At 39.3% G+C, this 257,598-nt stretch overlaps 4 protein-coding genes, 1 long non-coding RNA gene and 1 pseudogene across 8 annotated transcripts; 3 read left to right on the top strand and 3 right to left on the bottom strand.

The window, feature by feature from the left end:
* The first annotated feature begins 15,144 nt into the window (after positions 1 to 15,144).
* On the top strand, positions 15,145 to 15,346 carry LOC118894775 (annotated as a pseudogene).
* An 8,078-nt stretch (positions 15,347 to 23,424) lies between these two features.
* Positions 23,425 to 69,541, top strand: LIPH (lipase H). Its single transcript, XM_036851119.1, has 10 exons — positions 23,425 to 23,464; positions 38,603 to 38,970; positions 40,203 to 40,305; positions 44,907 to 45,008; positions 46,872 to 46,961; positions 50,123 to 50,290; positions 51,840 to 51,935; positions 53,676 to 53,787; positions 67,307 to 67,480; positions 69,355 to 69,541. The coding sequence occupies exons 1-10, from the start codon at positions 23,446 to 23,448 to the stop codon at positions 69,440 to 69,442; spliced, it is 1,320 nt and encodes a 439-aa protein (XP_036707014.1). The 5' UTR covers positions 23,425 to 23,445; the 3' UTR covers positions 69,443 to 69,541.
* A 4,762-nt stretch (positions 69,542 to 74,303) lies between these two features.
* Positions 74,304 to 77,066, bottom strand: LOC118894239. The gene is made up of 3 exons (XR_005019680.1): positions 76,872 to 77,066; positions 75,920 to 76,170; positions 74,304 to 74,558 (listed from the first exon to the last, which is right to left on the bottom strand). It is a non-coding gene; the product is annotated as an uncharacterized LOC118894239 (long non-coding RNA).
* Positions 76,361 to 83,481, top strand: TMEM41A (transmembrane protein 41A). The gene is given in 7 exon segments (XM_036850221.1): positions 76,361 to 76,579; positions 78,176 to 78,329; positions 80,715 to 80,876; positions 81,250 to 81,388; positions 83,120 to 83,197; positions 83,200 to 83,277; positions 83,280 to 83,481. Coding segments are annotated over 7 exon segments (789 nt in total). The 5' UTR covers positions 76,361 to 76,460; the 3' UTR covers positions 83,339 to 83,481.
* A 2,222-nt stretch (positions 83,482 to 85,703) lies between these two features.
* MAP3K13 (mitogen-activated protein kinase kinase kinase 13) lies at positions 85,704 to 257,096 on the bottom strand. Of its 4 annotated transcripts, XR_005019679.1 has the most exons (16): positions 256,509 to 257,096; positions 254,586 to 254,712; positions 137,411 to 137,970; positions 124,964 to 125,147; positions 120,184 to 120,375; positions 116,359 to 116,517; positions 114,320 to 114,478; positions 113,614 to 113,722; positions 105,097 to 105,206; positions 104,216 to 104,332; positions 103,390 to 103,527; positions 98,483 to 99,269; positions 95,943 to 96,013; positions 92,863 to 93,160; positions 90,821 to 92,016; positions 85,704 to 85,779 (listed from the first exon to the last, which is right to left on the bottom strand). XR_005019679.1 is itself a non-coding variant. In XM_036850216.1 (15 exons), exons 3-15 carry the CDS (start codon positions 137,883 to 137,885, stop codon positions 91,915 to 91,917), a joined length of 2,901 nt encoding a protein of 966 aa, XP_036706111.1. In that variant the 5' UTR covers positions 137,886 to 137,970; positions 254,586 to 254,712; positions 256,509 to 257,096; the 3' UTR covers positions 89,146 to 91,914. The 4 variants fall into 4 exon arrangements, 3 of the variants coding, with proteins under 3 accessions (XP_036706111.1, XP_036706114.1, XP_036706115.1); XM_036850216.1 differs by lacking the exon at positions 85,704 to 85,779 and having other exon boundaries at positions 89,146 to 92,016; XM_036850219.1 differs by lacking the exons at positions 85,704 to 85,779; positions 254,586 to 254,712; positions 256,509 to 257,096 and adding an exon at positions 224,382 to 224,449 and having other exon boundaries at positions 89,146 to 92,016.
* Positions 213,983 to 214,804, bottom strand: LOC118894238 (nucleophosmin-like). The gene is made up of 3 exons (XM_036850222.1): positions 214,759 to 214,804; positions 214,263 to 214,464; positions 213,983 to 214,178 (listed from the first exon to the last, which is right to left on the bottom strand). Exons 1-3 carry the CDS (start codon positions 214,802 to 214,804, stop codon positions 213,983 to 213,985), a joined length of 444 nt encoding a protein of 147 aa, XP_036706117.1.
* Positions 257,097 to 257,598: the final 502 nt, after the last annotated feature.

The following is a 257,598-nucleotide window of genomic DNA, read 5'->3' as shown; positions in this document are numbered from 1 at the left end:
ACTATACTTCAATTAAATTTTTAAAAAGATAATTGGCTGCTCTGATAAAGGTGGGTAGAAAGTGCAGTAGGAGCCAGAGAAAGGAAAACCGTCGGCTAGGGAAGTTAAGGAAAGGGCACAAGTCAAGGAAGGCTTCACAGAAACTTAAGGATGAAAAGCTACCTGTGGCCTACTAGTACCTACTAGTGCCCCCCTGAGCTGGCAGGGAGTGCTGCTAATTACTCTCCCTCTCTTATCTAGAGGTCCTACTTCAGGTTAATTATCAACAACAGAAAAGGACCCACCCTCTTACTAAAGGAAAATCCAGTCCCCTGGCCCAACACTCTTGGGAATCCTCAAATGTTTTCATGCCCCACGAATCCATCCCTGAATGCACTTGATCCTTAGTCTGTGATTCAGTTAAGGTCAGACTTCCAGATTTGCTTGAACTTCAACACAGGCACTCCCCAGTAAGCCTCATCATTTGCTCGATAGACATTCTTCCTAGATTCTTTCTGCAGCAAGCCACCCACTAGAGCCCCAGAAGCAACAGCAACCCACCTGTGGCTACCACCACACTGGCCTGGGGGGATGAGGGCAGGTCCTAGAGGGTAGAAGCAAATCCTAAGTGTGAACATGGGATCCTCCCTCAATTCCCTAAAATATAGCTAACACCTGTCTGTTACAGATAGTTTGGGAATAATAGGAGAATTATTAATATAAAGCTGAGAAGATTCAGAAGTGGCTATTACAAGTACAGCATCTATAGCCCATTGCCTCCCAAAAGGATTCTGGGCCCCTCAAGGTCATCTCTCCACTCTTCTCAACAACTTCTACGTGTCACCAACAGAAGATAATTTCCCTTCCACATTTGCGTCTACCCATTTCAGGCTGGTCTCGCAAGTTAACTTAAAAGGAGATTACCATTCGCATTATTATGCAGGGCAGTTCAGCTGTGTCCCAACTGTCCATTCCACTATAGAAGTCTTTGCTTTTGCCAAACCAAGAAGACCACTCAAGTATTGGAAAGGAATTCTCCAAAACAAAAGAGTGGTCTTCATTAAAACATAAATCAGAAAACTGCAAGCTGCTTTAGTTAGAAGAGCAGCTTCTCCCAGGTTCTGGGCACCAAGATTTAAGAAACATTGGCATCAAGTCTCAGAGCAGACTACTACGACACCACAACACAATTTTTTTTTCTTTTCCGGCCTCATTAAGAGCACCCTCACATACCCAATACTGAAACATAGGTCACCCGCCATGAAAAGTGGGAGGGCTTTGGGATTACAAACCTCAGTCCGAATCTCTGGACCTCATCAGCAAACAATAACTCTGCCAGCCCCTCTGCACACATACATCACCTTTGTGTCCTCCCAGTTCTCTAGTCACCCTCTGAAATGGAGAAGGAAAGGGGATTCAGCCTTACAGTCGCTTCTGCCTGGGTCTCGTCTGCCAGTTGGTGCCTTCGATGTCCTGTCGTCCACAGTAGAGGCGTGGACCACTGCCCATCCACTGACCAAGGAGTGGGATTATCCTTAACCCCAAATCCACTACTGCCGGAGCCATTCCCAGACTCAGGAACTCTTCACTGGAGGCCCAGAGGAGAATCCCAAAATCACATGGAGTAACAAGGATACTGAGATTTCTGCCCTTGGTTTGGATAACTTGCACCCATGTACCACCAGAGGAGCACAACCTCATTGCTTCAGTTTTCACAGGATATCCTAACCGGTTACCCTAATTTTCCAAAAAGAGCTCCTCCTCCTCCTCCTGCGGAGATCCTCTCCTTCAAGCCTTTCCATGGCCCCTCCCCCATCTTCCTCAAAACCTACCTCCCCTCCACAGAACAATGAAGACCCAGCCCTCCAAGCCATTCTTTAGTCTTGCAAATTTTCCCTTGGCCAGCATTCTCGAAGTGTTAAAAGATTTCCTCCCAACTTCGTTTTTGCTGACCCCTGTCAGAAGAGAGATCTGGGCCCTTTGACTGAAGCGGGGTATAAACCCATAGGTGAGGTGTTGTTGGTTTGGGCCTAACGTGCCTAAAATCTAACATAATTCACCACCATGAAAATTAATTTCCTTCTGGGGACCAACTCCTCTGGTACTCAAGAAAAGCGAGCCCTTCTAATAATGTGACTTTGATCTTATTCAGTCTGTCCAACAACTTTGGCCATATTATGCCAAAAGCAAGTACAGCTTTCCGTGTCCTAGATTTTATGACAAAATTTGCTCACATCAACTACAAATGGCTTGGCCTGCCTCAAGTGGAGAAATAATAGCATCAGGCCCTACCTAAGCCTATTTCCTCATCTGCAAAACAGAGTTCACCAAACCCGTCTCTCAGATCTGTGGGCACATCAAATGTGTTGATGTATATGAAAGGGCTACTTCAATGCCCAGCATAGCTAAGTGCTTAATGTTTCTCTTCCCTTTCTTTCCTTCTCATATCTAATAAGTCATTTAACTTGCCAGTTCTGCATCCTATGTTTTCTACAGATCTGCCCGTTCCCCTCTCCAAATGTTACCAAGACTGTTAGCCTTGAGCTCTAATCCTCCCCCTTCAGCTGCAGGGAGGTGTTATCCTAGTCTTACAGGAAACCACCAGAAGAGAAAAACAAGAGCCCACCAAACCAGTTAGAACCAACTATGTCCAAGGTGGTAGAAAACCTGACCTTCAGTAGACCCTCATTATATGCTCACTGTAATACATTTGCATGGTAAATAACACACCTGATAGTTGACAATTGCCACGGAAAGAGCCAGAAGAGCCCATAGAAGGACTGAAAATGGGTGTTGTAAAACGGGTGTTGTCCCAGTTCCTAGCATACCACACCTCTGTTCTCAGATAAGTCATAAATATTCCTCACTCTCTTTTTTTTTTTTGCTGCGCTGCTTGGCATGCGGGATCTTAGTTCCCTGAACAGGGATTGAACCCATGCCCCCCTGCAGTGGAAGCCTGGAGTCTTAAGCACTGGACCTCCAGAGAAGTCCTCCTCCCTCACTTTACTCCGTTCCCTCCTTTTACCTCGACCCTCCTGTATATGTAGTGTCTCAAGCAGGTTGAGAAGTTGATTTTCTTTCTTTTTTTTTTAAAAAAAACATTTTATTTTAGAGTAATTTTAGATTTACAGAAAAGTTACAGAGAATACAGACTTCCCTTATACTCTTCACCCATTTGCTCCTAATACATAACTGTGGTACATTTATAAAAGTAAGACAGTAACACTGGCACATTACTATTTTTTTTTTTTGAATTTTATTTTATTTATTCTTTTATAGAGCAGGTTCTCATTAGTCATCCATTTTATACACATCAGTGTATACATGTCAATCCCAATCTCCCAATTCATCACACCACCAACCCCACCCCCTGTTGCTTTTCCCCCTTGGTGTCCATACATTAGTTCTCTACATCTGTGTCTCAATTTCTGCCCTGCAAACCGGTTCATCTGTACCATTTTTCTAGGTTCCACATATATGTGTTAACATACAATATTTGTTTTTCTCTTTCTGACATACTTCACTCTGCAGGACAGTCTCTAGATCCATCCACGTCTCTACAAATGACCCAATTTTATTCCTTTTTATGGCTGAGTAATATTCCATTGTATATATGTACCACTTCTTCTTTATCCATTTATCTGTCGATGGGCATGGAGGTTACTTCCATGACCTGGCTATTGTAAATAGTGCTGCAATGAACACTGGGGTGCATATGTCTTTTTGAATTATGGTTTTCTCTGGGTATATGCCCAGTAGTGGGATTGCTGGGTCATATGGTAATTCTATTTTTAGTTTTTTAAGGAACCCCCATACTGTTCTTCATAGTGGTTGTATCAATTTACATTCCCACCAACAGTACAAGAGGGTTCCTTTTTCTCCGCACCCTCTCCAGCATTCTTGTTTGTAGATTTTCTGATGATGCCCATTCTAACTGGTGTGAGGTGATACCTCATTGTAGTTTTGATTTGCTTTTCTCTAATAATTAGTGATGTTGGGCAGCTTTCATGTGCTTCTTGGCCATCTGTATGTCTTTTTGGAGAAATGTCTATTTAGTTCTTCTGCCCATTTTTGGATTGGGTTGTTTGTTTTTTTAATATTGAGCTGCATGAGCTGTTATATATTTTGGAGATTAATCCCTTGTCCGTTGATTCGTTTGCAAATATTTTCTCCCATTCAGAGGGTTGTCTTTTCATCTTGTTTCTGGTTTCCTTTGCTGTGCAAAAGCTTTTAAGTTTCATTAGTTTCCATTTCTTTATTTTTGTTTTTATTTCCATTACTCTAGCAGGCAGATCAAAAAAGATCTTACTGTGATTTATGTCAAAGAGTGTTCTTCCTATGTTTTCCTCTAAGAGTTTTATAGTGTCCGGTCTTACATTTAGGTCTCTAATCCATTTTGAGTTTATTTTTGTGTATGGTGTTAGGGAGTGTTCTAATTTCATTCTTTTACATGTAGCTGTCCAGTTTTCCCAGCACCACTTATTGAAGAGACTGTCTTTTCTCCATTGTATATCCTTGCCTACTTTGTCATAGATTAGTTGACCATAGATGAGTGGGCTTATCTCTGGGCTTTCTACCTTGTTCCATTGATATATATTTCTGTTTTTGTGCCATTACCATATTGTCTTGATTACTGTAGCTTTGTAGTATAGTCTGAAGTCAGGGAGTCAGATTCCTCCAGCTCCGTTTTTTTTCCTCAACACTGTTTTGGCTATTCGGGATCTTTTGTGTCTACATACAAATTTTAAGATTTTTTGTTCTAGTTCCATAAAAAATGCCATTGGTAATTTGATAGGGATTGCATTGAAATCTGTAGATTGCTTTGGATAGTATAGTCATTTTCACAATATTGATTCTTCCAATCCAAGAACATGGTATATCTCTCCATTTGTTGGTATCATCTTTAATTTCTTTCATCAGTGTCTTATAGTTTTCTGCATACAGGTCTTTTGTCTCCCTAGGTAGGTTTATTCCTAGGTATTTTATTTGTTTCGTTGCAATGGTAAATGGGAGTGTTTCCTTAATTTCTCTTTCAGATTTTTCATCTTTAGTGTATAGGAATGCAAGAGATTTCTGTGCATTAATTTTGTATCCTGCTACTTTACCAAATTCATTGATTAGCTCTAGTAGTTTTCTGGTAGCATCTTTAGGATTCTCTATGTATAGTACCATGTCATCTGCAAACAGTGACAGTTTCACTTCTTCTTTTCCAATTTGTATTCCTTTTATTTCTTTTTCTTCTCTGATTGCCATGGTGAGGACTTCCAAAACTATGTTGAATAATAGGGATGAGAGTGAATATCCTTGACTTGTTCCTGACCTTAGAGGAAATGCTTTCAGTTTTTCACCATTGAGAATGATGGTTGCTGTGGGTTTGTTGTATATGGCCTTTATTATGTTGAGGTAGGTTCTCTCTATGCCCACTTTCTGGAGAGTTTTTATCATATATGGGTGTTGAATTTTGCCAAAAGCTTTTTCTGCATCTATTGAGATGATCATATATGGTTTTTATTCTTCAATTTGTTAATATGGTGTATCACATTGATTGACTTGCATATATTGAAGAATCCTTGCATCCCTGGGATAAATCCCACTTGATCATGGTGTATGATCCCTTTTTATGTGTTGTTGGATTCTGCTTGCTAGTATTGTGTTGAGGATTTTTGCATCTATATTCATCAGTGATACTGGTCTGTAATTTTCTTTTTTTGTAGTATCTTTGTCTGGTTTTGGTATCAGGGTGATGGTGGCCTCATAGAATGAGTTTGGGAGTGTTCCTTCCTCTGCAATTTTTTGGAAGAGTTTGAGAAGGATGGGTGTTAGCTCTTCTCTAAATGTCTGATAGAATTCACCTGTGAAGCCATCTGGTTCTGGACTTTTGTTTGTTGGAAGATTTTTAATCACAATTTCAATATCATTACTTGTGATTTGTCTGTGCATATTTTCCATTTCTTCCTGGTTCAGTCTTGGAAGGTTATACCTTTCTAAGAATTTGTCCATTTCTTCCAGGTTGTCCATTTTATTGTCATAGAGTTGCTTGTAGTAGTCTCTTAGGATGCTTTGTATTTCTGCAGTGTCCATTGTAACTTCTCCTTTTTTCATTTCTAATTTTATTGATTTGAGTCCTCTCCCTCTTTTTCTTGATGAGTCTGGCTAAAGGTTTATCAATTTTGTTTATCTTCTCAAAGAACCAGCTTTCAGTTTTATTGATCTTTGCTATTGTTTTCATTGTTTCTATTTCACTTATTTCTGCTCTGATCTTTATGATTTCCTTCCTTCTACTAATTTTGGGGTTTTTTGGTTCTTCTTTCTCTAGTTCCTTTAGGTGTAAGGTTAGATTGTTTATTTGAGATTTTTCTTGTTTCTTGAGGTAGGCTTGTATAGGTATAAACTTCCCTCTGAGAACTGCTTTTGCTGCATCCCATAGGTTTTGGATCATCATGTTTTCATTCTCATTTGTCTCTAGGTATTTTTTCATTTCCTCTTTGATTTCCTCAGTAATCTCTTGGTTATTTAGTAACGTATTGTTTAGCCACGATGTGTTTGTGTTTTTTACGTTTTTTTTCCCTGTAATTGATTTCTAATGTCATAGCGTTGTGGTCAGAAAAGATGCTTGATAGGATTTCAATTTTCGTAAATTTACTGAGGCTTGATTTGTGACCCAAGATGTAATCTATCCTGGAGAATGGTCCGTGTGCACTTGAGAAGAAAGTGTAATCTGCTGTTTTCAGATGGAATGTCCTATAAATATCAATTAAATCTATCTGGTCTATTGTGTCATTTAAAGCTTGTGTTCCCTTATTAATTTTCTGTTTGGATGAACTGTCCATTGGTATAAGTGAGGTGTTAAAGTCCCCCACTATTATTGTGTTACTGTCGATTTCCTCTTTTAGAGCTCTTAGCAGTTGCCTTACTTACTGAGGTGTTCCTATGTTGGGTGCATATATATTTATAATTGTTATATCTTCTTCTTGGATTGATCCCTTGATCATTATGTAATGTCCTTCCTTGTCTCTTGTAACATTCTTTATTTTAAAGTCTATTTTATCTGATATGAGTATTGCTATTCCATCTTTCTTTTGATTTCCATTTGCATGGAATACCTTTTCCATCCTCTCACTTTCAGTCTGTATGTGTCCGTAGGTCTGAGGTGGGTCTCTTGTAGACAGCATATATATGGGTCTTGTTTTTGTATCCATTCGGAGAGCCTGTGTCTTTTGGTTGGAGTATTTAATCCATTCACGTTTAAGGTAATTATAGATATGTATGTTCCTATTACAATTTTTTAATTGTTTTGGGGTTTTTTGTAGGTCCTTTTCTTCTCTTGTGTTTCCCACTTAGAGAAGTTCCTTTAGCATTTGCTGTAGAGCTGGTTTGGTGGTGCTGAATTCTCTTAGCTTTTGCTTCTCTGTAAAGCTTTTGATTTCTCCGTCGAATCTGAATGAGATACTTGCTGGGTAGGGTAATCTTGGTTGTAGGGTCTTCCCTTTCATCACTTTAAGTATATCATGCCACTCCCTTCTAGCTTGTAGAGTTTCTGCTGAGAAATCAGCTCTTAACCTTATGGGAGTTCCCTGGTATGTTATTTGTCATTTTTCCCTTGCTGCTTTCAATAATTTTTCTTTGTATTTAATTTTTGCCAATTTGATTACTATGTGTCTCGGCATGTTTCTCCTTTGGTTTATCCTGTATGGGACTCTCTGTGCTTCCTGGACTTGGGTGGCTATTTCCTTTCCCATGTTAAGGAAATTTTCAACTATAATCTCTTCAAATATTTCTCAGGTCCTTTCTCTCTCTCTTCTCCTTCTGGGACCCCTATTATGTGAATGTTGTTGCGTTTAATGTTGTCCCAGAGGTCTCTTAGGCTGTCTTCATTTCTTTTCATTCTTTTTTCTTTATTCTATTCCGCAGCAGTGAATTCCACCATTCTGTCTTCCAGGTCACTTATCCGTCTTTCTGCCAGAGTTATTCTGCAGTTGATTCCTTCTAGTGTATTTTTCATTTCAGTTATTGTATTGTTCATCTCTGTTTGTTTGTTCTTTAATTCTTCTATATCTTTGTTAAACATTTCTTGCATCTTCTCGATCTTTGCCTCCATTCTTTTTCCGAGGTCCTGGATCATCTTCACTATCATTATTCTGAATTCTTTTTCTGGAAGGTTGCCTACCTCCACTTCATTTAGTTGTTTTTCTGGGGTTTTATCTTGTTCCTTCATCTGGTACATAGCCCTCTGCCTTTTCATCTTGTCTATCTCTCTGTGAATGTGGTTTTTGTTCCACAGGCTGCAGGATTGTAGTTCTTCTTGCTTCTGCTGTCTGCTCTCTGGTGGATGAGGCTATCTAAGAGACTTGTGAAAGTTTCCTGATGGGAGGGACTGGTGGTGGTTAGAGCTGGGTGTTGCTCTGGTGGGCAGAGCTCAGTAAAACTTTAATCCGATTGTCTGCTGATGGGTGGACCTGGGTGGGTCCCCTCCCTGTTGGTTGTTTGGCCTGAGGTGACCCAACACTGGAGCCTACCCAGGCTTTTTGGTGGGGCTAATGGAGGACTCTGGGAGGGCTCACACCAAGGAGTACTTCCCAGAACTTTTGCTGCCAGTGTCCTTGTCCTCACGGTGAGACACAACCACACCCCACCTCTTCAGGAGACCCTCCAACACTAGCAGGTCGGTCTGGTTCAGTCTCCCCTGCTGTCACTGCTCCTTCCCCTGGGTCCCGATGCGCACACTACTTTGTGTGTGCCCTCCAAGAGTGGAGTCTCTGTTTCCCCCAGTCCTGTCGTAGTCCTGCAATCAAATCCCACTAGCCTTCAAAGTCTGATTCTCTAGGAATTCCCCCTCCCATTGCGAGACCCCCAAGTTTGGAAGCCTGACATGGGCTCAGAACCTTCAATCCAGTGGGTGGACTTCTGTGGTATGTGTTCTCCAGTTTGTGAGTCACCCACCCAGGAATTATGGGATTTGATTTTATTGTGATTGCGCCACTCCTACCGTCTCATTCTGGCTTCTCCTTTGTCTTTGGCTGTGGGGTATCTTTTTTGGTTAGTTCCAGTGTCTTCCTGTCAGTGGTTGTTCAGCAGTTAGTTGTGATTCCGGTGGTTTTGCAAGGAGAAGTTGATTTTCAAACTAAGTTCCTGCTTCTCCATTCTCTGGCCATTGATTAAAGCCTGTGCTATTTCAGTCTTAACATCCATTTTGTTATTGGCTGTGTAAATCCGAATGGAAAAAGAACCCTCCCTGCTAAGGCAGGGGGCTTTGGCTGGGCTAGGGCCCAAGTGGGGGTGAGGTAGAAGATAGATGGGTCCCTGGGTCGAACAGCTGTGTTTGTCAAGTGGAGTAAAATTAAAGCTTTGTTCTCACCCAGACACTCCAAGGACAAAGGTAGTGGCAGAAGCTGAGCTCTGCTGAAGTGAAGAGATAAGATGACCACTGTTGAGGTCAAAGAAAATTTCCCTGTCTGCACATGTGCAGGAAGGCTCCTTGGGGGTCAGAAAGGGAGGGGGTGCCACCCCACAATAAGTGTGGACATGCACCCACAGACCTCTGTGGTGGGATCCATCTTAGCAAAAAATTTCACACACGTAACTTGGTTCAAGATGGCAGAGTAGAAGGATGTGCGCTCACTCCCTCTTGCGAGAGCACCAGAATCACAACTAACTGCTGAACAATCATCAAGAGGAAGACACTGGAACTCACCAAAAAAGATACCCCACATCCAAAGACAAAGGAGAAGCTGCAATGAGACGGAAGGAGGGGTGCAATCACAATAAAATCAAATCCCATAACCACTGGGTGGTGACTCACAAACTGGAGAACAATTATACCACAGAAGTCCACCCACTGGAGTGAAGGTTGTGAGCCCCACGTTAGGCTTCCCAACCTGGGGATCTGGCAATGGGAGGAGGAATTCCCAGTGAATCAGACTTTGAAGGCTAGCAGGATTTGATTGCATGACTTTGACAGGACTGGGGGAAACTGGAGTCTCCACTCTTGGAGGGCACACACAAAGTAATGTGCACATCAGGACCCAGAAGGAAGTAGGAGTGACCCCATAGGAGACTGAACTAGACGTACCTGCTACTGTTAGAGGGTCTCCTGCAGAGGCGGGGGGTGGCTGTGCCTCACCACAGGGACAAGGACACCGGCAGCAGAAGTTCTGGGAAGTACTCATTGGCGTGAGCCCTCCTGGAGTCTGCCATATAGCCCCACCAAAGAGCCTGTAGCCTCCAGTGCTGAGTTGCCTCAGCCCATACAACCAACAGGGAGGGAACTCAGCCCCAACCATCAGCAGACAAGGGGATTAAAGTTTTACTGAACTCTGCCCACCAGAGCAACACCCAGCTCTACCCACCACCAGTCCCTCCCATCAGGAAGCTTGCACAAGCCTCTTAGATAGCCCCATCCACCAGAGGCCAGTCAGCAGAAGCAGGAAGAATGACAATCCTGCAGCCTGTGGAAGGAAAACCACATTCACAGAAAGACAGACAAAATGAAAAGGCAGAGGGCTATGTACCAGATGAAGGAACAAGATAAAACCACAGAAAAACAATTAAATGAAGTGGAGGTAGGCAACCTTCCAGAAAAAGAATTCAGAATAGTGATAGTGAAGGTGATACAGGACCTTGGAAAAAGAATGGAGGCAAAGATCAAGAAGATGCAAGAGATGTTTAACAAAGTCCTAGAAGAATTAAATAACAAACACCTAGAAGAATTAAAGAACAAACAAACAGAGATGAACAATACAATAATTGAAATGAAAAATACACTAGAAGGAATCAATAGCAGAATAACTGAGGCAGAAGAACAGATAAGTGACCTGGAAGACAGACGGTGGAATTCACTGCTGCAGAACAGAATAAAGAAAAAAGAATGAAAAGAAATGAAGACAGGGCTTCCCTGGTGGCACAGAGGTTAAGAATCCGACTGCCAATGCAGGGGACACGGGTTTGAGCCCTGGTCTGGGAAGATCCCACATGCCGTGGAGCAACTAAGCCCGTGCGCCACAACTACTGAGCCTGCACTCTAGAGCCTGCAAACCACAACTACTGAAGCCCGTGCGCCTAGTGCCCGTGCTCCGCAACAAGAGAAGCCACCACAATGAGAATCCCACACACCGCAACAAAGAGTAGCCCCCGCTCACTCCAACTAGAGAAACCTCGCGTGCAGCAACGAAGACCCAATGCAGCCAAAAATAAATAAATAAAAAATAAATTAAAGTACAGAATCTTTAAAAAAGAAAAAAAAAAAAATGAAGACAGCCTAAGAGACCTCCGGGACAACATTAAAGGCAGCAACATTCGCATTTTGGGGTCCCAGAAGGAGAAGAGAGAGAGAAAGGACCCAAGAAAATATTTGAAGAGATTATAGTCGAAAACTTCCCTAACATGGGAAAGGAAATAGCCACCCAAGTCCAGGAAGCGCAGACAGTCCCAGGCAGGATAAACCAAAGGAGAAACACACCGAGACACATAGTAATCAAATTGACAAAAATTAAAGACAAAGAAAAATTATTAAAAGCAGCAAGGGAAAAGTGACAAATAACATACAAGGGAACTCCCATAAGGTTAACAGCTGATTTCTCAGCAGAAACTCTACAGGCCAGAAGGGAGTGGCACGATATATTTAAAGTGATGAAAGTGAAGAACCTACAACCAAGATTACCCTACCCAGCAAGTATCTCATTCAGATTCGACGGAGAAATCAAAAGCTTTACAGACAAGCAAAAGCTAAGAAAATTCAGCTCTACAACAAATGCTAAAGGAACTTCTCTAAGTGGGAAACAGAAGAGAAGAAAAGGACTTACAAAAACAAACCCAAAACAATTAAGAAAATGGTAATAGGAACATACATATCGATAATTACCTTAAATGTGAATGGATTAAATGCTCCAACCAAAAGATACAGGCTTGCTAAATGGATACAAAAACAAGACCCATATATATGCTGTGTACAAGAGACCGACTTCAGACTTAGGGACACATACAGACTGAAAGTGAGGGGATGGCAAAAGATATTCCATGCAAATGGAAATCAAATGAAAGCTGGAGTAGCAATGCTCATATCAGATAAAATAGACTTTAAAATAAAGAATGTTACAAGAGACAAGGAAGGACACTACATAATGATCAAGGGATCAATCCAAGAAGAAGATATAACAATTATAAATATATATGCACCCAACATAGGAGCACCTCAAAACATAAGGCAACTGCTAACAGCTATAAAAGAGGAAATCAACAGTAACACAATAATAGTGGGGGGCTTTAACACCTCACTTACACCAATGGACAGATCATCCAGACAGAAAATTAATAAGGAAACACAAGCTTTAAATGACACAATAGACCAGATAGATTTAATTGATATTTATAGGACATTCCATCTGAAAACAGCAGATTACACTTTCTTCTCAAGTGCACACGGACCATTCTCCAGGATAGATTACATCTTGGGTCACAAAACAAGCCTCAGTAAATTTAAGAAAATTGAAATCCTATCAAGCATCTTTTCCGACCACAACGCTGTTAGATTAGAAGTAAATTACAGGGAAAAAAAACGTAAAAAACACAAACATGTGGAGGCTGAACAATATGTTACTAAATAACCAAGAGATCAGTGAAGAAATCAAAGAGGAAATGAAAAAATACCTAGAGACAAATGACAACTAAAACACGATGATCCAAAACCTATGGGATGTAGCAAACGCAGTTCTAAGAGGGAAGTTTATAGCTATACAAGCCTACCTCAAGAAACAAGAAAAATCTCAAATAAACAATCTAACCTTACACCTAAAGGAACTAGAGAAAGGAGAACAAACAAAAACCAAAATTAGTAGAAGGAAGGAAATCATAAAGATCAGAGCAGAAATAAGTGAAATAGAAGCAATGAAAACAATAGCAAAGATCAATAAAACTGAAAGCTGGTTCTTTGAGAAGATAAACAAAATTGATAAACCTTTAGCCAGACTCATCAAGAAAAAGAGGGAGAGGACTCAAATCAATAAAATTAGAAATGAAAAAAGGAGAAGTTACAATGGACACTGCAGAAATACAAAGCATCCTAAGAGACTACTACAAGCAACTCTATGACAATAAAATGGACAACCTGGAAGAAATGGACAAATTCTTAGAAAGGTATAACCTTCCAAGACTGAACCAGGAAGAAATGGAAAATATGCACAGACAAATCACAAGTAATGATATTGAAATTGTGATTAAAATCTTCCAACAAACAAAAGTCCAGAACCAGATGGCTTCACAGGTGAATTCTATCAGACATTTAGAGAAGAGCTAACACCCATCCTTCTCAAACTCTTCCAAAAAATTGCAGAGGAAGGAACACTCCCAAACTCATTCTATGAGGCCACCATCACCCTGATACCAAAACCAGACAAAGATACTACAAAAAAAGAAAATTACAGACCAGTATCACTGATGAATATAGATGCAAAAATCCTCAATACAATACTAGCAAGCAGAATCCAACAACACATAAAAAGGGATCATACACCATGATCAAGTGGGATTTATCCCAGGGATGCAAGGATTCTTCAGTATACGCAAATCAATCAATGTGATACACCATATTAACAAATTGAAGAATAAAAACTATATAGGATCATCTCAATAGATGCAGAAAAAGCTTTTGGCAAAATTCAACACCCATATATGATAAAAACTCTCCAGAAAGTGGGCATAGAGAGAACCTACCTCAACATAATAAAGGCCATATACAACAAACCCACAGCAATCATCATTCTCAATGGTGAAAAACTGAAAGCATTTCCTCTAAGGTCAGGAATAAGACAAGGATGTTCACTCTCACCACTATTATTCAACATAGTTTTGGAAGTCCTCGCCATGGCAATCAGTTAAGAAAAAGAAATAAAAGGAATACAAATTGGAAAAGAAGAAGTGAAACTGTCACTGTTTGCAGATGACATGATACTATACATAGAGAATCCTAAAGATGCCACCAGAAAACTACTAGAGCTAATTAATGAATTTGGTAAAGTTGCAGGATACAAAATTAATGCACAGTAATCTCTTGCATTCCTATACACTAATGATGAAAAATCTGAAAGAGAAATTGAGGAAACAATTCCATTTACCCTTGCAACAAAAGAATAAATACCTAGGAATAAACCTTCCTAAGGTGGTAAAAGAACTGTACTCAGAAAACTGGAAGACACTGATGAAAGAAATCAAAGACGACACAGATGGAGAGATATACCATGTTCTTGGATTGGAAGAATCAGTATTGTGAAAATTAATACACTACCCAAAGCAATCTACAGATTCATTGCAATCCTTATCAAATTACCAGTGGCATTTTCTGCAGAACTAGAACACAAAGTCTTAAAATTTGTATGGAGACACAAAAGACCCTGAATAGCCAAAGCAATATATTTTTTGTTTTTTTTAATTTTTTAAAAATTTTTGGCTGCGTTGGGTCTTCATTGCTGTGCGCGGGCTTTCTCTGGTTGTGGCGAGTGGGGGCTACTCTTTGTTGCGGTGTGCGGGCTTCTCATTGTAGTGGCTTCTCTTGTTGCAGAGCACAGGCTCTAGGCACATGGGCCTCAGTAGTTGTGGCATGTAGGCTGAGTAGTTGTGTCACGTGAGCTCTAGAGTACAGGCTCAGTAGCTGTGTTGCACGGGCTTAGTTGCTCCATGGCATGTGTGATCTTCCTGGGTCAGGGTGCGAACCCATGTCCCCTGCATTGGTAGGCAGATTCTTAACCACTGTGCCACCAGGGAAGCCCTGCCAGAGCAATCTTGAGGGAAAAAAACGGAGCTGGAGGAATCAGACTCCCTGACTTCAGACTATACTACAAAGGTACAGTAATCAAGACAATGTGGTACTGGCACAAAAACTGAAATATAGATCAATGGATTAGGATAGAAAACCTAGAGATAAACCCACGCACCTATGGTCAACTAATCTATGACAGAGGAGGCAAGGATATACAATGGAGAAATGACAGTCTCTTTAATAAGTGGTGCTGGGAAAATTGGACAGCTACATGTAAAAGAATGAAATTAGAACACTCCCTAACACCATACACAAAAATAAACTCCAAATGGATGAAGGACCTAAATGTAAGACCGGACACTATAAAACTCTTAGAGGGGACACAGCCGTGAGTCGGAATCTGTTTGCAAGCACAGAGAAGTTTCTCCATGTTACATGGGTACAACAATGGACACCCAGAAGGACGTTCAACGCCCAAAGCAGCAGCCAATGATATATATCTGTGGAGAATGTCACACAGAAAATGAAATAAAATCAAGGAATCCAATCTGATGCACAGAATGTGGATACAGAATAATGCACAAGAAAAGGACTAAAAGATTGGTGGTTTTTGATGCTTGATGAAACACGAAATTCAGAGGAATATCTTCATTTGTGTTTTGATTTGCTGTTAATGTTGTATAGCTTTTGATTAGTGTACTTTATGAATACAACTATACACACATGATTTCATTTTAAAAGCCATATTGTATTTAGGTATCTACTAATACTTTATATAAGGATATTATTTTTTGTTCAGTTACATGGTTTGTAATTTAATTTTATCATATATGTAATCTGACACACAATGAAGGTTAAAAGTGCTTCCCCAAACTACACGTTAATCAAAACCTAGAATCATCTGGGACCCTTGTTAAAAATGAAGTTTGCTAGGGCTCTCTAAAGATCTGATTAAGTAAGTTCCTAGGAAACCACTGTTTTACATCACCAATTGTTTGTAAACTCTCCAGCATCATTTTGTATAGAGTATACCAATGCACTTACTGTCAGTGTGCATATCTCATTTTAAGTTATAATTTTCATTTGTTAACTTGGCATAGGCGTTTCTGTATTTGTATATAATGCTTGACTATTTTTTAAATCTTTGGCAAGGGAAAAGAAACTTTAATGGTTGCTTTCTGTAAGGCAAAGTCAATCCCAAGTAAAGTGGATGAAGCAGACTATTAAGGCAGGTGCAATTTCCCAGGCATAATCATTCATTAAGGTAAAAAACTCTGCTTTCAGGATATTAAAAAAATGAGTTGGTTTACACTGAATTGTTGGATGACTGTTTAAAGCTTTTGCCTTGATCTTAGGGGTATGGATGCTCAGATACTCCATCTGTTCCAGGATTCGATTAGATATATTTCAACTTTGTTAATAGCTTTGTGTGTCTCTCATATTCAAGGTATTAACTGTACCATTTAAAAAAAAAGACTTATTTCTACTATCATCCTCAAATAGCAAGTTCTATAAATTTATTATGTGCTATACAAAGTACTACCATACTCAAGATTTTTAAAGAGTGCTTCCTTGGTCCAGGTTTTCCTGGACCATGGCTTTCATAATCTTGTAATTCTGCCATGTTCCTTCTTGAACTTGCCCTTTCTATACAAAAGAGTCCCAGTAAATATCTCTTTACAACCACAACAACAACAAAAAAAAAACTCTTAGTGGAAAACATAGGAAGAACATTCTTTGACATAAATCACAGCAAGATCTTTTTTGACCCATCTTCTAGAGTAATGGAAATAAAAAACAAAAATAAACCAACGGGACCTAATGAAACTTAAAAGCTTTTGCACAGCAAAGGAAACAGTAAACAAGACGAAAAGACAACCCTCAGAATGGGAGAAAATATTTACAAATGAAGCAATTGACAAAGGATTAATCTCCAAAATATACAAACAGCTCATGCAGCTCAAAATTAAAAAAACAAACAACCCAATCAAAAAATGGGCAGAAGACCTAAATAGACATTTCTCCAAAGCAGACATACAGACGGCCAAGAGACACATGAAAAGCTGCTCAACATCAATAATTATTAGAGAAATGCAAATTAAAACTACAATGAGGTATCACCTCACACTGGTTAGAATGGGCATCATCAGAAAATCTATAAACAAGAAATGCTGGAGACAGTGTGGAGAAAAGGGAACCCTCTTGCCCTGTTGGTGGGAAGGTAAATTGATACAGCCACTATGGAGAACAGTGTGGAGGTTCCCTAAAAAGTAAAAATAGAATCACCATATGACCCAGCAATCCCACTACTGGGCATATACCCAGAGAAAACCATAATTGAAAAAGACACACGCACCCCAGTGTTCACTGCAGCACTATTTACAATAGCCAGGTCATGGAAGCAACCTAAATGCCCATCGACAGACGAATGGATAAAGAAGATGTGGTTCATATATAGAATGGAATATTATTCAGCCATAAAAAGGAACGAAACTGGGTCATTTGTAGAGACATGGATGGACCTAGAGACTGTCATACAGAGTGAAGTAAGTCAGAAAGAGGAAGACAAATATTGTATATTAATGCATATATGCGGAATCTAGAAAAATCGTACAGATGAACCAGTTTGTAAGAAATAGAGACACAGATGTAGAGAAAAAATATATGGACGCCAAGGAGGGAAAGTGGCGGGGTGGGGGTGGTGGTGGGATGAATTGGGAGACTGAGATTGACATATATACACTAATATGTATAAAATGGATAACTAATAAGAACCTGCTATATAAAAAAATAAAATAAAATAAAATTCAAAAAATAAAACATTTCTATACAAAAAAATAATAAATAAATTTTTTTTAAAAGTTGCGCACGCATGTTGGGGAGGGTCCTGGGACCAGTCAGGTGTGAAAAAAGAAACGAGATAATTAGCCAAAGGTAAACAAAGACCCTGACGGACTGTCCTATTTAAATATTAATTTAAATCACTTCATTACTGCACTCTTTGTTCAGGACGCCCATAAGCTTTCTCTCTGGGTATGTATTTCTGCCTAGTTTCTGTCTTAAATAAACAAACTGTTTATGCTCTGTGTGCTCTCCCATACCTTGTACTGTGTCTCTAATAATAAACTTTGTACCTATTTTTACAGTTTTTGCCTCCTTGAAACATTCTTGCTTTCAACTGGGGGAAAGGGCCAGGGCCACTTTCTTTCTAGCCTCTAGTCTAGCGGCTAGGATTCCTGGTTTTCATCCAGGTTACCCAGGTCCAATTCCTGGGCAGGGAACTAAGATCTCTCTTCAGGACTGCTCACTGCTGTCTCTCCGAGATCAATTAGACCAACTCAGTAACACAAACCCATCAAAATCACTGTCATTCAGGGCCTGATCATTTCTCACACCATTGCAATAGCTGCCTCTTCTTCTACCCTGTCCTTCTTCTATGTATTTTCAGGATCTCTCTTTTTCTGTCTTGTTTGTTGTTGTTAAGGAAGGTAAATTTATATTATTGTTGTTTTTAAAAAATTTTTGTCTATTTATTTATTTATTTATTTATTTATTTTTGGCTGCGTTGGGTCTTCGTTGCTGCCCGCAGGCTTTCTCTAGTTTTGGCGAGCGGGGGCTACTCTTCGTCGGCGGTGCGCGAGCTTCTCGTTGCAGTGGCTTCTCTTGTGGAGCATGGGTTCTAGGCGTGCAGGCTTCAGTAGTTGTGGCTCGTGGGCTCTAGAGCGCAGGCTCAGTACTTGTGGCTCACAGGTTTAGTTGCTCCACAGCATGTGGGATCTTCCCGGACCAGGGCCTGAATCCATGTCCCCTGAATTGGCAGGCGGATTCTAAACCACTGTGCCACCAGGGAAGCCCTGTTGTTCGTATTTATTAAGGAAAGTAATTTATAAGTTACATTTCTAGTTTTCTGTTACTGAATCACTAAAAATGGTTTGGTTGACTTTCACCAAATTTGGGAGGTTTGTTTGGAGTAAGTCTGACTTAAAATATGTGGCAACGCTAAAATTTACGTTGGATGGCCCTAGGGAGAACCTCAAAAAGAGACACAGGTATCTCTGGGAGCAGCTGAAACTGAGGTGCAGGCAGAAGAAGAGGAAGCCACCTGGTAAGAAACACTCTCCTAATTTAGACAGCATGAGCCCCTCAAATGGTTCACAATGGTTCCAAATGGATGCCCAAGCCAAAAGTCACAAGGATAGACCTTCCAAATGCCAGGGGTGGACTTTTCCATAGAGTCTTGCACAGACAACTTTGTGTGCATGCTCCAGGGAATAATTGTCCAATGAAGGTGCAGGATTCTCATGACAAATGATTGGGAAGCCAGCTAAATAAAAGTAAAAACCTGACTCTAATATCAGTATTTCAAAACAACAGTTTAAGGTCCAAGTAAATCTAAAAAACATGGTACCAATGGACTTTAAGTATTGAACATTCCCCTGAAATTTTTGTTGATTTTTCTTTTTTAATGAAATTTTAGTAAGTAAAAAGCATTTTGCCTCTGTCTTGCCATTGTGCAAGGCCTTGCTAGAGCAGGTCTCTCTTTGAAATGTTCTGAGCAGCACTCCAAAAACAAGCAGTTACTGAGAGCAGTGGACTTGCACTGATTTTGTTCAATACATTGTTTGTAAGGAAGCCATGCTTTCTAAAACGAAGTAGCTCTACTCAATGAAAAATACTTCTTAGGCCAGAAAAGTAGTATGTAGACATTTTCTTTCTTGTTTTGTAATGAACTACCAAAAAAATTATTCACATAATAATGTTAACAAGTTAGCATAAATATATTATTTATATTTATATTATTTATTACATTTATTATATTTGATTATATATATTTATATTGTTTGTATTATTATGTAATAGTAATACATTAACATATAAATAGGTGAACAAGAAAAAAAATCTAGGTTCCCATTGTCTTGAAGATAAAAAGCCAATATCCTAAGCATGACATAAAGTTCTTCACAACCTGTCTTCAAATTACTTTATCATTTCCTATTCATACACACCGAACTCTCAATCCACACTTCTTTTATGCCTCCAAGTTCATTCCCTCTGCTTGGAATGCCTTGCTTCCTCCTTCTTCACCTCGTAAACTGCTGCCTAGTCTTTGAAACCCAGCTCAAAAGACTCTTCCCGTGTGAAGCTTTTCCAGTGGTTCCTCCCTGGGATTCCTAGCACCTCACTGCTTTCTCCTCAGTTCCCCTATGGAATGTGTACCCAAATCTCTATATTATATTGCATTGTAGTAGTAGTAGCAGCAGCAGCAGCAGTAGTAGTAATAGCAGTAGAAGTAGTAGTAGTGGTAGTAATGTGTCTGTCTCCTTGAGGGAAGGAGCCATCTCCTACTTTTTCCTTATTATATTTTTAATGGAAGCTCAAGAAATGTTCAATAAATGAAGGAATGAAGAAATGAAACTGGGACTTCCCTGCTGGTCCAGCGGTTAAGACTCCGTGCTCTCAATGCAGGGGGCCCGGGTTCGATCCCTGGTCATGGGAACTAGATCCCACATCCACAATGAAATCCTGCATGCTGCAACTAAGACTCAGTGCAGCCCAAATAAATAAGCAAATAAATATATTTTTTTAAATGAAATGAAACAAATACATAGATTTGGAGAAAGTTACCCTGATCTCCTTATAGAATATGACTCAAGGAAACAGACTTATCTTTCCAAACCTGGACCTCAAGTGAGAAATTGCAGGGCCACTGATGCGGATGAAAAGACAAAAGGACATTATAGTGAGTCATATACCAGCTTGGAGCCCTAGACCAGGGCGGGAGGGGACACAGGTCAACTTTTCTGACTGTTGAAGTCAATGAGAGTTATAAAACCACCTCCCCTCAGTTCCATTACATTTCCATACCTGTTTTTCCTTGTCCCTCCATTTGGAAGCTTGCCTGCCTCTTTCTACTCTGCTCTCTGTAGCAAGTGATTTTCTAGGTTAAAAAAAAAAAAAAAAAAAAAAAGCCAGTACATAATACTAAACTTGAATGAGTGAAATTCTAATGTTCTTAGAGTTGTCATTTATCAGGTCATAGTACTGAGAAAACTGACCATTATTCATTCTTATCTAGCTGATGAGAAATGAAGAAATGGTTTTCCATAGATACCTTTGAATAAATGTTATCATTCAAATGGTTAGGAGTTGGCAGATCATTTGGAATTTTTAAAACCTTTTATTTGGAAATAATGATCAGTTCATAAGAAGTTGAAAATAGTACAGGGATGTCCCTTGTACACTCACCCAGTTTCCCACAATTGTAACATCTTATATAAGATGTTACAAAACGAGAAAATCAAACTATCAAAAAACTATCAGAAATTGCACTATCAAAGCCAGAAAATCGACTTTGGTACAATTCATAGACCTTACTTAGATTTTACCACTTTTATATGCACTCATTTGTGTGTGTGTATTGGCGGGGGAGGGGTTCTAAGCAACCTTATCACACGTGTAGATTCCTGTAATCACCATTACAATCAAGGGAAGGAAGTAATCCACCTCTGAAAGACTCCTTGTGCTACCCCTTTATCACCCATTTTCTGTTCAGCCCTTCCTCACTCCTCCCCCAATCCTTTAGAATGTTTTATGTTTTTTTATATTTGATATTTTTCACTACCCAAAAAAGAGGGGATGAGTTCTCTCACTGATTCTTGCGCTGTCCTGAATGCTGGAAGTAGAAGGGAGCACACAGCTAGGAAGTTAGGGGACTTTCTGTGTCCCCAGCAGGACAATCATTAATAGTAACACAAAGAGGCCTCCCAACGGAAATGATTCTTATTCCTATAATTGGCTAGTTTCCAGAAAAATGTACATTGGCTCTGCCTAGATAAACACTTGGCATGGTACTAAAACTGATAGGAATTCAACAAATTTTATCAGGCAAGTACACTGAGCCAACAGGGGCAATGCATTCCATAACATGTTCCTAACAGAATGGGAAACAATTCTCCATTTGTTCCAGAGGGCAGTTGTTTTCAAATTAGTAAAGCTTACTGCAAATGGAAAAAAAAAAAAAACCTAACAGGCCACCTATCTGGTTTTCTTATTTATGTATCCTTAATTTATTTCTCCAAGCAGGAGACAAAATACCAAAACAGAGAAGTGCTGGCTAAAATTATTCACCTGAAACATCACTGCTAAAAGGTCCTCTTCATTCCTACATTCCCACAAAGCTTGTCCACCTAATCCTTCTTAGTACTGTGTAGCTCACCTTCTGAGGGGAGGGAAAGGTGCAGACTGTGTGACCAGTTAGGTAATAACAATAGCTACCAAGCGGTGAGTGCACTTACCCTTGTATAGTAGGCACCAGTGCCAAGACCTTGACTTACAATATCTCATTTAATCCATATAACAGCCTGGTGAGATGTGTAGTTTTATCATCTTCATTCTACAGTGGAGAAAACGAAGAGTTAGAGAACTTCTTGTTTTGGTTAAGGCCACTCAACTAGTGAGTTGAAGACATGGGATTTGAACGCAGGTCAGTGGACCACTGGTAGGGAGTCTTGGCGTTCATTAGGTCTGAGGTGTGACACAGAAATCCATATACGATACTTTTAAAAGTTCCCCCAGTGATTCTGATGTACTGATTACTTGGAGAGCATTGCTAGAATCTACTTCCTACAAGGAATGGGGTGCAGGTGCAGAGAATTATATGAGTATAATTTCTCATATAATTTCTCAAACTTATATGAGAAAACTGATAAACTTATATGAGAGATGCTGTCACTTCATAAACAATACTAAATGACTAGTGAATTTTGCCTATGCTTTGGATGAAAATGTATTCTTAAGTTGTTTCTGTATTTATTCATCTATCTTTCAGCTCTTCGGACCACCATCACAAGCCTGAGTAAGTGTTGCAAGTACTTCTATCAGAGAGAGAATTAAATTACCTTGTAGCTATGGAGCACAAATTTAGTTACTTCCAAATTTGAGGTGGATGGATTCTGGCCTAGTACTCTATTTAAAGCTTTTTCATCTATTTTTCCTTGAAGAAAAAGGAGAAGAAGGAGAAGGAGAAGAAGGGGAGGAGGAAGAAGGGAGGGGAGGGGGAGGGGAGGGGGAGGGGGGGGGGAGGGGGAGGAGGAAGAAGAAGGAAGAAGAAGAACTAAGAGAGAGTGGGAAAAATAAAAATAAAAGATATATAGTACCATTTAAAAGTTGCCTTTAATCTGAAGCATATTTTTACAAATATAGGTATTTGATTAGACTTAAAATGTTCTTAATAAAATCTAAAGACTGCCCTCTGAGAAATAAGTGTGTAAATAAACACAAAAAGTAGTTTTGTATACACAGGTCAACAGAAGACTAACTGGATTTGTTTCATTCACAAAAACAAGAGGAGAAAATATCTCAAATCACACTTGATTTCAACACACCAAGCCAAACGGCTAATAAACCGCCCACAAAGAATGAAACTATTTTGAACTCATCATTCTGCACATACATAATATCAAGATATGCATAAAATCGTGTAAGCAGAAATGTACCTGACCTTTTATTGAAAAGGGGAGGAGTCACATAGCCTGAAAGGGTTGGGACCCGCCTGCGGTCTCTTGGGAACTTCCTGTTGTCACCACACCTTTGGGTTAGTTATTTGAGCTCTCTCTGAGGGGAGAGTCTAAGGCTCTGGGAAGGAAATCATTCTTCTTGTGAATGCGACACACACTGTCTCCAGTTTCCATATGCTGAGATTATACTTCCTCATCAGTTTGATGTGCTTGGTGAGACCAGGTTGGTCATTTATTGAATGGCTTTCTTAATTATTTAAAAAATATTTAGTATAACTGTCATTCTATCATCCCAGTTCCTTCACTGGACTTTTTAAGTTTCACACAGCGATTTTTCAGGAAAGAAGATATGGATTAAATGAAATTTCGAATTCTGAAAAAACTTTATTTTTCTTCAGTAGTAAAAGAAACTATTATTCCTTTGAACTGGCCTGTTCTTCTGATGTACAAAACTTAAATATGCTGAAAAATCTAGTATTTTTTCTTTCATAGTTCATTTTTCTGTGCCTTTCCACTTCTATGAAATAAGATCATTTATTTTCTGAGAATTTTAAATTTTATTTTACTATAATATCTAATACAGAGAGGACAGGTTTTTACAGCTTTAATGCGTCGTGTTTATTTAAATTATTTTTATTTAAAAAACCATGATTTTATATGTGTAAACCTCTTGGAATGGTGCCTGGCATATTGATTACTTAAAATTGTTAATCATAATGGAGAAATAAAAATTAAAACAGTAATGTATACAGCAAGGTAATAAAAATAAAGTGAAATGCTTTTTTTTTTTTTAAAGAATAGCTCAACACTTCTCAGCTTGTTAGGAATCCAGTACTTTTTCACATAGTTTACTGTAATGAAGACTGGTACAATTTTTCTGAAGGGAAGTATGTTATATATTAGGACCCATAAAAATGTTCATGCCCTTTGAAACTAGTAAAACCATTGCTGGGAATTTGTTCTAAAGAAATATCTTGTAAAAGAAAAACAAAGAACCTATATACAAAGAATGATTCTAACTCTGTTATTTATAATAAGTTAAAACTAGATACAGCAGAAATGTTCCTACATACAGGAATGGATAAAGTACAGTGTAACAACTTTTAAAAATATGTAGCCTTTAAAATAATTCTGAAGCTATGCAGAAATGTGCAAACATGTTTATAACATAATGCAAAGTCAAAAAAGCAGAACTCAATTTTGTAGATAAACTAAGATTACAACTATGCAAAAATCATGTGTGTATGCCTGTAAATAAAGTTTAGAAGGGAAATGGAAAATTAATATAGTTGTATTAGGATTTCAGGCTTATAAATAACTTTTTCTTAATTTGTGCTTTTGAAGTTGACTTAATAGTAAGTTAAAATTAAACTAGTGATGATATTTTAAATTGAGAATTCAACGTTTTAAAATTTGTGTGTATTATCACTTAAAAAAAATTTTTTTTTTGGTCGACAGGCATGGGGGATCCCTGGCCCCTGAGGGGACCAGGGATCAAACCCTTGTCCCCTGCAGTGGAAGCACGGAGTCTTAACTACTGGACTGCCAGGGAAGTCCCTAAAATTTTAAAAAATAAAATAAATTTATAGATAGCTTAAGGGGAGTGGGAACTAACCTTCACACAAAAACCTGATGGTAATTTGTGAGTACTTTCTTCCAGTCTCCCATTATATATCTCAGTTTACAAAGCTGGAACTTAATTTTTTGTGACCCGCCTTTTTAAAAAAATGTATTTTTAAATTAATTTTAAAATTGAAGTATAGTTGATTTACAATGATTCAGGTGTACAGCAAAGTGATTCAGTTCATATATATATATTCTTTTTCAGATTCTTTTCCATTGTAGGTTATTACAAGATACTGAATATAGTTCCCTGTGCTATACAATAGGTCCTTGTTTATCTATTTTATATATAGTAGTGTGTATCAGTTAATCTCAAATTCCCAATTTATCCCTCCCCAACCTTTCCCCTGGTAACCATTGACCTGCCTTTTTACTTAATGTTATCTCATCAGTAAAGTCTTGTTTTAAGTCATTCCATAAGACCCACTGCTGCATGATAGAATCTAAGCAGATAGATATACATCACAATAAACTTCCATAGCTAGAAAGAAAAAATATAAAAAACATAATTATAGCTGTAAGCTAAATCCGTACTTTCCGTATCTGCAAACCTTGAACTGAGAACTTTTTGGGGGAGGGTGTTGAATAATATGCAGAAATTATCGATCACAAATACATTGACTTTTTGTTTTTCCCTTCCTTGGCTTGCAGTCCAAAAATTAGGACTTGTAATCCTTGTAATCCCAAGAATACAAGTCACTTACTTTCAGAGATTTTTATTTTGTTGTTCTAACCTTTGTGAAATCATGATAGGAATGTTTGCCATACTCTTACTAGTGTACAAAGCAATGGCTAGCAGACTCTAGTGTGCACTGGAATCATTTGGGGAATTTGCTAAAAATGCAGAGACTATCTCCAGAGATCCAAACTCTGGGTCTGGGGTGAGGTCCTGGAATCTGCATTTCAAACAAACTCACAAGGTTTTTCAGTTTGTAGGTGGTTCAAGGAACACAGGCTGATAAGTATTCTTCTAAATTAAGGCTGCTTGTCATAAGTATTTTATTTATTTATTTATTTTTGGCTGCGTTGGGTCTTCGTTGCTGCCTGCGGGCTTTCTCTAGTTGCAGCAAGCGGGGGCTACTCTTCGTTGCAGTGTGTGGGCTTCTCATTGCGGTGACTTCTCTTGTTGCGGAGCATGGGCTCTAGGCGCGCGGGCTTCAGTAGTTGTGGCACGCGGGCTCAGTAGCTGTGGCTTGTGGGCTCTAGAGCGCAGGCTCAGTAGTTGTGGTGCAGGGGCTTAGTTGCTCTGCGGCTTGAACCGGTGTCCTCTGCAGGCGAATTCTTAACCACTGCGTCACCAGGGTAGTCCCTGTCATAAGTACTTTTAAAAGTTACTCTGCCACTGGTATTTTGTCCTGTGGCAACTTGTGTAAAACTAGGTAGATATTTTCCTAGAGAAAATAGCTTAGTGCCAAAATTAGAGAGAGAATTGTTTCCTCGGATATTGGAAGCTCTCTTCAGGTTGATTTATAACTCTGTGTGTGTGTGTGACTCATCCTTCTCCAACACAGAGGAGACAAAGGTGAGTGAGGGGGTGGAGTGTGAATGTACATATTTATGCACATGATTAAGAGATGAGAGTGAGGAAATCAGGCATCTCATTTGTTTTCTGGGTTATATCCTAAAGAAATACAAGCTGGTGGTTAAAAGCAAAGATGTCCTTCTAACCAAGAGGGCATTTGGCCCGTATGCTTCTTGCCTGTCTCTGCCTTGGGTAAAAGAGAAACAAAGATATTCCAGCAGTTTTGGCTCTGGCCAACTGTGAACCCGTCACAATCTGGCTCAGGATGGATTTTTAGTGCCAAATTCAGTGTGGTTCTCTGCATAAAAAAAACAAACTTTTCAGATTAAAAAAAAAAAATCAATAGAATTTCATTGTAGGGACATGTCACCTCCCCCTTCTCCTTCTCTCTTCAAAGCAGGAGTCCAGCTCATTTTCTAATGTCTCCAAGTCAAAGTTTCTGGGCTAAAGAGATGTTTATTTCTGAGACATTTGGAAGTTCCTGCAGAACAGTGTTTTCAGGCAAGCCTAAGAGTGTGCGCAAACGTGGGTTTCTGGAAAGCTCCTAGCTCCATCAGTTAACACGTGGTGAGCTGTGTGTCCTGGTCACTGACTGGCATCCACCACCCGGCAGGCAAAATACTCAACAGCGTATCCCTTAATCTAGGTCTGAATCTCAGTAAATATTTTCAGGCTGCATCGAGTCAATATACCTGTCTGTGGACCTCTGTTCTAAAGAAGTTATTCATACACATTTGCGTCATGTTTGGAGGTGGGGAGAATGAGAGCTTGAGTCCACCTCGGAGCCCAAAACTTGACATGAAAGAAGTGTAAGTCAGGGCCCTGCCTGTTTTACTTCCTGACTGGATACGAGGCAGCAAGGTGAAATTAGGTGGAATTACACCGCTGTCACTGGGGGTTGGAGATTAGTAGACTAAAGTTCACCAACCATGGGTCTGAGAGAAACTGATACTTTCATTTTTAATAAACTGACTCGGCCATATTGAGAGGTTTTGCTCATTGACTCTCATAGAATCTCAGAACCATCTCTCTTCTCGCGCCACTCACGATTGCATCATTGGTGGCTTATTTCTATCTACAATTCCATCTTCTCTCTTCACAGACACCTCTTTGGATATGAATGAGGAGTTTCCTCTTTCTGCAGGAGTTTTCCCCCAATCAGAGTTGTGGGAGCTGAAATCAGTTCCTCCAAAGGCAGGTAGAAGCTAAAAAGCCAGAACCGAGCATGACTCTGAGATAGCATGGGCAGCTTTATTTAGCTGCAGGGCAGTGTGTCTTGTGAATACAGAGCCAAAGGATCCCTTGGAAGTTTCATCAGAAAGGAAGCAAGGTTGTCAGTGATCAGTCTGAGGGAATCACACTTTTCTATCCAACTGGGACTCATATAAAATAAGTCAATCTAGGGAAACAAATGTCTCCCTGTTTTCTTGGTTGTAGCCTAAAGAAACATAGCTGGTGGATAAAAGCTAGGGATAATCTTTCCAACCAAGAGGGCATTTTGTCTAACCAACCCAATTTTATGTGGTAAAGGTAAAACAAAATAACAGCTATATTAATCCCTAAGTCTGAAGAATAAGAGTGATTTGTTTTGCACAGGAACAGCTACAATCCCTCCCTCACAGCCAACAGACTGACCAGAGTGGGTGGCGGAGGGGCAGGGGTGCTTTATTTATCCTGCAGTGGTAGAAAATGAAGGTCTATCAACCTCAGTTTCCAAGGGGAAAGAAAACAAATTGGAAAACTGGGAGCCTGATTTGATTGCGACAGAAAAAGGGAAACTTCTGCCCAGTCACCTCCAAAAGACTTTTCGTCTTTTTTTTTTTCACTCTTTCCATGAAAGGATGAAATTACAGGAGCCATTTTTAAGAAACAGATTTATTGAGATATAATACACATACCATACAATTCACCCACTTAAAGTGTTTTTTAATATATTCACAGATATGTGCAACTGTCACCAGTCAATTTTAGAACACTTTCATGACCCCAAAAAGGAACCCAGTACCCTTTAACTATTGCACCCCATCTCTCCATCTCCTCCCATCCCATAGCCCTAAGCAACCACTAATCTACTTTCTGTCTCTATAGATTTCCCTATTCTGGACATTTCATATGAATAGAGTCATATAATATGTGGTCTTTTGTGACTGGCATCTTTCACTTATCGTATTGTTTTCAAGACTCATCCTTATTGTAGCATGTGGAACCATGTTTGTTAACTAACAGGTATTTAATAGCAAAAAAACCCTGCTTGATATAAAGGTGGGAAAACACCTATCTGACCAATATTCTAATTACAAGAGTAAAGTATGGTTATTTTCAGGTCTTTTAATTAAAATTTAAGAAAAAGGAGATTTCTTGATATATTAATTTTTTTAGATTAGGGTTGTCTTTGGTTCATAAGAAAGTCCTGGAAATTTGTTTTCTTAAGTAGATGCAAGAGGCATCCTTTCAAATAAGTTAGTTTGCAGATCTTAGAATTTCATTTCTAAAAGGAATGCTAGAGTTAGCTAAATGGCTAAGGAATGAGGAACCAACACCTCATTTTAATATGAGAAAACTTATGACCTAAATAGGTTGTTTGTTTTACCTTGTTAATGACACAGCCAGAAACAAACACAGTTCTTTGTCCAGGGAGAAGCACTGTCACCTGTATACTGGCTAATAAAGCTTCCCTTTTCCAAATCCTTGGTTGGATTAAGGAAACTAAAATATTGTAAGGGGGACTTCCCTGGTGGCACAGCGGTTAAGAATCCGCCTGCCAATGCAGGGAACATGGGTTCGGGTCCTGGTCCAGGAAGATCCCACATGCCGCAGAGCAATTAAGCCCGTGTGCCACAACTACTGAGCCTGTGCTCTAGAGCCCACGAGCCACAACTACTGAAGCCCACGCACCTAGATCCCGTGCTTCGCAACAAGAGAAGCCGCTACAATGAGAAGCCCGTTCACCACAGCACAGAGTAACCCCCTGCTCTCTGCAACTAGAGAAAGCCCGAGTGCAGCAACAAAGACCCAACACAGCCAAAAAAAAAAAAAAAAAAAAAATGATGGAAGGAAGGAATTTATTGAGCACTTATTTTATATCAAATCCCACACTGTGATTTACTTATTTTATTTAGTCTTCATAACAACCCTACAAGATCGATACTACTAACCTAACTTATCATCAACATCATCATCAGTTACTAGCTTTTTGGCATCTATTATGCATCCTGTAATGCTTTAGATACTTCATAGGCATTTTCTCTCATTCTCACATCAGTCCTGACGGCAGGGCTGGGATTACAGTGAGGCAAGTGAGGCACTCACTAGGTGCAAAATTTAAGGATGGAAGGGACACCAAAATAGTCATCAAGGTCAGTCATATTTATGACATTTTAATGCAATACAAATATTTTATTTTTGTGATATTTTAATGCAACATTTAAGTGATATTTTAATATATAAATAATATTTTACTATCATTTAATGTTTAATGCAAACAATAATCTGCATATCATTAATAATGTATATTATAATGCATAGATGATATTTTAATGCAATATTTTTAAAAGATCAAAATCAATGCAAATATATGATGAACAAAATGTCAAAAATTTTAGTAAGATACACTATTGATTGTTTTACAAGTCTGTGTTATTGTACAACAGGAAAAATTATCTCCACTTGGCTGGAATTCCTGAGTCCATGACAACTCACTTCGTTGCTAGGCGGTTTATAAGGGTTGACAATGGTGTATGAACAGATTAAATAATGAAGGTCTATTTTTCACTTGTTTTAAAATATGGGAGGATATTTTGATAAATATATATTTATATAAATATGTATATTTATATGGTGTGGTTTTTCTTTTGCCTTGGGCTCAATATGGCTCTGCAAAGCACTGCCTGACAGATTGTCACTATTATGATCATTTTACACATGCAAAACTGAGACCTAGAGAGGTTGGGTAATTAATTACCAGAGGTCACATAGCTAGTAGGCAATGGAATTGAACCACAAACCTAGGTCTGTCTCCAAAACCCAAGCTCTTTCCAAAATTGTGTTGTGTTTTTGTTTAAGACATTAGACCAGGGTTGGCAAACTTCTTCTGTAGAGAGCCGGATAGTAAATATTTCCAGCTTTGTGGACCAGTGGTCACGGTTAAACTACTCATCTTTGCCTTATAGGAGGAAAACAGCTATAGGCGATACACTAATGAGCATGGCTGGATTTGGCCCGTGGGCAGTCATGCATTGGATTATAAGAAAATATCTCAGGCACAAATATGTTATATCTGAAGATGCTATAGCCAGATTTCCCTGCCATCCTACTTGAATATGTTTCTTTTAATTTAACAGAGGGAAGACAGTAAATGATAATCAGGCCTGCCCTACATAGGGATCTGAATTCATCACGGGATGGCAGACATCACCCATCCAATTGTAATTTTCCAGTTGTCAACAGGAAACAGCATTTCAGAGGGATTGAATTTCAAAGTAGTCTGAAGAAGAAAGGCAGAGTTTCTCCTGTTTCAAATAAACTCTAGAAGAAGAGGTTAAGGTTTAGAAACCAGTTTAACACGTTCTGTAGTTCTTGATTGGGCTGTTAATAATACTAACTCTAAGCAAACTTGACTTTGTAACAAAACAACAAAATAACCAACAAGAGGTTTGCTTTCTGAAGGCATACATAGTAGTTAATCATTTTAGTAATACCAACATAAAGTAAAATGTGAAGAACTATATTTACGAGGGTGAAGCAATTTAACAAATTTGCTACTCACATTATATCTAGTCCTTGCATGTTCTTCAAACTGCCTGAGAATTTCAGGCCCAAAGACAAGACAAGTTCCTGAGCTTGGTGCTGGGGACGCAATACTAGACTAAAAACAATACAGTTCCTGCCCTCAGAGGAGCTTAAACTAACTTGTAACATGGTCCAAAATAAGATAAATGTAATGTTTTCTTTTTAAAATGTTATTAATTCTGAGAGGAAAAGGGTTAATAACCTGAGGCAATTTTAAACAAAGAACATTGGAAGTGGAGTGCGTGACCCATTGTTGTTTGCATATGATTTTCCAGGCCTTGTCACCTGCAGATATATTTTTACATAGTTTCAGTCGTAATGCATGTGCCACTTCATACTTCATTTATTTTATAAACATTACATAATACACTCCTTATAGTATTTATATGGCTCATTCTGAATGGCTGAGTAATGCGTTAACAGATTGATATTCATTTATTCAGGAAACATTTATTGAAGCCAACTCCGAGCCAGGTTCTGTTCTTGGCACTGGGAACATAAGAATGGATAAACAGACAAACAGATCAGTCATCTTGGAGCTTCTGTGCTAGTGGGGGAAGTTATTTCAGAAAAGGAAAGAATGCTTCAAGTTTGTGGTAGGAAAAAGACAAGTAACATTTAAGGGGAAAAGTTCTCTGGAGTGGAATTCAACACAAGAAGGAAGTAGGAACGCATATTTAAAGCCAGGGCATCATTTAGGCCAAGGAATTCATTTACAGATATGAATAAACTTAGGAACTAAATTACCCACTAGCCGCTTTTTTGTTTAATTGAAAAAAAAAGGAAAGAGTCAACTTTAATTATAACTAACCAAACTGCATCCAGGAATGTCTCCAAACAATCGAACAAAAGAAAAACGATAAAATTGTCCTATTGAAGAAACCAAGAGTTTCTACCAGTCCCAGAGCTTCTGAGGGTTAAGCCAAGAGCAGCTCATTCCTGAGGCTGGTTCTGTCCCCCACTCAAGTTCCTCATCCCATGAGCAGAGTTGGGGATGGGTGAAGGACCATCCACTAGTCCGTCTTGAAAAGACAGCAAGAGCCAGTCACCCAGGGGTGAATGGAGAAGGCTAGGAAAAGGACTCACTGTGAGCAATAATCTCATATATTATAGAACTAAAACTACATAGCCAGGGAAATATGATCCCAGAAGATAATTTTTATATACACTTCATCTTTATTCACAGTAGATCATGTTCTGTAAAGGCGCTACAAGCACTGAAGTAGCAGTTACTGAACCATTGCTCTTAGAGGGAATATACGGTTAGGTTCCTGTGAGCCTCTGCTTATGACATTTTAGTTGACTGATCAATACATAATCTTATTTTATGTGTGTTTCTATTTAAAGACACCTTATTTTATATATAGTTTTTTTTAAAATATTTATTTATTTATTTATTTATTCATTTATCTACTTAATTTATTTATTTTGGCTGTTCCAGGTCTTAGTTGCGGCTCATAGGATCTTTGCTGCAGCATGTGGGCCCTTAGTTGTGGCATGCGAACTCTTAGTTGTGGCATGCATGCGGGATCTCATTCCCTGACCAGGGATCAAACCAGGGCCCCCTGCATTGGGAGTGTGGAGTCCTACCCACTGGACCACCAGGGAAGTCCCAATATATATTGTTGATTTGCTAACATTGAACTCATGGCCAGCACTATAACTCATACCTGAACAAAATTATCTCACACTCACATTTTCTCTGTAAGGTACGTCACAGCCTTCATGAGTTTAGAAATGCCAGCCAGCACTTGAGGACTATGTCTGGGGGATTTTAAACAGTGAAATCACCAAGAAAAGGCACAAGAAGCAAAAAACATGGCAGTAAGAGGCCAGGTAAAGGACATTTGCTATGAGAGCTGAAACAAGAAGGCAAAGTGTCGCCGTGTTTGACCTCAGCTGAGAGTGATGTGTGGGGCAACTTAGATTTTTTGCCACTCAGCACCTAGCTGTGAATAACTGCAAAAGCCCCTCAAGTACTGATTTTGGGGGTTATAAATACATCTGGGTTTTATTTTAGTTCTTAGGTAGAGTGTTTATTGCTGTGCTTTATCACAGATATTCTGCATTCTTCTTTTAATGTATTAAATATTATGTAATTTTTTTATTTATTAAAAATAAGAGGGCTTCCCTGGTGGCGCAGTGGTTGAGAATCTGCCTGCCAATGCAGGGGACACGGGTTCGAGCCCTGGTCTGGGAAGATCCCACATACCGCAGAGCAACTGGGCCCGTGAGCCACAATTGCTGAGCCTGCGCATCTGGAGCCTGTGCTCCGCAACAAGAGAGGCCGCGATAATGAGAGGCCCGCGCAATGCGATGAAGAGTGGCCCCCACTTGCCGCAACTAGAGAAAGCCCTCGCACAGAAACGAAGACCAATACAGACATAAATAAATAAATAATAAATAAATTAAAAAAAAAAAAAAAAAAAAAAAAAGAAAGGTTTGGCCCTCAAGGGCTCCCAGTCTGTTGCTGAGGTCTGAGTGGCCATCACACTCCTCTTCCGTCTGGGTTTCAACCAATTGAGAAATTGACCCAGGGCTAAAAGTATCAGCTTTCTTGTTGGCATAGTTGGATTTGAGAAAAGTGCAGGTCAAATCGTTTTCTCCTCCTAATGCAAACCAGAGGTCCCCTGCTGACCTCTCCCCAAGTGGCAGGGTGTATCTGCCGCCAGGGAGGAAGAGGAGGGAGAGAAACCACTGAAGGGAAAAGGAGAGAGGGGGCGGCCCTCCTTCCTGGGGAGTGGAGTGGATGTCCCTTGGATGAGGCACGCCCAAACTACCGGGATGCCGAGCAGGGGTGACAAATTCTTGCTTTGGGGTGTTACCAATAAATTTTAACGAGTAGGTGAATTCACAAGTATGAAATTCACGAATAAAGAGGATTGACTGTATTTTGACAGTGTTTGTGTGAGTGTGTGTGTATGTGTGTGTTCTGAAGAAGAGGTCAAGAAGGATATACAATACAGGAGGCAATACAAGTGCAGTGACTTTCTTATCTTTCTTGGTAGGGAATGAGGAGCTAGAATAGATACAGTGACTAGAACAGAAGCTCTCTGTGATTGATACACTAGGAAATAGAGCCTTAAATTTTATTTTTAAACTAAAAAAGGAATCACCAGATGAACTAAAAGTAATTTTATAACTAATAAAAATCAGGAGGTAGAGGGGAGAAGTATTGAGTGTGCTAAGGCTCTCATCATTTATAACAGAGGGTCATTAGATACTGTCTCGAGTTACTAAAGCAAGGACTGGAGCAGAATAAGGAAAGACAACTGTTCTGACAAAGGTCAGCAGCAGGACACATGGCAGAAGTTAGAAATATGCCCTACAACAGTCTGAAATACAGTTTCCAGGTGCCCAAAACTCCTGGCCAGGAGTTCACGTTGGAGGATAAATAAATCTGAATAAATATTGCTAAGTCTGGAGCAGTTCTGCATGTAGTCTATTTCTGACCTACAGGCTACACATTGAAATCCCATGAAATAGAGATTTAAGTGTTTCATATAAAGTTATAAAGGTCAATCCCAGAAAAAAATTAAAGCAGGCTATAAACATCCCAGTATGAGAAAGAAAATATAAACGGAATAAAACAAAGAAAAGAGAGACAGGGCAATCCACATAGCAAAAGCAATGGCCTTTTCCAGAGCACAATGCTGTTATAAAAATAACTAAGACATTTAAAAATACTTGAAGTCACAGTGGTTCTATCAAATGAAAAATAAAAACCCATTTGTTCTGCCCTTCTTGCCTTTCTGTAACTGTCAATTTTAAGGGCTTCTAGTAAGGACTCAGCAAGCCAAAAAGATTGGTTGAAGCATTCCATAGTCATTAAAGTTGGCAGTTTCTGCTGAAAAATAGCTCTGGCCCCAAACTTCAGGATGCATCTCTGAGCCTTCCAAGTACTCAGACACATGGTTTATGACACATTGACATAATATTGCTCAATTGGCTCAAAATGAACAAACCCTAGTAATTAAGCAGTCCCCTTCTTTGGAAAGGGATCTCTATCTTTTCCAGTATGACCTCATTCATAATTAATTTCTGCCGCATAAATTTCTTGGGCAGGTAGGTAGCAAGCGAAAGATGACTTAATTTCCCCAGGCCACCTGGTGAGTCAGTCACACAACCAGGAACAAAACCCAGTTTTACTGATGTCTAAGACCCAGAGGCTCAGCCCTACCCTGTGACTCTTCCTGTCCAATAAAATGACTAATTGAACAGTCAATTATTTACTCTGGGACTTGCTCTACAAGCACCAGATAAGTTTCAGTCCGTGTTCACCTGGGGCAAGTGATCTACAGGAAGAGAAAAATGAAAGGGGCCAACAGATGGAGAAAATATTTACATAGCTGAATAAGTCCTGGGCATCTAATGCACAGCATGGTGACTATAGTTAACAATACTGTATTGTATATTTGAAATTTGCTAAGGCAGTAGATCTTAAATGTTCTCCTCTCACACACATAGACACACACACACACATGCACACACACAAGTTAACTACGTGAGATGAATGTGTTAACTAACCTTATTGTTGTAATCATTTCTTAATATATATATTAAATTATCACATTGTACACCTTAAATTTACACAATATTATTTGTCAATTATATCTCAATAAAGCTGGGGAAAAAAAGGAAAAAAGACAGTATTTACATTGTGAGCATGTTTTACTGCACAATCTACTGGATAGTACAGAGTAAAAGGAGGAATGTGTGACTTTGGGGCTCAATTTTTAGCCACATCTTTTCTAGGGTGAGGCATTTCAAAGCCTCCTTAATTTCTAACCTTCTATTTGAGCTTCTTTTGCTCATTCTATTTTGGAAGTTCACTCACTCCTAAGTACCAGAGCCTTTGCAAGAAGTTTCAAGTAAAAGTATCCATGAATGGACCCAGGTTGTGAAGGAAAGGTAGAGCCCCCAGGATGAAGGCCACTCTGAGGCTCAGAATAAGGGAGGAGCAATTCCTGGGTGTGCAAGTGCAGATTCACTGAGAATAGGAGCCCAGGGCAAATGGTTCCTAAATTCTTATTGGAAGAAGTCAGAACAGATGTTTCCCAAGGCACTCTTGTCTTTTTTTGGGCCAGTTGCTAGTCAACTGCCTTCCCAGTCTGTTCCCTCTCCTGAAGAATGGTCATGGTTAGGGCCTTGCCCCCTCTCCTGAAAATCCTAAAAGGCCATTTCCAGCTTGGAGCTGGGGATTGTCTGCTGCTCCAGTTCACCTGCTCCTGTTCTCTCTCAATCAAGCAGGATGTGGGGGGGGGGGGGGGTCACAATAATAGTAATAATAATATATAATAATTATTATTATAATTTAAAAAATAGTCCTCCCAATCATCATATTATTGTGTCTGGATACCAATGTCGATCAGAGGTTTACTTTTTTTTTTTTTTTTCATTTATTTTTAGCTGCGTTGGGTCTTCATTGCTGCACGCAGACTGTCTCTAGTTGTGGTGAGCGGAAGCTATTCTTTTTTTTTTTTTTTCGGAAGCTATTCTTTGTTGTGGTGCGCAGGCTTCTCACTGCGGTGGCTTCTCTTGTTGCGGAGCATGGGCTCTAGGCGTGCGGGCTTCCGTGGTTGCAGCGTGCGGGCTCTAGAGCACAGGCTCAGTAGTTGTGGTACATGGGCTTAGTTGCTCCGCGGCATGTGGGATCTTCTTGGACCAGGGCTCGAACCCGTGTCCCTTGCATTGGCAGGCGGATTCTTAACCACTGCACTACCAAGGAAGCCTTAGTCTCCTTTAATGTAGAACATTTCCAGTCTTTCTTTGTCATTTATGACATTGATTTTTTTTTTTTTTTAAGCATACAGGTTCTTTCTTTAAAAAATAGAATATTCCTCATTTTATGTTTGTCTGATTTTTCCTCATGGTTAGATTCCAGCTATGCATTCCCTACTAGAACACTTCACAGGTGAAGCTGTGTCCTTCCCAGTGCATTACAGCTATAGGCACATGATATCCATCTGCTCCTCATTGGTGATGTCAAGTTTGATAACCTTGTCAAGGTATTGTTCACTTTCTCGATCTTACAGTTACTATTTCTTGCCTAATCTCTAATGAGCAATCTGTGGGAGACACTTTATTTTTTTTTTAATATTTATTTATTTATTTATTTAGGTCGTGCTGGGTCTTAGTTGCAGCATGCGGGATCTTTAGTTGTGGCGTGCGGACTTCTTAGTTGCGGTATGCGTGTGGGATCTAGTTCCCTGACAAGGGATCGAACCTGGGCCCCCTGCATTGGGAGCATGGAGTCTTACCCACTGGACCACCAGGGAAGTCCCTGTGGGAGACACTTTAAAACCGTACAAATATCATGCTCCTCCTCAAGATCCACATCCCCACCCCAACCTCAGTTTAGCATCCATTGATGATTCTTGCCTAACCAATCTTTGTTATTATGGTTGCAAAATGATGAATTTCCACTCCAGCATGCATTCCACATTTAACAGTTTGCATTCAGCATTATATTGTAAGAGTCCTCCTCTCTTCTCCATGTTTCTTTATTTATGTATTTATTTGTTATGGAATCATGGATTCCTGGTTTTCAAAGGCCTATCATTCATTACTCTCCTTAATTATTTTGTCCTCAAGTTATCCCAGATCTGGCCAGCAGAAGCCCCTTTAAGCTGGTTCCTATGTCCCTATAACATGTTTTTAAACACTCTCTTACTTTCTGCCATAAAACATTCCCTTACTTTCAGCTCATCTTAAGCTGTTCCCATTACATCCCCAGCCTTTCCATTCTTAGAGCCTAGTCAGCAGGACATATGCTAAAGGTGGTGCTTGAGCAAAGAAGGAGAGAGAGAGCCCAAGAAAGGCCACCATGGTTAACAGTTTCAGATGCTTCTGAAAGGTGCAGGGCAAGGCACATCATGTTCTCTACCACCATCCCAGGTGGGTGCTATAGACAAGGAAAGAGATGCTTGGACCCCACAGATTCTGTTATTGAGTCCTCTACCATGTGCTGGGCACTGTGAGGGATACACAAGATTACAAGGCACCATTTCAAGGAAACTGTGGTCTAGTGGGATAGACACATATGTACAGAAATACCCATAATACATCCCTGAAAATGTCTTCATTGTGCTGTCAGTGTGGCACATAGAGGGGTTTGGGGAGTTCTGGGTTTAAGGACAGACAGTAATTATGGCTGGGAGAGTTGGAGAAGGCTTCGTTGAGGTGACTTTTGGGTTAGACGTTGAAAGAGGGTAGGATTTGGAAAAATGGTTTTCTTAGTGAAAAAGAAGTTACTACTTATGAACTCCGAATCAGGTCTGACTTTGCAACTTCATTCAACTAGATCCAGCCTCTTGCTAGGAGCCGTGAGGTACATAGAAAGAACTCCAAAGAGTGTAGGACAGCACTCTTGCTTGATGCCCAACTAAGGAAAGAACTGTCACAATGCCATCTAATTTTTATTTTCAGACACAGATGAAACATGTCCTTCATTTACCAAACTGAGCTTTCACAGTGCAGTGGTTGGAACGGGACTAAATGTGAAGCTGATGCTCTACACAAGGAGAAACCCGACCTGCGCACAGGCCATCAACTCCACAGTTTTGGGGAACTTGAACGTGACCAAGAAAACCATCTTCACTGTCCATGGATTCAGGCCGACAGGCTCTCCTCCAGTTTGGATGGAGGACTTAGTAGAGGGTTTGCTCTCTGTAGATGACATGAACGTGGTTGTTGTTGATTGGAATCAAGGAGCTACAACTGTAATATACAACCATGCCTCTAGAAAGACCAGAAAAGTAGCAATAGTCTTGAAGGAATTTATCGACCAAATGCTGGTAAGGGAGAATTCTCTTAGATGATTCAGGGCCAAATTGAAACTGGCTCATTATCTGGATATTTAAAGCCAAGAGATAACTACAGTGACCAGAAGGACTATTTTTGCAATGTTTTGCAAATCTGAATAAGCCCCAGGGAAGGTGAAGGGAAGGCCCCGAGGCAAGGCCCATGCATATGGTTGTGCAGATTGTGCACTGCACAGGGCACCTATCTAAGAGAGCACCATTGTCATTGTAGACATTGTAGATTTATATGTCTATTATGATAATTTTCTAGTGAATGACAGCAAAGGGTCCTGAGGAAGGGGCAGCTTTTTCTAACTCACATAAAGGTGTCTAATGGTATGAGAGGTTCTGTCTAGGGGTTTTCCTGGCTTCAATGCTAGAGTTTTCCTCAACTTCTCACTTCTATGCTCTTCCTTTCTTAGAAATGCCAAAAGTTTAGTGACCAGATTATCCAAACCAAAACGGATACACATGGTCTGATGAAACGATTTGTGTGTGAGTATGATTTTTTTTCAGAAGACTTACAAAGATGAAATAAATCTTAAATTAAATTTAATTTAATCTATCTCATGAACTGTCCTTTTTATGAAAAAAAAAAAAGTGACTTGACATCAGACTAGCTTCAGAGAGTCCACACCTGTTGGCCACTGTGGCCAGGGGTGACATAAATTTTACATGAGCTTCCTACTTAAGCCACAGACTTTGGGAAAGTGAATATTAAAATGACTCATGACTGGCTGGCCCAGGACTATGGTTAGTGTGCCCCGCCCCTTTCTTTCCTTCCTTCCCTCTCCATGGTGACTTCATTAACTGAGCCAGCATGGACATAAAGGAGTTCATCAAAATGTTTGGTGTGCCCTTCTCAGTTGGGAAGGTTTTAAGGGATGTCTCAGGCTTGGTTTCTAGCAGAAGCATGAATGGAGACACCATGGCATAAAGGTGAAGGCATAAGTTGTGGAGTTGGACCAGACCAGTTTGAATTCTGCCCTGCCCCCTCCCTGCCTGACCTTGGGCAGATGACTTCAACCCTGGTCTCAGTCCTCCTCAGCTGTATAATCAAAAGAATAGCATTAGTTTGTGTGGGTGTTGTGACATTTCAATAAGAGAATGATATAAGGTGCCCAGAATGTTTCTCCGAAGTCAACAGTTAGGAAATTTCTCCAGATGTTGTCAACTCCTTGGCCCCTCACAATTTATAACGATGGACCTCTTGAAATTCCAGGCAGAAGGAGCGCTTCTCTGGAGACATATACATGATTGGAGTAAGTCTAGGAGCCCACGTAAGCTGGGTTTGTTGGAAAGGTACAATGGCCAGCTGGAAGAATACAGGTAAGGCTTCCTGTGAATGGGCACAGGGTAACCAGACTGCTCAGGGTGTTCCCTGGGGGAGCATGATGCAGGCAATCCTATCCTTGGGTTCAAAGCCAGCTCTTCCAATTACTTAACCTCTCTGAGCAAATTGTCCTCTTGTGCAAAGGGAAGACCATAGTAGTAATGACCTAGCAATATTAATTTATTATTTAATAAAATATGTGCAAAGCAATTTGTAATTTATATGGCCATAGAAAAGATTTGGTGGTGACTTTATTTCTCTTCTGGCTAGAAACAACAGCTACATCCCATGGGGATTTTGCCCCAAGCAGATAGCCTTCTTCCTTTCATTTCATAATCCAAGATAGTTTGAACTATATACCTAATATATCCCCAGGCATAGCTGGAGCCTCATGATAGGAAAATGAGATGGGAATTATGTTGTCTGGAGCCTACTCTGTGAATATCGGCTTTTCAGGCCAAAGCCGAATAAAAACCCTCAGAAACACAGCATGTGAAATTCCAAACAAAGATCCCTTGCTGGGTTCATTTGCCTAGTGTTCTGTAACTTTCCATAGCTACAGATGAAGGGCTGAGGGAGGCTTCTTCTTTCAGAGACTCAAGGCTTCCATACCTTCCCAGAATCGATCCTTACATTGAGATAGCCATTCCAAATCTAGGAAATCTGGAAGGTAGATGTGAACAGAGGGAGGGAGGGGAGAGGTAAATGATTCAAACCAACTGCATTTGGGAGGTAACCTTTCAGAGCCACAGGTCTGAATGTGCTACTTAATTTGACATGTGGCCCTGGGCATGTCCCCACCACCACCCCCTGCCCTAAATCTCTCTCTCTCTCTCACATACACACCCCGCCCCCCACATTGGCTGGTGTCTCTTCTAACCTTGGTACTTGAGGTCACATTCTTTTTCCTGGCTATTTTTTTTTCTCACTTTCACCCCAAAGGCCAAGGTTCCCCTTATCTTATTTACCTGCTTTCCTAGGGAAGCAAAGCTCTTTTTCAATTTTTTAAAATTATTACTATAATGTTTTAGAAAGCAGTATGTCTTTACTTTTTATAAATTCATTTTCCCTTATGGGTACAAAGGACAGATGGCTCAGATGTGCTTGTTTTCCTTGTCTATTGGGAGCTTCTCCTCTGGGAGCTGGGACTTTTCCCAGTGGTGTGTTTAGAAGCTGATCAGCTCTCAAAAAAAAAAAAAAAAAAAAAAGATTTATAGCATTTGTTGATTTCCATGATGTAAATACTCCCACTGTGGCTGATTTCAAGCTACTGACCTGACATCACTGACCACACAGTTTGGGAAGAGATAAGCAAAATCTGCTCTCCAGTGCTGGTGCTGGGGGGCTCTAGCCCACCACTGCCTTATTCTATCTACCCCCTAATTTTGCTCCTCAGCCTCCCAGTGAACCTGTTCCCACGACTACTTTGGATGGGAATGCAATGTAACCTGGCCTCTGACCATGGGGATTCCCTGAGCCAACCTCCCTTCCACCCTGGGCCCACGTGGCCCTGCTCTGTGACCTGGACTCAGCCAACAGTCTGCAGCTCAACTTTCTGTCTCCTCTGATTGACCCATGTTCTCCCAACTCCTCATCCTCTCTGAGCCCCAAGGTCAATCTCACCTGTTACTGAGAGCTATTTCAGGGGTAAAGCATCTCCCTTCTCCACTCACCTTCCACTGCCCTGCCAGAGTGGGATCACTGGATTGAGGGGCGGGAATTTGGCTTGTTACCCAAGGACATAATTCCCTCCCAACTCCCAAGAACTGGGTGATTCTGCTTGTTAATTATCTAGACCAGAAGGCTGCTTCATCTCTTCCATTTCCCTTTTTTTTTCTGCTCTTCCTTCTCCTTTTGCTCTCCAGGCACATCTCCTGGTATTACTTTTCATTAATTTCCTCAACAGAAGATGGCAGAAATGAATGGGTTTAAAAACATTTCAAGTACCTACATCACTTGATAATACATTAAATCTGATTCTTGCAAAAATCACCTTGGGGCGCTGGATACAATGCCAACTTGCTGAATTGGAATCTCTGGGCTTGGGATCCAGGAGTCTGTACTTCCTTTTTTTTTTTTTTTTTGGCCACGCTGTGAGGCATGTGGGATCTTAGTTCCCCAACCAGGGATCAAACCCATGTCCCTTGCAGTGGAAGCGTGGAGTCCTAACCACTGGACCACCAGGGAATTCCCGGTGGTCTGTACTTTTAACCAGAAGATGCAGGTGGTCTGAACACCATACTTTAGGAAATGACCACAAAGCTGTGTTGTCCAATATAGTAGCCACAAGCCACATGTGCCACTGAGCACCTGAAATGTTGTTAATGCAAATCGAGATGTGCTGTAAATGCAAAACACACACTGGAATTTGAAGACTAGGTACAAAAGAAGGGTATTAAAAAATTTCAAATTTTTTATATTGATTACATGTTGAAATAATTTTCTGCTATATTGGGTTAGATAAAATATATCATTAAAGTCAATCCTCCTTGTTTCTTTTTACTTTTTTAAAGTGGTTGCTAGAAATTTTTAAATTATATATGTGGCTCACATTATATTTCTATTGGACGGCACTGCCTTGGAGAGTTAGTTCATGGTGACCTTGGGGATGGGAGTAAGAGGCCCCTGAAAATGCATGCAAAATGTTTGACGTCTGTCCTGGGGAGAGGTCCAGAGCTTTTATCAAATTCTCAAACTGGTTAATCTTGTAATCAAAGCCAGGGATCACTAGCTAGACACTTTTCTGGCTATCACAGAGCAACAAGAAAGAGCTCCATTTTGTCATTTTTGTTTCTATTCTATAATAATTTCAATATTCTGGATTCAGATCCCAGAGTGCTTTGGTAAGTCTTTTGAAGTAGCAATTAATTCTACCTCTATTTTGCAGATAAGGAAACTGAGGTTCAGAGAAGTAAAGTAACCTGCTTAAGATCACACAGCTGGTTAATGCTAGGTTTGGGGTTCCATGTCACATCCATCTGACTCCAATGGTCTCTGCTCACACAAAATATGCAGCTTTTTTAGGGCAGTTTGTGATTTTTGGCTGACAGTATAAGCTGATCATTTGCTATGACTTATCTAAGGAGATCATATGTCCAAGTTTACTGTGACAGTCCTCATTTGTGTCTTCTGTCCTGGCACAATTATTAATAGCAGTCTTATCACTTTCAAAATTGCCCTGGTTTGGATTTTATATGGTAAGCCAATGTATCTGCTGTGGATCTGGAGGTTGCTATAAACTGAGGCTCTTACTGTTCATTTTCTCAGACTGGAAATGATGCTGTTTCATGTGAGGAGGGGGAGGCTTCCCCAGCAAGGTCTTTCCAAGGTTATGAGTTTCTCATTCTGTGCAGAGAATATCCTGTGGACTTGGGTACCTGGGTGTTGATCCACCTCCTCCCCACATCAGTTTCAGTTGGGAGCAGATAGAAGAGGAAGAAAAGCTGGCGGGTGGGGTGGGTGGGGGAGACAGAGGGAGATAAAATTAGGAGGCAGATAAAGACATGCCTCAAGGAAGCAAGGGTGTTGGCCAGGGAGAAATGGAGAGATTGGGGCTAGAACCAGGACTGCTGAGGCAAAGATGCTATCTCTTGGATTTTATACCACCGGGGGATAGGGGATGTCATTTAAAATGACCTTCATAGATTAAAAACTCAGAGACATCCCTTGAAACCTTTGTCACTCCAGGTAAGTTTCTAGTTAGCAAGGTCTTTGGGATCCTCTGGTGTTTCGTTTTTAGTTTGTGGTTACATCATCGTAGGAGCTGCTCTCTTGTTTTTGCAGCTGTTTCATAATAATGGTGAGGAATGTCCAGCTAACATTGACCAAGAGCAAGAAATCAGTTCAGGCATTTATGGGGTGGGTTAATTCTGCAGGAACTGGCACCCACTTAATTTCCCTCTTCCATACCTAGTCTAATACCTGGCCTGACCAGTGAGTCTCACACTTTCCCACTCAGTTTGCCAAACCCAGTTCAATGAAATCAAAAGCTCAACAGAGAGAGGTGGTTGCATTGTGAGGCTGTGGCCCTGGCTAAGACACTTGACCTCCCTTAACCTCAGTTCATTCATCTGTAAAATGGGAATGACAATAGCTACCTTTCGCCTTTGTGATGTGGACCAGGTGAGCTGGTAAATGTGAATAAAAATGGAAACAATAAAGGAGTTTTTTTAATAACAAGAAAGAAAAGTTGAGTGAAGTTTCTGGATTATTTAAAATGAGATAAAGATACGTATAGTGTCTGCTTTTTATATGCACCCTTAGATGCTTTTTTCCTGAGGAACCAGTTTATCCCAGTCCCTGGTCCCCATATGTCTGTGCACTCCCTGCCGTGGAGCCCTGCACAAGGTATAGTACACCTCCAGATGGAGTCTGGATGAGTTCTCAGGGGGCGCTGTGAGGGTAACCACCTTTAGTGTGGGAAAAGGCTATACAGGGCTGTGGAAAGGAGCCTGACACAGCAGGATGGGAATGCGAGTGCTTGTCCACCTGAGGATGCCCCGCAGCCTGTGAGCCATCTCCGTGGGCAGGGATCCAAAGCCCAGCTGCAGGTGACTCATGGCGTGGGGCTGCCAAGCCGACTCTGTTTTCCTTCCAGGTCTGGACCCTGCAGGCCCTTTATTCAATGGGAGACCTCCAGAGGACAGATTAGATCCCGGTGACGCACAGTTCGTTGACGTCATCCATTCTGACATTGATGGTAACATTCCTTGTGGGTCAGTGACCACCCACACCCTCACCCCCAAACTCCTAAAGAGTCTCCCCCTAGGGGGATCGTCATGCAGGGGTGGATCAGGTTCCTCTAGATTCCCTCTTTTCCTACGGGGCAAGTTTCCAAATCCACAAGAATACTGAAGGGAAGCTGCTTTAATGCAGGCACCCAGGATCTCCTGATGGAGTAGAGGTACGTTTCCCATTGTCTCCTATTATTTTTAAAGTGATCATCTTGACCAGTCAAGGACAGGCTGATTTGCACACCATGTGGACAAATGTTTCCATCAGTACAACTGGGTTTGGATGCATGATTCCCTGTTTTTGTTGGTTCTTTGTCATTATTACCTTAAGCTGAAAGATATGTTTAAGTGTTGTGTCTTTCCACACAGAGCATTTCTGAACCACCTATAGGTCTCTAGCTCTCTGTGGATCTTCCTGGCTATTTCTATCTTTCATGGTGTTGATTTCATTTCTGGGATTGGGTACATGGCTTGGGGGTTGGGCTGATGTTACAGATGGGTCTTTATATCCAGATGTCTGGGAGAAGAGCTGGAGTAGGAACTTGGGGGAGAGCTGAGGGGACAGACCAGAGTGGACATTTAATAGTACATCTCCTTTGTGATACAACCACCTGAAACACACTTGACTGCCTATTGTGGGCACTCTGGTGTGGTATTCAGCAATTGTTTGCCTTAGAAGAAGTTTCTCTGTGAAATAGCTGTGTTCTTACTATGCAGTTTGCAAAGTATTACCTTACTTAGGTGCAGTACCTCAATGCTATTTTAATGCTTGATGGCATAGAGTAATTTATTTTTTGTTCTTGAAGAGGGCAAATTTTGAAGGAAAAATATAAGCTTTGCAGTCAAGGCAGAGGTGGACTCAAATCCCAGGTTTGGTTCTTTCTGGTGATATCATGTTTGGTCCATAAGTCCTCCAAGCCCCAGAATCTTCATCTGTAACTTACTTCATCTGAATTTACCAATGGCTACTTTTCAGACATTGTGAAAATTAGAAGAAATCTGTGTAAAACCCCTAGTATCACACCCACAGACACATGTAGTTTCCTGAACATATAATAGCTATTATCATTATTGCAATGATACACTATATATGTGTGTATACATATATATACATACATACATATGTATAATCTTTTTTTTTTTTTTTTTTTTTGGCCACACTACACGGCATGTGGGATCTTAGTTCCCCGACCAGGGACTGAACCAATGCCCCCTGCAGTGGAAGCGCGGAGTCTTAACCACTGGACCACCAGGGAAGTCCCTGTATAATCTTTTAATCAAGCATTTTACTGATTACTTTGGAGTTACAAGGTCAAAGAGAATAAGCAATTATTAAATCTATCTATAATTTTCTAGGTCCCCATTTTCTAGAAGAGTTTCCAATCTTTTAACCATCCTAGATCCCCAAACTTTAAAGGTTTCTCCTACTAAGTGAAGGTTCATTTTTTCCTGTTTCTTATTCATTAAAGACTTACACAAATGTAATTAGAGGCTCAGGAAGCACCTAGCAATGAGTGTTCCAGCCAAATATAAACATGAAACATATCATTTTATCAGCCATGTGGTGAATGAGTGACCAAATTCTCTTACATTTTCAGAAATATGGGAAATAAATTCTGTTACTAGCTTCATAGTCTCCTACTTGGAAATCACTGCTTTCTAACTAACTATCTGGCTAACTTTGGACAAAATATTTAAATAGGTTTAACGACAACAATAGCAGCAAAGACAAGAATAAGACAATCTCTGCCTATATTCTAAACAGGCAAATGAGCTATGAGATGGGAAAAGTTCAAAGCAGTATAAAAGTGTAGTATATTGTCTTTTAGCACTGGGCTACAGGGAACCATTAGGAAACATAGACTTCTACCCAAATGGAGGATTGGATCAACCTGGTTGCCCCCAAACAATATTTGGAGGTAAGTGCAGATACTTTATATTTTGTAAAATAGTGGTTTAAAAAAGGTGTATTTTAAAAATCTGATATTATTCTATGTGAAATCGTTTTTAATCAAAAACAAATTTCCTGAGAAGATAGAGGTGGTATAAATATAAATTATAAATTAAACATTATTACTGGGCTTCCCTGGTGGCGCAGTGGTTGAGAATCTGCCTGCCAATGCGGGGGACACGGGTTCGAGCCCTGGTCTGGGAAGATCCCACATGCCACGGAGCAACTAAGCCCGTGCACCACAACTACTGAGCCTGCGCGTCTGGAGCCTGTGCTCCACAACAAGAGAGGCCGCGATAGTGAGAGGCCCGCGCACCACGATGAAGAGTGGCCCCCGCTCACCGCAACTGGAGAAAGCCCTCGCACAGAAAGAAAGACCCAACAGAGCCAAATAAATAAATAAATAAATAAATTTATAAAAAAAACAAAACAAAACATTATTACTCAAATATACTACTTAAAAAAAATAACCATATGATTAAAAGCGATTTTGAATTCTTTCTCTCTCTTGAAAAGGTGTATCTTTGACCTAGAAATTACACATTTGGAAATCTCTCCTAGAGAAATAATGGAAAATGTAGACAAAAATCAGAGTGAAGATATTCAACATGGCATTGTTTATAATAGTTAAGTTTTTAGAAATAATCTAAATACCCAACATAGGAAAATTATTAAATAGTATGGTGCATCCTACACAAAGGAATGTAATTCTTAAAAACCATATTGTCAGGTTAATGAAAATGCTTACAATATGATGTTAAGTGAAAAATATACAAATTATACAGTATAATCCCAATTTGTTTTTTAAATGTATATTTGTACATGTGTAAGTGTAGAAAAAAAACACTAAACATAAGTGCTCCAAATAATTATTAGTGGTGATCTCTGGATGTTGGATTTCTAGGTAATTTTTGCATCATAATTTGCTATTATTTTTTATTTTCTAAATGAGCATGTATTAGTTTTATAACGAGAAAAAACTCACAAAACAAAAATGGGTAGTTGGAGGGCAACATTAAAGTGTGATGGGGGACAGAATTAAAAAAACCCACCCTGGGTTTCCCTGGTGGCACAGTGGTTAAGAATCCGCCTGCCAATGCAGGGGACACGGGTTCGAGCCCTGGTCCAGGAAGATCCCACATGCTGTGGAGCAACTAAGCCCATGAGCCACAACTACTGAGCCCGTGTGTCACAACTACTGAGCCCACATGCCACAACTGCTGAAGTCCGTGCGCCTAGAGCCCGGGCTCTGCAACAAGAGAAGCCACGGCTATGAGAAGCCCATGCACGCTAACAACGAGTAGCCCCCGCTCGCCATAACTAGAGAAAGCCCGTGCGTGGCAACAAAAACCCAACGCAGCCAAAAATTTAAAAAACCCCAAAAAACAACCCCCCCGCCAAGTGCTCTGAATCTGTATTTCACCATTGTTAGAGAAAATTAAACAATCATGGAAATAATTCTAGAAAAAGATGATCTTGTTACAAAATGGTAGCTGTATATGGCCCCATGGGAATGACGTAGTGTTTGAAAATGATCCAGATGAAATGGCATAAGTAGGGCCAATCATATTGTACCATAAATGGTGTGTATTCAAATCCCATCCTGTGTGCTGTAATGTAACTACATCCATGAGCAGCCAAAGATAATGTGCTTTGCTTACAAAGGACATCCTCTGTAGCATTATTAACTTCATTGTTTCTGCAAGTGGAAGTTCCAGGAACAATAATTAAATGTCGACTTGTCAGATTTTACTCCAGTCCAGCTTGGCCCCATGCTTCTCCTCTCTCGCCCAGTTTATTTCTTTATGTCCTCCACTGATCTCTTCTATGGGCATATGTGGACTCCAGAGAAAGAAGAAACATTGATCTGACTCCAGCTCCCAGTGCCTCTCCAAACTACTAGCTCACAATCACAACTCCTCTTTCCATGGGGTTCACTGTCTGCTATTGAGATCCTTACCTCCTTTGATTACCCATCTTTGGGACCCAGTTCCTGTTTCTGAATGACTTCCTCGTCTAACCCATCAACCTTCTGATGAACCTCTGATATTTTGTACTTTAGTCCTTCATCAGCTCCAACTCTTCTGATGGCCATCTCTATGCCTCATCAGCCTCCTCTCTCACCACCACATCACATGGCACCCACCAAGAATTAACTTGAGGCTTGTGTCTCACCTCTTCTTGCCCACTTACAGCTTCCAGTGCCACCTCCTATTGTTCAGCTCCTCTCACTTCACCCTTCACCTTTGGAGCAGAAATGGAGCCCCTGCCACTTGTCTGCTCTCATGAATGCCCTGTGCACCCCCAGGCCCTTAGGTCTCTGCCATGTCAGCCCCCATCTTTGCTTGAGCACATTCTGGAGAAGTCATGGAGTCTTGTTGATCAAGTACAAGGTCCAGGCAAACTTGTTAACTTCTCCATGGCCCTCAATAATGCCAGAAAAGCCTCATACTTATCTCTTGCTGACTCCCTATGATCACTCCTCATGCTTCCATTCCAAATACCGCCCCAGCTATAAACCCTCACCTCTTAGAGGTGAGCTAGATCTGACTTTTGTACCTAGATCAAGGTCCCACCTGAAGGAGCCATTTTATCTATCCTAACCTTAGATCACAAAGTTGGTCTTTACATTCATTTCCCCATCTGACCCAAGGTGGAAGCATCCCCCATCCTTTTTCACAACTCTCTCCTCTCCTTGCCCTCATTGGGGATCTTCCTCTACAAATTGCTCCCCAGTGCCGTCTTTCTCTCATGTCTTTACTGGTTTAAATGTGCTTGCCTTCTGCTGAAAACCTCCGGGGGATCTCTGACTACCACTGACATTTCTTCCTCCTTTCACTGACAAAGGAAGGACAAAGTCAAGTCCTTTAACCTCTCTGAGTCTCAATGTCCTGCTAGGTAAAATGGGGGTAATCATGCCTATCTTCTTGTCTCCTGCCATTTGTCAGCATGAATCCTGATCTATTGGTTTTATAAGGATTAAATGGAATCAAGTACATTGAAGCTGTTAGCACAGTGCCTGGTATGTAGGAGACATGATAAATTATGTGTATAAACAATATGCAAGGCACTATTTATTACTAAATGCTACAACTGCTCTACTCTTTGATCATTCCTTTTACAACCCAGGAATGCAGTATTTTAAGTGTGACCACCAGAGGTCCGTGTACCTGTACCTTTCTTCGCTGAGAGAGAACTGCACCATCACCGCGTATCCCTGTGACTCCTACCGGGATTATAGGAACGGCAAGTGTGTCAACTGTGGCATATCACAGACGGAGTCCTGCCCCCTTCTGGGTAAGTGCAGCAAGCAGTTTCCCACTCTGATTAACAAAGAGCTAATTTCTGGTAGAATCCTAGCACCATTTTAACATCTAAAAATGGGCCTGAAAATCCTGTTTTTAAAAAATTTACTGGGCTTCCCTGGTGGCGCAGTGGTTAAGAATCTGCCTGCCAATGCAAGGGACACGGGTTCGAGCCCTGGTCTGGGAAGATCCCACATGCCGCGGAGCGACTAAGCCCGTGAGCCACAACTACTGAGCCTGCGCGTCTGGAGCCTGTGCTCCGCAACCGGAGAGGCCGCGACGGTGAGAGGCCCGCGCACCGTGATGAAGAGTGGCCCCCGCTCGCCGCAACTGGAGAAAGCCCTCACATGGAAACGAAGACCCAACACAGCCAAAAATAAATATAAATAAATTAATTAATTAAAAAAAAAAACCAAAAAAACACAACTTACTTAGTTTTTTCTAGCCAATTTGTTCTGTGAAGTACTCTGGGGTCTCCTAATCATAAAGAATGTTAGAAAGGCAATCTATATGGGATTTCATCCAGAAGGTAGTGCCACCTCCCTGGACACTATCCTAGCAAGAAAAAGAAGGTTCCAGAAGAGTTTCCAAGCTCACCCAGGCACAGTCACCTTACGTAGTCTGCTCCTGTGGGGACAGGAGCACCCTCTCCAGGCACACAACCTCTCTGCTGGGGGAGGGTTTGGCAAAGCAACCCCTCTAACAAATTGTGTCTGTAAATGCCCTCATGCCACACTCTGGTGCTGTGTGCATGGACACATACAGAGGTGGGCTGGGGTAACAGACACCGTGGAGGCTGCTTGGATATTTGCGAAGGGTTAGTGGAAATATTCCGGGTGGTGGAGACTTTGCAACTGGATGGTCATGAGAATTCTCTAATTGTACCCAAAGGAAAGACTCAAGTTAACATCAGGGCATGCTATAGACAAGGGGTTCTCAGACTTGACTGTGCATCTGAATCATCTATGGAGCTTTTAAAAAATACTGATCCCTGGGTTCCACTCCAGATCAGTTAAGTCAGAATGTGGAGGCCACTCCCTAGCAGTGGGAACAGAGGAGAGAGAGAGGGCCCAGGGATGGCCCTCAGCCTCATTCCTGTAGGCACGTCACGAAGGACGACGTTTCCCTGCCTGTTGACAGAGTAACAGCAATTCCAAGTTCTCTGCACTTCAGGGGCCCAATCATAGTTCTTCAAGAAAGTACATTGCTTTGCAAAGGTGATGCTGTTCTAGGTATAAACCTGAATCTGTTTTAAATAATCTAGAAAATGAATGTATTGCTGGAAAATATCAGTGCTATTTTTAGTCTACCCAGTGTGTGTCACTCCCCACAATCCCACCCCTGCTACTGAGGACCAGGGTTGGTGATGTAATGTCAGTAGATAGGGGGAAAAGCCACTGGAGGTTCCTTTGGCAAGTGGGTGCGAGGGGGATTGTCTCGATGGTGGTGGCAGTCAAACCCGCTGTTCTCACTATCTCCGCCATTGCTTTTACATTTATATGATACATGTTAATGTTACACTTTTCTGACTTATTTTATAGGCTACTATGCTGATAATTGGAAAGACTATTTAAGGGAGCGGGATCCTCCTATGACTAAAGCGTTCTTTGACACAGCTGAGGAGAAACCCTTCTGCAGTGAGTGGTGAATGTGCTTGCTTGCTGTTGCCTAACTCTTTTATTTTTGGAATGGCTGAGTCTCAGCTTCCTGGCTGCTTCTTGGCAAATGAAGGCCATGGTGAAGCATGGACTTTGGAGTTGGAAGGACCTAGGGTGAATCCTGACTCTCCTATATAATAGCTGTGTGACCAAGACATTTAACCTCTCTGAGTCTCAATGTCCTGCTTGGTAAAAGGGGGATAATCATGCCTATCTTCTGGGTTATAAGGATCAAAATCTCAACAAATCATAGTTGTTAGCTTCACTGGATGGCCATTCTAATCACTAAGATCTTCCAGAAATTTGCTTGAGCCCCAAGAGACGTGAAATTGTGGTTAGGAAAAATCAGGTGTCAGCCACATGTATGGGTCAGTTCCAGCTCCAAAACAAAAACAATGACCTTCTAAAGACATTGAGAGGTTGGGTATTCAAGATGGGAGCTAAATAGGGCAGCAGATGATCAGATGCCCCAGGAAGCAAGTAGGAATTTTCCTGGGCAGATGTACATCTTACAATCTTATCCCCCATTTCACTTTTCTTGGGAGCAACCCTTATAAAAGAGGTTGCAGATCACCAGGTTTCCCTCCTCCTTTGGAGCCATGAGTGGCAGCCCAGGGTTTGGTGTCTGCCCAATCCAAATGGGGCAAGCCCCTGAGTACTAATGGGCCATGAAATGGCAACCCCATGGCTGACCTTATTCCCTAGTGGGACTGTCATTTCCCTGAGCCTCTTTCCCCTTCTCTGCAAGTCTGACCAAGAGATAGCAAATCTCACTATCATGGTGGGATCCCCATCTTCCCAGAGCGTCCTTGACCTTGGGGAGCAGAGAGTAGGGAGGAAGAATAGTCCTCTGGATACGTTATGTGCTCTTGTTTATTCAGTAGGAATTAATGGATATCCATAGGTATTACTGCTGGGATTACAAAGAGGAATAACCATCCCTTCCTAGTTATCGTTGTAGTATATTTTAGCTTTTTTTAAAACCCCATAAGACATTATACAGGCAATATTTGTATAGATGTACACATATATTTACCACTTTTTGGTTATCATTTTTCTTGCATTTTGTAAATAAAGTGTGTTAACTAATGATGAGAGAATACCAGAGCACGATAAGAACTCTGAGAGAGACCTGGCTTAGTCTGAGGGTCAGTGAAGGCCTTCTGGAGGGAGTGCATTCAGCTGGAACCTGAAGGATGAATTGGCAAAGGGGGCAAAGTAAGAGTGTCCAAGTTGGGGAAAGGCCCAGAAGCAAGAGAGAGCATGGCAGTGCAGGTGGTGTGGCATGACTGGGGAAGAGATGAGGGAGGCTGGGTAGGCTGGTGGACATGGCCCAGATTGAGGAAGACCTTGTCAGCTGTGGAGGGTCTCTACATGGCCCCCTATTTGGTTTATTCTCAAATGGGCAGGGATTGAAGTGAACCAATCATACTTGGCAGTAGGCCATGAGATTTCAGTCGATAAGGTGGAAACACTGATCCAAGAGTGACGCCTACACATGGCAACTGCATACCACTGAGTTCTGCCGTCACTCAGGCCATCTTTACCAAAGGGAATAGAAAAAAATATTAGAAAATTCTGCCCTGGATCTTTGCAGAAAAACTAGAGGAAGAGAAAAGGAGACTCAGTTATTAGGGAGGTTGGGTTTTTACGAATTGAACCTTCAGGAAAGCAGTTGGTAATATTCTTCTCTTACCATGTTCTCTCCCTGTTTTGTAGTATATCATTACTTTGTGGATATTATAACTTGGAACAAGAACATAAGAAGAGGATCCATTACAATCAAATTGAGAGACAAAGCTGGAAACACCACAGAATCCAAAATCAATCAGTAAGTTGGGCTGGGATTCTTTGCAGCTTGCTATTTCCTTTTTTGCTCAGAGAAATTAAATCCCAAACATATCTACTTTTTAGTTATAGGTCTGTATGCGTCTTTGTCCTATAAAATATATAAAGGGATATACTGCTTAGTTACTTCTTGTGGCTCTTGATCTTTCAGGCTCTTTACAAATGGAATTGGTACAGGAATTTTTTTCCTTCTTCCTTCTTTCTTTCCTTCCCTCCCTCCCTTCCTCCTTTCCTCCCTTCCTTCCTTTCTTCCTTCCTTCTTTCTCCCTCCCCCTCTCCCTCCTTTAATCTTTCCTCCTTCCTTCCTTTGCGTAAACATTTAATTTCAAAAGTCATCCCTGCTAGCTATAAATGATTTAAACAGTAAAGAAGTATGTAACATAAAAGCACAAACCTTGCCCCATCCCAACAATCCCATGCCCAAAGGCACCCACTCACATACACACGTTTCTATTCTTTTCTGAGCTCATAATATACATATATACATAAAAACATATATATATTTCTGAAACTCAGAAAATCTAATTTGCAATAGAAAATTGGAAACACCCTAAAAATCCAATGATGGGGAAATTGTTAGTTCCCATATAATAAAATAGTATTCAAACATTGAAGTTATTTATAAAACATATTAAATGAAATGCTTATAATGTACTAAGTGAAAAAATGCAGGATATAAAATTATATAAAGTATAAAATTAGCTCAACACTGTAAAAATAATGAAAAAGAAACATGCCAAAATATGTTAGATTGCCCCTTGGGTGGTAGGAATATGAGTGCTTTTTAAAGTTTCTCTTTACTTTTCAATTTGCTGTGCTGTTGTATATATATAGTTTTAAAATAACGAATAATATTTTTAATCTGTTACTTTTATAATCAGGAAAAAGGGAAAAAAACCCAAACCCTTTAGTGTAAGCAAAGGAATTTGAGGCTCCTTTCATTAAATGACTTAGGAGATGTTTCCTGGGTCCTATTATCTACTAGACACTCGGGTTGTCTCTAGGCCTCATCCATAGAGTACCACGTAGATTGTCATCTGAAACTGGCAATCGCCTTATGGGCTCACTGTGTAGATAAATAGGGAAGGTGTGGGTGTGGGGTTTGGAAGTGACTTTTTTGGCTGCACCGCACGGCTTGTGGGATCTTAGTTCCCTGATCAGGGATTGAACCTGGGCCCTCAGCAGTGAAAGCGCAGAGTCCTAACCACTGGACCGCCAGGGAATTCCCTGGAAGTGACTTTTTAAAATGCATCCTTGGATCATAATAATAACAGCCTTTGTTTATTGAACCAAGCACATTACAGACATTGGTTAATGTAATTCTCACTAAAATCCTGTGAAGTGGTATTACCATCCCTATTTTTTTTTTAATTTATTTATTTTATTTATTTTTATTTGTGGCTGTGTTGTGTCTTTGTTGCGGTGCGTGGGCTTCTCATTGCGGTGGCTTCTCTTGTTGTGGAGCACGGGCTGTAGGCGCGTTGGCTCAGTAGTTGTGGCTCGCGGGCTTCAGTAGTTGTGGCTCTCAGGCACTAGAGCACAGGCTCAGTAGTTGTGGTGCCCGGGCTTAGTTGCTCTGCAGCATGTGGGATCTTCCCGGACCAAGGCTCGAACCCGTGTCCCCTGCATTGGCAGGCGAATTCTTATCCACTGCGCCAGCAGGGAAGCCCCTATCATTCGTATTTTATAAATGAGGAAACTGAGGCTCACAGAGGGCAAGCGGTTTGGCCAATATCACACTCCCTTCAGCGCCGATGTCCCCAAACCCATAGTGGAGCAGCATTTTCAGGGAGGGAACCACTAAGGGGCCACATCTTGAGAAACCAGCCTCAGGTAGTTTATAGGCATCAATGAGGAAGGTGGGCAGAGACCTCATCTGGAGAGTCTAAGAAACAGCAGGGGAGATTGTGCAGTTATATGAGGAGCACTCACTCAGCAAAATTTGGGTATTTGTGCCAATAATTGGTTACCTATTTGCTTTACCTATGTCTTAGAAATTTGAATTTCATATAGTGAATTTCTCCCAAGTAGGAATTCCTAAAGTTGGAGGCTTGTTTCTTGATTAAGATAGAGACCTTAACATCTTTATTTTAGTCATGTTTAGTCATTCCCATTTTAGTCATGTTTGTGAAAAAGTCATCACCGATCAGAGAATATATGGGAGAAAAGGAAATAGTTGTTCTATTTCGTGGTAAGATTATGGATACTTTTCTCTTTTCTGCCAGGTAAACTTTAACATTTTAGTATTTAGTATTTTTATGATTTAAGAAAATAGAAATAATAATATTAGAATATGTACCCTGAGCTTATTCAGTCTTACCAGTCTATAGGTTACAAATGAAGTCACATTCAAGGATATTACCTGCCTGTTGACTCTCCCTGTATATGTGTTTTAGATATATATATATTTTTTAACCTTAAAAAAATTGAGATATAATTCACATACCATAAAATTCACCTTTTTAAAGTTTATAACTCAGGGGTTTTTAGTATATTTACAAAATGTGAAACCATCAATACTATCTAATTTCAGAACATTTTCGTCATCTCAAAAAGAAATCCCATACTTATTAGTAGTAATTCCCCATTCCTCCCTCCTGTCCAGCCCCTGCCAACCACTAATTTGCTTTCTGTCTCTATAGATGTAGACCTATAGACCTATTCTGGGCATGTCATATAAATGGAATCATACAATATGTGGTCTTTTGTGTCTGGCTTTCTTTAAAATTTTTATTTATTTATTTATTTTTGGCTGTGTTGGGTCTTCGTTGCTGCACGTGGGCTTTCTCTAGTTGCAGCGAGCAGGGGCTACTCTTCATTGAGGTGTGCGGGCTTCTCATTGTCGTGGCTTCTCTTGTTGCGGAGCACGGGCTCTAGGCACGTGGGCTTCAGTAGTTGTGGCATGTGGGCTCAGTAGTTGTGGCTCACAGGCTCTAGAGCGCAGGCTCAGTAGTTGTGGCACACGGGCTTAGTTGCTCTGTGGCATGTGGGATCTTCCTGGACCAGGGATCAAACCTGTGTTCCCTGCATTGGCAGGTGGATTCTTAACCACTGCACCACCAGGGAAGCCCTTGTGTCTGGCTTTTTTTTTGATTTGCATGTTTTCAAGATTCATCCATGTGTAGCATTCATCAGTACTTCGTTCCTTTTTATGGCTGAATAATATTGGGTTTTTTCCATTTTTTGGCTATTATGAATAATGCTACTATGAACATATATGTACACGTTTTTGTGTGGACATATGCTTTCATTTCTCTTGGGTATATACCTAGGAGTGGAATTTCTGGATCATAGAGGACTTTGTGTTTAACCTTTTTAAGGAACTCCCTGCCAAGCTGTTTTCCAAAAGGACTGCACCATTTTACATTCCCTCCAGCGATGTATGAGAGTTCTAGTTTCTTCACATCCTTGCCAACACTGTTATTGTCAGTCTTTAAAAGTTTTTTTTTTTCTTTTTAATCATGATAAAGAAGCATATGATAAAAAACCCCATAAAATTTACCATCTTAATAATGTTTAAGTGTAAGTTCATTAGTAAGTATATTCACATTGTTGTGGAACAGCTCTCCAGAACTTTTTCATCTTGCAAAATCTGAAACTCTATATCTATTAAATAACAATTCCCATTTCCCCCACCCCCTATCCCCTAGCAACCACTATTCTACTGTTTTTATGAATTTGACTACTTTAGATACATCGTATGAGTAGAATCATACAGTATTTGTCTTTTTGTGATTGGCTTATTTCACCTAGCATATTGTCCTCAAGTTTTGTCCATGTTATAGCATGTGACAGGATTTCTTTCCTTTTTAAGACTGAATAATATTCCATTGTATGTATATATCACATTTTGATTATCCATTCATACATGTCTGTCTTTTGTTACAGTCATTCTTGTGGGCATTACATGATATCTCACTGTGGTTTTGATTTGTAATTTCCTAATGATTAATGATGCTGAGTATCTTTCATGTGCTTGTAGACCACTTGTAGAGCTTTTTGGAGAAATGTCTATTCAGATCCCTTAGCCATTTCTTTTCCTTTTAAACAGACTTTATTTTTTAGAACAGTTTTAAGTTCACAGCAAAATTGAGCAGAAAGTACACAACTTTCCCACATACTCCCTGCCCCACATAGGCACAGCCTCCCTCAGTACCAAAATCTGGCACCAGAGTAGTACGTTAGTTACAACTGAAGAATCTACATTGATATGTCATTATTACCCTAAGTCCATAGTTTACATTAGGGTTCACTGTTGGTGTTGTGCATTATCTGGGTTTTGTCAAATGTATAATGACATATGTCTACCATTATAGGATCACAGAGTAGTTTCACTGCCCTGAAAATCTGTGCTCCCTCCCTATTCAAATCTATTCATCCCTCCCTCCCCCCAACCCCTGGCAACCACTGATTTTTTTTTTTTACTGTTTTCATAGTTTTGCCTTTTCCAGAATGTCATGTAATTGGAATCATACAGTATGTAACCTTTTCAGATTGGCTTCTTTCACTTAGTAATATAAGCATTTAGAGTTCCTCCTTTTCTTTTCTTTTTTTTTTTAATGGCTTGACAGCTCATTTTCTTTTAGCACTAAATAATATTCCATTGTCTGATGTATCACAGTTTATTTATCCATTCATCTACAAAAGACATCTTGGTTGCTTCCAAGTCTTGGCAGTTTTGAATAAAGCTGTTATAGACATCTGGGTGCAGGTTTTTGTGTGCCTTACCCATTTTTTTTTTTTTTCTATTTTCTTTTATTTTTTAATTTATTTATTTATTTATTTATGGCTGTGTTGGGTCTTCGCTTCTGTGCGAGGGCTTTCTCTAGTTGCGGCAAGCGGGGACCACTCTTCATTGCGGTGCGCGGGCCTCTCACCATCGCGGCCTCTCTTGTTGCGGAGCACAGGCTTCAGACACGCAGGATCAGTAATTGTGGCTCACGGGCCCAGTTGCTCCGTGGCATGTGGGATCCTCCCAGACCAGGGCTCGAACCCGTGTCCCCTGCATTGGCAGGCAGATTCTCAACCACTGCACCACCAGGGAAGCCCGCCTTACCCATTTTTAAACTAAGCTAATTAACTTTTTATTGTTGAGTTGCAAGAGTTCTGTGTATATTCTGGATACAAGTCCTTTATAGTTTTACGTCTCACATTTAGGTCTTTGATCCATTTGGAGTTAATTTTTGCATGTGATGTGAGGTAGGGGGCTTCTACTTCATTCCTTTGCCTGTGAACATCCAGTTGTCACAGCATCATTTATTGAAAAAATTCTTCTTTCTCCATGAATTGTCTTGAGACCCTTGTCTAAATCAATTGACCAGGAACGCCCAGGTGGTCCAGTGGTTAGGACTCTGTGCTCTCACTGCCGAGGGCCCAGGTTCAATCCCTGGTCGGGGAACTAAGATCCCACAAACCGTGCAGCATGGTCAAAAAAAAAATTCCATCCACCATAGATGTAAGAGTTTACTTCTGGACTCTCAATCTATTCCATTGATTGATATATCTTATCTTTATGCAAGTACCTCATTGTCTTGTAGCTTAGTGTAGCATTACTGTAGCTTTATAACAAATTTTGAAATCAGGAAGTATAAATCTCCCAACTTTGGTATTTTTCAGAACTCTTTTGCTATTCTGGGTCTCTTGAATTTCCATATAGATTTGAGGATCAGTTTGTCAATTTCTGTGAAAAAACAGAAGAGGCAGCTGGGACTTTGAGAGGGGTTGTCTTGAATCTGCAAATCAATTTGGGGAGTATTGCTGTATTAACAATAGTAAGTCTTCCAATCCATGAACATGGACATGGTATCTTTCATTTATTTAGGTCTTAGTTAACTTCTTTCAGTGATGTTTTATAGTTTTCAGTGTACAAGTCTTGCACTTTTGTTAAATTTAATCCAAGTATTTTACTCTTTTTTATGTTACTGTAAATTGAATTCTTTCCATAATTTCATTTTAGATTATTCATTGATAGTGTACAGAATTACAACTGACTGATCTTGTATCCTGAAACCTTGCTAACTCATTAGAGGACTCAGTAAGATGTTCTATGTACAAGATCAGGTCATCTGCAAATAGAGATAGTTTTACTACTTTCTTTCCAATCTGAATGTCTTCCCCCCGCCCCCCTTTTCTTGTCTAACTGACCTGGCTAGAACTTTTTTCTAAGCTGAATAGAAGCGGCAAGAGACATGTTTGTCTTGTTCCTCATCTTTGGGGGAAAACATTCAGTCTTTTTTTTTTTTTTTAATATCTTTTATTTTATTATTTATTTATTTTGGCTGTTTTGGGTTTTCGTTGCTGTGGGCGGGCTTTCTCTAGTTGCGACGAGCTGGGGCTACTCTTCGTTGCGGTGTGCGGGTTTCTCATTGCAGTGGCTTCTCTAGTTGCAGAGCACGGGTGCTAGGCGCGCGGGCTTCAATAGTTGTGGCACGCAGGCTCAGTAGTTGTGGCTTGCGGGCTCTAGAGCGCACAGGCTTAGTTGCTCTGCAGCATGTGGGATCTTCCCGGACCAGGGCTCGAACCCGTGTCCCCCGCGTTGGCAGGCAGATTCTTAACCACTGCACCACCAGGGAAGTCCACATTCAGTCTTTTAATATTAAGTACATATTAACTTTTTTTTTTGTAGATGCCTTTTATCAGGTTAGGGAATTTCCCTCAATTCCTAGTTTGTTGAGTATTTTTATATTGAAGGGATATTGGATTCTGTCAAATGCTTTTTCTGCATGTACTGAGATAACCATTTGTTTTTGTCCTTAATTCTATTGATATGGTGTATTATAATAATTGATTTTTGCATGTTAAATCCACTTTGCATTCTGGGATAAATCCCACTTGGTTAAGGTATATAATCATTTTTATATTTTGCTGGATTTGGTTTGCTAGTTTTATTTGAGTTTTTTTGGAATTTATATTCCTAAGACATATTGATCTTTAGTTTTCTTTTTGTGTGTGATGTCTGGTTTTGATATCAGGATAATACTGGTGTCACAGAATGAGTTGAGAAGTGTTTCCTCCTCTTCTATTTCTTTTTTTGGAAGAGTTTGTGAAGAATTTGGTGTTAATTCTTCTTTAAATATTTGGTAGAGGGGCTTCCCTGGTGGCACAGTGGTTAAGAATCCACCTGCCAATGCAAGGGACATGGGTTCGAGCCCTGGCCCCGGAAGATCCCACATGCTGCGGAGCAACTAAGCCCGTGCACCACAACTACTAAGCCTGCACTATAGAGCCCACGAGCTACAACTACTGAAGCCCGAACGCCTAGAACCCGTGCTCTGCCACAAGAGAAGCCACCATAGTGAGAAGCCCGCGCACCTCAGTGAAGAGTAGCCCCCGCTCGTTGCAACTAGAGAAAGACCGCGTGCAGCAACAAAGACCCAATGCAGCCAAAATAAATAAATAAATAAATAAAAATTTAAAAATATATATATTTGGTAGAATTCACCCATGAAGCCATCTTGGTCTGGGCTTTTCTTTGTAGGATTTTCTTTTTTGTTTTTAATTGCTAATTCAATCTCTTTATTATAGGTCTGTTCAGATTTTCTATTTCTTCTTTTTAAAATTTATTTATTTTATTTATTTTATTTTTGGCTGCATTGTGTCTTCATTGCTGCGCCGGGCTTTCTCTAGTTGTGGTGAGCGGGGGCTACTCTTCGTTGTGGTGCACGGGCTTCTCATTGCGGTGGCTTCTCTTGTTGCGGAGCATGGGCTCTAGGTGCGTGGGCTTCAGTAGTTGTGGCTTGCAGGCTCTAGAGCGCAGGCTCAGTAGTTGTGGTGCATGGGCTTCGCTACTCTGCAGCATGTGGGATCTTCTCGGACCAGGGCTTGAACCCATGTCCCCTGCATTGGCAGGCGGATTCTTAACCACTGCTCCATCAGGGAAGTCCCTGTCGTGTCTCTTTTAAAAATCCCTTTCTTGAGAGATTTTGTTCCTGTAGTTTTTATTGGTTGTTATTCAGACAGGTGAACACAAGCCTTCAGTTTGAGAGGTCCCCTCAAGCACCAGAATGGACTTTTCCTCCTCATGACAATTTTCAATTTGAAACAGCAAAACACTCTTGGGCTGCAGCATCAGGGTGATATTCTGGCTCTTCTTGAGGACATTATGGGAAGTCAGGCTGTTCTGGCCACATATCCCCCTTCCCTAGAACAGGAGTACTCAGGGGTGGACTTCCTTTTGTTCTCTTTCCTTTTATGGGCCATTATTTTTGGGGTTGGTGCCTTAATCTTTTCCCACACCCCTAGGCAGTTTGAAATTCCACAGTGAAACCTGAGAGTGACAGTCACCGGCAAGTGCTTGCCAGGTTGCTTGAGTGTGGTAGTTCACGCATCACATTTTTTACATGTAAGCACATATTTGTATGCTCTTTGAGAGTTCTGAGAAGTCTTTGGTAGGTCTTAATCATTCCAATCTTTTGCATTTTTCCATTTCTTTTTGCCGTTAGCAATCTGGGTCCCATCAGGGTCTGGTGCAGCAGGGAGGCGGCTGACTGCTCCCTGCCTGCAGAGCAGGGGTGCCCCGGGCACGCGCCTCCGCTGGGAAGGTCGCTTTGGTGGTCCCATGTCCCAGCACTCAGTCCTGCGGGCCTCCTCACTCGCACCCAGCCCGGGCAGGAGGTGCCCCTTCCCTGCAGCTGCTGCGCAGGCGCTGTGTGGACCCGGCAGCTGCACCGCCCCACCAGCCAGGATCCGTCCTCCCGCCCGCAGCTGGCGGCCACAAAGCCTGCAACCCGCAGCTTCCCTCCACCCCCCTTACACATGGCTTTATTATTATTATAATTATTTCACTATGTGCGGGAATTCTTTGAGGATCTGAGGAGTAGATTTCTCCAGAAAGATTTTGCGTTTGCCTGTCAAGTTCCTGGAGATACCATCAATCTGAGACCACTTTAATTTTTAAACTTGAGGTTTCTCAGACCACAAGTAGTTTGAATTTAGCTGCTGACCCATGTGAAGGGCACTCAGCCCCCTAGCTCCTCACAGGGCCAAGATTCGAGGTGGGGAATTTTCTGTCACCTGAGGTGGTAGAAGGTTGTTTACTTCAAATTCATGTTTAGTTCACTCTTCCCCCAGAGTTCTATTCAACTCCCGACCTTCAGGGGTCCACAGACTTTGTTTCATGTCCTACTGCACTGCAAGGCCATGAAAACTGAAGCTCAAGGTTACAAAGTTTCAAAAAGACCAACAAAAGGTGATTTCAGGATTCCTATCTATTTGGATTTCTGCTTTCACGTATTTTGAGGGTTTCTCAGTATTCTTTCCTTTCTTCTTAGTTCAGTGCAATTTAAAAGGTTTTCAGTTTTGTTTTTTGTTGTTTGTAATTGTATCCACTATTATGAATGCTTTCAGGGTATTCAGTGCACCATACTGCCAGAACTCATAGTTCACTGGCTCTCACTCTATTTATTCTTGTATGAACCCAACGCTTGGTTAGTGCCTCCCCATGTATTTCCAGACATCCTTCTAGGAGGAAGAGGGCATCTCACCTCTACTCATGGACAACCTTGATCAGCTCCCGATCTCCTTTTTCTTCTCCCGCCTTCCTAGTACCCCCATTGGGTTCTGCCATCTGCAGGTGGCATCACCTTCTCCTGGAGTCCCTGCCCTTTCCTGATTCCATAGCTGCCCTTGGAGAAGTGGGAAGGGATCCCTTTTTCCTCTTGCTACATTCTGATCAAGAGAGGACCAGGGGCTTCCCTGGTGGCGCAGTGGTTGAGAATCTGCCTGCCAATGCAGGGGACACGGGTTCGAGCCCTGGTCTGGGAAGATCCCACATGCCGCGGAGTGATCGGGCCCGTGAGCCACAACTACTGAGCCTGCGCGTCTGGAGCCTGTGCTCCGCAACAAGAGAGGCCGCGATAGTGAGAGGCCCGCGCACCACGATGAAGAGTGGCCCCCGCTTGCCGCAACTAGAGAAAGCCCTCGCACAGAAACGAAGACCCAACACAGCCATAAATAAGTAAATAAATAAATAAATAAAAAATCTAAAACGCACCTCATTAAAAAAAAAAAAAAAAAAAGAGAGAGAGGACCAGAGTGGTGCTGCTTATAACCCTCTTTGCTTAAACCACTCCTTTCCTATTAGTTTTTTTTTTCTCTCTCTTTATTGTGGAAAATTAAAGTTTACAGAAAAGTTGCAATAGTACTAAGAGCCTTTTCTTTTTCTGAACCATTCTACAGTAATTTCCAACATGCTGCCTCATCAACCCTAAGTATTTTAATGTGTATTTTCTACAAACAAGGATATTCTCCTACATAACTACAATTGACCATCAAAATAAGAGAAATAATATCGATACATTACTACCGTCTGATCCTGAGACCCCATTCTAGTTTTACTAATTGTCCTGATAATGTCCTTTGTAGCAAAGGGATTCATTTCAGGATCACTGGCTGCATTTGGTTTTCCTGCTTCTTTAGTCTTCACTTTGGAACAGTCCTTCCGCCTTTCCTCGCCTCTTTTGACTTTGACACTTTTGAAGATGACAGGTCAATTATTTTTAGCATGTCTTCAGTTTGGGTTTGCCTGATGTTTCCTCACGATTAGATTCAGATCAGGCATCTTTGGCAAAGACACCACAAAGGTGACATAATGGTTGTCTCAGTGCATCCTATTAGGAGGCTCACAATTTCGATTGTTCCATTAATGTGGATCAAGTAATTAAAGTGATTTCTGCCAAGTTTCTCCACTTTAAGGTTACTATTTTTCCCTTTGTACTTAACTAGTATTTTGTGGGTAGGTACTTTGAGACCATGTAGATAGTCCATTACTCCTCAAACTTTTACCCACTAGTTTTAATGTTTTGTGGTTGAATTATTACTCTGATGGCTGCCATATGGTGATTTTTCTAATTCAACATTTAGGAAAGGCATTTTTTTCTCATTTATTTATTCATTTATTTGTTTCATGTCCAAATATATCAATACGGACCCCCGGATTTTTATATTTTATCAAGGGGGAATTATAATCAGTTACTATCATTATTTATTTATTTTGATATTCAAATTGTCCCAAATCAGGCCAGTGCCTTTTTTTAATGCATTTTTAATTGTGGTAAAAAAAACATAAGATATACCATTTTAATCATTTTCAAGTGTACAATTCAGTAGCATTAAGTATATTCACATTATTGTGAAACAGATCTCCAGAACTTTAAAGAAAAAAATTATTTATTTATTTGGCTGCGCCAGGTCTTAGTTGCGGCACGCGAGATCTTCTTTGTGGCATGCGGGATCTTTTTTTTAGTTGAGGCATGTGGGATCTAGTTCCCTGACCAGGGATCGAACCCAGGCCCCCTGCATTGGGATGTGGAGTCTTAACCACTGGACCACCAGGGAAGTCCCTCCAGAACTTTTTCATCTTGCAAAACTGAAACTCTATACCCATTAAGTAACAACATCCATTTCTCCCTTCCCCCACTCCCTGGCAACCACCATTCTACTTTCTATTTCTATGAATTTGACTATTTTAGATATGTCATATAAGTGGAATCAAACAATATTTATCTTTTTGTGACTGTTTTATTTCATTTAGCGTAATGTCCTCAAGGCTCATCCATGTTGTAGCATGTGATAGGATTTCCTTTCTTTTTAAGGCTGAATAATATTCCATTGTAGGTACAAATCACATTTTTTTTTTTTTTTAAAGAAATTCACGTTCTTTTATTTATTTATTTATGACTGTGTTGAGTCTTCGTTTCTTTGCGAGGGCTTTCTCTAGTTGCGGCAAGTGGGGACCACTCTTCATCGCGGTGCGCGGGCCTCTCACCATCGCGGCCTCTCTTGTTGCGGAGCACAGGCTCCAGACGCGCAGGCTCAGTAATTGTGGCTCACGGGCCCAGTCGCTCCGCGGCATGCGGGATCTTCCCAGACCAGGGCCCAAACCCGTGTCCCCTGCATTGGCAGGCAGACTCTCAACCACTGTGCCACCAGGGAAGCCCTAAATCACATTTTTTTAATCCATTCATCCATTGATTGACATTTGGGTTGCTTTCACCTCTTGCCTATTGTAATAATGCTGCTATGAACATGGGTGTGCAAATATCTTTTGGAGACCTTGCTTTCAATTCTTTTGAGTATATACTTAGAATTAGAATTGCTGGATCATGTGGTTCTATTCTAAATTTTTTGAGGAGCCTTCATACTGTTTGCCATAGTGGCGGTACCATTTTACATTCCCACCAACAGTGTACAAGGGTTCCAATTTTTCAATATCCTTGTCAACACTTGTTTTCTGTTTTTGTTTTTTTCACAGTAGCCACCCTAATGGGCATGACTCTATATATTTTTTGAACATCTCCATCACTCTTTGAGTGTTTCCTTACTTTTGGCACACATGTTGTTCCAGGATCACTTTGTACATTCCCTGCCCTAGCCCTGGAATCAACCATTTCTCCAGGGAGCCCTAGTTCCATTTTGTGGAGATGGTATTTAGAAACCAAAATCTGGGCAACCTTTTGGATTAGTTTTACTTGTGGCACTTCTGCTCTGCACAGTGAGGCTGGGGTGACAGGCACCTTCTCACCCCCATCCCGACCTCCAAACTAAGGATTCATTCCTAGAGCAATCATTTCTCCACAGCCTATTCTTGCAGCTCCCCAGAGGGACAGTACCCAGGTGAATCTCCCTAGTGGATACACCTTAGGCTCAATTTGGGATTCCAATTGTAGGAAACATCTCCACACACTTGGAAAAAAAAGTATTGGAACCTGGGATGTAGCTGTTTTAAGGTTTCTCTTGAGGGCAGAACTGAAAAAATATATGCTTAAGCACAACTTCTAAATTAGTATCTAGGGACTTCCCCGGTGGTCCAGTGGTTAAGACTCCACGCTCCCAATGCGGGGGGCCCGGGTTCGAACCCTGGTCAGGGAACTAGATCCCACATGCCGCAAATAAGAGCCCGCATGCAGCAACGAAGATCCTGCATGCCGCAAGTAAGACCCAGCACAGCCAAATAAGTAAATAAATATTTAAAAATAACTAAAAAAAGAACTTATAGGGCTGCTTGCATTAAAAAAAAATAAGTTAGTATCTAGTGTGGCTAAAAAATATACCTGTGCATCTAGCAATGCAGTTTAATGGAAAGACCATAACTTTGAACTCAGTCAGAACTGGGTTTTAATCACTGCACTGCTACAGAGAAGCCCTGTGACCTGGGTGAGCTTTAGCTTTGCAAGCATCTGTTTCCTTGTTTGTAAAATGAAGACAATAATACCTTGCAGAATTTTTCAGGGGATTGGAGAAATGCGTCAAGAGATGAGGATGCTGTCTGGCCTATAGTGGGCAGCGCATACCTTTCCAATGTCACAGCATCTCATCAGTCCTGGGGTCGGCAGCTTCACTTATGCAGTCCCTTGGAATCCAACGGACTTTGCCCATGAAAGTCGGCTAGTGCAGGCTATGGGGTCAAATGGCTACTTGCTGATGAGTGATTTGTAGGCTTCAAAACTGTTTTCTTTCATTGGTAATTCATATCCACTTAAAAATATATTATTTCTTCCTTCCAGTGAACCCACAACATTTCAGAAATACCACCAAGTGAGTCTGCTTGCAAGATTCAATCAAGATCTAGATAAAGTGGCAGCCATTTCCTTGGTGTTCTCTACAGGATCTGTAATAGGCCCGAGGTACAAGCTCAGGATTCTCCGAATGAAGTTAAGGTCACTTGCCCATCCAGAGAGGTGAGCTGAGACAGCGTCTGACAAGCCCCTGTTTTCCAAAGATGTTATTGTTTCCTGTCCAATCCGCTCGGTCTTATGTTTTAACAGGACTTCATCAATCACAATGAAAGAAGTGAGGGGTTTTCCAAAACTAGACTTGATAAAAATAAGTTGCCCAGTAATCCAAGAAAAATTTACTGGTATGCACTTAAAGACAAACCGTCCAATAATCCAAAAAAACAATGTTGTTATATGCTTAGAGTTACACGATTCCTCCCTAATCACTCTACCCACGCTGCTTGCAAGCTGATAATTTGTTGTAGAAAAGAAACCCTCATATAATTTGGCAAACTGATAAAACACAGCCTAGCATTAAAAAAGGTACAGAAAATTTGGAATATTTTATTCCATTGATACAGGATACAACTACTATATCAATGTTAAATTTGATAACTGCCCTGAGAATGTGCTTGTTCTTAGGAAATACACACTGAAGTATTAAGGGGTAAACAACCTATTCTCAATTGGTTTCAGAAAAAATAAACTGCACGTGTGTGTGTGTGTGTGTGTGTGTGTGTGTGTGTGTGTGTAGAAAGATAGAGAGGCAGAGACAAAGAGGGGGAGAAAGAACAAAGCTGTGATGGTATGTGTGTTTTGTGGGTAATGCCACTCCTACATATATTCCTAGTGTTCAATCTGTGGACAGAGACAGGAAGTGATGTGAGCAGTTACTACTTTATGTTTATAAATTCCTTTTTCCTGAAGGTTTAGGATACCTCAAAACAATAATACAAGTTTTTTTTTTTCCTAAGAGGATAGTCATTACATCTTTTTTCTTTTTCTTTTTAATTGATTTATTTAATTAATTTATTTTTGGCTGCGTTGGGTCTTCGTTGCTGCACGCGGGCTTTCTCTAGTTGCGGCGAGCGGGGGCTACTCTTTGTCACAGTGCACAGGCTCCTCATTGCGGTGGCTTCTCTTGTTGAGGAGCACGGGCCCTAGGCACACAGGCTTCAGTTGTTGAAGCAGGTGGACTCAGTAGTTGTGGCTGTGGGCTCTAGAGCACAGGCTCAGTAGTTGTGGCACACGGGCTTAGTTGCTCCGCAGCATGTGGGATCTTCCTGGACCAGGGCTCAAATCCGTGTCCCCTGCATTGGCAGGTGGATTCTTTTTTTTTTTAAATGTTTCTTTAATTAATTTATTTATTTATATTTATTTTTGGCTGTGTTGGGTCTTCGTTTCTGTGCAAGGGCTTTCTCCAGTTGTGGAGAGCGGGGGCCACTCTTCATCGCGGTGCACGGGCCTCTCGCCGTCGCGGCCTCTCCCGTTGTGGAGCACAGGCTCCAGACGCGCAGGCTCAGTAGTTGTGGCTCACGGGCCTAGTTGCTCCGCGGCATGTGGGATCTTCCCAGACCAGGGCTCGAACCCGTGTCCCCTGCATTGGCAGGCAGATTCTTAACCACTGCGCCACCTGGGAAGCCCAGTCATTACATCTTAAAACTGGGACTTTTTAATACTTCTTTCCCTGATTATCAAAGGAATACATATTCATTTTATAAAATCTGGAAAGTACAGAAAGTGTTAGGAGGAAGAAGAAGAATACCACAGATAATGTCATTATTCAGAGGCAACCACTGTTAAAATTTTTGGTTATTTCTTTCTAATCTTCTTTCTATTTGTTTTTAAACCTAGGTGAAGTTATATGGTAAATCAAATTTTACACCCTGATTTTTTTGCAGTTGTTGATGTGGCTTTGCTTATTTACCACAAGCATTTCCCTAGAACATTAAAAATAATTGCTAAATAATTTTATATCTGAAAGAGATGATATAATTTACTAGAATGGGGTAATTTTATTATTGTACTGACAAGGATATTTCATCTTATTTTCACAGGCCCCAGTTGTGTCGGTATGATCTTGTACTGATGGAAAATGTTGAAACAGTCTTCCAACCTATTCTTTGCCCAGAGTTGCAAATGTAACTGTTGTCAGGACACCCGGGTACCAGTTAACATAAAGAATGCTACAACTACAGGATTTTTAAAGCTTCACCTCGCCTTCTCCTCAAGGCATAAAAAGTACGGAATAACCAGGGTTTTTTTTGTTTTGTTTTTTTACAGTCATGTCCTGTGGATGTCATATTGCAAAATGTCAAGTGACCCTGGATTATGAAACAGTCCTGGGAAGGGAGCCCCTAAATAGGGCAAGTCAGAAATAGCCAGGCTCCTGACAGCCCAGCGTCTTGTTAGGCTGTGTCCTGGGGCCTCATTTGTTCCGAACTGTCGATTCTGCTGCCTGTCACTCGGGCATTTCTGCCAATCACAGTGGCCAGCCAAGCATCTTAAAGGGAAGGACTGGCTGGAGACCTCACTTTGGACTCGACCCCATGTTCCCTGTGCCAGATCCCTCCAGGCTCTGCACAGAGAGGGGATGGCTTCCTGCCTTGTTTAAAGTGGGGCTGGTGCAGGAGGAGGTGGGGACAGACCAACAGCCAAGAAGGCAGCTGCTGGGACTAGTGGATGAGGGAAGAAGAGCAGATGAAGCAGTGGGGCAGCCTCGCTCACAGGGACAAGGGATAGAGTGAGAGGCAGGAGAGAAAAAGCAGAGCTTGTTTTTCACTTAAGGTGAAGAAGCATCACTTTACATGCAACCCTCATTTTAAGCAATACTTAAGAAATGTTTTGTTTTTCTTTATTACCAATGTAATCTGTAATTATTGAGGGAAATTTCAAAAGTGCACAGATGCAAAATGAAAATATGCTATCCATAATCCCACCTGTTAGAGGTTAATTAATGTTAACCTTTTGGAGAGATGCTAAATAACTTGTTTTGCCAACATGTGAATTCAAAGCACTAACCGGTCTGCTCTTGGAGCACCTGAAGCTCCCAGTTTGAGGAATTCTCAGGCTTCCGTAGGAAGAGGTGTGATCCATGAATCTGAAATGACAACAGCAGCCAAGTCAAGAGGCCCTCCCAAGGGCCAAGGTCGGAGAGGTCAGAACCACTTGAGGTCAGATGCCCAGGGTGGAGACAGAGCCAAAGGGGTGGACACCACCCATCCCGCAGCTGTGGCCACTGCAGGAAGGTTCCTGGGATTCCTGAGAGTCATAGGTCCACTAATCTCCTCCCCATCCAAGTGACTGCTCTTCTACTGCTTTCTGTGTGGAGGGCCGTATTTTAAAGAAACAGACTCTCTGTTTCATGAATGATGGAACTCTGTAAATATAATCCAGTGTGGCACACTTTATTTATACCTATATAGCAAGTCCAGAGTCTATTCCACTTAAGTGCGGGATGCCTGCAGTGAATGTCTGAACTCTGAAAGGAGAAAGGCTCAGCGACGCTCCTGCCCACTTGGACATCTTTTCAGCCTTCCTCCTTCCCACGTTTCCTCAGCAGTGGTGGATACAGAGATCCCGGTGCTGATAGGTCCTGATTTCGTTTTTAGAGTTTTATTGGTCCTGTATTTTGATTAGCACAGTCACTTCTTTGGGCTCTTTGCCTTCCTTGGTAAGCAGGGGATCAAAACAACATCAAGAAAATGCCAGGAATAGCATTTCTATCAATGTAGAAGCTCCTCAGGCCAGTGGGTGTCTCTGAGCTTCTTCTCCTGCCATCTCCTAGCACGGCGCCTGGCTCACTGGGGAGTGGGTGGGTGGGTGAACAAACAGATAAATGAAGGAGTAAAGGAAGGAAGTTTGCTGCCTGGACTGGAGGTGAATTCAATGCGTTTCATGTAACAGTGATCAGGTGAAATGAAGGCAGTTACAGGTGTGGCCACTCTCTTCTCACAATCTTTCTCCCAAGGGCCCTGGAACTTTCCTCTCTGTCTCTTGTTACCCCTGCCTCTCTTCCCTTCCTTTTGTCAGTGTATTTGTCTGAATACCCAACCCAAGATGCAATGAAACTGCAGCCTACCCTGTTCCCTCCTGTCTTCACCAGTATCTCCCACTCCATGTTTGGACCTTAGCTGGATGGTCACTTCCTCAGGGGAGTCTTCCTGGCCCTCATTTCTCCACAGAGCCCACCGGACCTGTCCTTCCATAGCACTGTTCACTGTTTAAGCTGCGTTTTTTTTACATTTATGTGTATGATTATTTGATTACTGTCTGTCTGTCTTCTCCACTAGGCTGCTCTGCCAGGCAGAGGCCGTGTGCCTAGTGTGGGGCCTACTATGCAGTCTGTGCTCAGGAAATATTGATTAAATGAACACTCCCCATTATCTTGTGAGCCTTATGGAACCATGTTCGGTTGTGAGGAAAGACCAGGCCTCCACCCCCAGCCACAGCCCATTTCCCTAGAGGCACCCACCCTTCGCTGCCTTAGACCTCTCTCCCAGGCACCTTTGTTACTTTTGTCTCTGTTACCTCTGGAGGCCCACTGCCCACTTCCCAGGCTCCCTGGGAAAAAGAGAGTTTGGCTCTTGCTTTCACTCCTCTTCGCAACTTCCAGGTGGTCCCAATACCATCCTTCAGCAAGCCCACCTATCCTGAAGCCCAAGAGATTTTGCTCTCCCCAGCTCCTGTTTTTGCACCTCAGCTAAAACCCTCCAGGACCCTCAGGCATTCCTGGGTGACTCCAAGCCGGGCTTGCTCTTCCACGACTCCCTTCCACCACCCACTTTGTGTGTGCTACCATCGCTGCTTGTATTAAGCCATATTGTAATATGTTTCCACGTCTGTATCTCCTCCAAGACTGTGAGCACCACAAGAGCAGCTGCTGCTTATTTGTCTTTGCTGCCCTGGCACCTAACACAATGCCAGGCACAAAGCAGGTGCTCAACAGACGTCTGTTGAACAGAATGGAGTGGATTTGTCCTTAGGGACCTGAGGGAGCCACCTGCGTTCCGTTTTAGACATCAACACACTTATTCCCAAAACCTAAACTTAGAACCTCCCACCCTCAGACCCCTGCCCCATGTTCTCATTCCTAACCTGGGATGCCAGCAACAGAAATCCACTCATATTTACCTGGATTTTATTAGAGAGAGGAATTGTGGAACCCCAGGGAGAGCTGAGCCATCAGACCTCAGGAAGGGCAGGGATGGGGATGCCCTGGACCTTCAGCAATGAGAGTCCATAGGCCTTTACTAACCCTCGTGCTCTGCCACGTATCTCTCTGACTCAGCTCTGCTCCCTCCACAGGGCAGCTGTGGATCATTGGGGTCCTTGGGACCATTGGGTCCTTGGCCACTCACTTACTATGTGGCCCAATCCCAAAGCTCAGGGAGAGGATCCAGCCCTCAGATCCTCCTCTTGGGGCAGGTGTCCATCCTGTTCCCATTGGTTGTGGTTGGAGCAGGGATGGGGAAGCAAAGCCATGTGGTCTGATCAGAGCTACTCCTTTCAATTGCTCCGTGCAGATCCAATTAAGCCAGGAAACGTGGTTGAGCCCCATGATAAAGACCCATGGGGAGTGGCTGGCTAATTTGCTCTCACTAGAGCCTCTTGGCTTTTCTTCCCTCCCACTCCCCTGAACCACTAGCCCCTACCTGTTCCCCAGCCCAGCATGTGTCCCTGGTGAGGGTTGCTGCTGTCCTTTACAGGCTGCCTGGCATGTGCTGCAAGTGAGTGGCCTCAGGGGAGGCCGTACAGCCTGCAGGCGGTACACCGGCTGGTTAGAGCTGGCTCTGCAGGTGCTGGGTTGGGGGTCAGGAGGGTTGGAGAGAGGCGGGCTGAGAGTGGGGAGCAGGGCCCCTTCCCCGAAACAGACAGGTTGAGCAGGAGGAATCAGAACAGGAGGCAAGGGGGGTAAGTCAGGGGCAGCAAGCAGGGGCTTGGGCAGTGAGCCTGTAGGCAATCAGGTTTGCATCTCCCGGAAGAGCTCTGTCAAAGGTCCCTTGTCACCTGGTGTTGGCCGAGTCCCACAACCCCTCAGGTCTCCTTGCTGGATTTTCCCATGGACTCGGACACTGTGCACTGGTTCCTTTCTAACAGTCTTTCTTGGGCCCACAGTGCACTCTTCCCCACCACCCTATCTCTCATCCAACATCCCTGAATGAAATCTTGTTCTCTTTCACCAGTTCCACTATTTTCTTACCAGGCTTCTGATCTCAGTCTTCTCTCTGAAAAAGGCAGTGGAGGGTAAGCGGTTAGGCTCTGCTGTTTGCTGGGGTGTGACTTCTGTCGACTGGCTTCACTCTGCCTAAGTTTCCATTCTCTGGACTGCAAAGTGGGGGCTGTTAGGAGCCCCTGCCTCATGAAGGTTGTTATATAATAAATACATTCATGTGTGTAAAAGTCCTGCGGGGCGAGTCTGCCTAGACTCAGTGAATGTCAGCTGCTGTTACTTTCCCTCTCATGGTCTCCCTCAGAGCCCTCCCCTCCTCCCATTTCAACTGTCTCCTCTAGACAGATGACCTCTAAATCCGAATGTTCAACCCGAGCTCTGGATCTTCACCTGCTTGTTGAGAGGCAGTGTGGGGCAGAGCAAAGAGCGTGGGCTCAGGAGGGGCCGAGGAGGGCTCGGTCCTGCTCAGCACTCGCAGCTGTGGGTTGCATCAGCCCTCCGAGTGACTCCACCTGAACACCTGCTCAGCCACTCATCCACAAGAGGGATGAGGATACTTGCTTCTCTGGAAGCTTGGCCACGTCTGTCTCCTCTGTGACACCATCATGCTCTATGATTATAACTCTCTCCATCCTCTCCCCCAACCACAGGCAGAGTGAAGTCCTTGAGAGCAGGAGCATTTCTTCGTGTTCTCTGCTCTGCACACTTCTAGCACAAGCTCAATATCGTTATTCACTTTCCTCCTGTACTCCTCTGACTTCTCAAAATCAGCATGTTCCAAACCAAACAACCAATCATTTCCTCCGTAGACCCGGTCCATTAATTTAACAAACTATTATTAAGTGCCAATAATAAGCCAAGCACAGGGCTAAGGGTTGGCATAGACATAGGATGGTGAGACCGTGTCTCATTCACAGGAGTGTTCACTGTCTCCCGAGGAGAGGGACGCTGACACTGGAGCACAGTATTTGCAGTCACAGGAATACAGACACTCCACAGGCAGCCCCGAGCACAGAGAAGGCACAACCTTTCTGACTGTAGGAGCTGGAGAAGCCTTCTCAGAGGAGGTGACAACTGCCCCGGGTGTTGCTGAAAGAGTAGGGATTTTCAGGCAGAGAAGTTTCCCAGGGAAGAGTGTTGTCAGAGGCACAAACAAACACGGTGCCTACACGGTGCATGTTTAGCTGGAACGGGAGACTTGAAAGGAGAAAATGAGACTGGAAGGCTGAGAACATTTCCCCACGTTGTAAAATGGAAAATTTTACACATACACAGAAATAGGGGAAATGGTATAAAATCCACCTCCAGGTGCTCATCATCCAGCTTCAGCAATTATCACTTCAATGGCCAATCCTGTTTTACTTATATCCCTACTCACTACACTCCCATCCCATTATTTTAATGCAAATCTCAGACATCGAGTCATTTCATTCATAAATACTTCAGTATTTTGAAAAGTATATCTTTTTTTCTTCTTCTTACAAATGAGTCATAGTATAGTCTAACACTGCAACTTGGTTGATTTTTATCCTAGCCATCTATCTGGCTACTGTACTGTATCAGGATCCATAACGTTGTCTCCCTCTTTCAGGAAGCTACTTAGTGTTCCATTTGTGAATATACAATAACTAACCTCAATAGTCCCCAAATGATGGGCATTTAGGCTGTTCCCAATATCCTCATATCAAAACAAAGTTGAGAGAATACCCTTGAACATACATCTTTGTCTACCTACAGGCGTATCTATGGGTTAAATTCCTGGACGTGGAATTGCTAGGACTTTGTGCACTTTGACTTCTGACAGGTGCTCTTTATTTGGCCCAGGAGGGGCTTTGAATGATACAACAAGGACGGTTTCTGTTTTCCAGGCTTGTGACATTTTGGAATCCTCTCTGTCATTCTCCATTTAATCAGCCATGTCCTACGAACTCAACTCCTCCCAGTCTGTCCACCTTCCTCCCCACTGCTGTGGTCCTGGCTCAGGCCTGATTCCTTTCTCACCAAGACAGTTGTTGCTACAAACTCAGAATGTAGTCTTATCATCTGCCAGGGCAACACATCCTAAAACAAGAACTACATCATTCTCTTGCTTAAACGCCTCTATTGGTCTCTCCCCAAGTACTATATTAAAAAACAAAATCCAACTCCTTAGCTGCCTTTCCATGCTTTCCAGTTTGTTCCCACCTTCTCACTCATTTCTCACACACCTTTAGGCTTCACGGAAACTGGGGCCCCCAGCTCACCTTCTCCCTCCTGTCTCTGTTGTGGAAATCTTGCTCATCCTTTAAGGTGAACTCAAACCCACCTCTTCCATGAATCCACTCAGTGCAAGACCACTAGTTTTGAACCCAGGGTGACTTGGATTCTAATCGTGACTCTCTTGGGGAATGTCACTTAATCTTTCTGAGACTTGGATTTTTCATCTGTTAAATAAAGACAAAAATACCAACCTTGCAAAATTGTTGTGAGAATTAAGGATAATGGGCACATAGTAGGCGTTCAATAAAAGGAAATTCTCCTTATTTCCGTGGTCGCTTTGACTATCCCACCGCACTGCATTGGCGCCTCTGGTTCTACGCGGGCTGCATTTGCTTTGTGTTACGCCTGGTGGTCGACAAGGCTGTCTTGACCACTAGAGTGCAAGCTCGCTGTGGGCAGGGCTGGTGATTCACCCCGGACCACCTAGCGCCTGGCAGAGAGCCTGCAAATAAGTGGAGAACGAGAGATAAACGTAGGAAGATATACAGGCGGAAGGAGGGCAGACGCAAGCGCAGAGGGGCTGCAAGACAGCTTTCTGCTGGACTCTGGAGCCAACTGCAAGCGGAATCCGGGCCGGGGGTGGGGCCAGGATATGGGGGCGGGGCCTGGAGCGGACCCCCGCCCCTGTCCGTCCACTAACGCGCTCCGCTGTAGCAGTCCGATAGCAGCGAGGTTCCTGGCGCTGCTTACAGGCTCCTCCGCGGCGGGGCGAGTCCGGGTGCTGGCGCCGAGATGCGCCCCCTGCTCGGCCTCCTCCTGGTCTTCGCCGGCTGCACCTTCGCCCTGTACTTGCTGTCAACGCGACTGCCCCGCGGGTCGACACTGGGCACAGCCAAGGAGGCTGGAGACAGGTGCGTGGCGGTGGTGACGGGGGCCGGGGTTCGGGTCAGAGGAAGGGAGGCAGGTCCGAGGATGGGGTCTGGGAATCGGATTTTCGGGTTCCTGGATCGGAGGCGTCGGGGGCTGGGATTTGGGGTTCAGTTCTGGGACTGGAGATTGGGCCGCGTCTACACGGTCTTGGGCAGACCGGGTGGACGAGAGCGGGGCCTGGCCCTGTCTGGGACCTGCGTGCTGCCGGCTTCGCGGGAGTGCTGTCTGGTGCCTTTGGGGTGGTGATTTGCGGAGGGAAACGCGGCGCCTTACTTTGGGCGGATCCTGCTGGAGCATCTCTGTTCCCGCCATTGGATCGCCTCTTGAGCGGTGTTCCTGTCGCCTTCCCAGGCCCAGCCCTGATCCCCGTTTGCATCCGACCTTCGCCTCTATGTGGACCCGCAGCCCCTTCTTAACGACTGCTCTCAGCCTCACTCCATAGTCCTCCCCACTTCACTTCACTACACTTCTGTCAGGTCTGCCCTTGGGGCTTTAAGGCATCCGGTGTTCAGGAGAAACGTTGATGGACAACTTTAAATTATTCACTAATTAATTATCTGCTGTCTTTTCTTGGCTGTCTCTGCTCTTTTCCTTTTACTCCCTGACAGGTTGAGGCAGGAGGCAGTACAAATACCTACCGGGCTGATTTGTCGTGATAAACCAGCATACTGTTTATAAAGTTAATGGAAGTGTGTCAAGGATGTTACTGATGTTTGAATATTAGGACAGCTGTTTTCAGTGACTGTATTCTTTTACTCTAGCTGGGAAGGCTCTGCTGTGGGTGTCAGACATACTAAGAGAAATATTCTGATGAGAACCAGGAGGGTTTGCTTATAATTGATCACTGATGGATTCAGGAGTTGTTCAGCTGGCAGAGGCAAGGTAGCCTTTACACTGTAACCCTTGTACAGGGTTCAGAGTGCACTGAGGATCATATAGAGAGCAGGGTGAAAAGTAGGCTCTTTGAAAGGGTTGGTTCCAAGCCTGACATATTATCAAGAAGATTATGTTTATGGTATGGACAAATATACTTTCCCAGGGAATCTTTAATTGGCTCTTTTGTGACTGATAAAGCAGTCGTTTTACCTAGTAACTTTGGAGCAGTGTGAAGTTTGAATTGTCCTTGGCCTGAAGCTTAGGGGGAGGGGGTACTCCTAGAAAGGAAGGCAGTTTAGGATGTTTAGTACTTGCCTAGAAACTAATCCATTTGCCTTTTAAGAATAGTTCATAAAACCTGAGAGCTAAGAGGGAACTTAGTGATTATCCACCTTCAACCCCTCATTTTTCCGATAAGGAAACTGAGGCTCAGGGACTAGCCTGAGATCACACAACTGGACAGTAGCAGAGTTGAGATGCTATGCCAGGTCCCTTGCTTCCAAACCAAGGCTCTTCTCCTTGCCTCTGCTGTGTTATATCAGGTCATCCATTATTCTGGCCTCCCATTAAGTGTGTGTTCCCAGCAGACCAGATGATGGGCACATTTATAAACCTACTTTGGAAAGAAGACACAACAAGTGACTTTATTAGGTATTAGGCTGATCTGGACTCTTGTTTCCATCTGCTTTTCCAAATCTCAGGTCACTGTGGTTCCCCTCGGACCTGGCCGAGCTGCGGGAACTCTCCGAGGTCCTTCGAGAGTACCGGAAGGAGCATCAGGCCTACGTGTTCCTGCTTTTCTGCAGTGCCTACCTCTACAAACAGGGCTTTGCCATCCCTGGCTCCAGCTTCTTGGTCAGTATCGCCCTCCTCCTGTGCCTGCCTCCCGGGAAGCCACCTTCTGTCTTTGTAGAGGGGCCCTTAGGCTGCAGATCCTACAGTCCAGAGGACAGACTACTGTGGCTACCATTTGTTGACAGCTTTCCCCGTGTCAGGCACTGTCCTAGTTGCTTTACCTGCACGACCTTATTTAATTCTCCTAAGAGCCAACAATGGGCACTTTTATCCACATTTTACAGATAAGGAAATGAATGGTGAGAAGTTAAGTAACTGTCCCAGGTGACAAGGCGAGGAGGGGGTTGGGCTGAGGTCTGAACCCACATCCGCCCAGCTCCAGAGCCTGCCTTTCCTCTCAGGTATGCTGCTTTTGTTTCTAAGGATTTGATAGGTGTGGAGCACTGTCCGTGAGACCTCTCCCCCTCCGCATGTTGGTTTTCCTTTTAAAATCTGTTTTCTCCACTAGTCTGTGAGTTCCTTGAGGTCAGGACCTGTTCCTTATTCTCAGCCTTTGTGTTTCTTTGCCTGGCACAGGGAAGTGCCTTCATAAATGTTTGACGAACAGATGCAGGTTGTTCATGGTGATGTTAGGCTGTAGAGGACTGGGGAGTCTCCCTGTGTGGAGAGGACGAGTCATTCTGGTTTTCCAGGCGGCCCCCTGGCTCTTGGGAGCCACAGTGTTAGACCTGGGCTTGTGCTTGGGCTCTTGGATGCTTCTCATCAGTTGCCATCTCAGGTGATACAGAAGAATCTGTGCTGTCCTCCCAGCAGCATTTTAAGCTGGTTGGTGTAAATGTGTATATCTGTTATGCCTTTGGGTAGGTTTGAATCCCAGCTGTGTAACCCTGAGCAAGTTATTTAACTTCTCTAACGCTGTTTCATCCTGTAGAAACGGCATTCTCCTATGTAACCCCCTAGGATTGTTACATGGGAGGATTAAATGACCCAGTGGGTGCATAGGGGCTGGCACGGTGATGGTGTGCCTGGCACACAGCAGCCCTCAGCACTTGTTGAATGATTGGGTGACTGAGCAGGAAGACCTGAAAGCTTCCTTCTGCCCTGCTTCTCCCTCCGGCCCCAACATTCAGCTCACGCTGGATCCGCCTAAGCAGTTTGTTAGAAACTGGAAGAAAAGCAAACACATTCTGCCAAGAGAGATGGGGGTGTGTATGGTGCTTGAGGTCAGGGACTGACTCCTGGGGCTGCCCCTGTACCTCTTTCTCTCTTGAGCTGATCCCTCTTCAGGGCGAAGGGCCAGCTGCTACCTGGAGGTGAATCCTGTCTCTGCCTCGTGTGACTTTGGGCACGATACTTAATCTTGCACCTATAGAAGGGGTGAGGATGGTATACTAAACAGGGTCATAGTGAGGATTAAATCAGACCTGTAGTCAAGCACATAGTAGGTGCTGAGGAGATCCCTACCGTCTCACTTCCAGGTTCCCCTTTTACTTTCTTTTTTGGATCCCATGTTTGGCAGGATGATGTCAACCAGCCAAACTGCACTTAGGAAGTATTAGTTCACTTTTCCATTTTTGTCAATCTAAGGCTTTTTTTGAGTGTCAGCTAGAACTCTGGTCAACATGGAACCCCCAGTGTTAGCATTATAGAGAAGTAATTCCTGCAGGAAGGAAAGAAATGAGACATTTTCTAAAGCTTATGAGGTCTTACTGAGGGAAAATTCATGGTTTGTGTTCATTTAAAGTAGCAGAAATAACTTGTGAGCTTCATTGCTGCCTCTTCCCAGGGCACCAGGGCTGGCGGGGCCCTGCACAGCCCAAGTGGCAGGCTGGGGGCTGTATACACAGATTTCCCCGTTTAATTCTGTCTCGCCTGCTGAGGTTTTAATCTTCTTCCCAGTTTCAAAGGTGAGGAGACCGAGGCCGGGGTTGTAGTTCCCAGCTCTTTCATCACTTTTTTTCTTTTTTTAAAACAACTTATTTATTTATTTTTGGCTGTGTTGGGTCTTCATTGCTGCACGCGGGCTTTCTCTAGTTGCAGTGAGCAGGGGCTACTCTTCGTTGCGGTGTGCAGGCTTCTCACTGCGGTGGCTTCTCTTGTCGCGGAGCATGGGCTCTAGGTGTGCGGGCTTCAGTAGTTGTGGCTCGCGGGCTCTAGAGCACAGGGTCAGTAGTTGTGGCACACGGGCTTAGTTGCTCTGCGGCATGTGGGATCTTCTGGACCAGGGCTTGAACCCGTGTCCCCTGCATTGGCAGGAGGGTTCTTAACCACTGTGCCACCAGGGAAGCCCCTTCATCACTTTTCGTTCATCTCTTTAGAGTGGGAGTTAGGTTTTCTCCAGGAAAATCACTGAAGGAGGAGGGAACCTAGGACTCTTGGGCTCCAGGACGAGATGGCTGGTAGCTGCCAGATGTCCTCATGGCAGAGGATTTGTTTTCTTTGCAGAATGTTTTAGCCGGTGCTTTGTTTGGGCCATGGCTGGGGCTTCTGCTGTGCTGTGTGCTGACCTCGGTGGGTGCCACATGCTGCTACCTGCTCTCCAGTGTTTTTGGCAAACAGCTGGTGGTCTCCTATTTTCCCGACAGAGTGGCCCTGCTGCAGAGGAAGGTAAGGCGAGGGGGTACATCTAAGTGCCGGGCCCCCAGAAAGTTACCACGTGGCCCTGAGGGGAGTAGGGGCAGAGATCTCCCACAGTGGTCCTCTGTCCTGCCTCAGGAGGTCCCAGGGGTCCTGTTGATGTCTCCAGGAGATGCAGATCTGAGCTCAAATCCCAGCTCCTCCACTACCAGCTCTGTGTCTTTGGGCAGGTTCCTGACTTTTCTGAGCCTCAGGTACCTCCATTTTAAAAATGAGGAAAAGAATCTCTGCCCTGGAATTTATAGACTATGTAAAGTATGTAGAACAGTGCCTGGCACCAACAGATTTTCAATACCTGGAGACTCTTTCTGCTTCTTAATGCCCTTGTCTTCTTTGGCTACAGGTGGAGGAGAACAGAAACAGCTTGTTTTTTTTCTTACTGTTTTTGAGACTTTTCCCCATGACGCCAAACTGGTTCTTGAACCTCTCGGCCCCAATTCTGAACATCCCCATTGTGCAGTTTTTCTTCTCTGTTCTTATCGGTAAGACATGGTGTGTAAGTTTGAGTCTCACAGTTGTCCTGGGCATGTGCCTGCCTCTGCGAGCACAGGCTCATGAAGAGCATCGACAGGCCTTATCTAAAGTAGTTGTTCCTGATTGCAGATCTACTCGGGCTTGAACATGAAAACCCATAAAAATACTTCTGGAAAAAATAGGGATTGTTCATTTTGTAACTGTATTTAATGCCTATCGTGTGCCAAGCACTGTGCCAGGCCCTGGGATTAGAAGAGTAATCTGTGTAACACACACGACTTGGCCCATAGTAAGGGCTCAGTAAAAGCAGAGTTGGAGTGAGGGGACATGGGCTGAAGGCAAGTGGAGGCAGGGGAAGGGTCAGAGCAAGGGGCTTCCTGTTTGGCTTTGGCCCCTATTTTGATTAAGATCTGCCTTAGGAAGAGCTGGTACTAGTGCGGTTCCTTCTTGCCTTTTGACAATTGTATGACCTTCAAGAAGCTCCTTACCCTCATGGGCCACTTGGCCAATTGAGGGGCTAGGACTAGAGCAGTGTTTCTCTAAGTATGAGCTTTGAACCACTTTCATCTGAATGGTAAAATTGCTAACAGCCTGTAAAATCACTGACTATTATTTTCTCCACACTGGAAGCAAACCACCCTCTCTAAGCCTAAGGCAAGGATCGCCTCTCTTAACCCTTCTTTACAACATGGAAGAGAAGGCTTCTCAGGGCTCTGGGTCAAACATGACAAATCTGTGGTTGAGCAGCTGCTATTAATAGGGAATTCCTGAGAGAAGTTGAGATCTTAAATTGAAGCAGAATCTACCCCAGCTAATTCTGTCAGACAGGCTTTTAGACAGCATGCCTCAGCACCTCTGTTAGCAGCCTGTAATCACCCAGGTGGCACGAGGCTTGGAAAGACTCCGGAGACCGAGATTCTAGTTACCCTTCTGACAAGCTATGTGACCTTCATGAGTCTATGATCTTGAGGCATCATCTACTAGAGGAGTGGATCATCAGGGGGTCCCAAACCAATCAGAATCTTGGGAGCGGGGTTCAGGAGAGGCTGTTAGAATGCAGGTTCCTGGGTTTCTACCCCAGACCCAGGTAACCAGAATCCCTGGGGTGGCACCTGAGGATGTGTTTTTTTAACAACTTCACCAGGGGTTTGTTATACAACCAGCCTCTCTAGCCACCGGTCAGACTTGTGGATCCAGTGGATTTGATGACCTCTTACAGACAGTACAGAACATGAATAGTATACTACTGCTTCTGATGAACTGTTTTTATACAGGCATGCTGTAAATCTCATAATGCTGGTGCTTCTCTTTACTTTGGCTGTTGGGCGCTCAGAACCACATTTGGGGACACCTCTAGCAAATGAGTGAACTTTATGCATTTTTGCTTAAGTACTAACTGTACTTTGTTTATTCTTTTCTCATTTTGTTTTATTCTTCATTCATTGGTTTTTTCCTATTTAAAAAAATTTCTAATCTTACTGTAGTATATATATTTTGTTAAACCATCTCAAGTCCTTTTGCTGAATGAGACAAATGTATGTGGGAAGTGAGGAAAGGAGGGGAAAGAGTGGAAAAGAAGGGGGAAAGAGGTGGGTAATATGTTTAGAGGTCAGGAATTGGGCAAAAAACAGTACAAAATGGAGTCACTGTTGTGAATTCCTGGTGACATTTCTGAAGGACTATTGTTCTTCATTTTCCTGCTCCCCAAGTAACAGGCTCTTTCCCTTTTCTTTTTCAAGGTTTGATCCCATATAATTTCATCTGTGTGCAGACGGGCTCCATCCTGTCAACCCTGACTTCTCTGGATGCTCTTTTCTCCGGGAAACTGCCTTTAAGCTGTTGGCCATTGCCCTGGTGGCCTTAGTTCCTGGAACCCTCATTAAAAATTTTAGTCAGAGGACCTACATTTGAATGAAACAAGCAATGCTCATCATCTAAACAGTAGAAAGGACACGTGATCTGGATCCTTTGGTTGCTGCCTCCCTGGACTCTACTGTTTATTTGTGTAATGGGCGTGGTCCTCTGAAGCCCCTCATTGTGGTTTTTTTTTTTTTTTAAAGTATTTGTTTATTTATTTATTGATGGCTGTGTTGGGTCTTCGTTTCTGTGCGAGGGCTTTCTCTAGTTGTGGCAAGCGGGGGTCACTCTTCATCGCGGTGCGCGGGCCTCTCACTATCGCGGCCTTTCTTGTTGCGGAGCACAGGCTCCAGACGCGCAGGCTCAGTAATTGTGGCTCACGGGCCCAGCTGCTCCGCGGCACGTGGGATCTTCCCAGACCAGGGCTCGAACCCGTGTCCCCTGCATCGGCAGGCAGATTCTCAACCACTGCGCCACCAGGGAAGCCCCCCTCATTGTTTTTAAATTATTCTCAACAGGTGATTTGGACACTATTCTTCTGTGTGCACTGTCTTGTCATGAAGGACACTCTGTGCTCTAGAAGGTGAATTATATCAGGTTCTCAAACGAGCCCTGATTTAGCAGGACACTCTGCAAAACGGATGGCCTCCTAGCAAATCCTGTTTGTATTTTACTGAATAACGAAGAACTCGGGCCAAGCCCTGAGCTGGTTCGGGAGAGGATGCTGATTGCCCTCGTCCAGGGTGCCTCTTCTGCACAGTGATCAGCTGTTGTGACAGGTGTTATCCTTTTATGTCCCCCGTGGACATGATTAGTGTAGATAATGATGTGTGAACCCACGTCACTGACACCACTCTTCATCTTGTTAGTCTCCTGAAGAGAGATCCTTCTGCACTGTTTTGCTGATGACCTACCTCTTCCATAAATCAGAGGAAACAAGCTGACAAACTGCATAGGATTTCCACGTACAGCTCAAAAGCACAGTGATTGCTGTGATGCTCTTTGTGTTCAGACACACTGTTACCACATATGTCACATCTCCTCTTGGTTGCATGTCCTGACGATTCAGCTGATTGCAAACAGACTATTAAATATCAATGGAGCAAACTCTGTATGTTATGAATATATTCTGGAGAAGTTCTTACCCATCTGGATGGGCAGAACCCTTGACTCACTTGAACCAAATGACTGTCAGTACATTTTCTAGTCTGTCCTTTCTGTGTGGGAATCCCTCCTCTGTCTTGCTGGGACAATGGATTCAATACACTCCAATATCACCCAGTATACCCTCTGAATGCTTTTTTTCATTTTGTCATTTCCTGAGAATAACTGAGGGATAACTCTATTTTATCTTTTAATTCAAGGGAATTAAGGGGAAAATTTGGTTTTGGATTAATTTGTTGTGTTCTATTTTAATGATCTGTAGCTGTCATGGCTTCCTGTGGCTGCAGTATTGAATTGGCACAGACCTGGGTTCATGCTTCCAAGGACAGAAGGGCCTTGGCACCTAAAATGACCAGCTCTGGGATCCTGTACCCTACAGGAGTAACTCATCATTTCTTATCAGAACTGTTGTCCCTGGGCACCATCTGTTGGGTTTTTGATTTGGCTTGGCCAAGAATCTTGCCAAGGCTTTAATGTAGACCAGTTGTTCTACATGAATTCTTGGGAATACTTCTGTTTAGTACAAAGAATGAATTTCCAAGCAGTGTTTTTTGGACATGGTATAATCCAAAAAACACAACAAGGACTTCATTTTTAAGGATGTGTTGCTTTAAAAGAAGCTTGATAACAAGAGTGGGAGTAAGGAGGATGCCAACTGGACTTGGAAATCCGTGGCTCTTTGTGTTCTGAAGTAGGAGGAGGGAAGGGGAGACACAAGGAAGCTCTCTACACTATTGAAAGTATGGCCCATTGCCCTTTATCCAGATCCTTGGATTTGTCTCTCTCCCATCTCCCCCGTGATTTTGCAACAATGTGCCTTATCAGTTGTGAGTTTACAGGCAAAGCAATTTCCCAAATAAATGGATATAAATATTCTGTGTGGTGTGTGTTTATACATGTTGCTAACTTTCAATTCCCATTGCCAGTGGGAATCAGGATTGGCTGAAAATCAGACAATCCAAAGTGGTGTCTTAGCCTTCTGCTCTCAAGCTTCTTACCAGTTGTATATACTGGAAGCCAGATTTTCATTTTTGCCTTTTCCCTCTTATGCATACTTTATAGTAGGGTACTAATACCACAGAAGTAGCTGTAAGATAGGCAGCAGGAAAGTCATAGGGAAGAAGAAGAGTGCCTGTCTAGGATATGACAGAATAATCATGAAGAGATGATAACAAAAGAAAATCATGGTTATCTCTTTCTTCTGTGGATGTGTCTGACGAAAGAGCCCCAGAAACCAGCTTTTCCCATCACCTATTTTTCCTGGCTGCGGGAAACCCAGTCATGTCTTTCCTGGCTGCGGGAAACCCAGTCTTCCTTTCCCGTAAGTTCTGACAAATACTGAGACTTGTGAAGGCAGCTCTCGGGACACAAACAGTACCTATAAGGAAAAGACAGGACAGAAAACAGTGAAGTACACTTTTTGTTTAATTCCATGCATTTGTTTGCTTTGATAGTCGCTCTTGTTCCCATCGCTGTACAATTGTTCAATACAAAGAGGGCGCCGGCGTCAGAACCCACACAGGGAGCAGGGGAGCTAACAGTACCGGAGACCTCAGAGGACACAGATGAGGGAGATCATTCTGAGACTTGACTACAAAAAAGTTAATTTGCTCCAAATTGAAAGGAACTCAAATTATTGCAATCAAGAATCAAAGTGGGTCGTCCCACTTCCAGACTCTGAGAAATGGTCGCTCGAGGTAGTGAGCTACCCGGGCGATGCGGTCAATAAGGGGCATCTTCCTGTTAGCCTGCGCCTTCTGGTGGGGTTCCCTCTGGCCTGCAACCACGGGAGGACCCTGTCTGCCTGGTCACTGGGCAGCAGCCTGGGGCCAGGAGCCAGTGTGCCCCTGAGTGCTGTGAAGTGGCTCTAGAGAGTAGGCCTGGGATTTGGCCGGAAGTTCCTTACAGTGGCCTTACCGTCTGCTTGGGGGCTTGGCTCTGTGTGAAATCCTGCCAGCATGCTCTGGTTACGTTGACAGTTAACAAAAGCCTTAACCCAACCCTTTTGGGGTTACCCTATTTCTCAGAACAGTGATTTCAGAGCTCCCCTCTTCTGCCACCTGTCCCTGAGAAGTGTTCCAGGTTCCACAGGGGTCCTTCACTTGGCAGTCTAGTTCATTCCAGTTTGAATAGGTGCTTGCAGTATTGGCTGTAACATGCAAACAAGCAGACTAATGTGATTCTTATGTGCTAGTCTGTGAGGCTGCTAACATTGGTGATGTGAGTATATTAGGTCATTTATTCTATGAAATCAGCAATGAAGAAAAATCTTGCTGCCTAGAAAGGCACTAAATTCATACTGACAGTACAAGTCAAAGTCTTGAAAAGAATGTCACGTTGTTTTGGTACATCAGTCTCATAGAGTCTAAGGAAGAAGCAATTAACTGGGACTTGTATTAACTTTCTGTTTATAGAAGGTGGTGGAGGAACATGCTCATTTAACAATGAAATGATGTAAATGAAGAGACATTTTGGAATTCAATATACAATTGGAATCGTACTCCAAAAGGGCAGTGGGTGGAGGCACGTGGCCTTTCTCCTGTCATTGGTGCTGCCCCCTGATAGCCGTAGGGTGGGATCTATAAGGAGTACACTGGTATATCCTGTCATTCTCCCATCAGGGCTAACTCAAGATCTCAAACCACCTTAGGAAATTAATTATGAGGTTAGAGCTGGGACAGCAAACAGATGTCCTCTTGCACACCAATTCCAATCAAGTGCTAATTATGGCTCCAAATGCTGTGCTGTGAGAGGTTCTGAGGCCATGTCCAGGCTCAGTAGGAAAGAATATGGTGATCAATAAATAACACGGTCTTGGGTATCGAGGGTGGAGATGGTAGATCGTGGTATGAGGTGGTATTTTGGTTTCTGGCTTGGTAGAAAAACAAAATACAACATAGCACACTATACTGCAGAGCAGGGCAGGAATTCCTTGGAATTTGTAGAACTCAGTCACAGGAAGTTCGAGTAGAAACATTTTAAGGAAGGGGGGCGGATTGAGACAAAAGGGCGTGGAAAAAAAGGGCAAATCTTTTGATCGATAAGAATGCATTCACACTGGAAAAACGTCAATGCTCCACAGTGGGACAGGGCATTTAAAATTGGGTTGGTACCAGGAAAACCCCAAACCATCAAATATATTATTACTTAGGGTAAGAGGAAAATTTAGTACAATGAGGCCCTGAAGTGGAAGTCCAGTGTATTTATTAAATCCTACTAAAATATCCTTAATTCTAGAAGGATGGATTTGTTGATACTAAAGTTTTAAAATATGTGAACTTCAAGCTGGTCATACCAAACCATCATACAACACAGTTAACACCTTCACCTCCCTGGGTAGGTGCTCCCCACAATCTCGCCAACAGGTCCAAACTTTAGTGGTGGTAAGGTCTATTATAACTTCAAAGGAGGATGCAGGCTTCTCAGTCCCTCTGCCAAGCAATTTTAAGAGGCATTGTTATTCAGAGGACATGATCTAGAAATAGATGGGAATCAGAACCAAATGCCCATCTGCAAAACAAATAAAAACTCATTATCTTGCAGTCAGTCAAAACCAGATGCTAAATGAATGTGGAATTCACTTCAAGGGGGTTAAACTTTTGATCAACAATGAAGCTTGAAATCATAGTCCTGTGAGTTTCCTTAAAGCACTGCCACCCAGTTGTCAGACTGAAGAATTAGCTCTTAAATTCCCCGAGCTCTTCGTTCCACTCTTCAGATGACTGTGGAGTTGTTCTCAAAGAAACACACACTAATTCAAAATAGTGCTGGTTATTTCAAGGCAGGCAGTGAAGGGTAGCCTGGGATAGAGAAGGCATTTCTCTTTTAACCTAGACTAAAGACACTGTTCTCTGAAGCCTCTAGTCACTTCTACTAAAAAATAAGTAAAATGTTCAACGTGGAACTTTATTCAACTTTTTTTTTTTAAAATAAATAAATATATTTATTTATTTTTGGCTGCGATGGGTCTTCGTTGCTGCGTGCAGGCTTTCTCTAGTTGCGGCGAGCGGGGGCTACTCTTCATTGTGGTGCGTGGGCTTCTCATTGCGGTGTCTTCTCTTGTTGTGGAGCTCAGGCTCTAGGCGTGCGGGCTTCAGTAGTTGCGGCTCATGGGCTCAGTAGCTGTGGCTCGGGGGCTCTGGAGCGCAGGCTCAGTAGTTGTGGCGCACGGGCTTAGTTGCTCCACGACATGTGGGATCTTCCCGGACCAGGGCTCGAACCTGTGTCCCCTGCATTGGCAGGCGGACTGTCAACCACTGCGCCACCAGGGAAGCCCTATTCAACTCTTGACAATAGAGTGAATGACTTGAAGATTCAATACTGTCTGCTATGCTAACTTGCTCATAACAGTCAATCCAGACAGGTATATGGCATTACCATGACAGACAGTCAAGATGGGAATTCAAAAAAGTTATCAAAATTATGAGGTATTGGGGTGGGTTTTCCAGGAAGACCATCACTGAAAGGGGTAAGACACGTTAACCTTCATGTTCCTCTTTGGCCATGACAGGTGGGCAAGACCTGGACACGCTGAAGGGTCAGTGTTTTATGTTGGACAGAAAGAGGACACAGAGGGACTTCCCTGGCGGTCCAGTGGTTAAGACTTCACCTTCTAATGCAGGGGATGCAGGTTTGATCCCTGGTTGGGGAGCTAAGATCCCACATGCCTCGCGGCCAAAAAACCAAAACATAGAACAGAAGCAATATTGTAACAAATTCAATAAAGACTTTAAAAATGGTCCACATCAAAAAAAATAAATAAATAAAGAGGACACAGAGTTGTAGCCTCTCTGTTCTCAGAAGTAATGAACCAGAGAGATTCACAGTATGGTATGGTCTGAAGTCAGAGGATGAAAAATATGGGTTTTCAGGTACTTTTCCAGCTCTGTGACTAAGAGACTAAGCCTCATTCTAGAATTTCTCTTGTCTTGCTATCGGATGACATCACAGTTAGGCATTTTTTTTGTCATGCCATCTATTTATTTCCTTTTTATAGTCTCCCAACTAGGAGAAAAATGTTGGTTTTATGGGATTTAGTAGGAAGGAGATTACAAACTATGCTGCCAGTTCTTGAAACTATCTACCCCACAGGCCCCATGCAGATTCCCTGTAGGCCTGTTCCTCTCAGGGCATTAAATAATTCTCTTTGTGCTTCTAATGTAGTCCCATGATTTTATTTCTTAAGAAACTCGAGAAAATGTACAGCTTTTGAACTCTTTGTCCACCACTCAGTCATCTGATGCCCACCTAGGAGCTTTTGCGATCAAGTCAAAATCACAACGTATCCACTGGACCTCAGGGCGGTACACGCATCCTCAGATGATTGTTGTTGTACACAGAAAATGAGGGAATACAGCTAAGACAAATACCAGGGAGCTCCCAAATGGCAGTTCCATTTTCATTCCTTCATAAAAATCCATAATAATTCATGGTTAGCAATAAACACAATCATTGTGCTACACCATAAACCACACCTTCTGATCGACAGAAAATGAGAAAGATAATTATAAAATAAAATAACAATGATAATAATACCATAACTTAAGATCTTTCATGTAGTCCAGCTACAGAATTTATACAAAATGGAATAATTTAATGAAACAATACTGCTCTCTGTATAAGTTAAATATTTTCCTTCAGCCTACCTAAGAGCTATAAATTACAGACACTAAATTTTAAATCAATGTCTCAACATAAAGTGTAAACAAATGGAGGGATCAAACAAGCAAAAGGAACTGCTCTAAATTCCCTCCTGCTTTTCCTTTTTGGCCGATGCAATCAGTGACACCCAGAGGAGGGTGATGTTTTCATCTGCACTGGAAATGGTTTAATACCTGTGTATGTAAGTCTTTCCTGAAGTCCAGTCCGATGCAATATCAGAGCGTCTAGCCACCCTCTCCAGGTCTTGAGCTTCGAGGTTGTTTGGCAGTAACTGATTTTGGAGACAGAGACAGGAACTAGGCCAACATCTGTTTTTATATAAAATTCTAGATAAAAATTTCCTTAAAGCCAAGGCACCATGAGGTACCTTGGGATGTTTCTCAGAGCCCATGACCCTAGAGACAGGAAGGACCTCATGCCTTGGACAATATTTTTCCAATCTCTGCTTAGCATCAGTTGTTCTTTCTCCGAATTTCCAAATCCAATTATTCAAAACTACATTGATCCAAATACATGTTACAAGTAGCATTTAACAAAAATGCTATCGTGATAGGGGAGGGGTTGCCCTTTGCAAGTTGCTTATTTTGCCTTTATTCTGATAGTGGTAGCCAGTCACTACAGCTTCTGGGATAGAATGAGTTAACAAATAAAAACATGGGGGATGGTTTGGGATTGGACATCGGGCAGACTGACACACCTCCTAGCTGTCTTCAAGGACTGTTCTGTTTACATCAATAAAACTCTAGTAGACAAGCAACCTGGTTCCAGGGAGGGGTGATCCCATCTTCTGCACGTAGGTGAACTGAGACATTCTGAAAATGTCCTTTTACAAATTCCACATTTGCTTTTCCAACACTGTTGGACATTCTCTTTTTGTCTTCTCCTTCTCTCCTCCTCAGGCTTTCCCTCCCCTGCCCCCTTTTTCCCTAAAAGAAGCAGCCAACAGGTGGAAAGGAAATAGGCTACAGGAAACTGGCACTTGAGTCTGAAAAATCAACACATTGGTCAAGGTAATGCATTTGCCAAGGTAGTGACACTGACGCATAAAAAGCAGAAAATTTGTCAAGGACAAGGTTGGACACTGTCTGTAAGTCTCACTACCAACGCTGCTCAGCATTTTAAAAATGAGATCAGCTTTGACACGCGCAGTTTTCTTTTTCCTCCTAGAGGAAGCACATGCCCTCAAAGGCCTTGGGTGCAAGTCTCTGGTCTCCAAAATTGTCTAGGTCTTTCCATCACCCATCTGGACAGGCTGGGTGGATTTAATGTGGTCTGTTCACAGATTACCTGGAATTGCTTTTCTTTTGCTGTTTTTGTTTTCTAAAATGTTCAGTATGTCTTGCTCTGGCTCTTCTTCAGTCACTTATGGCCAGAGGAACTGGTCCCCTGTTCAAGCAGCAGTAATACCTCCTGGCTCCACAGATTCCCAAGGATGTTGCTCCTGAATTCCACTTCTGTTCTTTCCTCCTTTCTTTCTCTCTCTCTCTCTTTTTTTTGCAAGAAATTATTGTCTTTCTCTCTATCATATATAGTTCACTCTTTACAGTACAAAGTGTTAAAATGTCAAACAAAAATAAATATCAGTGTTACAGTAGCTAGAATATTCAATAAAATAGATCCCTGCCATTCTTGATTGAAATGTTCAGTGAGACTTAATTTCATTTGGATATTTTTTTCCAGAGATTTGTGAAGTCTCATGTTCCTGTTATTGCAGCTCATGTCTAGGGGTAAGAAAGATGGGGCAGCTCTCTTCCCAGATGAAAAAGCAGGGAGAGAGTGGGAAGAGTCTGGGGGTGGGATGGATGTGAAATGCCAGTATAGTCATGAGATCTTCAGGGTGGGTATTCTTTCATTACCAAGTAGCAGAGCTGTAGTGTTTATTGGTCCTAACTGTGGCATCAGAACGCTCCCCATCTGAAGAGTCACAGTCCGATTCTTCAAACTGCATAGGATTCTGCAAAGTCAAGACAACATAAGACCTTAATTCCTTTCTGCAATCACTCAGTAAACATATTTTGAGCGCCTCTCATGTGACAGGCGCTGTGCTGGGTTGCTGGCTAAGATACAGGAGACCAGGTCCTGTCCTTGTGGGGTTTACGGAGAAAGAAGACATATAAAGATGACGATGGCAATTATGACGAAGGTGATGATAGTGATAACAGTGCCCCCAAAGCCCTACATATATTGTTTACTACGTTCCAGGCACTGATGTAAGTGCTTTAACATCTATTAATCCACTCAATCCTCACAACAGCCCTATGAAATAGAGGCTGTTATCATACCCATTTTACAGATAAGGGAACTGACCTACATCGAGGTTAAGTGGCTTACCCAACGTCACACAGTGAGTTAGTGGAAAGGCTGAGATTTGCATCTAGGCAGTCAGATTTCAGGGTCTACACTTCCAACCACTATGCTATCGTGCCTCTCAGGAGGCAGTACTGTCTGTGAACTAAAGTGTTACATGTGCTCTGATAGCATGTAGGGGCTGGTGGGGACACAGAGGAGGGAGGCTCACACCCTTAACCAGGTTGGGAGATGGGGTCGGAAGTGATGCTTGAGTGAAATCTTGGAATGAAGGGTTCCTGAGCAGTTCTGTGTTTGTGCTTCCTTTGGGAGAACTGCCCCCATTTTGGGGGGCTCTGTTATCTCTGTACTTCTCCTTACTTCATGGAGGCAGTTGTTTTATCTTATATACTAGACGATGATTGTAAAGGCCCTAGGGACTTGAGCATGTTCTAACCCAAAGAGCTCCAGGAAGGGAAGAGTGATGAGAGGAGAAGGGAGGAGAAGCCCCCACCTCATAGCTACGGTCCTCCGTACACAGCTTGCCCAGAGACATCTGCGTCTTCACACGGCGCACAGCACACTCCTTGTCAGACAGCCCGTCTGAATGCGAGGATATCTCAATGGGGATCTCCGGCGTCTGGGACAGCAGGTCATCTAGCTTCTCTGCCAGGCGGTCTTCGAGTTTATCCGCTAACTCATCAGGGCTGTTTGAGTGGTCACTGGTATTTCCTTCCTCTCCGTCAGACACAGAGAAATTCTCAGAGCTAAAGGTTGAATACGACTGGCAGCTGCTGATACAGCGATGGGGCCTAGAACCACAAAGAACCAGAGGAACTTAGTCCCGGGAACGGCTACTTTCCTTTTTTTTTTTTTTTTTTTTTTTATGGCATGCCCCGGGATCTTAGTTCCCTGATCAGGGATCGAACCCACGCCCCCTGCAGTGGAAGCGTGGAATCTTAACCACTGGATCGCCAGGGAAGTCCTTACTTTCCTTTCCTTGTCTGTCAGTCGCAGCCTTGGTGGGAGGTGATCTAGTTTTTTTTCCTGCCCCTGAGGGACAGTCAAATCCCAAAAGGTAGGAACTCTTTAAAGCAACAGAGAGAGAAATCTGAGCTTTGTTTGTTTTATATGTTTACGTGGCTCCACACAACGCTCCAAAACTGATGGCTACCGTTGGTCTTTGAGAAAATCAGCTGGTCTAGTGACACTGTGTACACCTGTGTGGTATGGAAATGTTCACATTGAGAGTATGCTTCTTACACACAGAGAATCAACCACCTAGGTTCTCAAGGGTGAAAGAGACTTTGGAGAGTCTCTGGTCTGACTCCTCTCCCAGAGCAGAAAACTGGAGGCAGAGAAGGGAAGTGACTTGTTCAAGGCCACACAGCAGAGCTGGGCTCGGGCCAGGTCTACTCACGTGCCGCCATGTCCTTCTCTACCTGCCTGGGCATGGTGGGGCGTTTCTCATGGGGCAGAGCAGCCCGGAAGGCCGACCCCCAACAGAAATGTGCTTGGAAGGAACATTCATTCTGCAGCTGTGGGCACTGCCCAGCCAGTTGCTGGCTCATTCCAGGTAACGTCTGGGTTTAGCTCTGATGAGGCAAAGCTTCCGGGGTGGGGGGAGGGGATTTACAAAAGTTCCTCATTTCTTTTCCATTGTTTGCAAGAAGCCTAGTAAATAAGAATACTGTTAGCTTACGCTGACTTAACAAACAAAACAAATAAGAAAAAAGAAGACTTCCCTTTCCCTCTGTCATTGTCTGATCTTTCTGTATTTCTTAGTACAAAGCGATTTTGATGGCATATGATCTGAGTTTGGTTGATGGGCAGGCCAGGTGATGGGCTGGGGGCGGGGGTGACATCAAGGACACATGAAAAGAGACCAGATGGAGGAAGCCCATGTGGGAAACGGAAGTTAAGGTTGGACTCACACCTTCTCAAGGCTGGTAATCCAGGGGCTTCCCTGGTGGTGCAGTGGTTGAGAATCTGCCTGCCAATGCAGGGGACATGGGTTCTAGTCCTGGTCTGGGAAGATCCCACATGCCGCGGAGCAACTAAGCCTGTGCACCACAGCTACTGAGCCTGCACTCTAGAGCCCGCGAGCCACAACTACTGAGTCCGTGCACCTAGAGCCTGTGCTCCGCAACAAGCCACTGCAATGAGAAGCCTGTGCACCGCAACTAGAGAAAGCCCGCGTGCAGCAATGAAGGTCCAACGAAGAAAGAAAGAAAGAAAGAGAGAGAGAGAAAGAAAGAAAGAAAGTCTGCTAATGCAGAAGGGAGACAGGGAGAAGAATGTTATAATATTAAAAGCAAAACCGTGAGGTAAAACCAAAATTTTTCATCATAGCAAGAAAGAAAGGTGGGAAGCCATCAGGTGGGCTGAGTTAATGGTGGTCATAGGAACAAAAGCTGGAAGTAACATAATTGTGATGCCTGTAGAATGAGGTCAGAGGATGAAAAGACATTTTATTTGGGCTCAATCTCACTGCATAGGAGAAAACACAGCGTCCAAGGAAACAACAAGATAGCAACGGCAATGTGGTAGGAACAGCTCAGGGGATGAGAACAGATTTCAATTTTGTGTACAGCATAGGGACCCAGAATACAATTTACCAAAGTACTGGAAGTCCCTTGGTTTTAGGAAATTCCTGGTTCTGGGTAGGTACACAAACCTTCCTGGGGGATTCTTAAAGCCTTCCTCTTCAAAAACAGAATGCCTAGTAGCAGAAAAGGCCTCCTGGGAGGAAAACTACCTTCCATATTTCTACAAAAGGGTAGCTCTTAATTCTAGAAATGAGGGGTGTGGTCCTTCTTTAGTCCTATAGGCAAAGTTATTATTGCTGGCTAGGCAGGAAGCTATTTCTAAGGATGGGTTGAAGGAGGACTCAACTCATTTAATTATACTTAATTTGAGGTATAAAATCCAAGGCATGGAGAGTGCTATGGATTTAATTGCATCCTCCCAAAATTCTTATGTTGAAGCCTTACCTACAGTGTGACTGAATCTGGAGAGAGGGTCTTTAAGAGGTAATTAAGGTTAAATGAGGTCATAAGGGTGGGGCCCTAATCTGACAGGACTGTGGCCTTATAAGATGAAGATCTCTCTCTCTCCCCCACCATGTGAGGACACAGCAAGAAGGCTGCTGTCTGCAAGCCAGGAAGAGAGTTCTCACCAGGAACCTTGGACTTGGACTTCCCAGCCTCCAGAATTGGGAGAAATAAATTTCCATTGTTTAAGCCACCCAGTCTGTGGTGTTTTGTTATGGCAGCCTGAGCAGACTCATATAGGGAGGTACACTAGAAACCAGTAAAATTGCCCATAAAACAGCACAGCCATCTCTCATAAACTGCCCACTCTATTGTCAATTATAACCTTGAATCCATATTTATTTTCCCCATCTTGCAGTTCCTATCTAGTGAATTTGGATAAACTGGGATCTGCTGTGCATAGCCAGCTGCCAAAATGGGCAATGGTAGGTTCCTATAAGCTGGCTGTTAGAAAGTGGCCTGTGATCGAACCGGAGGTACGGCAAACTCAGGATTTTCCCTGATTACACTGAAGGCAATCACATGTGTTTATTGGTTTTACCTCTGTCTTCGTGGAAATTCAACTTCACTATCTACTTCTCCTTCTTCCTCTTCAGAGGAGTCATCTCCACTCTGAGGAGAACAAGGAGGAAAGAGTCTTATTTCTCTTTCTCTCTCTCTCTCTTACACACACACACACACACACACACACACAGACACAGTCCCTGTAAAAGATTTAATTTTCATCAAAGGCATTGAGTGGTAGCTTGTTGTCATTTTTAAACATATATCTCTTCATTCATTTAGTAACTCTCCCTGGGTGTCCATGATGAAAGGCCCTGAACTTGAAGAGGGGAAACCGGAGAAGAGGTCTTGGATTTTGGGGTGGTCTCTTGTAACCATTGTCACTTGTGGTTCTAGGATCTGATATAGAGACTCCAATAAGAGGTGATCTTTCAGTTCTTCAAAGCCCAACAACTACTTTTTCCCCTTTTATGTACCAATCACCTTTCCACTAATATTATAGTTATCATGCTTACATCATCTCTACTACTAAGACATACATTATTTAGGGTCAGACCCCATCTTGTTGTACTGTATTCCTCCTCCACCATTAATACAAGACTGCATACAAGGTAGGTGCTTAGCCCACGACTGAGTCAGCACATGGGCACAGATAAGAGAACTCTGGTTGGGACATCTGAGGCCTCATCATTGCTAGGGCTCTGTGGTTGATCTGGAAGGGTGGGCAAGTGTCCCATCTGAGAACATGATCTTCCCTGTGAGGGGAGATTCCATTTCCCTTCCAAGGCATAGGAACAGCCCCACTTCAGATCAACTGTCATTAATGCACGGGATTACTACAATCCCTTGTGAGGTGGGTAAGTGGGTCCAAATAACTGTACCAAAAATTGAGGATAATTTACCTTTAAAGTCAGTTCTGACAATCCATCACTTTTACCCATTTGTATTCTGATGTGCTTTTTTGAGTAGGAAAGACAGGGATGGAGTTATCCTGACTGTGGAGATGAGCACTTCCCCCTAGAAGACCCGTGGGAGTGTATCTCAGCAGAGAGAAGTTGAGCTGCTTTGTGGGAGTGTGGTTTTAGTGAGGCCAAAAGTAGAAGGGGTGTGTTCCGTGGCCTGCAGACCCATGGATGCCTCAAAATGGCATCAGGATGGTTCAAAGATACATGTTACTTGGGAGGGGATGGGCGAATGGGGTGATTGCTAAAGGGTGCAGTGTTTCTTTTTGGGGTGATGGAAATATTCTAAAATTAGTTGTGGTGATGGCTGCACAACTCGAGAGAAAGGACTGAGTTATACACTGTAAATGGGAGAACTGTGTGGTAGGTGAATTGTATCTCAATAAAATTGTTACCAAAAAATTATGTTATTGGCTTTAGGGGTCAGAGGAGCAGAAACTGACTTAGCCCAAATCCACTGCACTACCTGAAACACAATTTATTTCTGGGAAAGCTCAGTCAATAGCAGCACTGTATGTGGAGGAAGAAATACAGTTCTGAGACAGTGGCCTTCAGCTTCAACTTCTTTTCTAGTAAATGTCTAGTTGACCAAAACATACTCATTTACGTTTTAGACATTTTCATTCCTTCAACTGAACTTCTGATGAACGATGATGATATGAAACAATAGTTAGAATTGAGTGGGTGTTTTCTCTGTGCTAAATACTTTTCATACACAGTGTTATTTTTAACACATTAGCAAGATGAGCTCACATTTTTGGAAGGTTGCTACGTGCCAGGTCCTGTTCTAAATGCTTTATATGTATTAACTCATTTAATCTTCACATCGACCAATGAGACAGGGTCCACTATTAGCCCCATTTCATAGATTAGAAACCGATGTTCATAAAGGTAATAAGTGGAAGAGCCTGGCTTTGAACTCAGGTCTGACTCCCAAGTTTGGGGTCTTAACCACAAGGTAGGAGAGGTAGCCCACCTCCCAGCTAATAAACCACAGGCAGCCAGTGGGCGAGGAGGAGGGGAACAGGTTTCAGTGACTGAGAACCGGCTGGATCATGACGGTTATTAATTAAGGTGATACTGTGAAGAAAGCTAGTTCCATGGGGGATTAATAGATGTTATTTTAAAAAGGCAGTATGGTCAAATAGGTGAGGGAAGTGCTGGATTAAACAAGGTTATTGCATGATTTCTCAAAGCCCAGGATTTGTTAATGTGAGCTTAGGAAGCTCCAAGAGGGGACAGAGAATACTGTTTCCCAAACATGTTTTATAATGGGAGCCTTCCTTCTTGCTACATCCCTTAGGACTAGGCTAGAGTAGCGGATTCCAAACTATTCTGATGACATGTCGCTAACGTATGGCTATTTTTCTATTGATAAATTATATACATTTGAATCAGTCCCCTGATTCAGGAGTTTCCAAAGTGTATTCCTTAGTCCATCACTTAAGCAGTGTGGAAAGTATTAAAAGTAAATAAACTGCTATTTATGCTTTTGTTGTCTCATCCCTTTACAAAATGCATATTTTTTATGTACGTTTTATACTGCATAGAGTATGACAGGCTCTGACATTCCTTGAAGGCAGTGATACACACCGCGGTTGTCATCACAGCTTACCTTCTGAAGGGGCCTTGTTTTTCGAGGTAGAGCTGGGGGGGTGATGTGATGAGAGGTGTTGAGGGATGCTGCAGACCCACAGCCGCTGAATTCCTTCTCTTCCATTTTCTCAGAACCTTGGGCATTTTCCGAGAGGGGACTGTGTGCTGGTGGCTTGAAAAGGTTGGGGCTCCTCCTCACGGGCTCGGCAGAGGGGACGTCTAAGGACCCATGCTGTTCTGGCCTGCGCTGGAGGCAGGGGTCATAGGGGTCAGCCTGACAACAGCCCCAGGGGCCTGCCTGGCCCTTGTCAGGCTCGGAACTTCTCCAGCAATCTGCCGCCACGGCCGTGGAGATGAGGTCAGGGCTAGAACCAGGCATCTGTCTTTGAGCATGGTTGCTGAGTGGGCTCCGCAGGGCTGCCGCGGGGCCAAAATACCTCAGGTTGTTGGCGCAGGTTGCAATGTCCTGTCCGTGCACGTCGAGTCTGGGATGGTGACTCTGAGACGCGGCGGGAGGGGGTTGCTGGTATTGCTGCTGGAGAGGACTACGGTGATGGGGAGAAGGGTATTCGGACTGCGCTTGGTGCAGGTAAGTGGGATGGGGTGAATTTTCCCGGGCTGGCTGGTTTTTTAAGATCGCCGCAAAGTCGCTGTGGCTGCCTCGGCTACTCCCGCGGCGGTGGCGTGGTTTGCTCCGATAGCGGCTCTTGCTGCTGGAGGTGGACATTTTGGGACTTCCGGACAAAGGGGATGCAGTGGGAGCCACTTCCACACTGGGGATACCTTCAGATCTCAACAGATCTGGCCTGGGAGAAAAGAACAGGTTTGGTTTTAAACACATGAAGACACATTCAAGTTTGGGGAAATGTATCCCAGACCTTAAAATACACATAATCTTTGAATCAGCAGTTACATACACAGGGATTTATCCAGTGGAGATAACGGATGTGCACAAAGATGTATGTTGGAAGATGTTATGTTACAGCATTGTTTAAAATAGCAAAAAACTAGAAACAACCTAATGTCCACTTACAGAGGATTCCCTTTATTCCTTCTGGATTTTATTCTGTACCTCACTAGCTGAGTACTCAATCTCCTTTAAATTCTAATTTTACCCTACAGGCTTTCTGACCTCTTCCTCATAGTATCAGCTCTCAGCTTGGTGCCAATATGCCAAGGCACAGGCATGGGTGTTTGCTCATGATCAGAAATCTGTCTGATGATGGATCCCACAAGGGATCACAAAGGACAGAGGTCTGGGGCCAGAGAAGGAAACCTCAGTTAATTAGACAAGAGGCTAAATTCAGGGAGTTTCGTCTAGACATGGTCCCCTTGAGGGCTGCTACTAAGTCATATACACCTTTGCATGTGGAGGACACTAGCAAGGAGTCTTGCTCATAGTAGGTACTCAATAAATGTTTCAAGAAGGGGCCGAAGGGAGTGGCAGTAGCGGAGGGGGAATTAATAGAGAGCCCAGGAGTTTGCGTAGAACCAGTAAGAGAAGGGCTTATGTGGAACGACCCTGGTATTCTACCGTGTTCCTAAAGGGAGGAGGGCCTCTCTCAGCTCACTGGGCTAGTCACGTGGATCATGTGCAGGAGGAATCCAGAGCCTGCAGGTAAACCTTACACACACCAACACCAAGGCACACAGGCAATCAATAAATGATTTCTGAACTGATGAACTGATTCAGGGCAGAGACTCTAGGATGCCAGGTAGTATCGCTACCTCCTTCCCCCCAAAGAGTAGCCCCACCCTTCTTTTGGACCAGACAGACAGAAATCAGCTGGAGATTTCAGAGCTGGAGGGCCCAAACTCTATTTTTTTTTTTTTTTTTAAAACAACAGAATCCTTTACTCAAATGAATTATGAGAAACCTAATATATGAAATAGATACAGTAAGAGAACAGATTGGTGGCTGCCAGAGGTGGGGGGTGGGAATAGGGGGTGGGCGATATGGGTGAAGGGGGTCAAAGGTACAAACTTCCAATTATGATATAAATAAGTCATGGGATGTAATGTACAGCATGGTAACTATAGTTAATAATACTGTATTGTATATTTGAAAGTTGCTAAGAGAGTACATCTTAAAAGTTCTCGTCACAAGGAAAAAAAATTTGTAACTATGTGTGGTGATATATGTTAACCAAACTTATTGTGGTGATCATTTTGTAATATACACATATGTTGAATCATTATGTTGTACACCTGAAATTAATATACTGTTATATGTCAATTGTATCTTAAAAAACCCAAACCCAGATATAGTAGAACAGCTGAAGAGAGGAGGGAGAGCAGAAGCCCCTCCCCGTGGGGCTCCCCCTCCGTGTCCTCTCTACCCCTGCAGTGGCCTCAGAGACACCTCTATTCAGGCCCTAGGGGGTCCCAGACCTTGTAAGGAAACCACAGATGCAGTTCTGCCTTCATCCTATGTGATGAAGAACCCAAACCCCAGCCCAAGTGGCTCCTGGTCTCACAGCTCATTACTGATAGAATCCAGACAAGGAGTCTCTCCTACTTGACAGTCTGGCTTGTTGGACAGTCAGAATACAGCTTGAAGGTGTGTACAAATCACTTGGGAGCTTGTTGAAATGACTGCATGGGTCTGGGATGGGGCCTAAGAGCCTGCATTCAGCAGCCACGCTCTCAGATGACGCTGAACTAAGGACTGCATTTTGAAGAGCCTCACAGGAAATCAGTAGGCATCAGGCAATAGGAGATGGGTTTTCTTCTCTTTCAGGAGAAGTTCAGTTAAAGGCTTGTCTTAGCACAGAAGTTCCAGGTATAATTGGTTTATGATGAGGTGGGTAGGGTACTGTGCTGCTGTCAGCATCTTCCTGTCTCAGATTCACAGCTTTGTGGTCAGCTGGCCAACTTGTGGCACAGAAGGCATCTGGATCGAGGAGGTCCTGGGGCTTTTTATTGAGGAAAGAGAGCCCTCCAAGGCCCAGTTAGGGCATCTATCAATACTTACACAGTAACTGGCTATGGCGGGATCTAAAAGAAAGCTGAGGTGAAAGTGCCATTAAGTCAGGTAAAGGCTGCGTTTATTGAACCTGGCAGTGCAAAAATCAAAGAATAACGCTGAGACAGCACTTCACAGTTGACAAAGCAATTTACAACATATAAAACACAAGTTTCCTACCATTACAATATCCATTTTACAGATGAGGGCACTGAGGGATCAGAGAGGTTAGCTGGCTTGTGTCCGTCACAAAGCTAGTAAATGGCAAAACTCACAACTTGAAGCCAAGTTTTTGGACACCAAGAAATAGTTCTTCCTCCATTCCAAGCTTCTCCATATTATGAAGTATTTAGATTATCTTATTAGACTATACTCACTCGTGATGGGCTTGGTGGATCCATCACTGAACTCCGACTCTCTTTTCAGTCCCTAACTAAACACAAACTGAAACCAAGGCTAAAGGATAATGGATGGTTTCTCATCTCTGATCGCCTCAGTGGGCATTGGCCTTCTGACTCCATAATCACTGGACTGTCCAAGTAATCTGAAACATAAATCCTTCAAGGGGCAATCAACTGAAAGCATAACTCTCTGCAGCTCTAATACCCACTCCGGGTTGCCTTTCCAGACAAGTTCAGCTCATTGACTAAGCATCTACTGGTGCTGTCAAACTCTTTCAAATGCATTTCTCACAGGCAAAATAAAAGTAAACACAAACTCACACTGTGAAAAATTAAACAGTACTATTTTCTCCCAAAGTGCTCTTTGTTTTAACTGTCAGCAGACTGCAGGGAGGAGCCAGCAGGTGAAGTCTGTGCCTCGTTTGTACACCAAAAGAAGAGAGGTGCTGGGATTCCTGGAGGGTTTTGCCAGGTGCCAACTGAAAACAATTTCTCAGAGCTTGACCAGAAGATGGTCAGGCACGGTAAGTAAAAGCAAAACTGGAATTAATCCATGTAGTTATCCCTCAGTAGTTTAGATTTATGTTAGTCATGCTGTGCTGGAATGGTCACTGTTCTGAAAGCCTTAAAATACATGCTTGGTTTGCATTTTCTCACTGTCTTTATTCTTACTGCATTTAGCTCAAGTCTCACTGCTGGGTCTACACCCAAGGTTAAGAGGTTAAGGGATATTTCCTTCTTTTGCTTTAATTTAGGATAGGGTCAACTCTCCATTCCTTGGGAGGAATGAGGCTCTAGCAGAGTCTGGTAATAAAAACTGACTGGAAGAGCATTCTAAAATTAAACTAATATAAGGAAAATATGTTATAATTAGGGGAAAGGGCATCTTTTAAAGCAATTAAAAAACCCCTTTTTTTTTGAGTAACTATGATTTCCTAAGTGATTTCACACGTTGTCTTATTTAAACCTCACGAAAGTTCCACACAGGAGTGGGATGAGGGGAACTATATGGTTAGACACAGGTAATTATCAAAGTGCCTGCTTTTGTTTTTGGTGGTGGATTTACAGGCACTTATTACATTATTAAAAAGAACTAACTAAATGAATAAATAAAAGTGGGACATGCATGGACCAATGTTGCATAAATCAAGAATTATGGTGAACTCAATTCTGTGCACTAGGGGTCAAAAAAAGAAAAAGAAATCTCACGTGCTATAGTTACACTGTTCTACCCATGTGGTTGAGAGTGGTCAAGTGACATGATCCAAATCACACAGCTTCTAATAGGCAGAGCCAGGATTTGAATCCAGGTCTGTTTGGCCCCCAGTTCATTTCTCTTTTCACTATTCCATGCTAAGGTAATAAATATCAATGCCTCAGACAGTAAAAACTAGATTCCTGGAGTCCATGACACACTCTCTCTCACCTCCCTAGGCCATGTCTAGAGGCAAGTGCGCTGACGATGTGGTACCGTGTGGCCACACCCATCATCATCTGATCATGTATTTTAGGGGCATGTTTCCCCATTTATCTGAATACCAGGTCAGTACAGGTGCTCACCGCTTGGCCTGCATCCCGGGTCTGTGAGGCACGCCTTTCCTCTTCATGAGTTTCTCCATGGCATTAGGGTGGATTATTGGACGGACAGGATGTCGTTTGTAGGTCCCAGGATACTTCTTCTCCACTGCTTGCTCACGCCTGAAGAATGAAAGCAAAAGCTACATCTCAGTCACCGCAGACAGAAAAGATGGGCAGAATGTTTTCACAGGTTAACTCCACCCACAGATTCTGGCCACACTTAACAGATACAGGCTATCTGAAGAATAGCAAGGCGGCTCTTCAGGTTAAAAAGGAAACAATAATAATGACTCAAACTAACCTGACTTCATTTTTTTCTTCAGGTCGCAGATGGACTTGGAGGCCAACCTTCCCGTCCCCAACATGCCTCATGAGACACAAGGCAGTGGCTGAAGTCCTACTTATTTTCAGCAGCTGCTATTTTAGTCAGGACCCCAGGGCTTCTCACCATTCTCAGGAATACCCTGAACCACTTGCAGCAGCTGCCTTACTTCCCCAGGGGGCAGTAAGCTCCCATGCATCCACACCAAGCTCTTCTTGAAATGAGGACCCCTTTCCTGAGCCATTCGGCGGTTGAAGTTGCAAAGGCTTGTCAAGCGCACAGTCCCCTAGAACCAGCTCTGTGGCAACTCCACTCAACTGTAAGCCTCACCGGGGCGGGGACTTGTGCCCGGCACATGCCCTAAGGAATGTTGGGCGGACGAATAAAATAGCTGCCGGTTCTGAGTAGCAGCAACCTGGAAGAGTAGTACATTTCAGCCAATTGACAGACCCAAATCAGTCAGGACACAGTGGTCTGGATACATACTTGATTAGCTCCTTCTCCCGCATTTCTAGCTGCAGCATGATGGCACTCAATTCCATGTATAAATTATTAGCCCGCTCAAGTTTTCTCTCATAGTGCTCACGAATATCCAAAGCATGCCTATCAAAGAAAACACAGAAGCAGTGAAGCTGATGAATGTGAGGGAGAACTAAGGTCAGCTCTAAAGAAACAAGAACAGGATGGTTTATCTCAAAAGCATTTGCCCAGGGGCCCTCTAAATTTAAGACTCCCTTGTCCGATGCAAAGACTCAGACAAGAGTGAGTGGGAGATGGGAAATCCAAGTTTTCCACTTAGTTGATTGTTAAGGGTCATATCCAGCCATAGAGGATAGCCAGGAGGGCTACAGATAAAACTGAATGCAATTTATGTATAATTTACAGCCTTTGTCTATGCAGTATTGGCAATATCTTAATAAGAATACAGTATAATATATGTTAAGGGAAATATGCAGTTAAAGCACGATCACTCATCACTCATTTATACTTATCCACACTACAGATCCTGTCTAATCTAGTGGTTATCTGAGAACATATGTTCTATCCCTTGATAGATTATAAGCATCTTGAGGCCTGGTACTACATCTTATAAACTTCTGACCTTTCATGTTACCTAGGACAGCGGCTGAATAAACAAATAGCATTGCTCCAGGAATCTTTGTTGCAGAGATATAATAAAGGAGGATAACAGAGGTGGGGGGAGACGATAAAAAAGTGATATAAAGGAGGACCAACTTTTAAAGAGAGTAACAATAACCAGCAGAAGTGCAAGGTGTGTAGAAAATGAAATGATTCACAACAAGGGTTCCTGCTAATATCTGAAGACCTGGGAATGAGAAGAGGTGAAGTAGGAGATATCAGCTGACCTGAGCTCTTCTCTGCGCCTTCGAATCAGTTCTTCGTCTAATCGGTGGATACAAGTTCCTTCACTTTTGATCTTCTCAAAGTGTTTTTTTACTTCTTCTCTCCATTCAGCCTAGGCAAGGACAAATTAGATTTTGTTAATAGTCCAGGAGTTTTAATCCCTGATATAACCATAGGATCATGTACAAGATTTTCCCCCCTGTATGCTTCTACTAAAGAGCCTTATAGAATAGATGTTCAATAAATGTTATTTGATAGCAAAATATCTCATGCTAGTGTATCTGCACACCCCACCCCACTCCTCACCCCATTTTCTGTATTTAGTCCAGTACTCAGTGCTGTCTTTTCTAATTTTCTTTCAGTACTAGCCATAAGAAGCATCACAGCTGGCACGCAAGCCATCATCTCTGGAACAAAGGAGCTCAATTTTAAGTCAGGATGGTGGCTGAGAGAGCCTGGCTGGAAAGAAAAGCTCTGATAACCATATGGTACAAGCATGTGTCAGTGACAATATGGTCATCTTTACATTTGGACCAGAATTTCTCCTAGGCTTTGTTTATGAAAATATCTTGAGAAAACATTTGGAATAGAAGATCCAAGGGGCATGAACAGCAGGAGATGGGGATAAAAATATGGGGAATTATATGGGAATTTGGGGGTGGGGGAAAGAAAAGAAAAAAGAGAGAAGGAGGAGGAGGAGAAAGAGCATGGCCAAACATTTTAGTAGTCCGACAAAAATTTTAGGAGAGGGATGGATGTCTAACGTGTGATTTAAGTTGTTCAAAATGTAAGCCTCTTCCAATTTCCTAAACCTTTAGTAAAGTCTCTGACATTCACCTTGACTTTGGATGAGTGTTTTTATTTGTTTTGTTTTGTTTTTTTAAATCAAAGAAAGGTGCTGAACTTCATGCTTAGGTCAAAGACAGGAAAAAGATAAAGGAACAACCAAAAGATGGCAGGAACGGGGGCCCAAGCAAACAGAGTCAAAGTGTCCATGAAATTATAAATCTCCCAGGAATTCACAGAAGTATTAAAAAGGGCATTGGACTTTCCATAGGGCATGGAATTTCAGACCAATTTTATCTAAATTTTAGGAGGTAGGAACATCTCTGCAGGAATATAGTCTACAGACCATTTCTAGAAAAGCAGCTAAAGGAGACGCTTCCTCAAATTATGTACACACTACTATCCCAAGAAGCTAATGAGATTATCTAAAATAATTTCTAGTGAAGGCTAGATATGTAACCAAATGTTTCTAATTGTATCATCTTCTTCTAGAGCTATTCTATTACTTTTAGATTCATGTTAAAAATGATCTCTCTAGATCATGGAAGAAATTATGCTTAAGTAGTTGTGAAGTTACAGAAGTTTCTCCCCAAATTTGCTGTTTCTCATTTTTTAAAAAAGTCTTTATTGAATTTGCTACAATATTGCTTCTGTTTTACATTTTGGGTTTTTGGCCGCGAGGCATGTGGGATATTACTCCCCAACCAGGGATCGAACCCACACCCCCTGCACTGGAAGGCAAAGTCTCAACCACTGGACTGCCAGGGAAGTCCTTCATTTATTTTTATAGAGGAAATTATATTGCAATTATTTAGAAAGTGGTCATCCTACTTATCTGTTTATAATACATTAGATCTTCACATATATATACGTTGACTGACCATTGGGGAGAGATTTCTGTTAGTCAGTTGACTTTCACGCATCAAACCTGACAGACAACGTCATCAAAGAGCCGAGATCTAGAACGCACTGTCCATTGGTTGGTAACAGTCTTTGACTGTATCTAAGCAGTAAATGCAGGTTTGGCTGAGCCCCAGGTAATGCTGTTCTCTCAGCCATCAGATCAAAGTCATGAAGTAGGAAGAGCATTTGAGCTTTAAGAGGCCAAAGATGAAAATCAAGAGTTGTTGGACCTAAGAAGGATAAGGGAGAGGGCCAAATGTGGGCCTTAAAGCATCCTCTTTTGTGAAAAACATGTCAGTAGATTCTACTCCAACACTTAAAGAAGGGACCAGGAAAAGGAATACCTCCCTCTGGCAGTGAGGAATCAGATATCACAGATCGGATTTTTTAAGTTCTAGAGGAAATAAACCTCCTGACACCTAGCTTACGGGAATGTGAAACTTAAAGAAAACCTTCTCAAGATTGAAACTTATTAAAAAAGTAGATTTCCCAAAAGAAGTTCCCTCTGTGGGAAAACACCAGGTACTGATTAATAATGTGTTTTCCCCAAAGGTACTGGGTTACAGGTAGATGTTAATTTTGGAGTTCCATCACTATACTTAGAATCTTTATGTAATAGGAGTTCCAATTTGCACTTAATCTGCAATTTAGACATTTCTGGGCATAACTAAGAAATGGAGGTGGGCAGGCTGAAGCCAATTTGCACAGAGATTAAGGAGTCTCTGAAAGAAAACATGAGGGAAGAAGGAATCCTGGTGTGATCTTGACCTATAACAAAACCATCAACATAGCAGTGGAGAGGCATTTCCCATTTGTTCCACTAATACCTGTAAAATTTTGGGCCATAATCAGCACTATTCTGTGACCTTTAACAAAATGTAACTCAACAGGGAAAGGAACAATTCATTGCATAAACAGAACAATGTGCAACTTTGGAATATGGAGAAGTCCAGAGCTTCAGTAACTGCAAAAAACAGCAGCTCCTGGTGGGTGATGGCAGTGCCTTAAGGATACAGCAGCATCCATTGGATGCCAGCTGGGGACTACAGCCTTTCAGCAGAAAACAGTACTAACCAATAAAGTAATACCCAGCAGATGCTAGGTGGAGGACTGCCGTTCCAGCCAGAGTCACTGGAAAGTAGGGCAGACATTAATATGAGGCTGTTTGAGATCCCCCCACTCGTTACTGGGGATTCCCCCAAACTGCATGTAGGGTGGAGGGAGGGAGTACGGAGTGCTTCACAAGGTACTTACGTCCTGTGTAAGCAGGTAAGGGAAAAATACAGTGACAGTTGGGTTATTGTCATGAATGGAATCCTCTTTATATCCCAGATAAGGCCTGGGAAAGGCTGTAACATCTAGAAGGTTTTTGTCTTCTCCAGTCTTTCAGTTATTCAATCAGTAGACTGAAGCTCTTGTACCCAAACCTTGCTTCTCTTCTCTCTCATAATATAAGTGTCAAAATGAAGCTGAATTAATATATCAATGGATAAATAAAATAGGATATATCCATACAGTAGAATATTATTCAGTCATAAAAAGGAATGAAGTTGTGACATATGCTGCAACATAGATAAACCTTGAAAACATGCTAAATGAAACCAACCTGACACAAAAAGACAACTATTGTATGATTCTACTTCCATGAAATATCTAGAATAGGCAAATTCATAGAGATAGAAAGTAGAACAGAGATTACCAGGGGCTGTGGGGAAGACAGAATGGGAAGTTATTGCTTAATGAGGTAATGAGAAATTTTGAAAATAGATAATGGTGACAGTTTTATAACATTGTGAATGTAATTTATGCCACTGAACTGTATATTTAAAAATGGTTAAAATGGCAAATTTTTTATATATTTTACCACAATTTTTATAAAGTAAAAAAAGAAGTTGAGCCAGCTCCAGCCTAGCTTGAGGAATAGAGAAGCAGGATGTTGAGGGGCTAAGTAGTGGGAAAACATAGATTCTGAGTCAGAAAGGTCTTAGATGTTGTCAAGTCCAAATCTTGATTGGCACGAGTCCTCTTTACTGTCTCCCCACGTAAGTGCCCAGCCTGTGCCTAAGCGCCTACTTGCTCATGATGAAATTACTCTTAAGGTAGAATAGTCTGTCCCTATAATGAGCTATCTGTCTCTTCAACTCCCAGCCCCTGAATTTCTGGGTGGTCATGGTGGCACTCAAAAGGAAACTAGAATGGTGCAAAGACAGAGGGTTGTGGAAGAGCTCAGAAGCAGGGCACGTGACGCACCTAGCAGCTGGGATCTGGGACCAGGCTAAAATGTTTTCTGAAGACTCATACCAAATGTAATTGAATACCAGAGCAATAATTACCTACTTGGAGAAATGGGTTATTGTCTAGGAATGAAGCAATAGCTTTGGCAGAATCTAATATTGTACTGAAATTGGTTGCTTTGTTCATCTGTTCTATATATGCTGCTTCCTTATACATGTGCTGTTGATGAGAAACAGATGAAGCATTTTTTCTCAGGAAGGAGTCAGCTGGGCTCTTGGCAGCACTCCTGACTGACAGTTCTGGGGGAAGGTGGCAACCAGCAGCTAGTAACCATTGATGGATGACTGATGAGGAAAGGGTTTTGTCAGCAGGCAGGAGGTGAGGCCGCAGGTATAAAAGTGCTATCGAAAAGCAAAACTATGTGCTAAAAAACTAGTTCTTGCCCATTGGGGGAGGATAAAGTCAAAACACAATTAATAGGAATTTAATTGCGGATGGAGCTCCCTAGCTGCCATCTTATCCATCTCAGGAGTTCATCAGAAAAAGTACCCAGAATCTCTACAGTGGCGTATACTCAGCAATAAAAGGAATGAACTATTGATATGTACCACAACATAGACAAATCTCAAATGCATTATGCTAAGTGAACGAAGACAGGCACAAAAGCCTACATATCATATTATTCCATTTATATGACATTCTGGAAAATACAAAACCATAGGAATAGAAGACAGATATCTTTTTAGCAAGGACTGGGGCTGGGAGGAAGGGCTGGATACAAAAGGACATGGAGAAAATTGGAATGATGAAAATGTTCTGTATCTTGTTTGTGGTGTATATATTTGCCAAAACACATCAAATTGTACAAGTAAAAAGGATGTATTTTATGTTTGTAGATTACACAGAATAATGTGACTTAAAAAAACCCTCAATCTTAAATTCCCAATTAGAGTTTGAGATGTCCTAGGTAATTTTGTTTCTAGCTTCCTATGTAACTTTTTCCTTTCTATAGTAGCAGCAAATACCAAGGACTTTAGTTATTAGATTTTTATAACATGTCTGAGATATATGGCAGACATTGTTACATCTATTTTATATGTGGGAAAATAGAGGCCCAGTGGCATCCAATTACTCATCCACATTAATGGTGTAATGGTGACCAGAATCCAGGTCCCCAGGTTCAAAGACCAGTGCTTCTCACATACATTAAATACCCATTCCTCAAATAGCAACCCATCATCTTTATAATTAGCAACCAGTAAATAACCATTTTCCCATTTCTAATAATAAAAACAAGGATAAATGGGTCTTAAAAAAAGAAAGAAAAAGTATCCAGAATGTAACACCTCCAAGGAGGCTTAATTTTTATAGCTTTGTGGGAGGTGAATAATAATAACAATCAAACAGTTCTTTACAGTTTATAATGCACTTGCATGTTTATTATCTTATTTGATCCTCACCAAAACTCCACAAGGAAGGGAAGATATGGTTATCCTCATTGTTTAGATGAATAAGCTGAGGTTTAGGGAAATTTAGTGACTTATCCAAGGTCACAGGACAGGGGTTTAGGCTCAAAATCTGTTACTTTTCCCAGTACCTCCCTCATTACTTCATAAATATTGGGTTGGCCAAAAATTTTGTTTGGGTTTTTCCGTAAGATGGGTTTTCATTCGGGAAACACCCAAACGAACTTTTTTGCCAACCCAATACTTTATTATCATCAGCCAGAGATGGTCTGAATTTCAGACCCAGAAACAAATCAGCTTGTAAATGCCCGAAAGATTCTAGGAACTAGCAAGGGTATTTTGAACTATTTAAGGAGAGGTAAAATTTTATGCTGGGAGAAAACTGTGGTAGAATTTATGAATATTAAAAGATGTCCAATGCACTGTTTTTCCTTTCCATTCCTTCTCTTCCCCTTCCTCTCCTTTTCATACTCTTGCTCTCAGAGAACCTTCTCTGAGTTTAATCTTAATGCTGCATAGATTAATAAAAGTGAATTTACACAGGTAGGGATACCAACTGTGGGGACTTAGTTGTACTACACAGTGTTTTATATATATGGTGGGTATTCAGAAAGTGTGGCACTGGCTTCAGAAGTGACATTCTGGGAGCACACAAGTAGAATCTGTTTAGAATTTGATGTCTTCCAAGTATGTACAGTTATACTCTCCGTGGCTTGTGGCTTAGTATTCTCACCAAAAATTGCTTTTCAAAATTGTGGTACGTATAGTTTTCTTGTAAAGGAAGCAACGCTGTGATTGTAACCATATCTTAAAGTCTGAAGAATTTCCTAGAGAGTACTCACTATTATTCTCTTTCATTTCACAAGAGGACTTAAGTCTTCTTCTTAACAAAAGAAAATATTTGAAAGATTTCTAATCCAGTAACCAATACCTACATGTATTTGTATAGATAGGTAATAGTTTTAATAGTTCTAAGGGAATTTACCTGAATGCATATCAAAGAACATAGGAAATGTCATGAAGTTATCCTCTTATTTTCTGTAAAATCAAACACTTCGCTTATATAATAATCCCCCAGAAACACTAAAAAACTACCGGGGCAAGCCAAACTATTCAAAGGCACAGTGTGGGGAGAGCTAAGTTTGTGGGTCATAGAGTGCTAGAACTTTAGGCAATAGAGGAAAGGTCTCTGATTTATTATTCCTTAGAAACTGCAAAAACCTTGTTCCTTAATTAAGATATTCCCCGATATCTGATGGGCGGAGTATCTCTGTTTATCAGACATCAGAGAAGCAAGTACTCCAAGCCTCTGGCTGGGCCGGGTAATAAAGCATATTGGAGGACTTGTTTAACTCCCAGGGATGATGCCCCTCCCAGTCCAGTTTGCTTTCAGTGCATACTTTCCTGGTAGGTAAACTCATCACCCATTGGTGTTGGGGGCTATTAGGAGTAGACCGAGACACTAATTGGTAATAATATTTCTTCTCTGAGAAGAAATTCTCTGAGAATGAATCTTTGAAATCATACTGGAAGTCAACGCAGAGATGGAATTCATCTTGCAAAAATTCATTTTGGGAAGTGAGAAGAAATTTCTTCTGTATGAGAAGAAATTAGGTAATACTATATTTAAAACTCTATAAGCAGGGCTTCCCTGGTGGCGCAGTGGTTGAGAATCTGCCTGCCAATGCAGGGGACAGGGGTTCGAGCCCTGGTCTGGGAAGATCCCACATGCCGCGGAGCAACTGGGCCCGTAAGCCACAATTACTGAGCCTGCGCGTCTGGAGCCTGTGCTCCGCAACAAGAGAGGCCGCGACAGTGAGAGGCCTGCGCACCGCGATGAAGAGTAGCCCCCACTTGCCACAACTAGAGAAAGCCCTCACACAGAAACGAAGACCCAACACAGCCATAAATAAAATAAATAAATTAAAAAAAAAAAAGAATCATTGAAATTAAAAAAAAAAACTCTATAAGCATAAAGCTATAATTTAAGATCATCACAATTATTTCAAAAGCCATAGTTTCATCCCATTTTACTGCTTTTGCTATTGCCTGGGTCTGGTAGGGGTAACTAAGGACCTCACGTATACTGATCCCTCACAACTCCCTATCCATGTTGACAGTGGTTAGACCACTGATCCTTATGCCATTTACAGCATTTTTATTTAATGGTCACAAATTTATCAGTAATGCACCCATGCCTTACAACATGTGATGGCAGATTCTCTTGTCAAGAGGTGAAATCTATTTCTCAGTCTGGATTAGCCCGTGACTTGCATTGGCCAATGAGACATTAGCAGCCACAATGCACACGCAGGCTGGAAAGTCACGTGTGCGCTGGGGCTTGCTCTCTTGCTGCATTTGGTACCCTGAGAAGACCATGTGAACAAGCCCAAGTTAGCCTGCTGAAGGATAAGAAGCCACGTGGAGGAGAACAGAGGTGTTCTAGCTAATAGCCAGCTAATCGCCGGACTTGTGAATGAGACCATCTGGAACCAGCCAGCCTCCCAGTCAACCTGGCAACTGACTGCAGACACGTGAGTGAGCCCAAGTCAAAGCCAAATGAAGAACCGCCCAGCATAAATTACAAACCCACAGAATCATGAGCTAAACAACAGCTTATTGTTTTAAGCCATAAGTTTTGGGACAGTAATGCAGTAAAGGCTAACAGATACATTAAATTATATTTTATTTGGTGCTACTAGGTGACACACTTAAAGTTAGCGAAAAGCCTAACAATCAACGGGCTCTCTCTGGAATTTAACTTTCCTCCTCAGTACTTTAGCTTTTCTAACTTTAAGGAAAGCAATATTTTCATGAAGGTCAGCAGTAATTCTAATTCAAATGTATGTACATACAGTTTTCATATCCTCTTTTCCTCTTTTCTCTCCAACAACTTCACCAGAACCCACTAGGAAGATGATATTTTAATACATGCTATCTTCAAATAAGAGAATAATATATGTTAAGTGCTTAAAAAACTCCAAAAATGTCATATGTGTGAGGTATCATCATTATTGTTTCACAATGAATAGAGTTATATAATGGCTATCAGAATCAGAATACCCTTACTCCTTCTCACTGAGAGTTTCCTGTCTGTTTAGCAGCACCTGGAACAGTTTCCAGACTTACCTGAGACTTGAAGTAAGTTTCTTGTGGGGTGGCAAGTACATCCGCAGATGCGATGTCTAAATGCATGAGTGTCTGCCGAAAAGAAGGTCGATTGCGAGGTTTACTCTGCCTAAAAGTTAAAAAAAAAAAAAAAATAGCTTGTGCATTTGAGAAGTTGTGTCCAGGAGGATAAAGATTTTACTCTACTTTATAAAAAATATTTTTGACTCCATGTGTGGCTATGTCTCAGGCAGTTTTGATGTACTGAAGAGCAAAAGGAAAATGTAATTATGAGATACCTCTAATGATGAACTGGAAATCTCTAGGATCTGTTTTATAATAATTATCCCTTAGGACTGGTAAAGTAATGATAGCTATCATTTACTAAGGCCTACTATTTTAAGATATCACACGAAATTCTTTATTTATAATTTTTAATTAATCATAACACAACAACTCTATGAGTAGGTGTTATCCCCATTTTACAGATGAGAAAACTGATACTTGGATGACATACCCAAAATTACACAGATAAAAAAGGGCAGAGCAAGTATTTGAATCCAAAGTTCTCAAATTCCAAGTCTCCTAGACTTTACACAAAGTAAGGTTATTCACTCCAAATACACGTTAGAGACATCCTCGCAGTTTTAAATACAGTTTAGAGAGTTTTAAATATGGTTTTGAGGAAGAAGGTAAAAGAGAATATTGGGAGAAACATATTTCTTACCATGTCTGCTTCATAAGGATTTTGAATCCATCAGGGCAAGTGGAAGGAACTGGAAGGTGTAGGCTATTGCTTCCAACACCCCAAATAATGGCTGAAGAGTCTACATCTTTGTACGGGATCTCTCCTGTCAGAAGCTCCCAGAGCACCACTCCAAAAGACCTACAGTAGCACCGGGAACAAGTATAAAAGACATTTCAGAAAGACTGACTTGTATTTTAGTTATTCATTTATTAATTTTCAACCGAATATATACCCAGTTTTAAAATTCTAATATTGCTATAGGAAAAATAGAAACAGCCAGGAAAACTCTGAAAAAGAAAATTAATGAGGGGGTAACCAACAACTATCAGATATTAAGACATACTATAAGGCTTCAATAATTAACACTGGTGATGAATAGTCAGACAGAATATTGGAATGGAATAGAAATCCAGAAATAGACCCAAAACATATAGGAACTGAGTATATGAGAGAAGTGACATCTCACACCAGTGGGGAAAATTGATTATTCAATAAATGCTGTTGGGAGAATTGGGGAAAAAATTAAATCTACACTTCATCTTACATCAAGGTAAATTCTAAATGTATCAAAGATTTAAATGTGAGAAACGAAATCATAAAAATCATCAAAGAACACATGGAAATTAAAAAAAAGAATCTTAGAATGTTGAAGTCTTTTCTAATTAAGAAATCCAGAAGCCATAACAGGAGAGATTGATAAATCAAACTGCTTAAAAGAAAATCTTGATGTAGAAAAAAACCTCCACCATAAGAAAAACAACAAAAGTGAAAAGTACCTATAATTCATATACACAAAAAGATAATCTCCTTAATATATAAAATACTCCTGTAAGTTGATAAGAATAAAAGATCAGAAAGCTTAGTAAAGGATTACAGTAGTTCACAAATAAGAAATTACAAATGGTTCATAAATATACGAAAAAATGTACAACCTTATTTATAATATTAGAAGAGGAATGCAAATTAAAACTGCACCTAAGACACTGTTTTTTTACCTATATGGTTGGCAAAAAAATCCCAAAGTTTAACACATTTTATTGCTGAGACTGAAAAAACACTCTTACATATTTCTTTTGGGAACATAAATTGGTATAATCCCAAATGAGGACACTTTGGTAATAATTACCCAAATTACAAATGATCCCACATTTCTACTTTATCTTATTTACTCTTTACTCTTATTTACTCTAAAATTACATGCAATTTTAACATATGCTATTTTTTTGGTTTTAAGTCTAAAAGTTACTAGTAGCCAATTTTAAGAATGGAAGAAAAGCAACTATAGGGAAATATACCGGTGTTTTTGTTTTTGATTTGTTTTTTTTTCTGCCAGGCCACGCAGCATGCAGGATCTTAGTTCCCTGACCAGGGATTGAACCCATGACCCCCGTAGTGGAAGCGTGGAGTCCTAACCACTGGACCACCAGGGAAGTCCCAAGGGAAATATACTATTAATAGCAGAGATTTGTAACCTCAGAGGAAAAGTTAATAAAGATTAACCCCCTCCCAAAAAAAGTATAGCCCATCAGGGCTGTTTAATAAAAGGGCAAACAGCCCCATACACCTCAAATAGGTCTAAATCATATAACTGTATCACAGCAAAGTACATCACTGATATACCCAATGATGGTCTGAGTCACCAAGAATAGGTAAACTTTGTTTAACATATTTTATTCAAGAAGGTGAAAATTATATAGTATATTTCAGAAAGACTTTTATACTAAATGGCTATATGAAGTGAACTTTTAGTTTTCCAGAAAGTTCAGCATATTCTCTGGGAGTCCCCCAAACTGATGACTTACTGAATGGATATTCACCCTAATTCCTTCTCCCCCAATCCTTCTTACCAGGTGTGATGATCATGCTGGGTAGTACCTCAGATTATATGAGACTGAAATCAACCAGAAGTGAGTAATACTAAAGAATATTTTGGGAAAGTAGACGTGTTGAAAGAGGAAAGCGCTAACAGGGTGAAAGTGGGAACAGGCTTTCTGGTTGGCACAGATGGCACCACTCACCATATATCGACTTTTTCAGAGACAGGTTCATTCCGTATCACCTCTGGCGCCATCCATGCTACTGTGCCAGCGAAGGACATCTTGGTACTTTTATCACTAAGTTCCTTAGATGTACCAAAATCTGAAATTTTTACTGCATCTGTGTGAGTCACTAAAACACTTTAAAAAGAAATAAAGAACACATCCAGATCGTTAGTATTAATGAAAATCACGACTAACTGGCAACTGAAGATTTTGTTTGCTGCCTCCTACCTTGCAGAATTCAGCTCTCGAGTTCCAGTACTACTGGGGCATTAGCTACACACCACAAACAGCATCATTCATACTTGTGAGGTAGCATAGCATAGTGGGCTTTCTACATCTGGTTTTATCCTGCCTCCACCACTGCTAACTGTGTGACCTTTGCCAATTACTTAATTCTTCTAAGCCAGTTTTCTCATCTGTAAGATGGAGACAATTCAGGTCACAGTATCTTATCCACAATTCAAAAATCTCCAAAAATTCTTTATAAATATTTTTTCATATATATAAAGCAAACTCAATTTATCCCACTTTATGCGACTGTCAAAGGTTTTGCTGCAGAGTTATGAATGTGGCTGATCATAGGATGTGGCCCCGGACATCGCTGGGGGTGTAAGGTAATGCCCTATGTTACATTTCTGAAATCATCTGACTCCAAGAGCTTTGGATAAGGGATTATGGGTCTGTAATAATGGTCTCATAGAATTTTCATTTGAACTAAATGAGGTAATATATGTAAAGCACCCATCTCAGTAAACATTGGCTTTCATCCTTGCTGGTCTCAGACAACTCAACAGGAAAAACACTTCTTTTAAAACACTGTTTAAATTATGGCCAACTAAAATCATGCATGGGACCATGACACAAGGGATTCATTATTATAAAAGGCTAATAAGTATGCTGGGATTCCATTAATGTTGATAAGGAAAAGCAGGAATAAATTTAAGCTTAGGTAGATTCCACACAGTCATGTTATACTTGTTACAGTAGTGATCTGGGTTGTGACTTGGGGCAAACTGCTTTTGCTAGCCTTAAAGTGAATAAAATCTAGTGCCAGTCAAATCCAGAGAATTAGCATCCACACACACTAGACTGAATTCACTTGAAATAACCTGTTTAGAACTTCAGAATGTTAATGAGTTAGGGCTTCAGAGGCTTAATGATATAGAGACTTAATTTTAACAAGAAGTCTTCATACTCAAACAGTATCAGAATCGAGGCAGCTAGAAAACAGAAAACTTCTCAATCTATCTCCTTCCTCCTCTATGTGAACCAGAAACTTGACATTTGCCCCCCTCCCCGCCAATGTCAGATGGCTCTCTACCAAACAGTTCATTGCTTATGATTGCTTTAGAATACCTTCATCCATATCTTAACCCTGGTTTTGTATGTGACATATAAAATTTACATAATTTAGGAATTTTGATTTAATCATGTTAGTCTTGGTGAAAATGCATAAGGATTAAAATATCATGGGATATCTGAGATAACTGGAGAATTGATGGTATCATATATGCTGAAAATAAAAAAAGGTGATAAGTACCTAGTAAGAAAAACACTAGAAGCTTCCTCTTCTGCCTCTTTTGTTCTGCTCATTATGGGACCTGTTAGTATGACAAGAGGGAATAGACATGGGAGGAGACTAGAGAAGATACAACGTTGGGACTTTTGTGAAGTCTTCTGAGACAAAGTTGGGGTCACACAGCCTAAAGATTTAATGTAGGTAATGAAATCTCTCTTTACAGCAGATTGACCTTTGTCTTCTCAATGTCAGCTTGGAACCCAAAGAGGCCAAGGCTGCTGGAGGTTCGGGATGGTACTGATAGCAGAGGGAAAGACTTACTGGGTAACAAACTTATTGCTCTAATTTTAATTTTTTTATTTTATTTTTAAAAAAGATGTATTTTATTATTTATTTTATTAATTTATTTTAGGCTGCATCAGGTCTTAGTTGCAGCACTTGGATCTTCATTGAGGCATGTGGGATCTTCCGTTGCGGCGCGTGGGCTTCTCTCTAGTTGTGGAGTCTGGATTTTCTCTCTCTAGCTGTGGCGCACAGGCTCCAGGGCATGTGGGCTCTAGTTTGTGGCACGCAGGCTCTCTAGTTGAGGTGCACGAGCTCAGTAGTTGTGGAGCGCGGGCTTAGTTGCCCTGTGGCGTGTGGGATCTTAGTTCCCTGACCAGGGATCGAACCCGCGTCCCTTGCATTGTAAGGCGGATTCTTTACCACTGGACCACCAAGGAAGTGCCTGCTCTAATTTTTAAATGACAAGAGGTAAAGAGAGTAGCATGTGATTTACATATCCTAAAATTTCCTGAATTCTTCCTCTAAAATTAATTCTTTTTTTTTTTTTGGCCACTCTGCCTGGCTTGCAGGATCTTAGCTCCCTGACCAGGGATTGAACCTGGGCAGCCACTGGACTGCCAGGGAATTTCCTAAAATTAATTCTTAAGGAGAACAAGGTGGTTAAGAAGGAGGCCATTCAAAGAAGTCTTCAGCAAGTATTTTGTGTACCCCATGTGTATGCAGTGGATGACAAAAGCAACAGATTGTGTGAAAAATGTGAACAGAAGGAATGAACACTATAATAAAGTTTATTTGCAAGTAAAGCAAGGAGAAGGTTGTTCAGTGAGCTAACGACTATAATAAACATTGTTGAGAACTATGGTGATAAATAGGATCTGCTTTGAAGTTGATAATCAAGGACAGATTTGTATCTTCCATGGAGAAGAGGCAGGGTTAATTGTGAATCCCTCATCTTCACATGATGAGGGAGAATGCAGTGGTCTGTGGTCTAAGTTCTGGGTTCAGGTCCTAGCTCCATGACTTTGGGCTCTGAGTTCTAGATTTTCTTACATAAAATGATAGCATGATATTTGTTACATCTATTCCATACATTTTTGCTAAGATCAAAGCAGATATGATCATGGATATTTTAAAATGTTATAAACCATGAAAGTACTATGCAAATATGTTTTTGGAAAAAGATTAATTCTTCTCTGCTTCTCTAAACAAAAATGTGGTGGGAAATAATGAAAATAATGTTTAAAAATAGGAGCTACACTGAAATATACCATTTAATCAATTCCTTTCCTTCCTTCATGCATTTTGGGGAACTGAATAAACATTCCTCTTGAAGTGGTTATTGGTAGCCGAAGAAACACTTTGAAAACAGGTTACTAGGAACAGCTCTGCTTCTCTTAAATAACCAATTTATATTATTTAATGGACACTGTGAACCTCATTACTACTTGTTTCCTTCTTTGCTTAGACTCTAGGAAGCTCAAAGCCAAATCCATAAGCCACCTCTAACAACTGTACAGAATCTTATGGCATACATTTTGTGAACAAGATTTAGTTAATGTTTTTATTTTCTCTTTGCCTCTGTTTCTTATCCATTTTTATCCTGTTGTATATATTTCTGAAACTCAGTTTTTAAAAAATTGGTTTTCTGGGGGGAACACACTAGGAAAACAACAAGTCAAGCCTTCCAGTGGGAAAGTCTGGCATTAATTATCTGAGATGATGGAAAGTGAATACTTTAGTTAATAATATATTTTGTTTCATAGTTGTACAATTAAAAGGCAACAAAAAGGGAAAACTACTGTCAGGTGCCTGGACATATCTGCCATATAGGTAAGTAGGTTAACAGTAATCCCCCAAACATGCAAATAGAGTTATCCACTGTGCTAATTTAAACTGAACTGAAAATATGATGTCCAAAAGCTTCAACTATGGTTGATAAAATTCCATATTTCAAAACAATAAAACAAAATGGCTGAAAAATTAGCTCCAGAACTCACTTAGGTGATTTGAGATCACGATGAATAATTTTATGGAGGTGTAAATAATTCATTCCACTTGCAATTCCTGTGGACCAATCTACTAGCAATCGAGGTGTGATCTTCCTGCCAGCTCGCAAAACCTCATAAAGTTGTCCATGGGCACAGTATTCCATGATGATACAGTAACATGGGGCCTGAGTACAAACACCCCTTTCAAGAAAACACAGACATGTACATGAGTACACACATACATATAAACATATATGTATACATATTTATATTTTAAGAATATTTAATAAATTTAATAATTAAGACCAGTTCTCTGTCCAAATTATTTAAAAAATGCATATAATCTTTCCTGATTCTTAAATTACCATTTAAGTCCCTCTAGTCTACATGTTTCTTTGTTATGCACATAGACAATTTTAGTTTGTTTTGTTCACTTTAGATATCTATATGCTATGCTATATCGGTGCTTTTTCTGTGGGACCATTCCATTTTAGGACAAAGAGCACCTTTCCCTGAGACTTGTGTAGGCTGGATATTTTAGACTGTTAAGAATAATTTAAATATCTTCCTTTAAAAATTAAATGTAAAGTTTTATATATAGTGTACAGAGAGAATTCAAATAAAATATTGCTATTTTTACTATTTGTTGAATTTCAAATTACTCAAATTTAAGATAACTAGACTGAGGACCAAAAGAATCAATTTTCTATGTTATAGAGTAGCTGAAAAACATTTCTGTTTAGAACAAAAATAATGTTACACAATGTATTATACACCTATGCAGCCTCTATTTTCATCAATTCCTACATCTTCTATGAAGGCTTTCCTGATTATTCCAGTCTAAAAAAAAAATCTTTCTCTTCTCTAATTTCCTATGCTACATATTTGTTTTTTATATGCAATTTTTCTCTGCCTGTACAGATTATCGGTTCCTTAAAGGAAATGGTCTTCAAGTTCTTTTCTTTCTACCACATAGCTTAGAAGTTCACAGCAAGTCCTTGACAAGTATTTTTTAACTTCACCTGAACGTTCTTTGCTGATAAAGCCTTTGCACAAACAAGTACAGAGGCAAGGGGTAGGAGGAAGGGTACTAACATGAAAGAACATCCTCTATTTGTCAGGCATGTTTACATGTTAGTTAATTGTCTTATTTAATCTGCCCCAAACCATTGTACGATAGATACTATCTTTTCCATTTCTACAGGTAAAGCTCAGCGAGGAAAACTGACTTGTCCTAGATCATACAACTAATACATGACAGAGCTGGGATTCGAATCCAGTCTGTCTACTTCAAAGCCCATGCTCTTTCCACTTACTACGCTACACTGCCTCCCTTCCAGCTTTTAAAAGTTTGTATAAACAAGCATATTGGGGATTCCTATATTAATACTGTTATCCTATAAAAGTGGGAAAATCATATTAGCTCTACTTCACAGTTTTGTTCTGAGAATCAGAAAAGAGAAGAAAAATTACCATGAGCAATTCTCTGTGTCTTATTTCTTAATGATACGTATGCTTTCCTCCAAAAGAATATCATTATTCCACCTACAAGACTCCCAGCTAAAGTCCTCAGCCAGCTACCAATTCATGTCCTATCTCTTAGGCTGCCGTAAGTGCTGAAAGAATTTAGAGGTTGTGGCTTGTGATCATGTGAAAGTCTTATAACAATGGCAGATTATGAATAAGTATAATTAGTTTTTATTTTCCCTGCCCTGATGTACCTGTCAAATGCCACAAAGCTATTTCTATTACTCTCCTATCATTTTCTAAGCTCCCCAGAATTCTCATCTTGATTTTTAAAGAAAAAATTTTTTTAAGTTTCTGTTACTTGACTTTCAGGAAACCTCAGTGGAGCGCAAGTATACAGCAACAGACAATTTAATTTTTACTACAGAGAAATAATGAATAAGGGCAGAAATAATGTAATGTGCTTAAGAATATCAAAACAAATATTTGTTTGAAACTACTCAGCATCTTACTCAAGAATGTTTTAACTTGTCAGACAAACATTGACATAAAGGGCCTAACAGCGATATGTTATACACTTTTCATCTTTCTTGACTGACAAATGAGAAGCAATCATTCCATCAGCCCTGTACTATGACAAGACATCTTAGTAGCTATAAATAACACCTCTATAATCACTTCTAATTGCTACCTTTTCTTCCCTTTGGCACTCAATTCCATTAGGAACAGGCAGGTTGGGTTTTCTTAAAAGATTGCTTAAAAATTGGAAGAAAAAGAGAATATAGTATTCCTTTCTTGCACTTCCCTTCTGTACATGGTTCTTACTAACTTCAAAAGAAGCTGAAAGCACAGAAATCAGTATCCAGAGAGATGTACTAAAAATCTAATCATGCCCTCATATCTTCCAGACGGTTCTGAATGATTCATTGGCCAAGCAACACATGGCACAGATGGCTGCAAACATAACACTGCACAATGCCTCAAGAGCATGGTGTAATGGGCCAGGGACACAGTCTCACTATTGTTTTCCATGTAGAGGTAAAGACAATTCAAGCATCTTCAGCCCAAAGAGTTGGACACCAACAGAGCAATACTTATCCATAATGCTGAAAACTGTATATGCAGGTAGGAGGGTCAGAGGGTAAAGCGGGGAAAAGACTCAGAGGAAAAAGGAAGAAACAAAAGAAAGGAAGGAAAAATCAAGCTTCTTGCACTCATCCTCTGAGGACACATTTCTACCTTCAGTAACCCACGACATCCTGCTAGAAAGCCCTCTTACCTGAGACTCATAGCCTAGTTCACTTCGGGAGGCCAAAAAGCCATGCTCATCTATAGAAGATTCAGCGTCTCAAACCTAGCATACCAGTGATTTAAGCTTAAAGTTTAGTTAAATAAAAGGCTCTTCCTTCCATTTACGAGGGTAACCATACTGTAATGATGATCCGCTCAGTGAAGTAAAATGAATGAAAGAAGTGAGCCTCTGACAGACTTGTCTGCTTAAAAATAATCCTCCTATTGCCTTGAGAAACTTATCATCTTGGGAAGGATTGTAATTGGTCTCGATAGCATTTTGTTTTAGTTTCACATCCTCCTGGCCCTCCTAGGGCAACCAATAATAGAATCACTACAGCAACTGAAGTTCTCTCCCATGTCCTCTGCAGGGATGTTCCTTCCACAAGGAAATGAATCCAAGGACTTCACTTAGTATCCCAGTTGAATGCTTCTCTTCTTTTCATACTTCTTTCCCTTTCCGTAAGGGGTCTTGTTTGGGAATCAAAACTCAACCTCAATACACATTTAAACCCATTCTACAAAACTTGTACCCATGATTTCTATTCCTTACTTTGGGGATATATTTCCAATTAGAAATCATTGCATGACATGTTTAGCTTTATAATCAGAGTTTTAGTGAGGAAAGGATTCCTCTTGGGGGCTGGAGGAAGCCCCTCCTAGGTTAGGAGAGGGGAATTTGTAAGTTATTCTACTTTTAGCTATAGGCTTATTGGTCATACTATTTTCCAGAATTGAAATATAAATAAATTCAATATGTATTATATAAAAATATACCAAGAAGCTCTAATTTCTAATCTTTCTTCCTTCCTAAAGGCTTTCTTTCCTGTTCTTCACCTTTCTTCCTCTTAAGCCACTCATTATTCATTTGTTCAAGCCTAGGGCAAAATTTCAAGGCTGGTAAGAGAAGGAACTCGAGGGAAAAGTACAGGCAGAAGAGATTATACATATTCAGAGCTCAGAACTGCCAAGTTTGGTGCCTTCTACAAATTTACCTCTGAATCTTTCCATTTTTCTAGGGATCCCTGTCAATATTATGAAAATAAGGGACTAAACTAGAAAGATACGTTCACATACTCTTGAAAACAACCACTTTGTGAAATAAATATAGCATTTAACTTACTATCATCACTAATTCTACTATTATTAGACTTAGAAAGCTGAGTGTTTGGCATTCCTTGAAAACGGATCTGGCAAAACCTGAGGCAGGGAGAAATACTCTGAAGGTACCTGCTATTACAAGTTAATATTTAAGAACGGACACTAATGGAAACTAGTAAGAAAATACATCTCTATTTACAAGGAACTAATTGTTCTCTGATCACTTCAGATGTTAGCTTTGTTTTTTTCTTAACTGAATTTTAGGATGTTCAGGTTATCTTGAAGTAGCCTCTGTTATCCTACTGATAATGACACTGATTCAGCAGATCTGACTGCTTGGCAGGAATCCATTTTCTCCCTCTCTGTCCCACATACATCCCTTCCAAGAAGTGTGTGCTCTGGCAAAAAGAACTATTAGACTGTAAAATCCTTAAAGACATGATTCTAATGTAATAGTTCTTTGGTACCCTCCCAAAGCATCTAGCACAGTGCTAAGTCTGTAGAGTGTTCTTTTTTTTTTTTTTTTTTTTTTTTAAAGATTTATTTATTTAATTGATTGATTGGTTGCTATGTTGGGTTTTCGTTTCTGTGCTAGGGCTTTCTCTAGTTGCGGCAAGCGGGGGCCACCCCTCACCGCGGTGCGCGGGCCTCTCACTATCGCGGCCTCTCTAGTTGCGGAGCACAGGCTCCAGACGCGCAGGCCCAGCAGCCGTGGCTCACGGGCCCAGTCGCTCCGCGGCATGTGGGATCCTCCCAGACCAGGGTTCGAACCCGTGTCCCCCGCATCCGCAGGCAGACTCTCAACCACTGCGCCACCAGGGAAGCCCTGTAGAGTGTTCTTAACATGTCTTTCAAAGCAGGAACTTAAATGTATATACTGGGGGAAAGAAAATCTCTCTATTTCTTTTAAAAAAAAAAAGCCTTGACCTACTTGAAAGCGATGATGTTAGGGTGCTTCAACTTCCTCAGGTGCTTGATATCCGTCTCATTCTGTTCTCTCACTTTCTTGATGGCCACCTCCTCCGCTCGGAACTTGCCCAGGAAGACAGCTCCCTGGGCTCCACTGCCCAGCCACTGCAGCTCTGAGATCTCCTCAAAGGGCACTTCCCAGGTATCTAGGCACACAGGTGAGAAACAAGCTTAAAGGGATCTCAATGGCCCCTTGTAGAATGCTCAGGGGCCATTCTACAAGGCCAGTCTGAAGGGACCAGCTTCACCATCACCCAAAATGACCTCTATCCTTTGCCTCTCACCCGGTAAACTCTCCAAAAGATATAACCTTTCTATGGGTCTTGATACCATAGATAAGATATTCACATGTGTTAGTCTGTATCAATTTTTAACCAGTGGAATTCAGCAGATCAGAGATCTCCTCCAATATAATCACCTCTGAACAAAACACATCCTGACACTCCCACAGCCCCACCTCCTCACTGGAAGCTTGCATGTTCAGTCAATTCACCTATCTGTCTCTACATCACCATCCCTACCCCATCACCCATTATAAGTGTTGCTTTATTCCTCTTTGAATTTCTAGTGCAGGCTCTCAATTAATCCTTGCTGAATGAATTTTCAGTGATACTCTCTTAAAGATCTAATGATGTATAATAATTAAATTAGTATTTACCTTTTATTTAGTACTTACTATACGCCAGACACTAGCATAGTGCTTTAGATCTGTCATGTGTTTAATTCTTACAACAATCCTATAAGTCTGGCCTTATTATGGTTATTTAAAAATGAGAAAACTAAGCCATAGGGTAACCATGCCTTAAGTAACTTAATCAAGGTCACATAATTGGTAAGTGGCAAAACAGGGCCCAGGACTCCAGAACTGGCTTGAGTCCAGGGACTGTGTTTTCTCTACTATACCACATTACCTCTCATGAAGTATTTGAGAGAGAGGGCCATTAGTCATGATATATTTATTCATATAGATGCAGTATTTTCAAGTTTCTGTTTTTCTTAAAGTTTAATTTCTTTTTGCACCAAAAATGTAACAGGGGTCATTTCTAAGTGGTGGCATTATTGATTATTCATGTTATGTCATTTATCCTTTTTTGTATTAAAAATTTTAAACCATAAGCCTATATTACTTTTATTTTTATTTTTAATTGAAGTATAGTTGATTTACAATATTGTGTTAGTTTCAGCCTATATTACATTTAAAATGAATAAAATGCTATTTAAAATAGATCAAAGATTCAATCAATATGTGCTTTAATCTCATGCAACTTAAAAAGAAGACTATAATCCATTGATTATCCTGTTTGCCAGTGCATTATCACTGCACTGGTCAGAAGTGAACATCAAAGAGCTAAGAGCCCCACGGAGTGAGGAGAAGATGATGACAATGCTAAAGGTTATGAGAGATTCTTGTCAGATCACCAATCACTTAAACGCCACTGTTTGCAGAACACTGAACAAAGTAGTGTTGAATCAGCTTTGAAGATATTCTGGTCTTGAAAGCAAATCAACTCACTACTATGTCAATGAAGCAAGAGCAGAAAGAGTAGAAGGGAACTACATTTCCCTCTTTTCTAATTTTCTTTAACAGAAAAGAAATTCCGTAGATGCTTAATAAAATGTGGTTTCTCATTACAAAGGTTAAAACATGACCTTCAAAATATAAATGCATAGAGCAGAAAAAATTATAGTGAGGGTGATTAATAGCATGGGCACTTGTCCCATTCTTCTGGTATGAGCAGTATTAAAGGTTTCTGCTCTACTGAAATTGAATAGATGCTATACAAAAACAAATCTCTCTACAATACAAATAGCTCACAAATATGAAATCACCAAAGAAACAAATTTGGGTGGAAACAGTAAGTTACAGACGACTGCTTTTAGTATCTTTACAGCGTCTAATGACTTTCATCCCTATAGGCTTATTCATGTGGCACACATAGGACACAGGTATTGATGGCATACTTAGTTTTACTCATTAGGGGTCCAGTGAAGAACTAAACACAGTGTCATTTTGACCATTCTGGGGGCTGAATAAAGTACTAGCACTGGATTCTGAGCAAGAACATAACTGGGCAATATTTCTCCAAATAACTCTATAAAAGCCCAAGTTACCCTAATTTTTAATACATAATTACTAAAATTATTCTTTAGCTGTCTTTTTTTCCTATTTACGCAATCTTTATTTACTGTTAAGTACTAGAAAACATTAGAAAATACTAGAAAAAGCAGAAAAGCACATATTTTATCTGAAATCCCAGCACATATTCAGTTTTCATCTTCTCTTTTAGTCTTTGTTTATATGTATACAGCTATGTCAGAGTTGTATGTATGTATAATTTTTTCTACTTTTTTCATATATTATGTATTCCCCATGTATTTACAGTCTTTATTATAAGCTTAATAGTTACTTACTGTACCCTCTTACCTTTTTTTGTACTTGTGTTTCCATTGTTTTGTTTGCTAAGTTAAATTTGATACTTTTTTCTTTCTTTATATTACTTCCTCACGTTCAATCCTGAGATTAAAGAGTATAGTTTCCTGGTTCTTGGTATACATTCCAAGTTGCTATCCAAAAGGATTTTTCTAGTTTTTGCTGACAATAGCAAAGTATGAGCAAGTCTCTTTTACTACAACTTTGCCAGCAATGAATGTTGCCGATTATTTTTTGGTGCTAATTCAATTAGGTATAAAATAGTGTTTTATAAGTTTGCACTACTTTAATTGCCAGTGATATAGGATATTTTCTCCACATTTGTTTAACACATCTTCTTTGTATGAATTATCAAATTTATCCCTTGTCCATTTATTTATTAGGGTCTTGCAGTTCTCATAAGCTCAAAGGAGCTTTCTATTTCTTTGATACATACGAAGAGGCTTTTTACAAAAGCATTTTTCTTTTAATTTTATTATGTTTTGAACAAAATATTTTTATAGTTGCTTCTCATTTCCTTTGCAATTTCTTCTACTGCCTAATCTATCTTCTAAGAGTGATCTATAGTTGATTTTTTAAAAGTTTAACCTTTACATCTGAAGTTTATTTTGTTGTATGGTATGAGAACTGATGCAAATTAATTTTTTTCGTAGTGTTATTTAGTGATTCAAAAAACAATTTGTTAAATAATCCTTTCTTTTTACATCATTTTATAATGTTTATATTGTAATTTACTATAAATTTTATAAATAATTCTTATTACTTAGTATTTTTATAAAATGAGAAATAAATGTAGTATTAAAATACAAATGATAGGAGGGAGGGACAAGATAGGGGTAGGGGATTAAGAGGCACAAACTACTATGTATAAAATAAATAAGCTACAAGGATATATTGTACGGCACAAGGAATGTAGCCAATATTATATAACAACATTTTTTTATTCTTCTTTTTTTAAAGATTTTTTTTGATGGGGACCATTTTTAAAGTCTTTATGGAATTTGTTACAATATTGCTTCTGTTTTATGTTGTGGTTTTTTGGCCGTGAGGCATGTGGGATCTTAGTTCTCCGACCAGGGATTGAACCCGCACCCCCTGCATTGGAAGGCAAAGTCTTTTTTTTTTTTAAATTAATTAATTAATTAATTAATTTGTTTTTGGCTGTGTTGGGTCTTCGTTTCTGTGCAAGGGCTTTCTCTAGTTGCGGCAAGCGGGGGACACTCTTCATCGCGGTGCGCGGGCCTCTCACTATCGTGGCCTCTCTTGTTGCGGAGCACAGGCTCCAGACGCGCAGGCTCAGTAGTTGTGGCTCACGGGCCTAGTTGCTCTGCGGCATGTGGGATCTTCCCAGACGAGGGCTCGAACCCGTGTCCCCTGCATTAGCAGGCAGATTCTCAACCACTGCGCCACCAGGGAAGCCCGGAAGGTGAAGTCTTAACCACTGGACAGCCAGGGAAGTCCCTATAATATCTTTAAATGGAGTATAATCTATAAAAATATTGAATCACTATGTTGTACACCTGAAATTAATATAATATCGTAAATCAACTATACTTCAATTAAAAAATAAATAAAGTAAAATATAAATGATAAATATATTTGGCACTCAAATACCAAAGGTTGATATTATAATATATAACAAAAATTTCCTTGACCAACAGTAGCTCACGCCTGTGTTAATTCATCTATGTTCAACCAAATCTTAATTGTCCATGGAAAAATAAAGGGGCTGGCATTGGTAATTCAAGAACACAGAGTGTAAAGTAATACTTCAACCACCTTTCCATCAATTTTTTTTACTAGAACTGACTACCAGAAGTAAAGTTGATTCATGTGATTTAGTCCTCTCTGTCCGGTTCCAATGTCCTTATCGATATCTAGTAGGGAGTCAAGGAACAAGAAAATGGCAGCAAAAAGAACGTTAGCAACAAGGATATACAAATTGGGGGCCTAGATCACTGAGGAACAAGATAACAAACCTTATAATGATGGAAACTGGCTGTGCTCCCTCCAGGGTTAGTCCCAGACTTTCTGCTGCTTTTACAGCTGTCCCATTGGTACTCTTCCCCAGCTTTTATCTTCTCTCTGATTCATCACTATGACTACTATCTTAATTCCAATATCCACCATGATCCCTAGGACTGAGAAAAAGCCACATGCCCACTCACTTTAACACATAAGTTCTCCTTTGTTTATTCAGACAAGTCTGTGACAATACTTGCTTTGAGACTGGGAACTATTTGGCAATAAAAGATTTCACATATTACCTTACTTACGCTTCACTACCAACATACTAAATGGGAGATGAAGATATCATTAAAAAAATTTTAATCAAGTGAAATTTCCTCATAATACCAAATGCAGGGACACATCTGTTATATGTACTATCCTTCGGTTGACTGTAATCCAGGATTAAAGATTAGCTCCATGATCCCAGAGCTGACAAGAAAAAAACTACACTAGTTTCAGGCTAGTGAATCTCTTCTACAGCCCACAGCAACACCTGCTCACGGTAGGATATCCTGTCATTTGCTGAAGAGCTGGGCAGCTGCCGTACCCTTGTAAGCTTAAACTGACTAAGGATGTTTCTTATTTGTTCCTGAAATAAGCCTTTCTGAAGGTCACATAATCAATCGGAACACAAATCAAATACAAGGTTACAGAACAATAAAGAATTTTAAAGGCTCCTTTTAACAGACATAGGATGTGTCTGTTAGTCTTCTTTATGAGTCTGAACCTCAATGCTGCATTTGGATCCCGAGACCTCCAAATTGCCACCAAAATAATTATTAGACTGGACAAGTTAAGACCCCCAAAACCAAATGAGTTTATCACATAAGCAGATATTAGTAGGTTTTGTGTCTAAGCAGAGAAGAAGGAACTTCTAAAAAATAATAAATTAAGGGTGGGTGGTTATGGGATGACAAGTGATTTTTATTTTCCTCTTTGGATTTGTCTTTATTCCCAATTTTTAAAATAATAAAACTGTTTAACATAGGAGTCCCCAACCGCTGTGTGACAAGGGACAACTCTTTAATTTCCCTGAAACCTTAAGATCATAGAGGGAAAAAAAGGGTAGAATGTGCAGGGTATGGAGAGAAAACAGACAGACAAAACCTAGGGATTGAGAAAGAATGCTGTGGTTGACAAATCCTGGAAAGTATACCTGGAATGGACAGATTTACAGGTAAATCCCAATATACTTATGGAGAAGGGGTATAGATGGGGAGTCTGGTATTGGTTTAAGAGAAAGTATTTCAGAGTCAATTTTTAAAAAATTGAAGTATAGCTGATTTACAATGTTGTGTTGATTTCTGCTGTACAGCAAAGTGATTCAGTTATACATATATATATATATATATATATATACACTCTTTTTTCATATTCTTTTCCATTATGGTTTATCCCAGGATATTGAATATAATTCCCTGCGCTATATAGTAGGACAGTATTGTTTATCCATTCTATATGTCATAGTTTGCATCTACTAACCCCTAACTCCTAGTCCATCCCTCCCCCACACCCCCTCCCCCTTGGCAACCACAAGTCTGTTCTCTATGTCTGTGAGTCTGTTTTTGTCTCGCAAGTAGGTTCATTTGTGCCATGGTTTAGGTTCCACATAAAGATGATATCATATGGTATTTGTCTTTCTCTTTTTGACTTACTTCACTTAGTATGATAATTTCTAATTGCATCCATGTTGCTGCAAATGGCATTATTTCATTCTGTTTTAGGCTGAGTAGTATTCCATTATATATGTACCACATCTTCTTTATCCATTCTTCTGTCAGTGGACACTTAGGTTGTTTCCATGTCTTGGCTACTGTGAATAGTACCACTATGAACATAGGGGTGCATGTATCTTTTTGAATTATAGTTTTGTCTGCATATATGCCCAGGAGTAGGATTGCTGGGTCATATGGTAATTCTATTTTTAGTTTTTTGAGGAACCTCCATACTGTTTTCCACAGTGGTTGCACCAACTTACATTCCCACCAACAGTGCAGGAGGGTTCCCTTTTCTCCACACCCTCCCCAGCATTTGTTATTGGTAGACTTTTTGATGATAGCCATTCTGACCGGTGTGAGGTGGTACCTCATTGTAGTTCTGATTTGCATTTCTAAAAGAAAGTATTTCACATCAATAGATGAGAGGAGAAAGACAATGTGGTATATATATATCTACACACACACACACATTGGAATACTACTCAGCCATAAAAGAGAACGAAATTTTGCCATCTGCAGCAACATGGATGGACTTGGAGGGCATTATGCTAAGTGAAATAAGTCAGACGGAGAAAGACAAATACTGTATGATGTCACTTATATGTGGAATCTAAAAAATACAACAAACTAGTGAATATTAAAAAAAAAAGAAGCAGACTCACAGATAAGGAGAATAAACTAGTGGTTACCAGTGGGGAGAGGGGGAAGGGGCAATATTGGGGTGGGGGAGCGGGAGGTAGAAACTACTGGCTGTAAGATCGGCCACAAGGATGTATTGTACAACACGGGGACGATAGCTAACATTTTGTAATAACTGTAAATGGAATGTAACCTTTAAAAATTGTGTTAAAAAATAAAATAAAATAATACCTTAAAATAAAATATCAAAAAAAGAAAAAGTATTTCAGAAATAGAAAAAATTGAATGCATGGAAAAAGTGGCTAATGGTGACTAATGTCAACTGGCAGTTGTGGAAAAGCTGTCAACAGTCTTGACTAAAATATATGAATACATTTTTAAGGGAGGGTCACAGAATCCAATATTCAGTTATAAAATAAATAAAACAGAATATCATTTCTGGTCCATATTATTCCTTTACAAAATTTCTTGATGAAAGAACTCATAACAACTGATCATTTACATAAGGCTGCAAAGATATGTATCAAAAGCCTTAAAGCAAAAAATCCTTTGAACCCAGCATTCCTCTTCTAGTAATTTATCCTAAGGAGTAATCAAGATATGTGTGAAAATTAAGGAATGGACACATGTTCACTGCAGTGTGGCTTATAATCACTGAAAATAGTAAACAAATTGTTAAGCAATAGAAGATTGCACTAGAAGTTATCAATGAATTTGGTAAAGTTGCAGGATACAAAATAATATACAGAAATATGTTAATTTCTATACACTAACAACTAACAATCAGAAAAGGAAATGAAGAAAATAATCCCATTTACAATTGCATCAAAATGAATAAAATAGTAGGAATAAATCTAAGGAGGTAAAGGACCTGTACTCTGAAAACTATAAGACACTGATGAAAGAAACTGAAGACAACACAAACAGATGGAAAGATATACCGAGTTCATGGATTGGAAGAATTACTACTGTTAAAATGACCATACTACCCAAGGCAATCTAGAAATTCAATGCAATCCCTGTCAAAATACCCATGGCATTCTTCATAGAAGTAGAACAAATAATTCTAAAATTTGTATGGAAACACAAAATACCCCAAATAGCCAAAACTATCTTGAGAAAGAAGAACAAAGCTGGAGGTATCATGCTCCCTGATTTCAAACTATACTGCAAAGCTACAGTAATCAAAGCAGTATGGTACTGGCACATAGATCAATGGAACAGAATAGCAAGCCCAGAAATGAACCCATAATTACATGGGCAATTAATCTATGACAAAGGAGGCAAGAATATACAATGGGGAAAAGACAGCCTCTTCAATAAATGGTGTTTGGAAAACTGGACAGCTACATGCAAAAGAATCAAACTGGACTACACCATATACAAAAATAAATTCAAAATGGATTAAAGACTTAAATGTAAGACCTGAAACCATAAAACTTCTGGAAGAAAAAATAGGCAGTATGGTCTTTGACATCAGTCTTAGCAATATTTTTTGGATATGTCTCCTCAGGCAAGGGCAACAAAAGCAAAAATAAACAAATGGGACTACATCAAACTAAACAGCTTTTGCACAGTGAAGAAAACTATCAACGAAATGAAAAGGCAGCTTACTGAATGGGAGATGATATTTATAAATGCTATATCTGATAAGGGGTTAATATCCAAAATATACAAACAACTCATATAGCTCAACATCAACAAACAACCTGATTAAAAAATGGGTAGAGGATCTGAATAGACATTTATCCAAAGAAGACATACAAATGGCTATCAGGCACATGAAAAGATGCTCAATATCACTAATTATTAGGAAAATGCAAATGAAAACCACAGTGAGATATCACTTCACACCTGCTAGAATGGCTATTATCAAAAAAACAACAAATAACAAGTGTTGGCCAGGATGTAGGGAAATGGGAACCCTTGGGTACTGTTGATGGGAATGCAAATTGGTGCAACCACTGTGGAAAACAGGATGGAGATACCTCAAAAAACTAAAAATAGACCTATATATAGAACTACCATATGACTCAGCAACTCCACTCCTGGGTATTTATCTAAAGAAAACAAAAACACTTTTTAGAGACCTAAATGTAAGACCAGATACTATGAAACTCCTAGAGGAAAACATGCAGAACACTCTTTGACATAAACTGCAGCAATATTTTTTTTGGATCCATCTCCTAAAGGAAAGGAAATGAAAACAAAAATAAACAAGTGGGACTTAATTAAACTTAAAAGCTTTCACACAGCAAAGGAAACCACTGACAAGACAAAAAGATAACCCACTGAATGGGAGAAAATATTTGCAAATGATATGACTGATAAGGGATTAATATCCAACATATATAAATTGCTCATATAACACAACATCAAAAAAACAAACAACCAGATTAAAAAATGGGGAGAAGAACTAAACAGACATTTTTCCAAAGAGGAAAAGAAAATGGACAACAGGCATATGAAAAGATGCTCAACATCATTAATCATCAGGGAAATGAAACTCAAAACCACAATGAGATATCACCTCACACCTGTCAGAAAGAATGGCTATCATCAAAAAGAACACAACAAATGTCGGCGAGGATGTGGAAAAAAGGGAACCCTTGTTCACTGTTAGTGGGAATGTAAACTGGTGCAGCCACTGTGGAAAACAGTATGGAGGTGTCTCAAAAAACTAAAAATAGAACTACCGTATAATTCAGCAATTTCACTCCTGTGTATATATCAGAAAAAACCAAAAACACTAATTTGAAAAGATACATGCACCCCAATGTTCATAGCAGCATTATTTACAATTGCCAAGATATGGAAACAACCTAAGTGTCCATCAACAGATGAGTGGACAAGATTGGATACACACACACACACAAACACACACACAAAATGGAATACTACTCAGCCATAAAAAAGAATGAAATTTTGCCATTTGCGGCAAATGGATGGATATGGAGGGCATTATGCTAGTGAAATAAGTTAGAGAAAGACAAATACTGTAGAATATCACTTATATGTGGAACCTAAAAAATACAACAAACTAGTGAATATAACAAAAAAGCAGATTCACAGATATAGAGAACAAACCAGTGGTTACCAGTGGGGAGGGAGGGAGGGGTGGGAGAGTGGGAGGTACAAACTACTAGGTGTAAGATAGGCTCAAGGATGTAATGTATAACATGGGGAATATGACCAATATTCTGTAATAACTGTAAATGGAAAGCAATCTTTAAAAAGTGTATAAAAAATAAAAAATTTTAAAAAACAAACAAAAAAAAACACTCTTTAGAAAAGATATCTGCACGCTTACATTAACTGCAGCATTATTTACAATAGCCAAGATATGGAGTAATCTAAGTACCCATCGGTAGATGAATGGACAAAAAAGGTGTGGTGTATACACACACACACACACACACACACACACACACACACACACACACACATGCAATGGAATATTACTCAGCCATAAAAAAGAATGAAATCTTGCCATTTGTGACAGCATGGACAGACCTAGAGGGCACTAAGCTAAGTGAAATAAGTCAAATGGAGAAAGACAAATACTATATGATTTCACTTAAATGTGTAATCTAAAAAACAAAACAAATGAACAAACACAATAAAACAGAAACAGTCATAGATACAGAGAACAAACAGGTGGTTGTCAGAGGGAAGGAGGGAGGGCGGAGGGGAGAAATAGGTGAGGGAGATTAAGAGGTACAAACTTTTAGTACAAAATAAATGAGTCAAGGGTATGAAATGTACAGTGTGGGGAATATAGTCAATAATTATGTAACATTTTTGTATGGTGACAGACAGTAACTAATCATGGTGATCATTTTGAAATGTACAGAAATGTCAAATCACTATGTTGTGCACCAGGAACTAATATAGTGTTGTAGGTCAATTATACTTCAAGAACAAACTCATGAAAACAAAAACTCATGAAAAAAGAGATCAGATTTGTGGTTACCAGAGGTGGTGAGTGGAGGAGGGGGAATTGGATGAAGGCAGTCAGAAGGTACAAACTTCCAGTTATAAGATAAATAAGTACTAGGGATGTGGTGTACAACTTGATAAATATAATGAACACTGTTTATGTTAATGCATGAAGACAGTAAACCCTAAGAGTTCTCATCACAAGGGAAAAAAACAGAGGATTACTTAATTACAATTACTTAAACTGTGTATGTTAACACAATTTAATATTATGCAGCCATTAAAAATGATGCTGAAAAAGTATATTTCATGATACAGGAAATGTTCACAATATGAAGTAAAAAAGTGTTACAGAACAGCATGACTTTTTTTAAGCACACATACACACATGTATAGACTAACATAATATATACCAAAAACACTAATGGTGGTTATTGTCAGGAGATTGGGGATCATAGATTATTTTAATTTTTGGGGGGGAACTTACTTGTATGTTCCAAAATTTCTATATATATTACTTTTGTTCTCAGGAAAGATTGTTTCAACAATATAAATGAAGTTATAAAGAACACTAGTGCCATGTGTTCTCTTTACTTCAAAAGCATAAGGCTTGAGGGACTTCCCTGGTGGCGCAGTGGTTAAGAATCTGCCTGCCAATGCAGGGGACACGGGTTCGAGCCCTGGTCTGGGAAGATCCCACATGCCACGGAGCAACTAAGCCTGTGCGCCACAACTACTGAGCCTGCACTCTAGAGCCCGTGAGCCACAACTAGTGAGCCTGCATGCCACAACTACTGAAGCCCGTGCGCCTGGAGCCTGTGCTCTGCAACAAGAGAAGCCACCGCAATGAGAAGCTTGCGCACCACAACAAAGAGTAGCCCCTGGTCGCCACAACTAGAGAAAGCCTGCGCGCAGCAACAAAGACCCAACGCAGCCAAAAATAAATAAATAAATAATAAATCAATTTAAAAAAAAAAGCATAAGGCTTGAATTGGGGTATATGAATATACATACGACACAATGATGGGAGTTAAAATTTTACTTTTTAAAAAGCTGTGGGATCTTGAAATAATAATGTTTCTCAAGAATGGTTAGATATTTTGTTCTTTCCTCAAAATGTGAGCTTTCTGTGCCTGACTGTAAGATAAAAAAATTCCTTTTTACTACTACCTAAGGCAGGCCTACAATCTTCAGGGGCAGTACCATGTGGCTTCTGTCTGGTTTTGAATTAGTCCAGTGACCATCAGACTTCTTGACTGTAAAAACTGTCAATAAAATTTTTGAATATGCACTCACTATGTGATTTATTTATAAATTATATATCTGTAAAACTTTATTAAAATACCAAATATATATGAAAACATGCATGAAAATAGAAATTTAAAGTGATGAGATAAAAGGAACAGAAGCTCTAACATCTTCTTCCTCACAACGTCATGGATTGTCTTATATGTACTCTACTCTGGACACCACTGGACTGTACAACAACAAAAGGTGGGCTTCGACCAAAAAAGACCAACCATATGTCAATCTGTTCCATTCAGAAGGTCTACAGGAAATTGATATGGGGTATTATTCTGGCACTAGGTCTTTAATTTATCAAAGGTTATCCAGTTAATGGTGGTAGTGTGTTTACACAGGAAATATCTTCCAGGTCCATACTCTAGCTTACCTTGCTGCTGCAATTTGTAATCAGTGGAGTATGCCTTCCCAATGATATTCCATACAGGCCTTAAGCATCCAAATAGTCCTTCAAGAAACCCACCACTGCCGCTGCCCGACCTGCTGAACTGAATCTTGATGTCTTCGGTTCCACTTGTGCCCTCTCCATCCACAGTGTTGCTGTTCCCATGAGACACGGCCATCTCCGATTCATCTTGTTCCCTTAGCTGAAGAACGCTGTTCTCAAACTGGTCCCTGGAATCCTCGCTTACGCTTGTCAACACTGTTGTGGTGATGGGGCTGTTCATGCCCTCAGTTAGCTCTGTTTGCACCACCCCCTTTTCCTGCTGGTCCTTAAGAAGCTTGGGTGAAGGGTGGCTTCGCATAGGTGCGACGTCATCTTGTAGTCCATTGAAGGTTTTGTTTTCACTCAAAGGCAAGTGTGGGGAAGAGGAGCAGCTCAGGTGCTCCTGAGGGTTGGCCATCGTGCCATGAGTGTGCCCAGGGTCCTGAGATGACACTCAGAGGATCATTAGAAAAGAGTTCTGATGTAAGAGGGGGCTTCAGAACCTGGGGAAAACAGGAGGAGGTCGTGAGATCACCCTTTCTTTAGTCACCCACACCACTACACTTCCTTTTATAATAATAAAAACATTGAAACAAGGGGGATTGATTAAACAGTGGTGTTCATCCACATGAAGGAATACTGTGCAGCAGTTAAAAATCATGTTGTAGAAGAGTATTTACTAACATGAGAAAATGTTCATGACATATTAATATAAAAAATAGGTTAGAACAATATATACAATGTAAGCCATTTAAATTTTTTATTATTTAAAAGGATACACAAACACATATACAAGAAAAAAAGACTGGAAGGATACATCCAAAGAAGTAACAACAGTTAATTCTAGGTGGTTAGATTTGGGAGGGATTTATGTTGTTGTGTTTTTCGAGATATTCTAAGCATTTTGCATTAATATGTTTCTATAGACTGAATGGTTGTGTTCCCCCAAAATTTACATGTTGAAACTCATTTGTGATGCTGTTTGGAGGTGGGGGCCTTTGGGATGTGATTAGGTCATGATGGTGGAGCCTTCATGAATGGGATTAGTGCCTTATAAAAAAGTCCCCGGAGAACTCCCTTCCCTCTTCTGCCATGTGAGGACACAGTGAGAAGATGGCTGTCTATGAACCAGGAAGCAGGCCCTCACCAGATTATCAAATCTGTGAGTGCTTTGATCTTGGATATCTCAGCTCAGCCTCCAAAAAACTGTCAGAAGTAAAAATGTTTGTTGTCTGAGTCATCTAGTCTGTGGTATTTTTGTTATAGCATCCTGAACAAACTAAGACATATATATTATATTCATAATCAGAAAAAAATTGTTTCCCTTCCCAAAGGTATAAATATATTTTTGTTAGAAACTACATTCTGTGTTATTATAAGTCACTGCTGATATCTTCTGTTTGCTTTAGTGTCTTGTCCACTGGCACCTTGCTTTACTTTCTAAGGCATTCATTAAGGCATGTAGATAAATGTCTTGTGTATGTGACAGATAAATTCCTAAGATGTAAATTTTGTTTTACTGTACTGCACCAAATCTGGAGCAATGTGACCAAGCCGCAGCTCTTTAAACTTATTCTTTGCTTCTGATCTGTCCATTAGCACCAATTTCTCAGAGCTACCTACCCCCTGAAAATAAAGACATGGAATTGTTCTAGATTCACCAGATCATGCAAAATCAATCTTAAACTTATTCAATGTATGTCTCTTATCAGAAATTTAGTTTCTTTGCAAATCCCTATATAATACTCCTTCCTTCTTTCACTCTGTATTAAGCATCAAGGATGTGCTAGAGGCCAGGGGATAAAGATGATCTCGCAGAGGGGGCAAAAGACAGGCCAACAAAGATTGACTGTACACTGCTTAACCAAGTGCTCTGGGAGCACAGAAAAGGGAGGGATAGTTTCAGGGATAGCTGCCCAAAGGTGGTAACTATTGATTTGTTTGAAGGAAGTGTAGAAATTCATTGGGCAGGCAGGAGAGGAGTGAGTGAAAGAAGAGGAAGAGGGTACTACAGGTTTGGAGAAAGTGTGAACGAGGGCATGGAAGGATGAAAATATGGAACAGATGAGATATCTTAGTGGCTGAAATGTAGGTTATATGTATATATACAGAGAAAGATAAGAATTGGAGAGAGTCAGGGGCTAGATTGTAAGTATGCTAGGCTAAGAGATTTGGATTTTATTCTGAAGGTGATGGGGAGCCATAGTATCCTATATTGGGGGTTACAAATAAAAATAGACCATTCTTATGTTATTAATTTCTCATCTTCATTACTGAGACCAGGGATTGCTAGGGAAGTGAGACTAGGCGTTCCAGGTAGTAATGGGGAGCAGCAGGAGATAACTCTTGTAAAAGGTGGGCCAAGGTCAGAATATGGTGGACCTGTATGGCAAGCTAAAGCTTTTAGATTTTATCCTCAAGACAACAGAGAGTCATTAAGGAATTTTAAGCAAGGGAGTGATTTGGTCAGATTTGTAATTTAAAATCATACCCATAGCAGTAGAGGTTGGATTGAAGGAGAATGACTGAAGGTCAAGATATCAGTTAGGAGGAAGAGATCAAGTAAGAAATGATGAGGACCCAAACCAAGGCAGTAGCAATGGCAATAAAGAGGAGGGGACAGGTTTAAGAGGTAAAACTGGTAAGATCTAGTGATTGATAAAACATGGGGGTGGGTGAGGAAAAGGACAGGAGAGGAATACTTTCAGATAACCTACTTGGGATAATGGATAGATGGACAATGTCATTAACTGAGATATGAAATATCAGAAGAGATGAAGTTTTAGAAAGAAGATAATTAGCTCATAAATGTAGACGGTTTAACGCCTACTGTGTGTTTCATGCACTGAACCAGATTTTTATTTATGTTATCTGATTTTTTTTCAATATTTTTCCCCCTCTTTTCTGGGTATTTCATAATTCTTTTTTTTTTTTAAATTTTATTTATTTATTGATTTATTTATTTATGGCTGTGTTGGGTCTTCGTTTCTGTGTGAGGGCTTTCTCTAGTTGTGGCAAGCGGGGGCCACTCTTCATCACGGTGCGCGGGCCTCTCACTATCGCGGCCTCTCTTGTTGTGGAGCACAGGCTCCAGACGCGCAGGCTCAGTAATTGTGGCTCACGGGCCCATTTGCTCCATGGCACGTGGGATCTTCCCACACCAGGGCTCGAACCCGTGTCCCCCGCATTGGCAGGCAGATTCCCAACCACTGCGCCACCAGGGAAGCCCCTATGTTATCTGATTTTAAAAAGACACTTTAGGGACTTCCTTGGTGGTCCAGTGGTTAAGACTGTGCTTCCACTGCAGGGGGAATGGGTTCCACCCCTAGTCGGGGAACTAAGATCCTATATGCTGCGCGGTGTGGTCAAAAAGGAAAAACAATAAAAGTAAAAAGACACTTTATAGAGAGGAATTTAAAGAGAGGTAAACGTGGGAGCTTCTTTAGCTCAGGGACAGAAGTATCAAAATAATACAAAGGTGAACCCAAGTTAAATTAAAAACGTTTTTATTAAATGCATGCTAGGAGCAGTACCAAGTTAAATTAAAAATGTTTTTATTAAATAAATGCTAGAACCACACACTAGGTTAGGTTCTATGGGTACAGGACATTACTATTACCATTACTACTTTTAATGGGAAGGAAGACAAAGGGCTTTACAATTTACAGAGTCCCGTTTACATAATCAGCGACGTGTTTACTCTCCAGGATAAAAAAACCAACAATGCGATTTGTAGTGTTTGCCAATTTCCCTGGTATAAATACTCCCACCAAGGCAGATTTCAAGCTAATAACAACAGCTTAACAACCTGCTTGCAAAGTTACTAAATATTTGACAGCTGGCTCTTAGAAATTGGCATATAAACCAGCACCAACACCATCATCTTTGTGATAGTGTCATTTTCATTTGAAAGAAGTAAGAAACTTCTAAGGCCACATATTGAGTAAGCGGTAGAGCAGGAATTAAAATCTAACTCAGAATTCAGATTCTCAAATTCCCTTGCCTTTTTTTTATGACAAGGCACCTCTTATGATAACCCTTCACTTTCTTTGAGTACTTTTCCTGTGACCTTGACCTAAACACCTGATTGCCTGTTTAAGGAAGCCAGAGCATGGAATGGCTATCCCTGTTTTTCCCAGAAGGACACGGAGGCCTAGAGAGAGGTATATGCTAAAGGTCACAGAGCCAGGACTGAATACCATTTTCTTTTTCCTAATTCCAAACTCTCTCCTATACCATGTGGTCTCTGTAAGACATAGTTTCTTCTTTTCAAAGCTTATACACTACTTAAAGAGTTAATAATTACACCGAGGCAATTACCTCCTGCCCACTCCCACCCCATGACATACAAGCCATATTCTGTTCTACAGGCTGTGGGAGAAGGGGAACAAGAATGGGGCAGGAGAAGGTAGATTGGGCTGACTGCACTTGAGGTGAACCTTTGCAAGGAAGATGTGTTTGAAACTGACAGAGGAAAGGAAGTCAGGAAAGAACAAGAGCATTAGCAGAGGCAGGGAAAAAACGACCAGGGCGTGTGTGGGAGGGCTGATCTCCTCAATAATGATCACTTTCAATAATGAAAGAGCCAGCTAAGGTTGGAGAGTAGTGTGCAATAAAGGTAGCTCCTTCACATACGGTCTCTGAAAGCTCATGAAATAATGCAGATAATTCTTCCCTTTAAACAAATCAGAAAACTTTAACTGTTTGAGGTTAGGTTAGGAGGGACTTAAATTCTAGGGCACGGAGAAATTTAGGGGCTGGGTAGCTGCCTGGGACTATAATGTTGGGGAAAAGAAAGAAAGAAAGAAAAAGAAAAGCTGGAACCCTTCGCTACAGCAACAGCTGTTTGCTGAATTGACCGCCATTCCCCATCCCAGTCCTCTCCACTTCCTTCCTTTTTTCTCATCTCTAAGCTCTGACATTACTGATCCCCTCATTTTGCTTTCTTGCTGACCTCCTGCCACAACCTTGAGCTGTCTCTTGCCTTTGGCCTCTCTGACCTTGCTCTGCCTGATCTCTTTCAAGACTGCTGACTTCATATTTTCAGACTTGGCCACTGCCTTAGTAAAGTTGCTTCCGGTCTGTCTTTACTGTTGGGATTCGTGGTTATCCTTTACAGCACAGGGCATATATTATGCTGTTGGCTCACATCAGACTTGATAATGCAAATACCCAAATGTATATGTGAATTTCAGCCAAACACCTATTTGCGCAATTTGTTCTTTGAACCCCACTACAGGATGTTATATTAATTCCTGGTAAATTTCCATTTTTTTTCCATTTTTATTCTGAGTTTTTTCTCCCTGATGACCTCATATTGAAATGAGCTCATATACAAAAAGTTAGAAAAACATGTGTTTGTTTTGTAATCTCTTCCCATTTCTTTTTTTTTTTTGGCCACGCCTCAGATCTCAGTTCCCCAGCCAGGGGTTGAACCCGGGCCATGACAGTGAAAGTGCAGAATCCTAACCACTAGACCACCAGGGAACTCCCATCTCTTCACATTTCTAAGAGGTTAATGGTATACATGAAGTGGACCTGTTCACACAGGCACCGGGAATGAGTCTAAAGAAGAGAACTTCAGCGTGGTCATCACATTCAGTTTGATATTTAAGACATCAAGGAATAACAGGACCTTCAAGGAATACAGTCCAACCACCTGTTTTACATATGAGAATCAAATCCCAGAGAGATTGCTGACTCGCTCAATACAACTAATTAGTGTCAGAGCTAGAATGAGTCCTCTTTCTTCATCCTATGATCTTCCCCTAGTCTGGTTGTTTATTCAGACAAATAGAAACAAATAGCATGACCACTGATGACAAAAACGATAATAATTCACTGTGTTATTCTAGATGCACTAAAGCTACACCCAAAGAAGCACAAGCACCCATTTAGAGGGGTGGCCCTGCACCTGTTAACAGAGGAGTGAAGGGCACCCAGCTATTGGTGATTCAGTGGCTCTGAGCGTGGGCAGAGGTGACGGAAACCTCAAGGTGTGTATAAAGATATGTAGTCAGAGAGGCTTTCCTCTGCTCACCAAGAATATCAAGACCAATCGCAACCAACAAATGCAGAGAAATGGAGAAGCACGAGAACAAAGGGAAAGAAATCATCACCATGGCTATATTCAAATATGATCAGAGCTGACTCTACGTGTAAGAGTGTAGGAGGATAAAAATATCTAAATTTTACCTGTGTTTGTACGTACACCCACACACTGCCACTGCACAGTGAAGGAGCTGGTAAGTGGAACCTAAGGGAACACAAGCAGCCCCACCATCTCTGCCTCTGTCTTTGTCCTCTCAGTTCCTCCCTCTCTGTCCAGATTTGGCTCAGGTACCCTTTTGGGAACTGACTGTTTGGATATTTTAATTCATGAGAAGGCAAAGCTAGAATTCATTAGAAGGGGATAGAAAGGAAATGAGGCAAGGATTTTAAACACTGAGAGTCAAATGGAAAAAGATAAGGAAGAGCAGAGGGGCAAAAGGGCAAGGTTGGCGTGTCACCCTTATCAGTAGGAAGCTCTATGGGCAAGGCTGCAGGTGATGCTGCTGCTTCCCTTACAAGGGCTCCTGAATCTGCCAGGAGCACAAGGTAGTGCTTCCGTCTCTGCCCTTCGGGCACACTTCCCTTGCCCTCAAAAGGAGGAAGTGGTTTGTGCAAAATTAGTAGGCAAGGGTTGGAGACAGCAGCAGATGTGCATTTGCCAGCGCACTGCCAATTTCTGGAAATTACCTTGGCTTCATGCCAAGATGGGTTCGGCACAGAGAAAAAGACGAGTGGAAGAGGTCATGTGGCCAAACGGCCCCTGAGTTCTTGTGTTTTTATTATATAATACAATTTCCCCATGTTGCTAATAGAGGATAATTTTATAATAGATCAGAGTTTGAGTTTTACATCATAAATATGAATAAATCAAAGATTTTGGAAAATTTTGCCTCACAAAGTTTTCAGGATGACTAAAATTGAATAAAACTTGAAAGTAAGCCTTTTATTGCTGAGATTTCTTGATTGATGCTCACCTCTTCCCAAGCTGTCTTATTATTACTTGGCATTTTCTTGCCTTAAAATGAACACAATGCTGCTATCCTAACTTTCTGGTTATTTCTCTAAAATTCACATAGCAGTATTTAGAGCACAAGTGAGATTTCTGCTGTTAGGGCATCATTCCCATTTTAAAACCGGGATTAAGTTACTTGTTCATAGCAATAACATAAAAAATGATCTTTCTAGGATAGAGGTCTATCACGGAGATCTTGATTTGAACTTTAAAAAAAATTAGATTGCTTTTCCTAATGGAATTGCAAAATTAATCAGATCAGAATAGTGGCCTACAATTGCGCCTTTACCCCTAACTTGCTCTCCTAACTGTGAACCCTCTACTGAAATCCCTATTTGAAAGGACAATAATAACCTCACATCAACCAAATCCACTGACCTACCTTGTCCCATCTTCTTTATAACATTTCATTCAATAATCATGCATTCAGAAATATTGATTCAGTGTCTACCATATATCTATATTTTTGGTTAAGATTATGAATGTTTAATAATATTAAAGTATGCTGGAGCCAGCAAAAAATAAAAATTACAAACAGGCAATCTCCATGTTGACAGATTACTTAATGAATATTACTACCTATAAATACAACTATGACTAAAGTTAAAATAACTTATAATGTAGGTTTTAAAATGAATAAAGATGCTTCATTTTCAGAGTTACAGACTATGATCTCATCAAAAAATAGCAACTTGTGAGGCTTCAAATATACCTTCAGTCAAAGGCCAAACAAATTTCTTGACCAAAGGAATGGTTTCTCTATAACTTCTATAAATCTATGATAAATAATATATACTAAGTGTTAATATTCCAGAACAGAATCAACATTTTCTGACTTAAATCTGACTTGCTATATGAGGAAGAAAATTAGTAACTAAATAAATCCACTTAAAATATCTTAAAAAATAAGATACAGACATATATGCCCTTAAATATTTAATATGAATGAGTATAAAAATAATTATATAAGCCTTTCAAGAAAACAGGAAAATAGGTTTAAAAGGTCAACAGTGGTTATCACTGTTGTTTTTTAAAATTTTCTATATTTTCCTAAATTTCTAGTCTTAGCATGCATCACTTGTTTAATCAGAAGTTTTCAATCCAAATCTTTGTTGCTTTAAACATATAGATGAACGAGCCATCTTTACTACATTTGCATATTTGAAAAATGATATGCGATGTTAAGGACATGGTCAGGAAAACTAATCGTCAATGTGTGCTGAGGCTTGCGAATAGGCATAAGAATCATTTATAAATTCAAAACAAAAAGAAAAATGAATAAAAAACAGATGACAATGAGGAAACAAAAGCTGATGACTCCTATTTTGTTTTTACCTTTTCTACTAGTAAGAATCATATTCAAAAGGCAGAATAATCTAGATAAGAGAACTGAAACTTAAGACAGATGAAGAGACAAAGGCATATCTAATTATATCTTGATTATTTCCAAGTTCTAAGGTCAGATGAATTACACACTAATGCACTGAAACGCTTGTATTTAGGATCACAAAAACAACCTTTCGTAAAGAATTACCTTTAGGAACTGTGAGCAAGATATTCATGGAAAAGTAGGAGATAGAGAAATACCCTAATTTTTTTTAATAAAGGAGGATTATAGAATATATAGATAGAACTGTGAACTTGAGCTGGTCCCTGATAACAGCACCAAGTATACAGTAAGCACTCAATAAAAGCTAGTCCCTTTTCTTCTTTTCCTTTCCTGTTATTTTGTGCCTTTCCCCTCTTTTTTTGGGATATCTATGATTCTCCTTAAGATAAATAGTTCAGGAGAACAATTGAAATGACCATTGAAATTATTTTAAAATTACTATTTAAAATTTAAATTATGTTTTAAAATTTGGGCTATAATGCACACTTTCATATTGTTTCCCAATCAACCAATTCAGAACCTTCTATGCACTTCATCACATAGACAGCAACACTGTGAGGGGCTAAGAGGGGAACCACTGGACGAAGATAGACCTGGATTCAAATACTAATCATTAACTTGAACTTACTCTCTCTCTAAGCCTCAATTTCATTACCTGTAAGTGGTGATAACAACAGAATCCAACTCATAGAATAGGTTAGATGATTATATGAGATAACGCATATATAATGCACTTATCTAGCACACAGTAAATCCTCAAGACTTGTCAGCTATCCAAATCTTTAACTAGAAAAACTAGAATGAAAAGATATATGTCAATATACTCAATATATATGTGAGATCAAGGGGCATGAAAGGAAGGGCAAAAGGAAGACAAGTGAGCTTTCCTTTTTTTTTTTTTTTTTGAGCTTTCTTAAAGAAAGTGGAAAAATGACAAAAGTGGGATAAGAGAGGGATAGATCAATATACATAGAAATTGAGGCACATTTAGCTTGTAACATTCATTTGAAATTATAAATGAAAGCACAAAGAATCAATAAACAGAGAGATACTGGGTCAAAAGGGCAAAAGGAAGATGGAAAACAGGTGAGGAAAATCCCAAACGTATGCAACTTCTTTTTCATATTTAATTTCCTTTGTCTTTGATTTAATTACAGCAGTTATTTTTACATTCCAGGTTTCAATTAAATTGAAAGAAAAAGGGAAGGCTCTATGTAGCTATAATATTTGGGAGAATATTAATACTATGTAGTTCTAATATTTGGGAGAAAAAAGTATGTAATTCCCATGGTTTTAACATTGCCATATTAAATTAGGAGATAATTTTTATTGATTCAAGAAAATATCTCTGGGAAAAGACTGCTTATGTTTTAAACAGAAGAGCAATTAGAACACAGGAGAACCACTGCAGAACTGTGTTCCCAAAGGAGAGTATGGAATTTTCTCGCCTAGAGATCGACATGTTTCTACATCACGTTATGTACACATGAAGACATTCTGTCTTTCAGGAACTGCTTAATTCTACTCTTGTCTCACCCACCTTCCTGGAAACATTATAGTTTTCAGGCAGCTTGCCTTCACTTTTTTTATGAAGACCTCATCCCTAGGGCAAAGTCTAAAAAGTTTGTTGTGGCTCTAGGCCTAGAGAACTTTGTACAATAGCAACTTCCCACAAGCTTAGAAAAATAATAAAAAATAGTCCTTAAGTGATAAATTGAACATTGTAGTAAAATGTGTACTCTAGATTCAAACTCTCTGGTTTGAATACTGATTCTGTCCATGGGGAAGTTCCTTATCTTTGTGTGTCTCAGTTTTCGCAGTCAAAAACTTGGATAATAAGTGTATCTACCTCATAGGATTGTAATGAGGACTAAATAAGATAGTACTTGCAGAGTGCTTAACATATAACCTGGTACAAAGTAAGCACTTAATAAGGTTTTGCTATTTATACTTTAAACTAATAAACATTTTATTCTAAAATAAGACTGTATTCTTTATTAATAATAATATCCATATTGTTAAAGGGGTAAGATCAAATGAGTACATATATTTTACAACAGTTTTGTCCTTGGTCATTCCAGGGATATAACCACAGAAAAAGGGAAATTTAAAGTTGTCCCAGAGGATGGCTACTTTCATTTTATAATGAAAAGACCATTTATTTCCAAGGAGTTAAGCAGAGCAGCTTAGCCCAGAAATAAGCAATGGCCCCAGCCTGTGGGATTTGACACCACTATTCATTGACCCCAGGCCCTAAGACCACTTTGACCCACTCTCATAAGTCGCCATGCTTTGTCTGGTTTGCAAAAAAAAAAGTTTTTTTGGATGTAATTTGAAGAATTATAGGTGTTGAGAGATTAATAAACCCCTAACTAGGAGAGAGTACAAGTAGCACAAGTAATTAACTTGATGTTGAGAATAAAAACATATTTAATAATTACTTAGTAACATCGTGATGTCAACATATTAATAAATTAATAAATATTAATGTTAACATTTGTTTATTATGTCATATGTATCTTCCTTTGTAGACTGGGCATGATTCTAAAGACAAAATAAGCAGAATCTAATTAGAGGTTAATTCATATTCCAAGTGTACTAGGGGTTGAACTGAAGGAAGCTTTTTTAGGCTGTAATAATCATTTTTCTGACTTCAGGTTTTCTGGAGTCTGTTTGATGAGCGAGCAGCAGAAGCAGGCACTAACACTGAAGTTGGTGCAGGACCCTGTATTAGCCTAGACCCTGGCAAGAAAGAGATGCCACACTCAAATAGGGCAAATGACAAGAATTTATGAGACTACTTACAAAGGTGGGGGCAGGAAAAGCAACAGGGATGGTGCCATTCCCCAAAGCTAGTGACAGTCAAAAGGCTGTTAACTGAGCAGGGAAAAAAATTATTGCCAGAACCTGGAGAGCATAACTATAGAAGAAAGTCATCAAACAAGAGCTGTGGCTTTGGTAGAGGGATGCAACCAAAGTTTAATGACCTGATAGAGAGGGAGCCAGGGGAATTAATATTGAACCCCAACCTCACGCTCCTCTTGCTCTCTGAGACCCTGCAGGTGCTTCCCATTGGTTGAACCCAATAGAAGACAAGAAGGCAAGGAAGTCCATTAACGCAGCCTTCAGAGGCACAGAACAGAATGCTCTGAGAAGGACTGAAAATGGATCTGATCCTAAGCGTCAGCCCAGTGCAGGTCCTCCTGCTAAAGGCAGAGACATAATGGCCAAAGCTGGAAATGCAATGAGCAGAGCTAAGCCCCTGCTAGTAAGAGGTCTCCCTCTGCCTTCTGGATCTTTCAGTTTGGTGGGAACCCTTGAACTTCGGTGTCGGTTATGGGCTCTATAGCAGTTGGGTACCACTGGACAATCTGTTCTTTCTGCCTGGGCTGAAGTATGGGGAATATTTTCCCCTCTAAATATATAAAATACTATTTACTATATTCAGGTCATCTACGAGTCTTACTACCATGTACTATGTTCCAAAAAAAGCATTTCATCAATGAAAACTAAATGATACCCACATTGTGATTAAATACTTAGAGTGGAGGCAGCTTGCTACACATGGGTTCTGAAAAAACGAGCTTCCTCATGTGGTTTATGTGAATTTTAAATGAGGTAAGGTACATGAAAATGCTTTTCAAGCTATGAAGTAGTATCCTGATGCTGTCACTATTAAAATATATGGCAGCCATCGGGAAATGATGGATAGTGTACTGCTTAGTAAGAACTGTTGTCAGGAGCTACTGCTCAGGGCTCTAAGCAGGTGAGAGTGGAAGGAAAATCTTTTTGATTTTATATTTTGAAATTATGTTATGAAAGTTCTCTTTTCCCATTAAATTTACTGTTAGTGTTTGGACTGTTTAGTTGGACAGTGAAATATAACTGAAGTAGAGCTATGAATATAACACATTACACACTTGTTTTATACTATATAACATGAAAATGAAATAATTCATTGCCAGCTTAGTATAATAGAGTTATTGAAAAGCATCAGTAACAGACTTCCAATGATATATGTGGAATTTCCCACAAAGCTGCAGATCCTACAAACTGTTCCTGGGCAAGTCCTGCTTGTTCCTGGCAGGCAAGAAGTTGTCAAGGGTCCTTCTGCCATCTTTGCATTGCTTTTTCAGGTCTTGCTTAGGAATGATAGAAACAGAGATTGTTAGAATTGGAGGGAGCAGTGAGTGGGTGATAACTTCTATTTTTGAAGAGAAACAACTCATCCTAATTAGTTTGTAAATTTGCTAGGGGTAGAATCCAAGTATTATTTATCTCTGTTACCTTGTCCCTCTTCTTTTCCTCCCTACCTAGCCTCAGCACCTAGTACAGGACCTGTGTAAGATGATGCAGTTTACTTTTTGGATGAGAGAACTTCACACACACATACACACACACACACACACACACACACACACACTCAGAGCAATTTGATAAATAATACATTAATAACAATAGCTAACATTTGCTGAGATTATTGCCAAATACTGCTCAAAACACTTTCCTTATATTAACTTTTCTAACCCTCACATCAACCCTTTGAGAAAAGTACTACTATTACTCCTATAGTTATCAAAGCAGTTGGGGCATAGAGTGTTTAAATAACTCACCAACAGCTACTAAGTGGTAAAGACAGGGGTTGAACCCAGTTCCACTCCAATTCCAATTCCAGAGCCTGAGCCCGAGTTGAGTCCAAGCCCATGATGTTAGTCACAACGTCCTACTATCAATATTATAATGGGCTTCTATTTAATTAAGAAAGGCCTAAGAAAAATATGGACATCTTACCTCGAGGTTAAGTTCTATATTTAGGATAAAAGGTAAAAATTCCTAGCAACAAATAAAGACAAGTGGAAAATTCTAAAATATGCCCACTTTCTACAGGGTTTACTCCATTCTGTTTTAATATTAAACCCCCATACTTGCACTGTCCAATATGGTAGCTTCTAGGCATATGAGGATATTTAACCTAAAATTAATTAAAAATTAAATGAAATAAAAATTCAGTTCCTCAGGTGCAGTAGTCCATTTCAAGTGCTTAGTAGCCATATGTGAGTAATGGCAACCATATTGGCTAATACAAAATAGAACATTTCCATCATCACAGAAGGTTCAGTTGGACAGCAGTTCTCCATATGACTCATTCATATTAACAGATCTGTTTGTTGTGAGAATTAATAAAGATTATTGCTTCCCTTTGTACATGGGAATTTGATAAATGCATAGAACTCCATTAGCTCCTTTAAAATAACAGGTTTGTTACCAAATTCTAGTAATGCCTGTGAATAAGATGATTTAAGTACAGTTCATTCTAATGATGGTTCATCAGGATCAAATTAAAGCAGAGGTTTTTTAAAAGGATTTTCTAAGGGACCATAGTCAGTTGTCTAAAATCATTAGAAGAGCCAAAGGATTCATTTTCAAATACCTAAGTAGTTTCAACAGTCATTTGTGGAGAATTTTACAACTGAAATTGGATTGCTATTTTTCTCATAATTACCATTCCTTAAAGTTCCTAATCATAGGACTAGTGTAGGTGAAAGGCAGAAAACTAGGGGAGGGCTAATGGAGGGAATGCTGAACAGGACCAGAAGTTTCTACCAAATCACCAACAGCTCTTGTCACTTCTCAGAGAAAACTGTACAGATAACCAGGATAAAGACTCCAGGGGGAACAAGGAACTCTAGACTCTGGATCCAATATCCAATTTTAATAGAGAAGTAATTAAAACCATATTAGTGAAAGATCCTATTGCTTTAGACTTTTACATTTCTCCTTAATATTGTTTTTGCTCACAGAAGCACAGCAGTTTTAATTTTTTAAAGTAATGATTCAATCCAGATGATATTCTAGAAAATGTGTGATAGGACATTTTGAGCTTTACCAAGAATAGAAGTTTGACACTGGCAAAAATCAATCATTTTTCACCTGTCTCCTGTCACTATTTTGGAATGTGAATTTGACTTTGTGCTAGAGAGTAATCTAAACCCATCATTTAATTATTCATTGGTATAGTTTCCATTTCTACTCCAAATATATAGCTAAAATTTGCAAACTACTAAAGGATCCTTGATGAGGATAAATATCAATAAATATTAAATATTTTTTCTAAGTGTTAAAAATGTACAAGACAGTTCTAATGGAAAGAAAAATAAATGCAGAATAATCAACCATTTGTGAGAGTAAACAGTATGTAGTTGCCTCAATACAAACATTAATATTACAGAGGATAGAATTTAGACATATTTAGCTGCCTCCCTTCAGAAATTAAAATTTGAACTCATTACAAGTGTACGTTTTCAATCACGTGTTCCTAAAAAGTTTTCTATGAGTCCATTTATATGAAATACATTTATAGAAAAGACATAACCATACAGAAAACAGAAAAGTGGTTAACAGGGAGAGGGTTGAGGGAGAGGGGACCTACTTGAGCTTTTCTTCCCTTTAATTCCAATACTGAGATCTGCAAAAGGCATTCTGAAGGCAAAGTCCCCAAGCTGTCCTGAGCAATGGCAGAATCACCAGAATACATCAATAGCCTTCTGACAGGCTCCTTAGAAACTATCGGTGTTCTAGGGACACCGATACTTTTCCTGACACTTTTACTAGGATGCCTCGGACAAAGTCCAGTTAGTTGTGTAACTTGTGGTAAGCTTTGTTAAAATGCAACCACATTGCTTTAGATTTATAAATTTCCATTCATGCGTATATTAGAATTAATTTTATATTTAGAATCCTTTAACATCCTTTGTGATAGATGTACCTCTGGGTGTTTCTAAATGAAAGTTAATAAACATGAGTCTACAGAATAAAATGAGCAAGAGTTTAGCACAGTCAAGGTTACTTGTCCTTAGAATCTAAAAGCCATTCCTGGAGTTTCCTACGCCAGAATCAGTGTTGACTGAAGGTTGAGGTAAAGATCTAGGGTGAGGTGGCAGAAAATGGTTAAGGAAGGAGACGTTAGTTATATCCTGAGGGTTCACAGACAAACACATAATCACCTCCTGTATCCTTTCCTTCACTTACTGAGGCAAATCAAAGTGTCCTTCTCATTAAATCTTTAGGGTTTCTAACGTCCTTTCGTGATTTTCTTCCCTTTCTAGGCATGCTTTCGATATTAATTTTTAAACTTTATTTTACTGGATAAAAATTTTGTGGGAATATACCCCACATCTCCTCTGGGATGATCCCACTCCACTGTATAGTTTATGACTTTCACTTGAAGAATTTTTCCACAGAGCCCATAAAAACAAGCAGTTTCATTAGAAGAATGGATTTTGCAATGGGGCATCAATTCAACCTCACTAGACTGAAATAAATTGAGCACGAAAATTTAAAATATGAAAATAAATAAATAAATAAATAAATAAATAAATAAATAAATAAATACCTATGAGGAATCACAGAGTCCTTATACCTAGTCAACTAAATGGCCTTCTTCTCATAATCACTGAAATGACAATAGGGTGAGGATGGTCCACCAATTATACCAGTACCTTGGAAATTAACCCATTTACAACGCCTTGGACAATTCAGGTTTGGGGATTAGTGATATATTCTATTAGCCTACCCATGGGACAAAAGTAAAGACATGATTGGCTGTGGTCACAGAGAAACTCAAAGAAGAGTCTGATTATTTTTTAACCCCAGTAGATTCAGGTTCTGATTCTTACTCTCTTTTTCTCTCTCTCCTTACTTACAACTAGGCAGAATCAAGAGAAAAGACACAACTTTCACAATAGCTAGGATTTAGTTTAAGAGTCAAAGTGGTAGAATAAAAATGTATTTTGGAAGGAGGAAGGAAAAATTAGGAGTATGGGATTAACAGACACATACCAACATATACGAAATAGATAAACAATAAGGATTTACTACATAGCACAGGGACTATACTCAATATTTTATAATAATCTATAATGGAAAAGAATCTGAAAAAAATATATATATTTAGAAACATATATATATATTTTTGAATCACTTTGCTGTATACCTGAAACTAACACAATGTTGTAAATCAACTATACTTCAATAAAAAGTAAATGAAAAAAGAATATATTCTTAAAATCACCCTATATCAGCTCAAAGAGATTGTCTTTATTCTTTTGTACATGTTTCAATCGAATTAAATATGACCACTGCTTTACCTGGGCTTAAAAAAATGTATTTAGCGTACTCCTAAATAGGCCTGCCATTATACTGGCTTTATTTCAAGTCTTTTCTTGACATGGCAGTATAATTTAATTAAGGGAAGGCGCTACAAAAAGAAAAGTTGAGAACTAAATTGCAGGCTAGGAATGGCTAAATTGAGAGTCAAGTGGTATCCTAGGCTTCCTGTTTTTCTGATTTCAAAACGTTTTCGGTAATTTTTCCTGACTACTCTGGGGCCCTCCAGTCTTTTTAACTTTTCCACTACTGGACTCTCACTACTTTTTCACCTAGGGTCACTACATTATACAATTCTAAGGGGCTTCATCCCCAATGACAGCCCTATTTTTATTATTTCTCTCTCCCCACAAATGTTTCTTAAAGTAGAAACTATTTCTAATAAGATCAACTGATCATTTCACTTTAGGGAATTACAACCAAGTGCTTTTTTTTTTGGCCACACCACACAGCATGCAGGATCTTCCCCGACCAGGGATTGAACCCGTGCCCCCTGGACCCCACTTAACCACTGGACCACCAGGGAAGTCCTAACTAAGTGCTTTGGGACAACAACACACAAGAAAATACTGTAAAGGAACTTGAGTTATCTTTCTAATTCACTCACTGCTATGGCCTGACTATGTCCCCCCAAAATTCATATGCTGAAATCCTAACCCCCAAACATTACGGTATTAGTAGGTGGAGCCTCTGGAAAGTACTCAGGTCATGAGGGTGGAGTCCTCATGAATGAGATTAGTGCCCTTATAAAAGAGGCTCCAGAGAGCTCCCTAGCCCCTTCCACCATGTGAGAATAAAATGAGAAGTCTGCCACCCAGAAGAGGGCCCTCATCCAACAATGCTGGCACCTGATCTCAGACTTCCAGCCTCCAGAATTGTGAGAAATAAATTTCTGTTGTTAAAAGGTACCCAGTCTGTAGTATTTTGCTATAGCAGCTGGTACAGATTAAGACACTCACTCAGGAAACATGCACTGAGCATGTGCCAGACATTGTGTTACCATGCCATGGATGATGGAACAAAGACAGTTTAGAAAGTCCTGCCCTCAAGGAATATACAACCTATTGTGTCAGATAGGCAAGTAAACAAGTAACTAGAAAGCAAGGTGGAATTAAGAAAGGCTTCGAGAGCTGTATGTGCCATGACACGGCAGTGGGTGCGATGACTAACTCTGACTGAGAATATCAGAGGAAAGCTTCATAAGAAAGAGACACTCATGTAACAAAGTGGGACCCTAAAGGAAGAGTAAGAGTCATACCAGTGGGAAAAGGGTGAGGGATGGAGGAGGCAGAAGTGCTACTTGGAAGAAGGCATACATTCTTATCAAAGAGAATTTCATAAAGAAAAGAATGGAAGGCAAGAAAATAAATGGCATTTTCCAGGAATAGCAAGCAGTTTGGAATAGTTGGAGCAAAAGGTACATGGAGGGCAGTGATCAGCACAGCTATAACTATAGAGTGGTGTCACATCATGTAAGATTTTGAAGGCTGGGTTAACAAGTCTTTTTTCTCTCATCAGAATAATTTTGCTTCTTAAAAACCATTACTCATTACTTGTGTAAGGATCAGAAAACTTCCTATGCAAAAACCACAGGAATTAAAATCAGGAAAATATATAGTTTTTGAAATCATACTATCACATTAAATAATGTGTATATACCTTATTAGCTAAAAAGCATTGTTTGGGGGCATAAAATTGAGGCAGAGTTTTCCTTAAGTCACTCTGGCACAAACACATTTTTCAGAGCCACTTCTAGAAATCTGATAGTAGACAGGAAGGACTAAAAGTGCTGGCCTTTGAGCAAAAAGGGGCATGTCACAGGAAATCAATGTACTGAGATGCACTGAGATCATCATCTAAGGGCTTATGACAATTTTATACATGCTAATAGAACTGGCTACAAAATTTTCAGAGCTAGAGCAAAACGAAAAAGCAAGACCCCCTGTTCAAGAACTAGTAAGAATTTCAACCTAGAGACAGCAGAGCATTAAACCAAGAGCAGGGCCCTATGCAAGTGCCCCCATTACACACCCGTGAAGTTGGCCTGACTTCCAGCTCTAACTTTTAATGATAATCCGGTTAGTTTCCACAGCCTGATATGTGTATAACAGCTCTCATATTCAAGTGTGAATTTTTGACACCAATTTACCCCCCCAGAATTTATCCCATCCCCACCAATGTGCTTTCCTCTCCACCTTCCCTGGCAGTGGTGGCTACAAGAAAGCCCTTCTTAGAGACGTGCTAACTCCTTCACTTGATCTTGTAATGCCGTTCTTCTGCTCACTGAAAACTCAGGCTTTCTGTTCTTAATCATTTGTGCTGAAAATTTCCCTTCTTCATAAAGTCTTCACTAATAGGAGGTACGGTAATAAGTTCTCAACCACATCCAGTATTTAATCTTAATTGATGCGCTGTTTAGGCTACTGTTTATGCAGAGTTTAAGTATAGCTGCCACTGCTGCTGCTAATAGTGATGATGTGGTTGAGTGCCTAGGTGCGGTGCTGGGCACTTTACTGTCCTGAAAATTGATCAGTGCATGATCCTGTTGCTATCTGATTTCCTTGTTCTTTATATTTTAGTCCTATTCCTCAGCATATTAACACTTTCCCCAAAGAAAAAACAGAGGAAGGAGAGGGGAAAAAAATCACTTGGGTCAGACAATTTTGCTACCTGTTAATAGGGTTGGTAAGAAAAAACTGTTAATGACTCAAAAAAAGATTTGAAACAACTTAATTACAGCTCCTACATTATCTGTGCATTTCATTTATTCTCCCTGACATTCAGTGGATAAACTGATTGTTAGGTTTATCTATCATCAGTAAGTTGGCTATCTTAGGCAATAAAATCAGAGAAGACACCATGTTTTTTTGAATCGCATTTGTACAATACACATAGCCTTAGCTGTCAATAGAAAAAATTGAAACAGATCGTTTACTGTAGCTGTGAATTCTACTCAACCAGTTGATACATATATTATGCTGAGCCTTGTGCTTCATGCTACATTAAAAAGGTGCATGTTTTCATATTATGAGTGTACTATTATCATTGAAGAACTTCAGACAAGACCCTCCTGTGGCTCTGAACCTGAATTTGGTTCAGTGCTGTCTGAGTGGGGTTAATTTGTTTAAACTTCTCCAATTTTAGAACAGCAGCAAATCTAAAGTCAGAGGCTCTCAACTGATTCGAATTAAACTCTTTGGATTAGATTACTCCTATTTGCATTCGCTAGATTGGAATGATTTCAGTCTACTAATAATTTCCACAACCCTGTATATGTAGCTGAAGTTTGGCATACAGTTTACCTTTTTCTCCATTTTTGTCTTTTTATCTTTGGTTTGAGAAGACCATATACCCCCATCCTGTGACTATGAGAAGGAGGGAGGTTTTTGTTTTTACATACAGAAGGTCTACTTAGTACCTCAGGACACTGTGCCTCCTGAGCCACAGCTTAACAGCATTAGCAAATGCAGCTCAGCCAGAGGGGAACTGAACAGCAGCTGAGTCAGTCTAATAATTTACACTGGGGAAAGCCCTTGGAATTCAGAGGCACATTGCCCAGCTGGAGAGACAAACCTAATCTTTGCTAATGATGTTCCTCCCTCTCTTTCCTATCAGGGCTGGGCTTTTTACACATGCGCACATAATTATATATGCACACTCGGAGTCTAGTGAAGCCAAACAACACAGCACCCAGGATTAAATTACACAGTAAGACTACCAGGCGTCATCTGGCCTCTACATCCTGTCTAATAAATGCTGTCCATGGTTCACATTGTGGAGCTGTTAAAGATCGTAAGAGTTCAAAAACATATACAGCTACATCCTAAAATTCAAAAGTGAAAATATTATGGTGATATTAAAAGTGATAATATATTACAATATTATTTGAAGCTGAATACAGTAAGCTTGACTTCTTAAATTGACTTAAACAAATACATATTAGAAAACAGACACATGGATTTTGTTCTAAAAAGGACTTGAGGCTATTGACAAAAATGCACACAGTACAATAGGTAAACAGGTGAAGGGAAAATGAGAATAAAATGTAAAAAGAAAAAGAAAAAACCACCAAGGAAAAAAACAGTAGGCAAAAATAATTTGTATGCTAGCAACTGTAAAGATGGTTCACAAATTTGGACCAGAGCTTTCTGTGGATCAAAGTAAGGAGAAAGACACAATTGTTCAAGTAAGAGAATACCATACCAATTGTCCAAGAGCAGTTTTTACAATACTAAGGCCCAAGAGGCTTTTCTTCTACTGATCCGTACAAAATGATAAAATAGCCTCAACAATACCCTCATAGCAAATACAGCAGCATTTCTTGGACAGTTTTTAGAGCACCTCTCCATTCAAGGTAAGTTTCCCAAGTATTCCAGAAAAGCAGTACTTACAGTAAGAGATTCCAAGGAAATAGCTGAAATTCTGATTTAATGCAGAAAGGGATGGACTACATCTCCTTCAGGAAATCTTTCCCTGATCATTATTGATCACACTCAAGCTTTCCAAAAAATTGAGTAGCAAGAATTGCAGGTTCTATTCTCTGGCAAGAACCTGGAACGCAAACATTCTGGGTTTTCATGTAAGAGGTAGACCCATAAGCTTTAAGAATCAACCAAGAAGGAGAAAAAGCTGATACCTTCCTATGAAAATTCAGGAATATGACCAGAATTTATGCCTCAAAACCTCATTTCCACCTGGAGGTGGGCCAAAAAAAAAATAAACCTGACCGTGCAGTGGTTTATTTTTTTATTATAATGTTCTTCCCATTCTGATGAAACTGTACTTTTTTCAATATTTTTATAACTATTTTTTTACAGAACCCTCTGCAAATAGCATCAACTATTTTAAAAAGAGGGAAGCAATTTAATAGTTAATACCTCTTCTGACGGTTGTGAGTCACCATCTGGGGCTATAAATTATAATCGAGCTACACGGTAACGGGCAGAGGACTGATCCATGAAGCTCCCCCAGGAGAAGCCGTCTATCAGCGCAGCCATCTAGACAAGGGACTCAGGGACAGGGCAGCTCCGAGGCCAGACAAGGGCTACAGCGGAAGGATACAGCACAGTCAGATTTTCAAAAGCACCTCTCAGACACCCCCAGCCCCAATGCCATACCAAATTTCTGAAATAAGAAAATTATAGAGAAAATTCTCACACTTTAAATACTGGCAATTAGAGGGGAATTTAGGATTCAAGAAGCTCTGGCCAAAAAAAGTCCTCAAGTGAGAGAGAACAAACGAGAGGTTCAGAGCTGCGTCATCTATTTTTAATGAACTTACAAATGTTTCGAAAAGAAAAAGGTGACATTATTTACCACAGAATGAGAACTGAGACATTAACCTAGCAAGAAGAAGCTATGAGATTGTGCACACATGTGCTTGTATAAACTCGCACAGCCCCCAAACCTGGCGCCCTGGTGGCTGATTAGTGTCTTCTGCCTCTTACTGCAAACTAAGGGTTTAGCTGCTTTGGACTATTTCCCCCAAATACAATAATTTCAAAGATGGTATAAGCAGGTGAAAAGAAGACAGAAGACAGGAATAATCCTAATAAGAAGGAAAACAGTGCAGAAAGTCAAGTTTATAAAAATAATCAGAAAATTACAAGTCGAAAGAAAAATGTACAGTTAGGATACTTTCTGAGGCCTTACATTAAGCCTTAAAGGGCACCTGAGATCATTCTTAGAAAGAGAATAAAAGCTAGAAGTGCTAAAGCAACTGGGTTTTTTGGTATGCTGCTTAAACACCTAAAGCTTAGACCTGTCACATCTTCCAAGATATTCAAGGACTTTTATAGACATTCTCACATCAGTTCTTGCAACAAGGATCTGAGAAAGGCACTCATTAGATTTGCAAAATCACAAACCTACACCTAAAAACTCCCATTTCTGTGAGGAAGGTGGTCACTTAGATATTTTCTACTCAGCTCATTCACTGAATCAACAAATACTTTGTTAATCACTCAGGGTGCTGCAGTTAAGCAGTAAAGACAATGCAAAGATGAACTAGATAGTGGATCCTGGCTCTGGAGGAGCTTACAGTCTAACAGAGGAGAAACATACGAATAAATGATTAATATGTAGTATCAGAAGCTCTCTGAAGGAGATGGATACAAATTTTTGAAGTACAAAGAACGGAAAATTGCTGTCCAGGAAGAATAAAGAAGGGGTATATGAGTCAGAGGACTAGGCATGCACAAAGGCATGGAGGTGTGAAAGAAATCATGCTGCTATTTGGGGAGAGGGGAAAATGTCAGCAGGGCTGGTGGGAAGTGATGAGAGATGTAGAAGATAGGGCTGGAAAAAATAGATTAGAGATTTTTTTCCCCTATGGGCAGAGAAATATGGAGAAGTGAAGGGAAGTGACATGATTAGATTTGAAAGATGATTCTGTTTAAGGGTGGAAGTCGGATGGATGGAGGATGGAAAAAAGCTAAGGTAGAGAGAATGGAAAGCATCTGAGAGATAGCTAGAAGACAGAATTGACAGGATATAGTGACTGCTGGATGTGACGGTGAAAGAGGGTTCTCCAGTAGGGCAGACTAGATGCTACCATTGATCAGGTAGAAAAGTGCCAGCCAGGGACCTGCAGTGATGAGGTAACAAGCTAGGGTTTATATTTCACAAACTTTACCAGGCAAGGCAGTTGGAAATGGAATAAGGAAGTAGCTAAACTGAAACTGGGTCAAAGGGCTACAAATATTGTTGGAGAGACAAATACAATGGAAAAATTTTATATAATTATTATAGTCAGGTCAGGAGAGTTATAAATTTCATGGACTCAACTTTATCCTTAGTTTGTTGATGAGTATTAGCCTTTTCTCAAGGGTTATTTTATCATTGTCCTTTGTCTCTTTCACGTTCCTCCTGAATCTACCACCTAGCTCCTTACCCTCCCCCCCACACCACACATGAATAATCTCCTCCTGTCCTTCCCTCAACCCAAGCATGTTCCTTCCTTCAAAACCCTGTGTCTTCCATGAGCCACTTTTGAGCCCTCCTCAAAAAAATCAGTGATGGCTAAAGGATGTAACCGAACACAGATAATAAACTACTTCTTTCATTTAATGCCAAATCCATATTCCCATTAGCTATTTATACCTTTATTGTTTCATTCCTTTATTTAAACTTTAAGTCATCCGAATAGGACACTACTTCTGAGTTCTAATCATCATCAAAAATTAGGACTGTCTAATGTGGCCAACATTGTTCTAAGGCCTTTTGGAAAAGCTACTATTTTCATGAATATCAGAGTAGATTTTGCATTGACCCTCAGAACTTAGGCCCCCAGGGAAAATGATTCTGATTCTGCATAATCTTCAAGAGACAGAAAGGACGATTGTGCAAGTGTAAGAAGGAAGTTAGTACTGCAATTCTACAAACCTTTCATGAGTGCCAGGTGCATGCTAGGTGCTGTACTGTGCTTCTTAGAAGCCATATGAGAATATAAAGGTGTAAAGAGGGCATCCTCTTTATTTTTTGGCATGCCTTACATATTTTGTAATTTTTTAAAAATGGTCCCTTCTCTTCGGAACTCAAGTCCAGTAGGGAAGATGGCACAAACACAAATGAAAGCAGGCCATGATGCATGCTTGTAATAGGGGTACAAAGTACCGTGAGATAATAAATAATAGATTAACCTGCTTTTGAGGAACAAGAGTCTGGTCATCTATCTTTATAAGGATATGAGACCAAAAGTTTGAAAATTGGGAAGAATATGTATCTTTCTCACTGATACATCTGATAAGCCTTAAAGAAATATTTTTGAATCTACAACTGGAAAGGCACTAAGGCTAGCCCATTGGCTCACAGGCCCAAAGCTGCTGCCAGGTCCTCTTATTTTTATTTTTATTTTTTAAAAATTTATTTATTTTAATTAATTTAGTTTTGGCTGCGTTGGGTCTTCGTTGCTGCGAGCGGGCTTTCTCTAGTTGCAGCGAGCGGGGGCTACTCTTCGTTGCAGTGCGCAGGCTTCTCGTTGCGGTGGCTTCTCTTGTTGTGGAGCACGGGGCTCTAGGCACACAGGCTTCAGTAGTTGTGGTGCGTGGGCTCAGTAGTTGTGGCTCGCGGGCTCTAGAGGGCAGGCTCAGTAGTTGTGGTTCACGGGCTTAGTTGCTCCACGGCATGTGGGATCTTCCCAGACCAGGGCTCAAACCCGTGTCCCCTGCATTGGCAGGCGAATTCTTAACCACTGTGCCACCAGGGAAGCCCCCCGCTGGTCCTCTTTCTAAGGCTTTTGGTTATTTTTCGGAACAGATAGCATTGCTTGTCAGGGCTTTACACCACACCATTTCCAATGCTCCTTCCCCTCCAGTGTGTCCACATTGTACCTCAAAACCCTCTCAGAGTCTATCAGCCTCTCCCATCATAGCCAATCAGTGTTCAGTCCTTCCCTTCACTACTACCCCTCCCCCACCCCACCCACAGGCCAAGGGGTGATCCTAAAGCTTCCAGCGTATAATTTCACAGGACAAAAAGGTTGCAGATTCCCTTTAAGTGCAGTCCTTCCAGAAGGCAGGGAAAGGCCAGGCAACCTTTCAAAGTCCCCCTGGCATATGGGCAGGCTCTACTCCGTGTCATCCACATTGCCACTGACAGGCCTGGGACCAAAGCCTGACAGGAATATAAAAAAGCCCCTGGCTCCAGTCCACTCTACAACCCTCATGTCAGGCAGAAAAATGTGTTTTTTGTGTCTTTTTGGTCATATGACTTAGATACAAGAACCAGACTGATGACTTCCTTTTCCCTCCTCTAAAAAGGAAAGCAAAAAAAAAAAAAAAAAAATCCTGTTTAAAGCAGGGAGTTTCTCATAAAGTTTAAGGAGATATTTATACATAATTAAAAGGAAAGATTTAGATTTTCTCTAACAAAATCAAAATAAGTTTATCTATAGTATAACACAAACATTTGCTATGCTAAAATATGCTGCATCTAAAGCATTTATACACTGCATAATAGCATTTAATACTACTCAGCATTTATGACTTCAGTAATTTTGCAGTTTAATGATTTGGAAAAAAGCTACCAGGAGTCAGGAGTCCCAGCTGTGTCCTAAATTAACTGTTTGGCCTTCGGCAAGTCACCAAACGTCTCTAGGCCTCAATTTCCTCATCTGCAAATTGAAGGAATTGGACTAGAATGGTCTCTAAGGTCCCTTTTAGCAACTGAAAAAGTATTCTGTGAATGTAAGGAATCAGAACAATCCAACAATGGAAAAGGATATCTCAAAACTGATTTGCTCTCCGCATCTCTGGAAATGCTCGATGTATCAGAGAAATTATAATATTCCTGCTTTGGTACAGAGGATTGAACCAAATGACCTCTCCTATGTCTTTCAACTGGAAGATTCTGTCATTTTACAAATTAGTTCTAGAGACCATAAAACAACCAGAGAATGAAATTAAGTGGAGGAGGGGAACACCATCTAGGTACAGCAAATGTTTGCTGTTACATTAACAGAGTAATGACAGGTATAGCAAGTCACTGTGTAGCTAACATGAACTGTTTGCCTTGGGCCAGGTTGCTAGGCGGTGTAAATAACTGCAAACACAACACCTAGCAATAAAAAGGTCTAAATGCCTTCAGTCACTCCAAAGTGAGCATACAGGGTTTCTTCACGTAAAGCCTCTGATTGTCAGTCAGAAAAACTAAGGGAAGGAGGGAGGAAGATCACAATGGGCTCTCATTTGTCTGGGGGCAGACACTTCCTACACTGATGTGCTCCACTGGCCCACGTTCTTAGGGCCATATAACAAGAGGGTGGCAAATAATAACAATAATCACTGCATTATCCTACATTTATATGTGGAGTTGAGTTTCCAAAGTAAAAGCCTCATAATGGCCATGTGAGGTGGGCAGAGCAGGTATTATTGACCCCTCTGAGAAAAACTGAAGCTTACCAAAGTTTAGTAATATTCCTTTTCCTCAAAAATGAGAAACTGATCAAATCCTTATTATATCATTTTCAACTCCCGTTAATGCTTTTGTCATAAGAGGTCTGCCAGGATCTATGGATCTATTTATGATTTCATTATATTTGCATATATTCAGGAAATGACAGAGGAATGTAACATTGTTATGGAATTTCAGGAAATATCTTTTAAAAAGGAAACCAACGATAACAATCCTGAATTGTAATGCTGTTTTAAAAAGCTGACAGAAATAGATGTTGAATTAGAAATGCCTCCTATATCCGAGAAATAATAAAGGAGACCAAAAAAAAAAAAAAAAACTATAACAAACCAAATCCAATTTAAGTTGTAATCTAGCAATGTGATTCTGGAAACACATAGTGGAAAAGGTTAGTATACTGGGAAGATAGAGAAAAGTATTTGAAATAAGTGATAAATAAGCATATCAAGAAACAAAGATCTTTCTAAAGAAATTATATTGAAAAAACTAAATTTGGATTAATCAAGAATTAGGCAAAGGAGCTAAATTCTAAACATAGCACCGCCCAAACAAAGGCAGATTTTGGTATAGGCTAAGCATATAAAAGCTTTAAGCTTTGGAAGAAAAAAAATGGCAATATCTGTTAAGGCACCTATTATGCTTATACTTTTAATACACTTTATCTCATTTAATCTTCAGACCTTCATAGAAGTCAATATTATCATCATTTTATAGATGAGAAAAATGAGGCTCAGAAGGGTTAAATAACTTGCCCAAGGTTACACAGTTAGTAGATGGCCTGTTAGGTCCATCTGATTTCAAACCCAGTCTTTTTAGAAAGTTACTTCTTAGAAAAAGTATATCTTCTACAGTTATATTTAGTTACTGGAAATATGAGATATTAAAAGATAAAAAATACCTTTTCATCTTTCCTAATAATTGGTAGGCTGAAAATTCCATGAGATGTTATAATTTAAATCACTCATCCTAGTGACATAAGCTTTAGAATCAGAAGAACTGGGCTTGAATCCTAGAATCCTTGCCTAAGCAGCTACACGAACTAGGGTAAACCCTTGAGCTCTTTAGGCCATAATCCAATATATTAATCTTTCATTGTATATATTTATGAAAAATAATTGCTGGGTGTTTTGCTAGGCATACCAGGGATAGAAAGACACATAAGACATGGTTCTCTGTCTTCAGAGTTTATTTTCATTAAATCAATTTAGTTAAATCAAAATCACCATCTATATTTTTAATCTTCATCATTCCTTTAGGCTTCTACTCCAAGTAAGCAGGTACATAGGAACAAGTGCCCAGAGGGACATGGGATAAATGAAGGGTTCTAACACTGACACTAGAGATCACAGGACTACTGGGAATAATTCTTCAAACCTTGTAGCCAGCTAATCCCACCTTGCATAACATTCCTGTTCTCCTTTGTTACTGCCCAAGATGTAACTATCTCTGGTTTATAGTCTCAGTCCTGTATTTTTCTTTGCATCCTCTTCCCTGACCCCATCTTCCATCATCCTTTCCTTCCAAAATTTGGCCACTGCAGTCTCCTGTTCAATCTTCAACATCTTGACTGAATGTTCCCTCACCCCTTTGAATGAATGGTTAGAGTTGACTTCTCTCTCTCTTTTCCTCCCTGCTCACCCTCACTACATTCAACTAATCACCAAAATCCTGTGGACATTTTCTTGTCAGGGAAAATTGTCAGAGACTTTGAAATGAGAAAAAAGACAACTGGGCATCTGTGCCTAGGGCACCATCCCCAGTTTATGTGAGACTTTCCTTGTTTTTGAGATATTTACAACACTGAAAATTGTAGCACACATCTAGTAATGCAGCTGACCCTTGTCCAGAGAAATGCAAATAAATTGTATCTGGTGAAATGCAATTGATTATTAATGCCCTGTGGATACTGACTGGTTTTGCCCCTAATTGCACAGCCATTTCAGCCTTTCACCACTCCTTATTGCCTACATACAAGTGTGGTCTTTGAATTTTCTTTATAATGTCCTACTGGTTCCCTCATTAACTAATGGGTTAAATAATAACCTTGACATTTATTCATTTTATATGTGTATGAATTGTTTTACCCTTTAAAAAAGTATCCTTTAATATTCTGAGTATCTCTTTGAATTTGTGCACTTCTCTCCATTGCAATAAGCCTTTCTAGCACAGGTCAGCATCACTTTTGCCTAGTTTAACAATCCTCTAATTTTACCCTTGTCTCCAGTCTCTCCGTCCTATTCCATTCTCTCCATAGCCAGAGTGCTTTTTCTAGAATGTAATTCTGAACATATTTCTCAACTTTGTAAAGTCTCCAGCTCCTAGCATAAAGTTCAACCCTTTTGGCATGATTTGCTTCTCTAGCCTCATGTTTGGTACAGTCCTGCAATTCACCAGCCAGACTCAATTCAGTTCTCTGAATTCACTGCCTTCTCTCTCACCTCTGGAATCTAGCCCTTGCAGTTTGCTTTGCATGCAACACATTCTGTACACCTGTCTCCACCCAACTCTTGCTTGTTCTTTAGGGTTCATGTCTGTCATCACTTCCTTCCTGAATCCCTCCAGTCTGGGTTGATGCTCCACTTATGTCCTCCACTAGCAGCCTGTATGCCTTCACCTCTTTACCTCTCCCCTAATAGTACATACCACTGTATTATAATTGCTCTTTAACTATCTCCTCTACTAGTCTGTAAATTCTGTGAGGGCAGGTGACATGACTAGGTTGTTCACACTATATCCCCAGTACATGGCATAGCAACCAGCATATAGCAGTCATTCAAGAACGTATTCTGAAAGCTGAGTTCTCTGTATGGTCCCAGGATAACAAACTTTCCTATACAAAGCCTTCTCAAGGACCATGACTCCTCCTGCCCCCACGTCCCCAATGAAAAAAGGACCGGTTATGCTCAAATAGAATGTACTTCAGTTTATTTAGGCTTTTATTTTGTAAAGTCAGAGCAGAATTTTTAACTCATCGGCTTTTTAAATGTGAAACAGTTCCATAAAATGGCCATGCCTAGAGGCGATGAAAGAGGGTTTTGTTTTACTTCTTCTATGACAGAAAAAAGGGAATGGGAGTAGAAAAAAAGCATGAGAAAGAGAAAAGACCAGAATCACGAGAATTGGCTACAGTATACATGATGGGTCCTACCTATTGCCCAGCCATTATTTTTTTTTTTTAATCTCCTACTGAATTCTTCTTATCCAAGCAATATTAAAAGTTATAGGATAAATTTTGAAAATAGTAACTTTGTAATAAGGCATAGAAGCAGCATAATATAGGTTTATGTCCTATAGTATTTTACATTCTTTTTCTTCTTTGTTAACTGATATTTCTTTAGGTCCTGTGTTTGATTTATTCTTAAACAAAGCCCTGAATTTATTATTCCACCTTAAAAAGAAAGAAATTTTAACACATGCTACAACATGGATGAACTTTGAAGACATTATGCTAAGTAAAATAAGCCAGTCACAGAGGACAAATATTGTATGATTTCACGTATATGACGTAAGTAGAGTAGTCAAACTCATAGAGATAGAAAGTAGGATGCTGGTTGACAGGGACTGGGGAGAGAGGGAAATGGGGAGTTATTCTTTAGTGGGTACAGCAGTTCAGTTTCGGAACACAAAAAAGTTCTGGAGATGGATGGTGATAATGAACAATATGAATGTACTTAATGCCACTGAATTGTATATTTTAAAATGGTTAAAACGTAAATTTATCACAATAAAAAAAAATAAAGAAGGGGAAAAATATCCTGTCTTTAGCCTTGAAACTGCAGTAACTGGCAGCTACTAGTAGGAACCCTGGACAGACTAGGGTACGTAGGACAGCACTGTTAATGAAGTTGCAAAAAAGAAAAAAAGTGTAAAGTGATTTAGAAGAAACTTATTAGTTAAAGCTGAAGGCTAAAAACTTTCACAAGAATACAATCCTGCTCTGTATTTAGTAACAATGAAGTGTTCTCTTAAGATTGTCTATAAGAACACCCATTTTTACATATCCTTTAAGAAAAATGTCTTCACTATGGAATCTTACTCAATTCCCAAGTAAGGAAGCAGTACAGAGGCATAGGAAAGAGTTTGGATGCTGGAGCCTGACTCTCTGAAACTGAATGCTGGCTCCACTTTGAGGAATTTACCATCTTTTTGCTTTGGTTTCATCTGGAAATTAGGGACAGTAATAATAGTACCTACCTCAGAGAGCCGTTGTGAGGTTTAACTATGTAAAGCACAGAGTCTGGCACATGGTGAGCACAATATTGATGTTCACTATGGTTCTTGCTCCATTGTCACACTCACATCCTGTGTGCAGTGGTGCTCACAGTGGGCTCGGGGGCCTCCTGGGGATCCCTGAGACCTTAGGGGGGCTGTGAGGTCAGAACTATTTTCATAATAATGAAATATTATTTTCCTTTTTCACTCACACTCACAATTCCACAAATTCTTATAGTGGAATTTCCCAGTGGCTACTATATGCCATTTGATATTATAATAGATTGAAAGCAGAAGCTAAGATGAGAATCTAACTACCATCTACGAAGTCAGACATTAAAAGATTTGCAAAAGTCTCTTCTCATAATGCCACTTTCCTCACAAAAATGTTGGAGGTATGGAAATTACAGTTACTTTTCATAAAAAAAGTTATGTGAATGTGTAATGGTTTTAAAATAATAAATTAGTATTAAAATTTTTCTCAGTTTTAATTTCTACTATAGTAAATATAGAAGATACAACTCACATAAACAAAAGCCCTTTGGGAATCTCAATAATTTTCTTGGTCCTGAGCCGAAAAAGTTTGAGAACCACTGCTCTATTATAATATATTACAGTGTATGTGTCAGAATCTTCAAGTAGACTGTGAGTATTTGTGGACAGCAATACAATTTTTCTTTCTTTTTTTTCTCTTCTTTCTTTTTCTTTTTAAAAAATTTCCCCAGGTATTGACTGACAGCCTTTTTATTTTTATACAGCAGACCATCAGCAAAGCGAATGAAGCTAACATATAGCAGCAACTACCATTTATTTGGGGCTTAGTGTTTCTTACGCGTGGTGCTCAGCCTTTCATTTAACACTAATTAGGTTCTAGAATTACCCCTATTATATACATGGTGGAAACTTAGAGACATTAAATAACTTAAAGGCATAGATAGCTAATAAATGGACCTGCCAGGACTCAACTCTCTGACTTTAGAAGCCAAGCTCTTAACCATGTCAAAAGAGTGGAAAAATGCAGAGAAATTAGCAAATCTATAGTTAGGCAAGACAAATTATTTACAAAGCATGGTTCCAGTAGTCTCTATCAAGTAGCTAGTTTACCTTTGCAAGGCGTTTGTAATTCTGGTTTTCTCCTGGATATTCACATTGTGACTTGGAACAATTTTTATTTGGTTTAACACAGAGAGCATACTCCCTTATACTAAAGTTAATAAGATCTTTCCTAAGAAGGTCGGCTCCTCAACCAGAATGTATTGCCTCTGTCTCTTAAGGAGGCGAATAGGTGGTACCTCTTAGTACCTTATGTCTCTGAAAGAACTAGTAAGATACAAATTTTAAAGTGTAACATTATAAACCTAACATAACAATATTATAAAAATTGGAGAAATAAAGAAAAAATTACTCTTTCACCCTAACTCAAAAAAGTTTGGTGTACTTCCTTCAATTTTTCCCTTGAAAAATTTTAAACATAACTCGAATTGTGCTGTACTTGAAACTTTCTCTCCTGTTTCTTTTCTCTTACAACTACATCATATATATTTTTCATATTGATCAAACGGATTTCATCACCATCATTTTTAAAAGGCAGCATATATTCTGTCAGTTGATTATTAACTGTAGTTACTCTTGTTATTTGTGATAGTTATGTTCTATATAAAGTCACCAGGAACAATGAATTAGTGAATACTGAACCATTGCTTCTTGGAGAAATATAGGGTTAGGTTTCTGTGAGCCTCTGGACACAACATTTTCATTAACTGATCAATACACAACTTCGCTTTATGTGTGTGTCTGTTTAAAGACACTTTATTGATATACATTGTTGATTCATTAACATTGAACTCACAGCCAACATCACAATAATTCATGCCTAAACGAAGCTGATTTTCTTAGCACATCATGGCCTTCATAGGAACTCCAGGCAGCACTTCAACACTATGCTTGGGGGCTCTTTTAAATAGCGAAATCACCAACAAAAAGCACACAAATGCAAAAACCAGGGCACTAAATCGACTTCAAGAAAGACACTTGTTTACAGTATGAGCTCTGAAACAAGCAGGCAGAGACAGTCACCTTATTCCACCTCAGCTGGGAGTGTGTACTTCAGACCACTCACATTTTTCACTGCTCTACACATGTGTGCAAATGACCTTTTGTAAAAGTTCTGCAAGTATTGATTTGGGGGTTAAAGATAAATTTTAGTGAGCAGGTGAGTTCACAAATATGGAATCTGTGAATAATGAGTATCAACTGTATTTCCCTATTATTGAACAGTTAGGCTATTTCTTTCTCTTTCTATGAAAATAATGCTGTGATTAGTTTATGTATAAAACTTCTTCTTTTAGGAGTACTTCCTTAGGAACAGGGCTAGTTACAATTTTGATAGAGCCTGCTTATTGCAGTAGCTCTTGGAGTAGCTCGTGCCAATTCTTCAGCACAAAGTGTTGTCCTAGGACCAGTAGCACCAGCATCACCTGGGAGCTGATTAGAAATGCTGACAAAATCACCCCCAGATTAAGTGAATCAGAATCTGGGTTTTAACAAGATCCTCAGGTGATTCCCATGCACATTAAAATTCTGAGAAGCTCTCCTATAAATCGAGGATTCTCAAACTTTACTATGCATCAGCATCGCCTAGCCAGCTTGTTAAAACAGAGATGCCTGACTCCACCCCTGGCATTTCTGATTCGGAACATCTGGGGAGGGGCCTGAGACTGTGCATTTCTGACACATTTCCAGGTAATCCTATGCTCCTGGTTCTAAGACCACACTTTGAGAACCACTGCACCAGCTGGTTCATGAGTAGCTCTCTGGCAGGATTAATGTTTTTAAATTGCTAACGCATCTTATTTTTGTAGAAGGGAGGGAAAATATAATCAATTTATAGCTGATCAAAAAAAAAAAAATCCTTCTCACTGTATAGGGCCAGGGTTTGTGGAGGCAGGTAAGCCAGCCAGGATGGTTACACCTAGTCATGGTTGGTGGGGGGGAGGCTAATGTGGAGGGATCAACTGAGAAACAGAAAAAGAAAAAAAAGTTTTTTCTCTTATTATTTAGGTACCTCCTATAAAAGAATCTATAATTTAAGTACCTGGAAAAATTCCTATTGAATAGTTTTTCGTAAACTATATTTTATTAATTACATCCCCAAATAAGAGAATATGGTAAAAAGTGTCAAAGAAATTTTTTTTTTACTTCGAGTTTCCTGTGGTGAAAAATAATATGTGTACAGCAATGAAAGGATAGGTCCCAAAACAAGGCCCCGAAGCTTAGTGTTTTTAGTCTTTGGCAAATCTTTGGCTATGACTCAGGAATACACTGGAGATTTCTTTTAGAAGATAGAAGACTTGAGACTACAGTTTCCTCACCCTGAATCTTCATGTCCAGCCCAGTCAATTCAAACACATAACAATTCTCCAGCATAAACGCATTTTTGGGAACAAGCCATATGCATTTCAGGTAAATCACGATTACCATTTCATATTGCTTATGAGCTTGGCAAAGCTTTAAGGCAGTACAGTCTCCTAGATAGGTACTTCCTTGGAGTGCCTTCCTTTTCCTTAACCTGGGACCCCTTTGCCCTACCTTAATAGTGAGGCTCTCTTGGTCATTCCTCTTTACTTTCCAGGCCTGGTCCAAGGCTATTAGAAACTGGGTGGCTAGCAGCTCTTTGTTTTTAAAACCATTCCAAGTCCTTTTAAATACTTAGTAGGAAAAAGACAAAGACAATCTGTGACAAAAGCAGTTGACACTAACAATTAAAAACAAGAGGGAAGAGATATGGGAACATATGTATATGTATAACTGATTCACTTTGTTATAAAGCAGAAACTAACACACCATTGTAAAGCAATTATACTCCAATAAAGATGTTTAGGAAAACAAACAAACAAACAAACATTAATCCTGCCGGAGATCTACTAATGAACCAGCTAATGCAGTGGTTCTCAAAGTGTGGTCCTAGAACCAGGAAATAATTGGTGAGTAATTAGTAAAATGCTTAATCATATACTCAAAGGTATAAGATTCAGTTAAAAGAAATCCTTATCAATGAAGATAACCTTTTGATCAAAGGGGAGCAGGTGATGGAGAGTGAGTGCTGTTTCAATGTGTTATGGCAGAAGCCCTGAATGGAGAAAAGATCATATAAAGGATTAAGAAAACATAAAGTATTATGTGATTGATTTTCTTTCTCCAGGAAATCTGCTCTGGTCTCCAGGTCTCTGAGAACACATAAGGATTAGATTAGGGCCTAGCTTTAATCATTAACACAAGCAGTATAAAGCAAATGTTCAGTTATTTTTGATTAGACAAACAGACAGAAGGGGTTCTGTTCAAAAATGGCCATAAATAGGAGGGGGAGGATGAGGAGGAAGGAGGGAGAACCTGGCAAAATAGTAAAATTTCTTTTCAAATTGGCTCTTGAGCCCCAGCAGCTGCAATATCAGGTGGGTATTTCCTAGGAGTTTTTATGCTTAGCAAAGATTTAAAACGAGTCTGTAATTTAGGTCTAGCAGTGACTGGAAATATCCAAAGGTATGTTGCATCAGTTTCTTCTTAGCATGCATATATACTTTAATTTGTTATGTGAGAGGAAATAATTGGTGAGTAATTAGTAAAATGCTTAATCTCACTTTAATCGAAAGATTATTTTCTCTGGAAAAAGCAATCATGGCTTTGTGTTTTGGTGGGCTTGATCTCACTAATCTCAATTCTCCACGGTTATGCACGCCTGCAGATAGCCTAATGCGTCCCATTAAAGGCAGGAGGGAGAGCTACTAGAAATGCAGGCACAGTGCCTCAGGGGTAATAAGAAGCCTCGAAGGGCTTGTTTGGTAAATTGAGCCCTCTTTAGTTATAGCAACTGTGACAGCCCTCTTTAGGACACTAAGAGTCTGTTTCAGTCTGGGTCTCAGATCCATTCTCTTTGGTTTAAAGGTGAAAACTGCTGGCCTGCCTGGGCAGGTGAGCCATCAGCGCAGCCACAGTCTCCCTAGGCTCTGCCTCCCTTTTCTCCATCACCTTTCTCCATTCCTTTGTCTTTGGCTGTTTCTTAAGCCATTTACTTTTTTTTTTTTAATTTATTTTTATTTTTGGCTGTGTTGGGTCTTTGTTCCTGCGCGCGGGCTTTCTCTAGTTGCAGCGAGCGGGGGCTACTCTTCGTTGTGGTGCGCTGGCTTCTCATTGCGGTGGCTTCTCTTGTTGTGGAGCACGGGCTCTAGGTGCACGGGCTTCAGTAGTTGTGGCACGCAGGCTCAGTAGTTGTGGCTTGCGGGCTCTAAAGAGCAGGATCAGTAGTTGTGGCGCATGGGCTTAGTTGCTCCACGGCATGTGGGATCTTCCTGGACCAGGGCTCGAACCCATGTCCCCTGCATTGGCAGGCAGATTCTTAACCACTGTGCCACCAGGGAAGCCCCAAGTTTTGCTTATTAAGAGCACTAATAAAAGTCAGATTAAGGAAAAGGCTACAAAACACAACCAGCCTGAGGTTATTAGATTATCTGTTGCCACATGCCCTATTAGCCCAGACCAACAAAACACTAGTCTAATGGAAGCTTTCTCTTAACTACAAAGAACAATGGCCAAGACAACTTCCTCATACAGAGGAAAATCTGAAAGTGATTTAACCTTTCTTTGTCGCACCCGGATATCTCCACCTGAAACACTTCTGACGCTTTCTCCTCCTCCACTGTAGCAGCATCCCATGGGGGTTAAACTTCTATAAAAGTACTATGAAAAAATCGGAATAAAGGTAGATTAACCAGATTGTCTTACAAACTGTCACTTGCCTATCTGATGTAGGTAATAACCAGATTTTAAGAATCCTAACAATGTTAGGGTTAGAAAGGACATTTGAGATCACTAAGAACAATTTCTTCATCTCATATGTTAAAACCAAAGCTGAGGGAAAATTTCAAAAAGCTGAGAGAATTGGAATCTTGCCAAGGATGATCTGAAACTGCTACACTGGCCCTTATAGTCTTAGTACAATTCTTCTTCCATTGCATCATTGTCTCTTACAGCAGGTAAATAGAAAACATGTTGATTTTATCCATTTTAATATAAGTAACCTTTTAGATAAAGAAAGAAGGCAGGTGGATGGTTGCATAATAGATCCTCATTATTAAAAACTTTACTATACACCAAGGGTTCAATTCGCCCTCTGTTCAAGGAGGTGCATGAGAATCTCCTGCTAAAGTGTAAAAAGCAAAAGGAGTCTGCAGTATTCCCTACACTGATGGTTCTCTGCCCATTTCATCTGAATGCTAGAACACATCCTTCTTGTTAACTATCCCTCACCATGCAGTGATTCTCAGTTGTGACATTATGGAAGGACACAACCCCTTACCCCCACCATACATAAACACACATACTTAGAAGGATCTATCCTAATAGGGCAGCAAGCAAAGTTTGAAAAAGTTTCCCAAGCACCATCCCTGTCCTGGGCTCCATCCAGTGGAAAAATCACTAATCCAAAAAAAAAGTACTTATCCAATAAACAAACGTTTATGAAGTGTGTACTCTGTGCCACGAACAGGGTATAAAGTGCTTAACAAGAGTTAATACTAAATACTCACTCTGGGTTTTAGTGCTTAGAAGCTGCTGTCTTTATATACCCAAAGTGCCTGGCATGGTCAGCCACCATCCCCTCGGTTTGATGGTTCCTTAATCTCCTTGAGGAATCTATATCTGCACATAAACCAAATGATGAAAAGGTTCCTTTTTGATTTTACCCCACTCCTACTCTCTGTTCCCCTCCTACCTTTATTTTTCTCCTTAACATTTATCAGTCTAAACATAATTTACTTATTCATTGTTTGTCAGCCCCAATAAAATAAGCCCTCAAGAGAACAAGAATTTTTGTCTATTTTTTCTCTTGCTGGGTCCCCAGTACCTAGAACGTATAGTAAATGCTCAATAAATATTTGTTGATTAAATGAATGCCAACACTTCTACACCTGCCAAGTCTATTTGATACATCCTCGCTTCTACCCTGGTCTCCCCACCATTCCCTTCAATCATTCTCCCATATAGAGGTCCAGTATATTGGCCTCTGTCCTCTTAGGATTTTTCCTGTCAGCTACATCTAGGCAAAGTACAGCCAGCCTGAGTTCCATGATTAGCTAACACATGATGATTTTCATTCACTTCACCCTCTTATCTTCCACTGCACCTGCTGCACCAACACTTAACCCTATATTACTCCCATTGTCCAACTTATCTTACTGTTTGTCCAGTCCAGAGCATTGCTAGAGAAGATTTAGATGCATGCTAGACTGGACCAATCTCAATTCATGGTAGGACTCAATACTCAAAATTCATGGTATACAGAAGAAAGAGAATGGGATTAAGAATTAGAGCCAGGGGGACTTCCTTGGTGGCTCAATGGTTAAGAATCCGCCTGCCAATGCAGGGGACATGGGTTCGAGCCCTGGTCCGGGAAGATCGCACATGCTGCGGAGCAACTAAGCCCGTGCGCCACAGCTGCTGAGCCTGAGCTCTAGAACCCGCGAGCCACAACTACTGAGTCTGCGTGCCACAACTCCTGAAGCCCGTGCACCTAGAGCCCGTGCTCTGCAACAAGAGAAGCCACCGCAATGAGAAGCCAGCGCACCGCAACGAAGAGTAGACCCTGCTCGCCGCAACTAGAGAAAGCCCGCTCGCAGCAACGAAGACCCAACACAGCCAAAAAATGAGTAAAATAAAAAAAAAATTTAAAAAGGAGCATTAATTAAAAAAAAAAAGAATTAGAGCTGGGTTTAAAAATAGCATATAATGTACACTACCTGGTGTCTTTGGCTGACTCAGCAACCTTTCTGAGGCTGTTTTCTCATCTGTAAAATGAGAGTGGTAGTACTCACTTCATATCTTGAGGATTATATTTGAAATGAAATAATGTACCTGAAAGCTCCTAGCAGATTTACAAGCATGTAGAAGTTGCTTAATAAGTGTTAGCTCCTTCTCTTCCTTTAATTTAACATATTTCACTAACCTCTGATGATGCCCTCACTCTCTGAAAATGACTAACATCCACTTAGCCAGAAAATCAATGCTTTCTGGTATGAATCTTAATTTTCTTCTTTTCTCTCTTTTCCATATCAGAATTCTATGTCTTCACTCATCCTATCTCCTGATTCAGAAATAATGTCCCTCTTCTTTTGTAAGACTAACCCTCTATCCATACCAATAGTTTTCATCCCTGGCTGCACATTAGAATCATCTGTGGAGCTTTTTAAAAATGCAGATGTCTGGCCCCCACCACAGCCCAATTAAATATGAATCTCTGGAGGCGGGAGCACAGCATCAATATTTTTTTTAAGTTCCCTGGTAGTGTGCCAAGACAATTCAGTGGGGGAAAGAATAATCTTTTCAACAAATATTGCTGGAACTAGATATCCTCATTCAAAAGAACGAAGTTGAACCCTTCCTTATACCATTGACAAAAATTAACTCAAAATGGATCATAGACCTAAATGTAATAGCTAAAATTTTAAAACTCTTATAAGAAAACATAAGAGTAAATCTTCATAACCTTGGGTTAGGCAAAGCCTTCTTAGATATCACACCAAAAGCACAAGCAACAATGACAAAAAATAGATAAACTTAACTTCATCGAAATTAAAACATTTGGTGCTGCAAACAATATCATCAAGAAAGTGAAAAAGACAACCTACAGACCAACAACAAAAAAAATCACAAACCATATACCTGATAAAGAACTTGTATCCAGAATATATGAAGGACTCTTAAACTCAATAATAAAAAGATGAATAACCTATTTTTTTAAATGAGCAAAGGATCTGAATAGATATTTCTCCAAAACCACAATGAAATTCCACTTTAAACTCATTAAAATTGCTCTTACCAGAAAGATGGATAATAATAGTTGTTGATGAAGATGTGGAGAAACTGAAACCCTCATACATTGCTAGTGGGAATGCAAAATGGTGCAGCTGCTTTGGAAAATGGTTATTGGAAAAGTCTGAAAATATTAAACATATAGTTATCATATGACCTAGCAATTTCACTCCTAGGTATATACCCAAAAGAAATGAAAACATATGTTTACACAAAAACTTGTACACAAATGTACATAGAAGTATTATTCATACAGCAGCCAAAAAGTGGAAAAAACCCAAATGTCCATCAACCAATGAATGGATAAGTAGCATGTGGTATAGCTATTCAATGGAATATTATTCAGCTATAAAAAGGAACGAAGCACTGATACATGTTACAACATGGATAAACTTTGAAAACCTTGTACTAAGTGAAAAAAGCTACAGTTGCCCCTCGAACAACATGGGTTTGAACTGTGCAGGTCCACATATACTCAGATTTTTTTCAATAGTAAATACCACAGTACTATACAGTCTGTGGTTGGTTGAATCCAAGGATGTGGAAGAATTGCAGATACAGAGGGATGAGTATAAATTACACTCAGATTAACCCCCCCCCCTTCACACATTGTTCAAGGGTCAACTGTAGTCACAAAAGACCATACACTGTATAATTTCATTTATAAGAAGTGGTCAGAATAGGCAAGTCTATGTGTAGAGAAAGTAGATCAGTGGTTGCCTAGGGCTGAGAGTTGAGGGGAAATGAGGAGTGACTGCTAATGGGTATGGGGTTCTTTTTGCAATGATGAAAATGTCCTAAAATTGACTGTGGTGATGGTTGCACAACTCTATGAACATACGAAAAACCACTGGCTAGGAAAGAGAGACAGAAAGTTCCCCAGGTAATTCTAATCTTAATGTCTATTTACAGAAACCAATTTCTGAACCACAACACTCAACGTGTATATGGTATTTTACCTTCTAGATTCCTTAGGGGTAAAGATGGCATCTTCTAATTCTTTCTCTCTCCCATATCCTTAAGGAATAATAACAGACACAGAGCAGGAGTATGATATCTTTTAAATGACTTTTTTTAAGTAAAAGAGTGTTCTTTGTAAACGGTTTTTTAAAATTTTAATCAAAATTGTTAAGAGTCAGGCTGCCACCTGGCAGAACTGATCATCTTGGCTATCTTGATTCATTTAAACTCCCCAAGCAATTAATTCAGCTATAGCACATAGAGAGATGGTAAGTAGACAGTGCAAACCAAACTGACTGGTTCTGCCATTCAAAGTATGGTTGTTTCACCATATAACAGTGGATGTGGCCGCTGGCCCTTAGGAACTATTCTTTTGACAGCTCCCCAGGACACAGCTCTGGTTTGACTGACTTTGTTTACTAAATAAATTAATTCCTACTTCTGGAGTAGCTTCAATTTTTAAACAGAAAGCCATCTATTGACAGTCACTGATACACAGGATTTTATTGTTTGATATTAAACAATTAAGAGTTATTGTTTTTTTCCCTACAAGTACACCATACATGAAAATAAATATAATCTAGAATACAGCCACTAGGAGTGGAGAGAGGGGGAGATTCTATAGCCACTCTGTGCCTTAAAGGGATAGCTTTACTTTAATAAAACCAAAGGGCAAACTGTATTTCTTTCATGGAAATGAAGCTCTCTTTGGCAAAATGTACATAAAAGAGTCTGATGAACATTTCCTAAGATGAGTCTAATTATGGAAACACATTTTTAAAAAAATCCTAAGGATTCAGTCTTTTGATCTAGCAGTGACCTAGTAGACTTTAATAATTTAAACTAACTTCGAAATTGCTACTTTCAATAGAGGCTCTGAAGGTACATACACAAAAAATGCTGAAATAAGTCTAGGTGTTTACAAATATAGGGAATTTTGTCATTTATTCAACCCAGCAGATTAAAAAATAGCAAAATATGACACCATAGTTGTCTGAGCATAGGACAAAAACCTGGTTTACAATCAGGCATAAGTTTTCCCTTCTATAACTCTAGTGAGTTCAAATGTACTCAGAAAAACAAAATGAATGAGGGCAATGTCAGATGAGAAATAAAAAGAAAATTCTAAATCCTCAGGTAATTTTGAAATGAAATGAGTTTACAGTTGGAAGATTCATTGATAAGAATAATTCAAAAGATATCATTAGAGCCATAATTTAGAAGCCTTGTTTCATGAGGAGATTATAATCTGAAAATCTCAAAACTAAGAATTGATTATACAAGGTAAACAAGATAAGGCTAAATGATAAAAAATAACAGACATTTTGTGTTCTCTCTCACTGGAAAGAACAACTGGGTACATGCTGCTGACTAGACTATAAACTGCTCTAAGTGAGGCAGTTGGAAAATGCTATTAGATTATATGGGTTGAGGAGCTGCCCCAGGGGTAGAACATGTCACAATGTCACATCCCTCTTCTTTACTACCACAACTTTCACCAGAATCAACCAGAGCCTTGGAAAACAAATTCAGTCACAAAGACTAACTTTCTGTTAAAACTCCAATCAAACTATCAAACCAACTTAATACCTGGAACATCAGAAGTTTTCCGTGTTCCCCAGACACAGTGGAATAAACGATTTTCAGTTGGAAGTTCATCTTAGAAAAATGCTCATGCGCATTTCTAGGCATATAATTACGGGATATACTAAGAAACCACTTCTTAGTTTTCATTAGGGGATATTTAACAAATCAGAATTTAAGGATAATTCCCCTTTTGCCTCTGGTGCAGGCTTTAGGTTTTTGAAAACGTAAATAAAACGTACAGAGTGACATAAAGAGCTATAAATATGTATACATATACGACTACAGCTCCCATAATAAAAGCTTTTGGAAAAAAAAAAAGATTGAACTGGTATTCATCTTCCCCAAACTGCAATCCCAAGATATTGACTGTTATACAATTATGAAACAAAGGCAAGGTGAAGGGTGAGAAACAACAGAAAGGACGGCAGAAAGGAAGACAAGTGCTCATCAGGCTAGAACCTGCTCTGTCTAGCTGGCCCGGCTTTCTCCAGCACCTTTCTGGTACCAGTTCTGGGCTTCTCCTATAATGCAATTCACATCATCGCTCAGAGAGATGAATCTCCCTTTAAGGAAAGCCAAGCCAGCATCCAGAGGTAACGTGCAGAACCGTAAATGAAAAATGTCCACGTCTAGCAGGCAGACAAGCAAAGGAAAACCAGCTGTCAGTTTCAGAGGCTCCTAGCTGTAACGGGGTTTCAGGTTTCTCTTTGCTTCTGTCTGTCTCTCTCATCGTGTCTCCTTCAATAATATCAGTTTTCTAATCACCTCAAATCACAAATACATTCTCCATCTGTCCTTGTGAAATAAATGCTGATGAAACAGAAAAACAGAGTGCGATACTCACAACAATGAAGAATTCCTACACATGCCGTTCCATTTTCTTGCTTTAAAAAGATGTAAGGTTAATTTAAAAAGCCTTGCAGAATTAGAAAAATAAGGGGGAGGGGGATTCTACCCACACAATCCTCCCGCCCACCGCAAAGGAGCCCGAAGGCTTGCTGACGTCACAGATTCATGAATGGATGTAAATTGGGCTGGTTTAGGATTCCGCACAGACTTCGCTGTGGTGTGTGCTGTGAAAAAGAAAGGGAGGGTCCAGAGCAGCCCCGGCCAATAGAGTTCAGGCAGTCATGGCCTGCCTTCTTTCAGAAGGAATCTGGTCACAGAATAAACAGAGCCCACCAATCAGGGGCGTCTGCCACTGCCTTAGGACAGACTGGCAGTCTGAGGAAGGAGGGTGTGCGTGTGTGTGTGCGCGCGCGTATGTGTGTTTGTGTGTGTGTGTGTGTGCAAGCGCTGCAATAGTCATAAAAACATTATTATTGCTACTGAATGAGGGCAGACTGGCAGCCTGAGGAGGGAGGGTGTGTGTGCGCGCGCGTATGTGTGTGTGTGTGTGTGTGTGTGTGTGTGTGTGTAAGCGCTGCAATAGTCATGAAAACATTATTATTACTACTGAATGAGGGAATCAGAATTTTGGTGAAATCAGTGCATGCATATAGAAGATATCACAATCTTTTATTCATTAGAGCTATTTTCTTTAACCCTTTTCTTGCTGTTCAACAATGTGCCTGATCTGATGTGATAAAAACAAATCAAAGTCAGAGAAAGAGTCTCTAAAACTGATGCCCAGTAGACAAGTATGCCCTGCACACCAAGACTTGTAAAAGCAAAATAGTAGAGAAATAATAATGGGAATAACAACCTAACGATTAAGGAAATAGATAAGAAAATATTACATAAATGTAATTGTTTGGTAGAACAATATCACCTTGCTGACATTTGCGATGAATCAAAAGTGGGTGTGAAAGAGTAATTTACTGCTACATTTAAATAAGGTAGGGCATTTCCTCATTGGCTTATTAAACTTCTGACATTCAATTAAGATGCAGCTCCAAAAGAGCTGTTAATGTTTCTTTGAGCTAATTTTTGTTTTAGTAAGATGTCTTATTACTAATAACAAAAACAGCTATAATTAAATTCCCAAAGAGCTCATGATATTAAACAAATTTTTCTTATTTAAAAAATTTTAACAGCTTTATTGAGGTGTAATTGCTATACAAAGAACTACTATATTTAATGTGTACAATTTGATAAGCTTGGAACTATGCAAATACCCATGATACCATAATCACAGTCAAGGTAGTAGAAATATCTGACATTTCCCAGAGTTCCTCGTGTTCCTTGGGTTTTTTGTTATTGCTGATACTGTTGTTAGTTTTTGTGGTAAGAACATTTAACATGAGACCTACTCTCAGCAAATTTTGAAATGCACAATAAAATACCATATTGTTAGCTATAGGCGCTATATTGTACAGCAGACCTCTAGAACTTATTCATCTGGTATAACTGAAACTTTATACCCATTGAATAACAAATCCCCATTTCCCTCTCCCCTCAGGCCCTGGAAACCACTATTGTATTCTCTGCTTTCATGAGTTTGACTATTTTGGATAACTCGTATAAGTGGAATCAAGCAGTATTTGTCTTTTTTGTGACTCGCTTATTTTACTTAGCATAATGTCCTCCAGGTTCATCCATGTCGCAAACGGCAGAATTTCCTTTTTAAAGGCTGAATAATATTCCATTGTACATACAGTATATACATTTTCTGTATTCATTCATCTGTCAATGGACACTTGGGTTGTTTCCATATGTTGGCTACTGTGAATAGTGCTGCAATAAATATGGGAGTGCAGATATCTCCTTGAGATCCTGATTTCAATTCTTTTGGATATATACCCAGAAGTGAGATTGCTGGATCCTATGGTAGTTCCATTTTTAATTTTATGAGAAATCTACATACTGTTTTTCATAGCTGCTGCACTATTTTACATTCTCTTCAAAAGTGTACAAGGGTTCCAATTTCTCCACAACCTTCCCAACACTTGTTATCTTTTTAAAAAATAATAAGCCATCCTAAGAGGTGTGAGGTGATATCTCATTGTGGTTTTGATTTGCATTTCCCTGATAATTAATGATGGTGGGCACCTTTTCATATACCTATTGGCCATTTGTATGTCTTCTTTGGAGAACTGTCTGTTCAAGTCCCTTACTCATTCTTGACATCAGTCTTGGCAATAATTTCTTGAAATGACACCAAAAGCAGAGGCAACAAAAGCAAAAATAGACAAGTGGGACTATATCAAACTAAAAAGCTTCAGTCAACAGAATGACAAGGCAACCTACAGAGTAGAAGAAAATATTTGTAAACCAGATATATTGTCTGATAATGGGTTAATTTCCAAAAAATACAAGGAACTCATACAACTCAGTAGCAAAAACAAAACAAAACAACCCCCCCCAAAAAAAACAACAAAAAAACTTGTGACACTGTTTACTCTTTTTTTTTAGCTTAGTATCGTCAACAAAATTTTAAAAATTTTTATTGGAGTATAGTTGATTTACAATGTTGTGTTAGTTTCTGTTGTACAGCAAAGTGAATCAGTTATACATATACATATATCCACTCTTTATTTTAGATTCTTTTCCCATATAGGTCATTAAAGAGTATTGAGAAGTGTTCATTTTTTCCTCTTCATTTTAAATTTTTTCAAAGTTACACAGAAGTGGAGATTAATATAATTTATTGCCCTGTATCCCATCATTTCACTTTACAATTACCAATACTTTACTAATACTGATCATATCTTTTTTGAACTTTGGGAATGACCTTAAATCCTTGAAACTGGAACAATGGTGGTTAATATAAGGCCTTGGTTATAAGGTGTCCAGTAACCAAGAACATTCTGAACAGATATCTGCTCTATCTCTCAATCAGATTATTTGTACAGCTGAGAGAAGGAGAGCGGTTGCCTGTTTCTATGTGGTTATAAAGGGTTCAAACCTGACACTAGTAAGTACTGCTCACTGCTTACCTCACTTGGGGGAAAAAGACACCCAACTTCCCAGGACTATTTTATATGCAGGAAAGATGTTCAGTATATTGTTCTATATACTCAAGCAATAAAATATCACTGGCAAACAACATATTCAACAAATTTCTCTAAAGGAGCTTATTGTGGTATGTCACTATGGAAAAGACAGACCAAAGAAATTTACCCATGCGACATGGGTGTGCTCAAGACCAATGTAGTACTGGTACATTCCTAGTAGGCCTGAGTGCACCACACTAATCTATATCAATCAATATGTCCATGTACCAGGATTATTTTAGAACCCACAAATGGAAAGAAGATGAATATACATCTCTGTTTCCTTCAACAGCAATCAAAGCCAACCAGGATACACTGGAAGAATTGGATTTATTAAAAAAACAAAAAATAAACAAACAAAACAAACACTTCCAAATAATACAGACTAACTAATACAGGCAACCTCTTTGTGGAACATGTCAATGAGATGGCCAAATCTGCTACAGAAGCTAACACGTTGCCTGTAAGCTCTGAGAGCAACATCACTACTCAATCAAGGATCAGGGTAGGTCTCTGAAGCAATTCAACAAAACAGAGTATATAAATGGTTCTAATAACAGCCACCTAAGATATTGGTTTAATACGTAATCTGGCAAATAAAAATTAGCTGGCTCTACAGACTTGCCATTTTAGTAAGATGAACTTTAGTCTGGGTTAGCATGCCTCCCTAGAGCACAGAAATACCAACTGGGCCAACAAAAACTTCTCTATGTCAAACATCGTGGGAAATCATTGGGAAGATAAGTTGTATCCCCAAATTACAGAAACTGCACAGGTTATTCTTCAAGGAGGCCAATGTTGTTTTAGGGACAGAATTTGGAAGGTAGGGAAAGGGGGCCATGAAAAACGTACATCCTAGAGCAATACTTCCTGAGAACTTCTTGTGATGATAGAAATGTTCTATAATTTGCACTGTCTCATACATTAGCATTTGAAATGTGGCCAGTATGACTGAGGAACTGAATTTTAAATTTTATTTAATCTTAATTAATTAATTAATTTATTTATTTATTTATTTTTTTTAAACATCTTTATTGGAGTATAATTGCTTTACAATGGTGTGTTAGTTTCTGCATTATAACAAAGTGAATCAGTTATACATATACATATGTTCCCATATCTCTTCCCTCTTGCATCTCTAATTAATTAATTAATTAATTAATTAAATTAATTTAAATTGAAAAATAAATAGTCACATGTGGCTAGTGGCTACTGAATGGGACATTGCACCTCTAGAGATATTAAGCCAAGTCCCATAGTCACAAGTAATTTTTTATTTCAGCACGTGGGCATACTAAGTGTGGAGCACTACAAAGCCATTATCAAGGTGAGTAAGCTCTTTAAAGAACCAAATGAACCTCTTCAAATTTCAGTAATGACTAGAAGATGACTGGTCTCCTTTCCCAAGAAGATATTCAAAACTCATTATTAGGAAAAAATTTAAGAATAGAAGTTAAGGTACAATTATTCTGGCATAAAAATGTGAGCTATTCTAGAGTTGGTTTTTTTCTTGAGAAAAAAAAATGTGTTTTTTTTAAAGGAAAATGACTCAGTTAAGCCAGAACCTAAGAGAAGTTAAAGTATTATGACCCAGTGACAATTTTTGTCATAAACACCAAGAAAAAGAAAGAGTATGATGACCTCAGTTCTAATGCATGAAGATTCGGATTTCCTTCACAGGCACCAATGTGGTTAGAAGCTAGTAAAGAGATCTGGGTTCAAATCCTGACTCTGTTATTTATTAGTTATGTATGTTCAGGTAAACCTGAGTGTCAGTTTCTCATTATTAGAGGGAGGATGAAATGTACAGTGTGGGGAATATAGTCATTAATAATGTAACATCTTTGTATGGTGACAAAGGTGGTCAAAAGGTATGAACTTCCAGTTATATGATAAATAGGTACTAAGGATGTAATGTACAACATGATTAATATAATTAACACTGCTGTATGTTATATATGAAAGTTAAGAGAGTAAATCCTAAGAGATCTCATCACAGGGGAAAAATGTTTTTTCTTTTTTTTCTTTTGTATGTATATAAGATGATAGATATTAACTAAACTTATGTGGTAGTCATTTCATAACGTATGTAAGTCAAATCATTATGTTGTACACCTTAAATTCATACAGTGTTGTATGTCAATTATATCTCAATAAACCTGGAAGAGGAAAAATAAAGTGGGGATAATAGGCTATGCCTATTACGTGAAAGTTAAGTAAAATAACACATGTAAAGACTTCAGTACAGGGACTTCCCTGGTGGCGCAGTGATTAAGAATCTGCCTGCCAACGCAGGGAACATGGGTTCGATCCCTGGTCCGAGAAGATCGCACATGCTGCGGATAAATAAGCCCATGCACCACTACTACTGAGCCTGTGCTCTAGAGCCTGCGAGCCACAACTACTGAAGCCCGCACACCTACAGCCTGTACTCCACAATAAGAGAAGCCACCGTGATTAGAAGCCCGCGCACCGCAACGAAGAGTAGCCCCCGCTCAGTTCGCCGCAACTAGAGAAAGCCCACGCACAGCAACGAAGACCCAGCACAGTCCAAAAAGAAAAAAAAAAAAAGACTTAAGCACAGTACCTGCATATAGAAGATATGCAGAAAATGATACTGATAGCTCTCTTTGTTTCATTGTTGTTGTTAGAATAAACAAAATAAAGATTCTTTATTGTGCTTATGATAAAGCTTGAACAGATCTTTGCAGGAAATTTAAAAAATATGTATTAGTGACACGTCTTCCAAAGAAAAGCTCACCCAAATCATTTTCCTTTGGTAGGTTGAGGAATACTTTCTGAGGTTCTGAAGGTGAGTGGGGTAAAACCCTGAGGAAGTTAAGGGAGGTGACCAGAAATTCTCTTTATCAAAAAAAAGCTAAATTTTCCTACATAAAGATGTATTTTCATGAACTAATATAAAAAACAATCTGTCTAATAGGTGAGAACACTAGTCAGAATTCTCCACTTCCGTATCAGAACATTAACCCTAACTTTCCCTGTTTCCAAAGTATACGGTTCCTCAAACAACAATTCCTTTTTTTTTTTCCTTCACTTAAACTATGAGAGATTGTGACTAAGGCTCTGAGTGGGTCTTTCTAATCCGGAGAGTCCCAGGTCACATCCTCTACCTCCTCATTCTTTTTATTTTTTTTAATTTTTAAAATTTATTTTTATTTTTTATTCAGACAACATTTTCAATATTCACATTTCAACATTCAAAGGCCTCGGCAGACTATTACTTGAACTTTGTTGTTGTTGCTGTCCAGCTCCCAGGAAATGTGTCCATGAGAAAGTGATTTTTAAGAACCATCTAAGGAAAAACATTCTCATAAATACTACTAAAATCTGTCCTTGCATCAAAGGAGATAGAGAGATAATCAGAAAGCTACATGCTACCTAAATGTCATTAGCTTAGTACTACTTAGCAGAATAACTATCATTGAGCTACACTTCTATGTTATGGTTTTCCTTTTATTATAAGGGACAGCCATATTGCTTTTACGTTGTCCATTATCTTGCGTGATGTCTCACACGTAATAATTCACACGAGGAGTTCGTTTTAGAACTCAATACCAGGGACTTCCCTGGTGGTGCAGGGGTTAAGAATCTGCCTGTCAATGCAGGGGACATGGGTTTGAGCCTTGGTCCAGGAAGATCCCACATGCTGCGGAGCAACTAAGCCCGTGCGTCACAACTACTGAGCCTGCGCTCTAGAGTCCGTGAGCCACAACTACTGAGCCTACGTGCCACAACTACTGAAGCCCACACGCCTAGAGCCCGTGCTCTGCAACAAGAGAAGCCACCGCAATGAGAAGCCTGTGCACCACAACGAAGAGTAGCCCCCGCTCACCGCAACTAGAGAAAGCCTGCAAGCAGCAACAAAGACCCAACACAGCCAAAAAAAAAATAAATAAATAAATTCATTTTTTAAAAAAAAGATTATCATACTAAGTGAAGTAAGCCAGACAGAGAAAGGCAAATACCATATGCTATCACTTATATGTAGAATCTAAAAAAAAAAAAAAAAAAGATACAAATGAACTTATACGTAAAACAGAAACAGACCCCACAGACATAGAAAACAAACTTATGGTTACCAAAGGGAGAAGGGTCGGGGGGGACCTGAAACTAACACAACATTGTAAATCAACTATACTTCAATAAAAATAAATTAAAAAAAAATAAAGTCAGTGACTTTTATCAATTTGTACTATATATCAACTATTATGCTAAGGGCCTCATATAAATACCTCAATTAATACAATGATTTGAGTAGGTATTTTGATCCCCGTTTTAAGATTTGGAATGTGAGACACAGAAAAGCTAAATAATTTGAAATCACAAAGCCAGTTTAAAAAAAAAAGGGCAGCAGTTTCCAGAACCTATGCGCTCATTATACTAGTCTGTTTGTAAGAGAAAAATAACTTGACTGGGAGTCTCAAACAAAAAGCATCCAAACAACTGGATATGTTTTCAGAGGAATATGTATGGTCATCCATTTTAAAAGTTATGCTACAGTAATTATTGAAGAAGTCCATTTTAAGGGTATGATCCACAGGCCTGTGAATAATCCATGGCCTGGCAGCCTGATCTGTGATAGTGGTAAGAGCAATAACAGGCAAATGAAAAGCAAGCTGTTAGAATTTATTTCATGAAATGAATTGTTCAGGACCACCCAGGCAGACTATATGCACAGAGCCCTAGGAAAAGAGGCACCTGAAATATTTACTTTTGATGGACTCAGATATTTGACATATTTGTTTTAAAGAATCAAAGTTGTTGTTGTTGGGAAAATAAGAATTTAACAGATCTCATATATACATATATATATATATGTATATGATCTAAAATATGACACAAATAAACCTACCTACAAAACAGAACAGACTCACAGACATAGAGAACAGACCTATGGCTGCCAAGGGGGAGGGGGTGGGAGAGAGGTGGATTGGGAGGTTGGGGTCAGCAGATGCAAACTACTATATACAGGATGGATAGACAACGAAGTCCTACTGTATAGCACAGGGAACTATATTCAACATCCTGTGATAAGTCATAATGGAAAAGAATATGAAAAAGAATATATATAATATAACAAATATATACCCAAATCACTTTGCTGTACAGCAGAAATTAATGCAACATTGTAAATCAACTATACTTCAATAAAAAATTAATTTAATAGGCCATGAGTATCATTTTAAAAATTAGATAAAATAGAACAGAAAATAGTATAGCCCATGTGGTGAAGTTAAGTATATTGTTTCAAGAAACTTGTTATATGTGTGTAATGGGACACTATAAAAGCTATGCTTCCCACTGTGCGTTGTGGTACAAAAACTTTAAAAATCACTATTCAATGATATATACGTATAATACATATCTGTTTCTTGTTATTTTTTTATGTCCCGTATTATATACCATGTCTTTTGTGCTAAAATATCTTCTTTATATAGTTGTGCTCTTTCAGAGGTTTGGATATCTAATTTCCAAAAATAAAAATTGGGAACAAATCTGGTCCTAGACATTCTTTGTAAAAAATCTTGTCCTTCACTTTACAATTTACAGGGTATTTTAAAATAGGGTATATGTTAGTCTCATTTTATACGTGAGAAAATTAAGGTTCAAGAAGATGGGTTCATCTAATCCAGCTCTATCTAAACTCTGTAACCTACTGACATACTTTTAAATTCTATCCATTACCTCTTGTCTCTCCCCTGTTAAAGATCTGTCTACGATCATTCAATGACTAAAATCTAAAATGAGTTTAAAAAGTGAAAATGCAAAGATGAAAAGGCCCGTTTGTAGTATCAAGGAGCTTTGCTAAGATGAGTAACAACACAAAATGGTGAAAGTGCTAAGTTAGGCAGGAATGCTTTACTTGAGGTTGGAAAACAATACCAGAAGGAAGTTAACTAACATTTGGGGGTGGGAATATTCTTCCATGCATGGGACTTTTCTACATAATGCAAAATGTTTAGCAACCCACCCCTCCTCCACCCCCCACCATGCCTGTAACAGCCCTAGTCTTAGCCATAGCTAAAAAAATCACCCATGTTATTTGTCTCTGTAGGAGCTAGGGGATTGAGCCTCACCCAGTTTGAGGCTTACAGGTTAGGCTACAGAGTGGTGCCCTCTGCTGCCCTCTGTTGACATAGAAAGGTAAGATCAAGCCCTTAGCTGAAAAAAATGTGTCCTATCCCTTGGAGAAAAATGTCCCAAGAACAGCCTGGTGTTGAGGCTCAGTGAGAGCTCTGGGAATGTGGGGTGAGGCTGAGTAAAGGCTGGGAGCCACTCTTCCTGGTCCAGACGATAGCCAGTATTTGCCATTTGCCTGTCTTTGGCAAGTTGGTATGTTTGTAAAGGGAATAAAGGCTTGTCTTATACAAACACACCTTGTCCTTATGCTGCAGTTTGCCCAGGGCTTGAACCAAGCCTTCTTCTCTTTCTGATAGAATGATGATTTTGAGCTGGGTGGTTACAGTCAGTTATAAAAGTAGGTAAACTTGAAGGGGGAAGATTTGAGGAAACTGGATATGAGCAAATAGGACAATTCTTCCAAGGTAGTTCTTATCAAATGTAAAACTGGTAAGGCACACACCAGCACTTTTCATTCCCATATTGGATTACAGTGTACAAGTTCACAGAGAAAAAACCAGAAGTCAGAGTGGAGAAGATGTTAACACAGAGTCAGTAAAGTGTGGCCTGCTTTTAAAATGAGCTTTATATGGCTACCCATAAACAGCTCACTCTGTGTAGACCCACACTCAGCACTGCAGTCAGCTCTTTATTATTCACACTAATGAAGGGAACAGAGAAGACAGAACCCAAAAATCTTTCAGAGAAAGATCTGTTTTAAAGTTTCTCATAAATAGAGGAGGACCTTCAAGATGGTGGAGGAGTAAGACGTGGAGATCACCTTCCTCCCCACAAATACATCAAAAATACATCTACATGTGGAACAACTCCTACAGAACACCTACTGAATGCTGGCAGAAGACCTCAGACTTCCCAAAAGGCAAGAGACTCCCCACCTGGGTAGGGCAAAAGAAAAAAGAAAAATCAGAGACAAAAGAATAGGGACGTGACCTGTACCTCTAGGAGGGAGCTTGTGAAGGGGGAAACGTTTCTACACACTAGGAAGCCCCTTCACTGGTGGGGATGGGGTGGGGGGAAGCTTCAGAGCCACAGAGGAGAGCCCAGCAACAGGGGTGCAGAGGGCAAAGCAGAGAGATTCCCGCACAGAGGATCGGTGCCGGCCAACACTCACCAGCCCGAGAGGCTTCTCTGCTCACCCACTGGGATGGGTGGGGGCTGGGAGCTGAGGCTCAGGCTTCACTGGTCAGATCCCAGGGAGAGGACTGGGGTTGGCTGTGTGAACACAGCCTGAAGGGGGCTAGTGCACCACAGCTAGACGGGAGGGAGTCCAGGAAAAAGTCTGGAGCTGCCGAAGAGGCAAGAGATCGTTGTTTCGGGGTGCGCGAGGAGAGGGGATTCAGAGAACCGCCTAAATGAGCTCCAGAGATGGGTGCGAGCCACGGCTATCAGCGCAGACACCAGAGATGGGCATGAAACGCTAAGGCTGCTGCTGCAGCCACCAAGAATCCTGTGTGCAAGCAGAGGTCACTATCCACATCTCTCCTCCCGGGAGACTGTGCAGCCCACCACTGCCAGGGTCCCGTGATCCAGGGACAACTTCCCGGGGAGAACATGCGGTGCACCTCAGGCCGTTGCAACATCACGCTGGCCTCCGTCACCGCAGGCTCGCCCCGTATTCCATACCCCACCCTGCACCCGGCCTGAGTGAGCCAGAGCCCCCTAATCAGCTGCTACTTTAACCCCGTCCTGTCTGAGTGAAGAACAGATGCCCTCAGGCGACATACACGCAGTGGCGGGGCCAACTCCAAAGCTGAACCCCAGGAGCTGTGCGAACAAAGAAGAGAAAGGGAAATTTCTCCCAGCAGCCTCAGGAGCAGCGGATTAAATCTCCACAATCAACTTGATGTTCCCTGCATCTCTGGAATACCTGAATAGAAAACAAATCATCCCAAAACTGAGGCAGTAGACTTTGGGAGCAACTGTAGACTTGGGGTTTGCCTTCTGCATCTAATTTGTTTCTAGTTTTATGTTTATCTTAGTATAGTATTTACAGCTTATTATCACTGGTAGATTTGTTTATTGATTTGGTTGCTCTCTTCCTTTTAGATATATATATATATTTTTTTTTCCCTTTTTCTCTTTTTTTGAGTGTGTATCTTTATGCTTCTTTCTGTGATTTTGTCTGTATACGTTTGCTTTTACCACTTCTCCTAGGGTTCTGTCTGTCTGTTTTTTTTTTTAGTATAGTTTTTAGCGCTTGTTATCATTGGAGTGTTTTATTGGTTTGGTCGCTGTCTTCTTTTTTTTAATTACTTTTTAATTTTTTACCTTTTTTATTTCAATAACTTTATTTAATTTAATTAATTAATTTATTTATTTTCCTTTCTCCCTTTTCTTCTGAGCTGTGTGGCTGACAGGGTCTTGGTACTCCTGCCGGGTGTCAGGCCTGAGCCTCTGAGGTGGGAGAGACGAGTTCAGGACATTGGTCCACCAGAGACCTCCCGGCCCCTCGTAATATCAATCGGCGAGAGCTCTCCCAGAGATCTCTGTCTCAGTGCTAACACCCAGCTCCACTCAACGACCAGCAAGCTCCAGTGCTGGACACCACATGCCAAACAACTAGCAAGACAAGAACACAACCCCACCCACTGGCACAGAGGCTGCCTAAACTCATAATAAGTTCACAGATATCCCAAAACACACCACCGGACACGGTCCTGCCCACCAGAAAGACAAGATCCAGCCTCATCCACCGGAACACAGGCACCAGTCTCCTACACCAGGAAGCCTACACAACCCACTGAACCAACCTTATCCACAGGGGGCAGACACCAAAAACAATGGGAACTACGAACCTGCAGCCTGTGAAAAGGAGACCCAAACACAGTAAGTTAAGCAAAATGAGAAGACAGAGAAACACACAGCAGATGAAGGAGCAAGGTAAAAACCCACCAGACCAAACAAATGAAGAAGAAATAGGCAGTCTACCTGAAAAATAATTCAGAGTAATGATAGTAAAAATGATCCAAAATCTTGGAAATAGAATGGGGAAAATACAAGAAACGTTTAACAAGGACCTAGAAGAACTAAAGAGCAAACAAACAATGATGAACACCACAATAAATGAAATTAAAAATTCTCTAGAAGGAATCAATAGCAGAATAACAGAGTTAGAAGAACGGATAAGTGACCTGGAAGAAAAAATAGTGGAAATAACTACCACAGAGCAGAATAAAGAAAAAAGAATGAAGAGAATTGAGGACAGTCTCAGAGAACTCTAGGACAACATTAAACACACCAACATTCAAATTATAGGGGTCCCAGAAAAAGCAGAGAAAAAGAAAGAGACTGAGAAAATACTTGAAGAGATTATAGTTGAAAACTTCCCTAATATGGGAAAGGAAGTAATCAAGTCCAGGAAGCGCAGAAAGTCCCATACAGGATAAATCCAAGGAGAAACATGCCAAGACACATATTAATGCAATTATCAAAAATTAAATACAAAGAAAAAATATTAAAAGCAGCGAGGGAAAAGCAACAAATAACATACAAATGAATCCCCATAAGTTTACAAGTGAATCCCCGTAAGTTTAACAGCTGACCTTTCAGCAGAAACTCTGCAAGCCAGAAGGGAGTGGCAGGACGTACTTAAAGTGATGAAAGGGAAACAATCTACAACCAAGATTACTCTACCCAGCAAGGGTGTCATTTAGATTCGATGGAGAAATTAAAACCTTTACAGACAAGCAAAAGTTAAGAGAATTCAGCAGCACAAAACCAGCTTTACAACAAATGCTAAAGGAACTTCTCTAGGCAGGAAACACAAGGAAGGAAAAGACCTACAATAACAAACCCAAAACAATTAAGAAAATGATAAGAGGAACATACATATCGATAATTACCTTAAATGTAAATGGATTAAATGCTCCAACCAAAAGACATAGACTGGCTGAATGGATACAAAAACAAGGCCCATATATATTCTGTCTACAAGAGACCCACTTCAGACCTAGGGGAACATACAGACTGAAAGTGAGGGGATGGAAAAAGATATTCCATGCAAATGGAAATCAAAAGGAAGCTGGAGTAGCAATTCTCATATCAAACAAAGTAGACTTAAAATAAAGACTATTACAGGAGACAAACAATTACACTACATAATGATCAAGGGATCAATCCAAGAAGAAGATATAACAATTGTAAATATGTATGCACCCAACATAGGAGCACCTCAATACATCAGGCAAATGCTAACAGCCATAAAAGGGGAAACCGACAGTAACACAATAATAGTAGGGGACTTTAACACCCCACTTTCACCAAGGACAGATCACCCAAAATGAAAATAAATAAGGAAACACAAGCTTTAAATGATACATTAAACAAGATGGACTTAATTGATATTTATAGGACATTCCATCCAAAAACAACAGATTACACTTTCTTATCAAGTGCGCATGGAACATTCTCCAGGATAGATCACATCTTGGGTCACAAATCAAGCCTTCATAAATTTAAGAAAATTGAAATCATATCAACTATCTTTTCCAACCACAATGCTATAAGACTAGATATCAATTACAGGGAAAAAAAACTGTAAAAAATACAAACACATGGAGGCTAAACAATACACTACTAAATAACCAAGAGATCACTGAAGAAATCAAAGAGGAAATCAAAAAATACCTAGAGACAAATAACAGCGAAAACACAATGATCCAAAACCTGTGGGATGCAGCAAAAGCAGTTCTAAGAGGGAAGTTTATAGCAATACAATCCTACCTCAAGAAACAAGAAAAACCTCAAATAAACAACCTAACCTTACACCTAAAGCAATTAGAGAAAGAAGAACAAAAAAAACCCAAAGTTAGCAGAAGGAAAGAAATCATAAAGATCAGATCAGAAATAAATGAAGGAAACGATAGCAAAGATCAGTAAAACTAAAAGCTGTTTCTTTGAGAAGACAAACAAAATTGATAAACCATTAGCCAGATTCATAAGGAAAAAAGGGAGAAGATTCAAATCAACAGAATTAGAAATGAAAAAGGAGAAGTAACAACTGACACTGCAGAAATACAAAGGATCATGAGAGATTACTACAAGCAACTATATGCCAATAAAATGGACAACCTGGAAGAAATGGACAAATTCTTAGAAAAGCACAACCTTCTGAGACTGAACCAGGAAGAAATAGAAAATAGAAACAGACCAATGACATGTACTGAAACAGAAACAGTGATTAAGAATCTTCCAACAAACAAAAGCCCAGGACCAGATGGCTTCACAGGCGAATTCTATCAAACATTTAGAGAAGAGCTAACACTTATCCTTCTCAAACTCTTCCAAAATATAGCAGAGGGAGGAACACTCCCAAACTCATTCTACGAGGCCACCATCACCCTGATACCAAAACCAGATAAAGATGTCACAAAGAAAGAAAACTACAGGCCAATATCACTGATGAACATAGATGCAAAAATCCTCAACAAAATACTAGCAAACAGAATCCAACAGCACATTAAAAGGATCATACAACAGGATCAACTGGGGTTTATCCCAGGAATGCAAGGATTCTTCAACATATGCAAATCAATCAATGTGATATACCATATTAACAAATTGAAGGAGAAAAACCATATGATCATCTCAATAGATGCAGGAAAAGCTTCTGACAAAATTCAACACCCATTTATGATAAAAACTCTCCAGAAAGCAGGCAGAGAGGGAACTTACCTCAACATAATAAAGGCCATATATGAGAAACCCACAGCAAGCATCATTCTCAATGGTGAAAAACTGAAACCATTTCCACTAAGATCAGGAACAAGACGACGTTGCCCACTCTCACCACTATTATTCAACATAGTTTTGGAAGTTTTAGCCATAGCAATCAGAGAAGAAAAAGAAATAAAAGGAATCCAAATCGGAAAAGAAGTAAAACGCACTGTTTGCAGATGACATGATACTATACATAGAGAATCCTAAAGATGCTACCAGAAAACTACTAGAGCTAATCAATGAATTTGGTAAAGTAGAAGGATACAAAATTAATGCACAGAAATCTCTTGCATTCCTGTACTCTAATGATGAAAAATCTGAAAGAGAAATTAAGGAAACATTCCCATTTACCATTGCAACAAAAAGAATAAAATACCTAGGAATAAACCTACCTAAGGAGACAAAAGACCTGTATGCAGAAAACTATAAGACACTGATGAAAGAAATTAAAGACGATACAAACAGATGGAGAGATATACCATATTATTGGATTGGAAGAATCAACATTGTGAAAATGACTATACTCCCTAAAGCAATCTACAGATTCGATTCAATCCCTATCAAACTACCAATGGCATTTTTCACAGAACTAGAACAAAAAATTTCACAATTTGTATGGAAACACAAAAGACCCGAATAGCCAAAGCAATCTTGAGAAAGAAAAATGGAGCTAGAGAATCAGGCTCCCTGACTTCAGACTATACTACAAAGCTACAGTAATCAAGACAGTATGGTACTGGCACAAAAATAGAAATATAGATCAACGGAACAGGATAGAAAGCCCAGAGATAAACCCATGCACATATTGTTACCTTATCTTTGATAAAGGAGGCAAGAATACACAATGGAGAAAAGACAGCCTCTTCAATAAGTGGTGCTGGGAAAACTGGACAGCTACATGTAAAATAATGAAATTAGAACACTCCCTAACACTGTATACATAAATTACAGAAAGATCCTTTTTGACCCACCTCCTAGAGAAATGGAAGTAAAACCAAAAATAAACAAATGGGACCTAATGAAACTTAAAACCTTTTGCACAGCAAAGGAGACCATAAACAAGATGAAAAGACAACTCTCAGAATGGGAGAAAATATTTGCAAATGAGGCAACTGACAAAGGATTAATCTCAAATATTTACAAGCAGCTCATGCAGCTCAATATCAAAAAAACAAAGAACCCAATCCAAAAATGGGCAGAAGACCTAAATAGACATTTCTCCAAAGAAGATATACAGATTGACAACAAACACATGAAAGAATGCTCAACATCATTAATCATTAGAGAAATGCAAATCAAAACTACAATGAGATATCATCTCACACCGGTCAGAACGGCCATCATCAAAAAATCTACAAAAAATAAATGCTGGAGAGGGTGTGGAGAAAAGGGAACCCTCTTGCACTGTTGGTGGGAATGTAAATTGATACAGCCACTATGGAGAACAGTATGGAGGTTCCTTAAAAAACTAAAAATAGAACTACCATACGACCCAGCAATCCCACTACTGGGCATATACCCTGAGAAAACCATAATTCAAAAAGAGTTATGTACCACAATGTTCATTGCAGCACTATTTACAATAGCCAGGATTTGGAAGCAACCTAAGTGTCCATTGACAGATGAATGGGTAAAGAAGATGTGGCACATATATACAATGGAATATTACTCAGCCATAAAAATAAATGAAATTGAGTTATTTGTAGTGAGGTGGATGGACCTAGAGTCTGCTATACAGAGTGAAGTAAGTCAGAAAGAGAAAAACAAATACCGTATGCTAACACATATATATGGAATCTAAAAAAAAAAAAAATGGTTCTGAAGAACCTAGGGGCAGGACAGGAATAAAGATGCAGATGTAGAGAATGGACTTGAGGACATGGGGAGGGGGAAGGGTAAGCTGGGACAAAGTGAGAGAGTGGCATGGACATATATACACTACCAAATGTAAAATAGATAGCTAGTGGGAAGCAACCGCATAGCACAGGGAGACCAGCTCGGTGCTTTGTGACCACCTAGAGGGGTAGGATAGGGAGAGTGGGAGGGAGATGAAAGAGAGAGGGGATATGCAGATATATGTATACGTATAGCTGACTCACTTTGTTATACAGCAGAAACTAACACACCACTGTAAAGCAATTACACTCCAATAAAGATGTTAAAATAAATAAATAAATAAAAATTTAAAAAATAAAGTTTCTCATAAATGTAATTATATGTGATGTCCAGGGAATACACTTAAAACCAAATGTTTAAGCCACTCTGGAAAGCTCTTGGTTTTCCATTACACGTAATCATGCTACCCAGAAAAGGCAGTAGTTGCTATTAGTAGCAACCTGCCCCCAATCGATCAATCTATTTATCTATAATAGATATTTAAAAATTTTACTACTTCATAGGTTCCAATATAGTCTCCTGAACTAGGCTGAGAATTAAAGTTTTACATGTAACATTCACTACGCAAGCAATAAGTAGATGGAGCAGCGTAACGGGAGGGAGGATTATTGGACACAGTGCTTACTTAAATGCTCTGAAAAGTCAGCATATAAATAAAATATACACATTTTTACTGAATGCCATTTATGTTCAAGATACCTTGACATGGGCTGTGGGGTACACATATAGGGATAAATCACAGATCCTGATCTCAGCCTATTTCATTAGATAAGATAGAAAAACAATAAACAGTAAAATAAAAACTATCAGAGTGGTTTAAAATCATAACAGAAGGCATAGTGGCGGAGACTGTCCCCCAGTATACAATCTCCTCTCTTTCCTTTTAGTTACAGAACCCTTACCCCACCCCGACTCTTAAAGTTGTAGGTGGGTACAAGCCACGTTGCTAAAGACTTTTCTATTCTCCTGGTTGTAGATGTGACCACATGACTGAGTTCTAGCCAATGGGGTTTGAGTAGAAGTATGTTTGTAACTTCCAGGTCTTCTTGGAGATAAAGCTGCTTGTGCTGGACTCTCTTAAGTCCCATGCTGAGTGAGCTTCTACCATGCAGATGATAGCACCCCAGGCAATGGCAAAGCAACAAAACAGGAGGAGCCTTGGGCTTTGAATGTTCTGATGAATCAGAGTTGTCCATCTGTCCTGGGGTACCTGCCTACTTTAAGACTGTTAATGAAGACTGAAACAACATTCTTCCCTTTTGGAGCCACTAAAATTTTTGAGACTCTATGTTACCGCTACTTAGTCTGCATTCCTCCTAATACTGCCTATCCTGTTACCAGGTGATATACAGTTATTTCCTAAATGAGATAAATAAGCAATGACTGTTTCAGCCATCTTGAGAAGAAATACTGACTCAGAGAATCAAGGATCTGGGAGAAACCTTAAAACTCAAATCTACTCTGTCCCCTTTTTTTTACATATGAAGAAACTGAGATTCAGAGATTTGCCCATAGTCTTGGAATTTGTGGCTGAACCAGGAGTTGATCCCAGATCTCCTGAATGTTCTTTGTATTTCTTTGTGGGATAATAGTGACCACTAATGATGCCTCTTTTTCTTGGACAGTCAGTTATGGTTTACTCAGTATTCCTGGGACACAGAATACTGTCCTTGGTTCTAAAGAAAAGCCAACAAGAAGTTTAAAAATCACATTTTTTGTCTCAAAGGTATCTGCAGTCTAACACAAGAGAAAATACTAGCTTAACTATATGGTACTACTAAAACCTGGACAAACAAATAAGACCCATCAAGATATAAGTGGAAATGTTCATATAAGTATTATAGAAGCAGTTCATCTCCTCATAACAAGTGCTTTGGAAATACAGAAAATATGATTCAAGAATATCTGAATCAATTCTTAAGAACTCTGTTGGAACCTAGTTAAACCTGCAAGGGGCTGGGAATGTATTTTCAATCTTCATGAAATTCTTCTTTTTCCTTAGCCTGAAAAATTTTAATGCTTTAATCTTTTAAAAACCACCTGTAAAGCTTAGGGATCTCTTCTGTGTTGGTTAGCCAACAACAGCCGTTCTTCACCAGAAACCTTCTCTTCTAAGCTGTACTCTAGCTGAGGAGGAAGAGTTAATGACCAGAGTAGCAAGTGTTCCTCTTTCCCCCTCAAAACTCACAACCACTAGGGCTACCTTACAGCCACCTTTCCTGGCCTCTGGGACAGAATACCCACCTGTCATTGTAGTCTGGAAACAAAAGCAGGTGTGTCCCCAGATCCTCTGTGGCGATGTTGCTTGCCCCTCTCGTGAATGGACTATAGACAATGTTTAACCAACTTCAGGGGGAATGTTATGCTCTACAGAAAATTATTACAAATACTCTTGAGACATGTACTGACCCTGAATTTTAAAATTAGCAAATTGAAACTCCAATGAAGACCACTCAAAATGGAAGCAGTGGCCTAAAAAGGTCACATTTTCTGAGCGTGTATTTTTAGTCTGTTAAATTACTCAAGGCTCTGTATTAAATGGTCATCATTCAAAAGGCCACTCCTCTAGAAAAGAGGCTGGTTGTCTTGAGTGGCTTCCGCTGTAAATATAAAAAGAGGTGGTAGTGGGGGTTAAGATTCCCCAAAATAGTAAAACATGCTACAATAAGTAAGCACTGCAACATTGGAAAATAAAATGCAACTTCCCAAAAAGAGTATTTGTTGGAGCTTACTTCCTAACTGCGCTATGAAATACTCACAAATTTCACACTGAATTTACATTTCTGGAGTAGCCTCTATCACAGAGCTCTTCACATTTAGGGCAAGTTCCTTTATATTGCCCCCTATAAATGCCTGATTACATTTTGAACCAAATGAAAGAATGCTTTCTGTTGTTGCCACCTACTGCAAACTTGAAAAATGTTTGAAAAACTTAAAAGAGAAAATGCAGTACAATAATATTACTGAAGAAAAATTTACAAGTCAGACAAATAGACTGAGATCAATGTCATTATGCTTTACTTTACTAAATGACTAATTATTCCAAAACCCTGAATGATGACCAATAAGGTGATGTTGCATAAAGAAGGTCAATAAGCTACACAGAACAGTATTGTCTTTGTCAAGCTATGCTTGACAGATATACACACACATACACATATGTGTACATATACATATGTATGTATGTATGCCATATGTATGTACATCATTTTTTCTCTAGTCTTATATGGAAAAATCAGTCTATCCTTTGTGTTAAGGAAAACCCCATTTATAGCTACCAGAAAGCACAAAATACACTGTTACTAATTTGAACAACCATGAGCTCAAAATTATCAAAGTAGATAAACATACAAATGAGGGGAAGAGGAAAAAGCTCATGAACAGGCAATTTACAAAAAAAGATATGCAATGGACAGTAAGAAAAATGTGCGACTTCAGTAATCAAAGAAATGCAAATTAAACCAAAATAAGATACCAGTTTCTCCTTGCAAAGTGGCTAAGATTGCTCTTTTACACACTGCTTTGGAAAAGGTATGGGAAAACAGATACTCTTATACACTGCTGATGGTTAAATACTTGTTACAACCATTGTGAAGTACAATTATTTGGCAGCAGGTATCAGTAGGCTTAAAATGTAAATATTCTTTGATCTAAAATTCAACTTCAAGGAATTTATTCTAAACAAATAATCAGGAATTTGCAAAAAGGGTCTAGCTATCAAGATTTCATCACATATGTGCTGAATTGGGCGATTGGGATTGACATGTATACACTGATGTGTATAAAATTGATGACTAATAAGAACCTGCAGTATAAAAAAACAAACAAAACAACTAACACTAAACTTTCTTTGGGTTATTTGTATGGAAATATGTTAATATAAATGTTTCAGACATTATGTGAAATTTCTAAAAATCTTATATGTTCTGGTATAACGTTATAAGTCATAATTCTAGTTATTACTTTAAAACGCATATCTCAGAAATAACTAAATTTCCTTGTCAATTGCACTATTATGAACTTTCATCAAATCTTTAACTGTGGACATTTTTAAGTCTTTTGTCATTTACAGACAGTTCTGGGTGTACTCTGATGCTTTTGTAAATATGTTCCTATAAAAGGGGTTCATCTTCAAGGAATTCATAGAAAAGACTCTGACAAGTACAGGTTTCTGGTAACTGTACTGCTGAACTGAATGAATAAGCATTTTCAGAACTCTAATGAAAAACTGATGAACTCAGAAAAGTGCTAACAAAAGATCAAGATAAAAAAAAATTAATTACATGGGACTGAGTGAACTGATGAGGATGATTATAATTTTTGTGACTTTCTGTTTGAATTAAAAAAAAAAAATCCCACAAGGACTCAGAGGCAAAGAATATACAAATCAATTTTCACTGCAAAGTAAAGGAGCTGTTACAGTGGAGGATTAATGGACTGAATGTCAATATTATGACATAGTATGAGTGTGTTTCGTGTTTGGTAATTGCAATCATTGTTGCTTTTGTTGTGGTCATCCATTTACAATGCTTGGTGTCAGTCTATTTATCTCTTGTAAAAATAAAATACAGTGTGTGTGTGTGGAAAAAAAAAAAGATTTCATCACATAATTATTTAAAACATAAATCACTGGGAAAATAAAATACCCATAAAGGGAAGTTTTATTAAATAAATTATGTAAAACTATACAGTATTTAAAATGTTTACAAATTATATATTAAAATATATAAGGACAGATAAAAATATTGAAAACAAATTGTGAAAAAGGAAGGTAACATGATAATAGGTACCATGTAATCTGACACATCTATATGACTAGAAGTATAGATATAATATTAGCCATGGTTATTTCTGGATGTCGGGATAGTGATGGATTTTATTTTCTTCTCTTTTAATCTAAATTTCTAAATTATCTATGCAGTACAAATTTATTACTTTGGGAACAAAATTAAGTTTTAAAACTTGCTAATTTAATAAATACTATTATTTTAACTTATTTAAATTCTTTGAACTTTAAAACACTTGTTACAGTTTTTTCCCCCTCTAATTTTAAGGGAAATATAAGACGTCAAGGCACAGATGGCTTGGCAATGATTCTGTAATATACTCTGCTATAGTGGGTAATATGTCTTCTTCAAGTAGAGTGAGGGATGCTTGTGGCTGTGAATAAGCTTTGAGGAGGTGGGAGGGTTTGGGACCGAAAACCTTGACCAGAAGGTAGGTAGGGATACCTGTGTGTATTTACTTATTTTGTGTTGCAAGAAAATAGAAAAGTGAGGATGGCAATAAAAGATTATGAGATGAGTAGAAAGGAAGCTGAGAGACCCCATCACAGGAGGCACAGTCAACTGAGAAGGACAATAGACAGGATAATAAGGAACAGAAGAGGTTTGGATAGCTACTGCGGAAAATGCAAATAGATATGAATTCAAGGCCACCAATCAGCAGTGAGGACCCAACTGAGGAGGCAGTCAATCAACATAGCAGCAGAAAACACGATTAGGGAGGTACTCTGGGTTTGCATAGTCAAAGGAAGAAGGGCCAAAAGGTGACAAGGGGTGGAGGAGGTAAGCCTGGGAGGAAGCAATTGTTGAAATCATTATGTTGCCAAGCTGGATGGGGCATAAAGGCAAAGGGGTCAGGGATATATTTAGTTTGGTTACTATGGTATCTACTGCCATGTATGACACACAGTAATGTATGTTTAAGGGAAAAAAAAGTAATGAGAGATTACATTACTTTTTTTTAAGGGAAAAAAAGTAATGTAATATATGTTAAGGGGAAAAAAGTAATGTAATATATGTTAAGGAAAAAAAAAGTAACGTTCATCTCCAGTCTCTTCTTATTGTCTGGGCTTCTCCTTTGCCTATAAGCAGGCCCATGTCATTCCTTTTCAAAATTTCTCTCTGACTAATCTACTCACTTTTCTGTGCTTTACCACCAAACTTCTTGTAAGAACACTATATGTCAGGGCTGGCAGAAACTAGGCATGTGGGCCTCTACTCCTCCCCCCACACCTATGGTAGGTACAGCCAGTAGATGGTAGCACTCTTTCCTATTGACCCATACCACGAACATGCAAAATTGAACAGCACCTACAAAGGGCCCTGTATATATACGGTAAGCATTCAATAGCAATTCACTACATGAATAAATGAATGTATGTCACACATTAAAGTAGATTTGGGATCACATTTACTGTTGCCCTTCTCATTCCAAGGTCTTACTAAAACTTGAATACAATCTATGCAGGTATGATTGAAAAGGAACATATAATAGAACTTTTTACACTATACCTGTGACCTTTTGTGGAAATGGGCACCTTTGGCTCCTCATACGCAGGAAGCCTTTGTTTAGGGTCAGTCTAGCTAGCTGCATGCCAAGCTGCTTCCAGGTACAGCATTTTCAAGCCTGAAAATGGGTTTTGGAATTAGGTATATCTTTTACTTTCCCTACCTTTTATGATCCCATTTCTATTCATTTACCCTCTATGCTTCTATTCAACACTCTCCTGGGTGTCATCCATTCGTAGCACAAAGGAGGAAAAAATGCACCTCACTCCCTTTTTAGGTACAGAAGCCATCTTTGGTAAGGCAGGAATCCCACCTTGCAAGGAAGACTTGCATGATCTTCAAGTCCGTCATGGCAGACATATTCTTAAGATGGTTCCTGTGATCCCCACCTGCTAATGTTTTCCCTTGACTGTGACTGAGACTTGCTTCTAACCAATAGAACACAGAAAAGGTGCTGGGTTGTATGTGGTTACATGCACATAATGATGTGATGATGTTATATAAATCTGTACTCCCTGTCTTGCTGGAGTTTCTCCCTTGCTAGCTGTGAGGAAGGAAAATGGCCGTGTTGGGGAACCCCACATGGCAAAGAAGTGTAGGTGGTCTCTATAAGCTGGGGGACACCTCTACCCAATAGGTAATAATGACCAAAAAAACCAAAAACCAAAAACCAAACAAACAAAAAAACCCAACCCCAAAACAAAAAGCTGAAGCTCTCAGTCCTACAACCACAGGGAAAAGAATGCTGTCAGTAACTACACGAGTTTCCCAGTCAAGCTTCCAGATGAGAATCCAGCCCTGGCCAACACCTTGATTGAAGCCTTGTAAGACCGTAAGCAGAAGGCCCAACTAGGCCATGTTCAGAGTCCTGACCCACAGAAACTGAGATAATAAATGTGTGTTGTTTTAAGCCACTAAGATAATATTGTGATGCATCAATAGAAAACTAATACACCCACAGAACTCAACACCATCCTGACTAGAGACAACTTGGTTAATATAGAAAGCAACTAAAACCCAATAAAGATTATAATGGCATACTTGAATACTCCTTTTTATATAAGTAATAGTAACATAATAGAGCAAACTCAAATAAGCATGGTTTACAAGCCTAACACTTTGTTAGTGATAGTCACATTCATCAGCAATAATCATACACAGTGCTATATTAGTTAGTAAGGAGAATTATTAAAAGTATAAAAGATACAGCCCCTGCCTTCCAATATCCTTTGTTTCCTAAATCTTATCTATGTCATCTGGGAGTTTCTTTATATAAAGGTCTTATATAAAGTGTTTCTAAAATAGCAAAGCCAGAGGCATAGATAAGGCACGCAGAGCAGCTTGTAGGCAGCATGGAAAACTGCAGAAGGGGAGGATGAGTGAATTGGTTATGTATTGCAGCATAACAAATTGCCCAAAACCTAGCAGCTTAAAACAACAAACCTTTATTATCTCACATAGTTTTTGAAGGTCAGGAATCTGGGAGCAGCTTAGGTGGGTGGTTCCAGCTCAGTGTCTCTCAGGAAGTTTCAGTCAAGCTGTTGACCGGGATGCAGTCATCTGAAAGCTTGCCTGGGGCTTGAGGAACTAAAGTTGACCCCTGAACAGCACAGGTTTGAACTGTGCGGGTCCACTTACATGTGGCTTTAAAAAAATTACATGTGGCTTTTAAAAATATTACAGTAATACATGATCTGCGGTTGGTTGAGTATCTAGATGTGGAACCAACCGTAGATATGGAAGACCCATGACTAAAGACGGCCACCTGTAAGTTATATGTGGATTTTTAACTGAGCAGAGGGTTGTTTCCCCAAACCTTCCCACATTGTTCAAGGGTCAATTGTACTTCCAAGACTGTTTACTCACATAGCTGTTTGCAGGAGCCCTCAATTCCTTGATAACAGGAATTTCTGAGTGTCCTCATGACAAGGCAGCTGGCTTCCCCCAAAGAAAGTTAATCAAGAGCAAGGAAAAAGCTGCAGTGCTTTTTATGACCTAGTTCAGGGATTAGCAAACTTTTTTTTTTTAATAGATCTTTATTGGAGTATAATTGCTTCACAATACTGTGTTAGTTTGTGTTGCACAACAAAGGGAATCAGCCATATGCATACACATGTCCCCATATCTCCTCCCTCTTGAGCCTCCCTCCCACCCTCCCTATCCCACCCCTCTAGGTCATTGCAAAGCATCCAGCTGATCTCCCTGTGCTATGCTGCTGCTTCCCACCAGCCAACTATTTTACATTCGGTAGTGTATATATGTCGATGCTACTCTCACTTCGCCCCAGCTTCCCCCTCCCACCCCATGTGCTCAAGTCCATTCTCTATGTCTACCTCTTTATTCCTGCCCTGCAACTAGTTCATCAGTACCTTTTTTTTTTTTTAGATTCCATATATATGCATTAGCATACGGTATTTGTTTTTCTCTTTCTGACTTACTTCACTCTGTATGACAGACTCTAGGTCCATCCACCTCACTACAAATAACTCAATTTTGTTTCTTTTTATGGCTGAGTAATGTTCCATTGTATATATGTGCCACATCTTCTTTATCCATTCATCTGTCAATGGACACTTAGGTTGCTTCCATGTCCTGGCTATTGTAAATAGTGCTGCAATGAACATTGTGGTACATGATTCTTTTTGAATTATGGTTTTCTTAGGGTATATGCCCAGTAGTGGGATTGCTGGGTCATATGGTAGTTCTATTTTTAGTTTTTTAAGGAACCTCCATACTGTTTTCCATAGTGATTTATCAATTTACCAACAGTACAGGAGGTTTCCCTTTTCACCACACCCTTTCCAGCATTTATTGTTTCTAGATATTTTGATAATGGCCATTCTGACCAGCGTGAGGTGATACCTCATTGTTGTAAACTTTCTTGAAGGGCTAAATAATAAATATTTTAGGCTTGCATGCCATAGAGTATTGTAACTACTTACCTCAGTTGTTTCAGTGCAAAGTCAGCTACGTACAATATGTAAACAAATGGGGACGATATGTTCCGATACAACTTGATTTATAAAACTAGGCGGCCAGCCCATATAGTAAAGTTCGCTAACCCCTGACCTGGTCTCAAAGCTGCATGCCCTCATTTTCCCTTTATTCATTCATTAGAAGCAAGTCATTAGGGTCCAGCCCACACTCCAGGGGAGAGGAATTAGGCTCTATCTCTTGAAGGGAGGAATAAAAGAATTTCTGGACATATCTTAAAACCATCACAATGGGCTTAACACATAGTAAGCAGAATATGGGTTAAATATTGCATTCGTTTCTTAGGTCTGCTGTTACAAATTATACAAACTGGGTGGCTTAAAGCAACACAAATTTATTCCCTCACAGTTCTTGAGACTAGAAGTCTAAAATCAAGGTATCGGTAGGGCCATGCTCCCTCTGAAGGCTCTAGGGAAGAATCTTTCCTCTTTGTAACTTCTGGTGGCTCCCAGCAATCCTTGGTGTTCCTTGGCTTGTAGTTGTTTCACCCCAATCTCTACCTCTGCCTTCAAATGGCCCCTTCTCTCTCTGTGTGTCCTCTCCTCTTCTTATAAGGGTACCACTCATTGGATTTAGGGCCCACCCTACCCAGAATGACCTCATATTAACTTAAATAATCATAACTACAAAGAGTCTATTTCCAAATAAGGTCACATTCTGAGGTTCTAGGTGAATATGGATTCTAGGGGAACACTATTCAACCCCCCCCAACACACAATAGTGTTCCCTACCAAGTTCTCTGTCCTCACTTCCCGCCACTCCTAGCTCTAGGCTCTAGTCAGAGTGAATGGCTCGTTCTCCTAACCTACCAGGCTATATGATCTTGCTGTTGCTCTCCCTAGAGTGCCCTGTCACCTCTTCTTTGCTTCTACTTAACCTTTAAGATTATCCCTTCAGAATCCCTTGATGACACTCCTGGATCTGTTGGACGTGTTTCCACAGCACCCTTTGCATATTTCTAACACATCTGTATTGTAATGACTAGTATATAAGTTTGTATTCTACACTAAACCCTAAGCTGCTTGAAATCAGTAACTGTCATTTTCATTCCTGTGTCTTCAGCAACTAGCAGAGTACTTCGATAAATAGAAGGTATTCAAGAAACATTTGTTGATTGAACAAAGTTACAGGATTTTCTTCTTGTAAACTCTTAAATGCAGGATAAAATCTCTTTGGGCTAGGACAATTGTAACACAGTCCTTCCTGAACATAGGAGGCTAGATTTGTTATTTCAATAATTACTTTTATTAAAGTCTCTCTAGGCCCAAGCCATGGCAATAAAGGACTGTGGGTGCACAGCTGGCCCGCATCTGGAACACATCCACACAACAACTTGTGCAGGCAAGTTGATGAGTATTGTTCTGAATCCCTTCTACCACTCTCCACCAACCAGGCAATGTGAACTGCAAAGCAGTGTTGAATATTCTAGTTTTATATATTATGAATCAAAGTAGAAATATCCTTTCTCTAACTTTTTTCTTTCTTGATACTTGAAGGCCCATTACTTTAAGCAATAAAGTTTGGTTGCCTTATAGCAAGAACATTTTTTAAATTGAAATTTTTATTGAGATAACTGTAGATTCACATACAGTTAGAAGAAATAATACAGAGCAATCCCTTGTAAACTTTGTCCAGTTTTCCCCAACGTTAACATTATGCAAAATTATAGTATGATATCACAAACAGGATAGTGATATTGACATAATCCACTGATCTTACTCAGATTTCCCCCATTTTATTTGTACTCATTTGTGTGTGTATGTTTGTGTGAGTGTGCATTACATTCTATACAATTTTATCATCCGTGTAGGTTCATATGTCCACCACCACAGTTAAAATACTGAACAGTTTCAACGCCGCAAGTATCCCTTATGTTACCCTAAAGCATGTTCTATTACATCCCATCTTTTATGTTCCTATTGTCATATTTTATATACACAAATTTTACATTCTATAAGAAATGATATCATGTTAATATGTAGAATGTGATCATTTAAGGATACACAGTAAAATTGCTACAGCAAGTACTAAAAAATATTAAAAAGATACAGCTAAGCAGTCATTAGATGAATTGAAATAGAATACTACAAAACATTTGATTAAACTAAAGTCAAATGATCAATCAAAGGAAGAAATAAGGAACAAAAAACCCCAGATGGGATAAACAGAAAACAAAAAACAAAGTACACCTAAGTAAAACCATATCAATAACTACATTAAATGTAGATGGACTAGAAGGTAAAGACTGAGACTGAATTTAAAAAAGCAAGATCTGATTATATGCTATTTCTAAGAAACACAATTCATACATAAAAAAGACAATTTGAAAATAAAAGGAGGAAGGAATGATATACCATTCAAATACTAAGCATAAAAAAGTTGGTGTGACTGTTTTACCAGACAAAACAGACTTCAAAACAAAGAGCATTAGCAGAGATAAAGAGGGAGATTTAATAATAATAAAAGGGCCACTTAATCAAGAAGACAAAATAATCCTAAATATGGACATAATCAACAACAGAGCTTCAAAGTATGGGATGACAGAACTACAGAAATAGTTAAGTCCACAATCATAGCGATTTTAACACCCCTTTCTCAGTAATAGGTAGTAATGGAAGTAGACAAAAGAAATCCATAAGCAGATAGACTTAAACAATACTATCAACCATCTTGCTCTAATTGACACTCATGGAACATTGCACTTAGCAGCCGCAGAATACATAAGTGCAAAGATAGTTGCACCAATATAGACCTTATTCTGGGCCTTAAAATGTTTCTCAATAAATTTCCAGGGACTCCCCTGGTGGTCCAGCAGTTGAGACTCTGTGTTCCCAATGCAGGGGGCCCGGGTTCAATCCCTGGTCAGGGAACTAGATCCCACATGCTGCAATTAAGAGCCTGCATGCCACAACTAAAGATCCTACATGCTGCAACTAAAGAACCCGCGTGCCACAACAAAGATCCTGCACGTGGCAACAAAGATCCCGAGTGCTGCAACTAAGATCCAGAGCAGCCAAATAAGTAAATAAATATTTTTTAAAAAAATAAATTTCCAGACTGAAATCTTAAAGAGTATGTTCACTGACCATATACAAATTAAATTAGACATCAGTAAGATAAGTATTTTTATATATCGATAAGATACCTTTTTAAAAAATCCCTGTTCGCTTCACACCTGTCAGAATTGTCAAAAAGACCACAAATAACAAATGTTGGCGAGGATACACAGAAAAGGGAACCCTTGTACACTGTTGGTGGGATTGTAAATTGGTGCAGCCACTATGGAAAACAGTATGGAGGTTCCTCAAAAAACTAAAAATAGAACTGCCACACGATCCAGCAATTCCACTCCTGGGTATGTAAATGAAAAAAACAAAAACTAATTTGAAAAGATACATGCACCCCAATGTTCATAGCAGCATTATTAGCCGAGATATGGAAGCAACCTAAGTGTCCTTCAACAGATGAATGGATAAAGATGTGGTATATATACACAATGGAATATTACTCAGTCATAAAAAAGAATGAAATTCTGCCATTTGCAAAAATATAGATGGACCTAGAGAGTATTATGCTTAGTGAAATAAGTTACAGAAAGACAACTATTCTATGTTATCACTTATATATGGAATCTAAAAAATAAAACAAACAAATGTATACAGCAAAACAGAAACAGACTTACAGATACAGAGAACAAACTAGTGGTTGCCAGTGAGGAGAGGAAGTGGGGGCAAGAAAGGGGTATAAGATTAAGAGATACAAACTACTATGTACAAAATAGACAAGCAACAAGGATATACTGTACAGCAGAAGAAAGTATATCCATTATTTTGTAATAACTTTAAATGGAGTATAATCTATAAAAATATTGAATGACTATGTTGTACACCTGAAAGTAATATAATATTGTAAATCAACTCTACTGCAATAAAAAAAATCCCTGTAATATCTGGATACTAAAAATACACATCTAATAACCCATGGGTGAAAAAACAAATCACAAGGAAAATTAGAAAAGATTTCAAACTAAATGAAAATGAAACAAACCCAACATGCCACAATGTGCAAGATACAAAGAAAACAGTGCTTAGAGGAAATATTATAGCTTTAAATGTGTGTTTTAGAGAAGAAGAAGGATTTTGAAGTAATAATCTTGATCTTGTTTCCACCAAAAAAGCTAGAAAAAACAGAGCACATTGCTATATTTAAAATAGACAACCAACAAGGACCTACTGTACAACACAGGGAATGCTGCTCAATATTTGGTAATAATCTAAATGGGAAAAGAATTTGAAAAAGAATAAATACATGTATATGTATAACTGAATCACTTTGTTGTACACTTGAAACTAACACAACATTGTTAATCAACTATGTTCCAATATAAAATAAAAAGCAAAAAAAAAAAAAAATAGAGCAGACTAAACCTAAAGTAAGAATTACAAAAAGTAGAACTAAACCTAAAGAAAGAAGAGAAAATAATAAAGATAAGAAAAGAGACCAATGAAATAAAAAACAACAAAAGAGAAAATTAATAAAGCCTACAGCTAATTAAAAAAATATTAGTAAAACTGTTAATACCCAAGTGAGACTGATGATAGAAAACGGAAAGGAAAAAACAAATTGTGCTAAGTGACAGAAGCCAATCTGAAAGGTTACATACATATGATTCCAACCATTCTGGAAAAGGCCAAACTATGGAGACAGTAAAAGAAATCCAGGAATTTGGAAGAGGGAAAGAGGGAGGGATGAAGAGGTGGAGCACAGTGAAAATATTCTGCATGATACTGTAATGGTAAATACCTGTCATTATACATTTTTCAAAACCCATAGAATCTGCAACACAAAGATGAACCCTAATGTAAACTATGGACTTTAGTGAATAATAATGTATCAATTTTGGCTCATCAATTGTAACAAATGTACCACACTACATGCAAGATATTAATAATAGGGAAAACTTGGGGTGGGAGTAGAGGTGAAAAAGTTTATGGGAAACTCTTTGTACTTTCTGCTCATTTTTCTATAAACCTAAAACTGCTCAAAAAATTCTATTAAGGGGGCTTCCCTGGTGGCACAGTGGTTAAGAATCCGCCTGCCAATGCAGGGGACACGGGTTTGAGCCCTGGTCCGGGAAGAGCCCACATGCCACGGAGCAACTAAGCCCGTGAGCCACAACTACTGAGCCCGCGTGCCACAACTACTGAAGCCCACGTGCCTAGAGCCCATGCTCCGCAATGAGAAGTCACCGCAACGAGAAGCCCACACACCGCAATGAAGAGTAGACCCCGCTCGCCGTAACTAGAGAAAGCCCGCGTGCAGCAACAAAGACCCAACACAGCCAACACAGCCAAAATAAACAAAATAAATAAATTTTTAAAAATTCTATTAATAAACCATCGACCAAACAAAAAGACAACCTAGTGAATAGAAGAAAATATTTGCAAATGATATGACCGATTATATATGTTGGATATTAATCCTTTATTGGTCATATCATTTGCAAATATCATTTGCTTTTTGGAATTCTTTTTTCAAATATTTTCTATCTGCAATTGGTTGAATCCATGGATATGGAACCCATGGATATGGAGGGCCAGCTATACTTGATTTAAATCAAATTCTTGGAACATATAACCATGCCATATTTTCCAAAGAACAATTAAATAAAATTTCACTTATTTCTTTCTCTCTATATTAATTTTCCCCAAAAAATCTTTAGCAACAAATATTAAGTTTATTAGTATACATAAGAAAAATATATAAAATTGAAATCACATTTAAAATTGAAATTTACATTTAAAACTATTTGCATAGCACTTACATTATGCCAGGTATTATAAGTAATCTAGAGATGATTTAAAGTATACAGGAGGATGTGCTTTGGTTATATGCAAATACTAGGTCGTTTTATATAAGGAACTTGAGCATCTGTGGATTTTGGTATCTGAGGGGTTCTGGGATCAATCCCACAGGGATACTATGGGACGACTGTATTTCTTTTGATTTTACGATTTGCTTGACTTTTCTACATTTGGTCATGAAATTAGTCTTCCGTTATTGTTTTTCCTCTTACTGTGTTAGCAAGTTGGGACATAAATTATCTTAAGAATTCCCACAATTTATTCCTGAGAAACTGTATATTACAAACTTTGCCTCTGGCACTTTTAAGCTGTGTAACCTTGGGCAAGTTACTTAGCATTATCTGTATAATGGAGAAAATGACAGTGGTGGTGGTGATGGTGATAATTATGACCATACCTACCGAGATGGTTACTGTAAAGGTTAAACGAGATAAGGCATGGCAGCCCAAAGCACAATGCCTGCTCACAAATGTTTGCTAATATTTTAATAAATCTAGTCACTAAATCCAATTGATTCCATCTAAATATCATTCAAGTTTTTGCCCCATTCTTGATTCGCACATCTTTCCCTTAGGTTCCTTTCATCTCTCATGTGGCCTGTAACAAGAGCCTCCAAATATATCTCCCTGCTTCTAATCTCCTTCCCCTTCAATTCCTACAGGAGCAATCTTTCTAAAATACATTCTGATTATTTCACTCCCTTAATGAAAATCTTTCCATGGCTCCCCATCGCATAAAGCAATGCTTCTCAAACTTCATTCGTTCCCATACCTCTTCCCAAGCATTGCAAATGTTTCCTCTGCCTGGACTGCCTTCCCCATCTTTCTTCCTAAAGAATTCATTCCATATAATTTACCTTATTTTATCTGCAATAAGGATGTCACTTAATGTGAACTGCAAATTTTATTCCAGACCCTTATTTTGTACCTTAAAAAAATCTTTGAGTGGCATATAATATACATACATGAAATACATAGATCGCAAGTGTTCTGTTTAATGAATGTCAACAATTCTACACATTCATGTAACCACCACCCCAAACAAGATCTAGAACACTTCTAGACCTCTAGAAAGTTCCCTGATGCTCCTTTCCAGTCAAGCAAAATATCTTCTTCCACTGCCCCAGCCAAACCAAAAAAATTTTTTTTTAGAAAGAGAAGCAGTGCTACTTTATTAAAATACTGGTTTATTTCACATGTATATATTTGTCTCCCCACCATTTCCATTTGTCTGACCACCACTACTACTATGTCCTATCATAACATTCCATACATACTTAAAACCAAGCAAAGGGTGGAGTTTCGTCTCTAAAAACTAAACAGGCATTTTGGACAACACATTCTTGGCAATGGAACCTGGACAATATTTATCAGACGTGGCGGGGAAAGTTCTCACTCTGCATTATAAAAAGGACAGCCAGATATCAACCGCTACAGAAATGAAATAAGATGGAAAATTTTAACAAACTGTTTAAATTATTTTCTTAGAGAGACTTCCTCCACTACCAGAGATCTTGAATAGCCTCCTGGTCAGTCATCTGGAAACAGTTCTTCACATTATTGATGAACTTGGCTTCCACTTTGGGAAGGGGACCACCTTTTCCTATAGTTGCTTTCATTTTTGCTTTAATGTCTTCTACAGAGTTAGGTCTTTTTGGTGTTTTAGGAGTTTTTTCCTGTTTTTTGAAGGATTCTTGACATTTTGATCTTGTTATTGATGGTTTTGGGTCTTTTCCATTCTGGTTTGATTTCTGTGCATTTTTGGCTGGAGTATCTCGTACAGATTTCTTTACTGGAGCTTTTTCTTCAGCTTCCTCATCATCGTCGTCATCATCATCATCATCTTCATCTTCATCAGCAGCAAGTTTTACTTTTTTCTGTGGAACCTTGCTACCACTTCCAGGGGCAGCACGCTTTCCAGACATACTTAGGAGTGTCACATCCCCCTCCTCTTCATCTTCTGACTCAGCATCTTCCTCCACAGCTACTAAGTGCTGTCCGCTAATATGCACAGGACCTGAACCACACTTCAACTGTAAGACCACAGGTGGTGTTATTTCAAAGCCCCCAAGGGAAACCGTTGGCTGTACAGACATTTTTGAAGTTGCCAGTGTTACTTTGATTGGACTGCCTTCATAATTCATTGTCTCTGCTTCAACAGTGTGCAATTCATCCTTTGCGCCAGCCCCTAAACTGACCGTTCTTGAAGATAACTGGTGCTCATTTTCATCATTATCCACCTTAAAGTGATAATCTTTGTCAGTCTTTGGTTCACAACCGAGAAGATAGTTCTGGGGCCTCAGGGGGCTCATGTCCATCTCCATCTAATCTTCCACGGGTTGGTGGCATGCACTCAGGTGGGAGAGAAAGCGGACAGATAAATAACTACTGTTCCGGAGAACAGCCACACAGGATGGCATCACACCACAGTAAAGCCAAAAATGTTACGACAAAAAAGATTTTAAAGGTCACAGAACAATCATAATTTTTTCCATTGATATTAAAGGTGCTTTGCATGATTTCAGCTTGCATGATCATTTTTACAGTCCCACATTACTGTGCATAGAGAGGGTTGTTTGTGTTTTGTAACTTTTCATTTTATTTCATTTTTGGCATTTTAGCTATATCTGTTTATGTGTATATGTGCATGTGCATGTGTGTGTGAATGGTCGCTCTAAAGTAGAAATCAGCAACTACAGCACATGGACAAAATCCAGCTCATGGCCTTTTTTAGAGAATAAATAATACTTTATTAGAATGCAGCGCTGGAGACCATATGGCCCACAAAGCCTGAAATATTATTATCTGACCCTTTACAGAAAAAGTTTCCCAACCCTTGCTCTAAAGTGATGGTTCTTACATTTTAGCATGTATCAGAATCCCAGAAAGACTGTTGAGTCACACCCCCAGAGCTGCTGACTCAGGTCTGCAGTGGAGCCAGAGACCTTCATCTCTAACAAGCTCCCAGGTGATGCCGATGCTGCTGGGCTGACTATGCCCTAAGAACCACTGTTTTAGAGATTATATTATATAACTTTACCTTATTACAACCTCCCTCATACTATTTTGTACTACTTCAATCCCAACTTTTGTGCTCTTGTTATATTTTATTTCTTCATACGCTCTTAACTCTATTGTACATTGTTATTATTTTTGCTTTAAATAGGCCATAGTTTTTTCTGTAAATAACACACAGTGAAATTGACTTCCTGTGGTGTACAGTTCTACAAATTTTAACTTATGTATGGATTCTTGTAATTGCCATCACAATAAGTCCCTCTGTTAAAGGATTTAGTAGAAACGAGGAGCATGAATAAATGAAGAATTTTACCACAGAGATGGAAAGTATAAAAAAAGAATCAGAAGGAAATTCTAGAAATAAAAAATAAATATAAAAATTTAAGAATTCATTAGATGGGCATAAGGGTCTTGCTATTGAGTGAAGGTAACTTCTCTACTGTAATATAAGGTTCTCGTGTTTTCTGCTCTTTTTCTTTATTCAGTGAACCAGCACTATTAATATCCACTTATATGTTGGTCATTTCCAATTTGTATTTATTGCTGTTAATGTGTATCTGATATGATTTCTTAAGTGTATTGTCTGAAAACTTTATTCTTGAAACTTTCAACTGGAAAAAGTTCTGCCAAAATCATTTTTTCTTTCTCAGTTTCTCAAAACAGCCATAGAAACCACTTTGTTTTTCATGTTTGTTCCTATGGACCTTATTGTCTAATCATTTTCCAGGTAAGAGATTATAAGGCAGCCTTTTTCAGGTTTTCAATTAGTAACTTTTTATGGTCTTTCTTGGAGAGGTTTGTTTCCTGGTTTATGATCCTCTAGATACTTTAGGGAACTTTAGTGAGGAAAGCTTGTAGTTTCCGAGACACTCGGCAGCCATTGTGCCCCCACCTCCATCATCTTATTAAATTATGAAAGCTGTTAAGGAGAATGGAAAGACAGCCTAGAGGTGGGGTTCAATAACTTTTACAACTTCCATTCCGATTATAATAAAGTATCAGGCTGCTATAAAGACATCAAGTTTTGTTCAGCTCCCAGGTCCAGGTTAATAAGCAGTAGAGTTACATAAACATCTTTCCATTTGACACCTCACAATCCCTAGATGCCTTCTGAGGTATGTCTCACCCTTTTGTTTATACTATTATAATACAAACTAAAAATTGGTTTTCAATTTCTAATGTAAAATTCTTTTGTCATCTATGTTGTAATCCTGCCTCTAAGCATTTGCCTAAGTAATCTCTCTTGCCTGTTTTTTGATGAGGTGTGTCATAAAGTACTGTAAAGGGTGTGTTTACTTTGTGTTGCATTTATTGAGAAGTAGAAAAAAGGCCGTTCTATACTTTCCAGATGTTCCATCGTTTCTTTGATGTCTGCAGAACAACCTGTGTAAATTGTTTCTACTAAGTTTGTATTGCAAATGTATTTTGAAATGAATTTTACCAGGATCCATCATACCATTTTGCTGTGAAAACAGTGGTACACATCTCACAACATGGCATTCAAGGTTTATTCCTTAAATTCTAGACTAATGCTCGAAGTAGTATATTTTATTATCTGGTTATGATTGTATTTGTTGTCCTGGGAGGAAGGCAGAGTGAGATATTATCACCTCACTTTCCACATGAGGAAGTGGAGACATGAACAGAAATGATTAAATGAGACAGCACACAAGAAAAGTATCTGGGACAGAGCTTGGTATGTGTGTATATGTGTGCATGTGGTGTGTGTGTACATATACAGAGAGACACACACATATGTGTGTATATATGTGTATTTTATATATATATATATTTTGCAAAATGAGGGTGAGGGCAATAATTTCTTTCTTTATAAGAATATATGTACTTACTATCAAAAAGCAAATTAGTGGCAGATCTAAAATTAAACCTTCTTAACTTCTAGTAAGCTCTATTCAAATGTCACAGATAACATTTCCCTATCTGGCTATTAGCTTTCCACATTCAGGAGAAACTAATATCTGTTACAGTAATCAATTTTTAAAATACAATCCAAAAACATTATAGGGACACTTCCTTAAACTCTCTTTTCTTTATATATTTCTACTGGCATTACAATACTATTTTGACTTCTTCCTCAGATCTCTTTCTCTGAATACAGCCTTCAGCCAAATTCTGGTTTAAGTAAAGTTTGGCTTTGATTTCCCTCTACTTTCTATTTTGGTTCTTCTGCTTCTTATGTGACAATCCATATTCCATAAAAATCAGTTCATGGGCAGAAACAGCAGGAAGAGGAATCTGATTAGGACAGTGAACTGTGAGTCAGAGAGTGGGAATTCCACAGGGGGAAAAAGAAAAGGCTTTCAAGCAATTAGGAACTGGGATTACTAAAGGAGTTGAGTGATTTGAGAGAAGCAAGGGGTTAATAACTTGGAGTTTGCCAGGCAATAAGTGAGCAGGGCAGAGCAGGCCAAACAAGTATATGGAAACAGCAGCAGGCAGAATGCAAAAATGCTTTGTACCTTCAGTCACTCTTTATTCCTCTTATTATGGCAAATTTCAATCTAATGTGACACTATCTCAGAATCCTACCGGTAGTAATAATTGCAACAGTTGGCTGGCTGACCAGTCATTATGGGGTGAGGAGTGATTACAGCTCTTTTGGCAGAAGGGTTTTCTTCACTCTGTTGAAATGGATGCAATTACAGTGATTCACACCAAAGAGGGAGAAAATGATCATTAACTTATTACAACCCTCAAAAATAGTATGTTTTGAGGAGAGGACTGAAGCAACACTTCTCCAAGTAAATTCTATGCCACACTCACTCCTGTATTTTAGTTCAATGCTCCAGATGAAAAAGGCTTCTGTGGTCAAACATGCTGAGAAATGCTGCATGATCCTCTTACTAGAAACATTAATAAAGGTCCCAAGAAGTCTTGCAGTAAGAACGTAAGTTCATTTAATTTTATTTAATTTACTTTTATGGTTAGTGCTTTCAGTGTCCTGCTCAAAAAATCTTTGCATACTCCAAGACTGCAAAGATATTTTTCTTTGTTTTTCCTAGCTCTTGGTTCTGAGTTTTATATTTAGATCTATGATCCATGCCTATTTAATTTTTGTATATGGAGAGAGAAAGACATGGAGATTCTTTTTTTTCCCCATAAGAAAATCCATTTGATCCAGCAACATGTTTAAAAAGACTATCCTTTTCCCGTTGAATTTACTTACCACCTTGATCAAAAATCAATTGACCTTATATGTGTGACCGATTTCTGGACGCACTATTGTGTCCCATTGATATTATTTATCTATGCTTAGGGCAATACTTGATTAACTGTAGCTTTAAAGTCTTGAAATCACATATTATAAATCTTCCACCTTGTTGTTTCTTTTCAAGATTGTTTTAGCTCTTCTATATTCATTGCGTTTCCAAATAAATTTTACAATCAGCTTGAAAATTTCTTCAAAAATGCCTGCTAGAATTCTGATAGAGGTTGCATTGGATCTATAGATTAATTTAGGGAGAATTGGCGTCTCAACAGTTTTGAGTTCTATAATCCATGATCATGGTATGGTTGACCCTTGAACAATACAGGTTTGAACTGCATGGGTCCACTTAGATTTTTTTTCAATAGGACATTGTACGGTACCACATGATCTGAGGTTGGTTGAATCTGCAAATTTGGAACCCAGAGGGAGGAACTGTGTATATGGAGGGCAGACTATAAATTACTGCAGATTTTCAACTGCACGAGGGTCATCAGCACCACTAATGCCTGCATTGTTCAAGGGTCAACTGTATATATATTGTACTTTTAATTTTGATCTTTAATTTTTCTCAGCTATGTTTTGTAGTTCTCAGTAGAGAGGTCTTGTGCTTTTTTAAAAGATTTATTTCTATGTATTCGGTATTTTTTTTTAAATTATTTATTTATTTATTCATTTATTTATTTTTGGCTGTGTTTCTGTGCGAGGGCTTTCTCTAGTTGTGGCGAGCAGGGGCCACTCTTCATCGCGGTGCGCGGGCCTCTCACTATCGTGGCCTCCCTTGTTGCAGAGCACAGGCTCCAGACACGCAGGCTCAGTAGTTGTGGCTCACGGGCCTAGTTGCTCCGCGGCATGTGGGATCCTCCCAGACCAGGGCTCGAACCCGTGTCCCCTGCATTGGCAGGCGGACTCTCAACCACCGCGCCACCAGGGAAGCCCTGTATTTGGTATTTTAATGGTGATATTTTTATTTAGTTTCTAATTGTTTTAGCTATTCTAATTATTTCAAATAAATTTTTTATATTGACTATAACTTGTGGCCTGGATAAATTTACTAATTAGTTCAAATAGTTTTTTATAGCTTCTACAGGGTTTTCTATGTATACAATCTTTCCGTGTGTGAATCACGCCAGTTTTGCCTTCTTTCTGAAACTTGGCCTTTTATCCCCTTTTCTTGCCTTAACACAGTGGCCCTATACTAAGCACATAATATACGTCATCTCATTTAATCTTCATAACAACTCAGTGATATTCCTATTTTACAGATAAGAAAACTAAGGCTCAGAAATGTTCAGCAACTTGCCCAATCAATATTGCACATCCACTAACAGATCTAGAATTCAAACCTAGGCAGTCTTACTCCAAACCTGTACTTATGCCTACTAGCTTCTAAATTTGGAAAACTCAGAGGCACAAAAGCAAAAAATTTTTCAAATTAATAATAGAAAAAAATCCCATTAAGGGCAAAGATACAAACAGTTCATAGAAAAAAAAAAAAGGCGTTTCTTTTAAATATGAGAAGATAGTCAACGCCACACAAAATGAGAGAAATGCAAATTAAAACTATGCTAAAATGGTGCAGTATGAAAACAGCATAGTGGTTTCTCAAAAAATGAAAATAGAATTACCATATGATTCAGCAATCCCACTTCTAGGTTTATCCAAAAAAACTGAAAGCAGAACCTCAAGGAGTTATCCGCATACTCATGTTCATAGCAGCATTATTCACAGTAGCCAAGAGGTAGAAGCAAACCAAATATCTATAGATGGATAAATGGATAAACAAAATGTGATATCTACAACACAACAGAATATTATTCAGCCTTAAAAAGGAAGGAAATCCTGTCATATGCTACAACATGGATGAACCTTGAGGACTTTATCCTAAGTGAAACAAGCCTCACAAAAAAGACAAAAAACTGTGTGATTTCACTTATATGAGGTATCTATACTAGTCAAATTCATAGAAACAGAAAGTAGAATGGTGGTTGCTAGGAAATGGGGGAGGGGGAAATGGAGAATTGTCATGTAATAGGTAAAGAGTTTCAATTTTACAAGATGAAAAAGCTCTGGAGGGCTTCCCTGGTGGCGCAGTGGTTGAGAATCTGCCTGCCAATGCATGGGACACGGGTTCGAGCCCTGGTCTGGGAAGATCCCACATGCCGCGGAGCAACTAGGCCCGTGAGCCACAACTACTGAGCCTGCGCGTCTGGAGCCTGTGCTCCGCAACAAGAGAGGCCGCGATAGTGAGAGGCCCGCGCACCGCGATGAAGAGTGGCCCCCGCTTGCCGCAACTAGAGAAAGCCGTCGCACAGAAACGAAGACCCAACACAGCCAAAAATAAATATAAAAATAAATAAATAAATAAAAGATTACTATTTAAAAAAAAAAAAAAAAAAAAAAAAGCTCTGGAGATCTGTTTCATAACAATGTTAAAATGCTTAACACTACTGAATTGTACACTTAAAAAATGGTTGCGGGCTTCCCTGGTGGCGCAGTGTTTAAGAATCCGCCTGCCAATGTAAGGGACACGGGTTCGAGCCCTGGTCCGGGAAGATCCCACATGCCGCGGAGCAACTAAGCCCGTGCGCCACAACTACTGAGCCTGTGCTCTAGAGCCTGAGAGCCACAACTACTGAGCTGCATGCCACAACTACTGAAGCCCACACGCCTAGAGCCTGTGCTCTGCAACAAGAGAAGCCACTGCAATGAGAAGCCCGCGCACCGCAACTAGAGAAAGCCCCAGTACAGCAACGAAGACCCAATGCAGCCAAAAATAAATAAATTAAATAAATAAATTTAAAAAAATGGTTGCAATGATAAATTTTACATTATTTTTTAAATCACAATTTAAAATTTAAAAACTATTTTTAAAACCTTAACACAAATTTTATTATAAATTCTTAAAAAAACTATGCTGAAACCATTTTTTAAGCTATCAGATGGGCAAAAATCCAAAAGTCTGATAGCACTCTCTTATATGTTCATTGCTGGGGGAGTACAAATTGGTACAGTCCCTATGGAGTGCAATTAGGCAATAACTATGACACCTTTTGATCCAGCAATTCTACTCTGGTGAATTTAATCATTCAGATATACTGTATGAATATATGAGATGATATAGGCACAAGATTGTGAACTTCAGCATTGTTTGCAAAAGAAAGATACTGGAAATAACCAAAATGCCCATTACTGGATGACTGGTCAAGTAAGTTATATCTATACAATGGAATACTATGCAGCTATTTTAAAATGAGAATGCTCACTATGTACTGATATGGAAAGAGGTTCAAGATATAAGTGAAAAAATTAAGAGTACATATAATAGTATGTGTAAAAAAGGAGGGAAGTAGGAATCTGTTTATACTTTTATCTTTCCTTGACATATAAAGAAACTCTACATACATGAAAAGGATAATAATAAAATATAGTAATATTGATAATAATAATAAATAAATAAAAATAATAATAACGATTTGGGGGCCCTGAACAGGAACCGAATAGGTAGGGGACTGGGGTGGGAAGACTTTTCAAAATATACTTTTTTATATGTTTTGGTCTTGGAACCATGTGACTTATATCACCTATTCAAAAAGTTCAATTAAAATTCCTATGCTTAGAAATAAATTTTAATGGCACCAATTGACATTAAATGATTCACAAAACAAATGTTTATCAAGTATCTACTATATGTCAAGTAGGCACTATTTGGGGTACTGGCAATACAACACTGAACAAGATAGAGTTCTTGCCCTCATAGAACTTACATTCTAGTGGGAAAGACTATATATATTTTACTGAATAAAATAAATTATGCCAGGTAGCTATTTAAGAAAACGTCAACCAGGGTAAAGGAAAAAGGAGTGATGTAGTGAAAGTGAGGTGGTGGTACCTCTGAAGAGGAGGCATTTGAGTAGAGACCTGAATGAAGGGAAGGAAGAAACAATGTAAGGGAAAGCTTTCCAGGCAGCAAAAGCCTTGAGGCAGGAACAAGCTTGATGTGTTGCAGAAACAGCAAAAACATTTATACAGCTAGAGCAAACTGTGTGAGGAGAACAAGGCAGGCAATGATGTTAAACAGACGGTCAGAAGGCAGATCATATGGGCTTTGTGGGACATGTGCAAGGGTTTGAGACAACTATTGGAGGTTTTAAAAAAAAAATCTAGAAGGGTCTTCATTAAGATTTGGCCAGGGCACACCTGTATGGCCTTCTAGGTTGTTAAATGACTGAAATATTTTAAATATGGTCAGAAAATAACTGCTTCCCTGGTAATAGTGTCACCTGCCATGCTGGCTCCTCTCCCAGGATACCCAACCCTCACCCCCGCCATGAACCGATAACTAAGTAACCTGGCGCAGCAGTGGCTATTAATAGAGCTGGGGAAGTTAATCAGCTCAGGAACCTAGAATCATTGCAGTTCAGCAATCTAAAGGATGAGCCAAGGTTTCACTTTATTATAGCCCTAGAGCCTGCTTAGGACAGTGTGTCTTGGTCTTCCATCCCACCAAGGGTCAGTTGGGCCCCAATACCATCATCTGGGCTCCCGCTCAGTCCAGCAGGAATAAGAGGCAGGCTAGAGAAATAGACCCAACGTCCCTAAGGTCTGAGATGAAGCTAGAGGAAAGGGAAAACTGTACTTCCATATAAACAATCTGTCTCCTCAGTACTTCCTGAATGATTTGAAAGGCTACTGGCCCACAGCCAGCCTTTATAATTTTTATATAATACATTAACCGCATCAAACTTTTTCTATGTTCAAAGTCATACAATTGTCGAGTACCAGGATTTTTTTTTTCAAATACATTATGACAAAAGGGAATAGAAAATATCAACCTCGCCAGCACCAAATGCAATCTTAACACTCTCATAGCTGCACTCAATAAAGTCAATGTTTGTATAACAATGTGTAGTTCCTGGAATCCTAATATCAACGTAGAACTCTAGCAGCTGAACTACAGCAATTTTAATTTCATATATGAAATTTATTTTACACACTATAGTATTGGGAATTTAGTCCGGAAAATTAGTACACATGTCAAAATCTTAAAAACAGATTTCTCCGAAGTTGCATGAAATTTCTAAGGCTGCTTGCCATTTCCATCCATTTCACGAAGCTCCTCCTCTTATTCTGCTGCTCTTAAATCTAGGATCCCAACAACTGATTATGTTAGTTCTACTTAGTTCTCATTCATTCGATTTCTTTGAACATCAAAACCTCCAGTTTAATTACCTGAGAGACTACTAAATATTTGCTAACATAATCTTGTAACATGAGCCTAAACTAAAGGGAAAGCAACTGGAGAGAACATCAGGGAGAAAATTTAAGCACTACTCAGAAATAATCAATCTCAGGGCACCAGATATATATACAATCACTTTTATTTTCTGACCATAAGCACCTTAACTCAACCAAAGACAAGACATTAAAAGTCATCTCATGCAAGCAGGAGGACCTGTGTTAGCAGAACACTTGCTGAAAAAGCTTTAGGGCTTTCCTTTTCATTAAAAAAGATCAAACTACTTGTGAAATGCTGAAACTTTCCTGTAAGTAGGTCTAGTACACAAGATTTAGTACCTTAATTTAATCTTAGATAGAAATTGTTCCTACCATGCTTTCATATTCAAATATCAAAATATTAAAAAAAAAATACTTACACCACAGCAACCTGAAGTCTGCAGAGACAGCATGAAACTACCAGCAGCTGCCTACTTCCTCACAGACTAAACTTTGTTCCCTTCCTGGCTCATTCTGGATCAGGTTCACACTGATACACATTTACCATGGCGCCTTGGAAGCTACCACCCAATGCGGTGGGAGGGTTTGTTAATTTAAATCCTGCATGATAACCACCTATCAGCAACTTCTCAAAGGGGGAGTTGGACATGTTTAAAGAGACAAATGTAAGAAGGATTATAGAGAAAGCCTGAAAAATCTCATAATCTCTAATGGCTGGGTTTTGGTTTCAGAGGGGATTTCCTTCCCATGTGTTCCTAGAAAAATCAAACAAACCAATACAATAGTCCTCTGAGATTCAAAAATCTTGCTTTCTTCCTTTGATAAAAGTTTTCCCTCCTCCTCAGAGTGCATACATTGTGCAGTCAAGCAAGAAAGAGGCCAGAAAGTTGCTTCTCAACTACTGTATAGTCCATCACCTCCATTCACCTCAACTCTTTCACTAGTTAGGGAAACAATGCAAAGTTCTTGTTAAACTTAGTGCTTTCTGACATTGAAACTACTTGCTGATCTAACGTAAAGTGAAAACTTAGATCCCAAATTCTGTTCTTCACAAGATAAAATGTTATGCTGCTTCATTCCCTTCCACATCCCTAAGCTTCTTTCCCTCTGAGCTACTGTATTTCTATAATTTGTAGCATTAGCCTTTGAAGCAGAAACCATTTATTATGTACTTACTACACTAATCACTTTATAAACATTATCGCATTCTCTCCTAAGCAATACATTTTGGGATCATCTTCAATTTGTCTTAGTCTGATTCTCTGTATCCAATTTAGCCCCTTCACTATCCTGGTGATCCTCTGCAATAAGCACTGCAGTAGGCAGAATAATGACCTCCTCCACAGATGTCCACACCCTAACCATCAGATCTGCGACTATGTTACCTTCCACAGCAAAGGGGACTCTGTAGATTCAATTAAGAACTTTGAGATGGGGAGATTATCGAGATGCATCTAATCTTTCCCAGCTGTGGTAAGAGAGGGGCAATGTGAGGACCTGACTTGCTCTTATTGGCTTTGAAGATGGAGGAAGGGGGCCACTAGACGCTGAAAAAGGCAAGGAAACACCTTCTCTTCTAGAGCCTCCAGAAAGGGACACGGCCCTGATAACACCTTGGTTTTAGCCTAGTGAGACCCACATTGGATTTTTGACCTACAGAACTGTAAAATAATAAATTTGTGTTGTTTTAAGCCACTAAGTTTGTGACAATTTTTTTAATAGCAGGGATAGAAATATAATATAGGTACTTTCATTTCAAAATGTCTCTTTGAAAACATAACACCCAGAACTGATAGAACACTCCAAATGAAGTCTGATGAAGAAAAAAAATAATTGTGGAACTATCAAGGTACTATAATTTTATAAATGCAACTCAAGACTGTTTTAGGTTTTTAATGCATTATGCTCTTAAGTTAGTGGACTCAAGTTTTTGTCACACAAACTACATCAAATCAGGTGCCTCATTCACGTTTTTCAGCTAATATTAGAGATTAAATGCAGAGCTGTATATTCAGTCCTTTTAAATTTCATCTTATTGGTTTTAGCCCATCTTTCCAATATTAAGATAATTTTGAATCATGTCTCTGTACTATGTCACTGGAAATATTTTTTAAGCCTAACTGCATTGATTTAATTTCCATGTATTCACCAAGTTATTAGTAAGTAAACACTGAGCAGTCAAGATCAAGGACAGAGTTCTGAAACAGAGAACAGAGTCCTGCTATTAGAGATCTTCAGTTTGACATTGGTCCATGAGTCAATACTCTTTGGGTACACAAGTTTGATCAGCTACAAAAACACTCTCATGTAGCTTATACTGTTTTTTAACTTCTCAAATGTATCAGGAGAATAAAATGCCTTAATAAATAAAGATATGTCTACAGCATACCAATCCACTAGAACTCTACTGGAAATGGAGATGTGGTTACTGTGATGTGAGCAGTTGTTTTGTTTTGTTTGTAAGTCAGTGTTGTCTCTTAGTGATTATCATTTTCTTTTTTAAGAGTTTATAAACTATCAGTTAATTATTCTTTCTAGAAGTCCACTTGAAATTAAAAGGAATTTTTCCCAGTTGTAGGAAGTGACAACAATCTCTGTCTCAAAGTGGAGATATAGTAGAGGGAGGAAATGGGGGAACACTATGAAAGAAGGCATGGTGGAAGGAACGAGCACTGCGTGCCCTTGGGAGAGTATAAAAAACAGACTGATCGGAGCAGCAGTAGTTGTTGGAAAGTAGTGTGAAACTAGGGTTTTAACATACAATGTAAAGTCTTGAAAAGGGAACTAGGATTTTAACTTAATATATCAGGAAATAGGTGAAACTGAAAGATTTTAAGGAAAGAAAATAAAATAATGAGTACATTAATAACCAAATTGAAAAATGGGCAAAGTTATAGGGACAGTTCACAGAAGAAGAAGTATAAATGGCTCTTAAATATATGAAAAGACTCTCCACCTTACTCATTATAAGAGAAATGCAAATTAAAAGTACAATGACAATATTTTAACCTATTAAATTGGCAAAGTTCAAAGTCACATGAGACACAATGTTGGTGAAGTTATGGGGAAATAATGGAGGATAAATTGGGAGAACCTCTGAAAAGCAAATTGGCAATCAAATTATGAATATATATCCCCTTTGACCCAGCAATAACTAAAAACATACATATATAAAATGATCTATGTCCGACTATTCACTGCAGCTTTGTTTGCAAAAGTTAAAAATGTCAATGAGCAGGGAACTGGTAAATTACAGTGCAGATATCCAATGGAATACTGGAATAAGAAAACAAGGCAAGTTTGTGTTACTGATGAAGAATGATCAAGCTGTATTAAGTTTAAAAAGGTAAAGTACAGAGCACTATATTTAGAATGCAACTATTTGTGTGTGTGTGTTTGAGAGAGAGTGTATACACAGAAAATTTCTCTGGAGGAATAACCAAGAACCCAGAAACAGTGGGTTCTCTCTAGGGAAGGGACTGGATAGCTGTGGTTCAGAGGTGGAAGGAGACTTATGCATCCTTTTGTCCTTTTTGAATTTTTACCCAAGCTGGTATTAGCTATTTAAAAATAGAAATATGCTAAATGGCAATATGGCATCCTGGAATAGAAAAAGCAGAGTAGCGAAAAATCTGGCAAAAACCAAATAAAGTCTGGATTTTAGTTAACAGTCATGTACCACTGTTAATTTCTTAATTTTGGCAAATGAGCCATGGTTATGTAAGATGTTAATATCTGGAGAAACTGGGTGAAGGTACTATTTTTGCAACTTTTCTGTAAATGTAAAATTATTCCCAAAATAAAAAGTTTATTAAAACAAGAAATAAACATTTAAAAAGTTACTAGGGCAGCTATGGTGGAAATGGCTTGGAGAGAGGAGAGATTAGAACCAAAAAGAGGCCAGATGAGAAACTGTGAGAGTAATCCTGGCATGAGTGGATGAAGGCCTGCATTAGGGTAAAAGTCATGAAAATACAATGACAAGAACTAACACAGATATAAGATACATTTCAAAAGAAAAAAATCAACCAAATATTTGCAGTAGTGGAGAGAGAGAAGAATAGTGATACCAGATGAAAGATGAAAATTAAAAAAGGAAGCTGGTTTGAAGGGGAATGAAATTCATTTAATTCATTCCTTCAACAAATATTTGTTGATACCTACTATGCCAGGCACTGTGCAAGGCACTGGGGATGTGAGAGTGACCCTAAAACGTTCTAGTTCAATTGTCTAAAAGGTCTCTGGATATTAGAGGATGAGAGTTTGGGGAGAGGACAGAACTGGGATAGGTGAGAAAGGTGATACAGAGTAAGGAAGGAGAGGCCAAAACTGAGCCATGGAACAGAAACACAATTAGGGGGAAGAGCATAGTAGCAAAAAAGACAAAGAAGGAATCGGCAGAGGGGTTTGAAAAGAAGCACGGTAGGGTAATTTCCTGGAAACCAAGATAAAAGATCAAAGAAGAAGGGTTCCATCAAATGCACTGTCCAAGAAATGAGGATATACAAAAGACCATGAGACAGCGGATTAAAAAGAGAGAGAGAGATAACTGATGGCAAAAGAAGTCACTCAAGAGACCTTTTTCACTTTCAGTGAAGTCTAAATGGAACCCAGATCACAGAAGTCAAAGTTTTACAAGAACGCACTTCTGAGTCAAAGGCCTTTGGGAAATGGGATTCCATTTATTATCATGCTTCTCAAATTGGGTACTTGAAGCCACAGCACATATTGTTAAGTAGCATCAGCTTTATTTGGAGGAAAGTACACTGAATGAGAGAGAACACACAAAATTTGCATGAGTTTCTAAGACAAATCCTAAAATTTCAAGCATGGGGGTCATCTTCTTACTTCTAGGGTTACAAATTCACTCTCCATTTCCATAAAGGGGTACTTGGGTAGAAATTTGAGAAGCACTGATATAATGGCCAGCTATGCTGAAATGTGGGCTTGCTATTAAAACTCAAGATAACTATAATTTAAAAATAATGATGAATTATGGTCTCGCATGGCAAATTACAATAAACATTTCACATTCAAAGAAGAAAAATAATGAACAAAATCTTGGATTTATCATATTTGCCACTATTTGCTATTTCTATTCACATAATCATATATTATTTACCCTTTATGTCTATAGCTAGAGCTTGGCTACAAACTGAGAGGGAAGTCACAGTGTCAACTATACTCAGATGCTTTATCAATGCTATTTGAGAATGATGAATGTATACTAAGTACCAACCAATACTATATACATACATATGTGTGTGTGTATATATATATATACATATATATATACACACATATATAATTTATATATACACATAAAGTAAATATGTATGTATGTGTGTGCATATACACATGCATAAGTATGTATATATATATATATGCATACACGTACACACACATACTGTAAACATAGATGTTAATGCAAGAATTGGTGACTATGCTTCAAATTCTAATTTATAACAAAACAACTGAAACCCTGGCTTATGTGTAGTGCATGGTATATTGGTAAAATGGAAGTGTAGTTTTCATATGCAGTTCCCTGCCAAGTAACTTGAAACACTACTTTGGCATTAGTTCCTCACAAACCAGGCTAAATACATACTTGAAAGCTTCGCTCTGATATTTTCCATCTAATTTTAAATAGCCTTGGTCTACAAGCCACAAGGCAATACTCACACCAAGTAAAGATTTCTTTTAAATCTTTTGTGTGAGAAAGTCATTAGATCAGTAACAGTGTAGGTAATATACAGGAGCTTCTTGAAAATGTCATGGGAAGACTATGTAGGGTTAGTAATTTTTTTAAAAATCAACTATCTAGTCTAATGTCATCTGAATGGAGAAATTAATATCAGCATCATTTATTACCCTAATGTAATTCTAATACTTAGAGATTTTTTTACTGTTTGAAATAAAACCGATTTTAAGAATAGTTAAACCAGCTTCTTTTGTAGATGTTTAGGTTTCTAAACTAAAAGTTACTTACATAGCAAATAGCTTTCATTAACTCCATCTTGTATACCTTCTCTGAAAGTACCCCTTAAGGCTAAGAAACAAAAAGCTAATGTAACACTAAATCTGAAAGACAAAATTACAGCTTTCACACATATTTCATTCAGCCTGGGCTGTTAGCTTTCACAGTCAGTTACAACTACAGAGGCACGTTGTCACTTCTTAACATCATCTACTGCCTATAACTCTCCGTTGTCACATTTTAAAGAAATGTTGACATTATCATGTTTTGAGAAAGCAAATCTGAATTGATATCCTAGGGAACAATATATCATTTTATTTTCCTTCTTGACCTTCATTATCATGAGAGTGGTAGAATTCTCAGTGATTCCCTTTCTGTCCTAAATATTCAAGGAATGAGAATTGATACAAGCACTTTGGATGTCAGTTAAATGGAATTATTAGTACCGCCATGCAATTTGGTATTACCTAGAAAAGATGAAGAAGCACATTCCTACAACCAGCAATTTAACTCCCAGGCACACACCATAGCCCAGCTTCCTAACGGCTGTCCCATGGTCCCCTAGAGTGCAACAAATGGGTCATAGGTGTGCCCAGATATGGATCTCCTCAACTCGCCAGCCAAGCAGAAGCCCCTAGGCCAGAGACACAGTTTCATTCCTTTAATGGAGAGTTTTGTACAAATATGATCTATAATTTTCTATGTGTGCTGTGGCATGAAAAATGTTGGGAAACACTGAGAAGTTCTTGCCTGTGTGTGGCAGATACATATTCAGGAATATATGTATACATAGGAGCAATGTTCGTAATAACTAAAAATTGGACTATCTCAGATATTCATCAATCAATTCATCTGCTAATAAATTCTGGAATACTCATACAATGCAACATTATACAGCAGTGAAAACGAATGAACAATAGCTATATGCATTGACATGGATAGATCTAAGACTATAACGTTGAGCAAAAAAAAAAGGTAAGTCCCAGAAAAATACATACAGTATAATTCTATTTTTATAAAACTCAAAAACAAGTAAAACCAATAAACTGTTTAGGGATATTCAGATATGTGACAAAACCATTGAAAAAGGGAAGAAAATTATTAACACAAAAATTCAGGGGAATTCCCTGGTGGTCCAGCGGTTAGGACTCTGCACTTCCATTGCAAGGGGGCACAGGTTCCATCCCTGGTTGGGGAACTAAGATCCCTCAAGCTGTGCAGCACGGCCAAAAAAAAAAAAAAGTCAGAACTTTGGTTGCCTCTGAGGGAGGATGCAAAGTTTGGGATCAGAGAGAAGCACACAGGAGATATTAGAGGTAATGGTCATATTGCTTTCTTAAAACTGGGCTGAAGGGACACGTATGTTCTCTATATAGTTATTCCATAAGCCTTACAGATATTTTGTAAATGTTTTATATCTACTCAATGTTTAATAAACATCTTTTATAAAAGCCTACTTCGTCCAGAGGTAGATAGCAAATGTATCTGTGATCTCTGCAACAGTATGAGGTACATGGAATAGGAGGGACAGAAAGCACCAAATACACAGAATGCTGCAGGTCAGACACTGAACCTTTCACAGAGGCCCTACAAACTCATACACAGTTGCAACAAGGAAAGATTTGTAAGCTACACAATAACTAAAATTAAGACTAAATTCAATATGCTATCATTTTATGAGGTACCACATATGCAAATGTTAATATTAAACATAGATTTAAAGAATCAGGAATGAATAAACTGCCAGCCTATGGATGAATAACTCTTCTATTTTCTAAACAGTCAACATTTCATTGTGTATTTAGACCACACAAAAGACATTTACAGACTGACAATACTTTAATTCATCATGTATATCCAGCCATGTTTGCTGAGTCAAATGTCTGTCTGTTTGTCAATGTCATTTAAGGGCAGGTTTATAAAGCCTCAAGAGCAAGAACTAGATCTGTTTCATCTGATATAACTACCAAGGAAAACACAGTGAAAATGGTTTAAGAATTCCTGCCTCTACTCTGTCTTCTTGTGTTTAAGGGCTAGACATTGGGAAGCTATTTTTCTAAGCACTGGCTATTTTGCCAATCCAGAAGAGCTATAAGAGACCACAGAAATAGAAACTTAACTTCCAAATTAATTAAATTTATTATTTTTGATTTGGAATATAAAGGAAACCCAGTCTGAGCTCTCCCTTTAATATTAAAAAAAAGAGTCACTTAAAAGCAGATAGGTTAATGTTTACACAAAGGCAATTTTTTTCCGTTTGCTTTTTTTTTTTTTTTCTTTAAATTTGAATAGGTGAGTGACCTTGCTGGAATTCCCCTGTCAGTTCTGGAGTATCTATCTGGAAATTTCAAACAGAAACTACATTCACACGACACATTATAATGGTATGCCCAGTGGTATCTGTTTCTGCACCTTGAACTCAGATATTACATCACCGATGAATCAATAAACTTCACACAAAATGAAAAGCTTTTTTCCCTTGGGCCATTTAAGAAAAGATCAAATTTAATTGTACTTGACAGTGTATAGTTGTACGGTCAATTGTACACAGAAAAACTTCACATATTTACCCAATTCAAGAAATTCACCCTGATACAGCTACAAGCTATCAAAGGCCAATTTTCAAGTATGTCAAACACTGAATATATCATGCTGAAGTGAGAATCTGAGTCCATATTTAATTCCCATTACATTAGCATAACTACCTAAACGTCTACATAATAATAAAGCATTTATTGTTTCTGCTTTATTTCAGATTTTCTAAAATACCTATTTTCACCGAGAGGAAGTTATTTCAGATTTACTGTGAAAAGGCTTATGGCAAACCTGTCCTTTCCAGTGTGAGGCAGTCCTGAAACTAACCCTAAACCACTGAAAATCAATACAGAGTCATAAGCAACAGTGGGAACGATTTAGAATAGAAACAAAATATTTCCCTAATCTAGGCCACACCCCTAGTTTCACCCTTGGCACTTCTCTCCCTCATTTTCAGAAGGTGAAAGTACGATAAGTACGCTCTGGAATTTTAGCCCAGTCATCTATCTTGCTCTCAAATGCTGTTTACAGGACAGAAAAAAAAAATTAAATATTTCATAATCTCAGTTTCGACAGAATATATTAGTGTTTCAGAAGTTGAGATGAATTGGTACACAAGAGAGAATGGGGAAAGAGTATCAGGGAAAGTTCAGCAGAGGGAGCACTGCACTTTCATATTTTTCCTAGAATATCTCTGCACTTTTATAATAGTGGCTGGAATCATTTCAATATTATATAAAGAATGTAAAATATTCTTTAAAGAAAAATTTTAAACCATTAGCATGACATCTCACAATGTTTCCTGTCCCTACTGCCTCCAATTTAGGAAGGCACAGTAAATGGGATAATAATTCCATGTACAACTGCAACCTGATTTTTCAAATAAAGCTGGAATAAAAGTGTAATGGAGGCAGGGAGGAAGGAAAAATTAGGTATCAAATTGCTTTTCCCAACCATTTCTCGCTTCTATCTCCACCTCCCAACCCTCATCTAGTTAGTAAAAAGAAAAAAAAAACAACTTTTGATGATATTATTTGGAAATATTAAGATACTTAGCATAACCAATTCACAATTATTTCCTAGCCTTTACTTCCCAAAATGCTTTCTTTAAAACCTATGCAATATAGAGAGATATCTTAAAGGATATTGGCATCGTGGGGGAGGGAGAAGAGTTCAAGAACATTTTTTATGCTTCTTTATATATTTTGGCTGAAATACATTTATAACCCCAAAACCCCTATAAAGTTATTTTCATTTTGGAAAATAAAAGACACGCGGTGCAAAGATTATGTGATGTCATCAAACAGTAAACTCTTTTGTTAAAAATTTTTTATTGTAGTTGATTTACAATGTTGTGTTAGTTTCAGGTGTACAGCAAAGTGGATAAGTTATACATATATCCACTCTTTTTTAGATTCTTTTCCCATATAGGCCATTACAGAGTATTGAGTAGAGTTCCCAAACAGTAAACTCTTAAATGCAAACACAAGAGGTTTTTTGGCTTCTAAGATACAATTTCATTTTTACACGTATGGGAAAAAAATCCCTTGCCTTTTTTGTTCAGGGCTTTCTCTTACTGTCTTCTTATATCCTATTGACTCCCACATTGATATCTTCTGCTCAGACCTCTCTCTTTCTCTTTTCTTCTCTATGGTTAGCTTTGAAATTTCTTAACCAAAAATACAAGAATAGCTAATATGTATTAAGCCAGACATTGTTCCAAACAATTAATTAAATCTTCACAATAATCCTGTGAGATACTACTTCCAGTTTAAAAATATACTGTTATCCCCACTTTATAAAATAGGACCTGGAAACAGAGGTGGTTCATATTCCACTTGCAATAAAGCGCAGTAGCGAAATTTCTTTCTTATAACTAAATAATTTGCTTTTGCTTTTGTTTTCTTTTTTTTTTTTTTTTTGATTTCTTCAGGAGGTATTTCCTAAGGAGTGATACTTGGAGGAAAGGGATGTGTGATTCTGCTCTTTTCATTGTGTATCTCCATATTCTTTTCCCAGGATTTTTCTAATGCAGCGATTCTCTACTTATGATCTCTGGACCAGCAGCATCAGCATCACGTGGGAACTTGTTAGAAATGTAAATTCTCAGGCCCCACCCAGACCTACTGAATTAGAAACTCTAGGTAAGGGCCTAGCAATCTGTGTTTTTGTTAAAACGCACACGCGCGCGCGCGCATACACAAACACACACACACACACACACAAACACATACAAAATCTGCTTTTTGTTAAATTATTCCTCCAGGATGATTCTGATGCATGTTAAAGTTTGAGAACCATTGTTCTAATGTGTAATATATCGATCAGTTATGAAAAAGATCCCATTTGGCCACATATTTCATATATTGAGGTATAACTGTATTTTTACTAATTGTATTATATCTCTTGGAAAGGTGCACTCATTTGCATTAATTCGACAAACATTTACTAGGCACCTACTATGCTTAAGAATGAGTGCTTGAAGAACTAACAGTCTAGTAAGATAGGCAGAAATTTAATAATTACAATGCCACGTGGTAATATAGTGACAGAGATGCATAGGAAGCTGAGGAAGGGCAAACTGCAATAGGTGAAAGACTGTCTTGATCTCTTAGGAATTGCTGCACTCCATTGCACCCTTCTGAGAAACATTATTTTGTGTGAACATATCCTGCTATCCTAACCCAGGGACTCTTGCCCAAAACAGGGGTATTACCATAGCAGCCTTCCCTGTCACACAGTGATTAACAAACTCAGTAAGATCATTCCTCCTTGGTTAGAATCCAGAGGCCATGAGAGACAAGTAGAGAAAGTAGCTAGACAGTCTCCGGAGCTGCCTAAGAGTCCAAAGAGCTTTCCAATTTTAATCCACAATTAACTTTATAATAATTCACCCTTTTCCCACTGCTACCTCATCTTTTCATAATTCTGTCAGATATTTTCCAAAATATAAAAATTTTCAAACACTCTCTGTACTCTTCCAAATTCACATACTTCTAATACTTTAATCACTATTCTGAATATAGTGTTCATCATCCCCCAAAAAGTAAGTGGACCCTTGAACAACACAGGTTTGAAATGTGTGGGTCCACTTATACATGGTTTCTTTTCAATAAATATACTGGAAAAATTTTTGGAGATGTGTGACAATTTTAAAAAACTCACAGATGAAACATGTAGCCTAGAAATATGAAAAAACTTAAGAAAAAGGTATGTCATGAATGCATAAAATTATATATAGATACTAGTCTATCCTAACACAGGCATAAGGTGAGTGATATTTAATATAAAAATAATGTGTTCATTTTCTTACTGTTTTATAATTTTGCTTTCAAAGAATTACATTACCATGCAGTATGCCTCTCTCTCTCCTAAATGGAGAAACAGCCTATCATCAGAGATAAGTGGTTTTTTAAAAAAATAACAATGTTTCTAATACTGCATTATGAATATAACAGTAATATTCTATGCCATAAAAATTTTATAATGATTCATTCATTAGTGTATAGGTTGGGCTACCATGAAGCAATCGTATTGATTACATTAGGCTTCCATAAAGCAGTCATATTGCTGCTTCTTCATTATCAATACATGAATTGTTATATCTGTATAAATATGAATTTCTTTTTCACATTATCTTTTCATTTTTGATATCCAGTGTTAGTAATATAGATAACATCTACCGTGTTTTGTATCATATAAGACAATATTGATGTAGGTACTGACAGATGATTCATCTTGCAAACAGATGTAAACGTACGGTATTGATAAATACAGTACAGTACTGTACCTATATTTTCTCTTCCTTATGATTTCCTTAATAACATTTTCTTTTCTCTAGCTTACTTTACTGTAAGACTACAGCATATAATACATATAATATACAAAATATGTGTTAATTGACTGTTTATGTTATAGGTAAGGCTTCCTGTCAACAATAGGTTATTAGTAGTTAAGTTTTGGGGGAGTCAAAAGTTATATGTGGATTTTTGATTGTGTGGGGTTTGGTGTTCCGAGCCCCCATGTTATTCAAGGGTCAGCTGTACTATTTTTCATTTTTATGAAAATACGTAAGATCCTTTTGAAACTTATTTTATTCAACGTTGTTTTTTGAGATTGATCCATGTTGATACAAGCAGGTCTATAATGCATTGATGAATTTTATTACAATGAATGAACAGTCAGCAAAGTTCATTCATCCATTTTCCTCTTAATAGAACTTTAGAGGAAAGCTATTTACTTTTTTTTTTTAAAACAGTGATGCAATTAATATTTTAATAGATTATTTCAGCAAATATGAAGAAAATGTGTCTAGATCTCTCCCTCCACCTATCCTTCCCTCCTTTCTCCTTCTCTCAATTTCAACCAAAAAGCACACAAATTATTTCAAAACAGCTGAATGAGAAGGAAAGGAGAGTCCAAACAATAACTAAAGAGAACCTTGATGGGCTTGAAGACCTCCCTGGGCTGCCAAGAAAATAAGCAAAGATGTCTCTAGGGCTCACAGCAGACACAAGGGATTGCAAGACTAACATTCTCAAAGGAGGGAGGAAACAAAGAGTACTACTATTTGGAGTAGAAATATCCCTAGGAAACTCATTCTAAAATAGGAGAAAACCCTAAGGTACTAGCCAGATCAAAGTTCCACTCGTTTGAGCCCTTTAGAGACATAATTTTGAGATACAAAACAGGTTGATTCAAAACACCTTCTGACAACTCCCAGGAAGTTGTCTTGTTCCACTGAGAATAGGGGAGAGCACAGACACTAGTTCTAGCACCAGAAAACCAGCAATACTACAGACCAACACCAGAGGGAGGAAAAGACTACAAACTCCTGAAAAAGAAACTAATTGGGAAGGTACATACATACAAGCTCAGAGAAGATGCCTCTTCATACAATGTTTGAGAGGCTCCCAGAATCTTTAGTAGAGCTGATTGGTGAAGGTCTTCCCCTTCTGAAGCCCGTCTAAAGAACCGGGAGAGGTAGTGGTTTTTTTCAAATGTGCAAATCCTAGCAAAAAATAACAAGGCATACGAAGAAATGGGGAAACATGGCTCAATCAAAGGAACAAAATAAATCTCCAGAAACTGACCCTAAGGAAATGGAGGTTCATGAATTACCTGACAAAGAATGAAAACAATCATCTTAAAGATGCTCAATGTGCTGTGTTCAAGAGAACACAGACAACTAAAGAAAATCAGGAAAATGATGCATGAACAAAATGAGACTATCAACAAAGATAAAGTATAAAAAAGAAACAACTTCTGGTGCTGAAGAATACAAATGGGAAAATTCATAAATATGTGGAAATTAAACAACACATCATGAACAACCAATGCTTTAAAGAAGAAAACACATGGGAAATTAGAAGATATCTTGGGACAAATGAAAATGAAAACACAACATATCAAAACTTATGGGATGCAGCAAAAGCAGTACTAAGAGGGGAGTTTGTAGTGGTAAATGCCTACATTAAAAAAAGAAGAGAGATCTCAAATCCACAAGCTAATTTTATACCTCACAGAACTAAAAAAAGAAGAACAAACTAAACTCAATTAGCAGAAGAAAGGAAATAACAAATATTAGTGTAGTATTAAAAAATAGAGACTAGAAAAAGAAATCAACGAACCTAACAGCTGTTTTTTTTGTAAAGATCAACAACATTGACAACTCTTAGCTAGACTAAGAAAAAAAAGACTCAAATTACAAAAATATGACATGAAAGAAGAGACATTACAACTGAAACCAAAAACAAAAAGAATCCAAAGAGTCTGCTATGAACAATTATACAGTAACATATTGGATAATCTAGAAGAAATAGATATTTTTCTAGAAATATACAACATACCAAGACTGAATCATGAAGAAACAGAAAATCTGAACAGACATACAACTAGTAAGGAGATTGAATCACGAATCATAAACCCCCTGACAGAGAAAAGCCCAGAACCAGATGGCTTCCCTGGAGAATTTTACCAAACATTTAAAGAAGAATTAACACCAATCCTTCTCAAACTCTTCCAAAAAACTGAAGAGGAGGGAACACTTCCAAACTCATTTTATGAGGCCAGCATTACCTTGATATTATTGATAAAATGAGATGAAAATACTACAAGAAAACTATACACCAATATCCCTGATGAATACTGATGTAAAAATCCTCAACATAATACCAGCAAACCAAATTCAACAACACATTAAAAGGATTATACACCATGACCAAGTGGGATTTATTCCTGGGATGCAAAGATGGTTCAACAGTATGGTTCAACAATATAAAATATATAAATATATATATATATAAATATATATAAAATATAAAAAAGATGGTTCAACAATATAAAAATCAATTGATGTAATACACCTCATTAACAGAATTAAGAACAAAATCCACGTGATCATCTCAATTGATGCAGAAAAAGCATTTGACAAAATTAAAACCTTTTCATGATAAAAAAAAAAGTCCAAAAAATTAGAAGGAAATCATCTCAACATAATAATGGCCATATATAAAAAGTCCACAGCTCCACAGACATAGAAAACAAACTTATGGTTACCAAAGGGGAAGTGGTGGTGGTGAGGGATAAATTAGGAGTTTGGGATTAACATATACATACTACTATATATAAAATAAGACCTACTGTATAGCACAGGGAACTATACTCAATATTTTTTAATAACCTATTAGGAAAAAGAATCTGAAAAAGAACATATATATATATCTGAATCACTTTGCTGTACACCTGAAACCAATACAACATTGTAAATCAACTATACTTCAATTAAAAAAAAAAAAAGGCCATAGCTAACACATAGTCAGTGGTGAAAACTGAAAGTTTTCCCTTTATGATCAGAAACAAGGCAAGGATGCCCACTCTTGCTATTTCTGTTCAACATAGTGCTGGAAGTCCTCATCAGAGCAGTTAGGTAAGAAAAAGAAATAAAATGTATCTAAATTGGAAAGGAAGAAGTAAAATTATCCCTGTTCACAGAAAACATGATCTTATATGTAGAAAACACTAAAGATTCCACAAAAAAACCCTACTAGAACTAATAAATGAACACAGTGAAGTTGCAGGATACAAAATCAACACATAAAAATCACTAACAATGAACAATCTAAAAAGGAAATTAAACAATCTGATTTACAGTAGCATTTAAAGGAATAAAATACTTAGGAACAAACTTAATCAATGAGGCAAAAGACTTATACACTGAAAACTGCAAAACATTGCTGAGAGAAATTAGAGAAGACACAAGTAAGTGGAAAGACATCCTGTGTTCAGGGAGTGGAAGATTTAATATTGTTAAGATGTCCATACTGCCCACAACAATCTACAAATTAATATAGTACCTATCAAAATTCCAATGGCATTTTTTTTGCAGAAATAGAAAAAAAATCCTAAAATTCATATGGAATCTCAAAGGACCTGAATAATCAAAATAATCTTGGAAAAGAAAATCAAAGCTCAAGGCCTCACACTTCCTGACTTCAAAACACATTACAAAGTTACATTATTCAAAATAGTATGGTATTGGCATAACGACAGACATAGAGACCAATGGAACAAAATAGAAAACTGAGAAATAAACACTCACTATTATCAAATTATCTTCAACAAGGGAGCCAAGGCTAAACAGTGGGTAAAGGATAGTCTCTTCAACCAACAGTATAGGGAAAACTGGATATCCACATGCAAAAGAATGCAGCTGGACCCTTAACCTTATACCATATATAAGTATTAACTCAAAATGGATTAAATACCTAAACATAAGACCTAAAACTATAAAACTTACAGAAGAAAACAAAAGAAAAAGTCATGACATTTGATTTGGCAATGATTTTCTGGATATGACACCAAAAGCACAGGCAACAGAAGCAAACAGACAAAATGAGACTACATCAAACTTAAAAACTTCTGTGGAGCAAAGGAAACAATCAGCAGAGTGAAAAGGCAACCTACAGAATGGGAGAAAATATTTGCAAACCACATACCTGATAAGGGGTTAATATCCAGAATATATAAAGAATTCCTACAACAAAATAATCCAATTAAAAAATGGGCAAAGGGTTTGAATAGACATTTGTCCAAAGAAGATATACAAATGGCCAATAAGCATATGAAAAGATATTCAAATTTACTATCGGTGAAATGCAAATCAGAACGAGATATTACCTCACATCGGTTAGGATGGACACTATCCCCCTTGCCAAAAAAAACCCCCAAAAGCCAAAACCCCAAAACCCCCCAAAGAGAAAATATCAGGTGTTAGTGAGTATGTGGAGAAACTGGAACCCATGTGCACTATTAGTGGGAATGATGTAAAATAGTACCACCACTCTGGAAAACAGTATGGAAGTGTCTCATAAAATTAAACATAGAACTACCACATGATCCAGCAATCCCACTTCTGGGTATATAGCCAGAAGAATAGAAAACAGGATCTTGAAGGGATATTTGCACTTCCATGTTCATTGCAATATTACTCACATTAGCCAAGAGGGGGAAGGAAGCTAAATGTCCATCAATAGATAAATGGGTATAGAAAATGTGGTATATACATACAATGGAATATTATTCAGCCTTTTAAAAAGAAGGAAATCCTGTCATATGCTACAACATGGATAAACCTGGAGGACATTGTACTAGTGAAATAAGCCAGTTCACCAAAAAATAAATACAGGATGATTCCACTTATATGAGGTAGTCAAACTCTTAGAAACATAAAGTAGAATGGAGTTGCCAGGGGTTAGGGGGAAGAAGAAAAGAGGAGTTGTTCAATGGGTACAGGGTTTCAGTTCTGCAAGATGAAAAAGTTCTGGAGATGTGCTGCACAGTGTGCATATAGGTAACACTACTGTACACTTTAAACAGTTAAGATGTTGCGTGGGGGGCAACAGAGACGCAGCTACACATAAGGAAGACAACCATGTGAAGATGGAGGCGGAGATTAGAGCTATGCTGTCACAAAGCAAGCAACACCAAGAACTGCCAGCAAATACCAGAAGTTAAGAGAAAGGCATGGAAATTAAACTATACTCCAATATAAAATAAAATTTAAAAAATAATAAAAATATCCAATACTGATTTTTAAAAAAGAGAGAGAGAAAGAGATGGAGCAGATTCTTCCCTAGATTCTTCAGAGGGAGCATGGCCCTTCCAACTCCTCGATTTTGGACTTCTAGCATCCAGAACTGTGATAGAATTGCTGGTGCTTTAACTCATTCTAGTTAGTGGCACTTATTGTTTTGGCAGTCTAAGGAAATTAATACAAGGGACCCATAGAAAAGAGCTTGAAGTGAGTGCAGACCCCCTGTGTCTGGGGCTCCCAGTTATTCTAAACTGTTATTCTAGCCCCATATTCAGACTTCAAGAATTCATTAAAATTTTAGCTGTTCTCTTCTTATCCCCTTTTATGGTGGTTGCTGCTTCCTCCCATGCTCTGCCAAAGGCAAAACAGTTCCTGTGTCCCATCTCTTCTCAGAAGGGCTTGTCTTTGGAATTTCATTTCACCTGATTGCCTTGTGAACTCAACTCTCTCATGGGCTCAAGAAAAGTTATGACTGTGGATTATCAGGCTTTTTCTCACATTAGAGTGGGAGAAATGTTCTCTTGCAACTTTCTACATCTTAAACAGAAGCAAAACTCTCCTCCTATAGTTTAATATGAACTTTTTTAGATTTAAGAGATTTTTTATTTTTGTATATACTACAAATGGTTTTTTATCTAAAATCATGTCCAGAAAGCACTTTGCTTTGTTTATTTGCTCTGTTTATTAATACTTTTAATTTTGGGCATAAATTATGTGTACTAAGAAAATGTTATCACTTTAATATTCAATGCTTGTTAAACTATATCTAATCAACTTGATTTCACAAATCTTTATCTTGGTATTTGTTTCCATTTTTGTCTTCATTCTATATATGAATGTGCAATACATATACTAGTGCTTTTTCCTTTGAACTGGATCCATGCTAATTTCTGATTCATGGTTTAGGTTTTCGTTTTTCAAAATAATCCTCTTAATACTGATGTATCTAATTTTGGTTTTCAATCTTGCTACTTATATTTTGATCTGTCTGTACTAATACCAGATGGTTACAAGGGCAGTTGTATTATAGCACATAAAACTTTGGAAGTCAGTCTTTTCTTCTCGTGCTTTCTTCAGTGATTTTTTAATTTATATGTGCTCTCTAATTTTCTCCAATTAAACTAGCTACCATTTTAAATACATCTATGTTTACATACTATGGCAAGTTCAGAAAAAGATACTACCACTATACTGACTATATTTACCTAACCCATTCAAGAGTAATTTACTTAATTCAACCTGTTGAAAGCATTATTTCTTAATTGTACATTGACAGCATACCTGAAAATATCAAGTGTTTGATAAATAGTAATCAAATCAGTATAAATATATACTGACATTTTGAGAAAGTCTCAGCTTAAATGGGATTTTTCCCATTATGTCAAAACTACTTTGATTTCTGTATAAATAAAACCTTTAATTATTTTATATTCAGCCACATTAAGACAAATAAACAATATTATATTCAACTAATTAAGACACTTAAGCAATTCTATACATGATTAATTCATTCATTCATTCAACAAATATTTATTTAGTACGTTCTATGAGCCAGGCCCTGTTCTAGGCACTAGGGTTACAGCAGAGAACAAAAAAGACAAAGCAAATCACTCTGCTCTCATGCAGCTTACATTCTAGAGTTGGAAGAAAGAAATAGACAAGATAAATAAGGAAAATACATGGAATGTTATATAGTGAGGAGAAAAAGAAAGCAAGAAAAGGGATTAAGAAGTATGTGTGTGGTGGCCAGGAGGGAGAGTCGGGAGTTAGGTAGTGGAGCTAGTGAAGATCTCACTGAGGAAGTGACCTCTGAGTCAAATCCTGAAGGAGGTGAGGGAAAGTGCCACATGGTTTCTGGAAGATCATTCCAAGCACAGGGAACAGCACCAGCAAAATGCCTAAAACAGAGAGAAGGCTGAAGCAGGTTACCTGGTGAAGAACAGTAGCAGATCAGGTCAAAGAAGTAAAGGGTTTTTATTAATAAGATAGGAAGCTACTGGAGTTTTGAGCAGAGTGACTTGATGTTACTTCTGTTTAACAGGATCACTTTGGCTGCTGTGTTAATAGATTGAAAGGGGCAAGGGTAGAAGAAAAAAGATAAGTTAGGAGATAGTGGTAGAGGTGACTGGACTCTGCCTGTATGTTTAAGGTAGAGTCAACAGGACTTTCTAAAGGATCAGATGGTAGGTATGAGAGAAACAGAGGAGTCAAGGATAACTCCAAGGCTGAGAAACAGGAATGATGGAATTGTCTGTTACTGAGATAAAAAAACTAAAAAGAAGTTTGATGGGAAGGAAGATTAGGTGTTCAATTTTGAACATGTTAAGTTTGAGATGAATGTTAGACATACAAATGGAAATGTTAAGTTGGCAGATGTGTATATACAAGTCTGGAGTTCAGAGGAGAGGTCCAAGCTGGAGATTAAAAATTTTTTAGTAATTACAGTATTAAAACTGTGAGAGTAGATAAGAGAAATGGGTCTAGGTAGAAAAGAGATAAGGTCCTAGGATTGAGCTTTAGGGCACTCCAGTGTTTAGAGGTCAAGAAAATGAGAAGAAACCAACAAAGGAGACTAGAAGGAATAGTCAGAGAAGTAGCAGGAAAGCCTGAAGGGTGTGATATACTGGAGGCCGAGTAAAGAGAATGTGTCCAGGAAAAGATAAGTCATTATCTAGGTCAAGGCTGTACAATTATTTAATGACCACACATCCAACTTAGTACATATGTACAAATTTATGAATAATCTTAATAGTCTAACCTCAATATTCATTAATGATATTGGATAAAAATCTCATTGACAATCAGGATTTATTTACTAAACAGTACATAAAATATTACAAAGAATATATTAGCATACATGTGTATATGTATGAAGATATATTTTAAATTTATTTTTCAATCTAGAACAGCATTTCCTGAAACCCTATTCCAAGGGTTATTAAGATTTTATGAGCCAAAAAGAGTTCTGGCCACACATAGGTTTGGAAAATGCTTATTTGCATTATAAATTTCCAAAAAAATGTGACATTTTCCAAACTTATATCATTATAGAACCCTTTTGGTTTACGAAGTCTCTTTTAGCTGTATCAGCTATTCTGAGTAACACAGTTTGAGAAATATCGAGTTAAAAGCCTGGACAATTTTTTTTGTCCTCACTGTAGCAAAATTTGTGTCAGCAAAGTTGTTGGGGGATATTTTCTTTCTGCCACTTCAGCACTTTTAATGAAAACAAGAGCTCTCTGCTTCTATACCACTTATGCTAGAAGATATGATGACCTTTGCTTTATTTTTACAGTGATAGTTCTGTCTGTTCTCAGGTTTTCTACTGTTACTCATCAAATGCCAAAATGAAGAGTTGCTTGATTTCTTTAAAAATAAAGTTCCATCAAATAAATAAAATGTGTAAAGCAAAATCAGTACATTTTAAATGAGAATAATGTATACTTATACACCATTAGAAAAATGTATACTTACAGATTAAACATAACCCAATATGATCGATTCATCAGCAACATGTTATACATAAAGCTTTTGGTAAAATTACTTTCCCTTTATGCGAATTGTCCACCTTAATGGTTCTGTGGTGCTATTAGTTTCCCCATATTCTGACTTTGAAATATGTGGAACATAAATGATTTTTTTTAAATCCATGTTTTCATCATTTCCCTAAAAGTCTAATGTTCATTTAGTTCCCATCCTTCAACCTGAAAAATGGGGCAGGGCAGAAGATTTGACTTCCAAAAGTACTGTTTATCTCCAGGTCAAAGATAGAAAGGAGAAAGGTACAAGCAAGAAAAAGTCAAATAAAAGCACATTTTGCCAGTGGAACACCACTTAGCTAAATATTCTCTTCTTTTGCCTCAGAATGCCAGCTTTGTTTAATGAAGCACGGCGGTTTACTGGAAGGTCTGCAGTCCACCCCCACTCACATCCCCCACTTTATCTCTGGCCTGCACTATCTCCACAATTCTCAGTTTTGTTTTGTTTTCATTCATTTCATTTATTTGTTTTAAATGACAAAAAAAGACAAAACAGAATTCAGGAAGTATACTTCTCATGAACACAAACACATGTCTTGGGACTTCCCTGGCGGTCAAGGTGGTTAAGACTTCGCCTTCCAATGCAGGGGGTGCCAGTTAGATCCTTGGTCTGGGAGCTAAGATCCCACATGCCTCGCAGCCAAAAAACAAAAACATGAAACAGAAGCAATATTGTAACAAGTGCAATAAAGACTTTAAAAAATGGTCCACATCCAAAAAAAAAAAAAAGACATGTCTTACTGCATAATGTCCCATTTAACTTCACACGTACACAAGGTAGCTCTAATTTTGGTTACTATTGGGTTGGCCAAAAAGCTCATCTTACAGAAAAACCCGAACGAACTTTTTGGCCAACCCAATATATTGGTGAAAGATTTCTTGAAGTCTAATTCACCTACGTAACTCCCAATCCTCCACCCCAATTCAGTGGTTGACTGTCTAAAAACTTCTTTGTTTCCCTAGTTTTATGGAGATATAATTGACATATAACCTTACATTAGTTTAAGGTATACAACACAATAATTTGATCACAATAATTTGATATATGCGTATATCACAAAAAGAAAAACCTAACTCTAAGCCTCCAATTATCTATCTTAAAAGGAAGCCACAACCACTGGAATCTCATACTACCCTATGAGTGGCAGAAATTAGAGTAATTGATGTCCTCGTTGGTATCTTTGACAGCAAACTTCCAAAAATATCTGATTACTAACTTTGAATCAACCTTGGAAATGTCCTAAACACAACAGAAACAGAGGCTGACAGCTATGACTGTCATCTCTCAGACACAGCAGAAGCTTAATTATGGATAGACTGTGTACATTTTATACCAGTAGGAAATTTCCTAATACAGAAAGCAAGTTTTTTCTATAAGAGTAATCTCACAAGTTCTTATAGTTAAACCAAATAGGTTTTCTGGGTCCCTACATAAGACTCAAATGTCTGTGACCTGTGCCACAGGACAAAGTTCATGATTCGAGTCCAATTATCATTTCTGAGCAAGCTAACTCTTTAACTAGTCAAACTTACAATCTGCCTTTAGTCACTATGGAGGCCCTTCTATACATTAACTTTACTCAGTTTAATGTTACTATTACATTCACTTTGTTTTCTTCTCTTTATATGTCTTCATCCCTTTGCACTATACGCATTTTTAGAAGCTACTTCAAATATTTAGAACAAAGCAAGCTATAAATAAATTTAATTAACTCATCTTTTAAAGTCATTTAAAAATATTAGGTCCCCATAATTTCGTTTATAGGACTCATTGTCCCAAATGTGCACCTCTGTGAATACAAGTTACATTCATTCACCTAATAAATATGTTCTAAGCACTTACATGTGTCAGGCACTGTGCTAGGTGCTGGGAAAAACACTGGTGAATAGGATGTCAGTCAGAGATAAGTACCATGGAGAAAATTAAAGCAGAGAAGGGGAATAGGGATGCCATGGGGGGGGGGTGAGGTTACAGTTTTAAATAAGATGTCAGAGAGAGCCTTACTGAGAAGGTGACATATCATGACCGGAAGGACCTGAAGATGAGGGATTAAACCACATAGATACCTGCCACATAGATATCTAACACAAGAGCATTCCAGGAGGAGAAGCAAAGTTTCTGAAGCAGAAGAAAGCTTTCTTTCTGAGGATCAGCTAGAAGACCAGGGTGGCTGGGACTGACTGTTAGGAGATGACAGAGAACTAAAACAATATTTACGTTTACCACGTGGGATGCATTGTGAAATTTTCTGTTCTATGTACTTTCGTTTAAAAAAAAATGCTGGTTACAACTTAGTTAAGCACTAAAGAATTAGTTTTTCCCCAATGAATTGTAATGTGCAACCCTTGGAAGAAGAAGCCATTACCTATTGTTCATGGATACTGTAAAAGTCACATATTCCTAACTAATGCTATCACCAAAACAGTGGATATCTGTTTTTAGGGAAACAGTTGAATAAGTTAATGCCAGTGGCTTATTTAATCTTAAATCATTGAAGATAATTTAGGTACTCAGAGAAAGATAAATTGGCATTTTCTCTTCTAGCGACCATCAAACTCCCAGTCATGCTAACTATATTCTCTGGAACCTATCTCCACTGAGTCCTCAAACAATGCTAAACTAAGCGGGAGTTTTTTGTTTTTATTAGTCCAGAAAGATAAAAGTAAAAAAAAAAAAAAAATTTAAAGGGAAAACATTTAATACCATCTTTCTACTAGTATGAGGTTAAACCAACCTTAAATGCTATAATGGTCTGGGTGTGAGAGTAGATGGTATTAGAATATTAAATAAAATACCCTTAGGGCCTATAGGTTTTCTCTGTGCTATGAACTAAAGAATAGTTCATTAATTAGACCAAAGTCAAACTGATATTAACCATTCATTCCTTTGTCACAAGTAGCAGTATGAAGTGAAGAGAAACACTGAGTCTCCTTAGAATCCAAATGCATGGAAAGGGATTAATACTGAAATGATAATCCTAGATCAGCGACTGCAACTCAAAGGGAAAAATACGTTTTATTTAATGACCAAGTACACAAATACAGGCACATACATTTATATATATGTATACCTATGTGTGTATATATATATATGACTAAAACAATATTTACTCTTACCATTTGGGATGAATTGTAAAATTTTCTGTTCTATGTGCTTTCATTAAAAAAAAATGCTGGTCGCAACTTAGTAAACAAATTTTGCAAACCAGGTGTATGTTATAACACATAACTGCTCTATAGCATTATCAATGCTAACTTATAATTTTAGGGAAATTTATAGTCTTCCTCCCTCTTAGAATTAGCCCACTGGAGTATTCTATGTACTCAAAGAAAACAAAAATTAACATAGCCTTGTTACCATGTATCCAGCCTGGACAGGTACATGCTTTCATTCTATTTAAATCACCTACCTTCCTAGGCCCAAGAGCTGAGAGAATAAGAATCATTAACTTTTAGGTTGAGGGTTTTTTTCCCTAAACCATGTAGCCTCTGAGAGCATAATCTGACCTTAAATATTTTTACCACTTCATCCTCATTTTCTTAGTGTTGACTCAAGTTTTTATAAGATACAACAAAAGACCTGATTCTAAACTTACCATGCCAAGTTTACGTTTCTCTACCAAGAAAACTTACGGCCACAGGACATACATTCTTTTGGAAAGCACTGATTCCTTGGCTGTAGTCTAAAGGAACATAAGCAATATGAAAGACCTTAAAGGCCAAGGAAATTGAAATCAGAGAAAAGGATATAAAATGGAATGTATTAATGGATTTTAGTCCCTTTAAGCTTTTATTTTTGTGAGAGGGTTCAAAGGAGAGCTTAATACAGATGAGACTTGAGGCTTTTGAAGAGGATCTAAGTCTTGATGAAGTTATTCAAACTCAAATCTTGAATGCGTAATCATGGTAGGCCCCAGGGTCTTCAAAAACTTGTACTGGATGCTTTAAAACAAAACACACAAAAATTCTACTAGCAAGTCTAATAAAAGTTTTTAAGGGTTTTGAAAAGCTATAACTCTTTGATCAGTAATTAATCAGATCACTAGATACTATGCTGAAAGAACAAAGAAAACAAAAAGAAATAAAGAAGAAAAGGAAAGAAAGATTTTAAAAAGACATAGTGTACAGAATGGCTAAATATGTTCATTGGTTTATCACTTCGATTAATATTCTTCACTTCAAATTGCAACTGAATTTAAAGTTCTTACAGAACCACCATGGGCTGTAGTCAGATAAACTGATCTAATGATAATTTCCTGAATCTCTTTCACTGCTATTCATGATATTTGATTGTCTTAAAGGGCTTTTGATTTTTGAAAGCATGGCCAAATTATTTGTTGGATGAGACAGCATAAAATGAAGTTGATTTTGTGGGGTAGAGAAAGAAGCTAAATTAGGAATATCATGGTTTGAAAATATTTAAACAGGGAGAAAAATTAACAAAGCCTTAGAATGGAAAAATTCAGACCACTTTGCAAGCTCAAATGAAAAATATACAGTAAATCTCACTGACTATTTGTGCTCATTCTAACTTGTTTCTTTTACTTTATCTACTCCCATAAACCTGTTTTTTTTCAAGAAAAAATTAAGCTTTTAAAAGTTAATAATAATAATAGGAATTTATATTTACTGAGTCTATACTTTGTGCCAGGCACTACTCTAAGCACTTTAGGTAGATTAATTCATTCATCCTCAAAACAATCCCATGAATTAGATATTACTATTATCCCCAATTTACACATGAAGAAACCAAGGTACAGAGAAGTTAAACAATTTCAGGTAGTTTACCTAGCTAGTAAAGAGTGGAGTCAGGATTCAAACTCAGGCCCTCCAGCTCCGCAGCACCAAACTACACCCACTATTCTACAAAACTGGTTTCATTACACAAAATTTTCCAGAACTAGGGCTTTCTTTAAATCAGCATTGTGCCATGTCACAATCTTCCACTGCATATTCTGATTAGAAAGTGTAGTGACTAATTTAAGTTTCTCAACAGTAGTAATGTAGAATCAGTTTCAGATGTCACTACTCAGAAGTGACATCCTATAGGAATATCAAAGCAATTTAAAAATAAAGCATGCCACTTATATATTAATAGTGGTAGAGGATTATAGATGACTTTACTCCTTTTGGGGGGATATACACATATATTTTTTCTATATCCTATTTTTTGTAAAGTGGACATGGATTACTTATACAATTTTTAAAAAAGGTTTTTTAAGCATGTCATCACCATTATTTGCATTAATAAACTTACAATAAACTTATTAGATAAGTTTGCTTTTGCTCTATTTGAAGAGAAAAAAATTCAAGGTAGAGTAGGCTTTATGGTAATAATGAAATAATAATAGCTATTATTTAATTAACACCTAATATAGGCAAATCTTTTACATACATTTACTCTTCAGTAAATTCCTATTTTATAGATAAAGAGATTGAGGCTTAGGATGAATAATAAACTTAATTAATAGAACAGCTAGTAGATATTGGAGCCCAGATTCAAATCTGTGTTCACTGTTCTAGAGTCCTTGCTCTTTCCACTGTACAATGCACGTACCCTCTCCAAATGCCAAAATAATCTGTCTTTTGTTATTAAACACACGGACGAAATCTTTCTAAAATTTAGGTATTCTTAAATAGAAAATACTGAACATAAATTATTTAAGTTCAGTCAGGGTTATCATTTTGAATATCCATGACCACAGAGGTGTTCTCATCTAATCAAAAGAGCTCCAGGTGCTACAATTTTAAAATTAGTTGGTCGGCTTTCTAACTTCCTTCTTGTCCATACTTGTCAATGTGCCTGCCTCTAATAGGAGCACTTAGCCCACTCAGAATTTGTTGCTTCTAGTACACTGTGGAGTTAGATACCAGTTAATTAAGCATGTTAGAACTGTGTCTAAATGTAAATAAACCGAGTAAGGACCTGAGAAGGGCATATAGATTTTGTGTCTTATAATTTGGGAGCTCAGGTAGTTTTATTTCCTGGTTATGAGTAACCTGAAGCTGGTGGGTGAATGACGGGTAGATAAGTTAGCTCTCAGTATTTAAATACAGGGATAACAGAATGTATACACATACGATAATAAACCACTTTATTACACTATAAATTTTTTTTCAGATTTAAAAGATACCTTAATAATAATCTGGAACAATCTCCCATACAATGAGAAATACCCTCTACAACACTCCCAATGTTCAAACTCTGCTTAAGTGACCCTAATGACTTGGAGTTCACTGCCTCTTGACACAATCTGCTCCACTGTTGACTAGTTCTATCTATACCTTCTCTCACTTAGAACTAATTCTGGCCTCAAATAACAGAGAACAAGTGTACTTCCTATGGAGTTTCTCCAACTCTTCCAAAGTCTTCTGTTTTCTGAACAAAGTAGTCCCAGTGCCCTCAACCTAGATCATCACAGTTGTCCTTTTATATAATCACAAAATTGATTAAAAACAATTCTCTTGTTCTTCAAGGTTTCTCTAATAATTAATATACAAAAACTGATTGTTTTGTAGGTAATGGGTCTAGTTAATCTATCTTGGTCATACACAATTGGAATGCTACGAAAAGCTTAGGGACCTAGCTCAATTCCAACTGAACAGCAATAACCTTTTCAGTTCTTCCTTCTTTTTCCCCCCCACCCAAAACAATGCCACAAAACAGAATCTTAAAAAATACCCTTAACCATATCTTGCATGTTACTAGATTTTAACTTTCTCATTCTCAGGCTTTTGTCTACCTTCACATCACTTGGACCCTGTGAATGATCTTAAAACTTCCAAAATTTTTCAAGCTGTTCTAACAATTATGAATTACCCTATAACAGGCCTAGCTCTGAGGCCTTAAACTTCTGACTTTTTTTTTCTCTTGCATTAGCTGGATATCTTCCTCTGTGGAATTTGTGGTTTTCACATAAAATGTATGTGAAAAAAATATATATATATGTATAAATATATATATGTATAAAATGTATAATATATATACACGTTTTAATATATAATGTATTATACATCTATGTACATACACAAACACACAGGTATCTTCCCAATTCTATGTTCTCTACATATAACTTACATTCATCTATAAGTCACCTTTACCATATTCATCTTGACTCAGGAAAACACAGTCTACCCTTGGATTCAATTTGTTGCTATCCATTCTCTTAGCAAGAATAAGAAGTCCCACTCTAGGCATCCTGCCCAGTGGTTTCCCCCTGGTGGCCAGTAGTGATTAGTCCCACAGATCTCAAGAAGCAAAGCATCATTTAATAGAAATGATTATATGCAAAACAGTCTGCCAAAGTGTGGTATAAAACACCTGGCATACCATAACCTGTTCTATTCCATTAATCATGACTCAGCCCCTAGATTAGTGGCCTTCATTTTGCTTTTAACAAGATACACAATCATGTATTTTATATGATAGTAGCATCATATAGGTATGTATCTTACATAGCCTATTCTCAAGCAAGTTTCAAATAAAATCCCTCCACTAACAAAATGAAGATTATTATATCTTTAAATTTCCTGTATAACTCATTTTACTGACCCACTACTGTTATTCCAAATTTCCCCCAATGAAAGTGTGGAGAGACAAAGACGGCTAGAGAAGTAAAAAGTCATCAGAAATTTTTGCTGAGTTCCAAGGCAGATAATCAGCCAGTTCAAAGTAATATTCTCAATATAGAATGAGATTATCCAAATATACCTAAATGATCTTTTTGGCTTCCTGATTTTATAACAGAGAGAACAAGCCATTCTCTGAAATGTCTTAGGCCAGTTCCAGACATCAAGAACAAAGTGAAATAATAACGATAAGATTTGTCTAAAGAGTAGAATCGCTAAAGAGTAATTCAAATCAAATAAAGTCCATCCCATTCAGTAATAAGGAGAGGCTCAGAAGAACCATGTCAATGCAAAACAAACATAGCTTGCAAACAAAGGTAACAACATCCATATCACCTGGGAAGGTCAGCCACATAGTATGAATTGTGTATGAGCACTGAATTTGGCAACACTAAGCACCTAATTTATTCACAAATTCTTCCTATGAATAATAATCTAATGTCAAGGTTAAAAACCTATTAAAATATCACCAAACCTTTCATGCAGCTCTGAAATAAACTTAACTCACTTGTGCAACCCCACTCCTTCTGAACAGTGCAAATAATCATAAGGACAAAAGTCATAAGGAATAATAGTGGGCTCCCATAATTAGCCTAAAGCCTTGCTGTTCGTTTCTTAGTATAATAAAAATAAAAATGTCCATAGTAAAAAAAATCAATCCATCAGAAGGAGAATACAGAAAAAATATGAGTCTTCTTCCTACTCTAGACTTCTAGTTTCATTCCCCGGGGGTACCTATGTCAGTAGTTCCTTATATGGATTTGAAGAAATTTTACAAGTATATACAGAAATATATGCTTTTAAAAACACAAATGAAAACATACTATACATACCATTCTGCATTGTTTTTCTCAGTTAACAACGTATCTTAGAGATTTTTCCATATCTCCACCTACGGATCTACTTCATTCTAACAGCAGCAAATACTACATTATATGAAGGCATTTATTTAACCAGATGTCTGTTGAGGGATGTTTAGGTTATTTCTAGTTGTTGTTGTTGTTTTTTAATTTCATATAATATGGTGATGAATATCTTTAAATACAAATTTTTGTGTGCAAGTGCAAATATATCTGAAAGATGAATTCCTAGACGCACAGTCTATTTTTAGAAGTGAACAAATTCTAAACAAGAAGCCAGTTTATCTACAGAGGAGACCAGGAAAAACTATAAGTTTAATAATTAGTGATTAAAAGGTGCCTAATATTATTGCAAAGTTAGAAGTTAAAAGTTTTGAAAATTAAAAACTCCTCAACTAGGAAAGATAAAATAGAAGAAAGAGAGAACTTTTACCCCGGGACAGAAAGATAAAAGCCCTGGAGAATGAATCATCTAAGATATTTTTTAAAAGAACAAAGAAGAAAAAATAAAAAAAGAAAATAGCATAAATAAGGTAGGATTAAAAAAAAAAAAAGACATTTAGGGGCGTCTCTTCTTGCTTTAACCTAAGGCATAAAATAAAACTGGCTAGATTTGGGACACATACAGAGCCAAACCTGGATGTGAGATGACCTAATGACTGCTTGAGGTTCCATACCTACAGGGTTGATATACTCCACCAGGCTCTAAAATGTTGAAAGGAGATCTCCCCACCACCCCTCAAAGAAAACAGAGCGATAATCTTCCAGGAATAACATATCTTGTCAATCTCTTTAATTTCTGATCAATTTTACAGAGAAATAGTAACAATCACCTCATATATACTGAACAAAGCTCAAACCTCTTTGGAAGGTCCAGATTAAAACATAATTTAAAGAGATTCAGCCTATATTTTTCAATCACAATCCCACAATTTTCTAGACCAATCCAGGGCTATTTCTCACCTAACATAAAACAGTTAAAAACTTACCTTTCCCCAAGTGCTAGGATTTGAATGCCAAAATACAATCTGATTCATGTTTTTGTCCATTAATGGTCCGTGGGTTTCTTTAAATGAAGTCCATGTTAGCGTCCACAGATATCGGAGTTCTGCAAAACTGAAAACCTCAAGAATGTCAATGCACATACCCAAGTTACCACTTGGATACCAATTTATTATGAATACCAGTTATAATAATTATTATGAATATAGGCATTTAGATGTGCAAAATTAGTGGACATGACATCGAACAGCACATTGAGGTAGAAAATTAGACTTTATGACATTAATATTAATACAAATCTAGAAGTACCAAATTTTTATGTATCCTAAAAGTGGCACCATAGTAAGAGCACACAAAGGTGGGGATGATTTGGATAGCAACAGTTTCCAGAAATTAGGAAACAAGGTTTATAGGCAGGCAAACTTTAAAAAATTAGATGTCTTCAATAAGGTATTCACATGCCTACTTTTAGTTTTTTCCAACCTATTTTTAAGACCAGCTTAGATTGTTAAATCTAAAAATGCTTACTAGTTTCTTCTTTGTAAAACAAACAAACAAACAAACAAAAAGCCTTAAATTCAGGTTTTCCTACTCCGTTATATCCAATCTCATAATAACATTCTAGAACCACTTAGGAGCTACTATCTCATTTGATAGCATGAAACCCATACACATAATCACCTCCCTAGATGTAGATCAATCACTGCATCTAGATAGTGATTCATGTCCAGATCTTACTACAAGCCCGATGTGTCACATGCAATTTTTTCCCATTTGACAACCAAAAAGAATCTGGTTACACTACTTGTTCTTTAGATCTATGCCTACTCTTTATCCCATTCAAGACACCTAAACAAATACTTTACAAAGGAAACAATTTAACCTTCAGGGATTCATTCTTTTGGAAGCCTCCTACAACTGTTTGGAAGGAGTTAACCTTTTGTGTACCCACCAAGTGAAACCTCTGACTGGATTTTTATAGATTACTATTTTCATCTTTGTTATGAAATACTTCTCATTTACATCTCAAATGTAAAAATACCTCAACTTAAGGAAGAAAACATTACGAAAAACAAAGCAAGTTCATATTGAAAAGAAAGCACTTAGAACACTAATTAGAAGCTCAGTGCTACAACTGCAGCTTATCATTTCATGGCCAACTCCTGTCTGGTATCATTCACCTGGAAGTTATTCCCAGAAAAGTAAAGGCACCTGAAAAAAGCCAAACTGATCGCCTTTCCTCTCTACCCACCCCAGAGAAAAATATTAAGACACATTTCTAAATTTCAATAACTACAAAACAATAACAACAATATCCCGAATCTCTACTGCACTGACATCCTCAAAACCACGGATTAGCAAACTAAGCTGGCATCACTTCTACATTCACAAGTAGGAGCACTGAAGTTCAGAAGTTCCCCCAGCTGATCCAGAATTGGGTTCGTGCGTTCATTAATTCATTCATTTGACAGCATCTAAAGATGCCTAATAGTGGCAAAGCACTGTCCTGGATTAAGAGATGAAAAGATGATGTCGCTGTCCCCTACTAGCAGAACAGGATGGGGGACGGAGTAGGAGGGAAATGAACTCTAGGTCAGCTCATCTCAGTGCCCAGGTTCCATCTCTTCACCCCCGAGCGCCAACACTCATGAGCCTGTGACCTCCAGCCAAGACCGATTCCTAGAAGACTCAGCCTGTATTTCCTCAACGACCTCGGCCCTCACGACCCCGTTCCCAAAGTTCCTCGTATCCCTGTCTCTCCAGGGAGTCCCACGCCAAGGAGCCTTTCCTCCAGACCCCACCTCATGCGAGATCCACGTTTCCCCGCCCGAGCTTGGAGCTTCGAGCAATCTGAGCCCCTAACCCCAACTTTCCCCCTTGCCCCGGTCCCGGTTCGGCCTGCAGGTTACCTGCCTGGAATCCGTGGTTCCAGGATGACCACGGACGCCCCGCCCCGCCCATCGCGACGCCCTCCACAACCAGGTACCGCCTCCAGGGCGTAACTTCCGGGTGTCGCGTCCGGCCCGAACTCCTCGCGGCCCCGCAGTCCCGCTAAGCACCTGACGCCGCTAGTTGACGCCACTTCCGGCCTGTTCCTCGGTTCCCCCGGGATCCAGGCGCTCTCCAGGCCTGGTTTACGCGGATTTTTCTGCCTGCTTTCCTAAACTCCGGCTATGTAGCCCAGCCTGGAGAAAAGCATTTTTTTTTTTGTTTTTCAAACTTGTTTGCCAACTTCTGCAGCCTTCCCTTCGACGATCACTTCCTTCTGCTCCTTCTGTACTTTGAACTCATCACTGTTCTCTGGACTCGTCAGGCCCCTCGGAGGATCACAAGGTTTTCTCAATCTTGCTCAAGTGATGCTGCCTCTCACTTGTAACGGTATTACCTAGGCAAGTTACTTAACCTCTCTGTGTCCGTTTCCTCAAGCGTGAAACAGACAATATTAGTACCTAGAATATAAGGTTGGTGTGTGTGTATTACTTGAGATAATACATGGAAAGCGCTGGCATAGTGAAAGCATTCAATGAGTGTTTATTACAAACACTCTCTGGTTTCCTGTTGGAACATGCAGATGGTAAAGGAGCTTGGAACCGGTGTTCCTGTTATCCTCAGCTTTTAATTAAGTGATTAATTAATGATGCTTGGTACTTCTGAACTGTGAGCTCCTCCAGACAAAGATGGAATTTTGTATAAGAATCAGTTTCGACGCTCCTTGAAATCACCTGCTTAGTTTTTGTGCTAGGTACTGAGGGAAAGGTGAGTAAAACCCAAGCCCTGCCCTCAAAAAGGTGGAGATGCATAGTAAGTTATTATGGGAGGAAGAGAGTCAACCCAGGAAAAAACAGATGGGACCAGCTGAGCTGAGGATTTATCTTTAGAACAAAAAAATTTCACAGAATGTTAGAACTGAAGAGAACTTTAGAGGTAATTATTTAGTCAACCTCTTGGTGTTACAAGTAAGGAAAATTGGATCCAGAGAAGCAACTGACCAAAAGTCAC

Source organism: Balaenoptera musculus, chromosome 4, assembly GCF_009873245.2.
Source record: "Balaenoptera musculus isolate JJ_BM4_2016_0621 chromosome 4, mBalMus1.pri.v3, whole genome shotgun sequence".
In the NCBI taxonomy this organism is placed as follows: Eukaryota; Metazoa; Chordata; class Mammalia; order Artiodactyla; family Balaenopteridae; genus Balaenoptera; species Balaenoptera musculus.
The sequence above is the reverse complement of the archived record's forward strand: the minus strand, read 5'-3'. Positions and strand labels throughout refer to the sequence as shown.

Excerpts from the sequence above, each read along its gene's own strand:
- LIPH (XM_036851119.1), top strand. Across the intron at positions 50,291-51,839 it reads GGAGTCCTGCCCCCTTCTGG|GCTACTATGCTGATAATTGG; the intron begins GTAAGTGCAGCA and ends CTTATTTTATAG. Across the intron at positions 67,481-69,354 it reads TCACTTGCCCATCCAGAGAG|GCCCCAGTTGTGTCGGTATG; the intron begins GTGAGCTGAGAC and ends TTATTTTCACAG.
- MAP3K13 (XM_036850216.1), bottom strand. The coding sequence starts at position 137,885 with ATGGCCAACCCTCAGGAGCACCTGAGCTGCTCCTCTTCCCCACACTTG. Across the intron at positions 125,148-137,410 it reads TTACAAATTGCAGCAGCAAG|ATACCTGGGAAGTGCCCTTT; the intron begins GTAAGCTAGAGT and ends CTGTGTGCCTAG. Across the intron at positions 96,014-98,482 it reads AAACAAGGCCCCTTCAGAAG|AGTGGAGATGACTCCTCTGA; the intron begins GTAAGCTGTGAT and ends TGTTCTCCTCAG.
- LOC118894238 (XM_036850222.1), bottom strand. The coding sequence starts at position 214,804 with ATGGAGATGGACATGAGCCCCCTGAGGCCCCAGAACTATCTTCTCG. Across the intron at positions 214,465-214,758 it reads GCCCCAGAACTATCTTCTCG|CTGTGGAGGAAGATGCTGAG; the intron begins GTTGTGAACCAA and ends AGCACTTAGTAG. Across the intron at positions 214,179-214,262 it reads AAAGCTCCAGTAAAGAAATC|TCAAGAATCCTTCAAAAAAC; the intron begins TGTACGAGATAC and ends AAGATCAAAATG.